Source organism: Sebastes umbrosus, chromosome 8 (genome assembly GCF_015220745.1).
Source record: "Sebastes umbrosus isolate fSebUmb1 chromosome 8, fSebUmb1.pri, whole genome shotgun sequence".
In the NCBI taxonomy this organism is placed as follows: Eukaryota; Metazoa; Chordata; class Actinopteri; order Perciformes; family Sebastidae; genus Sebastes; species Sebastes umbrosus.
In genome coordinates this window covers 15,633,932-15,921,155 of record NC_051276.1, presented here as the reverse complement: position 1 = coordinate 15,921,155, position 287,224 = coordinate 15,633,932, and the positions used below count along the sequence as shown (strand labels likewise).

Sequence of the window (287,224 nt, the reverse complement as noted above, 5' to 3'; positions counted from 1 at the left end):
AGTGCTTCTTATTGCTGACCGCCAAAGCAAATACTCAAATTTCTCAACTTTACATGTAGATGAGGATTGCCTGAACGCTACATTAATCAACAGAACAGCACAATGTTTTACAGATTTAAAGGCCACAAAGATAACTCTGGTTGTGGACGCCAACATTTAGGCCAAAGAAGGCTGCATTTCCCTGCTGTGTTTGGAGGAGACTTTCAGATGGGACTCTTCAGCCCCTTTATGACATATTTGATTAAGAAAAGTGGCCTTTAGGGGTTCACTCTATAGATATTATTAAGCTAAGTTTATTAAGTATTAAGCTAAAAAGTTAATAAGCCTCTGAATGTCTCAAATGTAGATATATAATACACTCTTATTTACACGTTGCAAGAGGAAACATCATTACATACACTAAATATTTGTACTGATTAATCAACCACAGGGGAGGAGATAATCATTTAAATGTATCTTGTTGTCTTTGGTTGGAATGAGCACCTGCATAGTCAAGACAGGGGAACATAATCACTCATCATATCTTAATTAAATTAAATTAACCTTTAGTAGGTGGACAAAATCTCAGATTTTCATTATACACTTTGTACAAAGTACAAAGGATGTTTTCATACTGTTGAAGTCAACTGTAGCTTGAGTTTTTAAAGTACTACAAATGTACAGTGGGCGTAAGATACAGTAACGAATCCATCCTTTGGTAGAGCAAATAGGATAAAATTATAATTTTATGATAGAAACTTAAAGAATGTGTATCCATCACTAAACAGTACCCTTGATTAAAAAACCCTATCACAGGGTTTGGTATGCAGAGACGCACAGACGTGGCCTTGGCAGTATTCCTGGTCATGCCACTGAAGTAAACAAGGTTTCAGACGCTGGGTTGTCTAGGTTTTGTTTTTCTGGCAGGGGATCCTCAGCATCCAGGTCTATTTTGGAAATTATCGATGTTTTAAGTCGCTGAGGGTTAGAGAAGGCAATATTTTAGACACAAACCTTTTACAAAACTTTGTTTAAGCACATCTGGTCAGCTCAGGCACAAAGAGAGAAAAGGACAAAAGAGTTAGACTTATTTCTCGTCCACAAGTATTAGCTATAGCCCCAGCTCTGCACATAACACTCTAATATCTCCTGTTAGACGTTTCAGCCACATTAGTGTTGTGACTGTACACAATGTTGGTCTGTTGGTCCACTACTTTGAACCAGACTAAAATATCTTATCAACTATTGGATGGATTGCCATGACAGTTTGAACAGACATCCATGTACCACAGAGGATGAAGACTATTGACTTTAATGTTTTCATTCAGTACTTTGGTTTGTGACCAAACACCTGCAAAACTATGACATTCACAGATATACAGGACATATTAGGGCTGTCCCGAATACCATTTGTTTGGCTTCGGTGGGAAATATTCAAAGGTATTCGAAGCTTTGCGGCGCGACGAAGCAGGCTGACATGTTCTTCTGTCTGTCAGTCTGTCTCCATCTCCCCTGTTTCAGTCACCGGGACAAACTGCCGCACTACTGCACACACACACACACCTCTACACACCACAAACAGTGATATCCGTCTGAGAATAACTAATAATATTTAATGTTGAATATAAGTAATGAATAATGTTGTGGGATTATTCCTTATTTCATGGGCTACTTGGGGATTTATACATTATGATTACATACTACGAAAAAAAGCATTAGAACTGAATTAGAGGTCGACTACCATAGCAACGGTCAAAGCTTCATAAAGATTCGGCTAAGCCCTAATATATACTTTGTGTTTTGTGCTAATTAACAAATGTTGCATGCTGACACTTGAAACTAAGATGGTAAACTTTATGCCTGCTAATCATCAGTACGTCAGCATTGTAATTGTGAGCAGATTAGCATTGCTGATGTTAGCATTTAACTCAAAGAACTGCTGTGCCTGTAAGTACAGCCTCACAGAGCCGCTAGCATGGCTTCAACCATTTAGTCTTGTTTAAAAGTGCAGTGTGTAGGATTTGGTGGTATCTAGCGGTGAGGTTGCAGATTGCAACCAACTGAAACATCTCCCATGTGCCAAGCGTGTAGGAGAACTACGGTGGCCGACGTGAAAAGGTGAAAACGCGAATGGCCCTATCTAGAGCCAGTGTTTGGTTTGTCCATTCTGGGCTACTGTAGAAACATAGCAGCCGGCTTTGTGAAGAGGACCCGCTCCATATGTAGATATAAACGGCTCATTTTAAGCTAACGAAAACACAATTCTTATTTTCAGGTGACTATACACTAATAAGAACATACTTATTAATAATATATTCCATTTCTGCCAATAGATCCCCCTAAATGTTCCACACTGTTCCTTTAACCTATCATGGTAGAGAAGCACCTGAAGAACGATACACATGCTTCATTCATTTATGTCTGAATAATGACTCTGGTACTCACCTGAAGAAGTGAGCCTTTGTTGCTATAGATCTCTTGAATCGCTCCAAGTGGGATCCACACTATGGAGACCAGTGAGACGCCCCAGCCCACACCTTCAGCCCATCCTGGGTATGAGTACTTCCCATAGTGAGCAGGAGTGTACTGGACGATGCTGGACATCAGTATACACTATGAAGGGAAAAGGATAGTCTTAAAACCATTTTAAATAACCATCATTATTCATATTACTGTACAGACACTCCTCTTTAAACCTCACCAGCACCAATAGAGGACAGAGCAGCAGCCAACAGACACGAAAGTAAATGAATGGAGTTTTTCCTTGCATCCTCTTGATCATGGTGCAGATACCTGGGACACCTGATGGAAAAAGACAAGAGCTGATTGAACACTTAAGATAACCACTAATTTAGATGTTTAGAATTCTGTTTAATAATTAACCAGCCACAGCAAATCCTGGTAGCTTAGAAGCCTAAAACCATAAACAGGACATCTAGGTTTGAATCAGTGGGCTACCTCCGGGTCTGAAAAGTGAAGCCAAATGCTGAAGTGCCTTAAACTTGCATTCTTTCTAACAGCCAGCAGGGGGCGACTCCTCTGGTTGCAAAAAGAAGTCTGATTATATAGAAGTCTATGAGAAAATGACCCTACTTCTCACTTGATTTATTACCTCAGTAAACATTATAAACATGAGTTTATGGTCTCAATCGCTAGTTTCAAGTCTTCTTCAATACAGCATGATGTTCATTTAGTAAATTATGGTCCCATTTAGAATCAAATAGACCATAAAGCAGGGGATGCTTTAGGGCGTGGCTACCTTGTGATTGACAGGTCGCTACCACGGCGTTGTCCAGTCTGGGAGTTGTCAGTGTTTTTGTCTTACAAATTTAACCCTTTCACAGTGTGTTCTCAGTTCATGAAAGTTAATTGTAATATTTTGGTCACCTAAAATGTCTTATTCAGTGTTTGGTTGTACTTAGCTCCGCCCTCTCGCGTCACTTCTGGTTGCAAAAAAACAAGATGGCGACGGCAAAAATGCTGAATTTAAGATTTCAAAACCGTAGTCCACAAACCAATGGGTGACGTCACGGTGACTACGTCCACTTCTTATTTACAGTCTATGGTTTGAACTTATGAATGTTATATGGATCTTACCAAAGATCCAGCAGACAGCGACAACTTCAAAGAAAGCCAGGAACATGAGGGAGACCACAGCGGTGTAGTGGTCCATCAGCTGAAACACATAGATACCTCCCTGTGCAGGAAGGAGAAGAGAGAGAGGCCAAAATGGTAAAACCGTCACTAGTGATACAACTGTTGCCCCATGTAGGCTACCAGGTTTATCTTAGAAGAAAAAGAGTTTTGCTGTTACATACTGTACCTTGGTTACATGAGGAATCCCCAGGATAAAGCCAATGATGCACACGACCAGGGTCAACAGCTCTTCTCTCTTTAGAAAAGCCAGAACTTGGGGGCCAAACTCGTCTTTTATGAATGTAATAGCCACTTCAACATTGGCGAACTGTGGCACACAGAGAACACATGCTGCGTTTTAAAATGTATGTTTAGCAAATGTTAGCATGCTAACATGCTGAACTAAGATGGTGAACATTATACCTGCTTGTTTAGCAGGTATAATGTTCACCATCTTAGTTCAGCGTGTTAGCATAGACTGTATATAAAGATGGACGACATGACAGCTCCTCAAAAGTGAAGCCAAAACATCTTGATCGCCCCCTGGTGGCTGGCTGCAGTAAAGGTCATAAAGCCTGCCTCCTCCATGTTAGTGGATGGGACATGGGCCAAAATAAAGTCAAAGTACACGTCAAATTAATTTTCCCAAAGACAGTTTCTGTCATTTTATGTAGTTCTTATCAAGCTGATGTATGTTAAAGTGTTAATTTTTCTGATACGTTTGGTTTTAATGAGTCATTTGATGCTATAAAAAGGGGGTGAGACGTCATGATTGACAGCTGTGAGTCTCTCTCGCTAACAAGCTGCGGCCATGCTCAGCTCGCAATTAGTTCAGGCGGGTGTGTGATCAGGACTTCAATTCTACAGATCCACCGCCCAATGACAACTGCGCAGACTCTGGCTCCAAATGACGTCAAAATCTCAAGATGGAACTCCCTTATCTGGGATATTTTGGCTTCACGTCTGTACAGTGGGAGGAAGTGGAGACGCGTCGTCCATCTTTATATACAGTCTAAACATCAGCACTTAAGCACTGTCATTGTGAGCATGTTAGCATGTTAGGTAGCATTCAGCTCAAAGCACCGCTGTACATACATACAGGCTCACAGAGGCGTTGGCATGGCTGTAGACTCTTGTTATTTGATCTGGTTGGATGGCCTGTTCATCTTTTAGCAAAGGGCAAAATGAATGAGATATCGATCACCTGAACTCACTCACGATTGTACTATAATTTAACTATACTTGTACCAATATATAGCCTGACCATTTTAAATACACATAAACTTCTGGGAAAGGAGTAAAATAGTTAATTGTACCAGTAAAAATACAGGGGAAAAATAATCACATAATAATCACAATCATTCTAATGGATATTTGTACATTTATGCTAGTTAGAGTCTGACAGTCAGTTAGGTCTATTTTGACCACACATGCCTCCTAAATTGTAAGTGAGTAATCATGTCCATGGCCAAAAGCTGGACACAGTTAGGTAAACAGTAACAGTGAAATGTTGGAAAAGCCTGGATGTGCACAGTTGTGAAAAGCGGGAAAAAATCTTGTGTAATTTTTGGGACTACATTAGTTGAGTAAGGATAACATCCATTTTGGTTCTATATCCCCATGAGCATGCCGTCCTCCTGACAAACTAAAGTCAGGTCACTGTGTTTATATGAGTGTTAGAGATGTTTACCTGGCTGTCCAGGCCCAGACACAGCAGCATAAAGAAGAACAGAGGGGCCCACAGCTGATAGGCAGGCATGGTGGAGAGGACTTCAGGGTACACAACAAACACCAAACCAGGACCTGAAACATGATACAGTAAAAGTAGTTTTAGTACTATAAGATGCAAATGTACACAAATATACACAAATTCAGCTGGTAGCTGCCAAGAATTACACTTCAGTTTGTGTACAGACTAAACAGATATTATATGTTTATGAGATGTGCTAATAAACGGTCTTTGTTACCTTTGGACAGAGCCAGGCTAGCTACCCCCAGTTTACAATCTCTTCAACTTGTGTTAACCACAGACCCTATTCCAGGCATCCAACTAAAAACCTATTTAAAGAACCCACTGACTTCTAAATGAGGTAACCAGAAGTGCAAAATTGCTAACTCATTTTCGGGTTTTAGGACTCATTCCTGCAGCAGTCTATTGCAGCAGTGGTTTTTATCTTAAACCAGGTATTGTTTTGTAGAAACAAACAAAAAAAAATGTCGCCAGAAGTCACTATGTGGAGTTTAACTAAAGATTGTATAAAACAATGTATTTCGCAAAGGGATGATCATGACCTTTTGCTGAGGGAAATGAGAAAACTAAATGTACACCACCATAATATGACATAAATCACCTGTTGGCCTGATCTCATAGTACATTCATCTGCAGCTCACCGAAGCCAAACGTGTACCAGTTGGGCTGAACCTTTTCTAAACAGCTAAATTGGCAAAATACTAAATAACTAACATAATTACAGTCCCATTTAGTTTCTTCACAACCACTTGTTTTTTCAATTACTGGTTGAATAGGTTACTGGGATATGTTGTAGGACCAGTTAATTTCGTCTTGGCGCCAGACATGAGGTGTTAAAGAGCACCAAGGGATACTATTTCATGGCGAGACCAAACAATACTTTATTGAGCTCTAAGGTTAATAAAGAATGAATGATGGCGTGAGTTACGGCTACTGGAGTTAGATTAATTAGTGTTACCTTGTAAATTATGTATCCAGAGAATTTCATCTTAACAGTCTTTGCTTCAAAATATATATTACAGCACAGCAATAAACCTGATTTTGTTTATTGTTAGTTTGGCATTTAAACATAATGCAATGCTAATGTGTAGTGTGATTGCAGCAATCCCATTAATTCCCCGCCTGCAGTGTCGGGGTTACTGTCCTGAAACTCAAACACTGAAAGGATTTCGAAGTATTTCTTTTCAAAAGAAAATACAGTGATTGGCCAACAGCAAATGTAACCATGATCAGGAAGGTCAGTTGAGGTAGTCGCCATTTGATGGATTGGTCAGAGCTGGCACGGGTATAGCGTTTTATCACCTCACAGGATCCTTATCTGAACCAGGGGTGGAACACAAGTTGTCTCTGTTTTTAATAATGCATTGCCTTAACTGACAAACCTCCTGCTCCGATGTTATTTGAGCATTCGGTTACTGAAGCCAAAACTCCTTCCGTTTTTTTTGTTATTGTTTTTTTCATTCAGGTAACCTAAAACCCTCTTATCTCAACTCACCGCTGATCCAGACGTCTCGCATCTTTGGTTAAGGGATTCACATGTCACTACACACACACACAATAAAGTTGTGCTCATGTTGCAGCTACATATGGCGGTAATTCATAACAGCTGCACAACACATGCAAACTGCACGTGATTATCATAAAGTGGGCATGTCTGTAAAGGGGAGACTCGTGGGTACCCATAGAACCCATTTTCACCACTTTGAAAAAGGCCATGGCAGGTTTTCCTCGCCAAAATGTAGCCAAAGTTTGGAGCGTTATTTAACCTCTGTAATGGCAATTTTCATATCTGCAGTTTAACACTGTACCTTTAGATAATCTCAGGGCCTCACATGTTCAACTTCGTCACCATAGGACAGTGACCTGACATTTTAGTTCTCTGTAACTGCAAACAACAGATTGCTGAAATACTTGTTATGTCTTGTGATGCTCTGTTGTCTGCTGTGTGCTGACGCATTGATATACTTTCTATCCTTCTCTTCTTTTCTTCTTTGCACTTATCTTCGTGTTATGCTTTAAATGTATAAATACTGACTACTCTTTGTATTCGGGGCTCTCTTGCCACAGTCCACAACAGGTGTCTGTGCTCGTGAGTCCATCTGCAGATGCTTTACTTATTAATGTATGCTTTTTTATTAAATTCACTGAAAGACAAGTTGTTACCTTGGTTTGTGTCTTGTTTTAACAGAAACTGCCACCACACCGCTTTCGTGACAAGTTGTATGACATGGTTGGTACCAATGGAAACCTTAAGATTCATATGATGCCAGTATCTTCACTCTAGCTTTAAAACTGCGCCCGCTACAACCTCCGAAATACCGATTGCAATAATACGTTAAAGAAATGAGTGGCGTTATTATCGTGTTAACTTTGACAGCCCTATATATATACAGTATACAGTATATATTTCTCGTATGGGTCAAGCTCCAAAAATACTGGATTCTACAATTCCCATAATGCAACTCAATAGCGTCTTTCAATAGACCTTCCCTGCCTCCTAAATGTCCACTTCTTTCAAACCCCACACATCCAGTTAGTAATGCAGGCTTTACCCTAATGGCACCATCAGACTTAATTTTGTTTAAACTTACAAAGCTTCTCCACAGCCACAGAAGACATTATACATTATACAGGCTGAGTAGTACTCCTCAAGATGAGTAAACTGAACTTCACGTGTAAAATCAGTGGAGTGTCGCTTTAAGAAACTGCACACGTCAAATATTCAAAGCAGATGTGCACATATGGAAATCTGTGTCTTGTTTTGCCATGGAACGAAGAAAATGTCCATCTCTATTTCTGTAACATGACATCCCTTTTGTATATCACATCAAGGCAACAATAAAACAAAGCAATGAGATTGTGGTGCGGCTTGATGCTTACCATCTGTAGCTATGTTGTCCACTGGAAGGTTATGTATAAAAGCCATGTAGCCGATAGCTGAGAAGATCACAAAGCCAGCCAGGACACTAGTGAATGTGTTGGCTAATGATACAATTAAAGCATCCCTGGGAGAGAGGGAGGACGAAATAAACAATGTTACTACAGTTGCAGTGTCCAAGAAACTTAGGGAAACAAAGGTAGATTATGAAGCAGACATTTGATTGTCAAGACAGCTGTTTTAAGCTTTTGTGCTGGATCAACAAGCTCTCAGTTTTTCAGAAATGATTGTAAAAATTTTAATAAAAAGTGTCTCTGGCAGGTACATATTGTAGGGAATTTAAGGTTTTCTGGTATGGTGTGCTGAGGCCCTTCTTGTTCTACAATGAAACTAGTAATTTCCTTTCAAACTTTCTCAGTCTCTCGCTGGTCGACCGGTGTTGAGTCTAGCAGACAGGGTTCATTTCATTTCTCTGTAACCTTTCTAGAGAGGAGCTGAAGCTTATACCCACACAGGAATCACAAGAAATGTAGAAAGAGAAGACCAAATTTGAAGCTTCTCCCATAAACAATGTGTCCTCTTTGTTTGTCTGCTGCTGCAGGCAAAACGGCCGTATGGAAACACAGACAGCTGAGAGCACTGCTGTTCAACTCGCAGCACATTTTCAAGTTTATAGTGGAAGGTCTTGGAGTAATTTGTGGTAAAGGGTAAATATTATTGTATTTTTAGACGAGCGAATCAGTTGTATTTTTGGAAGTATGTGATGATGCCCTAATATGTACACTGAGGGAACCAATGAGAAACCAACACAGTTGTTATTGATAAGATGTTCATAGTCAAACATACAGCTTTTCCAAACAGAGTATTAAATCCTTACCTGAGAATGTTGTTGTTGAACTTGTTGTAACTGGCCATCGAAATCATTGAGCCAAATGCTATTCCAAGGGAGTTAAACACCTGGGCGGCTGCATTAACCCAAACCTATGAAGGAGATAAAGGAGAGCAGAGGATTAACTTCCGTGTAGTTTCATTCAATTGAGTTTTTAAGGCCCTTTTTACTCTGAGTGATGTGGTCTTCCAAGAGCAAAACATTTTTCGAGTGTGTTTGAGTGTTTTAGCAGGTTTTTCTTCTCAACTTCAACGTTTTAATTTTTTTTTATAGTAAATTTAGGCTTTTCTGTCATCCAACGTCCATCAGTAAATACTATGCAGCAGTAAATTTTGTTGCAGTAAGTCAACTTGTGTTCTAGATAAAACAGGCGGGCACACTGAACAACAGAGTGTGTTTACCCCTGCGACCGCTAGCAGCCCTCGTCCCATGTCATGTTGCTTTTTCATACGTCAGCAGACTAATTCGCCTGATCTTTGCGGGTCTTTAGACTGCTATGGAAACGCAAACAACAATGGGCAGAAGGAGCCTTTTAGTTCCTTGAAAAGTAGTCCCGAGGCTAAAACTACCAGGAACTTCTTGGTGGAAAACCGGCTTATGTGTTATTTTTCAATGCGCAGGATCACTGCAGTTAACATTTACAGTACTATACCTACATTTAGCAAGTATCCAGCTTTCTTGTTGTTGCACTACTGAAGGGTCAAGAAAGACTCAGCTATAGCCGGTCCAGACTATTCAGAGAGATTTGAAGCTCCTGCTCAGGATCTAGTTTAGTTTTCTGTCCTGAAATTTTATTCTGGCAGCTGTCCCTAAAATCTTCAAAGCCAAATTCTTCATTTTCTAAGATGTCCTGCGTTCACCCTAAGCTGTTTATTGAGTGCAATGACCTCTGCCCCTCTTGCAGTTCTGGCTTTTGCTGAGTTTGAAGCTTAAGCAAACACAAGACAAGAGCCTACTCTCTGAAAACAGAGGCTTCCATCTAAGATGATGAATGATATTTGCATTAAATCCCCAGCTCTCTGACATATAGAGACAAGTTAAATATAAATTTGATACCGTATGAGATAATAATTAATTTGATTTAAACAACTAAAAGTTGGTTTCAACTATCTGATGCCAATGTGTAACCAAAGTCTCACAGGTTAGCCTACTTTTTCACCCATTCATTAACAGAGTCTCACCTTCACTTCAAACAGTTTGCCCCAGACAGGTGTCACAAAGTAGAGGATACCATTCTTGGCTCCAGGAAGCTGCACATTATTGATGAGCAGGGCAAACAGGATGAAGTACGGAAATACAGCAGTGAAATACACAACCTGTGTGACACAAAGAAGCAGAAATTGACTAATGTGTGGGTTTGTTGTGTAAATGAGGTTACAACAGTTGAGCTACTGTGGCCTGTTTTCAGTGATTCCTGTGAGGATGATTTGTGTTTTCCATTCAAGGAAATAGCTCGAGGTTTTTTTTATCAAGTCAGATAAAACTTTCCAGTTGATGAATTACTGCACAGTATAGCACATAAAATTGTAAAAGGATTGCAATTGCTGGTAGACACCCAATTTCAAAGCTTGTCTCTGGCCGAGCAAACATGCTTGTTTTGAATCTGAAGCTTGAGTGTTATACATGAAACTATATTTATCTGCTTCATGAGTAAGCAACAAAAGTATCAACCCAGTCTCACGGGAAGGCGTATAAATAGCACGACATTACAACGACATTCCTCGTGTCATGAGGATACATTTTAGGCTTTTCGCGTATCATTAGGTTAGTTAGGTTGAGGCAACAAAAGCATTCACTTAGGTTTAGGAAAAAACGTCATGGTAAGTACATAAAATAAGTAAAATATGTACCATAACAACATAAGTGCAGAAAACACATCACAAACTTCACTAAAAATACGTGACAAACGTCATTAATGTAATGTCAGAGGACAAAGAATTGCTCACACAAAGAATGGGACCAATTAAGTATAATTGCCACTATGCATAAACACATTTTCTGACCTTGCCAGTGGATTTGATTCCTTTAAATATGCATAAATACACGATGACCCAGGAAAAAATAAGATAGCCAAATAGTTCCCAGCGAATGCCACCAGATTCTTCAATGCCATTGGTTTTCTGCAGAAGTCTGTGACTGGAAAAAAGGAAAAAAAAGTGTGAAAATACAAATAGCAAGTGATTCCCATTACTGTATCCTTAAAGCCCCGGAAAACAAAGCTCAGCTAATCTGCTTCATCAGGACTGTTTGGGTGAGGTTCGGTCAGATTTAATTGAAAAACAACCCTACAATTGTCAACAGATTTCGTTGCTAAATCCTGATTGGTGTACAAAAGTACGTGACATCACGTTCAATGGGAAGAGCACAGACAAAAACACTACATAACCACACAATTTGACTGTTATCAGACCATTAAATAGGCGTTATTGGTCGCTATAAGTACCATAGATGCGAGTCACTAGGGGCCTACTACGCCTACTATGTTAAAAGCAACACGTTCTAACACGTAAAACTGAATGAAACGCCACGTTTTGAGCAGAAACAACAACTTCTTTAGGTTTAGGCAACAAAACCACTTAATTAAGTTTAGGATCAATTTCCCCCGACCTCCTCCCAATTTAGAGTTTCACGTTGTCTATACTAACGCCTGACTGCTGCTTCTGCTACTGTCATAATTATAACGGTCATTAGAGGTCGCTATCATCTCCTTTTATACCTTCTTTCTACCATCTACCATGTGAATAGATGATAAAACCTACTAGTAGGTGTAGTAGGCCCCTATTGACCCACATCTATGGTGCTTATAGCGACTGATAACGCCGGGGGGAGAAAATCTAATATCACGTTATTTTTGACTCTCGATATCAGTATTGCGACAATATTGTAGGGTTGACTATTGGTGCTTTTACAAAATATTTACACAATGAGATTATTGATAAATAATTATCAGTAATGAGGATATAATGACTAAGTGGGTAAAGGCAAATAATAGAACAGCTAGAACAGTCTGGTAAGTCCAGAAAAGGGCATCACTTTACCATAATGCAGAATTTAAAACCAGGAACAGACAACACTTATGCCATATTAGGATATTACAATATCCAAAAATCTAAGACGATATCTAGTCCCATATCACGATATCGACATAATATCGATATATTGCCCAGCCCTACTATTTAATGACTAAAAACTGTATAAGCGGCTGATAACTCTCTCATGTGAAATAACCAAAAATAGGTTTTCAAGACCTTTAAGAAAAACACCACATGATTTTAGTGAGGGCTGTTTCCTCCAACTATATAGGTGGAGTATATTTCTATTATTCTCACTCAAAGAACTGTTGGCTGGCAGACTGCAGGTGGGTGGTGTTGCCGTGGAAACCGCTGGAGCAGTTTTCCACAACATTCCAGGTGTTGTTGCAGGAAGTCCACGGGAGGGTCGCTCCGAACGAGTTGAAGAGGTAGTAAAGTGCCCAGCTCATGAGCACATTGTAGTACGTGGAGAACACGAAGGAGATAACAACTGTGGCCAGACCAACACCTGCAGAGTGACAACAAGGGAGGGAGGACACAAAGTGAGGGACAACTCCACGCAAATTACACCATCTGTGGGGAGGAAGTTGTACACTTTACTTCTTAAAACTGTTATAAAATGTCTCTCATGCTCCATATTCTGCAGTGAAGTGTCAATTATTTGGGTGTAGGATTATGAGTGTAGTCTACATCCTCACGTAAAGATAGACAACAGAGAGGAGCCAGTATCGCGGGTTAATCTGGTCAGTGGTGGCCAAGATGACCTCAGGCAAACTCGGCCACAGATAAAAGGCATTCCTGGAGCCATGGATTAGAAATTCCACTGTGTCATTTTGGCCTGTGAATATAACCGGCTCTTGACCAAGCGGGTAAAGGCGAGATCAAAGTCCTCCAACAGATGTAAATTATTCAGTCTTTTAACACCTGTGGTTCTTAGCTTTGTATCAGATTAAGTTTGGGGTGTGTGTCTGTGTGTACCAAAGGTGTGTTTCTGTTTTTTACACCTGACTCCTCTTCGGGGAGAATTCAGAGCAATGACTCAGCTAAAGAGCTTGGCCTCTAGAGTAGGTAGAGGTACATTATTTTGCTCAAAGACATATCAGTATGGTGTGGACAGGGAGGATTAAACCTAAACCATTTTAAATACAGGAAAGTATCCTCTATAAGACACGCACTACTTTTTGTACTATCTGAAACGACAAAAACAACACTTTTAAATTCTGATATCAATACTTATAGCAATAGTTTGACATTTTGGGAAATATGCTTATTCACTGACTTGCTGAGAGTTAGATGAGAAGATCAAGACTATCTTATGCATGGTAAATGTGTAGCTGGAGTTAGCAGCAGGTTAGATTAGCTTGGCACAAAGACTGGAAACAGGGAAACAATTAGCCTGGCTATGGCCAAAGAATCTGCCTACCAGCAGCTTAAAGCTGCAGTCGGAAACTTTGAGCAAAAATGATAAAAAGTTATTTTTATAAAACTGTCACTACATCCTGACAGTATTGCATGACACAGATAATCTATGGAAAAAAGCATGTTCCTCTGTGTGTGTGACAATTCGCCCTGTTTGCGAGGGTTATGTGCCAGATATTCAATTTCTGACCTAAATGTCCTGGAGTATCAACTGTTTGCCAGGCAGCTTGTCCTGGCCAAGAAATAGTCAGGTACATACCTGTACATACCTCCCCTGTAATGGCGAAAGGTCATGTCATGTTTTTACTGAGCCACGCTACCTGTTTCCCCTGTTTCCAGTCTTTATGCTAAGCAAAGCTAACTGGCTGCTAGCCCCAGCTATATATTTCCCATACTGGGGTAGAAAGGCATCAACCCACTCATCTAACTCTCAGCAAGAAAGTGCATTTCCAAAAAATGTATTCCCGTTCTTGATCTTTTGCATCATAGCCATCTTTGTCCTTTGAGAATGATAGAGAAATGTTTTCTCGCTGACGGCAACACCGTCTGTTTTTCAGTAGAATATAAAAACTTTGCCTGCTGAAAACATTTTGTTCTACTCGTCGTTGTAGACTGGAATGCCATGCTCCGCTGGATCCAGTGTTGCTATCTGGTAAAATGGCTGAAAAACAGCTCTGTGTCATCATAATGACAGAACCAAAGGAAACTCGCTCTGAGCTCCAGGATCAGCTAGAATCACTATGTATGGTCCACGTTAAGCGCTCCTTCCTTTGTCATTGCCTGTTTGCCTCTTTCACTGTACACATCTAGCTTACATGGCTGACTGCTCCACTGGTACACCAGACACACTCCAAGGGGTTAAGTCATTTTAAACTGCCAAAACATATCAGTCTGCCGGAGTCAAAAACAAGGCAGAGCTGACAACGATGGAGGGAATCTATAATAGAGCTATCCTCTTCTGTCTCTTCTTTATTAGTTTATTACCCTGTCACGCCCTCACCTGTCCACTAGGTGCCCTCGCTGGGACAAATGAGACAATCAACAATGTAGTGACAGAAAATTTAACCAATTCAAATCATAGATTTATGTGCTGTGATTAAGCATACTGCAGTGAATTAGACATGAGCATATTTGTTCATTTGGGATAGATATTTGTGGGCACAGATCACAGGTACATCACAGCAAACTGCACTGAGTTGCACAGGGAAATCATTCAAATGAACATACAGAAAAAAACTACCTGCTTTTGGCCCTTGTTTAGCACAGAGCATTAACCAGGAAGAAATGAGTGATAAATCAAGGGAAGGACCCATACGTTTTGACCGGGTAGATAATCTCTGTCTTTAAGGAGATAAGAAAACTATGGAGACAAATTTTAAGTTAGAACAAGACAGACAGCATTTTCAATTCACACTCATTAGTATTGATTGTTGATGGCTGGGCTCTTGTTTGATCTGCTGTCACATTTCACTTCATTCATACATTTGATTACAATTTTGCAAATACCTCCTGGCGTGTATAATTTTCTTCAACGGCACTGTAAGCCTTTAAACAAAACAACCCATTACACGGATCCAGATGATTTGCCTGATGTTTAGAATTTGTTTAAAGAACTGATGTAGACTTGATGCTTCATGTGCCACATTTGACTTGTTTATCATTCAGATAAATCAAATCTAAGGTTATTCAGTTCTCGGTTGATTTAATGATTTCTTTCTTACTGATATACATCTCAATGTTCATTCAATTCCAGAGGATGTATGATTACAATTTCAAGATACAGAGGTGAAAAAAGACAGTGATTACAGCAGTGATTGAAATGTTCACTTGACAAGTTCCCATCCATCAACATGTGAAAACAATCCATTTATCAGACAGAAAAAGGGCAGATTTCATTTCAAAAAGGAAACAGAAAGCACTGATGTTTAGTCTGGATTTGGATCCAGATCTGCACCAAATCTACAGAGACAGATAAGCATGGGGTACCAGACACTTTCATTTAATCAAGAGCAGTAGGTCATGAATAGTATAGGGCGTGAGGTCATGTCCTATATAATAATAAATATATAATATATTATTAATAAATTAAGAAAGTATTTAAAAAACATTCCTGTTTTTAAAAAAAAAAAAAAATCACTTGCTTCTTGACACATTGCCAAACTTTCACCAAATCTCAGTGACCACCAATCAGGACCAACAAATAAGCCCAGAATAACAGAACAGAAATACCACTTTACTTGAAAAATGTGTGTATTATGTGTACTGTAAATAAGATTTATGCTGTACATGACACAGTGACTTCAAACTCTACAAGGCTACTGCACTACTACAGCTGAAGAGAAGGGCTTCGAGTATGGTGATAAGGAGAATTTTAGAGGTTTTCCAGTTTGGTAGGACCCACTAGTTTGGTCTGTTTTTCTTGTGTCTGTCACATGAACAACTATCACCACTCCTGGGGCGATTAAGAAAGGGGTGTCTGCACCTATGTGAACAAGTGCAAGATTACAATGCATTCCTATCTTACAGATGGATCTACTACACTGATATAATGTACTGCTGTTTGTTTGATTTTTCTTTGTATACCTGTGAGTCACCACGTATAGTTCCCTGCTGTTTGTTCTTACAACCACCTGTTGATGGGAGCAGCACTTGGGTTTTTGTAGAACTTGTACAACTACAAAATTGTGCACCAGTAACTAGCGCTAACTTTCACCTCATGTTTATTGCTGTAAATGTATTACATTTAATCAAGCCATCATTACTGCATGTAGGAACACCACTACAGTCTACTGCTTCTTTTCTTATTTCTTGTTTCCCAATCTATTTGGCTGTACAAGTTCTTTACCAAATATTTACATTACTGACTCACGCCCTAACAAACAATTGTTGTTGCATAGCTACAGTAATAACCTATTCTCTTCTTCTTTCTTTTATTTTCACTTTTTGCCGCAAATATTAAATACATAGAAATGTGTCCGCCTCTAATGAAATGTTTTGGATTAGTTGATAGGGCCACATTTATAAATCAGATGAATAGTTCAAAAAACATGGAGCTCTTTGTTTACATACTGTATCGATCAACTGGGATTTCAGGGACTGTTGGTTAATAATTCACTTTTTTGGGACCTAAATTTGGTCAACAATGGATTGTAGTATCATTTGTATGGTAACAACTATATAAAGAGATTAATATTACATGTTCAATCATTACAGTTACCACTCTCAAAATGTAGATAACCAAAAACAATGAACTCTCATTCCCTGACATACTTTTTCATGGTCTACTTTCTCTGTTTTTGCTTGATAAAATCAGAGTTGCAGGAACAATCTGATCTTATCTGAGTAAACACAAAGTTTTCTAAAGTTAATAGGGGACTCTATACAATTGACATCAGCAAAACACTGATCATTTGTGCCTGATGCATGTATACATGCAGCTGCTGGGCATTGACTTTGTATACATACTTCAATAGCAACATTGTCTCTTTGCAAGACTGTCGCCAAAAATGTGAAAAAAGGGAAATGGATCAGATGGTCATCCTCATCACATGAGAGGAGCCTTTGGCCTGGAGAGTCACTCACCTTTCAACAAGGGACAGATTTTGGCGAGAGCATGCACTGGCCCTAAACGTGTGTACTGGCCAATAGAAAACTCCATGAAGAGCAGAGGAATGCCACACAGGAGCACCATGATGAGATAAGGGACCATGAAGGCACCTGAATCACAAGAACAGAAAAGAACAGTGGGTGGCTGATGCTACCAGTACCTCCTGGTTATGTAAAATATTGAGATATACGATAGCTGTTGTGTCATAAGATAAAGCATACTTACTGTATAACGGGTTTTCTAATGACCTTAATACTGGTTAAACAATTATTAGAGCTTAAAAAGCTGTTACTGCTCAACACATTTTTATTTATAGATTGATGTATTTAATAAAAAAAAAAAACATAGACTGTATATAAGAAGTGGGCGTAGTCACCGTGACGTCACCCATTGATTTGTTGACTGACGTTTTTGCAACCACAAATTACACGAGACAGTAGAGCTTGGCACGACTGAACGCTGAATAAGAAATCTTCAGGCGACCAAAAAGGTTATAATTAACTTTCATGAGCAGAAAACACACTGAAAAGGTTAAAGTTCTAATGGTAGAGACCTGTCAATCACAAGGTAGCCACGCCCTAAAGCATCCCCTGCTTTATGGTCTATTTGACTCTAAATGGGACCATAATTTACTAAATGAACATCATGCTGTATTGAAGAAGACTCGAAACGAGCGATTGAGACCATAAACTTATGTTTACAATGTTTACTGAGGTAATAAATCAAGTGAGAAGTAGGGTCATTTTCTCATAGATAGAAGTCACTCCTTGCTGGCTGTTAGAAAGAATGCAAGTTTAAGGTTTAATCAAGTTTAATCAAGTGCTGGAGCTCAACAGCCACATGTTTCACAGTGAATTGTGCTGAGTCATTCTTGTTCACAACACAGATTATGTTACATGAACGAGAGATTTACTTCTATAATGCCTCTGTAGAATGATGACGTTAATAAACATACAGTTACCACATCTCTAACATGCCAGCTGCCAGTGTGTGTTTGGACACGCATGCAGGTGAACAGGGGAGGGACTCTTCATATTACCAGAAGGTGTGAATGTCTCCGCCTGTAATGTGTTAGCTCTATGTCAGACTTGGCAACCTGTGCAGGGTTACCTTGCCTCACATTGTGCTTGGATAGACTCCAGCCACCTACAACCCTGAACAAGATAAGTGGTTTACAGAATGGATGGTTGGTTGGCAAAAAAAATGTAAAGAATGGAAGATAAACACTAATTGACACGTGCTTCAATTTTAATTTCACAATAAAAGCATAATGGGGATTGTCATGCCTCACACTGGTTATGACTGAGACTATTCATTCTATGAAAAGGCATATTCATATTAGTCAGTTAATCCTGCATGTGACTGTTCTTCATGCTAAAGACTTGTGGGTTGTTTAAGGAACTTACTCACCCTAAAAAAGCTAAAACCTTTTGGCAGTCAGAATAGTAGGACATGGACATAAACTTAATGTTTGGCATATTATTGGTACATGGTCATTACTCGTGAATTACTGTATTTAATATACACTTTATTAGGCACAACAGTTTAATCTATTACAATATAATCTCAGCCAAAAACTTTTGTAATGTTCAGTTTTTGGTGTCAGAAAATAAATTCAACTACATGTTTATTACTGAGGTGATAGTTGAGAGTAGTGTTGTATATTATGTTGAGATTATATTTACATACATGAGGGGGCAAAATATGAAAACCACCTCTGAGTTGGAGCATATATAGTAGTATATTGGTAGTTTGGTTTATTTATTGACTAAACTGTTTTATATTTTAATAATGTATTTATTGTGTTGAGCTGAATGTGCTACTTATTTTGTACTGTAATTACCTTGTGCCTGTTTTACCTTTTTTCTTTTCTTAAAGCTTACAATGTACTTATAGGTGCAAATTGCAAATAAAACTCTTGAATCTTGAGTTTTGGTGGCTATACAACAGCAACGGCCCTCAAGTAGCCTTATGCAATATAAAGGGCTGTATATATTTGTATAACATTTGTATCTCTGACGAAGCTTTTCTCCCTTTTTTAATCCACTCTTACAGCCAGTTCACGTGCAGATCAGGATCATTACAGCCCACTAATCCTTGACCTGTGAGCCTCAGACAGCCTTACCTCCACCGCTGCTGTAGCACAGGTATGGAAACCTCCAGACATTGCCCAGTCCCACCGCGTACCCCACCGTGGCCAGGATGAACTCCAGCCGGCCGCTCCATGTGGGTCTCTGCCGCTCCGCACCCACAGTCTGCTCTGAGGGCTTCAGAGCACAATCCCTCTCACCAAGGGGGATCTTTTGATTTCCGGCATCGACCTCCATCGTGGTTTATTATGCTATGGGATTTTTTTTTTTTTTCAATTAATGGTGCTGCTCTATAGGCTACACTGGATCATACATCCAAAAGATAGAAAATCCGGTTATATTTACACCGACCTGACTGCATCAATTCTGTTTCATAAGCCCGGACCAGTAAATTATCCTCAGGTAAAAAAAAAAAAAAGTCTCGATGGTGGTCGATCTCATAAACTGAGACCGACAATAAACTTCCTGGACGTCTGGTTACCTACAATGATCCTCGGTTTTTCACTGAGAGCCTATAATAATAATAATGCGTCCAAGGACAGCCTCCTACAAACGACTGGAGACATGCACATGTGCAGCCCACCGCTTTTGTTCCTCATTCAGAAAATCCGGTTTTGTGTAATGTGACATAAGTGCAGATGTCCTTTCCATCCTTACTGCTCCTCCGGTCTGCTGTCAAGTCAGACAGTTTAAAGCACGCCTCTTTTCAAAATAAAAGCCTTGTTGTTGCAATAAAGCCCTGATGTGAACAGATGTGTCACGACATAAGTACGTTAATTCTGGCCATGAGGTTGCACTTTTCACAGACTGTTTGGTTGGCACTATCAGTCCCTTCAAGCACAGCACTTTGTGTGTGTGGAGTTGGCATGTTCATATGTGACTCTGCCTACATGATTTTATTTTATTTTATTATTATTGTGTCATGCATAAATAATTTGCCCTGGCCCAAAGGGGCTTACAAGACAGCATTATTTAGAAAATAAAGAAAAGACACAGGCAGAAACCAAAGTAGCTGTATAAATTACAAATAATAGACAAATAAACCATCCTGATGTTTTTTTCCAAGCTTTAGAAAACAAAAGTAGCCGATTTATAAGCATTCAAATTAAATAGCCATTCCATTTTGTCATCATCCGAGAACCAAAACATTTTGGGATTTTGAACAGACATTTAATTTATGATAGAAGTTTGTAACTCATCATAGTATGGACAATACAAAAGAAAATGTGATTCATTTTCCACTTCTCCTAACTCGCATACTTTGCACAACAATAGTTTTCAGCTACGACATATTGTATATAGTAAATGCCCCCAAAATGTGCTAATGTCAAGCCTGGATTAAAGTGGCAACTGGGAAAAACGGGCCAGTGGCCCGGGGACCCAGGCCCCCAGGGGTCCCTAGTGAGCTCCATGTCACTGTGTTTTGATTGGTTGTACATAATTTGATGATTTGCTAAATGATTTGCCCCGTGTCAAAATGTAGTTTAGATATGTGCACCATGAGCGAAATACAAACTGTAAATTGTGCTCAATCAAATCAGTACAAAGTAGGGCTTTCAAACAAATAAAATGTTTAATCACACTTAATCGCATGATAGTCCATAGTTAATCCCGATTATTCGCATATTAATCACATATTTTTTATTTGTTCAAAATGCACCTTAAAGGGAGATTTGTCAAGTATTTAATACTCTTATCAACATGGGAGTGAACAAATATGCTGCTTTATGCAAATGTATATATTTATAAAGGGGAGACTCGTGGGTACCCAGCTTTAAAAATGAGTCCGCTACAACCTAAAAATCGCAAGTTGCGTTAATGTGTTAAAGAAATTAGTGTCGTTACAACGAATTTGCATTAACGTGTTATTATCATGTTAGCTTTGACAGCCCTACTACAAAGTAACTGTAGGCTGGGGCCCAGTAGTGGTACAGCATAGGAGTGACTACTGGTTGGTGTCTGGGTATTATGGGGCGTATAATGAGAGAGGGTACAGGGGCCCACAAACATTTTTTGCACAAGAAGTTAAATAGAATTTATGACGTGAAAAACATGAAAAAAAATCTCTTTTTTTCACTATTTGTGTATAGAACAGCCCTGTATATTCCTCACCTTTATATTTCCAGCTTTGTTGTCCTTTTTCATAGCTGTTATTTCTATTTCTATGTAAGTACATTGAGAGAGATGCATAATAATACCAAAGTCAAATTAATCCAAATATAATTGCCAAATAAATCTGATTTTGATCTGATTTTGAAAAGACAAAAAAGGAAAACCTAAACACATCCTGTGTTGTACAGTGTGATTCTTATGAAGTGCAGATATATATATATGTATTTCCTAAATGAATCAATATTCACATTTTGTGTTTTCACACATGTAGAGGACCCCCTGCCCACTGTCACAATCAATCAGAGTGTGCATTATGAAATTACATGTGTTCAGGTGCATCCTAGTACACCAATAATAGTACCAATAATGATTCGCAAAAGTGGTCTGAATTTAATGAAATAGTGGTGATAATACAGTAATCAACAGCTTTCACTGTGAGAAGGGGAAGATGGGAAGGCAAAACTAGAAACCATGAATTTGACTGTAGATATGTTGGTCAGGGTGACATATATGTATTACTGAAAATAAGTGAATGGTAAGGGTGTCAAAAAGTCTTACAGCAGTAAGTATGTGTAGTATGTGGACAGATAGGCAAAATGGGGTGCAGTTGACGAACTCTCAAAAGAGGAAACTGCATGTAATTGAAGAGAAGTGGCTCGACTCTGGTATACAGACGTAGGCAAAGTTGTTGGTAACATTCCGTTAAAGAGAGAAAAACCCACAATGGTCACTGAAATAACTTGAAACTGACAAAAGTAATAATAAATAAAAATTCACTGAAAATTAACTAATGAAAATCAGATATTGTTTTTGAATTATGGTTCAGCAGAATCATTTAAAAAAACAAACTAATGAAACTGGCCTAGACAAAAATGATGGTAACATTAACTTAATATTTTGTTGCACAACCTTTTGAGGCAATCACTGCAATCAAGTGATTTCTGTAACTCTCAATGAGACTTCTGCACCTGTCGACAGGTATGTTGGCCCACTCCTCATGAGCAAACTGCTCCAGCTGTCTCAGGTTTGAAGGGTGCCTTCTCCAGACTGCATGTTTCAGCTCCTTCCACAGATGTTCAATAGGATTTAGATCAGGGCTCATAGAAGGCCACTTCAGAATAGTCCAATGTTTTGTTCTTAGCCATTCTTGGGTGTTTTTAGCTGTGTTTTGGGTCATTATCCTGTTTGAGGACCCATGACCTGCAACTGAGACCAAGCTTTCTGACACTGGGCAGCACATTTCGCTCCAGAATGCCTTGATAGTCTTGAGATTTCATTGCACCCTGCACAGATTCAAGACACCCTGTGCCAGATGCAACAAAGCAGCCCCATAACATAACCTAGTCTCCTCCATGTTTCACATTAGGTACAGTGTTCTTTTCTTTGGATGCTTCATTTTTGCGTCTGTGAACATAGAGCTGATGTGACTTGCCAAAAAGCTCCAGTTTTGTCTCATCTGTCCAAAAGACATTCTCCCAGAAGCTTTGTGGCTTGTCAATATGCATTTTGGAAAATTCCAGTCTCGCTTTTTTATGATTTGGTGTCCTCCTGGGTCGTCTTCCATTAAGTCCACTTTGGCTCAAACAGTGACGGATGGTGCGATCTGACACTGATGTACCTTGACCTTGGAGTTCACCTCTAATCTCTTTGGAAGTTGTTCTGGGCTCTTTGGTTACCATTCGTATTATCCGTCTCTTCAATATGTCATCAATTTTCCCCTTGCGGCCACGTCCAGGGAGGTAGGCTACAGTCCCATGGACCTTAAACTTCTGAATAATATGTGCAGCTGTAGTCACAGGAACATCAAGCTGCTTGGAGATGGTCTTATAGCCTTTACCTTTAACATGAAGGTCTATAATGTTCTTTCTGATCTCCTGAGACAACTCTCTCCTTAGCTTTCTGTGGTCCATGTTCAGTGTGGTACACACCATGATGCCAAACAGCACAGTGACTACTTTTCACCCTTTAAATAGGCAGACTGACTGATTACAAGTTTGAAGATACCTGTGATGCTAATTACAGGACACACCTTAGTTTAATATGTCCCTATGGTCACATTATTTTACATCTTTTCTAGGGGTACCATCATTTTTGTTCTGGCCAGTTTCATTAGTTTGTTTTTTAAAATGATTCTGTTGAACCACAATTCAAAAACAATATCTGATTTTCATTAGTTCATTTTCAGTAAATTTTTATTTATTATTACTTTTGTCAGTTTCAAGTTATTTCAGTGACCATTGTGGTTTTTTTCTCTCTTTAACGGAACGTTACCAATAACTTTGCCTACGTCTGTATGTCAGGTCATGTTTAGAGTCATATAGAGAAGTCTCTTTCACTTATCAGGAACAGATTACATGTTAACGATAGACTACTCTGTTAACTCTTCCCATATTGTCATAACTTTAACTAAAGAAATACGTAATAATGCTTAAACTGCTGTAACAAAATGAAATCCTCACATAAAAAGCAAAATAAGTTTCTCTATCAACACAACACCTCAAACCATAAATTAACACCTAAAATTAACGGCATGGATGTATAAATAGAGCTGGATACAGCGTTGGAGGTGGGCTCCTGTACATTCCTATGAAAGTTGCTCAGAGGCGCATGAAGCCTAAATGGCTCGACTTCCGAGTGGAAAAGTACCCGGGCGATCTTCTGTATCCCCAACGTGGTATGATGTCACTTAGCAACTGCTGCTGTGTCCTGCTGCCCAGTTGGATATACGTAGATCCATTTTCAACATGTTCACCATGACTAAGCAATATTTCTTGTTATCACGTATTTAGTTCAATAAAATCCATCATGATGCGTTCAAACCGGTCTGTCTGGTGCAGGTGCAACCTGTTGTGTAGGATGTTATTTGCAGAACAAGTCATGCAGCATTTACAGTGTTTTACAAAAACTGTGAAGCCCTTGGTGTACCAGTGTTTGTTTACTGCAGCTGCCATCCCAATCTTGGCCACATGGTCTGTACCATGTACCAACCTTGCAAAGTAAGGGGAAAAAAACACCAGGGTAAACATGGCTTGTCATCAGGACCAAACCGAAGGCCATCTGAGTAAGTGCAACCTGCTTTCTTGCATCTTACTCTCTCATCAGGCTGTGCTCAGCACATCCTTCAAGCTAGCTGTAGGAGGAAGTTGATCATCATCAGAGTGAGAGAGAAGGTTTTTAGTTAGGGTTAGTGATGTGTCAGTGTAGGCCTTTTCAGCCTCTGGGGTCTATGTGATGTTGTCATGTGCACAAAGGTTTTTTTTTTACCATGGATTGTTGTTGAGAGAGCAAAAATAGGAATCAATCGTCTGCAATAGGATGTCATTCCTAGGAAACTCATTACCTGTTTCTTTGTGAGTGGTTTAGGAACCTTTTGGATGGCTTCGATGTGCTTGGGAGAGAGAGATTTGCCCTCTGCTGTGATCATGTCCCAGATATAAGATAAGTCAACAGAGTTTGAACAATTGTTTGCAATGAGTTTGCAATTTCTGTAAAGTCGCATTTTGAACATTGTTGGCCAAGTGTTTCAAGAGCACAATTGCGTATATACATACTGCAGGAGGGCTGAACCTCCAGATAAGTAGTAATTATTTCCTCCTTCAGTTCGTTGACTAGGTGATCGACACCGAAACAGAAATAGGCCTTAAGGGCAATGAGAGTCAACTGCCATGATCTTAGGAATGTGCACGTGTTTGTATTTTTCCAACACAATTCCTCCCTTTGAGCATTCAATGCTCACATAAAACAAAGAAAATTACAAACATACATATAGGTCAACGTCAACTCTAAAACATACATATTAATCAAACAACAAGGAAAAATATAGATGTATCAAATTCCTGCTAAATATGAATAAGTAAAACTAACATATAGAAAGATAAAGTCAAACAACCTCATCATTGTAATCTTATTTGGGCGTAATTGATTGCCATACTTGTGTTGGGCCCACAGTGAAGGTGGGATATCAGCCAATTCAGGACAATCAGGTGTGAGCTCACATTGTGTTTTTACACAGACCAGGTCAGGCTAGATTGATGTCGGCCGAGTTGTTCTTTTAACAAGACATGTCGCATGATGAGTCATTCTGTGTACATTACTGGGTTGGCCGTCTTCTCCTGCCGCCCCAGAGCCTCCTTGATGTTGGACTTAGGGTTGCTGCCGTCTTCGTGTCGAGAGTCGAGATCTGGGTCTAATTTGACACAATCAGAGACACATTTATCAATTCTGGTTATTTGTCATGTTTATCTCTGTTTTTGTTAGCCTTACACTTTCTTCCTTCCACATACTATATGCTTTCCAATTAACACTTTCTTCCCTTTCTTTCCCTTTTTCAACTTTTCCTCATGCTCTTTTTTCTCTAAGTTCACTTTTAATTGGTTTATTTGCCCTATGCTGAAACTTCATGTGCTTTGAAATCTCAGAATAGAGCCATGTAGTCTGGTCCATAATGTTCAAATATACATTTTATTATTGGAGTATTTGCCATTGGAGGATCATCGCCCTTTCTCCTTACTCTGTCATTTTTCCATTCTCCCTAATGAAGATCCGCCCTAGTCCCACAATTCAACCTTTTAACAGCGTTACCTACGGCCCCAAAATAATTGTAGCCATAACTGTCAGATATTCTTCTAATTCTAGCGTCTTCTGTCTTAGTTACACGTCTGTAATACACTTCCTTGTGTAGGACTTCCTAGGATTTCCTCTGGTTCATTCTTTTACTCTTACTCAGTTTTAAATCTCAAAAGAAACAGTCCTTAACTCGCCCATAATTCTTTGGATGCCCGTGGTGCTTCCCTCTATCCTTCGCTTGGAGTCACCTCTTCTGAGCCTATTTTTGGAGGGGAGGAATCGGTTCAGGGAGGTTTTGTCTTTCCCTGGCTGCCGGCAGGCTTTACTCAGTCCTTGGATTAGAGCGAAGTCACTCGTGGCATCCCATCCTCGTCGCCAAATTTGTGAGTGGAAATCTGCTACCTTAATAAGCACGCTGGCAAGAGAAGAAGAATAAATGTCTTTGAGAATTTTATTAAGCTCTTACGAATGGATATGGTCTGCTCTCTGAGGGTCAGCGTGGCAGAGGGAAGAAGCAGAAGGCTTATCACTGCTTTCTTGGAATAGCCCAACGTGGTATGATGTCACCTAGCAATGCTTTAGCTGCTGCTTCCTGCTTCCCAGTTGTATATGCTCCTACCCATTTACTCAACATTTTCATTACGACTAGGCAACATTTCTTGTTGTCACATGGGTTTGGTTCAATGGCTGTTGGGTGTGCAGTTATGTAATGACAGTGATGGTGGGACAGAATCAGGTGTGAGCTCACATTGTGCTTTACACAGACTAGGTCAGGCTTGATTGATGTTGGCCAAGTTATTCTTTTAACAAGACATGCCGCATGATAAGTAATTCTGTGTACATTAGCGGTTTTGCTGAACCCTAATCTGGGATTCTCTGTTTGACACCAGTCTTGGAGTTGGGAACAACGATGAGTCCACAGACCCAAGTCCTTTCGCTGATCTGTGAGTGACTTAGCAAGAGATATGTGAGAACAAACAAATTCCCATCCCAAAATACATAGTCAACATGCAATGTTTCCATGTCCTGACTTTCCTTAAACCATCTAGCTTCAAACTATGGAGGAAGGAACCTGCTACAAATAAATTAATAAATGGCTTGATAAATAAATGTCATTAAATGTAGCAAAAATGATATTAAAAATAAATGTAGCCATTATTAATTGATAAAATGTGACATAAATTGATATATCTGTTTTAATTTGTTTATTTATTTATTCATCTTTGTATTAATTCCCATATTTATTTACTCTTCTGTTTAATTTTCCGTTTTATTTATTTATTTATGTATTTATTTTTATTCATTTTAAATGTATTTATTTTTGCATTTATTTTTTATAAATGTATTTATTTATGCATTTATTTTTTATTAATTTATTTATTTATGCGTGACTTTCTCTTTGCATTTCACACCTTATTTATTTCCCTAAACTTATTTATTTATGTATTCTTTTCTTTATACATGTCTACACATTTCTTTTTACATTTCTTTATGTATTTCTGCCTCATTATGCAAATGAGGGGGACGTCACTCAACATGTGTCATGGGGTCAGAGTGCGCACGGATGGACTATATGCTAGCCAGCTAGCTAGGTCGTTGATCCCAACTTTCGTAGTGGCGGTACTACAAACGGCGGTACTACAACGTCTGTGTCCGTCACGTGATGCCATTAGGCCCAAAAATACTTTTTTCCCATAGACTTACATTGGGAAAGAGACGTCTGTAACTCAGCGGATAATTTTTTTTTAGGTGAATCAACTCCCCTGTATGAACACTCCAATAGCCCATATTTAAATCATTAAGTCCTAAAAGTAGTAAATTGACTAATAGCCGAATCCAGTTATTTCCCTTCCTCCGTTCATGTAAATGAGACCCAGATCATGACAACAGCGCAAGCCGTGACTAAGGCATGATGTTGGGACCCTGTGACCGAGTCATGTGACCGAGCGGACACTACTGTGCATGTCATATGGGTCCATTTGATGTGGAAGATCGCCAGAAGATCCTGGTACTTTTCCATTTTCAGTGATTCAGTACGTTTTTTTATTTCATTCATGAGGATTATATCTGACAGATTAAAGCCCACTCAGTCTTTTTTACCCGCTGAAGTTCCTTTAAAGGGCCATTACAAGCCATAACATACAGTTTTCACCTGCCAAAATCTGATTGAAGCTCCTACCTTGTGACTGAAAGTTTTTTTCTGCCTCAAAATGACTTGATCTAAATTTTAATGACAAGACCTTGTTAATGAATATTTTCAGCCATCAAACCAATTTACTTACCTCATAGCAATAATGATACTGTGTGTCCCACCTTGTTTCAGTGTACATAGGCACAGTATCTCCCTACAGGTACATATAGTATTTGAAAGTAGTTGTCATGCGTCATGTATAGACATATTTTTTATACAACATAGGATATTTCAATGAACACAGACTCAGAACAACACAATGATTAAAAACTATATAAAACTATATACAATATACCAGTGTATCTGAATTTACACAGTGGGGTGAAAGAGATATCACTGGCATGCCTTGCAAATAAACTGCCTCTTTCGGTTTGTGCAGGCCCTCTTGGCGCAGCTCCTGTGGTACCACCGTGGGCAAAAGGCACAGAATGAGTTGTCATGAATCTGAATTAGACAAAAGAGGAAACCAAAAATGCTGGTAAAATAGTTATACAATAGTCATAGTAATGGTTGATGTGTTGGAAAAATACAAACATGTGCACATTCCTAAGGTCATGACAGGTGACACTCATTGCCCTTAAGGCCTATTTCTGTTTCGGTGTCGGTCACCTAGTCAACGAACTTGTAGCGCCTATTTGAGGACAAGTAACCCTAAAAAGGACAGAAGTGTCGGTCAGATAGACAATGTGAGATATACGACTGTGAGCCTGCACGCAAGGGTATAAATGTCATGAAAAAGGAGAGCCTCCTGGCTCTCAGCCTTGAACATTTATGTTGATGGTTGTTTGCCCACTTGCAAGTGTTTATTAAACCTTTAAAAGACCCTCTCTTGATTTTCGAGTCCTTCTTCACAGAAATTGCCTCCACAGTTGATAATTACTCAGTTTACAAACTAGGCCATCATGCCTTACAACTAAAATAATTATTGTTTAGTATGTTTATGTACTGCTTTTGATAATCATCCTTTTTAAGCCAAACCTGAGAAAGACATGTAAAACAAAAGCAGTTAACCAGTGAGTGTCACCATCCTGCTCCCCGCAAAGATGACACAGGTCAGTCAAGTCATCTACAAAAACAAGTGGAAAATAATTTCCTTTAATAATTATAAGCTATGCCTTTCTGAGTAAATAATAATAATTGAATGGTTTGGTAAGTAAGTTTTGAAAATATGTACAGCAAAAACACGTTTCCATTCAGTCTAAAATGATATGTGGTTCTACATATGCTCCATTCTGAGACAGAAAAAACCTTCAGTCACAACGTAGGAGTTGCAATTATTTTTTGGCAGTTGAAAACTGTCTTCTAATGGCCCTTTAAAGGAATTTCAGCAGGTATAAAGGACTGAGTGGGCTATAATCTGTCATATATAATCCTCATGAATGAAATCAAACCATTCTGAGACAGAAAACAACTTCCAGTCACAGCATTTTATGGTTTAAAGGTAGGTAAAATAATGAAGAGCCATAATTGCAAAATACACCTTTTCTTTATTTTATATATCATCCATCCGTAAATCCTGTTAATCACAGTCTAGTTTCAAAATAAAACTCATACATGGCAAATTGAGCCATCTGCAGCTTGGCTTCAGTGGCTCTCTTCTTCTTTTGGATTTTGTCATTGATGATGCTTTCTGCATGTTTAGCATTGAGTGCAGCAGTCTCAAGGCTGACTGTCTGCCAGGCAACACAAGTGCGTTTCAGCAGGTCACCAACACTTGGAGTGAGCCTTTGGACGAAAATAGGCTCACTTGTGGCATCCCATCCTCATAGCCAAGTTTGTGGTAGAAATCTGCCACACGCTGGCGAGAGAAGGAGCATTTTATTCCGCTTTTACAAATGGATCTGGTCTCCTCTCTGAGGGTCAGCGTGGCAGAAGGACAAGAGGCAGGGAGCTGCTCTCTGCTTTGTATCATTCAAAACAAATGAGTTATTATTTTGTAGACGTTTGGGCAGCTTCCTCTTCATCACAGTTCAGATTATGGCACGGTCAGCTTGCACCAGATAAGTAACCGCCCTTGCACAAAATTTCCCATCACAATAAGTAACATTATCATAATATTATTATTAACTATTGAAAACATTATGAGACTTTTTGGTGTGTGGACAAAATGTCCTGGGTAGAGGAGCATTGTGATCACAAAGTCAGAATTTCTGAGTTTCTGACCATGGCTCTGCTCACTGTGTCACAGTGTTTCCGAGGACAGTCTTGAATACAATGACATATGGACAATAGGAAATGATTGTGCAGGGAAATGATTACCTCTACTAAGCAATACAAAAGTGTGGGTTTGCATATGGACAGTAGGGACATGTCCCTACCAATATTTGAATATTCAAGATTCAAGAGTTTTATTTGTCAAGTACTCATACATGACATCATATATATATTGGGATATGTTTTGAATTTGCATAAAGTTTTGAACTTCAGCAGAAATCTTGATGAACACATATGAGCTATTAAAGTCCACGGGTTTATAATTTACTTAAAATGCATTCATTTATCATAGAGGTGAATAGGTGCCACATGCTCATTTCAAGAGGTTATTTCCCCAAACAAAAGACACAAAAGAGGAGGGAAGAGTAAATCATGCCTACATGTGTGTTGACTCACCAGAGATAACATTAAATGAGACAGAAGAATAAATATTTGAAAGCAATACAGAATGCCTGAGAGCCTTACTGCATTATATTCCATTATATTTTGATATCTTGAATTGCCACCTGGGGCCTGAATTTTGTGTTCTCCTTTACATAAATAAGACATTTTCACCATAAATTGATGTAGAAAAGGCAGAAATTAGTGCATAAAAATTAACGTTCAGACCCCTGCTTAAAGGACCAATATGTAATATATTTACTGTAATAAATCATAAAATTACCATGATATGTCATCAGAGATTAAGGAAACATGCTAAATTGAAATACTGGCTTCTCCAACAACAATGCCACAGCCAGTATGTTCTCCTTTCCTTTAATTTCCATTCCGGTCTGGAACGTCTGTTTTTGTTTTGACCGGTGTGATCCAGTCCACAGCCCATTTCAACACCCCGTTGACACATAGGAAACAAATTGGCATGCAAACACATCCTTCTGCTGCCATGGAGGCAAGCAAACTGGATCAACAGAGATAACGTTAATGTTAGATTCTACCCGACCTGAAAAGCCTCGGCACATCTCTCTGTGGTCCGTGTGCAGCTGGGTTATCATATCATGTTATGGAGGTGATGAAAATGCATGTGAATTATATTCATATTCATACAGTTAAAGAAATGGAATAAATGTGTTATAGCATGACAAAAAAAAAAATATTTAAAGGGACTGTTTGTAACTTCTTACACATATAAATCACCCGGGTCGGTGTCCCATGCGCGCTCGCATATGCCCCTCGCATATGCACGCTCGCGTGTGGCTACGCTGTTCAGACAAGACTCCAACACAAACTACACGAAAGCACCAAAACAGCGAAGTTATATCTAGTGAAGCCCGTCTTGCAAAACTGTTTGCTGCGGTCGGAGGACGCGGGGGAGACCGTAGCTTTGGTCTCCAGGGCCGGAGTCTCTGCTGTACTCTGCTCCTCTGCTCCTCTACAGTGGACGTTTGTGCAGAAATAACTGCTGCAGCTCCTCCAGACCAACAGAGGTTTTCCGTGTCTTGTGAAGTGACGGGGCTCTGCAACGAGAAACGTTATCGTCTCCGACCGGGTGCCGGTGTCTCCCTCCGGCCGCTTTCGGGAGGCTGAAGCAGGAAAAGCCAACACTGGGATCAGCAGTGATTCATGTAGAGACCTTCGTCTGGTCAGCTAACATTACTGCCAAGCAGGTGAAATATAGAGTGATATTGTGGTTTTAGCTGACGTGTGTCGCCCACTGTTTAGAGCGATGCTCGTTCATGTCTATGTAGAGCGAGCAAGCGCGAGCCCGACGCTGACTTTCGTTGACTTAACATCCACAGGTGTCGCTGTTAACAAGCATTTCTGATTCTTACAAACAGTCCCTTTAAAGCCTGAAAACAGAGCCATGAGGAGGTGCAGAAGTCTAGTTATCTCTCAGAACACTTGAATTACAATATGCTGAAAGGTTATGATGGAATTATTGCCCAATGATGCCAATAACATTCTGCCTTCTGCAGCTTTAAAAAGCATATACTTTCAACCATACAAGAGTTCAATGTGAGTTAGCCTGTATGCCATTGAAAATGAATGTCTAAATAAATGTAGTCTGGTGCAAAGTGGGTGCAGTGGGGTCATTCTGCCAGTAGATGGCGCCACCGTTGTTCTCCTCCAGTTTTGGATCCAGACCTCCAGTTTTTCCTCCTGATGCTTCCAGGTGCTGCAGCTGAGCCCTTCCGCTCTCCGTACAGGAATGTGAAGACTGCATTACGTCAGTTCTCCTGCCAGCGGCGAGAAAGCAGCCTCGTCCAGCGGGAGTCTGGTTACTTTTGTTACTTTTTCTGTGGAGAATTAAAGGGACTTTTTTTTCTCTCCCCTGAGGTATTCAGAGTTGGGAGTCCTCCTGTGTGAACGACGGAGAGGAATGCAACATTGTAGCGGAGCATCGCAGCTCTCTTCTGCTTCTTCACTATGAAAAGTTTGTAAACGGATTTCGACGACACTCAGAGCAGATGGAGGAAGCTCAAGGTGAGGAATATCTCTCAGGTTGTAACTTTACACGGAGGATAAAGCTACAGATATATACATTGTTTCCGTTTAGCTAAATATTGTTTTGGAGTTGACACAATGTTGCAAGTTTAAAGCTTATTTGTGTGCAGTTTTCTGTGTTATGTCGGACACATACCTGTTGTTTACTCCCTTTCCTCCCAGTTGTATACCTACTTTTACTCACACTTTGAAGCATGCATTAAGTGAAGTCATGTTTTTTTTTTACAGGTACAGATGCTGGCTGTTACTGTGCGGGATGTGGAGGAGAAATTCAAGACTCGTTTCACATGAAAGTCCTCCAGGACACCTGGCACAACGCCTGCTTTCAGTAAGTGTTCCAGTTTGTGGGTTAAAAACACGCCTGCAAGTACTCCCTGTACTGTAATGAGCTCAGTTTAGTTAGTAATAGATTGATAAGTGCGTGCTTTGTTTTCATAGAAAGAAGAGGAGGGGGGGGGGGGGGGACAGTTTGTATTGACAATTGTTTTTCTGTTTTCTGTTTGGGTCTACTTGTGGATAATCCCAGAAGCTTCTGTCTTGTAGCCTCAACATGGGCCTCCTAGATCTGTTTTTTTTTTTTTTTTTTTAACAATTCACCATTGTGTTTGTGCCTCTCTGCACAAAATGCACCATGTAGGATGATCATTCCTGCTACTGTCAAACAGCTGACAAGCCTCTGTTTGTGGACGGTGCAGGTTCTTGAATACAGATTTCATTTTCATTTCATTTCAAAATTTATTTCGAACATGTAGAATACAAAAATAAAGAAAAAGAATGATCATACCAACAAGTGGACAGTCAGAAACAAGTAGTATTTACATACAATGAAAAGCATAAGAAAAATAAATTGTCAAACACTTGATGCCTTGATTTACATATTCGAAAAGGAGTGAGAAGAAGTATAAACTTATTTAATCCCACCCTTTCTCCATAAGTCAATTATGAATTATTAACCGGCTTCCTTATTGAGCCATACTTATACTCTAATTAAATTTTCCTAAATTTGTCTAACTATAATAATTATTATTATTTATAATTATTCTAACTATAATTATTACCTTTAATCTGTGTCATACAGAAATATAGTCCTTGCCCTATGTGCCACCAGGCGCAACAAGGACTAAGTAAGTAAGTAATACTAATAATCATCCTTATCAAAATATAAATTTGTTATCAATCCAGAATACCAATTCATTAGTTATAATATAACTTAATCACAATACCAATTCATTACTTACATATTTAACTTAATCATATTGACTATTTGTTATCTTTTCTTATATGCACAAATTATTATTTATAAAATAAAATCTATATCTCGATTGGTCAGTGAAATGGTCCTAACTGTCCTAAAGGACTTTGCCCAGACTCTCTGCTCCTGCTCTGAGGCTTAATGATTGCCACACTGGAGGTGATGTGAGCTCTCTGGCTTTCACAGGTCACTGCCCCGTCGTGAGATATCTCTGTGTGGGGCAGTGAACCTGTGGCTGGTTGCCGACATACTGTACATGCCAACATGTAGGGTTTTCCCCTTTGGTTAAAAGCATCATTCACTTGTTCTCATGTGAGATAAGATGGCTCAGATTCTTAAAAACTGATTGGAAATCAAACTGTTGCTGGGCAAAGCTGTTGTGAGGTTTAAGTTGACCGCAGCTGTATTTTTAAGGAAAAGTCACCGTGCCTATTAATTTGACACTAACATTATCAAACAGATGATTAAGAAGTGGGTTCCTGCATCTGTGAATGTAGCCGATTGGAGCGCAGCGCAGGCCACATGCTGTGTAGAGTATATCCAAAAACCTTTTGGTTTTTATGACTGGAGTCTGGCTCTGGAGGACTGTTTGCACATCCAAAAAAGCTTTAAGAATAGAATAAATTTAATGCTGACTGTGTCGTCTGTTTCTGACAACTGAAATAGCTCTCTTGAAGTTTTGAGCCAGTATCCAGCAGCGCACTGTCCTCACATAACCGGGGATTTCACACTTTTTTGCCATCCTCCTTATCGCGGTATCTTTAAACGTCTTCAGTTACTCTTCTTAAAAACTTGCAGACATTAGATATTGTTGCGTGTGAGGGAAGTCAGAGTGCAGTATTGTCTGTCATCTAAATGTGCTGAAGTTTGTCCCTCTGAGGTTTGGGTTTTTTCATTACAAGGTTTAAGATATAGTATCTCCACACTGCAGTAATTAGACACTCTAATCACTGCTCACAATTATGCTTAAAGACCTGAACTTAAGACAATTGTACATTAAAATAAAATGTCCTTGCCAAAGTGTTACCCCTGTGGTGTCCCTATTGTTTATTGTCGACATGCTGCCACTCGCCCCTCCACCATGTACCTCCACCTTGTGTAACATTCTTACAAGCTGACATCACTCTTGTTCCAGTAAACCTGGCCGTGTTATTGAGGCCTATAGGTAACGGCACGCTCCACTCTGCATTCTTAGACAGCGATTCAGAGATGTGAGTCCGCTGTCTCAGACACTGACTGTAGAATTATATGGAAATATCCACCTTTCTTTGGAAAAGAAAAATAATCTTATACTTCACTGGAAGTGTGTAGAGCTGCAGATATTATCACCATGCTTGGCCACAAAAGGACTATTGTATTTCATACTTTTAATACAGGAGTGGGTGATATGTAATCCTCTTGATCTACCCTCAATTGCAAATACACAACAAGTGTGAACATGCAACCTACATAATACATTTTGAGAAACCTTTTTTTATTTCATTGTTACCTAAACAACGTGTCCCTCTCCACTCCTTGGTAAGAGGTTGTTGTGGAGAACATTTGGAGCACTACAGTCACACACCCAACGATAAGGTCCCATTATAAGTGAAACACTCCCTCTTCAGGTCTTCAAGGCCACAAGGTCCCTCTCTTACTATCTCCACTTCATATTCCCACAAAGGAATACACTCCAGCAGGAATGTGGATTTAAGGAAATGAGTAATGTTTACTTTGTAGTGTTTGTGCAGGCAGGACCGTTGCATTGTTCACTGAAGAACCACCTGAGCGTGCACGCCCCCCATTCACCAGCAGCCCGTCTAGAGGGAAGTCAGGTGTTTTTATAAGCACCCTTACATCACTCTATATTGATGTATTAAAAGGACATAATGGGCAATAATTATAGTTTATCAGCTGGGTTTGTCTAGGAATGCTTTTTGTTCAGAGCAAGGTCAGGGTGGAAGTTTTTGTTCTTCCTGCCACACCTGGACAGATACTGAACGTCATACAGAACATACCAGTTTGAATGCTGCACTTTTCACACGGCTTCTCTTCTTTGTACACGTGTATCTTTTATCTGATTGAACCAAACGGTTGCATTGGTATCACCACCAGGCAGTACTAATACTGATACTGATCCTACCAGTACTGCTGTGTATGCAGTAGCTTCACCAATACTAGATTTTTTTTAGGCGGATACCGATGCACATGGAATAACGACATATCGGCCAATATATACATGCATACATACATACATACATACATACATACATACATACATACATATATATATATCTTATCGCTAGATTCTTGCCAATACACAGCCCCAAGACATATACACCAATACAAATTAATCTGTGATAATATCCAAAACCAATTTCTTGGTTAGGATGTACTGTTTTGTAGAATTTCACAAAGCTTTATAAATACTTTAAATGATATAGGGTCCTATTTAAATAGTTTGTGTAATTCTGCATCCAGAGTCTTTAACATCTTTCCAACACACACAAATCAGAGGAGTGGCCTTCAGAGCAGCTGTGGCCACAGCAGCACAGCTACCATTACTCATGCAGTGTTTACCTCAGCAAACCTTCAGCTCTGCTTCCCCTCATCATGTCACAGTGTGATGAATCAGACTGGAGTCATTATTACACTGATGTTGGGTTCATTCTTAAAGAGAACCTATTGTGTTTTTGTTCTTTTATCCTTTCCTTTAGTGTGTTATATAGTTTTTTGTGCATATAAAAGGTCTGCAAAGTTACAAAGCCCAAAGTCCAGGCCAAAGGGAGTTACTCTCCTCCACAGAAACACTGATCTGAACTGGCTTGCTTGAAGTTCTGCCTTTTCTTCTTTAACGTGGTGATGTCATTAAGTAACACATTTGCATAACGGCTAGTTTGGCACACCCTCATACAAAGCTAGTTAGAGCGGAGTCGAAAGAGTTTGGTTCAGTTGACCAATCACAACAGTGAGCCAGCTGACCGATCAGAGCAGACTGATCTTTTCGGGAGGGGCAGATTGGAGCTCAAACAGAGCTTTTCAGGCAGAGAGTAGCCCCTTTCACACAGCCTGGTCAAGGTGGGAATGTTGGGCCATTATTCTGCCTAAAGCATAATAGGTTCTCTTAAATATTTGTTGCTTTCACCTCAGAAGGAAACAGACCGTTTGTTTGTTAAAAGGGCGTTAACATGGATGCCACTTGATGTAAAAAGATAACTTGTGCTATCTCCTCTTTTCTCTTGTGGTGGCAGTTTCTGTTAAAACAAGACACAAACCAACGTAACAACTTGTCTTTCAGTGAATTTAATAAAAAGGCATACATTAATAACTAAAGCATCTGCAGATGGACTCACGAGCACAGCCACCTGTTGTGGACTGTGGCAAGTGAGCCCCGAATACAAAGAGTAGTCAGTATTTACACATTTAAAGCATAACATGAAGATAAGTGCAAAGAAGAAAAGAAGAGAAGGATAGAAAGTATATCAATGTGTCAGCACACAGCAGACAACAGAGCATCACAAGACATAACAAGTATTTCAGCAATCTGTTGTTTGCAGTTACAGAGATCTAAAATGTCAGGTCACTGTCCGATGGTGACGAAGTTGAACATGTGAGGCCCTGAGATTATCTAAAGGTACAGTGTTAAACTGCAGATATGAAAATTGCCATTACACTCTCCATAATAGACGCAGACATGTGTTCTTCCCTCTATGAGATGGCTCCTTCTTAACTAATACCAGAAAACTTTGAAATATCTGGAATATTTGCCAAAGTCAATAAGCCTGGATCAACTATACCTGCAGCGCAGCGAGCAAAGTGATGCATGAGGCTCAGCTGCTGGCCAGCACTGCACCGAAAGATTAAAAATGCATTTTAAAATTCCCACTTAAAGTAATTTATCTGACCTCATCTTCCATATCTGAAATTGTTTGCATAAGACTGTGATATTCTTAATATCATCATAGACTTGAGCATTCAGAGAGCAGTTTCCAGAAAGGCAAAAGCATCAGCAGAGCTCTCACAGTCATGTTGGGTAAAACCACTGTGAATTAGAAAGAGTTGTTAATCAGGAAGTCAGTTGAAAGATTATTATTGTAGTCACTCCTGAGAGCAACCTGTGTACCGCGTCACAGCTGCTATGCTGCTTTTAATCTGGAGTTCAGGAGAAATTTGTCGTGTGAAAAGTTTTACACTCCCATTCAATTGCAAAACGATGTCCAGACAGTAGTGACAGATGCCATTTATTGTGATTCACTTGTCTGCACTTTGTCACCGAAAGGGTATTTTTCAGCATCCTTGCTCAAATTACATAGAAACTTGAGAAACAGTTGGAGTTATTTGCAAAGTCTGAATGCAGCAACAGGACTGCAAACCTTTCAGCAACCTAATCTTTGACAGAGCAGTACATCCTTGATTGTATTCTGGCAGTCGAACCCGCTGCCACCATTTTTTGCATAACCAGTGCAGCTTGTTCAAAGAGCGCTCGTAGCTTTCAGCCTTTCAGGTGCCATCCAGTCTGCGGGAAACTTCAGCATTCCTCACTCTGAACATTTTGTCCCAAAGTCGCAGCCAAAAGATGTTTCCTTAATTCGCTCAGTATCTTCTCGGGTGGCTGCTTGGATCAATCGGTGCTATTATGCAATATGCAAAGTCTTCATATTTGCCTTTTTTTAAACTGTTATTTTTGTAACATTTCACCTTCATTAGACAGTTGACAGTGACTGAAAATTACGGGAGACAGATTGACACACATCACATGATCAATGTTGCTGATGTTCCAGGATGTGAGTAATATAGTTTGCACCTTTGAACAAAAGGCTAAAAGGATGCTTTATTATTTACATTGACCTAGATAAGAAAATGCGCAATAGGAAGTTTAAGTAACTGCAAGCAAGAACTGCACCATAAACAAGCAGATGATCTGAGGACTTTACCCCGTAGAGATTTCTGTAGCCTGTTTTAACGGTTGACAGTATGATGTTGTCAAAGTGGTAGTGCAGTTTACCCTCAAACAACTGGATCATATTAAGGTGCTGGAAATTTGCAAATAGGTAATATGTAGAGGCTAATAACAAAATGGTCCTTGCATCCACCGTCTGCAAAGTGTCCTTTCTCAAAAGTGGTACAACTCTTTTGTGCTGTCTGTTTTTCTTACATCAAACGCTGCACAAATAACAGCACACATGCAAGACCCAGCACATCTCAGGATGGAGGTATTTACTGTGCCCTTCGCCTTGTTAAACTCAGAGAAAAGTACATGCTGTCATCGTCAGGAACGTGCCCCCAGCTAATGTTCCTGTCCTATCCCAACCTCGGAGTAGAAAGTGTTGTTTTCAGGGGTGTGATTTATGGTTTCTACACATGCTCTCACGAGATTGCCGGCGATCCCAACCGACATTACTTTCTTTAAGATGCTGTAGCGGGCTCAGTCTTAAAGCTAGTAAAGATACTGGTATCATATGAAACTAGACGACTTCGGAATCTACTGGTAGCATGTCATGTTGGCTTGTCGGGAAGGGATCCTGTGACCTCTCACCTTAAGATATCTGAATGAAAATAGATTCTATGGGTACCTAAACATGCAGTTTTTTGCATGCAGTATTACTGTGTTATTTCCGCCTATTCTAAAATGGTGTATTTGAATATTTCTGAATGCTGGGGTCCCTAAACAATATTAGAATTACATAAATTGTTATTACTGTAAAGCTGAGACTCTTGTGGATCCAATGAACCCAACTGTATTCATGTGTGATGATGTTAGTCCCCATAGCAGCCATTTCATTGTAGTGAGACCATTTTTTAAGATTTGACCTCACTATATAAAATGACCTGTGGTGACCTCTAAGATAATCACGGCCTCATGAAACTTTACAGCCACAAACTACAGACCTAGAGCATTCAGAGGATGGGTGGCTTTCCTAGGTAGATTGACAATAAGGGGGTTTCTGAGCAGTTTCTAGAACAGAAGTGCTCGCCATCCAATCGTCAAAAAACGCAATTCTTGCAGAAATCTCCAAATGTCAAAAGTTTTTGATACCAAATGACAGCATGGCTTTTTCTAGGGTGTTCCTCAAGGTCTTGGTGTCTCAGTGTAGTATTTTGGAGGACTTATTGGTCATTTTTATCAATTCTCAAGTGGTAAAAATTGTTAAATTTAGCAACAAATCTGTGTAACAAATGGTATCACCCCAAAAATTGCTGCAACAACTTATGAGACATAACTGAGCATGGAAATGGCCATCATATACTTCTATTATAATGTTCTAAACCCTTATACATTTTCAACATTAATTTTAAGTAATCAGTTATTTTTTTCATTTCTGATTTATGACTAGAACAACTTTCATATTAATTTTCAGGTTCCCATCTTTCAGATGATGTACACCACTTCTATGTGACATCTACTGTTGACCTGCTATCTCTCCTTAAAGACAACTTTTTTCCCTCAGCATTTGTGTGGCTCTCCGCTCTTACCTAATTCTGTCTTATAGTGCTTCAAATCATAAACCATTTAATTAATTTTCTGACAATTAGTAAATTGAGTAAAACAAATAATTTGTTTATTTGGATTGGAAATGTATCATTGAAGTCAAGTAAAACGCTAAACATTCCTTGGTTACAGCTATTGTAGACAAAATACACTATAGATTAATTGACTTTGTTGCAGCACTACTGTCTTGTTTTACATGCAAGTTCACCTGTACGAGACAGGGTCGAGACAGAGAGTACTTGTTATTATACGAACGCAGTGGAATTAGTGTTTCATGAGGATCTTTCAGACATCAGCCACATACCTTTGAAATTATCAACAGGTCTTTGAAATAATACTCCAGGCTTTTGAGTCATATCCCCTTGAAGGTGATTGCCTTACAGTCGGGGGGGGGAAAGCCCTCCGCTGAAAGCCCTCATCTCGTCATTCTTCTCTGTTCTTCTACTTTTGTTCTGTGTAAAACGTGACCAGGGCTGTTTTTGTCCTCTCAGGTGTTCTGTGTGCTGTGACCACCTGACTAACTGGTACTATGAGAAGGAGGGCAAGCTGTACTGTCGCAAACACTACTGGGAGCAGTTTGGAGAGATCTGTCATGGCTGCTCTCTGCTCATGACCGGACCTGCCATGGTGAGTCTGCTGCACTTATTGTTGAACACTTTTCACCCTCTGTCAAGAGATTTTTAGGCAATGTCAGTCGGTCCAAAACATGACTAATACAAGAATTAACATAACATTTTAAGATACTAATTCTGTCTGAACCAAAACCTAATCAATTTCAACTCTACTGATTTTACATGTCAAAGTACTATTTGTACAATTACTACTTTTTTTGGCTACATATTTATAACAGAAAGTCTAAGTTACAAACTGAAGGAGGCATAGGAAAGACGTGGGCATTTACCTGGCAGCGGGGATATAACAAAAATGTGCTATTAAGCGTATGAAGGGTAGTGTATTAGGGCTGCAACTAACAATTATTTTCATTGTTGATTATTTTCTTGATTAACCTATTAGATTGTTGTCAATCAGTGTTTCCTAAAGCCCAAGATGATGTCCTCAAATGACTTGTTTTGTCATAGAGGAGTAAAGAAACCAGAAAATATTCACATTTAAGAATCTGGAATAAGAGAATTTTGACTTTTTTTTTCTTACAAAGAGACTCAAAGCGATTTAATTGGTTATCAAAAAAGTTGGCCATTAATTTAATAGCTAACTAATCGATGAATTGTCGCAGCTCTGTGTGGGATATGTAGAATCTATTGTATCTGAAACAGTCTTTAACCATCCTAAAAGTTAGGATATCTTCAGTATCTTCGATTATGACCATTCATCTCTTGCAAGTCTCGCTACTTTATGGAAATGCTATGCTAAATTGCTAAAGTACCCTTTTAATGCTGACGTGGTATGCTAACTCCCTCTGACATCACCCTCACAGCAAACTTGAAATTGTGTTTTTTGCCCCATCAGTGTTAAAGATCTAAAAATATCAGAGGTGTCCGTGCAATTTCCTATTGTTTTCTGGTGTATAATGGGCATTACAACTTCCCAGACTGTTTTATGATTGCGTGAGACGTCAGTCGAGTAAAGCCCAACACTGGGTCAAAACCATTAGTCTGTAGCTACATGTGATTGCCAGGCGTTCAAAGTCTGCTTTACCATGATCGTATAACAACAATTGCCAACAATTTCCTCCTCTACTTAAATAATACCAGGATACCAACAGAGCGTGTCAATGCTCTCTGTGTTCCACTTTCTCCCCACTGCTTCACATTAATACCAACATGCATTAAAAGGCGGGAGGGTTATTACATTTACAGATGAGTGATTCTTTACATTGGCGGCCGCCGCTGAATGCAGCAGATTGGGCTCCAGACCACACTTGTTCCTTCTCTGTACAGAAGTTCCCCACAGTTCACTTCCCCCGAGTGCACAGAGGATCTGGTGGGACGACGCTAGAACATGAGCTGGTTTTGGAGTCCATCATGTTCAGTCCTCTGTGGTGAGGTGGCTCTGTAGATATTACCCAGAGTCCACCACTCCTATCATTATCTGTACTGATGGGTTTTCACAGAGCAACTATCTGTTGTCAGCAGAAGTGTGGACTCGAGTCACAAACTTCATGACTTCAAAATCAAAATCAAAAAAGACTTGCAACTTGACTTGGACATGTAAGACCAGTGATTGGTGACTGGACAAACTGAATTTCTATTTTTTTGTTGTTTATTGCTGAATCCCTAAAACGTGGTGTTTTTTGTTGAACTCTAGTCTTAGTTTTGGTGAATATCATTGGGACTTTTTTATTATCTTACACTTAATCCCCCACATCCACTTTGTTTGAACTAATCCGACAACAGCCAATCAAGTTGCAGGAGAAAACCATGAAGAACTAATGTTACGTTACTGAGCGCCAGTTGGCGGCAGTTACTCTGTTGTTAAAATGGCATTACATTTTTGGTGAAGCATGACTTATTTTGGGACTTGATTGCAAAGACCTGAGACTTACTTTGTGTCTTGCAAAACAATGACTTAGTCCCACCTCTGAGAGACAGAGACTGGAAATGACGGGAGAGGGGGGTATGACATGCAACGAAGGTCCCAAGGCTGGAATTGAACCCGGGATGTTGCGGTAATGTGGCAAGCGCTGTAACCACTCTGCTACAAAGCTGCTCCAAGACTATGTAACTTTTAAAAGAAGAAATAACATGTTCTCTCCTCTACGAATTAAAAGCTTGATTAATAAGCATTAGATTTCTTGATTTTCTAAAGAAAGTGGGAATGGTAAAATGGGATTCAGTCAGATGTAGAGGCCAATGCACCTGGAACCATATCTTATAATGCCCTAAGTCAAAATAGATTTAAAGTAACCAAGAAATAACAGTAAAAGTCAAATCTGGCACCAGAGAAACTGGCGTATGTTGAGTTTGATCCAAATGTCAGCCGGCTTTGTTTTAGTATCTACAAGTTGAAACATGAAATTCAGGTGGCAGCAGCTCTCGCTGGTCACAACCGGGTCACTTGTCTAACATGGAGCCAGACTGAAGTTTTTCTTTTTGCCACCAAGCAACACACACAATGGACTCCTCTATTTAGTATTGGCATCCTGCTTCATCGGCCAGTGAAGCCAAGTGTTTTTGGCAGAGTCGATTTGGCACCGCAGCCTCTCGGCCAGAAAGAGGATCATTGTGGTCCATCAGCAGAGGAGGGTCATGCAGAGCTGCTGCTGCTTGTTAGGCATTCAAGTCCACAACACTATTGTTTTTGTCCTGGTTTTAATTATTTGTTAGTTTACTTATTGATTGAAAACGGTAGTTATATTTTAAGGCACTGTTTTTGACCAGCATTTCATGTAATTTGTCTGCTTTTGCGGTTTCTACCTCTCCAAAATGAGACCTACTTAATTGTTCTTCACTTTGATCCGGTTTTGTTAAGCTCAGTCTGTTAAAGGCAGGTTGTGACTGCGGTCGCTGGCGGTGGTTCTGCTCTTGGCTGGAAGGCAGGGAGTTACAGACAGACTCCTGAGATGTCAATATGATTTGGCTGACATCACTCTAATCTCTCTGTAGCAGCAGGAATCCTTTCCCACACCGACTCACTGAATGACTCAGAGCTGTGGGAAAAAACATTCATCCCTCAATGTGCTTAAATTCCAGACAACTAAATACTGATTCTCTGGATGTGGCCTAAATCCATACTACATATTAATTCTAAGGTGGTTTTGAGTATGTTATGTATTCACACCAGAACAGTCAATATGACCACCCTTGATTTTTACCAGCCCAAGGCGACTCTAGTATTGTTTTAAACTTGTGTGTCATCATGGCAAAATGTGGTCCTGCAACACCTACTGTATCAGGAACTACCACGGAAGTGGTTTCGAATTCTCTGCCAGTTGTTTATATTTCTGTCTGACGGTCTGTGGACAGATTTCGCAAGATGCAGTTATGAAACTTTACAGGTGTGTAGTTTAGATCAAAATGATAGTTGAGTTTGAAGATGGGTGTGGTCCCAGCAAGGGTGCTGGATGTAGGTCTGAGCTGCTTGTCTCTGACGTTCTCGCTTTAAAAACTCATGTAACTAGCTCACAATCATGTGCTTTCTCTTTCATTAACACCGCCTGATTTCCCTTTCTGAAATGTATATACATGTTTTACTTCTCTTTCGCTCTCATGCGAGATGAGGTAATGTGCCCGCCCTTCCGCAACCAGGTACTCTAATTATGCACATACCTCAGGATGCGGGGGTAAGAAGTGGGGAAGGGGACATTGGCCCCCCCATTTTACGCCCCTGGTGTGATCTGGCTAGTGTGAACCCATCCGAAGATAGTCTCTAGTGTGCCGTTGATGGACATTATATAAAGAAATGGAGGAGCTGCTCACAGCTGGAAAAAAAATTAAAACAAATTATGACTGGTTTTGAAACAGCATCAGGAATTATTATAATTATAAAGCCGCAGTTTGATTGACAGCCAATTGTGTACGTATTGTATTATTTCCTGTTAGGAGGAAATGGTTAAAGGTCCCATATTATCCTCATTTTCAGGTTCATACTTGTATTTTGTGTTTCTACTACAATATGTTTACATGCTTTAATGTTAAAAAAAAACTTTATTTTTCTCTTACTGTCTGCCTGAATATATCTGTATTTACCCTCTGTCCAAAACGCTCTGTTTTAGTGCATTTTTAACAGAATTGCGTTCCTTGGCAACAGCTTGGGTCCAGTTTACATCCTGTCAGCTGCTGTCATTCACATACACTGCAGCTGGAAATAAACTGGGACCCATTTAGAATGTTTACGTTTACAACTGTGAAATGGTCTAAATATTGTAGATTTGTAGAGTGTTTCGATATTTTCATAGTATTTATACAACACTTAAATCTGCTTTATCATTAAAAAAAGACATGAAAATCTCACTTTTTACAATATGGGACCTTTGGGTTGATGTCATGTGCTAACTGCAAATACTGTGTATCATAAAGATTATAATACTATACTATTATATTGTCAGTATGTCGTATGGAATTGGGACACATCCTGTGTTTTATAATATTTCCTATTCAATGCTATTTCAATCTCTATTGAAGAAAACCTTCCCGTAATTATGCATTTTTACCAGTTTCTGTTAAACTAAAGTTTTCACTTTCTCACCACATGACTCAGGTGCACATGTAGATTTTCCACTGAACCACATTTAAAATGTAGGCTTAACACTTTAATCTCATAATTAACCCTGAAATCAACATTTTCTGTGTTGAGGTATGTGCATAATTAGAGTACCTGGTTGCGAAAGGGCGGACACATTACCTCATCTCGCATGAGAGCGAGAGAGAAGTAAAACATGTATATACATTTCAGAAAGGGAAATCGGGCGGAGTTAATGAAAGAGAAAGCACATGATTGTGAGCTGGTTTCATGAGTTTTTAAAGCGCAGACGTCAGAGACGAGCAGCTCAGACCTGCAGAAGTAGGTGACATCATAGCTGATTCCAGACAGTGTGAGTGTGAAGCAGCTGTGTCACCGGCTCACAGCGGGAGGAGGGCACAAAGCAGCGCAACACACTCATCTCTGACGTGCAACGCACAGCAGTCTCACCGTTGGCATATTGCGTCTTACTGCTTAGAGTCGCATTGACGTCTGGAAGATCAACACATTTTGTTTGTGGTTCCAGGTGGCCGGAGAACACAAGTATCACCCAGAGTGCTTCGTGTGTCTGAGCTGCAAGGTGGTGATTGAGGACAGGGATACCTACGCCTTAGTGGAGCGATCCAAACTCTACTGGTAAGACACCTACACAATTTAAAGCTTTTTGCAATATGGACTTAGCTTTGGAAGGAGTTGGGAACACATGCAGCTGCCAGTCTCAATATGCAATGCTAATTATATAGTGTGGAAGTAAAGGTAGGAAGTAATAGCGTTACTGAATGTGAACATAACATCCTTTTATTAGAGTTCTAGTTTGTTCTTGTTACAGGAACCATATTATTACATGGAGGCACCTCCTCACTGTTCTTTGTCTTATATGAAATGTTTATTTTTTCAGTTAACATGTGAGTTTATTATTCAGAGATGGACAAAGTGTCCTCAAGTTAACATTCAGCCAGATCTAATTATCAGTCAGTCATTATTCCATGACTCCTCCAATCTTACGTATTTGAAAAGTAACTGAACAACAAGCACACGTCCACACATGCAGTGATTCACCTCCCCTCCCCTCTTCTGTTGTGTGCAGTGGGAAGTGCTACAAGCAGGTGGTTCTTACACCCATGTTGGAGAAGCGCTCACACGATTCAGTCCTGGACTCGCTACCCCACACCGTGACGCTCATCTCAATGCCCTCTGCTGCCAACGGCAAGAGGGGCTTCTCCGTCACAGTGCTGAGGGACGACAACGGCTCAGCGAGTGTTCAAGTCAAAGAGTAAGTGGAACCTGGTGGAGGCTCACCTCTGTACCTGTCTGGCTGTTATGTGGGGGGAGCATGAGTAATTTAAAACTGATTATAGGGCAGGACACTGGTGTGTGTGTGTGTGTGTGTAACTGTAAGTAAAGGTAGTTATTGATATGATGTAAGAGCGTGACCCAGTTCTCTTTAAATACATACGGCACATTCCCTGTTTAGTGCTAATACTCACATATAGGTGTTGGCACTGTTTTTTTTTTCCAGAGTCAGAGGGATGCTTATTAGTCCAGAGGTCCGAAATGCCATCCATGTTGGGGACAGGATCCTGGAGATTAACGGCCTTCCTGTCGGGACACTGATGCAGGAGGAGGTGGGTTTATACCTCACACACATCTCTGATGCTCTGATGGTGTGATATGTGATCTCAAATTCCTCAAATGAAGCTAATTAGTGTCGCTATTTAGGGCAAGTTCATTCCTTGAGTGCAATTTGCAAAGCTATGTTCTTATTCTACAAACACATGCAAATGTGATTTTTGGCATTCCTCACATTCCTCCATCATTTAAACATTCTTCACTTGGGAGAGGATGGTATGTGGAATGACTGCACTTAGTATCCCATCTCATAGGTTGCGTTTTTAGTTAGTTTTGACAGGTAATCTGATTCAAGGTCTTGTGAAACTCTTCTGCTCTCTGTCTTTTGTAGAAGAAGTACAATCAGTTGCCAGTTGATTAGGTACACCTAAGTCTAAAACTGCATTCACATGATACAAAATTTGCTCTTCACTCACTGCGAGGTTGGGCACAGAGCCATGAAGAGGCAAAGAGCAGCACAGGTATAACATGCCATCAAGAGCAACATAAGGAAAGCCGTTTACCGTTGCAGCTGTTCTCATTGGTTGCGCTGTGAAAGGTCAGCAGTAACCGAGGTAAAAGTTGAAATAATTTGAACTTTGAGGGCAGGGCTCGGTGGCAATTCCAGGCGGTGCGCCTCGCCAAGGGTAGCGTTTTCTGTCTAGTGGAGCGACTCCAATCTCCCCGTAGGAAAACAATAGCACAGCCAGCGCAGTGTGATTTTACTGCTGATCATATGTGTTTTTTATAATTAAATATCCATAGTTAAGTTAAAATTTAGTTTTAAGTATGGCGAGAAATCATGGGAGTCTTGGGAAGAGCGTGATATATTAGGAACTAATCATTTTAAACTCCTTCAACCCTAACTCTGGTTTGTTTGTTCAGGTGGATGATCTTATTTACCGCACCAGTCACACGCTGCAGCTCCTTATAGAGTATGACCCAGTCAGGCAGCGTTTAGACCGGCTCAGGCTGGGATCACCAAGAACCCATCTGGGAGTCCCCGCCACCTCCCGCATGCGTCTGTCCTCACCGTCTGACACGGTCTTGGAGAGATCCGATGTGGTTGATGACGGCACACTGAAAAGGAGGTCTTTGAGGTGAGTTAGAGCCACACCGCTTACATATTGTGTGTCTGTAATGGACAAGAGATGAGTATGTCATTTTTAATCAACCATCTTCTCTCTATTCCAGGCGCAGTAACAGCATATGTAAGTCCCCCGGGCCAAATTCTCCTAAAGAGATGCCTTTTATCGGCCGCTCTGAATCCTTGAGATCCTCCAATAGCTGCTCTCATCGCATCTTCCGCCCATGTGACCTTATCCACGGAGAGGTCTTAGGAAGAGGCTTCTTCGGACAGGCCATCAAGGTCAGCATCAGTTCTCCACCGTGTATATTTAACTGCTACCATTCAGGACTTTTTTTTGTTCCTCATGATATGGGCTTCATGTAATACAAGTGTTGCTTTTGTCCCACTAACAGGTGACTCATAAAGCCACAGGAGAAGTGATGGTGATGAAGGAGCTGATCCGTTGTGATGAGGAGACCCAGAAGACTTTCCTAAAGGAGGTTAGTCATCTGCAGCAGAGTCCTCTGGCTCTGCATAGAGCTGTGATTGATTATACTGAGAGCACAATCACCTCTTTGTACCTTGTTATTTTCAGTCATCAGTCTGATTTTTATTGTATTTAATGTTTTTTTTTAATGGATTACATTTTTGGAAACCGATTATCAGCTTTCAATCGTAATGGTAGACTTCTTTTTAACTCTGTTTCCTTCTAACTCTCCAGGTCAAAGTAATGCGATGCCTCGAACATCCCCACGTTTTGAAGTTCATCGGTGTTCTATACAAGGAGAGGAGGCTCAATTTGATAACCGAGTATATCCAAGGAGGCACGCTGAAAGATTTCATCAGAGACACGGTGAGTTGAACTGGTTGATTCACTTCACGTCTTTTTCTCAGTAAAGCACAAAACACCCCTCAGTGGCCACAGAGGGGGCTGACCTGAAGTAAACTCTGCACTGATAGGGGGCTCTGTGCTCCTTAGTGGGCCGGCTAGCATGTCAACTGGTATGAGAGAAGTTGGAGAAAGTGTTTCCAGGTGAAATGTAAAGAGCTTCCCCTCCTCCAAAAGCCGTTTTTGAGAGGCAGTTCGACCCAATGAGGAGAGGGAGAGTGTTTTCTTTTGGTTTCTAATTATAAGTAGTGTGGGGGAGGGCCAGTTTTAAGGGTTAATCTAGTTCACTGTTCCTGTTAAATGCTGTTTTCCTGTCTCTACCTTGGTGCAAAATCATTTTGTATTACCCCTGTTACACATTATGGCCTCTGAGGGAGCATCTATTCATTTCTCTCTCTTGTTTTTTTTGTCTTTACTTGGGACTAACAGGATCCGTTTCCATGGGAGCAAAGGGTGAGCTTTGCAAAGAGCATCGCTTCTGGCATGGTGAGTTGGCCTCTTGCGAAGACATTATTATTAGTGAGATCTGGCTGCTATTTTCAGCTGCCCAAATGTGTGTAAATGTGCTCTACGGCACAGGGGAAGGATTAAAGATGGCCTCAGTCATGCTGAAAAGTTTCTACTATATAAAAGTGAGTTTTCTTGCACACGTGTGAATTTTACCCTCCTTGACTCTCCTCTTTGTTTCAGACCTACCTTCACTCCATGAGCATCATACACAGAGACCTCAATTCTCACAACTGCCTGGTTAAACTGGTAGGTGACTGACAAGGCATCTTACCAGCCATCACACCTCGTAAAATCTGAACAATAAGATTTAAAGGGTGGGAACAATTTGTACTTCTCATGAACCGAGAAAAAGTTGGCGTGCGTTCAGTTGTGAGTGAAAGTAGTTCCCAGCTCTGAGACGGTTGTCTCTGTATGAACAAGAATAGTTGTAAAACTTTTTTTTAACGTTTCATGTGAACTCAAGATAATGTTACATTATTTTAGCACGTTCTACTCGAGCCTCAAAGAGCATTTACTATATTTAGGATTCCTTGATATTGGAGAGCGTTTATTCTTCTTCCTGAGAAACTGCAGATAAGTTCAATGCAAGCAGCATTTTCTGTTTTACAAACAAAGAGTACAAAAGCACATAAATAATTGGCAGAGGATTAAAAACAAACAAAAACACCCACAATAAGATAAATAAGTAGAATAAGATAATAAAATTAAATTAAATTGGGTGGAGTTACAAGTTGCTTACAAATTCAACATGAAATATCATTGATGAGTTGTGTCCTAAATTCTACTTATTTTTACCCCGATATTTAACTCTTACTCTTTACTGTAAATCAAGTTAAAAATTGAACCATTAAGCGTTGTCTTTCAACAGGACAACACTGTGGTCGTTGCTGACTTTGGACTGTCCCGACTCATCCTTGAGGACAAAGTGAAGCCTCAACCTGAAAAAACAACCACTAAGAAGAGAGTCTTGAGACGCATCGACCGAAAGAAGCGGTACACTGTCGTGGGAAACCCGTACTGGATGGCTCCAGAGATGCTAAATGGTGAGCCGCTGACAAAAGAATGATTGATTTAGAGAGGATCATTCATTCTTTAAGTCAACAAGTGCATTTAATATATCCTTTTACTTGATGTTATTTCAGGTAAACGCTACGACGAGAAGGTGGACATTTTCTCCTTTGGGATTGTACTCTGTGAGGTGAGAACATGCTGATTTTACCAGATTATCTGCTTTGATTTTCTGATAACATACCTTGTGATTGTTATAGTTAATAATACTATATACTATTATTAGATCATGACAAAACACCCTTGTGAAAATGTTGGATTGCCAAACATCTTTCAAGTCTCTACAGATCTGAAATGCAATTGTATTCTTAAGAAATTCTAGGACGTTATGCAAGTAGACACCATTGTAGTTAGTGGGCTGAAACACGTTATGGCCTGTGCTTTTCTTTGTTATTTCTGAGGTGTGTGTCTGGGCAGACTGACGCTTACCATCTCCTCTGTCTCATGATCCAGATCATTGGGAAAGTCTCTGCAGACCCCGAGTGCCTTCCCAGGACTCTGGACTTTGGCCTGAACGTTTGCAAGTTTGTGGAGAAGTTCCTCCCTGACGACTGTCCACCAGCTTTCTTTCCACTGGCTGTGGCATGCTGTGACCTCACGCCAGACAACCGGTGAGCCCCTGCTGGTGTTGTAATAGTTTACACTTCATTTATTATGAAAAGCAGTAGTGGAGCACTGCTTCTTAATAACCTGAGCAAGGCCAAATCGAGAGATATGCAGCAGCTGTGCAGCAAAAATTGGGAATTATTTAACTGGGATACAATGTGAATAATAGTATATTATCCAGACAGTTATTTGATATCAAGAGTCTGTAGAAGCAGTGGGGAAGAAAAACAACTGCTAATAACAGATGCCATCTCGACCTGCCTGTACTGGGGCACGCCTCTGCTGCCAGATTGCTTCCTCATGTTTTCTCTCAACCTTGTCAGTTGAGTTTTAACCTCAAACCCCTCTGTGTGCCCTCCTCCTCCTCCTTTTCCTCCCTCAGCCCACCTTTCCAGAAGCTGGAGGACTGCTTTGAAGCTCTGTTCCTCAACCAGGAGCTGGGGATCCCCCTGCCAGCCGAACTGGATGAACTGCATCGGCAAGCAAGTCGACTCTACTGGCCTAAAGACGGCGCCCCGTCCCAGAGCACAGATCAGCCATCAACCCCAACAACAGCGGCCTCTCCGGACTCTTCCAGCGTGGCAGACGTTGGCACCTAGGACCTGTGCCTCTCTTCTTTGACCCCTCTGAGCTGCTGCATTAATCCCGTGGATGAGGAAAAGAGGATAATCGCTTTGAGCCTGAGCCATATTAGAACTGGATAACCTGAGGGAACTCTGAGACTCCCAATTGAACTGCATTGTGGGTGGAAAGACACATTTCAAAAAGACAAGTGTTAGTTACTTTTTGTTTTTCCCTACTAAGCCCCCACTCAACACACACAGGGTTGTACTAATGTTTACTGTGTATAAAGACGCTATGCAACTTTCTTTGGTCCTTTCCCCGACAACAGACAAACATCTTTATAAGGTGGAAGACCTTGATGAGCATGATGTGATGGCAGTTTTGTTTTTCAAGCTGTGAAGTCTTTGTTTTCTTTGTGTGGAATGCACTGATCACTTCAGCAGCAAAGAAAACAAAGATGCTCCACCATCAGGCTGACTCACAGGTCTAAGTAAAAGGAGGGCGGGGCTTCAAGAAAACAGGTGCGACTTAAAGAAGCAGCTGACCCTGAATAGTTTCATCACTCTGAGATTTGGCACAAGATGATAAAGGATTTTTTTCATCTAAGCACCACTGATCTAATATTTGACGAGATGGTTACAAGTATGGTTCTGTACTTTTGTAGTCTAACAATTTTAATTAATTTTTTAGGATGATGAATGAACTCTATTTAGATTTTTGCCACACTGACATTTTGTTTCACTGACATCAAACACCTGATGCCTATTTTACAAAACAGGAAAGTAAGGCTGTTATTAATAATCATGCAACTCTTGACCATAAAAGGTTGCCTTGTACAGAAGAACTGGATTTTTTGTTTTATTAAGTCATGTATATAAATATGTATATATTATGCCTCTGAGGGATGCCATTTTCTAACGGGAACTTTAGATTTGTAGATTTTCAGACATTTCGTCAACGATGGACGTTTTTGCCTTTTTGTTATCATCACGCAAGGTACTGACGACCAGTTGTAACCACTATTATTTATATCACCGTAGTGTTTCATAAATAAACCTTTTTAAAGTTGGCTTTTTATTGTCATTCTTCAGTTTTGCATGTTGGTAAAGTGTTGCGAATAACCAGCTCTTCTGGAGACCTATTATGCTTTTGTGCTTTTCCTCTTTCCTTTAGTGTGTTATATAGTTTTTTATGCATGTAAAAGGTCTAGAAGTTAATCTCCCCCATAGCAACACTGCTCCTGAACTGCCTGAAACGCCTTAATTAAAGTCCTGCCTTTTCTTCTTTAACGTGGTGATGTCACAAAGTTACAATACAAGACATTTGCATAACGTCTAGTTTGGCACACCCTCAAGCAAAGCTAATTAGAGCGGAGCTGGAGCACAGTCTGAAGAGTTTTATTCGGTTGACCAATCACAACAGAGTGGGACAGCTGACCAATCAGAGCAGAGGTTTTTGGGAGGGGGTGCAGGAGCTCAAAAAGCATTTCAGACAGAGGGTGAAAAGAGGTGCTGCAGCACAGCCGGTATGAGAAAAGTAAAGTGTTTTTTTAACTTTAAATCATGTAAACATGTTCTAGTAGAAACCCAAAATACAAGTATGCACCTGTAAATAAACATAATAGGTCCTCTTTAAATAATTTCTAGATCCATTTGCCTTAAAACACACAAAAAGAACTGTTCCTTTTTCTTTTCCTACAAGAAATCAGTTCACAGCTGAACTGACATGGTCATATTTTATAATTCGTCAGGGAATTAATTGATAAATGACAAAATGATAAAAAAGCTCAATTGTTGTCCTCTATAGGTAATGAAAATAAATAATTCAGAAAATGTATTGGTTTCAACTTCACAACAACAGAATGTCTTGCTTTTGTCTGCATCGTAACATACTGTACATTTTTAAATACCCTACTTATATTTTTTGTCAGACAAAAGCAGATATAAGGCTTCCTTTTTGTAATGTTTGCTTTTGCCATTTTTCACAGAGTAAATGATAAATAGGCTTAATGACAAAATATTAAATTGGTTATTTTAATCATTATTACTTGCCACCTTAAAAATGATTCTCATTGATTGGAATTTATATCCGCTTATTTTAGCACCTTTGAATAAAGCTGTGGATCATCAGATAAAAGGTGAATATTGTCATTTAATCAGAAATAAATCAATAATGTGTCACTATCACAGTGTCTGTGCCGATCTCTGAATAACATCCAGAAATCCAAACTCCCTTGTAACATTTTCTTTCTGTAGCGGTTAAAGTTGAGATGATTTTACAAGCTTCTTCAAATCTCTTTGTCCTACTTGTACTTGTTACCTTATTATAATCTTAACCTACTTTCTCGGCTGACTCCAATGGCTGACATACTGTGTGTATATAAGATTTGCCAACAGAGGGAGCTGCTGCAAAAAGTTCCTCCTGTGAACAAACCTTGAATACAACAAGACACAAAACATCCAAGCATTCATCATGTTGTCCTACCTCTATAATTTTAAATGTACAAATGACATCACATCATAGCATCTGAGTTTGATGTTTTATTTCAGTCTCAGCAGTCAAAATCATATTGACATTCATACAAATACAAGTGCTAAATTCAAATGCTGAGCCACAGTATTTAGAACACGTTGCTTGTATGAAGAAAACAATACAACCAGCACACAGATGCTTTAAAACGATGGAGCAGCAGTAACCAAAGATTATCAGTGACGTGGATTCAGCAATAATCACAAAACAAGATCATGTGGAGTGACGGGAGAGAAGTAGCGATGCATCACGTGTAACAAACTAACGATGATTTCTATTTCCAGGCAGGTATTTTCTAAGATGTCTTCTTCAATCAGTAGTTCTACTTTTTTAAGATGCAAAAATAAAAATGGCCCCTGAATACAAACATACAGCAGGTAACCATGTGCATGCACTCATGTTTTTGAACACCAAACTTTGGACTGTTTTTATTCTACTCCATCCCCGTCTCTACCCTGAAGCATCAATTGCATAACTCAAATCTAATCTCCAGTCTTCTTCAGTACTTCAACACAATCCCTGTCCTGCTCTGCAAAGACAGACTGATTTCTCTTCTTTGTTGTGGCAGGCCTGTTTTGTCCTGAGGACTATCTACTGTCTCTCGTGCTTCCTGAGAGCACTCAGTATATTTCCTGTCACTCCTTAACCCGTGGAAGAAAAGGGCAAGTCCTCTTTTATGTCTGCCGACGACCTGACCACACGTCATGCTTTGTAACCGGCACGTCGATTACAAAGAGAAAAACAAAAAAAATCATCCGGGTTAAAGATAAACAAGTACATTCAGAAGTATCATGCTAAGGCAGAGTTGGAAGTCTTCCCGTGTCTTCAGTGGGCCTGTTTTACCTCATCCTGTCTCAGAAGAGGATATTTTTGGACACATCTGGGCCACCAGTGTGTCTCCAATAAAGCAGTCTTTATACATTTCTTATCCGCGTCTCCCTCGGCACAGCCAACAGGTCAATACAAATATCTGTGGAGAAGACTTTCTCCACATGGAAGCATACTAAAAAACAAAAGGTTATAAACCCCCATTCCAAACAAAGAACTGGTTTCATTACACACCATTATAAACACTGACTAGTCCATCAGACTAGATCTTCATACTGTTTTTTAAGGGGGCAGCACATGACCTTATTTTCTTGGCTATCAAATGTATCAAAAAAGACCTCATGTCATATCTTCATTCACAACAGATTCACCATAAATGGTGCCCACAGCTTGTGTTGTTTGTGCCTCAGATGTATAAAAACCAAAGGAAAGGAGACACAAAGGACATTCAGTTCAAGTCTTTGGAGCGATCACTGCTCCCTTACTCCGTTTAAAACAGAGGTTACTCAGGGAGGCAGGAAGGAGAAACAAACATGTGAAGAAGTGTTTTGGTCCACAAAATGTATCACTAGTCCAGCGTTCGAGGACTACACACGCCTACTCATGCTCCGGGGGTACCGGCCTGCTGGCCCATGAGAGGGTCCCCGCCCTCCATGTCCTCCTCCTGGACGGGGGTCGTGTCGTGCTCCGCCGTGATCACGATGGTGTTCTCGTCCACCAGCTCACAGGTGGGGTTGGAGAAAGCCGACAGGGGAAGGGTGATCCTCTGCATCTCACGCTCGTACACTCGCTGCTCATGCTGCTTCTTTAAGTCCCGACCCCTGAACACAAAAGAGATTCATCGTGGTCATCAATACAAGTGGCTTCCAGTTTGCTTTAGAATCTATTTTAAGCTCTTGATGTTTGTTTTTAAAGCCATTAACGGCCTCGCCCCACCTTATTTGTCCGAGATTTTAACTCTCCGCGAGCATAACAGGGCTTTGGCTTCGGGTCAACTTTTTTAGAAGTCCAACGGTCGAGGTATAAGCTGTGGGGTGATCGTGCTTTTACTGTCGCTGTTCCTAAACTATGGAACAAGTGACCCCCTGATATACGCACTGTCACTGACGTAGTACTTTTTAAATCTAAACTCAAGACTTTTTTATTTAGATTGGCTTTTAATACCTTGTAGCCTGGTGACATTTTTCCTATGCTTTTTTATCCCTTTCTATGATTTTATGATATGTTATGTTTTTATTCCTGTTATTTCTTGATGTTAATGTAAAGCACTTGGGGTACCTTTTGGTTATTGTAAAGGGCTATACAAATACATTTTGATTGATTGATTTATTGATAGTGATGTGATTCAATGTTAATAAAATAATGTTAACTTTAATTATCCCTCTCAGCTAAAGATCAAAGCGATCATACAAATTAACAATCAGTGTCAAGTCTTATTTTGCTGTTGTCATAATAAAAATCGCTATCAGAGTGATACTGATGCTATGTACCACCCAAGCTAAATATTCATGATAAGGAGCTTCAGATAACATACTGTATGTAGATAACAGAGTCTATTGTAACTCGTGCCAGGTCTGCAGCAAAGGAAAGGGGCAGATGGTGAAAGGGAACAGACAGCTGACAAGCTGGCGAGGACTTTATCTCTTCAGTGATGAGGCTGCTTTCTACTGATCTGGAGCCAAGACACCAGAATACACTGTTGGATTCAAAACACTTCCTACCTGCATGCTTCAGTGCAGCATATTGTGCAACACCACTGATTGTGCAACACCACTGATTTCTTTACACTAGTGTGTAGTTCATTTTAGCTTAAAGCGTATTTCCCAGAAACGTTCTTGCTTTCTTGCCCAGAATTGGGTGAGGAGATTAATACCTCATGTCTGTGCATTATGTAGCGAGAGCCAGCAGCTAGTTAGCTTAACTCAGCACAAAGACTGGAAACAGAGGGAAACAGCTAGCTTGGCTCTGTCCAAAATTTTTAAAAAAATCTGCCCGTTTGTTTAATCTGTACAAAAACCAAAGTGTCGTCAAAGATTATAGAAGCAAAGAGACGAAACTCCGGTGTTTTTTGACAACAGTCGCTGCCGCCATTTTGGACTGAAAACGCTTATTATATTTATAATAATATTATAATTATAACAATTTATATTTTATTGTTCGACACAGGGCATTTCGGCAAAATATGACAAAAGAATAGAAATAATTTAGTTTTGCACGGCACTATTTCTGCCGTCCGGTAAGCACACTGCTGTGCACTGATATACGTCTACATATACAGTCATACTATGCGTTCCTTGGTGTCGTCAACTTATTGTTTTACGGGGGGTTACTGTATGTGTCAGACTATTTCTTGGTCGGAACCAGAAACGTCCTGGAGCTGGTTGCCCTGCAAACTACCCAGGCTAGCTGTTTCCCCCCTAGCGGTTTCCAGTCTTGCTGTTAAGCTAAGCTAACTGTCTGCTAGCACCAGCTACATGTAGTGTGCTACAGGGATGACGTATTATTATAGGCTCATTTAGCCACTTGTTAGCAAGCGCCTTTTCTAAGACACGTAAAAGCTTCAAAATTCACTAGTAGGATATTTACTGACGTATTTTATATGGTAGAACAAAACGTTAAAGTCTCTTAAGCTTGTGTTAAAGCTGCAGTGCGTAGAAATCCGGAAAACGCAAAATCCTGCATCCCCTCGAGCTGCTCTCTCCGCTCTCCCCTCTCTGTCCGAAGCCCCTCCCCCCACACGAGAACGGGCATATGCACGCGCTTCATACGTGCTCGCTACATCTGAGGAGGCTACCGCAGCGAGCTACACATTACCTTCTAACGACATCAACAGTTTGGACTGTCTTTTTGAAAGTCTGTCTTTCTTTTTTTGGGTTGTTTTGAGGTGTAGGCAGTTGCTGCCAATGCTGGAATAGCAAGCTTTCCAGTAGGTTGTTCCGCCATTGACCGAGGCTTTCACTATCTGCAGAGACCAGACGTGAACGCGCATCTCCTTTTGTGGAACAGCCAATAGGAACGCTCTCTCTGAAATGCCCTGTGATTGGTCAAAGTCTGCCGTCACGGGCAAGATTTTCTAAAGCCTGTAAACAGAGCCATGAGGAGGTGCAGAGGTGTAGTTTTCTCTCAGATCACTTGAATTACAATATGCTGAAAGGTTATTATGGAATTTTTGCCAAATTATGCCAAAATATTGTTGCCTACTGCCACTTTAACCACAGACCTTCTTTCAGGCATCTCACTAAACCCATACAAAAAAAACACTGACTTTGAGACGAGGGAACCGGAAGTGCTAAAATGTGAAATAATTTCAAGGTTTTAGGACTCATTCCTGCACCACTCTATTTAACTGACAGATATAGCAAGAGTGGTATCAAACTTCTCATCGAACTCTCGGCAAGAAAAAGAATAAGCATACTTCCCAAAATGTTGAACAATTCATTTAAATCATTATTGTAGGTTGTTCACAAAGAGATGTTCAAAGACTGATTACTGCACGGCAATCTGATGTGGTGTATTTTTAACATTGGGGGCGTCCATACGGCATTGATTCAAAACACTTGCTCATTACTGCAGAGCGTCAGGATTCACAGGGAGCTATTCAAAGTGCTTGTGTATGGGAAGCCTGCCAGGGATCTGTGTCCTGGTCAGTACACCACCTACTCTGACTGATTGGTCAAGAGCCTGTTCCCAACGGGAGTTTATAGTATGAACGTTTGCATGCATTACACGCTGAGGGCAGGTATAAACCCTCTGACATAACATGCTGCTCCTCCTTATTAATAATCACCTCCTAGAATAGAAAACAAAGACTGCTAATCAGATTTGACAGCCAAACACAGGCCTGTGAGGGCATTTTGTGCTGGGCCAAAGGGAATCGCAACATGGGGGCCATCACTTTGCACATTACATAACTGCAGCGAATGTGCACGTGTCTCCATCCAATCCAACCCGCTCTTCTCTTACCAGAATATAAAATAAGAAAGCTCAAAATAGACGGGAGGGAGGGGGAGGCATTTCATTTCCGGCTGTGTTCCTCCCCACGTTCTGCTGTGGGGTTTTCTGTGTGATAGAGGCATTTAAATCGCTGCATTACATCCAAGTGGAAGAACACAGAGCATCGTTGGGGAATGTGAACAACAGCTGATGCCCTAAACTCAACAGACCATTTAACGTGCACATGTTTTAACTAACCATTCTAGCATGTCTCCTGTGCATCTTAGAGGTGTGAACAGCACTACATGTTCCAGTGGAAACAGGAAGCCACAAGAAAGCTCTGAAGCGCCACTGTTACAGCAGACGTGCACAATGTAATAAAGACACCCTGGAAACTTTTAAAAATTAAATACCTCTTCAAAGAGAAAGAAAAAGTAAATGCTGTACAGTCTTTCGTAAAATCCCTCTAAGACTGAACCAAATGACTGATCATCTTGCTGTGATTTAGATACTGACCTCTTATAGAAGTAGCCAACTGTGATGCCTGCTCCGAGGAGGATTATAATTGCCATCATGAGGATGCCGATGACGTAGCCTGAAAAACAAAAAACATAAAAGGTTAAAAACTGAACGAACAAAGTGAACACAAGTGTATTTAGTTCATGTAGCAAGGCATAACTTCTAACTAAGTTTATTCAAACCATAGACTGTATACAAAGATGGACGCGTCTCCCCTTCCTCCCACTGTACTAAATTGAAGCCAAAATATCCCGGATACGAGAGCTGCCACCTTGAGATTTTGACGTCATTTGGAGCCAGAATCTGCGCAGTAGTCATCGGGCGGTGGCGCCGCGGTACTGAGGTCACCCGCCCGAACCAACCACCAGCCAAGTACGGCCGCAGGTTGTCAACGAAAGAGTCTCACAGTCGTCAATCATGAAGTCTCACCCCCTTTTTGTTAGCATCAAATAACTAATTAAAACCAAACACTTGAACATACATCTGCGTGATGAGAAACTTAAAATGACAGAAACCACTTAAAATGACAGAAACCATCTTTGGGAAAAATGTATTTGATGTGTACTTTGACTTTTTAGTTCGTCCCATCCACTAACATGGAGGGGCGGGCTTTATGACCTATACTGCAGCCAACCACCAGGGGGTGATCGAGATGTTTTGGCTTCACTATTGGGGAGCTGTCATGTCGTCCATCTTTATATACAGTCTATGATTAAAACCAACATCATATATGTTTTCAGAGTAATAACAACATACCGAGCGTGCCAAGGTCCTTTTTCTTTTTGGGTCCTGTGCGTACTCGCTGGCTGATTCCCATCACCGGCTGCACTGCAGCAACTTCTCCCTGAGAAGCTCCCGACTTGGCCGTCTGAAAGCTCTCTGTGGAGGGAATGGTTCCGGTTGGCTTGAGGGGTGCGGCCTCCGCTGGTACAATAGAGGCTTGTTCTAAAGACACAAACAATGCCAGCAATATAAACAACAGTTAAATTAATTTTAATTGGGGATGCTGTGAGTTGTGTTAACTGTTGATGTACTGCCAATGGAAGCCAAATCAAATCAAGTAGTACTTGTAAATTTGAACTGTAACCACCACTAGAACATTTCACCACACAGATGGGGCGAAATGAAGAATGTACTGTAGTTATTTGTAGATTGATTTTGCGATATCATGTACAACGTTTACAACTCTCTCCCTTTAATATCTCAGGGTGTATTACACCATTGTGGGGTATGTTGGAAATCAATGAGCAGGACTGCTTTACGGCTGCTTCATTTGGGGATTTTTATTTCATGATTTTTGCATCAATGTCATGAAGCGCCTTCTTTTGTCAGTTGTGGCGGTAGTGAATCCCCCAACTTCAGCCTCAGGTGAAAAGCCCCAAACCCCTCCCAGCCACATGAAAATACAAAAACTTATTTGGAGGAAATAAATGAACAAAATAAAGTCTGCAGGTGCTCGGCTAATGTTTGTCAAGAGAGAAGGCTTGCACAATAGCAACAAGCTTTTCCTTATAGCAGGTAATCTGGCACCCACTGGCAGACAACCCTATTTCCCCATAACCACTGTCAATATGTAAGAGGTGTGAGTTTGAGGTCTGCACTGATCTTTAGCAAGTTCTGACTACCCCAGGTATCCCGTTTTCCACCTCTTTTAGGCCTTCTGAATTTACTGAATTAGCCTGAAGGGTTGTGTATGTCAGGTTATTTTGTCCATAAACAGTTCAGCAGTTGATTTTCCAGAAATTGTACTTTATCACATTATAAAATATAATAATAATAATAATAATAATAATAATTGTATAGTGTGTGAAGACACTTGTTGTAGTAATGCACATACTGGTGCATCATCTGTACCGTGTGGTTTCCAATTACTGCTGGTCCAACAACATTACCACTAACACAAAACCCTTCTAACCAGCAGGACGAAAGCCCTCAAACTGCTCTCAAGAACTTGGAACGTAAATCAGTGAGAGGCTTTTTTTCAGATGTGCCAGGCACAAACAGGCTCTGCACGCTCGACTCTATCTCACAAGACAGGAAGTCAACATCTGCTCTTTAACTCGTAACCCATTTCCCCCACACAAGTTTTATGAATTGAAGCAGCCAATTAGCTGCTGTATCCAAGCAAAGTTTTTTCCTCTCTGCCAATGAGCTGATGTTTGGGCGTGGTCAACGACTCAACTTTCTGGCATTACTGCAGGGCTTTGTTATTGTGTGACATGGTTTAGCTTCAGAGACAAGAAGGAAACAAAGAGCAAAGTAGACGAAACTCCTCTGACCAACTGACCTACTGCTGACTAACACTCTTAAATGGGAAAAAAACACATGGAAAGTAAACTGGCAGTAATCCATCTTTCACTTTGTGGTAACAAATAAACCAAGAGGAACCTTTTTGAAAAAAAAAACTTTTTGGTTGACCCATAAAAGTTGATAATTTGACTGCATCCTCTCTCATCAAGCTCTTTTTTGTGTGTTGACTAATTACAACATTTGCATAACAAACAAAAAAATCACCTCATTATTTCTCCCAAGCATAACCCACTTTTTAAAATAATGAGAGCTTTACAGGGCAGAGAAAGTGAGTGCCGGCACCATCAAGAGAGCACAGTCTGATGTTGTTGTTTTAGTGTTGTTTGGTCATTCATTTGGAAAATGCATATTTATCTTTGCCAGGTCGCTGTGGTTCTGGTTGGTTTTTTTCTACAAATGTCCAACTTCCTTGTGCAAATGCCAACTCCAAATAATAATGATTATTGTGTAAAGTGTTAACTTACCTTTGCATGTGTCAACTGCACAGAATTGTCTCTGGACCGTCCCATCTGGGCCCGTAATGTAGCACCAAGGCCTCTCAGAGGAGTCTGGGTTTCGGCAGTAATTGTGATCTCCCACACCTACAGGAGGAGGGATGAAAAACAGCACACGTCTGTTATTGATGCCTCCTGGAAAATACTAGCCTGCCTGTTTGTCTGTCTGTCTGTCCTACTGCTTCATAAATCATTAACACTACTTCATCACACCACAATGAACAGGCAGCCATGAGCACAAAGAGAGGAAATGGCAGCTGCTGTATAATAGAAGCCATTTAAACAGATAAATTAATGGCTGTTAATATCAATCCTGTGACTGTGGCATGCTGTTATTATTATTATTATTACACTGCATCAACACGTCAACAAAGATGTTAAGAGCTGTTTGTTATGCTGTAAGGAAACTGTTGCACCTATCAACATCAGTTGCATGACATGTGTGTGACACTTCTCCAACAGCAGTAAACAGGATGCTTCATTTAAAGGGGCATTCACCAACACATTCTGCATTAAAAGACAAGTTGTTTACCTGTCTTTGAGTCAGGATGGAGTGTAACATCATAGTCTCTACTGGTGTTGGTCCAGTTTAGACAGGTCAGACCCGAGGAGGAGCTCTGTTGTTCTCCTCTGTACTCCACACCATTGGATATCATGCAGTCTAAGAATAACAGCAAAACAACACGTGAACGCATCACATTCAAGTGATTGTGCAATCAAACAGAAGAGAGAAAAACATGATACATTTGTATTCTGTATGTGATTTGCAGTAAATCAGGCAACATTATATACTTTCTTTTTAACAACAAAATTGCAAATTAAATTTAAAAAATAAAATTTTGTATACATGATAAATTATTATTATGTATGTGATGTGAAGTAAATTAGGCAACATTATAAACATTAAATTAAAAAAAATAATACTTTTTATACCTTTTTCATTTGCTTTTGCTGCGCTGCAGTGAACCATGGCCACGCTCAGGAACACAACGTGCAGAGAGAAAAACATCTTGCAGAGCTGACGAGCTGAGTTAACCCACAACATCGTGCTGCTGCTGCTGCTGCTGCTGCTGTGCTTTTTAGTCCTCTTTAAAATTAAAAAATTGAAAACATGCACAAACTAGTTCAAATGCACGAAGAGCCTATGCTAGATATGCACCAGGCACACTGCTCTTCTCGCTGGAGTCCCAGCCCTTGTTTTTGTCAAGAGGAGCTCTGCTTTCGTGGGAGGAGGATGAGGAGGAAGGTCCTCAAGGTCCTAAAGCCTAAGGTTCTAAAGCCTAAGGTTACACACACACACACACACACACAGAGAGAGAGAGAGGAAGGAACATGGGCTGCAAAATAGTCTGGCATTTTATCATTGACATGCGGCCTTGTGAGAATAAACATGTCGTCAAAACAGTCAGCAGTGGAAGTCAACTAAGTTCATCCACATTCCTGCTGCAAAAAAACTTTTTTTTTCTTTCTCCATCCTCAAACTTTTTCCTTCTCCCCCTATCCAACAATCATGTCCATGCTTATTACAGGGTCTGTGCCTGTCTATAAATAGCTGCTCTTGCTTTCCATTTTCACTTTCATCATTACTTCTCATTTATATATAAATCAAAGCTTAAAACTTTCCTGTTTGCTGCTGCCTTTTATTAAACCAGATAATGATCTTATATACTGCACTAGAGTTTTTACTCTTGTGTGTTATACTCTATTTTAGCTTCTATCCTAGCTTTATTTTGTAGCCTGTTTTTATTTTCTAATCTTTAATGTTTTTATAACTGTTTTAATTATGTCTTAATGTTCTTTTGCAATTTGTCGCAATGTTCTTGAATGTTTATGTAAAGCACTTTGAATTGCCCTGTTGCTGAAATGTGCTGTACAAATAAAGCTGCCTTGCCTTGCCTTATAATCCCCCTCCATCCAACTGCAGAGTCCGATCTGGCTCTAAAGTGCTTGTTGCATCCGTCCCAAACCCATTCTTCCTGTTTCCCAGGCTTCCTCTCCACCACATGAGGCCTGTTTTTTCCACTGGTCAGAAGAAGAAGAGGGCTCTGCAGAGGCCCGTAAAGGACAGCTGCCAGTACTATTACCCTGTCTGTGTACAGCAGAGAGGCCCGGTGTCATTGTTGGCTGACTGGTTTAGAGGGCAGCTAACGCCTGAGTCAGTCAATGTTCACTAAGCCACTTTTCAAATAGATGCTTGCCCGGTTTTCAGGCAATTACTAGAGCAAACACACGGCATCTGTCTGGCACTCTCCATCACACTCGGCTTATTCTGGGAGCCCCTACCCAGCATGCACTCGGGGGAAACCACAAGTCACTAGACCATTAAAGGGTCTGAGCTAACTGATACCATATGGAAGCCCATTTTCACCGCTAAAAGAAAGAAAACAATTAGTGATAAAATAGTAAGTGATGAGATATTTTAAAAGTTTATATAAAAAGTATATAAAAAGTTTATCATGGCCAATTTTAAATCCTTTTTTTTCTTTTGGTGGCTGAAATGGACTTCCATAACTACCTGAACTGAACTGAGGTGATGAAGTGAAGTTGGTGAAGACTAGGGCTGTGTATTGGCAATAATCTGGCGATATGATACGTATCATGATACAAGGGTTACGGTTAAATATATTGCGATATATTGCGATACTGTTAGTAAGACGATATATTGCGATTTTTTTAATCTAATTTTAGGAAAACTGTCATAGTATAAAGACACATCACCATTATGTATAAAATCTGAGTAAAGATGTTTTTTTATGCAATCAGAACAGTGGGATCTGCATTTGCATTTATCACAGTCCTGTAACATCCAACGTCATAGCACTACCTTGCGATAGACATACACTGAGAGGGCACATCTCTTTGCAAATGAAATAAAGTATTGACTAAGTTAATCTTTGTATGTTAACTATTGATTAAAAATTGATACAGCGTTTTTGAGAATCGATACAGTATCACAAAACATAATATCCCAATATTTGATTTTTTCGATATTTTCTTACACTCCTAGTGAAGACTATCTCATAATTTTAATGTACTAGCTCATAATTTTGAATCACAACCTCAGACATGTCGGCCGATAGTCGAACCTCAGATCGAAGAGGAACAATGCGGATTCCGTCCTGGCCGTGGAACAACGGACCAGCTCTTCACTCTCGCAAGGATCCTGGAGGGGGCCTGGGAGTATGCCCATCCAGTCTACATGTGTTTTGTGGACTTGGAGAAGGCATATGACCGGGTCCCCCGGGAGATACTGTGGGGGGTGCTGCAGGAGTATGGGGTGAGGGGGGCACTTCTCAGGGCCATCCAATCCCTGTACGCCCAAAGCGAGAGCTGTGTTCGGATCCTCGGCAGTAAGTCGGACTCGTTTCCGGTGGGGGTTGGCCTCCGCCAGGGCTGCGCTTTGTCACCAATCCTGTTCGTGATATTCATGGACAGGATATCGAGGCGTAGTCGGGTGGAGGAGGGTTTGCAGATCGGTGTGCTGAGGATCTCATCGCTGCTTTTTGCAGATGATGTGGTCCTGTTGGCATCATCGGTCTGCGACCTCCAGCACTCACTGGATCGGTTCGCAGCCGAGTGTGACGCAGTCGGGATGAGAATCAGCACCTCTAAATCTGAGGCCATGGTTCTCAGCAGGAAACCGGTGGATTGCCTACTCCGGGTAGGGAATGAGTCCTTACCCCAAGTGAAGGAGTTTAAGTATCTCGGGGTCTTGTTCGCGAGTGAGGGGACGATGGAACGTGAGATTGGTCGGAGAATCGGAGCAGCAGGGGCGGTATTGCATTCGCTTTACCGCACCGTTGTGACGAAAAGAGAGCTGAGCCAGAAGGCAAAGCTCTCGATCTACCGTTCAATCTTCGTTCCTATTCTCACCTATGGTCATGAGGGTTGGGTCATGACCGAAAGAACGAGGTCGCGGGTGCAAGCGGCCGAAATGGGTTTCCTCAGGAGGGTGGCTGGCGTCTCCCTTAGAGATAGGGTAAGAAGCTCAGTCATCCGTGAGGGACTCGGAGTAGAGTCCTTGCTCCTTTGCGTCGAAAGGAGCCAGTTGAGGTGGTTCGGGCATCTAGCACGGATGCCTCCTGGGCGCCTTCCTTGGGAGGTGTTCCAGGCACGACCAGCTGGGAGGAGACCACAGGGAAGACCCAGGACTAGGTGGAGAGATTATATCTCTACTCTGGCCTGGGAACGCCTCGGAATCCCCCAGTCAGAGCTGGTTAATGTGGCCCGGGAAAGGGAAGTTTGGGGTCCCCTGCTGGAGCTGTTGCCCCCGCGACCCGATCCCGGATAAGCGGTTGAAGATGGATGGATGGATGGATGGATGGATGGAACCTCAGACATCTGACTCTGTAAGTCAAGATTTTTTATTTTTGTTTGACCCTTTTGACTTCATAATTTTACAAGGACATCAAAACTTAGACTAACCATGAGCGTTGACCAGAGTTGAGCAATATTTCCACAACTTGATTTGAGACTTTTTGTCAGAAATCTGTGACATAGCTGAGGATTATTTATCATATATTAAAAATACTGAAATTCTTGTTAGCACAACTAAACATACCACAATAGACTAAAAGCCCAAATCTGTATTTTTCTGCATCATTACAGGCTTCACCTTGTATAAGGTTGGTTATTTACAGTGTCAACAACTTCAAGTTAGCAATGTGTGTAGGGAGAGCGGTACAGTCACCTTTGTTTGCACTCAGCTTTACAGGGGATTTCAAGCTTTGAAAAATGAAACTAAGTAGCACTCATTGGTGGAAAAGTACTCAGATATTCTACTTAAGTAAAAGTAATAAAACCACAGTGTAAAAAAATGTGTTACAAGTAAAATTCCTGCATTATAAATGTTACTTAAGTAAAAGTACAAAAGAATTAGCATTAAAATATACTTAAAAGTAAAACTACTCATTATGCAGAATTGCCCATTTTAGACCAATGCACTGTTTATTATATCATTGGATTATAGCTCTTAATGCATTCATGTGTTTGTAAAGGTGGGGCAAATTGAATAACTTTATATACTGCTGGGTAGCTTGGTACCTTTATTCCTGGTATCAATGAAGACGTCTCATCTTCTTTTAACTTTTAATGATAGATCATACTGTAACTTATGTGTTGATTATATTTCATATTTTAATCTGCAAAGTAACTAAAGTAATTAAATAAATGTAATGAAGTCAAGAGTATAGTATAACGCTGAGATGTAGTGGAGTAGAGGTAGAAAGTAGCATAAAATGGAAATACTCAAGTAAAGTATAAGTACTTCAAAATTGAACTCAAGTACAATACTTGAGTAAACTTAGTTACTTTCCACCACTGATAGCACTGATAGTATGAAAGACAAACATTTTATTACAACCTCAATATTCATCATAAACGGTTCCTTTAAAACATTTAAATGCACAAAACCTTTCTTTTGAAAAGCATTTAATTCATGGAGGTTTTTACTGTCATCCACTGGATCCACTGGTGTCTACTTGTGACGCAACAGTGGAAAAACACTCCTTTATGTTCAAAATAGTGCACTGTGTTGCATGTACACACACACCCAATAAAAGTGGTTGTACTTGGCCTTATTCCATGTTGCCATAGTAAGTTAATTTAATTAGCAGGACGAAGGCTTACTGAGAGCCGAGACACTCTCAGTAACAATAGCAAAGGCTTTTTATTAGGCAGATGGTCATTTTCCACTTTTATACTCACTTTGCCTTCCCAACCTCACTTTTAAACTCACCTCTCAAACTTTATTTTTAGAGTAGAAGGAAGAAGACACAAAATTGCACACATAGTTCAAGCAGACCCGGATAAGATTTATGCCTTTTCATTAAAAGTATGCCTTTGTTTTCAGGCATGTTGACAAGCTCTCAAGCCACGTGACTTTCTTGCCTTTGTCTTGAAGTAGAGCAAAGTTCAAGTCCCCGTTTGTATTTTAAAGGTACTGTGCTGTGAAGCTTTGTCTTAAATGACTTATGAATCTATGAAACTGAAATATATAGGTTAGTTTTTGTCTGGTAGCAGCCATACAGCCAGTAGCTGACATCTTTCATCAATAAATGCATAGGCCTGTTGTAGGTGTCATTAACACATTTGGTATTTTTCAACCTTGACCCTATTTTCCCATGTTTTGTCTCTAACTGACTAATACTGACAACAATTTCTGAAATTAGTCCAGTATTGAGGGAAAGCGATGCAGATGGCAGCCGCTCACGGGCTGCAATGTAATCCTATAGGGCGACCTGGTACCATCAATTTACATTCACTAAAAGTGTTTGTGTTTGCCACCCTCAGGCTCTGATTATAGGGTGTAATTTTATATATATATATATATATATATATATATATATATTTATATATATTTTAACCCTCATCCTACCAACCTATTTAAGGAATAAACTTCTGTAAGAAACAACCATAATAGCAAAACTTATTTATTCTCAAAAAATTACATTATTAAATAAATGTCATCTGAAGATAAGAACTGAATATTATTATCTGAGGATAGTAACAGTTAATTTGCATATTGTGTAAAATTACATGAGTAAGTCTGTGTCCTCAAAATGACTGACAGAGTACCCCTATTGAGAGTGAGTGATCATTTAAATTAGGACCCATGGCAAACATTGTATCCATCTATTTTATATTATCTACTTAAATTATATAGGCCACAATTGGATGTTTTTGACTGAGGACCCCCAATACTTGGTCTTTTTAAAAAGCACTAATTAAAACAAAAACAGAAAACAATGATATGAATTCATTAGGAATAAATTGATTGACATGAAAACTTGGATTGATAGAATAAAGCACCTGTGAGATATGACAAAAAGGTTAAAGATCAGTTTTAAAAATAATTATTTTTGTTTTTATTTGATAGTGATAGTCATAGTCAGGAAGCAAAGGCCCACAGGACGGATTTGAGCCCTCCCCGCTGCAGTAAATACTCAGGTTGCATCCGAAATTCCACACTAACATGCTATTTAGTACTCTAAAACAGTGTGAGAGATTTTAGTATGTAGTATTTAGCATGTTAGTATGAAACCAATAGTATGCAAATTGCATACTATTTCCTGTGAAATATTACAGTATGCAACGCTGGACACTATGGCGGCATAAATATCCCACAATGCTATAAAATGAGAAAGTTTGTGACCCAGCAGCCATGTTGAGATCAGTTGAGGAAATACCAAGCACCAGCCGGAGCTAACTCTTTCATTTTACAGCTAAACAGTACACTACAAGATGTTTCTGAAAACATTTGAAGCAAGAAATAGGCATTACAGAAACATAATATTGATTCATATTTGATCAGCGCTGCCTAGTTTGACCGTTTGATCGGAGTTCGTGAGTGATTGACAGCTGCCTCCGTTGAATGCACAGCCAATAGGAACGCTCTCTCTCTAAAATGACCTGTGATTGGTCAAAGTCTCCCGTCACAGGCTAGATTTTTAAACCCTGAAAACAGAGCCATGAGGAGGTGCAGAAGTCTAGTTTTCTCTCAGAACACTTGAATTACAATATGCTGAAAGGTTATTATGGATTTGTTGCCCAATGACACCAAAAAAAAAACTGCCTACTGCAGATTTGATATATATTTATTATATTATTACGAGAAGAGTCCATATGGTAAGTGGAAAGTTTCTGAAAGCTCAGAGTTCGCGACTTGTGACGTGTTTGTTGATGTTGTCAGAAATGGCGGAGGCCAGGGAAGTTAATTTTTCGGTGCATAATAAGTTGATGTATAGTACTTTTAATCGTATATTGTTTTCTTCATAATTTTATAATAGCTCTGAGGAAAATGTTGATATTCCCAACGAATCTCCATGCTGTAAACACGAGCTCACGCGTTTCACTTGAAGACACCATCAGCCTTGGCATTGAAGTCTCGTTCTGAAATCTTGCGATGCTATATTTTGCCCGGAAGACAACGATGGAAACCACATCCATGATGGAAACACGTGTGCCAGCCGTGTTGGAGTACAGAGAGCCTAGCCATTAGCTAAAAGATTTTCAATGTCATGGCTGTTTATTTAGATGACTTCGACAATGTGGATGAGGTCTTTAAATTTAAATTATTTGAGCCAGAGTATATAGACAAAGATCTCCTTCAAATTGAAAGACAGCAAGACTTCACCTTGTGTGGGACTTGGACACAATAACAAACAGACCAGATCAAGCGAAAGGTAAAAAAAAAATAATAATGTTATCAGACAAAATTCTTTATAAGAGGATTCAAGGTTTGTCCAAAAAATGTTGATGCCACAGTTTTGCTCAACAACAGCTTTCATTATCTAGCATGACCTTGTTGTATTCTGCCTCATGAACACGAGGAGAACCACCTGTAGCTTCCTCTAAGGCTCATGTTAATCTCATAGAGCTTCACACACCAGGTGTTCATTTTGGCGTGAGGTCATAGGGAAATACATTGCATAGGCTTTATGAATGAATCATTAATACAAGCTTGATGTCATAGCTGTTGCATAATCTAGATGCTGTAATGGCAATTTTCATATCTGCAGTTTAACACTGTACCTTTAGATAATCTCAGGGCCTCACATGTTCAACTTCGTCACCATAGGACAGTGACCTGACATTTTAGTTCTCTGTAACTGCAAACAACAGATTGCTGAAATACTTGTTATGTCTTGTGATGCTCTGTTGTCTGCTGTGTGCTGACGCATTGATATACTTTCTATCCTTCTCTTCCTTTCTTCTTTGCACTTATCTTCGTGTTATGCTTTAAATGTATAAATACTGACTACTCTTTGTATTCGGGGCTCACTTGCCACAGTCCACAACAGGTGTCTGTGCTCGTGAGTCCATCTGCAGATGTTTTAGTTATTAATGTATGCCTTTTTATTAAATTCACTGAAAGACAAGTTGTTACGTTGGTTTGTGTCTTGTTTTAACAGAAACTGCCACCACAATGCTCATAAGCACAATGCTTCATGCCTACAGTACACAGTGGAAACCTTAACTGAAATAGAGGTACCTTAAACGTGAAACAGTGAAAAATAAAGTAAAACTAAAGTTGGGAGAGTCAGAGACAGACGTTGATAAATTGGTTGTTTATTATTCTGAGAATTTAATCACCCTTGACAATATCATATCCCAAGGAAATAAAAGTTGTAAGGAGACAACAATAAAAACTTCTATGTACATTAAATAAGTCGCCTAACATGGCCAGCCATAAGATGTACAAAGTCTTTCATGTCAGTGTTTGTCCAATACTGAGAGCCACCCAGCTCAAACAAAAGCAGCGGGCCATCTGGTGATGTAAGACTTCTCTAGTCTGTGGTCTGTTGTGGAGCAACTGACAGCTCTCTATCAGATCCAGTCAATCATCTTCAGCCCTCATGTGGTTGGAAAATGGACACTTATCCAGGCAGAAGGTTTCTAATGGAGCATCAAAACACACATTATACTCCCCTCCTGGGCACCAAGCAGCCCATTTTTCCAGACGCAATAGCATTACATCACTGGATCAGTCTGAGCGCTGCTGCTGTTGGACAATAACAACTGAGGACAGGAGCACTGCTCTGGGAATAAGAAGGTGCTTTGAAGAGTGGCTGTACCTCTTCATAAAAAGCCTAAAGAAAATGTGATGTTATAAACTTTTATTTAAAAGCACTGTATTAAAAACTGGCCTCTTGAGCTTATGAGGGACATGGCACGTAATGCCCAGTAGGTCTCTTCTCTGACAGCAGCCACTGAGCTCTTACATACTGCCGCATCAGCAGTCGCACTTCTAATTCAATGAGGCTGCACATGTAGATGTCATAAGCATTCTTGAAATATCCACAGGTAATTTCATCCCGGGCCTCGTGGACCAGTGTACAGAAAAAGGCCCCTCGTTCCATCATCGTGGCGGTCCTCCAGCCACAGCAGCTGTTACAGCAGAGGGAAAGTGGACACCGCTCCAACTGAGCAGACTACAAACTTCCTGTAGAATCATGTGCAGCGACGAAGGATCACAAAGGTGTCGTACATCATCAGATGTTTTCACCAGCCGGAGGAGAAAGGCAGCCCTGGTGAGCAGGCCACACAGGGTGCTGTGGAAACGGGGGTCCACGAGGAGAGCCAGCCAGGCCGGCGTCAGTGTCTCTGCTAGAGAGACAATAAACATTGTAGCACAGAAATTTTAGAATATACCACAGCTTATCACATATTTATAGTCAGACTAATGTAGTACCTGGCTGGAGCTCTTTGCAGACTGCAAGGCTGTCTAGCACCTGTGCAGCACTCTCCTCTGCCCATGCACTCAGCCTCTGTGCCACAGCAGAGCATTCAGAGCGTCTGTCAGCCATCTGCAGCAGGTAAGGCAGCACATGTGCCGACATCACAGAGGGCTCTGCAAACACATTGGCCTCATCCTGCTCATACAGACTGGAACACCTGAATAAGAGAGCAGTTAAGCATCACTCGATCGCGGCTGCTCTGTTTGTACAAGTGTATTGATTCAGTGAGGTAACATACCCCGCCTCTGAGGCCTCTCTCAGCACAGATCTGAGATCATGTGGAGGCAGGTGACACAGCAGCACCTCCAGTGTGCCAGGAGTATCCCAGCATTTCTCCAGTAGCTGGTCCAGTAGGAGCGGCAGAGCCTGGTTGACCTGCATCAGGTAGACGCTCCTCCGGCTTTCTCCTCGTCTCGCATGGTGCAGCATGGAGGTAAAACACGCCGCTTTCATCCTCACCTGCTGGCTCTGGTCCTGCAGCAGGTAAAGGCCCGTGTTGATCAACCTAAATCAGGAAGATTCAACATTTTTAATTTCTGTTCATCACAGTGCATCAGTGGATTGATCTGACTTCCTTCACACCTGTTCATGATGGCAGGCGGAGTGCCGCGGCTCATTAGAGGAACTCCAGCCACACACAGAGCTCCAGCACACGCCATCCTGAGCACTTCAGGCACGTCAGGGGATCGGTGGCACTCCAAGACGCTACACCAGCGCTGGATCACGGATATCTTGGGACTGATTTACACAAAGATGAGAAGAAAGTCAGAGCTGCAGGTAGAAGTGCTCCGGTGCAGTATGTGACTCTATACTGAAGCAAAGAAAAACATGTATAAACCTGCAGTGTGAACACTGGGAGAGCAGCAGACTAGCAGCATACAGAGCCTGTGACAGAAACTCTGGCCCCCCTCGCTGGTCCTCCAGGTCCCCCAGCAACAAATCCAGACACTCAGGCAGAACTGGCTCCTCCAGTGGGGCCGACTGGGGAAGATGTTGGGGTAAAGTAGAATTGCCTCCGGCCATCACTGCCACCAGAGCTGCTAGGAAGGTCCTGCGGTACTCCACACTGTGGCTCAACAATGCCTCCTTCAGGTTTGACTGGAGATAGAGAGCATTTGTGTAGTCCTTTAATCTACTTGTTCCGTGATCAATGCGCTTTACAATACTTTGACTGTTTCAGTGCTTTCCTCAACAAAACACTTTACATTTACCCTCGTTATAGTAAAACTAAAATCAGATACATGATGATGGGGTTGTCTATTCCAACTAAATTATGTAATAAATGTAAACAAGTGCTGTAAAATAAATGACTAGTCCACATGAACAGTAGTCCCCATGTTTACCCACTGTCGGTAGATATGCAGGATCACATCTTATCAAGCTTATCTTAACGAGAGTTAATAAAACACTACACAGGATATACATGGGAAGGCACAACTGGGTGGTCTAGATAATATACCATGCTGGAGAGTTTATCTAAATGACCTACATGAACAGGACATAATAAAAGCTTATAGACACACCCTGTCTTATGTCAGAGGGAAAAAAAGATCTCCAGCCAGATTTCAGAAGGCATTGTATTTAAGTTTCCCCAATTTCCTCACATTGTGCTGTAAGAAAAGTCGTTACACTGAAAGCTGTTGAACGGGTTTCTGGGAAGGTTGTTTTCTTCTCGCTGTAGTCTACGGAGCAGATCATGTCTCACCTGCAACACACTCTGGATCACCTCTTTCAAGCCAGTCTGCTGCGAACCCCGCCCATCCACCACCCACGTGACCAATGAGAGCCTCAGATCAGGGCTCGCTGCAGAGAAGGTGTCCCAGATTGGACAAGCCCACTTTAGATCTGCACATAGAAAGCGGATGGCTTGTTGATGGAAGGATGACGACCCGATCTGCGGAGGCACAGGATAAAGCATTAGAAAAAAAATATCTGCTGGGGCATCGTGGTTAACCTGACCCACCAGATGGTGGGATCTGGGAAGCCGTCATTGGAAACTGTTTGGAAAAGGGCAGACACTTTAAAAAAATACTTGGCAGGTGATTGGATGAACCATCTGTCAATCAAACTCTTGCCGAAGCCAGTCGGGAGAAGAGCAGAAATCTTTTCCCTCGAGAAAAGCCTTCAATGCCGTTCTTTGCTCTTCTTTCAATTAAGAAATGTTCTGATATATAACTGATGCTATTGCAGCATCCCTGCTAACCTCCTAAGGAGCCGCCATTGTTGTTTAGAACCAACAGTCGCCCCTCTGTGTCGCCTCACACACACCTAAACCACGCTCGTAGCTACCGGTAGCTCCTCACAGGACGCTGATTGGTCCGTGCTCTGGCTTGCCGGACACAAATGCATTACTTGAAGCCTGACAAGATTAGTGTTTTAGTGTGATATGTTATTCTGCGATTCTTACGTGATCTCGTGGCATCGCATGTCTTCAGCTGCCAGGCTAGGTAACATCCTGGTAGCATTGTGATTTAAAGCCCCTGCCAACATATTGGAGTCCTACATGAATGGACTATTTTCTGCCAAAGTTGAAACAGTTTTTTATGGAGCCCCCAAAGGGTCACGATGAGATTAGTTTTTCCTGAATTACTTCTGCACTACTTTGACCTTACCTTTTTAGTCATGTATATTTAATGTTCTAGAGAAATACTTACCATTTTTAGGGACTTTAAGATCCCGAGTATATCTGTAAAACAGTAAATATGCTTGACTAAAAATAAGCAACAATTAAAGTTTAAGTTCAGAAAAAATCTTTTAGACTTTATCTATCCTGAGTTTAATGCTCTAAAACTCAGCTATTCTGATTCATCAGGACATGTGGATGTGGTTTGATCACATTTGATCGACGACATAAAGTAACAACCATAAAATGTCATCACATCTTGATACAAATGTTGTGCACAGAAGTATGTGATGTCACGTTTTTGCCACTGAGCCCCACCTACTTAAAAGCAGTGAGAAGAGCACAGACAAAACCGCACAAACAGAAATGTCTCATGTGAAATAACCAGCCACAGTGGCAGGTGGACAAAAAAGTTTCCAATGCTGATGTCAACTCTCTCGTCATGTTGCCTGTCTATCATTAAAAACGTCTATCTTTTATACATGGGTGTGTCATCGTGGGTGTGACGCACCTGAAGCTCCCGTTGAGGTGTTTGGAGGTTGTGCACGAGTGTGTCACTGAGCTTTGACGAGTAGGTCTCACAGCAGAGTCCTCTCAGTGAGTCTGCCACACTGAGGTAGGCCGCTCTCACTAGGGGGCAGCGTTGAGCTTCAGTCACCAGCCACATGGAGGCGTCCACCCTGCTCAGCACCTCACACAGGTCAGCTGAAGGGGCACTGGGACTAGAAACACAGCAGGATTTCAAAGACGGTGTCTGATGACTGAATGCACCGGGCATTTTGAAAGCCTGAACGTGTCTGATGAATGAATAAACACCTGACTGTGCAGAGAGCTCTCTCCAGAGTAGCTCTGATCTGCAGCAGCTGTCCGTGCAGCCGGTTGTGACAGCAGCGCTCCTGTGGACCGGGCAGCTGAGCCGTCAGTTTGATGAGGATGTTCATGTACTCTGAGGGGGGAGTCATGGCAACCAAAGCCTTCGAGGCCATCACTCTCACGCTGTAAATAGGACTGGCAGACAGCTGGAGCAAAGGAGGCAGGAAGTCTGACAAAGTTCTGGCAGAGGAAAGTCAGAGAAGACGCTCACTGAGTCAAATGATATTCATTGTGGAGATTCATAAATGTGCAAGATTTAGTCCTTCCCCACTGCTTTGTATAAACACAGTATACAATGCTAACCTGTTAAAGGAATGGTTCAACATTTTGGGAAACACTTATTTCCCAGAGTTAAATGAAGTTTCTGCAGCAGGTAACATTGGTTGGAATAAAGTCCAACATCCTTTAGGCCTGGATGAAAACCACTGATATAAAGAATTAGAATAGTTAACCAGACCAGACAGTGAACAGTACTCACTCTGTTGAGTCTTGGACGCCAGGCTGGAGTTGTGCTAACAGAGTGAGGACGGGGAAGAGCGAGGGTTGGAGATGAAGTTTAGCCTCATGAGCAGGACCCTGGAGGTCTTGAGCCGCCCCTCTTAGCTCGCCCAGGAGGAAGGGCTGGAGCGCAGGGTAGTGGAAGAAAAAGGCAAGGGGGGACAGGCCGTGCAGGGTAGGGCCACCCTCCTCGCTGCTGGGCCGCTGGCCAAGCATTCGCGAGCATAGAGAACCTGAAAAACAGGTATCCGAGGTATTAATTAAAGCTGAACCAAATTGTGGTTTAATGAACTATTTTGATTATTGATTAATCGTTTCAATCATCAAAAAGCACCTATCATTTCAGTATTTGCTAGATTTTTTTTGTCTTCTATGATATTAAACTGATTATCTTAATTAATAATGATGATTATTTGGGTTTTGGACTGTCGGTTATGCAAAACATGCAATTTGAATACGTTAATTTTTGGGAAATTGCGATGGGCAGTTTGTATTATTTTCTGACTAGAAGCAAATGTGTCTAACTGTAAAGTTGCAGAGCAGCATTCCTCATGGCCCAGCAGGGAGAACTGATCAGCGTGAGGGACAAGATGGCTACAGCAGGAGCAAACTGAAGGACGGCTACTCCCAGACCAGAACCACGAACCAGGGCCTGCAGAGTGTGAACCGCACACACCTGTAAGGGAAAGGACAGTTCTGTGACCACATCTGTCTTTGTGCTTTTAAAAACCAGCATCCTCATTTTTGTTGCCGTGTCTACAAACCTGTGGCAGGTCCAGTGTCTGGTCCCAGTTCTCGGGTAGAGGGGATTTGGCCGTCTCCAGTAAGATTTGCATGCTGTGGGCTAACAGCGGTCGTGATTTACCGACCTCCTCCGCTGACACAACGCACAGGATGAGCATCGGCAACCCTGCAGCCCTTCGGGTCACCGAGGTGGACCGAGGGGACCGCACAACCTGCAATCCCTATAAAGAGACGGGAGAGGAAATATATCTGCAAGCCAGCCGTCCAGCATCTTCATTTATTAATGAAACGCATGTATCACCACTCACTTGTTTCAGCATGTGGGCCGGGATGTCCCTAATCTCTGGATCACTGCTGCTCAACAGAGAGGCACAGAACTTGGTGAAGCCTCCGCAGCACCCCTCTACTGCCCCCTGGTGAGGAGAAACATGTCTTTCAGAAAGGAAAATGAGGTGATTCAGTCTTGATGCCACTAAATAGATTTAGAAAACTCACCCAGTGACGACATTTGAGAAAAATATTCTTGTACACGTTTGATGCTCTCGTTAGATCCTCTTTTGTTAGGAGGCACTCGCTGGGTTTGGATTTAGTGAGAATTTTCTCCACCAGAGAACCCAAAAAGATTCCTATTTCCTGATATAAAAAAGCAAGTAATTTTGAGAAAAAAAATAAACATGGAGCAAATATGCTTACTAAAAATGTCAGGGTTTTGCCATCTTCCTGAATGTTGAAGTATTATGCATCTGTTTTACCTTGATGGAGACCCAGCAGCAGGTGAGGACGAGGCTGTGCTCCTCAGATAACAGGACACACTCCTCTCCATCCTCTTGGCCTCCTCCAGACTCTTGGGCTATCAAAGAGCTGATGGCGTTTCCCATATCATAAAAAGATGGAGGGGCATCTAAGAAAGAAGAGAAACGATTTACTGTTTGGTAAATCTGTAATGGAATGTACTTCATCCCCAAATCAGTTTTGTTTCTGTAGATTACCCTTCTCACTGGCACAAGTGGCATCCTGGTCTCCATACAGAGCAGTCAGCAGCAGCAGAGACACACTCTCCAGCAGGACCAGCACCTCAACGGTCAGACTGTGGTCAAGTGTGTCATAGACACTGCTGGGTGCCTCGAGCAAGCACCTCTGGAGGGCACTTAGAAGACCTGGAGCATAATTCAAGACAGGATTTACAACGTTTCTAGGGCTAAACCTCATTTATGTTAGATATCAGTGTTGTAAGTCTCACCATGTATAGGCTTGGTTCTGGCAGCAAGCATCATGTCAGCCTTGGCTGTCAGATAGTGCTCCTCCAGCTCCCTCACCAGGAATCTGACCATGCAGGAGGCCTTGGGGTTACTTCCACCGCCGACAGTGATGTTACTGTTCAGCCTGCAGTCCTCATGCTGGTCCTGTGATCTACAAGTAGAACAACTGCTTATCCTTCCCATCTACAGCAGACATACTTCTGAACTCTGAACAAGGGTATATACTGTAGGAGGCAAGGCTCACTTCTGAAGGAGGACCTTCATCATCAGCGCTCCCATCTGAGCCTCCTGCACCCGAGGACTGCACAGGAGCTGTTTGGTTCGCGTGAGCAGCACCGCTGCGATGTCATCTGGAAAACTGGCCGGGAAAAACCTCAATAATAACCCAGCTGAGAGCTCCCGAATCTGTGACAGAAAAAACAACCTTTTATCCCTTCTCTAAAAATATTCTTCAACTTCAATCTTCAATTTGAACTATAAAAAAGAAATATGAGGTAAGTTGAGTCAGCTCGACCTCATTGGTAGAATCTTCTAAACAGCTGATGAGGACCAGCTGTTTGGTCCTGCAGACGAAATCCCACTGTCCTCTTTGTCTGGCACAGTTTATAAGAGACCCCATATGTGCTGCAGAAATGAATGAGAATGAATCAATGCACCATATAGTAGTAGAGAGAAAAAATGTTTCCAACCATTTTCCAATCCCTGGTTTCCTAAACTAACCTGGAGGCTGTCCCTTCTTTTTGTCTGGGCTCCAGGTGTCTGTGCAGGTCTCCAGCACTGCAGACAGCAACAGCAACGCAGTCTTCTTCCTCTGAAAACTGTGTCCTGGTGCCAGATAGCTGTATGGAAGTTGACCTAACCATTCAACAAAACCTACATGATATACAAAAAAGGTTTTGATGAACAGAAAATAAACAAAAGACTGGAAAGATTTACTGAAAAAAGACAGGACTTTAAATTTCAAACACTGCAACAAAGGCAGATAATATTAAGCTGGATGCTCCTGATTTGACTTGTAATTCAGTGAGCACACTGTCAGTTGAAACATTCAATATAGACATATGAAGTTTAAAAGAAACCACAACATACAGTATGATAAATGTCTATCAGTCTGTAGAACAGTCTATTATATAAAACAGCAGCTGTCCGATCTCTCACCTACTCCCTGCTCCAGTATGTCCTGTGTCGTCTCTGAGTGGGTGGCATCTCCTTTCTTTTTGCCCTTCTGTCCCCTGACATGTGCCAAGCAGCCGTCTCTGATACGAACCAGAAACCTCTTCACCCCGGCCTGAAAATGTTGGCGAAAAGGCGAGGACTCACAGTTCAGGTTCTGAGGAATAAACACCCTCATTATTGACATCTCCTCCGTGGTCGGAGTGTCTTTGGTCTTTGGGCTGCAGCAGAGGACGCTGAGAGCGGCGAGGCGGACTTTGTCCTCTGCAGACCCTAGAGCCAGCTGGAGGGTTTCAAGGGTTGAGCTACCCTGCAAAGCCCAGGGAGAGCCTCCCGTCGTGGATCGGTAGGAGCTCACGATGCAGGCCCAGGCGTGGAGGTGGCCGGGGGCGAACGGGTCCAGAGAGGCTAGCAGAGGATCCACAGCGGAGGGGAAGACGTGAAAGGTGCTGGGTAATAAGAGTGTGGAGCTGTGGTTTTGTAGAAGAGCCACATCAGACGTCAGCGCCTCGTGAAGGACGGGCCGCCAGCGCTTCGCCCACTGATTGGCCAGATCCAGCTCAGTGTGTGAGGTATCACGTAGCTCTCGCCTCTGCTGCTGGATCAGACTCTTGTAAAGCTCCGCTCCACACGGCGACAGGTGATTGACCGACAGGCACTTCAGGAGATGATTGGGTATTTCAGCATATTGATCCAGCACCTGATGGATTAAATAAGTCAACATGAGCACTACTGACTACATTATTAACACTGTAATAACCTTTAATTCTCACCATGTCAGTACCCAGGTATGGCAGCAGGGCACACAGGCGATGATATTTGGCTTTGGCTTCCCAGGGTAGTTTGATTATTCGCTGCAGTAGAGTAAAATAAAGAGTCTTCTTTGTGTCACCAAACTGCTCACAGTCCATCTCGTAGAGGTCCAGCAGGAGACAGAAGGCACTGCGCACAAACTCCGACACACCTTCCACCTGCCAAAGCACAGTAAGACAGACGTCACTGAACAATCCTGGCAGTAATATGTCCACTATGTGACATGGCTGTTACTGTACATGGTACTGAATATAATATTTTGCATTATTTGGCTGGCGGTCTGTTGAGTTTACAAAGTCAAATAAAGCCCCTTTACCTAAAGGAACAGTTTGTAACATTTCGGGGAAACTTTGAGCTTAATATTCCTAACTATGTTTTCATTAATGTATAATCATCTAAAACTAAGATTCGTATTTTTGTTAGCTTTGAATGAGCCCTTCATATCTACATAGGAGGCGGGTCCTCTTCACGGACTCCGCCATGTTGCTCCATCATGTTTCTACAGTAGCCCAGAACGGACAAACCAAACACTGACTCTAGAGAGACTTTCATTTGTTTACATTACCTGAAGGCCACTGTGAGACGCAGAGTGCAAAATCGTGGTACCGCCAGCCGCCGTCTGACTTCTGTTGCTCTTAAAGTAGTGTTATTATAGTAAGGATGGCCTCTGAGTGAGGCGAACAGCTTTTCGCAGTCGGTGGCTCACGTTACCAGCGTCTTGTAAATGGAGGAGTGAGCGGAGGGGTACTCAGTTGGTTGCAATCTGCAACCACACCACCAGATGCCGCCAAATCCTACACACTGCACCTTTAATTTTTTTTTTTTTATCAAAATATTAGAACAATGTTAATTTGACTCACTGGGCTCTCTGCATTGGTCCAGATAACGTGAATGAGCTCTCGCTGCAGGCTGCCATCGTCAGGCAGAAGGCGAACGCCCGTCATCTTCCAGATATCAGCCAGACATTCTTTAACTTTCTTCAGCCACAGTGTTAACGCTGCAACAACATACGTCATATTTGAACAGGTGATATTGCACATTTAAGCACACAAATAATTAAACCTGGACATTACTTACCTTCAAAGGCAAAGTTGTGGCAATCCAGCTTCTCCTCACACAGAGCGTAGACCAGAGGAAACAAACCTTTCAGCAATAAACACTGATGGAAAAGAGGGAAATGATGGATTTGGTATTGAAAACAAGCACATTAAATGTTTTTGATCTGAATTTTAACTAGGTTTACTTCTGTGGCATCCACGTGTGAGCTGAGCAGGATGTGAGGTCGGCAGCAGGTCAGGAGGCCCCTGCTCACAGCCAGCCTGTCCACTCCATCCTTCCCTGTAGGGTTGCACTTTACCTGGAGAGTACCAACTGTCAGCAACCAGGGCTCTGAGAAATAACCGGAATAACTGTCAGGAATCTCTCGACATTTATACTCAGTTGTAGAATTTGTAGTGTATATAGCTTTTATGGATGCAGTTCAACAGAGAAAGACACAAAGACCACGTCTATTTACATTTTATCCACATACTTGGGTCAAATTCCAAAATGTGCTTTGCTCACGCTATTTGTCCAGCAGTGTCGGTGTTTACCTACCTGAGTGAGAGACCTGTAGCAGACTCCAGGCAGCAGCTTCTCCAGCTCTGCTCTCTGATGCTGTGTTGGTCAGCATGGCCACAGCAGTGCCCGCCAACAGACGGGTGTCCTTGTTGCAGCACTGCAAGACAGGACACACCAACTGAGATAGCGAAACAAAGGTAACAACTGAACAGCTAAATATCTTTTGAATAAGTGACTCAAAACTGATGAATTAATAAGAAACCTGTCCAAGTATGATGTCCATAAGAGCCTGTAAGATCCTCTCCACTGTTGGGTCCTTGTGCTCCTCCTCGGCCCACACTAGAGGAGACACTTCACTGGACAACAGCTGGAATATTTGCAAACACACCTGCAGGAATCACAGCTCTCAGGTCAGTAACACACAGATCACACACTGAGTATGGATGGAATGGACTGATTCGCACCACTCTTCATGTACCTTGACGGCAATGTAACACAGCGGCCCGTCTCTGAGGGATTCTTGTTGCAATACAACCGGGAATAACTCGGACACTTTATTCAGCAAAGACAGGAATGACTCTCGCCACACCTCACGACCAGCCGTGCTGTCTTCCAGGAACATACAGACTAAAAAAGGTTTAAAAAGAAAAAACAAAGTTGATAAAAACTTACATATGAAATTAGTGACATAGTAATAACACATCGTCTTTAGCCGGCACCAACCTCTCTGCAGATCCTCAAAAGACAATACCTGAAAAGAAGATGAGGCAAAGATTATCTGCAGTGAGAGGAAAACATGCACATTCTCAAAATTGTTTGTGGTGCTGGGAGTAGATCCCCTCCAATATGTACTTTTTCAAAAAAATGACTTGCTCCCGCACACACTTTATTATCTGCAGTGCCTTTATGCAAATATATGACAAACATCAGTGAAGTGAGAGCTCTGTACCTGGTCAGTATGGACTATGGAGTGCAAACAGTGATGGGTTTCTCTAAAAACCAACTGGTGGTCCACCTTAGCCAGATGTTGCAACATCTGTCAAGCAAATATTAAAGTTTCAATTAGACTCCATTTCGTTTTGTTTTAAGCATTGTTATGTTGAACAGACATACTGCAAGGCTGACCTGGTCCACTTTACGGCAGGCTGTGGAGATGTTGGCCATCTGCAGCTGCAGAGAGATGAGGAGTCTGACAAGAAGCAGGAGATGTTTCTCCTCTAAGCCATGAAGCTGAGCCTCTGATATCTGTCTCAGCAGCTGGACAGCCTCCTCTAAACAGCGCTCTTTACATCTTTTCACACTGCTCCTGTTCATGCAAAGCATAATCATTCAGTCATTATCACACCTTATTAAAACACGTGATCAAACATGCTGAGATCATAAGCACCAACCTGGAGGATTCACACAGTTTATCAAAGAAGAGCCTGAATGTTTGGCTGACATTTTCAGAGGCTTGATCCTCAGTGATCTTAAAGTCTTGCAGACTTGTCATCAGGTCTTCAAACGACAACATGTTTCATCAACTCCACTGTACAGACAGACAGCAAGCTGCACGCTGGGCTGGCACACTGGTCACGTGACATAACTCTTATTCTACTATTCTTAGACCTCAGTGGTCATTGCAGCATTACAGCGACATACTGACACCCAGAGGCAGGTTGTCAGATTTTCTTTTCAAATTAAAATGTATTTTATTGGCAATGTATCAAAACCACCCAAAAAGAAATCACATCAGGAAAGACAACATGTTCAAGATGCAAAATATAAGTACATATCCTGCAGCTTCTATGGCGATGACACTATTTTATCCAAGTATATGTTGCATTTTAGTTTGGTCAGAGACGGAATCAAAATCTTGGAGATTACATTTCATTTTTTTAAAGAATTTTTCCCTAATTTCTTCATATGTGCTACATTGTAGCAGGAAATGTTACTGTGTCTCCACCTGTCTCTGTGGACAGAGCTGAAACAGCCTGTCTCTGTCTCCGCCTGTCTCTGTGGACAGAGCTGAAACAGCCTGTCTTCTCTAGGCAGCCAGGTCTGCCTTTGTCGGGCCAGTCTGTGATCACTGAGTCTGTACATAGTCAAGTCTTTCTCTGTTCCTGGTCAGTCACGGTGGTCAGGTAGTCTCCCACTGTGTCCTGTCTGTTTAGAGCCAAATAGCACAGCAATAGAGTTTTTGTGGTAGATGTCCAATAGTTGATGTAATTTTCTTTAGCTATAATTTGGTTGGTCCAGATAGTGTGAGAACTGTCCTCAGGTCTTGTGCTGTTAGAGGAGGTGAGCCTCAGGACCAGCTGGCTGAGGGGACTCCTCTCTGTGTTCTCCTCTTGGCAATGGAGAGCTTTGTGATGGTAGGAGTCGGGGTCCCTTGTTATTACATGTTACATGTATCTACCACTCCAGACCAGGCGGGGGCGCTGCTGTTTATTTAACTACACATTTGTTTCCCCCGAAGAAGAACTCTTCCAGCTCTGTGATTGGAGGAGCTGCGTTGCCATGACATCACTACAGTTTACAACGATGTCGGCTGTTTACAATCAGAGAGTGAACCAAATGGCTCACGCGGATGATCGATTATTTACCTATTTATCCTTTTCACACAAGGTCACATGTGTTTTGCTCTTCATCTCCTTGGCTCACACTCAAAACATTGTCGGTAAGAGCTTAATATATGAAACACTATACGTACAATTCATCCACTTTAAAACAGCCAACGCTAAAGAGCTATAGCCAACAGCTAGCTAGAAGACAACTGTGCTAATTGATCAAATGCTGCACTTTACTGTCTTTTGATTGTTTTTATTATCCATTTAATTTTGTTCTTTTAACTTATACTTTTATATGCTTTTATTCGTTTGTATCTTATGCACTTTGTGCTCTTTTATCTTGCTTTTATATATGTAAAGCACTTTGAATTGCCTTTGTGTATGAAATGTGCTATATAAATAAACTTGCCTTGCCTAATGTTGTACAGTTTTCCAGCCGTCACATCTCACTACAACTGGACCAACAGTCACTGCTTTTCTGCTGGGAAACACGTGGAACATCTCTCTGAATCTGAGTACAGTATATCCATCTAATATAACAGGTAACATCTACAAAGACTCCCTGATGCTCTGCCTTTAACAGCATCCTCCTACCTGTTCCATGTGACTATACATTGTTGTTGTCCAGTCTGTTGTCATTTTGCAGATCTGGTGGTTGGTTTATGGTTTGTCAAACTTACATATGAAATTAGTGACATAGTAATAACACATCGTTTTTAGCCTGCACCAACCTTACTGCAGATCCTCAAAAGACAATACCTGAAAAGAAGATGAGGCAAAGATTATCTGCTGTGCCTTTATGCAAATATATGACAAACATAAGTGAAGCTGAGCCTCTGATATTTCACACCATTGCAAATCTACAAAGATTCCCTGATGCTCTGCCTTTAACGGCATCCTCCTACCTGTTCCATGTGACTTTATTGTGGTTATCCAGTCCGTTGTCATTTTGCAGATCTGGTGGTTGGTTATGGTTTGTTTTTCTTTTAACAGGAAGCATTGGCTCTCCATCATGTGTCGCTAAGGCAACACAGTGGCGGCTCACAACGGAGCAGGTGGGAAAGGTAAGAATCTAATCTTACAGTGAGCATTTCCATTATATTTACAGAAAATGCTTGAGTAAGGTGCAGTTAGAAAGGGTTTAATGTAATAAAAACCTCCAAAAATGAATACAATAGAGATGATATTATAGTGTGAACATGTATTTTTCTTTATGCCTCATGTTTCTTTCATTTGGTGCCCCAGACTGCAGTTCGGGTTCAGCTGAGACTGAATAAAAGTCTGCGTTTGTGTGGTGAGAATGAGACAGACACAGACTGCTGTCCAAAGCCACTGTGTGTCCTGGAGACTCTTCAGTTGTCCGCCTGTGCGGGCGGCACACCTCAGGCATCACTGCTGATCCAGGCTAAGATACACGCCCTGTTGGTTCCTGCTAATGCTGTATCTGGTAATTCAAATGAAACGTATCTAATCATAATGGACTAAGGATGTAAGCACTTTGAGAGTGCCACATTTCTAATAAATATAAATCTCCTATCCATTTCAGATAATAAAACAGTCATTCCAAACCAAGTGTACCAACCACTGGGCTCTTGTCCCTGTGACCTCACATTCAGAGCATGTGATGTACGCTGCTGCTGTGACAAGGTATCTCTCACATTATTACATTCTTTTAAGGTTTTAGACAAATGTATTTCCTTCTGTATTAATCAACAGTGACTTATTTGTCTTCCACTCTTAACAGGACTGTTCCATTGAAGATTTGAAGCTGTTTGTGTCCCACTGTCTCCAAGGGCCCTTTGGTGGACAGGTCTCGCCTGCTCCAGATTATGAGTGCTCTGTGCAGTCCTCTGAAAACTCCCCAGATTGGTTTCCATTTTTATGTGTCAATTCTCCTCCTGAAAACAACCCTTACCTCGGGCTCTTTTACCAGGGAAACACTATGTGAGAAATTATTGCACATATGGTTTGTTTTTTGATTATGTGATTATACATTTTTGTGTCATGTTTTCATCATCGATCTTTTGCCCTTTGACTTGTTTAGCACATCTAAACCTGGCCCATCCTTCCAAAGTGCTGTTTTGTCTGCTCCAGTGCCGGTTAATATTTATGTTCAAGGAAGTCCCATTTTCTCATTAAATGACCAGTACTTCACTATTCCCCAGGTTTGTTGTTTTTTTAATAAATATCGTTTAGATTACATTTTGGATTGTATGTGTTGCCAAAGCTGTAACAACTAATGCCGTTTATATATCTGTTCCACAGAAGGTGCTCGGGCAGTGTGTAAACAGCGCTCCTGTGGCATTTTTGAGAAATTTCGAAGTAAAGTGTGTAAATCGGCTACGCTCCTGTCCAACTGGACCTCCCTTACAGATGCTATCAACAGATTTGAAGGTTAAAGTGAAGAATGGGCAAGGGGGTATGTTTTACCTGCTAAACATATGTTTTGATGATGATGATATGTTCTGTAGCTCTTTGAATCCATGTGTCTTTATTTTATTTATCTATGTTTCTATGTATTCCAGGTGATGTTATAGTGGAAGTAACTGATAAAGTGGCCAATGACTCAAGTCAGTTTATTTCAAGCACAGATGCCTCTTCAGGTATGGACATTACAACGTATCATTACAACAACAACAACAACAACAACAACAACTTGAACTGACAATTAATATTAATAATATTTCTCTGAAGATGAGGGGCTGGTATGTGAGAACGTGACCTTAGCGCTGGATTACAGATTCTATTGGGAAGGAAATGGCATCACAAATATCACGCTGACTCGCACTGTTGGGACCATCACTTTAAATAGTAGTGGTAAGTGCCCATAATGCTTGTCCATGGTTGGACTGATCACCAGGCATAGTTGATAGATGTGTTTGATGTAGTTTGTGCTCATGTTCTGTCTCCCGAACAGTGGCGTTAACTACAAGGTATTCTGCCGTGTTTCTAAATGGAGAAGTCCTAGGTGAGCCCAACTCAGGGAACCCAGGTGAGAGCAAGATAAAATACTTTGTCCTGAGAATGGTTGTGGTAGTGAACTGTTTTAAATAGTTCACAGTACCTGTTCTAGTGGGTAATACACAAACACTTTACCTGACAGGTTATCAGGTGGGAAGGCCTGTTATTGCTGGAATGGCGGAAACTTGGGACAATAATACAGCCTCAGTACAGAGGATGTCAATCAATCTTTGGAAACCAGGTAAACCCATTAAGTCATGTTGTTGATTACTGTCTGACTGCGTAACTGTGAATTATGTATATTTCAATCAAAATCAGTTGACTAAAAGGCAACACCATTTTCTGATCTGGCTAACAGTGAGTAATGGACTCTGTTCCACTGCTGAGACGAAACCAGTTCTGTTTGGGGAGAATTCAACATCGGGATGTCTGCTCCCTGTCAGCCTACAGAATCTGACTCAGTGTGATCTCCTGAGGTCCGTACCTCAACATGAGTACATATTTGATCTATATCGATAGGTATTTGTGCTGAAGGAAAATATAATGCTTTTTCTCCTTTTAGAGAGAATGTGACTTCTCTCCAGGCTGCTTTGATTACAGCCACATATGTGGCAAAGAGTGGAAACCCAGATCCTCTAACTATGACCGACTGGGTGAACATAAGCTGTAAGTAGATGGTGCAAAGAAACAATTAATGCAACGTTTTCTTTTTGTACAGTTCATGTATGTTTGTTTATTCACTAATATTTAGTATTTTTTGCTATACTTTTATATTACTAATACCTCTTCTTTTCGTTCTAACCATATGTTACACACAATATATAAATTCCAGTTGTGACACTGAACCCAAGCACAGCTATGGAAGACAACACAAGTTCATGCAATGGGGTTCCATCCCACCAGCATATCCATGTTTGGAGTCTTATCACTGGCACAGTAGATGGCATACCTCAAAGGGATATCTGTGCTGTGCAAGTCAGGTGTGTATCAGTGGTATTCTCGTTGCAATGCACAGTTTAAATTGTATTGTCTCAATTCAGGAGGAGCTGTTAATCATCATAGGTCACCATGTGTCCTGTATCCCATTCGTATTATAAGCCATTGTGAATCATGGATGTTATGTTGGTCATTTGTAGCTACAGCCTCTCCCCCTGGGCTCTGGATTGTGGAGGAGGTGATGTCTCTCCATGTGTGGACCCAGTGGAGAGTCAGTTGTTCCCCATCACCTCCTCAGTCACCTTTACTGACATTCCCATCAACACAGGTCCAACAAAAACCAGGCAAGACTGACCTTTATAAAGAGATTTGTTAAAGTACTTTATGTATGAGCTGCCTGACTGATTCTTAACTGGAGTGTGATGTTTTGTATTTTATTTTTTTTACCCCAGGTTTCAGATCAACTTCACAGAATATGACTGTAATAGGAATGATGTGTGTTGGCCTGAGCTCGCCTTCCCCTTCACCAAGTATTACACAGGTGAGAATTCATCTAGTCCTTGGTAATCTAGTCCTAAGGTATCCTGTGGTGGATCTGTCAGTAAATTGGAACTACAGCTGTGAACATTTCTGCGAGAAACACTGCTTATGTATGAAAATATGTATTGACAGTACCATTAGCCTCAGACTTATTTTACCTTTTATCCTCCCCAGGTGAGCCATATTCTCAGTCACTGGCTAAGGGCCTTATCTTGGTTTTCTTCTTCATCACTGCCTCCATTCTTGGGAATCCATGGAGACAAATCCGACAGGCATGGGGCTAGTGCCGCTCTCAAAAGACGCTAAACAAGATGATTTATTTATGTCACTGAAATGTAATTACACCTTTTTACATTAGATATTGTTTATAATTATATAGTTTTTACATTTTTATAATGTTTGTGGGAATGTATAGAGTTGTATTGGTGCATCATTTTGTAATAAAACTATTTTTTCTATGACTTTTTTTTAAGGCTTAATCCCTCAACATACTTTTAATCACAACACACTTTGTGATAGGTTAGAAAAGTGGGTATGACTCTTGTGCAATCTTCCAATCTGATTTCAGTCCCAGCTATGTTTGTTTCTTATCAAGTGACTCAGGCTTCTTGGTCATTGTTTTTTCGGGTTTTACCACCAGGGGACATCGTCCACAAGCACAATAATGTTTCAATGTTATGCAGAAAACATTACCAAACATAACAGCTGCTGCTCTTTACTATTCTAGACCCATTTACTGCCTCTGACCTCACTGTATGGATGACCCAATATTTCATCCAACCGATTCATGCTATTGGTTCTAGGTATTGTTCAAATAGACTTAGGTGTGTCTCATTTATCTTGTCTCCTTGTTCCCCCTCATTTGCATCTTTTTCACATGTTTTAGTGTGTCCTACTTAAAGAAAACCCTGTTTTCACAACCTGCGTCTTCAGTTTTTTTCTCCCATGGGGCCCCGTAACAGGTTAATCCAGCCACGATAATGTAAGGTTTTATTCCTGCAGAGTAATAGAATAATATTTACAGAATAATATGACATTGTACGTGTGGTTTTTAAAACCTACAAAATGGCAAAATACATTTCTGATCTTCTGCTATGTTATGAACCATCCAGACCTCTCAGGTCATCTGGATCAGGTCTGCTAAGTGTCCCAAGAGTCAGAACTAAACATGCAGAAGCCGCGTTCAGTTTTTATGCACTAACATTTTTTGGAACAAGCTCACAGAAAACTGCAGGACCAACTCCAACTCTGAGTTATTTTAAATCAAAGCTTAAAACTTTCCTGTTTGCTGCTGCCTTTTATTAAACCAGATAATGATCTTATAACTTTTACTCTTGTGTGTTATATTCTATTTTAGCTTCTATCCTAGCTTTTATGTTTAGCTTGTTTTTATTTTCTAATCTATAATGTTATTATAACTTTATAGTTATTTAATTATGTCTTAATGTTCTTTTGCACTTTGTCGCAATGTTCTTGAATGTTTATGTAAAGCACATTGAATTGCCCTGTTGCTGAAATGTGCTATACAAATAAAGCTGCCTTGCCTTGCCTTGCCTTCCAAGTGCAAAGCCAGGGAAAATAAACATTTAGATAAATATATTAAAGGAGGTGCATAAAGCCACAGTCTTATTAGCTTTTTTGTTTTCGGAGGAGAGAATCAATTTAATGTATTGTTTGGTCTCATGTTCAAATAAAAAAAATTAAGGTTTAGATTTACTAAATTTGGATTTATGTATATGAAATTTAGCTAAGAGAATAATGAGATTAATAATATAATATTCTTTGATTTTACTGTTACCTTTATGGAAACCAAACAAAACATTCTCTAGACATAGAATAAAATCAGGGTCAATATTATCAATAATGAATCTACTCAAGTCCTTCCACAGCCTTTTTGCTATGGTCACAGTGCTATAATAAATGAGGAAGAGTTTCTGGGAGTACATCACAGAATGAACAGTTTACATTGATGTCCTGTTTAAACAAGATAATGACTTGCTGGATAATATCTGTGAAGGATTTTAAAGGACACTTCTCTTATTTTGTTTGTCAAAAGATACTTATAGGGTAGAGTTATGGAAGTCTTTATTGGACTTTATTAGTTGTAACCTACAGAAGACATTCCACAAATGTGTACCATGATCTGCAAATATTTCAATATCCACAAAACATGTATTTTTGTATTTGTGTTGTGTAAAGTCACATCCACAAAAATAAAGGGAGATTTGCAAATACGCCTACTCTGTAAATACGTATTTTAGGGTTTACATGTAAAGTGCTATATATACACATTTGTGCATCTATTTCGCATTTGCAGATCGCTTCCTGTGCATTTGTAGAGTTCTTCCACTTGAGGTCTTTTATATTCGCCTTCAGACACTGCTGAGGGCCCACAGACACCAGGTCAGTGAGTGTGTAGTGCGCAGACTCCTGCGGCCGCTGCTGATTGGTCTAAAGCTACATTGACTGCTGGTGGAAGTTGTTGGTATTCAACAGTTAGTTAAATGACGTGGAGCACCATGGACACGACCAACGGATGTCTGCTAACAACTTCATAAACTATGAGAAGAACAGTGACTGCGTCTTTGGATACCTCTTGATACCGGGTTCCTTCACAATTTAGAGATTGAACTTTGACTTTGAAACTAGTTCTTCATCCAGGAATCATCACCTTGCTCTCCGGTGGCTAGCCCGCGAGCTAACAGGAACAGCTCCTCTGCTGTAGCTGGTAGCTATCTGAAGATCTGAAGTCAGCCTGTTTCAAGTCAGATATTACACCACCACTGCTGCTAAAACATGACAAGCACCAAGGACTTGACTAACCAACGTTGAGGTGCTTTAATCAACAGAAACAGCAGTATTTAGCTTCCTTACACTAGCTCCAGCTACCTGTGAAGATGAGCTCTCTGCTGCGAGGTGAAGAGATGTGTCTGGCCCAGCTGTTCCTGCAGTCTGGGTCTGCATACGACTGCATCAGTGAACTGGGAGAACTGGGACTGGTGGAGTTCAGAGACGTAAGTCCTTGAAAAGACCTGTTTTAATTTCCCTGTTGTACTACACAAAGCTGCAAATTTCTCTGTAAAAGTCTGATTTTTTTTCTTCAATATTATATTGATTGTTTTTTTTTGTTCATTTTGAAACAACAGAACAAACATTCACACACGTCCCCAATAATAACAGTCTCGGTACAAAGAAACTTAACAAACCTAATATTAATATAAAATAAGCCAGTATAGATACAGAAAAAAAATATTACATATAAAAAATAGATAAATAAGTTAAAAGAATATACACAAGAAAAAAAAAAATTAAAAACAATACAATAAAATCTATTTATATATATATATATATATATATATATATATATATACTGTATATACATATACATATACTGTATATACATATACATATACGCACACGCAGTACATACACATACAAAAACACATATAATCAGTTAAAAAAATCTGTATACAATTCAGTCATCATCCTGCTCCAGCAAGGATACAAATTACAAACTACCTTGGAGTGAAGGTGGTAGCACCAATCCTTATCTGAACACAGGGATCTACAGTCAGGCCGTTCATAAAATGTATGAAAGGTTTCCATATAAAATTCCTCAACTTTACCTCCTACTATGAAAGTCAGTTTTTCTAATGCCAGAAAAGTCTGATTTTTAGATTAATCAGAAGACACGTCTTATTTTTTATACATTCCTTTAATGACAGATGTTAAGGACCTGGACACTATTTTATTTTTTCTGCATTTTACTGCAGTCAGAGGTATTAATTTAAATCCAGTGACAGATGAGACTTCAGTCTCTCTCTCTCTCTCTGTGTTTGAACACTATGAAGTGTAAGTGGCAGAAAATCATCTGATGTCAGAGGAGAGATGAGAAGTTTTGTTGTGAAACAACATTTTTTTGACTGAGCCACGTTGGTTTTTGAAAAAGCTGACTTTTAAGAATGAAACGTATCAATTTGAAAGTTACTGCTTGAGTTTGCAAACATCTAAAGCACTCTGCTATAATAACAGCTGCTGCTCTTTACTATTCTAGACCCATTTACTGCCTCTGACCTCACTGTATGGCTGATCCAATATTTAATCCAACCATGATTCATGCTATTGGTTTTAGGTATTGTTCCAAAAGACTTAGGTGTATCTCATTTGTCTTGTCTTCTTGTTCCCCCTCATTTGCATCTTTTTCACATGTCTTAGTGTGTCCTACTTAAAGAAAACCCTGTTTTCACAACCTGCGTCTTCAGTGTTTTTCTCCCATGGGGCCCCGTAACAGGTTAATCCAGCCACGATAATGTAAGGGTTAATTCTCGCAGAGTAATAGAATAATATTTACAGAATAATGTGACATTGTGCGTGTGGTTTTTAAAACCTTTCTTTATTGGGTTTTGCAGGATTACACAACATTTGTATCAAATACAAATACTATTGCCTTTTATAAAGTGCCATCAAGGAACAAAGACATGTCTTTTTAAACATTGAGTGGTTGATGACAACTAACACCCCTGAGAAGATTATTCACTGAGTTCAAATATTCCAGATACTTGTAGAAAGTGTTTTTTTTATAGGGTTATGGTAAACAGTTACTGGACCATGACGACTTTTTTGTAATACAGCCTATCAATCATGGAAAATTTTGACCAACCAACAATATCTAAACGGCTATAACTTTACCTGCTTGTTTGTCGGAGCGTCTATATAGCATCTGTCACTGAATTATATTTTATATGAAAGCAGATGTGGCCATTTCTTCTTGTAACTTACAGAAGGAAGTCGTAGCTATCCTATAGATCATATCTGTTTTTAAATGCTGCTGTAAAGGGGCCCGTACAGGTACTTACTGTATGGTTTATGATGGTTTGTCCTGTAGATATGTTTCACACGGTATCAATGATGAGTGGGGATGATTGTTAATCATTCAAGTCTTGACTCAATATGTCTCTTGCACCTGTTTCAGCTCAATCCCAGTGTTAACTCCTTCCAGCGGAAACATGTCAATGAGATCAAAAAATGTGAAGAGATGGAGAGGATCCTTGGTAAGGATATACTGATCTTTAATATACAGTGCACCAATAATATGCATTGAGTTGAAGTTGATGTCAAGCTTTAGGCTGGGAATGCAGTTATTTTGACAGGATTAAAACAAAGCTGTGATGGAACTGTAGAAGCAATTAAGCAGGAGTACAAGAAGCCACAGAATTTATGCTTATTGGACTTTGGGTCTAGTACTCCACCGTGAATCCTAGTGTTGAAGCAGAACCTCCTTTACCAAAACATAAGCCACAGAAGAGCTTCTCACTGAATTGAATTGAAGGCCATGACCCTGCAGTCATGAGAAATGTCAGCTGGTTGTAGATGTAGTAGGATGAAATGCTGTCGTTAATTAACTAAACCATTTATTATTATTAGATTAAGAGAAAAGAGTAACGCACTGTGACTTTGCTTCAAATCTAGTGGTCATAAGGAAGCTTTGAAACATTCGAAAACTGTCTTTTTGTGTCTGAGAAAGTTTGCTCGTTATTTTTGACAGGATACCTTCTGAGGGAAGTCAAGAAAGCCGACATTTCACTGCCAGAAGGAGACGTGAACCCAGTGGCTCCTTTACCCAAGCACGTCATGGCTATAATGGTTAGTTACTTACTTATGTATCATCATTTATAATTGTTAATTTAATATGTTAATGACAGTAATCCTGGAGAGCTTTTAAATCAGTGATGACTAGGGCTGACCCGAATGCTTCGAAGCTTTGACTGTTGTCATGGTAATCGACCTCCAAATCAGTATTCGAATGCTTCGTTGTTGTTGTTGTTGTTTTTTTATAGAAGTATGTAGTAATAATGTATAAATACCAAAATAGCCCATGAAATAAGGAATAATCCCACAACTTAATTCATATTCAACATTAATTATTATTAGTTATTCTCAGACGGATATCAATGTTTGTTATGTGAGGTGCATGTGTGTACAGTAGTGCTGCAGCAGCACTATCATGGGCCTCGAAACAGGAGAGCTGGAGACAGACAGACAGAAGAACCTGTCAGCCGAGGCGTGGCGCAAAGCTTTGAATATCTTTTGAATATTTCTCAACGAAGCGTCGAAGCCCAAAAAATGGTATTCTGGACAGCCCTAGTGTTGAGTTAATGCCACTCCAATTAAATGAATGTAGTGGAGTACCTTCTATATGTAGAACACTGAATCTTACTGCTCTAGTCTGTGTAAAATTGGAGGATTATTCAAACCATATACATTATTATGATTATTATTGCTGTAATGCCCATTATCACTGGGTGTCTGTGTATGTGTGTTCACAGGAGCAGCTGCAGAGGCTAGAAGTCGAGTTAGGTGAAGTCACCAGGAATAAAGAGAAGCTGCAGAGGAATCTGCTGGAGCTGACCGAGTACACACACATGCTGCGCGTCACCCGCAGCTTTGTACAGAGAACAGCCGAGGTTAGTGTGTCATCCTGTAATGTAGCTGGATTCGTAACACACACCTTTTTGTCTTGTTTATACTCACTATATGACATTTAGAAGCTGGTCTTTGATTTGATTTTGTTTTTCGTCTCTACCCTCCTCGCATCTTGTCTTTACTTTTAGCGAGAGCCCCTACAAGTTCAGTATGAGGAATTTCCCTTCTTAGAAAAAGACACAATGATGGACTACAGCAGCATGCAGAGACTCGGAGCCAAACTGGGGTGAGGGATGAAATTCTGCCGTCCATATCAGTATTATGTTTATGTTAGTGTTTGGAGTTGACAGTAGGCACCAGGTCTGTCACGGTTTACCAGTTTTCGGAATTGTCATGGCATTTTAAAAATGAAATCGCAATATCGTGTGATTTTCTAGTCACAATAATATAATGAGGAAAAAGTAAATGGGTTGCACAGCTGTTGCTACACATTTAAAGAAACTTTAAAATGAGGCAAGTTGTACTTTTATTTTCCTCCATAAATTGTTTTCTGTGTCCTCTCTGTCTCCCATTAGGCTTTTCACATACAGACGTACTTTATACACAATACAGACACACACAAACAGGAAGGCTTTGTACACAGTACACACATCAGCAGGAAGGAAGTTCTCAAGTTGCGATAACTGAAATACAGCTTTGGTTCTTTGTCAACAACATGTTGCTCATACAAAACCTTATTTTTCGATTTTATACTCCTAAAACATTGTGAATGTGCATGGACAGCGAGGGCTCAAAGGAAAGACTAACTACACAGTTGTACATTTTTTCAATCAATCTGCCGCTACTCTGCAACACAGAAAGTATCACAACTACAGCAGACGGCTTGTATTATGTTCAAGTGAGCACAATGTGTCATCAATAATGTAAGATTGTTTAGATAATAGCAAAGCTACGGACACTGTGACATCAGCCAGATTGCTCGCATGCACACGTGCCATTGAAGATGTTGATACATGCGAACGCACACCGTCTCCGTCATTCCTATATCCCAAATTAATTTACCCAGATAACCATTGGAGCTTTGGAGTTTAAATCTTAGTGTGAAGATGTTAGTGTGAGTAAGTTCATAATGAAATGGTTTCTTTTGTGATGCAATGAATTTAATTTGGAAATGTAATTTTAAAAGCAACATAAACAAAGCTTAAGATGAATTTTGAATTATATAATTGTATTGAGGGTTATTGTGATTTCATCATGATATCATTATTGTGATATTTTAAGTTGAAAGTTAGATTAAAGGTCCATGTGCCTTCGTAGGCACATATGGGAGGCTGTTTGTGAAAGTTCTCCTCGTTCTCTTGCAGTTTCATTTCTGGGCTTATTAAGAGAACGAAGATCGAGGCCTTTGAGCGGATGCTTTGGAGAGTATGTAAAGGATACACCATCCTCAGCTATGCTGAGGTCGACGAGTATTTGGAAGATCCTGACACGGTACGTTTCTCTAAGCTAACTTTGTTCAAAATTTCTGCTAAAGTTTTTTTTACTTTTGTTATGTCTTCTGTGTATTAATGTGAGATTAAAATAGCAGCAAGGAAGGCAGAAGAAACATTTGTATTAAGTACATAATATGTTTGTATCTCACTTCCTAAATTGGGATCTTGTCGAGATGCAAGGTTCTTAATTTGGTACAAGATAACAAACTTGGTTAACACACTTGATTGGATCTTAACTTCTGTGTCCGCATATGATGATATGATTCTTGTGGGACTAATGGATATTCTCTATTTCCATAATGTTTGTAGGTAAGATCAAAATTGGTCCGAAACGTTGGTCTTCTAATAAAATTTGTTGCCTTAAATCTGTGTGCTCCAGTATACTTTGGACCTAATCTCTGAAGTCTTTCCTGTTACAAGACTGCCTTAGTCTGCGAGCACCGAACAGGCCTATAATTCCTTGTGAGACAGTTGAAGCACCTGAAACCTCCTTCATTCAGTATTTTGCTACATTAGCTACACACTATTGGCGTTGTAGGGGAGCTGAAGAGAGGCAAGGCACTTGAGCATGCGCATAAATGTCACATCCTTTGGATTTTCCCGGCAAAACTCCCCTGAGTCCATTATAGAAATCAGTCCTTATACTGTTTTAGGCAACTGAGAAAGTCGGGGAAGGTCTCAGTTTTTACGTTAAGTTACAGTCCGTTCACAGATTGGCAACACAAAGCGATTAATACAGGAAGATTGTTACATATAGTACCCCTTTAAATACTGTAATGGGACAAAATTGAAAATGATGTTGTGAAGTCTGTTCTAGTCCTTCTTGCTGTTCTTATAAACAACCAGAGCTGTGATCTTGTCTGTTCCCATAGAGTGACAACACTAATCCATTTATCCATTTCCTCTGCTTGACCAGAAGGCAGGCATGCAGGTCTGCGACTGATCACTAGTGGAATGTCAGGACATACTTTCACTGATGGAAAATCAGGAAAATTTACAAGCAATTTAACATGTGCTCAGGGTTGGAAATTAGCACAAGCCACCAGCCAAATGCTGGTGAAATATGCAAGTGGCTGCTAGATTTTCTTTTTTTTTTTTTTTTAAATACGGTAGAGAAAGCAGTGCTTTTCAGCTGCTGTTTCTAACGTCAACAATGAACTTTTAATCAATGAAGTACTTTTCAGTTTTGTTTTGGTAATGAACAGCTTGATTTTGCAAACAAATATAAATTAATATTTAAAAACATAAAAAAAAATGAAATATACAGTTTTTGAACATAAAATATAACCACTTGAAAACCTTCTCTGCGTCCAAATTGACACTTCCTTTTTTATAATCGATGGAGCGTCTGGATCTTATCATTGATATACAACACTTCCTCTTATTCATTGATATACAACACTTCCTCTTATTCTCTACCTGCAGGGTGAGCCAACCAAAAGTGTGGTGTTCCTGATCTCTTACTGGGGAGACCAAATTGGTCAGAAAGTGAAGAAGATCTGTGACTGGTAATTATTCCACAATACTTTGTCTCATGGTTGCTCTATTAATGGCAGAAAAGGGCTGATATCTATTCTAAAATAATACTTTTTCTTTCTCCACAGCTACCACTGTCACTTGTATCCCTATCCCAGCAGCAACGAAGAGAGGAATGATGTTGTGGAAGGACTAAGAACTCGCATTCAGGACCTGCACACAGTATGTCTTTTGCTAGTAACTAATTATGGAGATGTTTAATTAGTGACAGGAAAAAGTAGTTACTCTGTTTGTCTTTCACAAACGGTTAACTTGTAAATGTGTCTGCTGTCATCTCTGTTAATATATAAGCTAGATACTTTCAAATATGAGCTCTCCAGGTGTTTTTTTTCCCCTGGTGCCGGGTTTTAAGATAAAAGAATACAACATTTTACGAAACAAGCTTGCAGAAAATCTTGTTTTCAGTGAATCACATTACACCCAGTAAGGATTTCTCATTCAAACCGTTATTTTATGGCCAAAGAACTAAATGAAATGGCTGATTTCTTTTCTAAAAGATTAACCCAATTTTCTCTTTTTGTGAACCGGTCCTGGCACTTATTGGGTCAGTTGAGTGAATCATTTGGTAGCTTCAACCCACTGTGACTGAAAAAATAAAATTACACTCACCGCCTGTAGCACATGATGAACATGAGACCTCCTCAGCTGAACGTTAAACTGTTTCTTCCTCTCTTTTGTGCATGCTTTTCTTTCTTGACTGTTTCTCTTGTCTGCTCTTTGTCTCTCTTATTCACACACTAAAACACTCACAAATGCCTCTTGTGAAAAAATGTAAATGTTTATTTCTCTCTGTTAATGTTCAATACATTATCATAGAAATAAAAGTCAAGGTTTGTAAACTTCCCCCCTTTTTTGGAAGGTCTAATGTGATGTGCCACACTAAGTGTTCTGTTTATCTCTTACGGTGTGCAGGTACTTTATAGGACAGAGGACTACCTGAAACAGGTCTTGATGAAGGCCTCAGAGTCCGTCTACACCTGGGTCATCCAGGTCAAGAAGATGAAGGCCATCTACTATATTCTCAACCTGTGTAGTTTTGATGTCACTAACAAGTGTCTGATCGCTGAGGTGTGGTGTCCTGTCGATGACATTCCCACGCTGCGGAGGGCCCTAGAAGAAGGATCGGTAAGGAAAATCTTCACTGCAGACATTCTTCTTCTGTTTATTGAACCGGGGCAGTTGCTTCATGAACTGGAGTATTGTCATCGTAAAAGCAAGTACTGAATGAGGCATGGCTTTTATTCATCCCTCTTTAGTTTAACTACAAGGGAGGGTATAGAAGGGCCACTGTTCATTGTGCGTGCAGGCTGCAGAGGACAGAGTGTGTATTTGGGATGAAGAAACACAAAGACGCATTAATGAGAATAACTGTTCCTACAGAGGTTTATTTATCATGTTGCAACAACTGGCTCTCTAATGATTATGTTATGCCAAATCTGTTGAAGAGACATTATATATTTTTCTTGTTTATTTATTTATTTTTTGATGTGCACGTGCTGCCAACTTTTTTCAGTGCTGATCAAATGTTTTAAGACGTTAGGGTGAAATTAGTTTATGGCAACATGCTGACTTTTTGATTTGATATTTCAGAGAAAAAGTGGAGCGACAGTTCCTTCCTTTGTCAATCGTATCCCCACCAACGACACCCCCCCCACCCTGATAAGGACCAACAAATTTACCTCTGGCTTCCAGAACATTGTGGACGCCTATGGAGTGGGCTGTTACAGAGAGGTTAACCCTGGTGAGTGGGAGCCTTTCGCTTTCCAACTTGAAGGTGTTGCACAACAGTCTTTGAAGAGAAACAGAAAAATTAAGATCCTTTTATTGTAATTGTGTAGCACTCCTCCCGTGATGCATGAATAACATCACAGGAGATAGTATTACACAACACATGTATTACATAATAATAAAAATGATAACCGAAATCTAATCCAGAGCTGATGTAATGGGAACATGATGCCACCATTATAACGGCTTCTTTCTTGTCTTTACATATCATTTAACTTTCCTGGTTTTACTTCACATTTTATTATTCTGTTTCAACCTATGCTAACTTCTTTTGTTTTTGTTGTTTTTGTGTCTTGTCTTGCTATTGCTAAATTTTAATATCCTGTTGTCTTTATGTCGTTTAATATTTTATTTTTAGAAGTGCTAAGGTATATACAATATTTTTTACGTTTTCTAGTCTTGATTTTTTTATTTTTTTTATTTATCATTTTGCAGCTCCTTTCACAATCATCACTTTCCCGTTCCTGTTTGCTGTGATGTTTGGGGATCTGGGTCATGGAGCGATCATGGCTCTGTTTGCTCTCTGGATGGTTCTGTACGAGAACAACCGCAAACTTAAAAACACCAGGAATGAGGTGAGCGAGTACTGCAAAGAAATGTTCAACCTAATACTCATTTGTGTGTCATACAGCGTGTCTGAGGTATAACTGAGCGATTCGATGCGTCTGTGCAGATCTGGAACACCTTCTTTGAGGGGCGATATATCATCCTGATGATGGGCCTGTTCTCCATCTACACTGGCCTCATATACAACGACTGCTTCTCAAAGTCCCTTAACATCTTTGGTTCTGGATGGAGCGTGAAGGCCATGTTCGATGCCCAGGTGTGGAAGTGAGTACGTCATGACGAAGGAACTATACGTGTTTTAAGATATAAAGATAAGATGACGTTTGTGGATTTGTTCCGCTATGACCTACATTTAACACACACTGGGGGGTTTTTATTTGTGTCCTAACAGGGAAGATGATATCCATGGGAATCATTTTCTCACTCTGGATCCAAATGTTACGGGAGTTTTCCGCAGACCGTACCCTCTGGGAATTGACCCGGTAAGTAAAGAATATTGAAGGACTAGTCATCAACATGATTTATAATATAATATCTCATATACATATATGTTATCATTGCTTCTCATTATTGTGATGGTTTTAAAGAGCCTTCGTTATACTCACAGTCACAGTAAACATGTTACCAGGACATGTGCACTTGAAGTTATAATATTACAATATTGTTTGTAAATGGACTAATGGAGCCTCTGGTGTCTGACAGGGCGTGCGCAATTTACTGCCAAGCTGCGGCCTGCAACATGGAGATCAAATTTCAGTAGATGCGCACGTTTGTTTACTAGAAAGTTTATGCGTTTTTGTTGGAAGGGAATAACCTGTATTTATGTACGGTTGTGTTTGTAAATGAAAAACAATAAGTACAGTATTTCTTTTAAACTTCTTAAATAAGAGTTGAGACTTTCATACCATGATGTCCTAATATTATTATACTAGTATAGTAACACAAGGGCTATGAAACGACCATTGATGTGGAGCAGTCATGTCTGGTGCTGACACCTTAAATTTGATCAGTGCATCAGTATTTAAAACAGTCAGTTGTTTGCTTGATTAGCGGTAATGTTACTCGCACAGAGACGCACATTGTGTGACAAAAGTGAATTAGGTTGAATTCCTGGAAGATGGAACTTATTGAATCACTTGTGTAGAAATATTAGATCCCCTCCAGGAACAATAATGCCGTCCTTGGATGGCCGAAGCGATGAACAAAACGCAGCTAGCTTTTCTTTATTGGATTTAAATAGCATTGCTGGACTTCATTTTTTACCAATCAAACATACCCATTGTATAATATATGCCATCTTTCCGTTGCACAGATTTGGAACTTGGCAACGAACCGCCTTACATTTCTGAACTCCTATAAGATGAAGATGTCCGTGATATTGGGCATCATACACATGAGCTTCGGGGTCATCCTCAGCACTTATAATCACTTGTAAGTACCAGTTTATTTGACCTTGTAATGCCCTTAATGTTAGATGTTATAGTTTTTAACCTTTTCCACTCACCCCTATTTTTCATAGACCAGTTTTTGTCCTTTTTAGGGGGTTGCAGGGGGTCTTTAGGGGGAGATAGCAGGTCAACAGTAGATGTCACATAGACGTGGTGTACATCATCTGAAAGCTGGGAACCTGAAGATTAATTTGAGATGCAGCTCAGCACTGTGTGTCAAGTTGTTCTAGTCATAAATCAGAAATAAACATTAATTCATTCATTAAAATAAATTGTTTTCTGTATAAGGGCTTAGAACATTATGATAGAGGTTAATGCCCATTCCCATGCTCACTTGTGTTTCATAAATTGCTGCAGCAATGTAACCTTTTTTTAAAAAAGACTCCATGGTTTAAAATAAAGTCGGCATGTCTGTAAAAGGGAGACTCGTGGGTACCCATAGAATCCATTTTCATTTACATATCTTGAGGTCAGAGGTCAAGGGACCCATTTGAAAATGGCCATGCCATTTTTTTCTCGCCAAAATTAAGCGCAACTTCTTAGCATGACATGATTGGTATCAGTGGATTCCTTAGGTTTTCTAGTTTCATATAATACCTGTACCTTTACTCTAAAGCTCTAAAACTGAACCTGCTACAGCCTCTGAAAAAAGTAAAGTCGGCCAAAGGCGCTGGCACCTTCAAGGAGTGGAAGAGGTTAATACTATAGCCTGCCTTATTTTTGTCAACAAAAACAGGCACTTCAGGAAGAAGCACAACCTGTACTTGGTATTTCTCCCTGAGCTCCTGTTCCTGCTGTGTCTGTTTGGCTACCTGGTGTTCATGATAGTCTACAAGTGGCTGTTCTTCAACGCTAACAACTCCAGACAGGCTCCAAGCATCCTCATCCACTTCATAAACATGTTCCTCATGCAGGGTGATGCTGTGCAGCCCCTCTACCCAGGACAGGTGAGAAGCTAATGTAAAGTGTAACTCATGTCCTTGTTCTTACTAAACAGTCTAAAGTTGTTTTAAAATGCACTTCAAAGTTCACTGAGACAGATTATAACAATGTAATGTGATGTTGTTTTGCTTCTTCCAGACTGGCCTGCAGGTATTTCTGGTGGTCATGGCTGTTCTCTCAGTGCCTGTGTTACTCCTGGGGAAACCCGTCTACCTTTATTGGCTTAGTAAAGGAAGCCAGCGCCTAGGAATGTACAGGGTGAGGGGTTACATTCATATCCGTCTGTGAATGTTTGCTTACTGTGTGAAATACGTTTCCATATATTTGTTCTCTGATTGTAAAATACACAAACGTGAGTAGTTTTTCTGTGTGTCCTCAGGGATATGAGCGTGTACGGCGTAACAGTGAAGAGGAGCTCTGCCTGATGAGGGATCACGACATGGAGGAGGGCAGCAGTCACAGCGATCTCTCCACTAGCGGAGAGCACCAGACAAAGGAGGTCAGCGTAGCAAAACAACTGGATAGTTCCCAATTAATCGGAACCTTCCTTATAAGCAACCATTGTTATTTGTTTCTGGTTTCCGACAGTCATTCTGAGTTTTTTTTTTTGTTGTTGTGACAGTTTGACTTTGGAGATGAGTTCCTGCATCAGGCCATTCACACTATAGAGTATTGCCTGGGATGCATCTCCAACACAGCCTCCTACCTAAGGCTTTGGGCTCTGAGCCTGGCACATGCCCGTGAGTATGATGGTTTGCAGTACAGCACACAGGTCAAACCTGTACAAGCACACACTGAACACAAAGTGAGTGTACACATTACGGGCGTAGTAGTGTAGTAGTTCCCTAAATGGATGGTGCTCTCTTCTCTGCTTCCACAGAGCTATCGGAGGTGCTGTGGGCCATGGTGATGCGAGTAGGACTACGAATGGACACCAGGCTCGGGGTTTTATTCCTGGTGCCTGTGTTTGGCCTCTTTGCCGTTCTCACTGTGTCCATCCTCCTGGTAATGGAGGGTCTGTCTGCATTCCTTCATGCCCTCCGGCTGCACTGGTAAGATAACAATCACCACTAAAGTACTTGTATCGTCGATGGCGCCAAAGTGCTATGAATTATCTCAGTGTTTTATATTCATAGCAGCTGCTTGTTTCTTCCTCAGGGTGGAGTTTCAGAATAAATTCTACAGTGGGACTGGAGTCAAGTATTGCCCCTTTGCCTTCTCTCTCCTGCCCTCCAGCTTTGAGAACGAGGGGTTACTGTGAAGGGACTATCTGGTAATACTGTTAGGTGGTAAACGGAGCTAAAAGAAGTCATGAGGGTATTTTGATTTTTCTTGTCATCTTTTAAAAATGTGTTATGTTAAGAGATTTTATGGTCGGCCTCACAAACTTTGGACTGAAACGCGCTGCCCTCCCAACAGTTTCAAGAACTGAGAAATGTTTTCTTATTGCAAATGTATGTAACACGTGGTATTTTGTACCAGGATCAGTTTGCTTCACTGCAGGTTGAAATGTGAGGCTCAAATTTAAAATGTACCTCATACCTAAAACCATCAATTTTCTAATGAGGCATTCATTATTGGTGACAGTTGTTGTTTGTTGTCAGTTGTATGGAAAACCACATTTGCCAAATTTGGAATAAATTAGTAAAGGAGAGATATGATTTTAGTATGAGATAACTTAAAATAAATAAGTAAATGGATGACCTGAACACTTGTTAGGATAAATGTATTGCTGGTTTTGGTGTTTTCATGGGATTTACTCATCAAATAAAAAAAACAAAAATTAACATCCACCTTTACCTTTTTAAGAAAAAAATATTATCCTATTTATTAATTTACATGTCCCTACATTTCTACTTCTCTGTATCTAGTTATTTTTGTCATTAATTTTTGCACAATTGTGTATATTAATGCAGTTATTTTTAGTTTTTTCATTTTTTGGCAGATCTGGTTTCCATACACTGGATAGTGAGCCACCTTTCACTTCCATAGTTCTTGCTCAACTCTCTGTTGCACTGACTGCCTTACAGAAGTACAAACAAATGACAGCTTCCTGCATCATTCTTTCGTTTCCCTTGTGTTCTTACTTTGTGGTACCAAAACACTGCGAAGGATCTGTGACTTGCCAGTATTGAAAAGTGCTCGGGCAGGTGTGTGATGAGATGTATATACTTTTACAAAATTATTTTTTAATTTATTACATTTTAATATGTATCAGAATTAAAGATGAATGTTAATGGGGATATGATTTTTACTTTTATGCATTCACAATGTTGCCTATGCATCTGCCACTTACAATTTAACATTCCACGCATCTGTTGACTGAGCTCTGTTGACTCTGGTCCTATATCCATATTCAACACAGTGGCCGGGCTGTATTAAATCTTATTAGAAGTACACTGAATTATGTACTAATGTCAGGCATTATTAGTTTTTGCTATTTCTGTGAAGCTGTTAGTATCGTATGGATTGATATTGGGATTTTTGTTAAGGGAAGGAGACTTAATTATTCATCGTTGCAATATTGAAATCGAGATTGAGATTAGTCACTGGCAACACAATTTGCTACAGTAAGATACTGCCACACATTGAAAAGTCATGACCTTGTGTCAAGTTTTAACAGTGGAACAATATGGTATTAAATCTTAATACAAGCGGCTCTTTTATTGAGGCAAGTGATGTTTGATTAGCAATTATTTGTGTAGTTAACATTAAATTGTTATATGGGTTGGTTGAAGGTATTTAAATTGATTCTAACGCAGCCCTAATCCTGCCATTCATTTCAGTTCATTTCAGTTCATTTCATCAGTTCTAATTCTTTTGAGAAAATCATCTTCATGTCAATAATAAATTGTATTTGTTTTTTTCTGTCAAAACCCATAACTGCATTCTTTATTGTATCTGGGTTTAGAACAACCCCATTTGTCCCTCTTCATGTAGCATCATTTTATGTTTAAGACCTTTCAACTTAGAATGTGAAATAACATCATGCATTGTACATAAATACAATCTGTAGTTCTGGGAAGGTGGTCTTTTTGCTTCTTTAAACATTCCTTTATTATGATGTGATTTGGATTAAATGCACACACAGACATTTTGGATTGGACTATGTATATACTTCAGATCATGCCTAATAACCTTGGTAAATACGGAGAAGTTACTACATTCATAGCAAAAGTTATAGGGGGATACTCATTCTTTCAGACTGCATTTTAAACTTGTCACAAAATGCATCCCATCACTATAATGCATTTTCTCTGATGCCCTACTATCATGGGTTTTATTTTGTATAAATACTTCAGATCATGCCTCATAACCTTGGTGAATATGGAGAAGTTACTACTTTCCCAGCAAAGGTTATAAGTGGAAACACATTCTATATCACAAAATATTTTTTATATAGCCTACATTTAGCTATATGAGGAAAAAGATTGAGTTCCTTGGTTTATCGGTAAACCTCAGTGCAATGAACAATATGGAGTTCGATAACACATACAGAAGAATAAAAGCATTTAATGATAGATAGATAGATAGATAGATGGATAGTAACTTTATTGATCCTGAGGGAAATTCAAGTTTCCAGCATCACAGTTCCATAGTGCAAAACATGTTAGTAAAAAGGCAGTAAAACAGTTAGTAGTGCAAAGTACAAAAAAAATATACCAGATATAAAAATACAAGATGAAGAAAACTGTTAAAAGTGAATATAGTTCGGGGTAACAACTGTGATACACGACTATTAATAAAGTGAATATAGTGCAGAAGAGACTGTTAAAAATGAATATAGTGCAGGGTAACTCCAGTAGCTTAGTCTATGAAAGTGCACTGTGTGCATTATTATCTGTCCTGCAGACTGACTTGTTACTTTGCAAAACCTCACACCCCAAGTGTAGAGCTATATTGTACATCCATGGTGTAGTGATGCAGGCAAGCTTCCTTTCAGTCATTACTCTGGGAACAAATTTCCACTGACTTGTGTCTCCGAACTAGCAGTAATCAAGCAGCATAGCGCGAGACGTTTGGTGGTTGCCATTAGTGATGGGAATTCCGGCTCTTTTTAGTGAGCCAGATCATTTGGCTCACTTCCCCAAGAAGAGCCGGCTCTTTCGGCTCCCAAACGACTCTTCGTTTTACCACTTCAGCCTTTTATAATTCAGCCAAATTTAGCGCCGTTTTGACCTAAGATTAGTATGTGTGTATATATATCACTTAAATTATTCAATATATTCATACTAAACCTTATAATATCTAGAATACCATGATTTTACATGCGGCTTCGTTTCCGACTGTCACTCATCTTGTCTGCTATTTGCGCACCGCACTCATCTCTCTCTTTCTCTCCTCCTCTCCCTCCTGCTCTGCACCTGTAGACCGTCAGCGCGCGGCGCCCCCCCCCCCCCCATATGTTATTCAAAGATAACATAAAATATAGAAAAATGCTTTTAGAATGATGAAGAAATGTTTATTATTTTATATACAGTTTACAATTTGTACAATAAAAACAGGCATTAATAAATTTGTCTACAAATTAATTCATTAAACTATGAATAAATGGACTAGATTACAAAGTAATCCCCCCCCACCCCCCTCTGCTTGATGCTATGATCCTCGTCTGTCATCACCTGATTGGTTGCATGGACGTCATTAACACAACATTCAGTCACAGTCAGTGCATGGAGTGCCCTTGGCGCGGAGAAGATCGTCCTATCATTCTGCCTTGAATTAATCAAAGAAAAGCTCTTATCGTTCACTTGAAAGAGCCGGCTCTTTGAACCGGCTCGTTCGTGACCGACGCATCACTAGTTGCCATGGAAACGTCAAACTAACTAAACTAACCACAGGTTGTTAAAGCTACGAGCTAACTAAAATTGACAACGTCTCAAAATGGCAGGTAGCTAAACCAGAATGTATTTAATGAAGTTTTTCCAATTCTTCAAACGTTAACTAAAAAGAAGAACTATGGTTCACCACGACGTCCGAGTGGAGTGGATCCGAGAGTGCGTCTGTGCCGGCTTCATGTTACCGGACGGTCACAACTGTTTCGACCGGCTGCTCGGCTGGAGAGATGGAGAACAAGAACAGAAGATTATCCGCTATCTGAACTTTGTCTCTGATGAAGACTCTCCGTCGTGTCTTCTGTTCTTCAAAACCATCAGAGAGGAAGAAGTTGAAGTTGAAATTGAAGTCGGTAAGTAAGTTGGTAAAGGTGTAAGTTATCCCCGTTTAGTGCCTCTCATGGAGCTGTTAGCTTACATCCGGGTCACCTAGGTCACTTTGCCGTCAGTGCCAACCAAAGACTGGATGTCTCTCAACTCTCTCCACTTAAACCAGGGGTCAGCGACCTTTACTATCAAAAGAGACATTTTAGGCCAAATAATAATAAAAAATCTTTCTGGAGCTGCAAAACATTTGAGCATTGTGATGAAGGTAACACAGTTTATAGTCTAAGTATATAGTATATAAGTATAATGCAGTGAGGGCCAAAGTACAAATGTACTAATATTAGGGCCACATTGAGGGAAAAAGCATCTGAGATTTACAGAATAAAGTCGTAACTTTACGAGAAAAAAATTCTTAATATTATGAGTATAAAGTCATAACTTTAAGAGAAAAAAAGTTGTAATATTACGAAAATAAAGTCATAACTTACGAGAAAAAAAGAAATAACATTTAATATTTTGACTTTATTCTCCTAATATTACGACTTTTTATCTCGTAATATTATGACTTTATTCTCGTAATATTATGACTTTATTCTCGTAATATTATGACTTTGTTCTCGTAATATTATGACTTTATTTTCGAAATCTCAGATTTTTTTTCCTTAATGTGGCCCTAATATTCCGTCGTACCATAGACCTACAACAATGATAGATAAAAATGTAAACAAAAAACAGTTATTCATTTCCACACATTTTAAAAAAAAAAATCCACAAGGAGCCACAGGAGAGGAGCTAAAGAGACGAATGAGGCTCCGGAGCCGCAGGTTGCAGACCCCTGACTTAAACCCTGATAAAACAGACATTGTTTTAATAGGACCAGACAATTTTACTACAGTGGTTCATCAGTTTATTGGCCCACTTCAATTCAACATCAGTCCTACAGCTAAAAATCTTGGTGTCATCTTTGACCGGAATATGACTTTTGACCAACATGTCACTAAACTTGTCCAGACCTGCTTTCTCCAACTAAGAAACATTGCAAAAATCAGATGCATCTTGTCCTCCACAGATCTTGAACTTTTAATTCACACTTTCATATTCTCCCGTCTAGACTATTGTAATTCCCTCTACACCTGCCTCAGTCAATCTGCTTTAAATTGCCTTCAGGTGGTTTAAAATGCAGCAGCCAGGTTATTAACCAGAACTAGCCGTTGGTCTCACATCAACCCTGTTCTGGCATCCCTCCATCGGCTCACTGTAAAATTCAAAATCAACTTTAAGATCTTGCTAATTACATTTAAGGCACTGCATGACCTCGCCTCCAGTTACATTGCTGATCTCCTTGTTCCATATTCGTCCTGTCGACCACTTCAATCCTCTAATCTCGGCCTTTTATCCATCCCCCGCTTAAACTGCAAAACAAAAGGTGATCGGGCCTTTTCTGTCTTAGCCTCAACTCTCTGGAATCACCTCCCCCACAATCTATCAGAGCTGCTGAATCTCTGGACTGTTTTAAGTGGCTTCTAAAACCCCATCTCTATAGGCAAGCCTTTCTATAGGCCTCATCCACATGTGTGTTTGTCTGTTTTTGTTTGATCTGTTTCTTATTGTTTCTGTGTCAAATTGTAATTTTTCCTCTTTTTTTTTTATTGTTTGATGTTTCTTCTTGTGTGTGAAGCACTTTGTAATGGTGTGTTTTAAAAGGTGCTATATAAATAAAGCTTTACTTACTTACTAACTCTAAAAGATAATTATCTAACTTGACCGGTGTTATGTCAAAGTCTGTTACCCCGTCGAATACAGTGTGCCCTAGTAACCATAATACACAAGAGGCACAAACTGGGGCTAGCGACGATGTAGCCCAGCCAACATTTGTATGTGGGGCCCGTGTGGGTAGTAAATGGGCTGAAAAATGGGCCCTATATGGGATTGTCCATTGGTTCCATAATGACCCCATGCCAATTGCCTTTGTGGGTTTCGTGCAAGAGTACACTGGGTGTTATATGGGCCCGAACTGGGCAACATAAACCAAATCCCATCTCGGCCCCAGGTTTAAGTTCTATGTGGGAACTACATGGTCTAAAATATGGGTTGTAAGTGGCTTTGTCCACAGTTCCTATGTTGGCCCCATGCACTAATTTCCCAGTAGTGACCCAACTAGGACCCACACAGGTAGCCCACATGTCCATGTGTCCATGTGGGACCAACTTAGTTGACCCAAGCGGGCCCCATTTGTGTTACCCATTCTGAGCCCATGCACTAATTTCCCATTAGTGACCCACCTAGACTTACTTAGTTGATCCATGTGCGCCCCAGATAAGATGCCCATTTTGGGCCCATACCCACTTGGTACCCAGGTACCCCAAGCATAACCTATGTGGGGCCCATATAACCATGTTGGCTGGTAGAAGGTGAGCAAAGGCAAGTTTAGTGCTGTATTTTTATTTTGTTAGCATTATGGACATCTAACTACAATGTTCATAACCACAGAAAGGAGGAAAGATGGAGAGTCTTCAGATCCTGACAAGAAGTCCTTGACTCAAAGTGGAGCAGAGATAACCTCAGAGTCAGAGGAGACACATGAAGAAAGTCCCAGCTATGTGAGATCAAACTTTAATTCCAACCTTCTTGTGGAAATTGCTTTCAAATGGTGGCTATGTTTGAAATCATTTATTTGTGTCTTTTTGATGGAGAGGAAGAAAATGTGTAGCTCTAACTAACCTATTTCTGGTTTTGTGTTTTCAGAGGATTGAGGTTGAAGTGGTCTATCACATTGAGCTTCATGTGTCAATAAACGAATACCCAGAGAGATTTTTGAAATCCAGAGTGTTCTACTTCCTCAGGAACACAAAGGGTGAGCAGACGAATCAGTATCATTACAATAAAGCATGTTCATTCATCAATTGCACATACAAATTAAATATTGTTATTTGTGTTTTAAATAGAGACCATTGTTGAACCACTGGACATGAATGAGGCCTGCAAGCTGATGCCCAGGCTATTAGACATTGGCATGCACAGTGGACATCCCCTTCATGTGCTGCAGAGCAAACTTGCCAATGTAAGTAAAATGAAAACAACAAACAACCAGCAGCAACCACTAATACACTGGCTGCCCATTGGTTTTAGGATTGATTTCAAGATTTTATTTATTACTTTTAAAGCCCTTCATGGCCTGGCCCCAGAACCTATATCTGAGCTGTTGTCCCTTTACCAACCAGTGAGCAGCCTGAGATCCTCAGGCAGGAACCCGCTGACTGTTCACACCTCACACTTAAAAACTAAAGGGGACCGAGTGTTTGCTGTTAGAGCTCCTCGGCTGTGGAAGGACCTGCCTGAGGAGCTCCGGTTTGCGACATCAGTATCTTGTTTTAAACCACGCTGAAAGACTTATCTATATCGAAAGGCTTTCCTATGATATTTTAAAATATTTTCTTAACTATTGATTTGCACTGTACGTTGTTCTTGATGTTAAGAATAGGGTGCAGTGTAGTCATTCATTGTTTTAAGTTTATCCCTCTTTCTCATTGATTAATTGTGATTATTGTTGTGTTTTGTGTGTTTGTTGTAAAGCACTTTGTAACGTGTGTTTTGATAAGTGCTATATAAATAAACTTTATTATTAATAAAGTTTATAACAGTCAGACAAAAACTTAATGTAGCAACAACAGAAAAACTGTCACCATCAATCATGTATATCAAAAACTGCAGATTTTCTGAATAAAGGATACTCAATGCATATTTTCACTGTGTTTCTTGTCAGGTGTACATACCCTTGATTACTGCCCACCAGATGAAGATAACTGGTGCAGGTTATGAAAGCGGGGCAGCTTCTCCTCAGGAGGAGACCAGTGGAGAGGGAGAAAAGGAGAGTCCAGCGATGTCAAGTGGGCAGTTGACGATTCGTGACGAGTTGCTCAACAGAACGTACAAGTATTTGGGCATGGTCAACACAACTCTCCAACACCTTAAGATTCAAGGTTTGATTTACCAGACAAGGGCTTATTATTTTAAGTTTAAGGAATTTATGAATAATTGACTATTAAAAAACAAGTAAATGTTTTATTGAATTTTATTGAACATGAAAAGACTTTGTTTACTGTAAGCTTGTGAAGAATGTCCTCTTGCAACAGGAAATAGAACAGCTTTTGCAGGAGAACATAAAGTGCACATGAACATCAGTTCAGAGTTGGTAATTAGAGAAAAAAAACAAGCCTTAAAATGTACTGCTCTGCTCATTTCATAACAAAGAGTACAATCTAAAGATCAGTCTCTTTGTCGCAGATGAGACTATGCTGCACATCCCTGAGCTAGACCTGGAGCAGGAGGTGGATGTACTGCTGTCTAATCCAGAGATGGTAGAGAAGTTGGAGCAGTGTGTGATGAACTGGCAGACTCAGATTACCATTGTTATTGAGGTGCAGCGAAACAAAAAGCCACAGGTTTGTGACTCTCCCTATATTTTCAACCCAAGGATTTGGGGTCAAGCACAGCATTGATATGTATAGTTGCTGCTGAAATATTACCTGGAAATGAAATCCTTGTCAGCTCAAAATTAAATTATTAAGTAGAAGAAAGCATATAACATAAATGGTGATATCCATAGACAAACATTCAGTTTTCATTCTCCTTCAGGCACCTGGCCCTTTGGCAGAGATCACTTTTTGGCAGGAGCGTGCTTCCATCCTGAATGCTCTGAGTGAGCAACTCAAACAGCCTGTTGTAAAGAAGATCTTGGAGGTGATGACCAAAGCAGATCCAGCCATCGTACAGACCCTGGAAGAAGCATTTGCTGAACTCACTAAATACCGCTCGGAGTCGGACAGTAATTTACGCTTCCTCAGGACCCTGGAAAGACACTTCGTTGTGAGCTGCACTTTTTATTTTTATTTTTTATTTTTTGGGGGGCGGGGAGGACTAAATTTACATTGTTTTCATTCTTTTTCAAAGTAATAGCCAATGAAGGAAAAGAAAAGTGATAATACTAATAATAATCATAATCTTAGTCAAACCACATAGAAAACGACATAGAAACAGACAACACAAACGACAAAAAACGTTCAAGAGTTACAAAAACACACTTGCCAAGAGTATTTGTTGAGACTACAGAATTGTTTTACTATCCTCGCCTTCACTTCTATCAAAGTTACCATTGTCTTTTGTAGAATCTGGGTACTGGAGCAAATCTTGGTGTGATCCTGGAGACCATCCCTCCTCTGATGAGCAGCCTACAAATTGTGTGGATGATCTCTTGCCACTATAACACAAATGAGCTTATGGTCCCTCTAATGGAGCGTATTGCCTGGCAGCTGTGTGAACGTGTGACTCAAGTAATTGATGTCCACATGCTTTTCAGGTATGTGTGGATACATTTAAATTTTACATTTTAGGTTGAGTAACTATATTTTATAATGTAAATATTGGTCAATAGTAGTCAGTCAGAAGCCTTTATTCAAATAGGTTGTTTTGTGTTTGCAATATAACTTAACAATGTGCCGTGCCTTTGACAGAGATAAGAGGGAAGTGGCCAAATCCAAGGTGCGTGATGCTAAGAAGGTCCTGGACCAGTGGAAGTCATCCTACTTTGAGATGCGTGCTGAACTTGAAGAATCGGGCAAGTATCAACGCTGGGAGTTTGACCGTAAGAGACTGTTTGAGAGGTCTGATTACATGGCTTCTGTCTGCCAGGACCACTACAACGTTTTGCAGGTCTGTGTACATACACTTCATAAATACCGACCATTCACTCAATAACTAAACACGAGAATGTGTTAAGAGCAACTCAGGTTTTTGAAAGGGTTCTTCCTGATTTGCAGATTTTGGAGGAGTTCCATAACATCTTTGGTCCGGAGCTAAAAGGTGTGACCGGTGACCCAAAGCGCATTGATGAAGTGCTGTGCAGAGTGAATGGTCTGGTTTTGCCCATTGAAGATGTCAGTTTTAACCCTTTCAACATCAGTAAGATAAGCAGCTGGAAAAGGATCATGCGAGTCTTCGACCTTACGGTTCAGGTGAGTTCAGGGCATCTGGAATGCACAAGTTGTTAAAATATATGTTCTGGACTTAAATTGTTCTTAATTTAAAAGTGTGGTAGGATCAATGTGCTTGTCAGTTTGCACCAAATACAGTTGCATCGTTTTCTCAGTTATCAAGCTGATTCACTTCTCACGTGTGTCTGCTCAGGCTATTGAGGGAGAGGCCATCAACTTCATTGATCAGTCTTTTAAGACACTGCGCTCTTCAGCTGCTGCCTTCGACATGCTCCTGAAATTCAGACACATCCGCTCCAGAGAGGCCATGAACAACCATTTGATGAGGAAGTTTAATGACATCCTGGCTCAGTACTGCAAAGAGGTACCATACTGTGTGAAATCAAGAAAAAGTGACGACTTTATGTGATAATATCAGATCAACACAAAGCTTCAGTTGAGGAACAGTGAGTTCAAGCATTTGTTTTGCAAAGTGACTTATATTGTAAGCAAGGGTGCAAACTTAATTGACTTGCGGTGCGATACTTGCGATGTACTGCATTGCAACTAACTGTATTTAGTAATTACCTATGACATTTATTCTATTTAACTTTGATACATAAAGGTTCAGTTTATTAATCCAAATAAAACCTGGAACTTACACTATACAACTGAAGAGTTGCGGCTGGTAACTAAACAATATTTCATGTTGTGCTGCTGCGCCAGTTTATCATTATAATTTTGAATATAGTGATCATGGTCTGCCACAAACACTTTTATAGAATGCCTCAAAAGTATTTTTTTTGTCGTAGTTGGACAGCATAAAGGAAATCTTTGAGGCGGAGAAGAACAAACCACCATTAGATAAGAATGAGCCTCCTGTGGCAGGAGCCATCAGATGGGTCCGATCTCTTTTCCATCGCATCAAATACAGCATCCTTCCCATCCTGAAAGTGCCGGAGATGCTAAAGAGTGAACAGGGAAAAGTGGTGAGTTATTTCACTGTTGCACAGCTGTATAAGTCAGTGTAAATATTAATGTGTTTTGACACCAAAATGTTATTGAAAGCCTTTTTTGTGACTTTTGCTGCATTCTGCTCAGGCCAAGAGTAGGTACGTGGAAATGGCAATGCAGTTCAAGGACTATCAGATTAAGAAGTATGAGAACTGGCTGGCTGAGACAGAATGCAACTTGCCATTGCTAATGAAAAAATCCCTGTTGGTCATTAGTACCAGTGGAAACCAAGTAGAAATGGTATGTATCTCTCGTTATTTAATTACTTCTGCCACTGTATCTGTTACTCAATGTTGTGCAAAATACAGATACGGTAACTATCTCTCAAATTCCTTGCATTTGTTTTGATTTTTTTTCATTTCAAGGATGTCCCACCAACTGACATCAACCTACCGAGGGGTGTGCGATACCTTGTGAACTTTGCTCCAGAGATCATGGAAATCATTTCTGAGACAAACAACCTAATGTCACTGGGCTACACTGTGCCTGATCTGGTTCAAACTGTTGCTCTACAGGACCGCAAAATCATCAGGTAATGATAATCACCAGTGACTGAATACCAGACTACAAAACCACTGATGTAATCTCTGGCCTGACCTTATTTCAACCTTGGTTTTAGGTATGTGAAAGATCTGAACAACCTTGTCGACCGCTACCACTTTGTAATGGACAGCCTGAGTGGGGCACAGTTCATCATGCTGGCTCAACAGATCAAAACGGTCAAAAACAGGATGCATTTTGGATGTAAAAGACTCATCTGGAATTCTTTGGGTATGATGCCTACAGACGCTGAAATGTCTCTTTAGTCCGATTCATGCACACTTGTGGTCTGATGGAATTAGTATCGTAAAATTTAAATCAGATAATATGTGTTTGGCTTTAGGCATCACCGACTTCATCGACCGAGGCGTTCAGGCTGTCTCTAAGTTTGAGTCAGTCGTCAGTCAGGTTCAGAAGAATGAGAGGGACATTGAGTCCAAGTTACAATCCATGGTGACAGCCAACTTACTGAAATGTCCAGTCCCAGATAGATCCAACGACTTACCAAGTAGGATATTATTTATTGGCTATAATCATTATATTATAAGAAGTCAAACGTATTTCCATTGACTTAATTGCATGTTTTTTCAAGGTATCAAGGAGTTCTGTGAACATATTGAGCGAGAACGGGCCAAGACTGTGAATTTGCTGAGTAGGAAGTACGCAGACATTGGACCCCTCATCACTAAGACAGAAAATTTGATCATGGGAACCAGCAGCGGCAAAGCCAAATGTATGGCAGATTATTACGTGTACTGGGAACGCAAGGTGCTGGACTCCCTTATAAAGATGGTACTGAGGTAATTACATGATGTTTATGGTTTTGAAGTTATCTACTTTATGAGCAGTAATTATCACTACAGTACAATCAACCTGTCTCAACCACTGTAACATCCTTCTTGTTGACTTTCACATGTAGGAGCACCCAGGCCTTCAACATGGTACTGAGGGGAAATACCGCTCTCTTCCAAATTGATGCCATCCTGTCGGCCCCAAAGATTGTGTTGCAGCCCCAAAGCAATGAGATCTACTGGCTGTTTATGCAGTGTATCAGAGACTGTATAGAGAGCAGCAAGGTAGGATCATCATGATTCTCTTATGTACCACTGCATTTAAAAATAAATAAATATTAATAATAATGTAACACTGACGATGTGACTTGTTTCTGCCCATATTGTTGTGTTTCAGCAATTTGTGCGCTGGATGCATGGGACTAGCATTGAATGCCCTCCACAACGTGTGGGTGGCGAAGATGAGGTGGTGACAATTAGCTTCCACACTGACGTGTGGCAGCATCCTCAGATAAATGAGAGCGCCATGACAGTGTCCCAGAACATCCAGCGGCTGCTCATCTCCGTGGATCAGTATCTCCTCTACTGGAAACGCTATCGGCCCCTTTGGGAAAAGAACAAAACCATTGTCAATGAAAAGTTTGCTGCAAGAAAACCATCCTGTGTCATGTATGATGATAAGCTGCAGTTCCTTTCTCGTATCAATCAGGAGGTGAGGCTTGAGCCTCTGTTTAAGAATGAGCACGTCATCCGTCTAAACCTGGAGCCTCTGGCTAACACGGTGCAGGAGACGGCTGAGTCCTGGATCAGTTCACTAGGTCACCTGCTCAACAAGCCTGCTAAAGAGGACCTGTTCAACTTGAGAGCTGAACTCAAGGTATTGAATCATGCTACATTGTGTCATGTGTTTTTTATAGTCACTTTTCTTTGTTTTTTATCTGTGATTTATCCTTGTGGTTATTTTATACGGCAGCAACTCTCTGAGGAGCTGAAACAGAAGCCTGCCACTTTTGAAGTCCTGAAGTCTGTCCTTGGCACCATCTCAGACATCAGGGACATGTCTCTAGATGTGGAGATGAGATTCACTGATATCAAAGAAAGATACAGAACACTGGCCATGTACAAAGTGGAGGTACTGTGTGTTTAATGTTAAATTACTGCCCATTGAAAGCACAATTTGATATTGTTTCCCTTGTTGAACGTCTTGTGTTCTATTTTTTATGTGTAGGTCGGAGAGGAGGAACTGGAGCTGGTGGCCAATATTGTCCCGATGTGGGATGACCTGTTTGCAGAATCCAGACAAGTGGATCAAAGTCTGACAGATGTCAAGAAATCATTTACTCAGGTAATACATCAAACCCACACAATCTGCTTAAACCCAAAATGAAAAGTATAGTCTTTTAGAAATTTAAATTTACAGTTCTCTTCCTATTCTCCCTCCCTTACTCTCAAAGACTACACAGGTGAATACTGAGGAGTTCAGGCAGGAGTTGTCTATCTTTGCTGAAAGCTTCAACATGTATGGTCCTGGAGCTGTGGGAGATGATTTGGAGAAAGGTACTTGAACCCTGCCTTCAGTTGTTATATCCAGAGCAATAATATATTGTTTCATTTTGAAATGTAGTGGACGAACCAGTCTCTCTCTTTTGTTCTTTGCAGGACTGACCATTATGGTAACGTATGAGGCAGACCTTGCCAATATGGTGGCAGAACGGCAGAAGTTAGCTAATGCTGAGAAGCTGTTGGACCTGCCAATCACTGTGTACCCAGAGGTCATCAGCATGCAGAAGGACATGAATGGGTTGAGACAGATATATGGTGTCTATAAAGCTCAGAAGGTCAGATGTGGTTGCATATTGGGACACATGACACATAATTCTGGTCAACATGTTTTTTCAACATGTGTTTACATCTTTTAGGATGCAAAGACAGAGTGGTCTCAGACGTTGTGGGTAGATTTAAACATCCAGCTGCTAAAGGACGGTGTTGAGGGTTTCATCAAAAACTTGAGGCAGCTGCCCAAAGATGTGCGGGCCCTACCTGTGGCCCTCTTCCTAGAAGGACGCATGAAGGAGTTCAGAGAGTCTCTGCCTCTTCTGCTGGACCTGAAGAATGAGGCCCTCAGAAAAAGGTCAGTCTGCAGATTGACATCAGAACCTAACTGGAGTTAATCGTGACACCGAAAAAAAAATGAGAGTAGAGTATGAAATATTGAAAATGTACGTTGACCAGGATATAAATATGATGAGTATGACGACATCAAATGAACATGTGTTCTTATATTTCGGGCCACAGACACTGGGAGGGACTGATGGAGAGGACCGGCACCAGCTTTGAGATGAATCCTGAAAGCTTCACTCTGGAAAACATGTTTACTATGGAGTTGCACAAACACGCAAATGTCATAAGTGACATTGTCACCTCTGCTGTAAAAGAGCTCAGTATTGAGAAGGCAAGCTTTCGTCCTTGTGAATTATCTCAAACTGTATCAGTTTATCAGTGAAATCAGAAATACTTACAAAACACGTGATTCCTGTGTGTGCGTTTGTGTGTGTGTGCTTCCAGGGAGTGAAGGAGGTGGTTGAGACCTGGGAGAACATGAAGTTCAGTGTGCTGCCCTATTTTAAAGGCACCCAGGAACGTGGTTTTATTCTGGGTGCAGTGGATGAGATCCTGCAGAATGTAGACAACGATACCATGAACTTACAGAGCATGGGGGGCAGCCGTTTTGTTGGACCTTTCCTTGACACCATACAACAATGGGAGAAAGACCTGTCCCTCATCAGTGAGACCATAGAGGTCAGTGAGAGCGGCCAAATCCCCCATCAGACTTGAGCTGATCCATAAAGTCCCTACTGAAAAGATATTTCTTGCACAGGTATCGTTGCTGGTACAAAGAAAATGGATGTACCTGGAGAGCATATTCATCGGTGGAGACATTGGCTCGCAGTTACCTGAGGAAGCCAAGAAATTTGATATCATTGACAAAAAGTTCAAAGAAGTGAGTGTTGCCATAATATTATCCTGATTAGTACTCTGTTACTGGACATCTCAAAATGATATTGTCTTCTTCATTTTTTGTGTAGATAATGAGTGACACAGTGAAAGGTCCAAACATTAAGCGGTGTTGCCTGATTCCGAACCGGCTAACAGAACTACAGGCCCTGAGTGATGGTCTGGAGAGGTGCCAGAAGAGTCTTAATGACTACCTGGACTCAAAGCGGAATGCGTTTCCTCGCTTCTTCTTCATCTCTGATGATGAACTGCTCAGCATTCTGGGGAGTAGCGACCCTGCCTGCGTCCAGGAGCACATAATCAAGGTATCACGCCACTATAGACAAAGCAGGAGGGATAGGATAGGAATGAATAGGATCATTGTTTGCCATGTGTGTGAAACATTTGTTAGATATTTTTCTTTTCTTTGTTCCACAAGATGTATGACAACATAGCATCTCTGAGGTTTGATGTGGAAAGCAGTGGGGAGACAGTAGCTGCAGCCATGGTGTCTGCTGAGGGTGAGGTGATGGAGCTGAGGAAGCCCGTCCCGGTGGAAGGCAGGGTGGAGGAGTGGATGACGGGAGTACTACTGGAGATGAGGAGGACTAATAGAGTCATCACCAAGGAAGCAATCTTCTACTACTGTAAAGACAGCAGCAGGTGTGTGTAGATATTACATGTGTGTGTGAGCAATTATGCCAGCGTCTGTGTGTGCAAATGAGCCACAGTAAATGTGTCTTTCCCATGTCTCTCAGGGTGGATTGGATGTTGCTGTACCAGGGCATGATGGTGCTGGCTGCCAATCAAGTGTGGTGGACCTGGGAGGTAGAGGATGTCTTTAAAAATGTGAAGAAAGGAGAGAAGCACGCACTCAAGAAGTATGCTGAGAAAATGCACCAGCAGATTGATCAGCTGGTGAAACGCATTACACAACCCATGAACAGAAATGACAGACGAAAGATAAACACTGTGCTTATCATCGATGTCCATGCAAGAGACATCGTAGACAACTTTGTACTAAACAGGTACACCTTTACCAGTTTTTCTATCACACATGACAGTATAACTCGTGTGTTTGAAGGTGAAACTTAAATGAAATACAATTTTAATCCTCTTTCCAGTATAATGGACGCACGAGAGTTTGAGTGGGAAAGCCAGCTCAGATTCTACTGGGTCCGGGAACATGACGAACTGTTTGTGCGTCAGTGCAGCGCTTCGTTCTCTTACGGCTACGAATACATGGGGTTGAACGGTCGATTGGTTATAACCCCGCTGACAGATCGTATCTACCTCACCCTCACGCAGGTCTGGGAAGCTTTGCAAATTTGTATCACCCAACACCCAAGCAGAAACTTGTAAATTGTTCTGTCAGCTTGTTTTGACAACATGATCTGTGTATGTGGGTGCTTTTTTTTATTTGTGATGCAGGCCCTCTCCATGTACCTGGGTGGAGCTCCTGCTGGACCGGCTGGTACAGGAAAGACAGAGTCCACCAAAGATCTGGCCAAGGCTTTAGGCCTGCTCTGTGTGGTCACAAACTGCGGTGAGGGCATGGACTACATGGTAAGAAGCCTGCACTTGAAGAGCTACTACTATCTATATCTTAGCACCATAAACCTGTTCAGTGACCTTTCCAGAGAAAGGACATCCATTTGTTCAGATACAGATTGTCCATTAGATTTGTATAAAATGTGTGTGTGTGTGTGTGTGTGTGTGTGTGTGGGTGGAGGAGGCAGGTGAGTTTCATGGGGCCTATTTAAACAGGCTCTTATTGAGCCAAACTTTACTCTGTTGCACTCTCTGCTGGACAAAGCAGCCACTCTCTGTTTTTTTTTTTTTATTTGTCACTAGCTTTTTTCCTTGAACCCCTTCCCTCTCTGTGTGCAGGCTATGGGTAAAATCTTCTCTGGCCTCGCCCAGTGTGGAGCGTGGGGATGCTTTGACGAGTTCAATCGCATCGATGCATCAGTTTTGTCAGTCATCTCCTCACAAATCCAGACTATCCGCAATGCTCTCATTCTGCACCTTAAAAGGTTTCAGGTAAGTCTGTAGTAAGTAGCATGAAGAACCAGTTATGAATACATGGAAAATAATTCCAGTTTTCATATAAACTTATGGATATTTCACAAATAAGGTTATTTCACTTGAATAATGAGGTTGATAGCTTGTTGTTGTTGACCTTTATTCCCCCTAAACCACCTCCGTCTCACTATGCACATCAGTTTGAAGGGCAAGAAATCAGCCTGGACGACCGCATGGGGATTTTCATCACCATGAACCCAGGTTATGCAGGACGCACAGAGCTGCCAGAGTCAGTCAAAGCCCTCTTCAGGCCTGTGGTGGTCATTGTGCCCGACCTGCAGCAGATTTGTGAGATCATGCTCTTCTCTGAGGGCTTCCTACTGGCCAAGGTGAGAGACGCAGTTACAAAGCACAAATTACTTTGCTACTATTTAGCTGATGCTCTCATCCTGGGCAGTGTATAATGAACACCATGTATATAAAATAATACTATAATGTACAAGATTTATTTTCTCAGGTAATTCGGAAATGCAAGGAAAATTTGAAATTAATTACTTGACATTTTTCTGATATTTTTAAGCGGAGAAAGACAATTTTTCATATCAACATAGAAATATTTAACTCCACTGCAAACTGCTTGCTGCTACACATGTCAGTGTCTTATTTAGGACTTCATCTCTACACTTTTGTTCAATTCAGGTGCTGGCAAAGAAGATGACAGTACTGTATAAGCTGGCACGTGAGCAGCTGTCCAAGCAGTTTCATTATGACTTTGGCCTGCGAGCTCTGAAGTCTGTCTTAGTGATGGCAGGAGAGCTGAAGAGAGACTCACCAGACCTCAGTGAGGTATAGACCAAACAACATTTTTCATGTTTTATTTTCATATAGTGAATAGAAAACTTCTAATTTTTGCTTACATACAATATGGATCTAAGGAGTTATTTATTTGTTATCCCTCAGGTATAGACTGGTGATTGACAGCTGTTGGGATAATGTTGGGAATGTGTTTAGATGAGGTCTATTTAGAGTCTAACCAGCATCTTGCAACAAGAAATGTTGCAGATATTACAGTGAAAATAAGTAAGCAATACGTCTGATATTATAGTACTTTATTACAAGTTTTACTGCTCCTTGTTGTCAGTTTATTTGAAGTAGGGACTGAAGTCTGTCTTAAAAACTAACTAGTAAAATCACCACACTCAGCCCCATGTGCATATCTACCATAATAAACTTTTTTTTTTTTTTTTTTTAAAGATCCATAGATTTCAGAAACATTAAAAGAGAAAACTACTTCGAGGTCACACACATTTAAAATTGTGGTTGGGTGGGTGATTTTAGGTGAAAAACAAATTGGTTAATTTGATCTGACAGATTTTCAATCTTGAAAATATTTTCCTCTTTAATCCTTGTGAACATACTAATTTTGTTCTTGAAAGGCTTTGTAATGCTTTATGGTCTTTTGTCATTTGTCAATGTTATTTCCGTCTTTCCTTTCTGCAGGATGTGGTGCTGATGCGTGCTCTCAGGGACATGAACCTGCCCAAGTTTGTGTTTGAGGACGTGCCCCTGTTCCTCGGGCTGATCTCAGATCTGTTCCCTGGGCTGGACTGCCCTCGTGTTCGCTATCCCAACTTCAATGATGCCGTGGAAGACAGCCTGCAAGAGAACAAATATGTTATGCTGTCTAACCAAGTGATTAACCAGATTCTTTGAGATACAGGCTTTCCTACACAACTTAAAGATTGTTGAGTTACAGTGGCAAAGATTTAGTTACAGCATGTGAGTGTTTACATATTACAGATTCTTTGTGCTGTCTGTGGTTTCAGGTTGATAAAGTGGTGCAGATGTATGAGACAATGATGACCAGGCACACTACTATGGTTGTGGGCCCAACAGGTGGAGGGAAATCGGTTGTGATCAGCACATTATGTCAAGCTCAGACCAAGTCAGTTTACATCACCTTGGTTTACACCACCTTCCTGATGTTTTGTGTGGACAATAGTGACATTTATTTTATCTCATCATCAGAATGGGATTTCAAACCAAGATGTATCCCCTAAACCCTAAAGCCATGAGTGTCATTGAACTTTACGGTGTTCTGGACCCTGACACTCGAGACTGGACTGATGGGATCTTATCAAACATCTTCCGTGACATCAACAAGCCGACGGAGAAAAAAGAGCGGAGGTAAAAAACAGACAAACAGTTGATAAAGATGTGCAATGTGATGTCCTTTGTCCATTCAAACATGAACTCTGACACACAGGTACATCCTGTTCGATGGCGATGTGGACGCTCTGTGGGTCGAGAATATGAACTCAGTGATGGATGACAACAAGATCCTCACTCTAGCCAATGGAGAGCGGATCCGTTTGCAGAATCACTGCGCCCTACTGTTCGAGGTTTGTCAGAATTTCCAAATGGCTGTCAGCAGAATACCTTTCTGTACACTTTTCTGCCAAGCATCTTTCAGAGCAATAATGTAAGGAAACTTCACCATCACAGGTTGGAGATCTGCAGTATGCTTCCCCTGCTACTGTTTCCCGCTGTGGGATGGTTTTTGTTGACCCCAAAAACCTGCGATACACCCCATTCTGGCAGAGATGGATGACCGACAGACCTGACGGGGTATGAGAAAAAAGATATACACTACGTAACAGGTGTACTCATAATTTGCTAATTTCTCAACACTTTTTTTTTTTTTTCTAGGAGCAAAAAGTGCTCAACGAACTGTTTGAGAAATATGTGCACAGCTCTATTGAGATGATATTGGACGGTATTGTTGATGGCAAACAGGGCCAGAAACTGAAGACTGTTGTCCCTCAGACAGATCTAAACATGGTAGGTTAATCTCATCCATCTCAAATGTACTCAAGTATCAGTATCTTGTTGTATTTATGCATGAAGATTAGTATAATCCATTATTCAGACTGCTTGGATGAATTGTGCATGCGTTGGCTGTGTGTTCAGGTGACTCAGCTGTGCTTGACACTGGATGCGCTGCTTGGGAGTGAGAGCAGCAGTGCTGAAGTCCTGGAGTGTTACTTCCTGGAGGCTCTGTACTGCTCGCTGGGGGCCACATTGCTGGAGAGCGGCAGGATCAAGTTTGATGAGTTCATCAAAAGGCTTTCCTGTTTAACCGCAGGGCATGATGAGAAAGCCCTGGCTGGGCCTGGTGAGATACCAGGTAAAGAGCAAACATGAATTATCAAGATTATGGCGTTTTTAATATGCCTTAGTAGGTTCAGTTTGTGGGTAACATTAAATATTGCAGACAATGCTGAAAATTCATGAAAAAGATTTTTCTTTGGTTTTAGGTTGAATGAGTAAATATCACAATGAAAACAAAAATGTTTACTTTTTGACAATTTTATTCAAGTTGAAGTGCCTCTTATTATGTCACTCTTCTATCTCATTATCAATAACATAGTGTCTGCATCCATACAGGATACCTCCCGACTCTCTATGATTTCCATTTTGATGGAACAAAGGAGAAGTGGGTTCCCTGGAGTTCCCTGGTCACCAAATACGTCCACAACCCTGAAATGAAGTTTGCTGATATTCTAGGTAAAGGTCAATTCTGTGAGCTGTGATGCAAGGACAAATCAAGCGTCCTGCATACGAGCCAAGCTCCTTCTGCCACTTTGATTCCCTCATCCTCCGTCTTTGCTTTAGTGCCAACTGTCGACACCACGAGGACCAACTGGATCCTGGAACAGATGGTGAAGATAAAGAGGCCGGTGCTTCTGGTTGGAGAGGCTGGCACATTCAAAACTGCCACCATTCATAACTTCCTGAAGAACCTCAATGCAGATACAAGGGTCAGTTTACCATCTAACCATGCATGTTGTGCACATTTGTTATGTCACTTGAGTTTAAATTCTTTACATGTCTTCCCTTCTGTTTCTAGATTACTCTGATCATCAACTTGTCATCCCGAACAACTTCAATGGACCTGCAGAGGAACCTGGAGGCCAATGTGGAGAAAAGGACCAAAGAGATCTACGGGCCTACTATGGGGAAGAGACTGCTGGTCTTTATGGATGACATGAATATGCCAAAGGTTTTTGCTCCAACCACGACTCTTATCTCTTTCACTGTGACAACGCTTGTATGTTTGACATTATTGTTGCTCGTCCAGGTGGATAGCTACGGCACACAACAGCCCATCGCACTTCTGAAGCTGTTATTGGACCGAGGAGGCATATATGACAGAGGGAAGGATCTGAACTACAAAATCCTCAAGGACCTTGGTTTTATTGCAGCCATGGGAAAGGCAGGAGGTGGGAGGAACGAGGTGGATCCCCGCTTCATCTCGCTCTTCAGTGTCTTCAGCATCCCCTTCCCTGCACTGGAGTCCCTTCACCATATCTATGCTTCCATTATCAAAGGCCACACCAGAGTGGGTATCTCTTTCCCACATAAATCAATGCATATTAGAATCTCAATCATCCACTCAGATTTAATATACTTGGTCAAATATTTTAGGGATTTGAAGACACCATCCAGCAGGTCTGTGATAAAGTCACCCTCTGCACGCTGGAACTGTACAACAACATCATCAAAGATCTGCCACCCACTCCGTCCAAGTTCCACTACATCTTCAACCAGAGGGACCTGTCAAGAGTCTTCAATGGACTGACCCTCACCAAACCCGACAGGTCGGATCTACTGTAGCACATTCACTCTATTATTACATTAACAGAGTTAGAAGTTGCAGTTAGAAGCAAGGTTATAATAGTTTTGAATTTTCAATTAGTTTTTATTTTACTTTTGTTTTGACTTTTCGATTTCAGTTTAGTTTCAGTTTTTCAGAAAGGTTTAGTTTTAGTTTTTATATTTAATTTTACAGTAGTTTTAGTTAGTGTTTTTGTTAGGGCCAGCTATAATGTCTCAGAGGTATGTAGTTATATACATAAAAAAAATACATGGTTGGAGAACTGTGTAGGAATGGCCAAAATGTTTAATGTTTAATCTTCGTGCTTTATTGAAGCAATTGTGGCATAGCCTATCTCCTAAATGTCCGTTCAAGTTCTGTGGATAAATGTCACGAGAATTGATGGAAATTCATGCTGTCTCCTTTTTTTTGGTAGTCATATATTATAGCTAAAAAAAACTAAAAGTGAAATGAATTTACATTCATTTTTATTTTATTTGTATTAGTTTCTTACCCAGGTATAATATTATCAGTTTAGTTTGACTTTTTCTGAAAGGATATAGTTTTTATTTAGTTTCAGTTTACTAAAATATGTTTTACTGATTATTTTCATTTTAATTTCACTTTTAGTTTACTATAATAACCCTGGTTAGAAGTCTATGTTTTTAAATGTATTAGCTTTGCCTGTTTTCTCTCTAACAGGTTTTTGACTGTCACCCAATTTGTGCGTGTCTGGAGAAATGAGTGCCTGAGAATCTTCCATGACAGACTCATTGATGAAACTGACAAAGCCTTGGTAATAATTATTAACAACAGTTGTAGATATTAACTGTAGACTCTCCTTTGTATTGACGGCAGAGACAAATACCATATGTGTAATTGTTCCTCCAACTGTAATTACAAATGTAGGCTCATCTACCGTATAATGAATAGTTTTGTAGTGTTGTATTTCAGCTGTCAAATGTACCCAGTGTTTTGTTTTTGTTTTTTGCCACCAGGTCCAAGGCCACATAAAGAACCTAATTGAGGAGCATTTCAAGCCAGACGTGGAGGCAGTCATAAGGGACCCAATTCTTTTTGGAGACTACATGACAGCCCTCAGAGAGACTGAATTAAGGGTCTATGAGGACATACAGGACTACGATGCGTCAAAAGCCCTGTTTCAGGTATTTTCAAGTTATTAATTGTACGATATAATATACTTTTAGGGAAATTTATCCTGGACTCAAATAATGCACGACTGATATGACACATGACATGTCTTCTTATCATATAGCTGCCTTCAATTGCGATGGGTGGTCTCAGTCTAATATTAATTTTGGAATATAATAGTATAATAATATGACAATGTGTTATAATTATTTACTGCCATTTTCTGTCTTTAATCATACTGAAAGACCACTGGGTTTTTGCGTTCCGCAGGAAATTCTCGAGGAATACAATGAGAGCCAGTCGATGATGAATCTAGTCCTGTTCGATGATGCTCTGGAACATCTGACCCGCGTGCACCGCATCATCCGCATCCCTCGCGGCCATGCACTGCTCGTCGGCGTGGGGGGCTCTGGCAAGCAGTCCCTCACCAAGCTCGCTGCATTCACTGCTGGCTGTGAGGTTGTAAAACACAAGAATCATGTGGTGAAGGGCGAACGATTCTCAATGACGAACAGATGTCAAACATTTATTTCACAGATGTAAAAGATAAAAGTCATACTTGTTACAATTACACTTAAGGCGGAGCAAATAGACTTTTTATTAACATGTTCACTACTAGACACCACATGTGTCATGTCAAGCAATGGGGGAATATGTGCACAAGATACAAGACATCTAAAATATGTCCATTTACTTCTGTAAGTAATGTAATGTGGCATCTTAGTTTTGAATAGTTGACTCATACCTTCAGTGAAGCATTGGAACAAGAAGATTTTGAATAAAGTTATAGGTGACTCTGTCTTCCAATGTGGAAACAGATGTCTTCTAACTTTAAAGCTGCTAAAGGAAAAATTTAAAATTAGGGTTTGAAAGGTTAAGCAGCATTCAACTACTGTATACCTGTAATCTTTTTAAAAGTGTCTCTTAACTCTGATTTCTATGTTGTAAAACATCACATATAGAGAAATATTTGCAAAGAAATCTCCAGCATCTACTAATGGGACCTGTTTTTCCCCAGGTGTTCGAGATAACACTCAGCAGAGGATACAGTGAGTCAAACTTCCGTGATGACCTGAAAGCGCTGTACTTGAAGCTCGGCATTGAAAATAAGAAGACAGTGTTCCTCTTTACTGATGCCCATGTTGCCGAGGAAGGCTTCTTGGAGCTCATTAACAACATGCTCACCTCAGGTTGGATATCACTCTAACCTCCTGGCTCACTCTACATTTATGTTTCTTAAAAGCTGCAGCTGTAGTACTGATTGTGCTCTGTCTTTATAGGCATAGTTCCTGCATTGTTCCCTGATGATGAGAAGGAGTCCATTATTAACCAGCTTCGTGATGAAGCTCTTACGATGGGAGAAGGTCCTTCTAAAGAGAGTGTGTGGCGGTACTTTGTCAACAAGAGCGCCAACAATCTACACATTGTATTAGGCATGTCTCCAGTGGGAGACACCCTGAGGACACGCTGCAGGAACTTCCCAGGTGAAATGCGGTGTCAGGCTTCACTTGGTTTTATAATAATTTCTGATTTTATTTCACTAACTGTGTGTACTTTTTACCTCAGGACTGATGAACAACACTGTGATAGACTGGTTCCTGCCATGGCCTCCACAGGCGTTACTTGCAGTGGCTCAGTCTTTCCTTGGTGTGTAATGACACTTATTTATATCTTTTTTTAAATGCATTTGTTATGGAAAAGTTCATTTGAATTTACTTTATGTAAATGAACTGTAACGAGACATACAGATAGAATATTATCCCTATATTTTGAGAATTTCTTTATGTTATTTATTCTTTTCTACAGGTGAAAGTCCAATGATTCCCGAGGCACACTCGGCAGCAGTGGTAGCTCATGTATGCATGGTCCATAGCTCTGTGGATGACTACAGCAAGCTGTTCCAGCAGAAACTCAGACGTTGTAACCATGTTACTCCAAAGAACTACTTGGACTTCATTAGCACCTACTCTAGCCTCTTGAAGGAAAAGGACCAAGATATTCTGGGTGAGAAGATGGAAGATTTTATAAATGATGTGCCTCTGTGTGTAGGGTTAGACTGGTGCCACATGGCTACTGTGCATTAATATATTTGTGATTATTTGAGAGACTTTGTTTTGCTAACTTGTTCTCCTCCGTTCCAGCTCAGTGCAAGCGTCTAGAGGGAGGTTTGGATAAACTGAAGGAGGCCAGCAAGCAGCTGGCTGAGCTGAATATCAAGCTGGCAGAGCAGAAGGTGATCCTCGCGGAAAAGTCCATAGCTTGTGAGGCCCTGCTGAATGAGATCGCCACGAACACGACTGTAGGTCAGTGAATACCTGCATCTCTTCACTCAGGATTATGATAAACACAGTGTGCTGTAGGCTTCGGAAACTAAACACAGCCGTTACAAACCACTCATCAATAACGTTTCCTTTTCTAGCGGAGGAGAAAAAGACCCTGGCTGAAGACAAAGCCAAAGAGATTGAAGAGCAGAACAAAGTGATAGCTGTTGAGAAGCAAGACGCTGAAAGCTCGCTGGCTGAGGCTTTGCCGGCATTAGAGGCAGCCCGCCGCGCCCTGCAAGACCTGGAGAAATCTGATGTCACAGAGATCCGGTAAACTCTCCTCCTTAGACAGAGCATCGTTTTCATTCTGTTGAAAGCGATGATATAGCCAAGTTCAGACACCCATACTAAACCTCTGTAAAGAAAATGATAACTCAAAACGTACTGTATGTAGAGTTGATTGATATTCTAGTGTTTAATCGATCACCGATAAATCATGCAAAACTTGACACTGAAGATACCTGACCAAAAAAGCTAACTTGTCTCATCTATTAATCAATACGCTCCCTCTGGCTGCCTTTTCTGCTGGTCCATTTTGCAGATCCTTTGCCAAGCCACCCAAACAGGTGCAGGTGGTTTGTGAGTGCATCTTGGTGATGCGCGGCTACAAGGAGATCAGCTGGCAGTCAGCCAAGGGGATGATGTCCGAGGCTAACTTCCTGCGAACGCTGATGGAGATGGACTGTGATTCCATAAATAACACCCAGGTCAGGACTGTCAAAGGTAAGTGGGCTTCATGATCTATGAATAATAATACCCATATACTGTATATGAGAGTGGCATTTGTGTTTGCCAAGTACGTTTCAGTTGTTTTCTTTATAATTCCCCCTGGCTAGGCTTCCTAAAGAGCCTCCAGACGACCTTTGAGGAGATGCAAGCCATCAGTAGGGCCGGCTCAGGAATGCTCAAGTTTGTCGAGGCTATCATGGGTTACTGTGAGGTCTCGAGGGAGATAAAACCCAAGAGAGAGAAGGTAATGTAAGGGTTGTACATGCTAACATCATGCTCTATAAGAAGGAACACACCTTAAACAGCCATATTTCTAACATTTGTTTAGGTGGCACGTCTGGAGAAGAACTTCTTTCAGAGTAAGCGGGAGCTGGAGCGCATTCAGAGTGAGCTTAACGATCTCCAGACAGAGTTGCAGGCTCTTGGAGCGAAGTACCAAGCTGCTATCGAGGAGAAACAGCTGCTACAGGAGGAGGCTGAGCTCATGGAGAGGAGGCTAATAGCTGCTGACAAACTCATCTCTGGCCTGAGCTCTGAGAATGAACGGTGAGGCTGCAGAAGATACAACACAACACAACCTAATCAACCCTGCTAAGAGTTGCTTCTTTTTAATCTATTTTTCTTCATCCCTTTGTCTTTCCACCTATCGCTCTTTATTTTCAACTATCACCACTCAGGTGGACACAAGATTTGGAGGAGTTGAAGCAGCGGCACGTGCGTCTCCTGGGTGACTGTCTGATCTCTGCTGCTTTCCTGAGCTATGTAGGGGCCTTCAGCTGGGACTTCAGGAATGAAATGGTGTACCAAGTATGGGTTAAGGATGTGCAGGAGAGAGGCATCCCCTTGAGCCAGCCTTTCAAAGTGGAAGGCCTTCTGACTGATGAGGTAGAAATCAGCAGGTGAGAAGGAGTGTGTTCGAAACTTGAGAAGACAATGTACAATATGAGTTCTTGCATTCGAATGATAGGAATTAAGTGTTTTAGTAGCAGGGTAGGTGTTTGTTGCACATATGTGGATTTTGTCTGTATTTTGACTGTACACTGACTAACTCTGTGTCGAATACACCCTGTGTGACAGATGGGGCTCAGAGGGCTTGCCTCCAGATGAGCTGTCAGTGCAGAATGGGATCCTCACAAGCAGAGGGAGCCGTTTTCCCATGTGTATTGACCCACAGCAGCAAGCCCTCAACTGGATTAAGAAGAAGGAAGAAAACAATAACCTCAAGGTACAAAAAGTTCAATTAAATTCTTGTTCAAGTTATGTGTCATTACTGATAACAAGTCCCAAAATGACTTGCTTTAGTTAGCTTCCCACTGCTGACAGCCCCAGAGTCAGCACTTTAGAACATAGGTGCCGATTTCTGTTTCTGTTATTAACCATCAACATATAGGCCCACAGCTAGTAAATATAAAAATTGGATTTGTTTTTCGCTCACAATTGACGTTACTACTTCTTTATAAGGAAAGTGTTACTTGTTTTGCAACGTGGGCTATGTTGCTATGATGCTCAGCCTTCTCTGTGGGTGCTCGGGCCCGGAAGCACCCACGGAATCGGCGCCTATGCTTTTGGAAAGAGTCACAACGCGCTGTCCTGACAGTGTCATCATCATTTTTTTCCCCAGATCTCATCTTTCAATGATCCAGACTTCCTGAAGCAGCTCGAGATGGCCATCAAATATGGCTTCCCATTCCTTTTTCAAGATGTGGATGAGTACATCGACCCTGTGATTGACAATGTCCTGGAGAAGAACGTAAAAGGAGCAGAGGGCCGACAGGTCGTCACGCTGGGTGACATGGAGGTGGACTATGATCCCAACTTTAAACTGTACCTCAACACCAAACTGTCTAACCCCAAATACTCCCCATCCGTGTTTGGCAATGCCATGGTCATTAACTATACTGGTAAGATTGTTCAGCATGGCAACCATAGTTTTTGTCTGTAACATTTGAACAGCATGTTCTAAATGCTTCGTCTGTCTGTGTCATTTATTGTATCTATGTCATGTGCAGTGACTCTTAAGGGTCTGGAGGACCAGCTGCTGAGTGTTATCATGGGCTTTGAGAAGAAGGAGCTGGAGGAGCAGCGCGAGCGATTGATCCAAGAGACGAGCAACAATAAGAAGCTGCTGAAGAACCTCGGGGACTCCCTGCTCACAGAGCTGGCCACAGCTACAGGCAACATGTTGGATAACACAGAGCTGATTCACACTTTGGAGGAAACAAAGTCGAAAGCCAGTGAGGTTAGTTTGGCTACAGCAAGCGCCTGGGAAGTCATAGAAGGATAGTGTTTTCACTGAAGTTGTTAATGCTAGTTTTTTCCTTGTTTGATGTTGTGATCATCAGGTGTTTGAGAAACTAAAGTTGGCTGAGAAGACATCTGTGGACATTGATAAACTCCGAGACGGCTACCGACCTGCTGCCAAGCGCGGTGCTATCCTGTTCTTCGTACTGACAGAGATGGCTCTGGTGAACAGCATGTACCAGTACTCTCTAGCCTCCTACCTGGAAGTGTTTGACTATTCACTACGCAAATCTCTGCCTGACTCCGTCCTGCTCCGAAGACTGAAGAACATCTTGAACACGCTGACATACAGTGTTTACAACTATGGCTGCACAGGTAAAATAATAATGATTGATTGAGGGAATGGATGGAAAAGGATCAATTTTTTATGATATATATTTATGATTACTTTGTGGATATTATAACCTGAACTGACTTCATATCCTTAGGTCTGTTTGAGAGACACAAGCTGCTCTTTTCCTTTAACGTGACCATCAAGATTGAGCAGGCAGAAGGGAGGTCACCTCAGGAGGAGTTGGAGTTTTTTATCAAGGGTGAGATATCCAGAGAAGTTGAACTCATCTAAAATGTTTAAGTTGAACCTCAGACAGATGTGTATGCACACAATGTTCAAAGCAAATGTGAAAAGTTTTTCCATTCTCATATGTAAAGGTAATCTATCCCTGGAAAAGAGCACGCGCAAAAAGCCTTGTGATTGGCTTGCAGACCAGGGCTGGGAGGACATAGTGAAACTAGCAGAGCTCTTTCCTGAGCAGTTTGGCTCACTGCCTGATGACTTGGAGAAAAATTCCACTGACTGGAAGTCTGTAAGTGACCACAGTGACAGGAATAACCATAAGCATTTTACTTAATCGGTTGATAGTTTAACCTTCATAAATGTTCTCCTCAGTGGTATGACTTAGACGCACCAGAACAGGCTCCATTCCCCATGAAATATGAGGAGAACCTGTCGGCCTTTCAGAAGCTGCTGTTGCTGCGCTGCTTCCGTGTTGATAGAGTCTACAGAGCTGTGACCGACTACATCACTATCACCATGGGCGAGAGGTGAGGGATATATAGTGTATACTGTATATGTATATAATATCACTGTGTATACAGTATATACAGTGTATGTACACACCACTGTAGTTCCACTGTTTAATTTGACTAAACACAATTATTTGACAATGTTTGCAGAACATATATTTATTTAAGCAGAGAGAAGTCAAGCCCTGAGTTTCTACGTGTTTTCTTATGTTTCTGCTCAGATATGTGCAGCCCCCTGTGATCAGCTTCGATGCAATTTATGAACAGAGCACACCTTCCTCCCCCATTGTCTTCATCCTGAGCCCCGGCTCTGACCCAGCCGCTGACCTCATGAAACTAGCAGAGAGGTCCGGCTTTGGAGGCAACAAGTTCAAGTTTCTTGCTATGGGCCAAGGCCAAGAGAAGGTACTGAAGACTTCTTTTCCATATCACAGCTGCGAAGCTTAAAGTATGGTCAAGTGGAACGAGTATAGGGATCAGGAAGTAGTGGTGGATGAAGTACCTGAAAGTCACACTTGAGTAAAAGTATAGATATCTAACCAGAAAATGACTTTAGTAGAAGTTAAAGTCACCTATTAGAATATTACTTGAGTAAAAGTCTTACAGTATCTGATATTTACTGTACTTAAGTATTGAAAGTAAAAGTACAAGTAAATGCTGCTATAAAAAAGCAAGCAAGTCCGAATTTTGAGATTTATGAAGTTTATTCCTTTTAACATGAACACCACCTTAAAAATCACGGCTACATTACACTTAAAGAAAAACAAGGTCTTCACAACTTAAAGGATTTAAAGAACAAAATCCAGTTTTTCCTTCACTCGTAGTCGCAAATAGCATGATCTGACATGCAGCCTGCCTGGACTTGAGCGCAAATTGAAACTTAACTATGGCTTTGAGAGCACTTTGTTTACACTTGCCCATCACGTGAATGATGTAACGTGCAAGCTAGGACCACTGATTCACCAAACCTGCTTGCTTGCAATGAGTAATGAGTGACGAAGATGCTTAGGGAAAACGTATCGGAGTAAAAGTACACATTTTATTTAGGAAATGTAGTGGAGTAAAAGTGAAAGTTGACAGAAATATAAAAACTGAAGTACAGATACTCCCTAAAAATAATGAAGTACTGTAACAAGGTATTATTACTTTGTTACAGTACACCACTGGTAGTCACACTAAGTAACGATCAAAAGTAAGGACGTGGTCGTGTCTAGAAGGTAACCAAACTCTCGCAAGATGGTTAAGATTAGGCATTGACCTCAAATGGTTAAGTCAGTGGTTCCCAAATCTTTTCTAAAGGGCCCCGCCTTTTGTAGATACAAAATATTTTCAAGCCCCCCCCCACAGGTCAGTGCAGAACCATGCATCATTAATATTTAGCCTTGCCGTGCTCCTCCTTTTATAACTCTGGGCCCCCCTAAGGGGTCCCGCCCCCCAGTTTGGGAACCACTGGGTTAAGATTAGAATAGGTCGTCGGGCAAGAGTTTTTGCACGTTTTCACGCCTTGGGGGTTACCTTCTAAACATGACCTAAAGACGTTGAGGGTAACTGTCTTCTGTACCTGTGATAAAGGTGGCGCTGCAGTTGCTGGAGATGGCGGTGTCTCGTGGGCAGTGGCTGATGCTTCAGAACTGCCACCTGCTGGTAAAGTGGCTGAAGGACCTGGAGAAGTCCTTAGAGAGGATCACCAAGCCCAACCCCAACTTCCGCTTGTGGGTCACCACCAACCCCATTAAGGATTTCCCCATCGGCATACTGCAAAAGTCTCTAAAGGTGAAACACATTTTCTCTTTTACTTCAGCAGTGTTTTTTTAGATTTTTTTTTGTAGATGGCAGGGTTTCTAAGATCCAGTAGCGGGCACAAGGATTTCCTTAAATAGGTGTTGTGTTTAAATGTTTTTAATCTATACGTTGGGAATACGACAATGTTACAAATGGCTTGTTCAGACTGGTGTTTTGATGGTAAACATTTTGCAGAGAAACTACAATAATAATAGAGACAGGATTTTAAAGATGTCAGTGTGTTTACATGTACTTTAATATGGTGTGCAGGTAGTGACGGAGCCTCCCAACGGTCTCAAGCTGAACATGAGAGCCACGTACTCTAAAATCTCCCATGAGGCCTTGACTGCATGCCCTCACCCTGCCTTCCGCAGCCTGGTGTATGTGCTGGCCTTCTTCCATGCTGTGGTGCAAGAGAGACGCAAGTACGGCAAGATCGGCTGGAACGTCAACTACGACTTCAACGAGTCTGACTTCTTCGTAAGTGGCACAGGAGTCCTTTTCACTTTGTTTGAAATAACTGATTTAGTTTGATTATTAGTCTAGTATCTTTTATATTTCAAACAATAAACAATATATCTGTTTTCACAGGTGTGTATGGAGATCCTGGACACATACCTGACTAAAGCTCACGATCAAGGAGACAGCAACATTCCCTGGGAAAGTCTTAAATACCTTATTGGGGAGGTCAGGCTAACTTCATTGTGTTTCAATATATTGTATATCTATTATCTTGCTGGCTACGTTTATCAAGTCTGTATAATGTTCTATAGGTGATGTATGGTGGGCGAGCCATAGATAGCTTTGACCGCAGGATCCTGACTGTCTACATGGATGAATACCTCGGAGACTTCCTCTTCTACACCTTTCGGCGCTTCCATTTCTTCAGCAACAAGGATGTAGATTACAAGATCCCTCCAAATGGGCCTAAGAAAATATATGTTGGTCAGTCGCTATTTTCATTACTTTTCATTCTCTTATCTCTTCTCATCGCTCACAGCTTTACCCTGCTATCTCTTACAGATGAGATTGAGAGCCTGCCACTGGCGAACACACCAGAAGTAATGGGTCTCCATTCCAATGCAGAGATAGGATACTACACACAGGCAGTCAAACACATGTGGACTCACCTAATAGACCTGCAGCCTCAGACAGGTAGGATTTATTCAGGTGTAATTGATTTTAAAGGAAGAAATTGTAAAGTTGTCCATACTGTTGAAGGGTGTTTTCCTTACTCTCTTATCCACCTTGCTGCCAAGTGCTTCCTCTCTTGTGGCCTCTAAACACTCTCTAATACCTCAGGTGAATCTGGTGGAAGCATCAGTAGGGACGAGTACATCAGCCAGGTGGCCCAGGACATTCAGAACAAGCTGCCCAAGTTATTCGACATGGACGTGATCTGTAAAAAGTTTGGCGCGGTCATTTCCCCAACCTCAGTGGTGCTGCTTCAAGAGCTGGAGCGCTTCAACAAGCTAGTGGTCCGCATGCAGCGCTCTCTGGCTGAGCTGCAGAGGGTGAGAAGGAGGGACAGAGGATAACAACATATCAGGGAATCAAACAGACAGGTCTTGTTGTTCTGATTCTCTTGTGTCCCCCAGGCCTTGGCTGGTGAGGTGGGTATGAGCAGTGAGTTGGATGAGGTCGCTCAGGCCCTTTTTAATGGTCACATCCCTGCCATTTGGAAGAAGTTGGCACCTGACACTCTGAAGTCCCTCGGCAACTGGATGAGCCATTTCAAGAGGCGTTATGAACAGTATAACTACTGGGTGAGGACGGACACACACTATCAAATCTCTTATATGATAACCTTTTGAATTTTGGCATTACAGAATAATTAACTAACAAATGTATCTTTATATCTGATGTTTATGTGTATGTTGTGTCCACCAGGTGGATGAGGGAGAGCCAAAGGTCATGTGGCTATCAGGACTCCATATCCCAGAGTCCTATCTGACCGCCCTGGTCCAAGCCGCATGCAGGAAAAATGGTTGGCCTCTGGATCTTTCCACGCTGTACACACAGGTGACCCAGTACCGCAGTGAGGATGAAGTCAGTGACAGACCTGGACAGGGTAATGAGACAACACTCACCCTTTGCAGCGTGATTAGTGGTGAGTTATAAAGACTGATGGTGTTTTTTTCCCTGCAGGCTGCTTTGTGTCTGGCCTGTATCTGGAGGGAGCAGACTGGGACACGGAGAAGAGCTGCCTGGTGAAGAGTAAACCGAAAGTTCTGGTTGTTGAACTGCCCATTCTCAAAGTCATCCCCATAGAGGCACGTCGCCTCAGGTTACAGGTGTGGACCACAGGCACTACAGGCCTCCATACATACAGCACTTTACTTCACTATTCTGAGTTTTTTTTCCTAACTGTCGTGTGCATTTTTATGTGTTTTTTTTGTACCGCAGAATACGATACGGACGCCAGTGTACACCACGTCTCTGCGGAGGAATGCAATGGGTGTGGGGTTGTTGTTTGAGGCAGACCTGTCCACCACATTGCACATCTCCCACTGGGTGCTCCCGGGAGTCTGTTTATGCCTCAACGCTGACTAAAGGCAGCCCACTGAGCTGGTTAACTTTCACACAGTTTTAGATTACAGTTGATTAATAACAACGGGGTCTGCTTTTTTTTTTTCTAAGAGAAAAAAAACTGTCTGATTTATGGGCAGATTACAGGAAACCAAATAAGTTATGATGAAAGATACATGTTTTGTTCATATTTTGAAAAATAAATTGATAGAGACACAAAAGAAAACTCATTTTCTACTCATTATCTACTTGATATATTTCCTCACTAGATGGCAGCACACAACAGCACTGAGCTCTTCACTCTGGGCAGCAGCTCCAGGGATTTCTCTTTGGTGTTACAGTGGGCTAAATTGCCAACAGGCTATAGTGGGTCATCTTTCAGGCCTAGAAGTCTACTACTTTTTATTAATGAATAAACATTTGCAATTCAGTTCAATCTAACTTTTCTCTTTCTAACTTAATATTTCAGAATTGTGTCCATTCCTGAAAAGGACAGTAGCTGCTGAATATTTCTGCTGAGGTTGTAAAGGGAACATAATCTGCTGCATACAGCGGAAAACTTACCATTGACCAGAGGCTGCTAAAGTTTTCCACTTTACCCAAGTAGCTTTTCAGCTGTTCTCTGCAGTATAGGAAGCAGTGTATGCTTTACTGTAACATTTAACCAACAGATCCAGTGCAGCTCTGAGTAATCGAGGCTGCTGAGGTCAGCATGCCAAAGCAGGTGAAGTTTACCCTAAAAATCAAACAAACCCCCGTTGGATCTGGCAGCTGGTGTTGCAGTGAGGTAACAGAAACACAGAAATAAAAACACTTTTGGGCATGCATCATACATCATGTAGTTGTGCGAGTGCAGCTGTAATCAACAACCAGCAACATGAAAATATGTTACATTTACATTCAAGTATCTTTCCTTAAAAGTCCTTAGCCTCATATGAGATCACTGTCATGCTCCTCATTACTGTATTGTGTAGCCTTTAAGACCACTGCCCCACCCCCCCTCTGAATGGCAGAGGGCAAAGGTTAGACAGGCCCCTTCTCAGCTTTAACTGGTGCGACTATCATAAAGAGTGACGATCAGGACATGTTTATGAGCAAACACAGGAGGGGAGGAATTGTGTCTCCCTGTTGAAAAGAGGGAAAGAATGGTGTGTTGTTTAATGAACCTACACTTTATATGAGTGAGCAGCAGTAAATGCACACCTCCATAGACAATAGGTAGTGCTGCTCTTTTTGTTTGCACAGTAAAGAGGAAGGAAATTATGGAAGCAGGAGAGGAATAAGGAAAAGAAATCCTCAATGGAACCGACCCCCGTCTCCCTCCTCAGAGGTCAAAATTATTTTCAGCTGCTCGTGACTGGAGGGATTTACATTAACCCTCACTGCTCCAGTTCCTGTTGGCACCATTGCCTGCCTGCGCTTAGTGGCCTCGTAAAATGCCATGGGTGCCGTGAAACAAAAAACTCTGACACATCATTTTCCAACCTTCCCCCAGCCCCCCAATCCCAAACAGTTTCCGTTAGTTGTGATTGAGAGCAGGTGGGTTTACTAAGTCCCATTCAAGTGCATGCAATGTGTGCCGCTTTCTGCCTGTGGTATGGGGGGTGATTAGTGCCAGTCTGAAAGCCTGCATGTGAGTGTCAAAGTGTTAACACTATCTCTCATTAGCTGAGAACTTCACCAAAACTAACATACTAGCCAGTTGCATAAGTGCTGCATATTTTGCAGCTGGAGGGACTTGCAGCTCAGCCCATGATGATGGGGCCTGAGAGGTGTAGTCACCCCCAACCACAGATACACGTCTTGGGGCCCCAGTTTTTGGTTGCAGTGCCAGGTGTTTAGTTTGGAGCAGGACCGCAGCCCTGTGGTTGCTGGCTGCTTGTACTGTAAACCTACATGTCCCACATGTATGAGCTGATGGAGGTTACAGTAACCTCAACTATTCTCCTGCCACTGTCTGCAGCCTGGGTACTGATGGCTTTGACAGAGAGGCTACAGACAACTAGGCAACCATAGATAGATCAGCCCGTTCTCAATCCCTGGGCGTCAAATACTGACTCTTTGTCATGGCGTTCAATAACCTACCAAAAGGCTCCCTTTAGCGCCGGTATGTGACGCACTCGGCTGTCAATGTAAACCCATCCGTGGCAACAGTAAGAGTGCACAGGGAAAGTGCTGTGGTGACGTAGGTTAAAGAGCGAAAGGGAAACACATTGGGTGGGTATGAGGGGAGGTGGATGGGTCCAACAACACAGGGCTTTCATCCAGGAGGCCGCTGTTCGTGTCCAATGTGTTAAGTTTCACTTTCACTTTAAGGCCCTGACACACCAAGCCGATGGGCCGTTGGTGAGCGTCCATCGGCAAAGACAAAGGCGACGTGAGGTGAAGCAACTGGTGGCCTTCGTCGCCACTAATTCTTCGATGTCTGCTTGGTGTGTCCCCAGTTTACAATCAGCTGATCGTTTGTATCTGGTGTTCATAACTTCATGTCACATCTTCACTGTACAAAGTAGTAATTTTAAACTATGTTGTTTTTTCCTCAACCTAACTCATAGTTTTGCCTAATTCTAAACGTTTTTTTTTTTTTTTAATTCACAACATTAAGCATGTGCTTACTAGAAGCGAAAAATTACGCCGAGGGGTCGTTAAAGCAGTAGTGGGTAGAAATAGAGCAAATATGAGTTAAAAAAGTTATTTTTATAAAACGGTCAGTATATCCTGACAGTATGAGACAATGCATGAGACAGGTAATCTGAAAAAAATCACATGTCTGTGTCCTCCGGTGCTCCTAATGGCATCTGCAAGATTTCACAGACCGGAGGAAAACAACCAATCAGAGCCGAGCTGGAGCCTTGCCGTCTCTGAGCAGCTGTCAATCACTTGCGAACTCCGATCAAACGGTTAAACTAGGCAGCGCTGATCAAATATGAATCAATATTCTGTTACTGTAATGCCTTTTTCTCACCTCAAATGTTTTCAGAACCATCTTGTAGTGCACGGTTTAGCTGTAAAATGAGAAAGTTTGTGACGCCACCACCATGTTGAAATCAGTTGAGGAAACACCAAGCACCACTCACATGGCCGGAGCACAGCCAATAGGAACGCTCTCTCTCTGAAATGACCTGTGATTGGTCAAAGTCTCCTGTCACGGGCTAGATTATTTAAAGCCTGAAAACAGAGCCATGAGGAGGTGCAGAAGTCTAGTTATCTCCCAGAACACTTGAATTACAATATGCCGAAAAGTTATTATGGAATTGTTTTCCCAATGATGCCAAAAACGTTCTGCCTACTGCAGGTTTAAGCAGGTGTGACTGAAAAGTGAGGCTGAGGGCATTGCATCAGTATGTGACGAGGTGGGATGAGAACTTGTTGGATAGATAGAGATAGAGGGATAGATGTTGAAGCATATACTGTGATATGGATAGATTTTGAAGCATACACTGTGATATGGATAGATGTTGAAGCATACACTGTGATGAACCTTTAACTTTATGGGCTTTTAAATATAACTTTTCAACTCTAAAAGAGCCAGAACTTAGTCATGAATTTATGTTTTAGTTGTGTTCACCAAAAAAAACAATTACTCATCACTGACACACAACTCCAGTGACTTCAGATGAGCCTTGGAGAAGCAGCAGCCCATAACTCATTTAGGACAAAATAGCCTACAATGCGTAATGTGCCGTCGCCTTGAGCATGCATTGTCCTCTAGTGTAAGAGGTTGAAACGGGGCAGGGTAGAAAAGGACTGCGTGCTCTTAAAAGACCTGAGGAGACTATAAAAGTGGTTTCATGCCCGCTGCAGTCACGGCTCGGCTCGATATGCGCACAGACAGACAGACAGACAGACAGACAGAGGTAGAGCAGATAGAGAGAGAGAGAGAGAGAGAGAGAGAGAGAGGAGGACACACTTTAACAACACCCACACACTCACTACTCAAGCTTTATTTTCACATGTCGGCTCTCTGTCATAGGTAGATACGCAGGAGTGCATTTTCTTTAGTTCACTTCGCATTTCAAGTCTGTTTTACGCACAAACGTCATCGTTTTTTAGCAGCTGTCTACTCTGCAGAAGTGCATGTTTGCTACTTTAGTGATGCGCGTCTCGTGCAGCCGACCCGGTGCTGTTTGACACATTCCCCCCTCACACCGAGCTGGAGGCACTAACCCGGTGTGTTTTCTTACCGAGGGGGAAGTTGGGACTCAGTTAAACTTTTCTTTTTCTGGCTGTACTTTTTTTTTGGATGCCACGGAAATGTGCCGGCGCCAACCGGAGAGCGTGTCCGCCGCGCTTTGTAGTCACAGTTTGCTGTGGACGGTGCTGCTGCTCTGGATGAGCACGTTAGTGGACGCGACCTGGAAGACAGGACTGTACAAAACCTACTCAGCCTCTCAGACAGCAGCCTCTCACACCTCAGTCTACCAGAAAAGGTAAGGAAAAACAAACCACTGTATTACAATACATGGACATACTGTTCTGTTTATTTGTTTGTTTATTTGTTTTTGCACAATTTAACACTATACAACATAACAAAAAAAATAAATGAATAATATAAAGTGCAGGAAGAATGCAAAAAACCCACTGGACTTATCTGAAGCCTCCACCCAGAGACAAGATTAACAGAAATAATAAAGACATAATATGACTACATAATAGTGATAAGTAGGATAAGATAATAACAATAACAATACAGTAAATATATCAAAAAAGATAAGTGTGTGTTGCGTGGAAGTGTATGGTTAGTGTTTGTGAGGAGGATATTGATTTAAATATCTATAAAGACTTCTTCAAACAACATTGTGAGAGGGAAAAAATAAAAAACATAAAAACAGATACATGGACAACATGGAGGAAAAGCAATTACAAAACAGCAATTAAATGACCCTTTAAGCGACTTTTGAAACACTTGACAGATAAACAGTTTATTGATAGATGGGAAAAGCAACTCCATAATTTGGTTCCCCTAAATCTTATCGAAAATTGACCTCTACTAGTGAGGAATTTAGGAGGATGAAGATCTAGAGACTGACGGGTTGAGTAAGAATGGACCTGAGAATTTACAGTTATTATTGTAACTTTACTGTGTGTTAATCATCAATTGTGTCTTGTTACATTCACAAAATAACCCCTTTTTTTGCCTCTACAGTCTATTTTTGTATCCTCTTGTCAATGCACGACTCTCCAGAGAGAGCTACTCCCATCTCCATCCATCTACCGGGTCCTATTGTCTTCCTGACAGTCGGTTTCCTTTTTCCTGTGCTGGCAGCAAACATTATAGCTCTGCTGACTCCTGCCTTCATTGTTGTTGTCCCCCATTCAACCACCCTTTCTCTCTCTCTGTGTGTGAGAGCACCTCTACTGTCTTCTGAGGCGTGTTGGTGTCCTCTGTCTCCCTGCAGCACCACTGTCTCCATCATCTGTCAGGCTGCTCTTCAAAGCAGCACTTTTACATCTGTCCATGTAAAAACCTATGTGGATCCCAGTGGTGAGGATGTAGCTTGAATAAGTGTTAGACAGTCAGTGCTGTTTTTTATGCACGTAATAATGCTTAAGAAATGGATCATTGAATGAAAAGGGACAGATGATCGATCCTCTGTGCAGCAGAGTTGTTGGCGAGGGAGTTTCTGAAGCAGACCAAACACGCATTAACCAGCTCTCCTCCAGTACTTAATGATGAGAAGACGTTTCCCATCTTACAAATATTTATGCTGTCAGGTTGAGAGCGTGTGTGTGTGGGCCGAACGTGGCCGGAGGCTGAAACCTCTACTTCCCCAATGAGGCCTGTTTTTCTGGGTGTGTCCAGGTGGCTTTCAGCGCTCCCAGCTTCGCTCCACTGGCTCACCTCTCTGCTCAGCCCTCCCACCCCCGCCTGTCACTCACAGCCAGAGGTTTTGTGGACATGTTTACTAAACACAAGCAGCTGGGACTCCACCGCATCTGGGCTTGTTCTGGGATAGGGAAAGATGAGTTTACAGTGGGTTTGCTGCTGTTTGTAAGTGGCAAGTGGAGGAATGTGGAGCTGTTTGTTGGTGTGAGTCAGCCACCGACCGTCTTCAGAGGCGGAGAGGTCAGCGGGTTTGGGGTGACATGAGAGAGGAGCTCAGTCGTCCTGCTGTGTCTGGCTTGATCTGTGAAAGCAGCAGTTTATGGTGTGTCAACAAAGGCAAACAGTGGCAGGGGGGATTTCAGAGGGCAGAAGGCTCTCATTAGCAACTTGACATTGAATGACAGGAACTTAACTTGTCGCTGGGGTTCAGGCACTTCAAAGGGAATAAATATTAATTTTAGCAGACTGGGATTCTGTCACAGGACAACCTTCTCTAAGTCTGTACCAGCCCTGTCTTCACACAGTGATTACCCAATTCAAAGGGGATTAACAACTCTTGAGTAATTTCACATTCGCTCTGTGGAGGAGCTGATAAAGTGTTCGTTCACCCTTGTCGTCCCAAACGACTATATGAGCTCAGTACACTGAGGGGTTACGGAGGTAGCTGCTGCTTTATTTCTTGTCTGGCCCACTTCTTTATCCTCCCTCGGAGGACTTGTCATGGTCTGACAGGCAGTCTGAACCCCGTGGCCACCCTCATTCCTCACCCATCTTAACCATATCCACCTTCTCTTTAAGCATGGGAATGAAGATGACAGAGATTCCAGTAGGCTGAGCCCCGGGTGGCTTAAAGCAGAATGGCTTTGGATTTCAAATAGCTTCAAATAATGAATGGGCTCAAGGAATATTAGGAAGCAGTCACCAATTGGTGGCAGATACACGAATCAGGATGATCCTCAGGGAGTGAGACCATATACCAGTTCATTGATTCACTTTCTAAGCAAAAATTACTTCAATTTGATGGTTCCATCTCCTCCAATGTGATGATTTGCTGCTTTTTTATATCATTGTAAAGCAAACAACTTTGGTTTTTGGACAAGATTACATACTGTACACTGCACCTCTCCAGTGTCTTAGCTGAGCTCTACATGATGATACATCCATGACTTCTAATCAGGCTGTATGGATCCATTAGGTGTGATATGAGTGAATTCTTCAGTTGAGAGGAATTCCCTTTGTACTTTCAGCCTGAAACGCTTAAAGATGCACGCACCTGTTGCACACAGAGACACACTCAAAGCTCACAGGTGTCCAGGCCTGAAAGCTCTAAACGGACAAAGACAAATGAGAGTTTTCCTTGTTCCTCATGGAGGCCGCTGTGAAGAGTCTCTTACCCCTGACCTCTGGCCTCGCTGTGGTGCTTTGATGATCTTCACCGTCTTCTGCACATGGAAAACACACGGCAGCTTTGAACCTGCAATATGATAGCCCACCTGCCCTAATATTCTCTAGTAATTTATACAATAATTCTTCAAAGTATTGTGGTCCTTTCTGTTTTTCCTTGAAGCTGCAGATTATGAATGATGTATCCCGCTCTCTTCATTAATTTCACTGTGACTGTACTTTCTATTTCTCTCTTTGTCATTTGTTGTTGCACCACATTTGTCATGGGCCTCCTCTATATATCCCGTGAGACCAACGGTGCCTCATAATTGTCTTTCCTTCCATTTCCCTGTCCCCATCGGAAGCACCCTAGTGTGACCCTTATGATAAAATAACCTTTGTCTCCTCTGTCTGGCTGTTTGCCACATCTGTCTTTTGTCCTTTGTTCCCCTCGAGTATTTTTTCCCACAGACAGAAATCTAGAGAAATTCCTTCGGATTTCTATCCACGCTGCATTTCAAACATATCTTTGACTGTTCCTCCTCCCACAGTATGTGAATGGATGTGTAGATGGAAAAGGAGTTGCTAGTCGTTTTTCACCGGCGTCTTGCCCTCATCTACAATCTTGTCAGTTCACATGGCTTTAACTCCCAGCTTCTTCCTCCCCATGCAATCTGCTGCAGGAAGTGCTCTAACTCAGTAGTGTGATCATGAAAGATGCAGACTGCATAGCGTACAAGGCCAAATGAGGGCTACTAGAATACAGCGTACTGGTTTGAGCTTTTTTTGTGACAAGTTCATGAGCTCTGTCAACATTTGCATTCATTTAGGCACTCAGCATTCAGCACCTTTTTGTGTCCTTCCAAAGTTTTACTGTCTTGGCGTCTGTAGCGTTGAGGAACAGATGGGACGAAGCTGTGATTTTTCCGTCCCTTAAAGATTGTGGATTTCTTTCATAACTGCTGGCCGTGGCTGTGTGGGACTGTGAGAGATGGTTGATGATTTATTTAGCTTGGACCCGGCATTCAGAGTGTGCCATGTGTGCTCGGAGACCTGATACTCACTGAGGGCCCGCTTGGTGCTTTTGCCAGTGAAACAGCGTGGTGCTTCATAACACGAGGACACCTCCAGTAAGAGGAAGGTGTTGACTATAAAACATTTTAGAGCGAAAGACACCAAGTGTCCCTTTATGAATAAAGCCAGACAAATATCAATGGACTATTGTATAGTAGTGCTCTGCAATAAAATGTGTAAAGTTATTGGCAGTAGGCCTTGTAAGTAAGACAGATTATAAATCTTTAGTCTTGTACATCAAAGAGGAGATAATGATGTCAACTGTACCCAGTAAATATTATGGCTGTGTATTCGCAAGAATCTGGCGATATGATACGTATCATCATACTGAGGTAACGATTCAATGTATTGCGATACTGTAAGCAAGGCAATATATATTGCGATTTAAAAAAAATATATATTTTAGGAAAACTAAAGAACACACCAGAAACAACCATTTTAATATAGGCAAAAACAACAAATGTATACTGCCTCATGGGTACTCATAGAACCCTTTTTCATTCACATATCTTGAGGTCAGAGGTCAAGGGACCCCTGTGAAAATCGCCATGCCAGTTTTTCCCCGCCAAAATTTGGCGTATGTTTGGAGCATTAGTTATCCTCCTTTGCGACAAGCTAGTATGACCTGGTTGGTACCAATGGTTTTCTTAGGTTACTCAGGTTTTTTAGTTTTATACGATGCCAGTAACTTCACTCTAGCTTTAAAACTGAACCCGATACAACCTCCGACAGACTGAATTTGAACAATCAATACAGTGTTTTGGAGAATTGAAACAGTATCACACAACATAATATCGAGACACTCATGTTTATCGATATTTTCTTACAGCCCTAGTTAATAACATCATCTTTAGGCATCTCCATCCTCTCTGCAGTGGAGAAAGTGTTGTTCTTGTACTTATTATGAAATCAGTTGTATAGGTAATGCAGGTATTGGTTGTCAAGCCATTTGGGAAATTGTAAACTCTGTTATGCCAACTACTTTTGTTATTTCATTCACTGAAGCAGCAGCAGCGGTTGGCATTTCCTCCTTGGTAATTGCATAAGTGCAATGCAAAGAGAGAGGGGGAGCCCATAAAACTACCCCCACTTCCCTCCTCGTACCCCCTGGTGACAATCTTAGCTGTTCCCAGGTGAAACCTCCTCTCAGCCTGGGAAACTCAGATGTTTATCTGTCGGGTCTGGAGGATAAGTGGCGGGGAGGAGTTGGGCTTTAATACCCCCTCCCGTTACTCCCAGCTCTACCTGACCACAGCTCCTTCAACGTCTGACATTTTCCGACGATGATTAGAGCAATTTTTTCTGGACAAGGGAAAGCAATCACAGGGTAATCATATAGATCCACGTTCATTTTTGTAGCCTTAAGGCTGATGGATATACTAAGATACATGAAGGGTGGGCCTGTATTTAAATAACATGTGTGGCAGATGAACTCCCTACTCGCTTTACTTAAGGAGTTTAGGATTAACTCAAACAGTGTCTTACTTTTGCACATATTTTACTTTTAAAGAGGACCTATTATGCTCATTTTCAGGTGCATACTTGTATTTTGGGTTTCTACTCAAACATGTTTACATGGTTTAATGTTGAAATTAAACGCTTTACTTTTCTCATACCGGCTGTGCACCTCTTTTCACCCTCTGTCTGAACCAAACTCTTTGGACTCTGCTCCAGCTCCGCTCTAACTAGCTTTGTGTGGGGGCCTGCCAAACTAGCTGCTGGGCAGGTATTATGCAAATGTGTTACCTGGTGATATCACCACGTTACGAAAGAAAGGGTGGGACTTGGGCTTTGTAACTTTGCAGACCTTTTACATGCACAAAAAAACTATATAACACACTAAAGGAAAGGGAGAAAAGTATAACAGGGCCTCTTTAATAATCCTTTAAATATGTTGCCACATTTGTAACTTACTCTGGCAAACCTTTTTCAGAATGTCATTATTCCATAGGCTACATGATTATTACATTAATGGAAAAAAAACAATATTAATCATTAATCCAGACAAAACTATAGTAGAGACATAGTCACATCAAAAAGAAATACCTGCAGCAGTATTCAGACGTTTCCCAGAGGTGCCCCTGCTCGCTGGCTCAGGTCTGTGTGTGCGGCCGCCGCCACATGTGGGGATTGTTAATGGGAGCTAGTTCAGGGCTGCTTCGCATCCTCCGCCTTCGGCAGTTTCCTTTAGTGTAAACTGTCTCTCACACACACAAACATATGGTCTCGCATATTGACAAACAGACTTCGGTGGGAATACCCTCCCACTCTTGCAAACACATTGGCAGCAGAACACACAGAGTGCAGGTTTGTGCTGCGAGCCACACAGTCTCCTTTGTGGTTTCCACATAGAGCCCCCTTTCTATACATCTATTGATTGTGTAAACACACTCTATAGTGGTTGTTGTCCTTGTTTCTCCTCCAGCTGTAGCCATGTGAAGGTAATCTGGGTGTTTGTACACTTTGTTGTTAATAAAATAATAGTAACATATGGCAGCTCAAACAGCCTCAGTGTGTTTTCCATACATTAAAGCAAGAGAGAAGAAGAGCGATCACCCTTCAGGGTTTTGTTGATATGATAAGTAGGGGGATGAGGTGAAACTGGCCTCTCAAGCTAAACTTTTCTCATAAACATTTCTCATTGCCCGCGCATTATCAGGAACAGATATCTTCTCCTGTTAGATGAGCTCTCAGTGAGGATGAAACCAAACCGATTAGCTCTCAAATGAAGAATAAACGTTAATTCTAATAACATCATTTTGCTTTTGGTGCTGTGTGAAAACATTTTGCTTCTGGAGGCCTAATAAATAACTTTGAGTTGAATGTAAGCGAGTGCACTTGACTCTGCCTGGTGTGGGAAAGTGATCATATCCTCACTATCAGATCTTAACCTCTGACCTTTACGTAAGCTTTCTTTTCCCTAGCAGGTCAGACTCTCAACAGCGTCAGTGAATCCTGATACAATGTCTTCCGAAGCCTCTCTGGAAAGGGAGTGGACTCATGACCCAGAATTAACCCGTGTTTAATAACTCTAATCTCCGTATGGGACCTCGTCCTCCTCTTTATTCCCTCCTGAGGGACTATACCTCCTCTGAGGGCCGAATACAAACCGATGTGTATTGATAGAAGAGAGACCGCAGTGTAAATACAGCCCACAATGCACTCCTGCATGTCTTGTGACTGATTAAAACCATGTAAACACCATAAAAAGGTTTCAAAACAAAACAAAAGGGTGGGGGAAGGGAGGGAAGGATCTGAACCGGTGGGAAAACAACAGCGTATTGAATGTGACCGCATGGCTAATTTCCTTTTGCGAGCGTGCTATAGTGTGAGTGCACTTGTTTGAAGGTGTTTTTGACGATATACACCGTTCTTCATTGAATTATTTACTTTGAAAATGTGATTTTATTCTGTATCTTAAAATATCAACGGTTGTTTTATTCTGTACTTTGCATTTCTAGCTTTCACTCACTCTGTTTCTTTTTCTCCCTGCAGGAACTGGTGTCCTCATACGGTCACTAAGACGGTGACTTGCCAGGTGCAGAATGGGACCCTCCTGCAGCGGGTCTACCAGACGTGCCGCTGGCCGCAGGGATGTACGGGAGGCAGGTGAGAAGGCGACTTTACTGCTACTGCTGGGCCACTGACACTGTGAGCTCTTTAAAAAGAAGAACCCACCTTCAAAGACTTAAAACAGTAGAATTAATACCAGAAAAACTGTTATCTTTATCAACATGAATGTCTTAAAAAAAAACATTCTTTGACTCACGGAGGTTTTCTTTAGCTTCACCATTTGTCACAGCAGTTCATATCATGTTCAAGTCATGTTGTTGAGACCATTCTTCAAACTGATAGGCAGACATTTATTTTATTTTTTTAATCTAGCCTTTATTCAACCAGGTTTCTTCATTTTAAGAGACAAGCAAGACAGAAAACCTTTCTCATTGATTTGAAATGTCTAGTCGGAGATATTGGGAATTTCTGACAGCTACAATATTTCCCACTTAGAAAAAAAACAAACTCAGAAAGGAGATACGTACGTAACACAGCAAAAGTAGCTAGTTTATTCTATTTGAATGAAGTGATGGGGTAACTAAGCCTGAACACTACCGTGTTGGAGTAACAGCAGATTTTCTCATTTAGGAGGAAATCTATTTTAAGATATACCAGTTTCTCATCAATAGATCAAAATGAAAAGCAGCTGCACCACATGTTGTGTTCTGAGTAAGGAACAACTGAACATTTTCATACAAGTTCACACCTGTTCCTGGGGGTAGACAAAAGGCATTCTGGGAAAGAAGGAAATAAAAAACGAAATGAGCAGGGTTCACTACACTAAACACTAATGAGCAAATTCACAAAAGGTTTTCACGGCCTTTGCAGCTGTTACACCTTGCACAATTACGACAAAAAGAAAGTGTGTAATTCTCAAAGCACCCACAGAGGGTGAAATGCACCCCTAACTGTGCCGCCAAGCAAATAGCGTCCCGGTGCTCTTGTGCTATTTGCATGTATTTAAATTAGGTAATATACATGTATGTGGCGTAAAATTGGCCCCTTTCTATGCAAATGAGCCTCATTGCAAAGTCCAATTGACAAAGATCAGCGCTAATAGCCACATGCAGATACAGTGAAATTGTTAGCGTCTTCAGAGAGTTGATGATATCGTAGATAATATCATCAGCCAGATAAGTGATGAGCAATTCATGGTGCTATCAGCGGACGCAATCCATTCTCTGTGAATTCACCTGTAAGAAATCATATTACACCTGTTAAAAATGAAGAATACAAAGTCATCAAAAATAACTCACTGAATAGCACAGACTAACACATGCATTTTGCTTCATAAAGCTCCTAGACCACATGCCAAATACAAGTGTGTTATCACATTCACAGTGCATATGCAGACAGCTATCGTTACCTCTATGTGTGTGTGATGGATTTAGATGTTGCGTGTTTTTCAGCTACAGGACCGTGGTCAGACCTTCCTATAAAGTGGTGTATCGCACTGTGACCTCTCTGGAGTGGAAATGCTGTCCAGGATTCAGCGGCGCCGCCTGTGAAGAAGGTAAGTCGAGACAGAAGGACTCACGGACACACGCACACATTAGTTACACAGCAGCTGATAGAAATGAACAACAGTTGGGGCTCTCAGCGGGGGCTGTTATCATAAATCTAGGACTGAAAAAAAGTTTAGTACGTCTCTGTTTCCTCTTTTTATCATCCTTTATCTCCTCAAGCTCACTCGCTTATCACCATCTGCATCCCTCTGTTAGCATAGCTGTCTTATAGCCTGTGTATGTGCCTTCCAATACACGTGTACGAGCAATACTTTAAAACAGGAGTGATTTCCATTAGGCTTACATAAGGCAGCTTCTGTCTTCTAAATGAAGTTACGAAATAAGATCCTTCAGCCTCTTCAGGGTGAGTCAGACACTTCCACTTTATTAATCAGTTTTAATGTGTTCATTCTAAGAGTCATTGTACTACCTAAGGGTCCATTCTTTTTGTGTGGTTTTTCAGTTTTACGGTCCAGCTGGAACAAAGTCTTCATGCTCTTAAAGTGCCATGCTAGCACTGCTGTTTTCATTTTTCAACTACAGTAGCTGCCCACCACACACACACACACACACACACACACACACACACACACTCGGTGTATAATGAGTTCCCCTGGCACTGGCCCCCGTGTCTCTGCAGTCTGGGGAGAAGGGTGGAGTGTCTGTTTATGCCGGGACCCAGGACTTGACTGGGTGTAACATAATTCGTCAGGCTTTGCGACACAAAGGACAATAAATGTTTACAGTGGTTAAAGTGGTCACTTTTCTGTGGCACTGAAAGCCGAGGCTGTTTTTCTCTTTTATGCCACCACTCCCAGGTGAAGTAAGAGCAGCTCTCCCAGCGGCCTGAATGCTGCTGCAGTGGGACTTCAACAACTTTAAAACCCCCTGAATGTCGTGCTTGTTTTAGACCTTCCCCACTCTCAAAGTCAAAGAACACGTTGACAGTCAGACAACCCAGACTTTACTTAACAAAAGCAGAGGAACACACAGTCAAACAGGGAGGAAATTATCCAATTAAGTTGTTGCTGGAGGAGATTCCCCTCCGGTTGTCATGGCAGTAGGGAGCTGTTGAGCCAGCAGGGATGCTGGGATTAACCACTTATCTGAGCGTCGTTCCGGGTGGCTCAGATCACAGGCGGCGCTGAGTGGAAGTGACAGGTCCCATTCACGGGGCCTTTACTCTCCGGCACCATGGATGCTATCCAGGGCCACCAGCGCTTTGTTCTGCTCCTGCCGCGTGAGCAGAACCCCTTGCCAGCGCAGAACCTGATACCCCGCTGCTGTCTGCCTCATTCGCCGCTTTAAGGAGAAATAAAAGCTCGCCACACGGGCAAAGCTGGAGGCCGGATTGTGCTTAAATCTGTCGCCATAGTGTTGCCAAGTGAAGTTTAAAGCTGCACACGTAGTTCAGTGGGTGCGAGTTTCAAATCCAGGCTCTTAATACCTGTTTGCGGCTCCATCTGCAAATCTCTACACATTTCTTTGTGGATTTCCAGACGGCTTTGAGCACTTTTTTGACCTTGAGTTAGGCTGAATTAAAAAGGCTCGGTACTAAAAGCACCTCTGTTATATAAAAGAAAAAAATCCTATTTGAAACCTACTGTCTGGGTCGGACATATAGCTTTTGATCTCATAAATCACATAAATAACTAACACCGGATACATATATCTTTAAAGAGTTTTTTTTGGAGTTCCAGTGGTGGTTATATACCATAGCTCCCATCATCCTTTTTCCTCAGCTTGTCTGTTTTTCAGACTGTGGAAAATGTATATGATCCGCTCATTTACTCCCGCTGCTGCCCTGCTTTTACTTCAACCCTTCTCTCACTAGGCCACCTCAAAAGCCCCTGGCCACGTCTGACTCCCAAGGCCGGTCTGCATTACGGCAGATCTCAACAATGTCCATACCAGCAGGACTCTGGGACGGCTTTAAGGGGCAAGAGAGGAGAGGAAGTGTGTTATGAGCTGAGAGCACGGTCTTGATGTGGTTATATTTTAAATGGAGATGAGAGAGTTGTTTTCTCTCGTGTCCCTCTGTTCTCACCCCTCCGCCTGCCAGCCGATTGGTCAACATATGTAAATCAACAGGTCCGGTCTGAAGTAAAGATAACGTGTCTCTGTTTAAGTTTTAGATTATGCGTTTCCAAAGCAGCAGAGACAAATGAGAGAACGTTATGGGAAGAGTTCACGCCATGCTGTCATCCAGTCATACACAGGCTTTTGGCCTATCGCGCTCAAACCGAGGGCTCCAAAAGCAAAACATTACATCACACCCAGGCTGATAAACAAACTTACTCCATCAGAGTCCAAGAGGAGTAAGATAACACTGCATCAGAGAGGCACCTTTCACATTTGCTCTCTTTTTCTTATTTCCTCACCTCCAACATCAGGACTTGGCTGGGATTCCAGGCCAGTTGTGTAATTACTGGGTCCTAATTGTTTTCTATGAGGGTTGGGAGATATTGTCTTACTTGTGGACCTGGAACACAATGCTCTTTATCTCTGATTGAGCCTGAGTTTAAAAAAAAAAAGGCTAAGTATTTGCAGATGGAGGCACTTTTCATAGCCTGCCAGAAACAGGGATTTAATGTATGCCTGGTTGGCTTTGGCATTCCTAGTAAGTAAATGCTTGTTTTCAGACGGGATATCCCAACTTGTGCTACATCAAACACAAATATCGAAATTATACCTCATTTAGAAGCAATTTTGTGATACAACAATATCAAATGTAACCCGTAAAAGCAACATTATAACATTAGAGCTGGCTCTCAAAGACTCCCAAACAGGTTGCATCAGCGTCAACGCACAGTGCAGCAATGAAGGATGATTGCACGCTCAGCAGCAGTCGTGGAAATCAAATTTGGCTCTCTTTATGTTTATTTTGATGGAGTTTTAAAAGTGTGAAGATGACACTAAGAGACAGCCTTAGATATATTTGACTTGATTTGATTTATGACAGGACGGCACTTAAAAGAAATGTGGCTGCAGCTTATCGCAGGAGGGGGCCGGCATGCAGCAAAACATATGGGGGGAACGTAGGCTTGAATTAGCACGGCTGTCAAAGCTCTGCTGCGGGGGTCCCCATCAAGCCGTATCTCGCAGCCAAGCGGAGGCTGCGGTTTTTGGGTCGCAATTACGGTATGGCTAGGAGGCAGAGGCGCGCTGTCTGTAATAAGCCGCAGAAATGTAATCTGTGTTTTCACAGCTCAGCGCGGCTTATCACAGGCCTGCACGCTAAACCCACCGCGCTTTAAACATCAGTCGGCTGCAGCTTGCCATTAGCGACGGAAGAGTGGGAGTGCGTGGACGCCGGTGTATGTGTCTGTCTGGCTGCCAGAGTCGATGTGTGGGTGGGGAGAGCGAGGTGTTGAGGATTTGTACAGTGAGGGATGCAGCTGTTCGGCGTGATTAGCTGCTTTAATGGCAGCAGGCTTTAGTAGCTGTGAGTGGAGCGACCCAGGCCTGAGGTCAGAGGGGAGGGAGCTGAACAAGAGCAGGTGACCTCCACTCCCACTCCTCTTTAGACCACACAGAGCAGCACTATCCAAGTCGTCACCTTTTTCATTCAGCCCTCCTCTTTTCTGTCAGTCACATTCCTGCTGGATCCCCCTGTGTTTGCATTAGCAGGTGTTAAACATGTTATTCTCTCTTGCTCCAAATCATTCACAAAAAAACAGATTTGATGTCAGGTTTAGCCACATCCACAGTATTTATGCCCTCATGAGATGAGATCCACAAAGACGCATAAATCACACACATACAAGGAGGCAGGCTGCAGACGCTGGCGTGCAGAAAAGGCCACAGCAGCTGATATTCGTGGTTATGTAAATGGCCAGCGCAGCACAAGTGCTGAGCCCAAATTGGAAGCAGCTGAAGTTTAAGCAAACTGGGCTGAGGGCCCCAGATGAGATTAGACATGGGAGCGTCCAACCCTTTCAGCCCGCGCTGCTCCGCTCAGGGGAATTTTCATTATAGTCATTAATTAACAAACAACAGCACTGACGATACCGAGCAGCCAACCTAAAATTTACTAAAGCAAACAGTGGAGGGAAGTTTTTCCTCTTCTCCTGTCTGCCTCTCTCTCCATACTGTTTTATTCTTATGTAAGTGTGGGCTGGTATGTACATCACGTTCATGAAAAATCACAAAATTATACTTTTTAGAAGGGTTCAGATATTTAAATTGGAACATATACTAACAATTATTATAATATTATTATGACATTATTTTGAAATGTTCCATGCAAACCACATACAAAGCAGAGTTATAATTATGACTCCCTTTATGGTTTATGGTTAACTGTAATATTGTAAGGCAAAAGACATGCACAGTTATCGTAGAATACAATTTTCCAGATTCATTCATTTTATTAATTATAATAATAATGCATTTTATTTATTTTAGATCCTGTCTATATATGAAGAATAGTTCATTTTGTTACCTGCATCCTCTGGTGTTTCTTAATCTAACCTACAGATTCATTGAACTTCAAGAAATGCAGATGCACGGTTCTTTAGCTGAAACTTTTTTAAAGTTTCATACATACTTAGCCTTGATTCTGAGTTAAGTTTTATGTATCTGGCTCCTGGACTGGAAATGCCTCTTCTGCTTACTGATTTATTTATTATTTCCCAAGACTTCCCCCGGGAGTGCATTGAAAACTGTTTTTCCTGCAGTCTGATGAAAGACATAAAGTGGGCCGAGTCAGCAGTGCAAAAAAACTTTTAGGGGATGAAAATAGACACACACACACACACACACACACACATACACACACACACACGACATGGCAGCTGGAGTATTCTTCTGTCCCCAATAAAGCCGAGGTATTTCCCCTCGCCCAGTAGTTTAAGTGGACTGGTGTGCTGACGGAGTGACCCACAAACAGACAGGCTCTTTACAGCCTGACGGATCACGCAATCAGGAGACACTCTCTTCCTGGCATAGATAAGGCCAACTGAGGTGGCAACAAAGCTTTTATCATGCAGAAAGATAAAGGAAAGTAAAACCTTTTTTAAATCCTCCTCACTACTGGAGGTGTGGGCTCTGCCTCCTCTCTCTCATCTCTGATCCACTCAGCGACGGATGCCATTAAAGCTGCATTAACCCCGTCTGCTCCCTGCCTTTCAACATATATCACCATCTCTCATCTTGCAGGTATAGAGTGGCATGATGTAGGTACTGTATAACACAGCGCTACTGTCTTTAGGTAGGCTCTGAGGAGGTAATGAAGCATATTTTGACGTCAGTGCTGAGACAATGGCAGCATTGATGGAGTGGGTGCGCTCGGGGGTCCTGTTGGTTTCGTACAGCTGTGATGAGTTCAACCGACCCAATTGCTGCCTGCAGTCCACTGAGCCCTACTTTTACTTTGTCTTTCACACAGGGCTACAACTACAGATTATTATTATTTTTAAACTGATGACTATTTTCTTGATTAACCGATTGATTGATTGAATTTATTTGATGGTTAAAAAGACAGAATAACTCTACGCAATAAAGCCTAAAGGCTGATTTCCACTGGATTATTGTGATGTCACAAGATCACGGGGAATCACGGGATCATATATCACACGAAAATCCATCTTGTCAGGCTTCAAGTAATGCGTTTGTGTCTGGCAAATATCCAAAACTCAAAGATATCTAATTTAGTTTCATGTAAAACAAAGAAAAACAGCACTTGAGAAGCTGGAGCCAATAAATGCAACCAATTAATAGATCATGAATTGTTGACGATTGATTTTCTCTCAATTGACTTAACATTTGAACTCTACTAATACACAAATTCACTCTTTCATTTTCTTGCTATCAGTCCCTGTAAAATCCAGTTATGTCTCCTCCTTACCGCTGCCTCACCCCGACCCCGCGGTTTTATCCACATTCTGGACCGCAAAAGCATAAAAATACAATAAAAACAGTTATTTTTAGGTTAAATATTATTCTCTCACACTGTACCAGTCTGTGGGTTTTGTACACTCCCAGTAGTCCTGATGATCTAGTTGCTCATTTGTCACTGTTATGAGTTCATAAACATACACAGCGCCACATAAGAGAGACTCGAGTGTTGTGGCTCAGTGGGTGGGGGTTTTATGAAGCCGACCTTGAAACCTCCTCCACTCCCATGTATACTAAACCACAAACAGACCACCACATCACAGAGATGTTGCTGTGGTGTGTCGTGGTGACATCATTTATGGCCTCTCGTATCACAGACCTCCCAAACACCCCGACCCCCCCTCCGGTTCGGTCTCAGTTTCCCCGCCACTAAACGCTGCACTCTTGGATAACGGGTAGAATTTAAAAGTCATTGCCCTGTATTCTGAGCTGGTCTTTGCATATATTTCCATTTGCTCATGTGGTTGTGATACGGTGCTCAGCGGGGATGAGGGGAGCGCTGCTGATGGTTGTGATTAGTTCTGGACTGAAGACGAGATCGGAGAGGAGGTTTGGATGAACTGCACCAGCAGTCGGCCTAATTAGAGACATTCCTGGTTGGCTTTCATAGCTCAAACCTGACAGAGGAGCAGGCATTCCCCTCGAGGAGCCAATCGTTTTGACCAGAGAGAAATTACCTCACTGGATTGGCTAGAAGAGGAGAGAGTAGAGGATGATGGAACTCTAGGCCTCTAGCGATCTGATATAGAAAGCTGAAGCTAGTCACGGCTGGCAAAGTGGGACTTTACAGTGAGCTGTTTTGGTTTTGCAGTCACAGACAAGAGAGCTGTGAGAAATCTACCAGTAGAAGTGTGTTTGTGTGTTGTCAGCTCGGTCTTCAGGCAGGATAGTGTTGCCAAATAATCCTACAAATACTCCAGAGTTTTCATAATTCAGGGCAAACTATCGTACCTTCATATTCTAACTGAGTTTACAACATAGTTTATATAAATCTATGCCAACTAGAGCTACAACAATTGTTGTCAACTAATAAATTAATCGCCAACTATTTTGATAATCAATTAATTGATTTGAGTAATTTTTTAAGAAAAAAAGAAAGTCAAAATTCTCTGATTCCAGCTTCTTAAATGTATTTTCTGGTTTCTTTACTCCTCTGTGACAGTAAACTGAATATCTTCGATTTATGGATAAAACAAGATATTTGAGTACGTCATATTAAGGTTTGGGAAACACTGATCAACATTTTTCACCATTTTCTGACACTTTATAGACCAAACAACTAATCGATTAATCGAGATAATAATCAACAGATTAATCGACAATGAAAATAATCATTAGTTGCAGCCCTAATGCCAACTGTGTGTGCCGTGGTTCATGCTACATCTAAGTAGACTGCAATAGGCTCCGTCTACAGGCCAGTATTTATAAGTGGGTAGAGCAGGTCGCCCTCCAATCAGAAGGTCGGCGGTTCGCCACAGGTAAACCGTCCCAATCCTAACCTGGAATGCGAAATACAATCACAAAGAGTTTTGTAGAAGGTTGTGAGCAGCCACAACAGAAATGTGATCAGATACTGTGATGTATTGCAGATCCAAAGTCAGTTTTTCATAATAGATTATTGACATAATCAATGTACAATGGTTCCAAACCAGCTGCGTATTATTTCACTATTATGTAACAAAATGAAATTAAGATGTGTCGACCATCTGCATGTCTGCAATGATTATACATCATACAAAGGGCAAAATGATCATAAAAATACAATAATCATCACACACCTGTTAACCCTAAGGCAGAATATAGTGTAACACTATTGTGTTAGTTCATGCATTCATTATTATCCACGCATGCACTTCCATCCTGAGCTCCCTCCTGTAAATATAACATGTGGTTAATGCAGTTTAATGTCTCATGTGGTATTTATTATTTCATGTTTTTAATGTATTTTGTAAAGCACTTTGAATTGCCCTTGCGTGTAAAAAAGGTTGCTTTGCCGCATATGTTACACTTCTAGCTGTCTTCAGCGCCGCAGTGTTTCACAGAAAGTGCTGTTTACCCTGCACTAATAGAGCATGTAAGACATGCATCATTTAGGAAAGTGCTCGTATCTCCTTTGCTGCATCGTCTGAGGTCGAGTCTCAGGGGCTTCTCTTCATATCCAATCACATACAGTATGGGCCTGCACACAGTGCTGCACAGACGGCACTTCCTTTTACCGTCTTCTCGTTCACATCTTGTTGAGATCATCTCGGGGGCACCGAGCGATGTTCACATTGTTCAGGAAGTGTGGTATGCTTCAGTGGTCCAGGACCAGTCCAGGAAGAGGTTGTGGCAGTGCGCTGGTGTGGCTGCTGGTGAGGCGGTGTCAAGGGCTCAGAGCCAGAGAGGCCCAGCGGGGTGAGCTCATTAACAACAGGACGTACCCCTGAACCTCTAAACCCAGGCCTGCATTCCGTCCGCTCTGCTGCCCCCTGGGACTCATCCAGGGGGGCTTTAACAGCCCCGTTGTTTTGGTTGGACCCTCGCCACGGCCAGAGCTGAGCTGTGCATGACGACTCCCCCCCCCCGTCTCTCCCCCCGCCTCAATCAGTACCATAAATACAGTCCAGAGAGGGTGTCTGTGTGTTCCTGCTTCCTCAGGTGTTTATGGCTCTCTCACTCATTCATACTGCGCTCACAGCCGGAGTCTGGCAGCAAACAAACACTTGCACACACGCAGACATGTTTAAAAACACCTGCTCCCACAATTAGCACAGACACACATATATCAACAGACAGACACGTGACTCAGACTCTATTAAAGTATAAATTACACCACAGATGACTCGGGTCACACAAACATGGACAAAAAAAAGCAGTGAGCTGAATTTACTGACTCACTGTAATCAATAAGCTTGATACGGGACACCGACACATGCTCACTGTCTCTCTCTGTCTCTGCAGGCATACACACTGTGTATGAGTAGCATGTGTGCCTTATGACAGACTGACGACAGGGCAGTAAATCACTGCCACTGTGTCAGAGTTGGAGCTCTGTCCGCTGCTGTCGTTGACTCTGGGTTGAGGAACAGAGGATGATGTCATGGCCATTTTATTTCTGTTGGTTGCCCTCCATGTTGTCTTCCTATAGGACTCAAATACACTTGACAGGAGCCACATGTGGCCCCATGAGACAATGTCTGGTCAGGTTTGTGGAACAGAGCTCACAGCCCGATAAGACAATCATCAAACCAATTATACAGCTTTTTAAAGTTCTATTGCTATACTGTACTGTAATAGCACTAACACTGTCTGTGTTGAAGGAGAACTAAACCCATTTTCACAATTCATACATGTTATTGCTAAGGTCTAAGACTAGGGATGTGCATTCTAAGCAAAAATACTATTTGATAATCACTGGGAATTAGTCCATTATTTAGAAAATTGCCACATAACCCCCCCTCCGAGAGACAGACACAGTGGGGGAAAACGACGTGTAGGGTCGGCACATTTTCCCATCTAACGCTTTGGATTAAGAGTATATTTCAACCATATTGTTGGAACAGTGGAAGAGGCCGGTGGAAAGACAAATTGAGACGGTTTTGGTGAGTTTTATTTTGTTTCTGTTGGCTTTGAATGACGATATGTTCCGCTGCTCGAACAGCTGATCTACCTGAAACTACGAGGTAGTCGGTAGGTAGCGCACACACACACACACCTGTGCTGACAGAAAAGAGCCAAACTGAACGTGCCACACATGTTTTACCAGTAGTGACATTACTACCAGCACCTGAGACGGTTAAAACAAGGTAAAATATGTATTTTTTAGGACCGGACGATTTTAGTATTTTTATAATTTAACGACTATTTGAAAAATCAAAAATTGTGACCCATCCCTATCTAAGACAGTCCAAAAATATTAGTAAACATGAACAACTCTCTCCCAAATCCAAAAAGGCGTAGACAATGAATGGTGAAAGATGTTACAGATGACCCAGAGAGCACCCAGGGGAACGTTCTGAGTATATGGGAACATTTTCTGTTTCACAACTGAGAACATTACAATAGAATAAAGCTCATTTGGGTATAAAAAAGAAAACAAACATTCAGTTGGTCCACAAAGCCAGTCTCCCATTCATTGTCCATGGAGCAGCTCCAGATTTTATACCCTATGACATCACAAGTTTGAGACTTACTTCTCTGGTTTCTGGCTTTGAGAGAGAGAGGCTCATGTTCACAAATATTGTTTGAACTTTCCTCGGCCATGGAAATAACATATTGGAGTTCTTAATTTAGGTGGCGTTCCCCTTTAATGTGGATTTATGTGTTATAATGGGTTGCTGTTGGTGCCTCCGGCATAGGAATTGATTTACGATTTGGCAACACCAGACGGATCGTACATCAGATCACATTTTCCTTTGTTGTCTTCCGTAATTGTGTTCACATCCTTTCAGACCTTTGCTAGGTGTGTGTTACTCAAAAGATGAAGATTACTGAGCCTTCATCATCTTGCTTCATGTCGTCTTCTCTTCTTTCAGCAATCTCAATTACTCATTTAAACGTTCTCTATTCGATATCGAGAGCATTGATATAGCAGCAAACACCTATTTACTATGTAAATATACTGGAAAAAGAAAGTTCGGAAACTTGTGTTTGGCGGATTACCATTGGCAGAGCATTTTGGCAAATTTTTCTTGGGCGCTACCCACATAATCAGCTGTGCTGCTCATCCCACAAATGCATGATCCTTACAAGTTGGACATCATTGTGAAAGTAAATAAACAGGCTTTCCAACAATGTAAAATACAATGCCAATTAGCGTTGTAACAACAGAGAAATAATCCACCAAACACAAGTTTCCGAACTTTCTTTTTCCAGTCTATATAGAGGAATAACATCCATTTTTACCTGAGCAAAGAATGAAGTCGCTCTCCCTCTGTGTGTGTTGTATTCCGAGTTTTCCGTGCTTTGTTGACATAGCTGCCCTGCTCTCATACGGCGGTTACAGCTGATTTTGCTGTTTTTCATCGTCTTATGTGGAAGTAAATCGATCATTTTTGGCTTTTGGTCTATTGATTGGACAAAACAAACTATTTGAGGACATCAACCTCGGCTTTAGAAAATTGTAAGGAAAGTGTCTGATATTTTATTGACTAAACAATTAATCAAGAAAATAACGACAGACTGACCAATGGAAATGATTGTTAGTTGCAGCCCTCTAGGGAGACAGCATGTTAGCTACGGCATAGCTACATAAGCTACGTGCATTGGCTCTCCTGCTACTCTGTAACCCCTCAACAGTGAACAATAAATCAGGCTTTAAAGTCTCATTGGGTAGTTTGGATAAAAATGTCCACATGCTTCTTGTTTTACACATTACAGAACTAAAGAAAATGAGGAGGGAAAGTAAAAGGTTTAGTTTCATTGTGGACATTCTTTGGATGCTCCTCACAGTGGTTACATACTTGTAGTTTTTATATTTTTGTGTATATTGCCTGAATACTTGACTCAGTATCTGAAATGAGGTAAATGCTGATACTGATATGTCAGAAACCAGTTCAGAGGATCTGGTACTGAACCACTGCCTGCACACAAATTGGCCTCATCTGAGCCTTTTCAAAGCGGTTACCCTCTCTGGACATCCCCCATCATTACATCCTATTTACAAAAGACCAAAAGGATTATTCTCAGTTAATGCGTTTTATATGAACCCTTCACTTTGCCTGTGTAAACCTAGCTACCCGAGTAAACAGAGCCCTATTGAAGCAGAGTTACTAAATTTGCGGCCAGATGGGTTCTCGACCACGAGACAACGTGGAGAATTACAGTTTGTCCTGAGAGTCCGAGCTCGGCTCTCTCTCTTCCCTTTGGCCTCGCTCAGAGCGGGGGGTGGGGGGGGATAATCTATTCCCTCTCTACTAGATGCAGAAAGAGATGAGTGTGTAAAACGAGAGGGTGGCACGGCTCCAATGGGACACGTTTCTCCAAGTGCTGCCAGGTAGAAAAGGCAAAGAGAGTGAGAAATGGGATGACACTGTTGTGTTAAACCAGACGAAGGAAAAATATTATCAGGGACATGGAGAGAAGTGGAAATGGAGGGGTTTTCTTAACTGGAAAGGCCTGTTCGTGTTACTGTTAAAAGGACAAAGAACAGGCTGAAGTAATAACCATGATGAGCATCATTCGTACTTTCTCTACGAGCCATAACCACAATTGTTCCTTTTGAGGTCATTTATCCTTTCGTAATGTAATTGAACTTTAGAAGTAAAATTAGATTTGAGGCTCCCTTGTCTTTGTGTGCTCTGTCTCACAGTCCACGCATCGCTACCCCCTGGGTGTGGGTGGGTAGCCGTAGGGACGCCAAACGGGTGAAAGGGCAGAGAATCGAGGGGTGCAGGGGTTTGTGCTTTCCTGCAGAATAATAGCAAGTATTGTTCCTGAAGTGGCAGCACTGTATCAAGTCTATCACAGGAAATTTCTTGACATGCTCATTCGGTGTCAGTCTTAAATTTCGGAGACACTTCTGAGCTGTATGTTGTGAGTCGGTCATGCTAAGGGAGTACAATGTGTCCCTTTTAGCGCCTGAGTATCATTGAATCAAAAGAATGATTAAAGCCGAAGAGAGTGCCTCAACATCTAGGAAGATGATTGGCCGAGATAGCTAGGGAGAATTTACGTTGTTGTGGTCTGACTGTCCTTTGTTCGCCTCTTTTCTCTTCGTCTACACTATTAGACTGAAAACTGTAGCCAGCATGGATACCTGCCAGAAATAAAGAGACTCCAGAGCTCATTAAGAGTGACAGTTAAGCCTCAGCCACGGACTAATAAAACTTTCTCTGTGGATGTCTAATTGTGATGGAGGCCTTGCACACTCCCTGATCAGCACAGGGACAGGGGAAGACACGTGGGGAGATGAATTACAAACACTGCTCAGGATCATTCATCCATCAGAGCAGCTCTTTTCCGCCAAGCTGGAATTCCTTTCCCCTAGCTGCACCTGACAGTGCAGAAACCTTAGCCCGAGCTAGCGCCAGTTCACTTCTTGTTCCAAAAGTGCAGCTGAGTTTTTCAGGAGGTTCTCAGTCACGACCGAGGCAAGCTCCTGTCAGCAGCGAGCGGCCGCCCTCCTCTCTGGAAGGGCCCGGAGGATCGATCTGAGAGGCTGCTGGTGGAGCGTGGATGGCTACAGTCAGCAGTTTGATGATCTGAATGTTGTTTGAATGAAAGTTGGGGTAGAATTGTTGATGAAAAGTGTAGATGATGAAAGGGAATGGCATAATGTGGTACGGTTGACTGTGCAGAGGGAAAAGGGATATGCTTATTGGTCAAGGATAGTGTGGCCATTATAGAAGACCAGGTTCATGCCATAGGCTAAGTACTTTTTCGGCCATATTCCAAGATGAAAAAAATCCAGAGACGTTGCTTGACTTGACGTTCTTGACACCTCCAGAAAATCACTGAACCTGTTTGGGAAGCTGTGGAGCCCAAAGTTTATATTTGTCTGCGTCTCTCTTTTGCAGAATGTTTCAGTATCCCACGTACAAGTTTAGGACTTGTATATGAGAGGAAGGGGAAGGGCTGCCGTACGTAATGTAGCTTGTTTGAAACTCATTTTTCTGCATTTACAAGTCACACAGTTGCCATTTTGAACCCTGAAGTTCAAAAACTACCTCGAGCAAGAAAAGCTACTGTTTTTGCACATTGTCATCTCACTGATTCCTCACTGAAAAACAAAAGTACAGGGACGACTGGATCCAAAGAAATCAAGATTCCCATCTCAATATCTTAACATCTGTTTAATTGTACAGTTTATTTTCTGAGGGTGTAAGAAAATATCGATACACTTGAGTATCGAGATATTATGTTTTGTGAGACTGTATTGATTCTCAAAATCACTATTGATTTTTCATGAATAGTTTACATGCAAAGATTTTTTGGCAAACAGTGATTCAGTTAGTGTTGTGTTTTGATGTTGGATGTTACAGGGACTGTGATAGATGCAAATGCAGTTCCCACTGTTCTGATTGCATAAAAGTGACCTTTTTTTACCTAGATGTTATGCATATGGTGGTGTGTTCTTTACTATGACGATTACTATTAGATTTTAAAAATTGCAATATGTTGCCTTGCATACAGTATCGCAATTAGGGGTGTGAGATAATATCGATACACATGAGTATGGCGATATTATGTGGTGTGATACTGTATCGATTCTCCAAAACACTGTATCCTTTCTAATTAACCTCTTAAAAATCCGACGGCCCGCTGGCGAGTACGGCCGCTATTCAATCTTTCGAAAGGTTGTAGCGGGCTCAGTTTTAAAGCTAGAGTGAAGTTACTGGCATCATATGAAACTAGAAAACCTAAGGAATTCATTGGTACCCATGTCATTCTAGCTCGTCGTGAAGGCGGCTAAATAATGCTCCAAAATAATGCTAAATTTTGGTGAAGACAAATGTTTTTTCCAAAGGGGTCCCTTGACCTCTGACCTCAAGATATGTGAATGAAAATGGGTTCTATGGGTACCCACGAGTCTCCCCTTTACAGACATGCCCACTTTATGATAATCACATGTAGTTTTAGGTTAAAAATGTTTTGCATGCATTACAAATGTGTTACTTTTGCCTATTATAAAATTTTAAAAAATGTAATTAAATTTTAAAAATCGCAATATATCACGTAAATTGAATCTTTACGCCTGCATCATGATACATATCATATTGCCAGATTCTTGCCAATACACAGCCCTAATATTTGGACATTATGTCTACCAGAGTCTGTTCTAGGTGGGTCTCTAAAGTCATCATTGTGGTTTTTGTTCGAAGATTGGTATGTGAATGGAATTTAATTTGTGGTGCTCACAGTGTTGCAAAATTGTTCTAATGGATGGTGATGTCAAACATGTGTTGTTGTTTAGTTTAGAGGACTTGTTGGACCCTTTAGAAGTCTGTGTAGATACTATTCACCTATCTCGCCAATGCTCCAGATTTGACCTTGATTGTGCGATATGGCCACCGTGTGAATAATGTCAGCGGTTGCTCAAAGCTCTGGGAGACACAGGAGTGTGGTCTGCATGAGTCAGATACAAAGATCATCACTGAACTTTGTTACTATGAAATCAGCCCCGAGGCTAAACGGCTCTATCTCATGATCTCATGTATGAATTATGATAACTGTTTGCACTCTTTGAGTCGTCACCCTCTCACAGAAACAGGGAGGAGGACTTAAGTGCTAAAACCGTATAAAACTACTTTAATTTTCCACTTTTGGTTTGAGTTTGATCATCTCACCGCCGAGTGACGTCATGTGTAATTCTGAAGCTTTAAACTGAAATACTTTCTTTTATAGTGGTCTGGTGTATAGTTTTATATAGCTGGGTGTATAATGAGTTTTAAAGGTTGGTTTGCCCTAAATTGTCACTTGTGATATTAACAGCTTTCATAAGTAGTTTAACACTCTGCAGATAAAAACAGAAACACACTGAGTCAGCAGTTAGCTTTCATGTCTTAATCTCTCAATAGTGACTTTTATGAATCAATTAAAACACATTAAATAGCAGAGGGTGGAGGGTGAGTAAGAGGATTAAGAGCTCATGAGAGGTGCCGGTGATGGTTTTTGGCTGACCGCTGCTTCTTGAAATCCTTAATAAGCAGCCGTTCTGTACTTTAACTTGCGTGTGTTTGACTACTGTGAGAGGAGGAGAGGAAGTAGCACAAACACTCGCTCCATATCTTCGACAGCTTGATATACGGTACATTTTTGGGCTTGGAGTCAGAGAGTGGGACACATCCATCCATTTTTACTGCAGCACTGAATGCCTGGAGAGATCAGGTCATTGTCAGCCAAGACCTCCAGGTCCGCTCCAGAGCACAACTCACGCCGCCAGATATCAGCGATGAAGAGGGGAGGACAGAGAGGATACACACATACATGCACATGCTAGACAGACACTGCAAATGCACACACACACACAGGAGACATATTTAGTCGAGAAAGGCCAGATGTGTTATCTCACTCTGTATGTGTCAGTACGTTCCGCTCCCTCTGCCGGAGGAGTGTTAATCTCTGGAACTCGGCGCGTCGCCACGGCCGCTGTGACGGAGACCAGTCTGATCGTTTACACCACACTGACCACGGGGGGTCTCGCCTGTACGTGATTTAGACCCGAGAAGCCACAAATGTCCCCGTACGTCATAAGTCTCTGACAGTGAGACTTCTCCTCTTTCTGAAACTCAATAATGAAACCTTATCGTCACCTCACCGACTGTCTAAATCACGTTTATACTGCTGTAATGATGATATAGTTGCTGAAATAACAAAATCATGTTCATATGATGATTAATACTGTGCTGATGATTACTGTATGTGATTACAATGCCAAACCATATAATAACACATGAATCATAATCAACTTAATCATTTTATTCAGTCTGCATGTAGTTCATTGATCCTGTCGACACCTAAACATCCTTTCAGCTGTATTCAAAACTTTTAAAAATGTGTCACAACATGTGAGCTGGTATATGACGCTGTCATTTTGGATTTGTGACCTGAATCCTAAAACAGCTATAAGCCACATCTCAGATCTACTATTTGCATCCTACATATCTGTATAACTTTTTCTTACACTTGTAAAGACCTCTAGTAGGTAATATGTGTAATTTTGTTACATGCGTCCATGTATTTTTCTCGTAGTGCTGAAACGGTTAGTCGACTAATCGTTTAATTGATCGACCAGAATTAATAAATAGAAGTTGATGATTAATCTGTTACATCATTTATCAAGCAAAACTTCTAAACCTGCTCTTACAGGTTGCAGCTTCTCAAATGTGAGGATTTGATGCTTTTCTTTGTTTTATAGAATCATACATTGGATATCCTTGAGTTTTCAATGCACCCTTTAGTGCCTGTATGAGACGTGCCAGGCTTTCCATTAACTACAATGTAAACCCATTCGCAGCAACAGTCGACTCTCAGAGAGAGTGCGCCGGGAGTATGATGACGTAGTTTAAAGAGCGAAAAGACACACATATCTGAGGCTTTCATCCAGGAGACCGCTGTTCATGTCCCGTGTGTTAAGTTTCACTTTCACTTTACAATCAGCTGATCGTTCGTGTTCCTTGTTCACGTTGTTCAGTTTCATTTTCGCTTTACAAATGTATAGTTTTAAGCCCAACCATGTTGTTTTTTCCTAAACCTAACTAAGTGGTTTTGATGCCTAATCCAGTGGGCATACTCCAGATTTGAAAAGTGAAGCCAATGCTGAAGTGCCTTTAACATGCATTCTTTCTAATATCCAGCAGGGGGCGACTCCTCTGGTTGCAAAAAGAAGTCTGATGGTATAGAAGTCTATGAGAAAATGAGCCTACTTCTCACTTGATTTATTACCTCAGTAAACATTGTAAACATGAGTTTATGGTCTCAATCGCTAGTTTCAAGTCTTCTTCAATACAGCATGATGTTCATTTAGTAAATTATGGTCCCATTTAGAGTCAAATAGACCATAAAGCAGGGGATGCTTTAGGGCATAGCTACTTTGTGATTGACAGGTCGCTACCACGACGTTGATGGTCGGAGTTGTCCACGTTTACTTCTTAAAACTTTAACCCTTTAACATTTTTCACTATTTTCTGGCATATCAGATCAAAATGAACATGAACATGAACACTGATCATAGATCAATCTTAAATTTAAAGCAAAAATGCCAAAGATTCACTTGTTCCAGTTTCTCAGATGTGAATATTTGTGTTTTTCTTAGACTTCTATAGTGGTAGAGTGAATAACGAGCAATGTGAAAATGTCAGTTGGGCTCTGGAAAATTCTGATGGATATCTTTTACTATTTTCATTTCATACACCAAACAACTAATTGATTAATCAGTCATGAAAAAAGATTGTTCTTTGCAGCCCTATAGCAGTATAGATGGAGGTTATTAAGTGTCTACTGTGGAGTTTGTCTTGAAGTTTGTTCTTCTCCTCGATCAGCAGTTTCTCACAGTGTGAGTGCTGCGAGGGAGTGCAGCGAAGGATGTTGTTGAAAAACTCTGTGAATGTCAGCAGGGAGGAGTTTGAAGGGGAGCTTGTGTTCCTTTGTAATGCGGCGCTGAGATAAGAGCAGCATCCACCACGTCAGCCCCTGCTGGAGCCCCGCGGGGTCGACCGACCCCTATTCACCTGAAACTGTGATCACACAGTCTGTTTTATTAGCTGACAGGAGGGACATGATGGATGGCTCGCCGTCATTCTCTTCTCATTTGGCCCCATTGTTTCTCTCTACTGTAAAGGCTGCGATGGTTCTGCTACGTTTTGATCTGTGTTTCCTCTGATCCTGTTATCTGCTCCCACTCCCCTGCCTCTCCTCTGTATGTGTGTGCTTTCATCCTCGATGTGTGCTTGTCTTCACACAGTCAGCTCTGTCTGTGGGCATGTTGTGTTGAAGTGCTTCGCAGAGATAAGACCCTCACTCTGCTGTGTGAAAACACTGTGAATAGAAGCATCCCATCTTCCTCCCTCTATCTCCTTTTTTCTCCTCCTCTCTTATCTTCATTTTTCCCAGCAGTTTTCTCATTGCTCTCTCTCTCTCACTGATCTGTAGCAGAGGCAGTAAATTGCAGTGCACTTACGAACTGTGGGAGAGTTCCTGTGTCAAAGTTTTTAGCCTGGGAGCGACGGAGAATGGATGTCAGATTAACGCCGGAGCACTCCATCACCTAGCAGCATCTCTGCCTCGGCAAATAAAGAGAGAGAGAGTTGGACATAAAATAACACTGGAGGAGGAAGAGTGCATCACTGAGAGCTTTCCTAGACTGAATCATTCAGAGGCCCCCGCTGGTGTGAGTTAGCCAAAACATGAGCCAAAAACTAAAATCCCTGCTCAACAACTCGTACACTTACAGTTAATAAACCTGTCTTTGAAGCATAAAATACCCTTTTAATAAGTAAAACACTGCAGATTTTATTGTTTGTGCTCATTTCGTTCCCCAAGACTAATTTTTACATTATCTGTAGTTGCTGTATATATTTCATGGTAGAATTTGGGATCGAGAGTCCTTTTGATTATGGTTAAAGCTTATTGATGGTGGTTTGGGAAAAAAACAGACTGTATAATGATATGTTTTATTTATACACAGTGTATACAGTATACTGTATGGTTCATATTGAATGTTTAAACCAATGAAATAGCAGTAGTGCTTATAATTTTTTTTTTTAAATGTTTGCGAATATCATTTTTCACGTCTTAGATAAATGAAAACACAATTCACACATAAACAAAAAACTCCAGCAACACTTGACGTGTATAAACGTATAAGCTGCGTCCGAAATCGAATACTATGCACTACATACTAATGTGTACTATTGTTCAACATACTTTTGTGTTAACACTAGTATGTATCTTTTCTGACGCACTGAACTGTAATTTACGTCATCACTTCCTGAGAGCCTCCTTACCGGTTGAAGACATGTAACTATAGTAACCCGTGCCAACCTCATGTGACCAAACGATGCTTTGTGAGAATCAAAGTCTGAATTAATTTAAAAAATAAACAGTATATTAACACCTAGCAAACTGAAATCTTATACTTACACTTAAAATGAAGTGTTATTGACGTTACAGAGTCAACATCTGTTATGAACGTTGTCAACACTACCGCATCGCATTGTGGGATTTTTATACCGGCGTAAGGTCCAGTGTTGCATACTGTAATATTTCACTGGAAATAGTGTGCAATTTGCGTAATATTGTTTCATATTAAGGATCGGACATACTAAAATATCTCGCATACTGTTTTAGCGTACTAAATAGCATGTTAGTATGGAATTTCGGACACAACCCAAGCTTAAAAATTAGTATGTTTTCATAGTATGTTATACATGAGAGACACTTTTTAGGAAACAACCTCCTCTATTCCAGCTTGGATAGATGCAATTTTCATGTTTATGGACCAGATATATAGAAGTATATATTTACTTTTTTGATTCTTTCATGCTCTTGCTATTAAACAATTTCTTTACAGTGTGTTGTACAAGGACCCTGTTAAAGGAAACATGACAGTTTCCCTTCTTTATGCACCTTATGGAAGTAGGTGAAGTTGTGCCAGAAACTCCTACTCAACATAATTCACACAGGTGTGACAACAAACGGCCCTCCTTTTCTTTCGTCTCCTTCTTTTCTTTTGTTTTCTTTTCTTTCCATGCCCAAACACTCCAGGACCCTGATCTGGAGACCGTGTTGTAGAAAAACACCCGCTATCCTCCCGTGTCTGTATTTTTGTCCTCTGCGCTGCCCCTCTTTAGCTTATCATCCCTTTGTAGAGCACACAGAGCATGCATACTTATCTCCAATGGTGCAAAACACAAACAAACCCCCCGCATGCTTGAGGGCTTCCATCTGTCAGAGGAAGCAGACATGAGACAGATCCACATGTTGGAGTAACACTGGCCAGACCAGAGGTATCATCGCTGGGTTCTGTAGACAGAGCACAGATAGAACATGTAGATGCAAAAAGACACCTGTGCAGTGATCAAAATGAGGTGCATAACAAGCTTTCATGATTAATAATCTCCCGTCTGTGCTGATAAGATGAAGAGCGGAGATATCCTACTACAGCTCAAGTGGCGTGCACACACAATCAACTTTGTTTTCTGTTTGCTAGACCAATCATGTCATGATTATTCTTATCTGCAGGCTGCCGAAATCCTCTGAAGGTCATTTTGTTTATTTCCGAAGGAGTTCCCAAAACATGCTGTACGTAAGTCTTTGTCATCAGGATTGAGATGACGCAGACAGCTCCGGCTGCGCACAGATTAGCCTTTGAAATTCCTACATCCAGTAATTAGTGTCACCCACTGCACGCACTGCGTCTGCTCTGGGTGTGGGTTTGCTCCCTGAATGCTGCACACGCACAGACACTCTAATTTCCTGTTAATATCTGAGTGTATTTGAGGATAAACTCTGTTTATTTTCCGTGTGCCCAGAGGGTTTCGCCGTGTTAGCCTTGTTAATCCTGCTGACAGAAGACCAGAGCTCTTTGCCATCTCTGTGTATTTGTCTTGCTGTGGGCTGTTTTGGTAATTCAAATACTTTAGACAATGTAATGTCACGATAAAGACTTCTCCACTTCCTCTGTGTTGTCTCAAATGGATTAAAGAAAACCTCTTTTTTCTGCCGGGGTGTAAAGGTCAGACGCTGTTGAGGTGTTCTGAGGTCACCACACATCAGTCATCGTGTTTGTTTTGTCTGTCTTCTGTTTTGCTAGATTTAAGTCTAGCCGGTGTAAAGCCTGCGGTGCAGTGCGAGTGATCAGGAGAATGAGCTCCAGATTGTTGCTTAGTCCTTCACATACATCTTCGTTTATGTCTTCATCGTGAAAGGCTCCTTATACTGAGTGAACTGTACCCATGACGCGTGATTAAAATCTCCCTCGTTGTGATTTGTGTTTGTGTAACCTCAGCGAGCCGAGGTCCGGCATACCTGGATTATTGCCGGAGTTAAAGCCTTACCTCCCGCGGGCCCTGCCATCAATCAGCACAGTGCCGGTTAGCGCTGTGCTGGATTAGCGCAGGTTTGACCCCCACCAGGTGTGCGCGACCTGTGTCGCCGTCTCACGTCTCGGCCGCGGTGTCGTGTTCTCCGGTGCCTCCCCATGCGCGTCTACCTGAGTAGAGGCTCACTGTTCCACACGCCATCACCCTGAACCCAAAAGGCCCAATCAGCTTTGATCCCACCCTGCGGCCCCTGGAAGTAAGTGGGGTCTAATCCCCAAAAAGCCTTAGAAAGACACAGAGGAATGCCTGGCACACAGCACACCATTCACTCAGGGATTAGACTGAGAGGAGCTCAGCTTCACACAGTCATTTACTCCACTCACTCTCTGTGAGGGTATACGTGTGGGTTTGTGGTGTGTGTGTGCATGCTTATGTACATGTATGCAAATTCTGCACATATGCATACAAAATAATCTAAAAACCTCATGAAGACTGCCAGAAAGCCAGGTCATATTAGGTTGAATGCTAATTAGCAGCATAATAAAAAGAGGTTTGGCAATAAACTCTTTGATACTTTAGGCTTATGCGAGTTTTCAAAGCAGCGAGAGCTCCAAAGAGGCCAACATATCTGTGCCAAGGCTGAGGCACTGGTCCAAAAAAAGATTAAAAAAATGAATAAAATATTTTGTCAAATGAAAGCCGCCTCCAAATTGGGGCTTTGCGATACAAAAAAGTCACTGATTTTTTACTATTTTTCCAATATCATTATACAGACGTTAACATTTTACAAAGACACTTTTTTCACGATATCACGATTATCTCACGATAAGGAAAATGTATGCATAATCACACAGTTAATGATGAATCCACTGTTTCATTACATCAGACAAAACACTGAAACAAAACCTTCAATTGCTCATTTGTTAGTTTATAACTCTGAATCATTCATTTGGTCTACAGAATTCTGTAAAATGATGAGTCCACTGAATGCCGATAAATTATAATGTTATTGAATTATAACCCAAAGCCCCACTGCCAATGCGCACAATACAAGCCAAGTGCTTATTAGGCGAAACAAAGACATTACGGAAATTTCTGGCTAGTTCGCGTCATGTCTGAAGTTAATCCCCGTTTCCTCAGTAATGAAATAACTTGTTCATTTGTCAGTCTGGAGCCTGAAGCCGCTTTCTAAACATCTGTAACCCAGAAATCAACAGCAGCGGATCACCATCCGGTTTGATCACACCAACACTCCTCCGAACAGATTTTTTTTCACCCTCGAAGGAGAAAGCTGAGAGCTGAAACCTGCTGCCTTTAATTATAGCTTCATTTTCTGCAGCAGCAGGATTATGTTTGTCCGCGAGAAGTGCAGAGGCCCCGTCTGTCAGCGCGCCGAGAGGAGGGATGCAGTAGTATCAGGTGGATGACTGTGTTATTCAAACTCGTGTCACAGATGCACGATGTCGCGGTCAGCGTCGGTCCCGTGGGGTGTGTGTGTTTTAACAGGTGCACGGTTGAAATATATAATGATGTAAAGAGTGATGCTCGGATTTGGCGTTAAGTTGATGGTGAAGACAGTGAGGCAGCAGACTCATCGATCTTCCGCTGAACCTGGAGCGTGGAGGGAGTGATGTTGATCCTGGCTCTGTGCCACTGCTCTGAGAGCTTACCCATATGTGACCGTATGTAATAGAGCGATGGAGCACCAGTAGGTGGATTTCTGTATCATCTAATGTAAGAGACGTGTGTCTGATTTATGATTTCTTCTACCTGGGAGTATTCTCGGTAGCTGCTTCAGTGAAGTTTTTATTTGAGGAGAGAATATGAGCCATCTGAATCAGGGGCTTTGAGACCCTGCTATTGAGTCAGGCCTGTGTCTGCAGTAATAGACCGTATGTGACTCAGCCAGGGCCCACAACAAAGGACTTCTTTAAACATGCAGCATGTCGGACACACACACAGCCGGCTGTGCTTTTATCAGCCAGACTTCCATGTCTATTTTCCGGTCATGCATGATACAACGTATCTCCTGTCAGGGAACCTATTATGAACCCTGAATACTCAAAGTGCAGATATGGTACAGTGTCTCTGTAGTGATACATGGCAAGAACCTATGAACCATAAAGGGCCCAGTATGCTTAAAACAAACTACTTATATATACATTCACTATTTTTCTCACATAAACATATTGTATGTATCCTTATGGTTTACCAAACATGTTCATTGTATTGTCTTCCTCATAAAGTATTTGAAAGGCAGATTTAAAGAATATTTTGGAACCAGCATTCTCAACCACGTCGCCTACAAAATTACTTCCCATCCAACTAAACTGCATAACCAAAATACGTTTTGAGGGAAACGTATTTTCTCCCGGATTACAGATTACATTTTTAAACAGTTTCAAACACGTGATTAACGTTGTATATTGAAATAAAACAAAACGCAACAAAACAACTGGGATAAAAAAAAGTCTGGTGTTTGTTGGATCCGTCCACCGCACCTCCCACCTACCAGTAGTGGACTTTATCGCTTGCTATACCCGTTATTATTCAAAAACGTTATTGTTCAACATAAATTTCACTCGCGGTCGCTCGGTTTACTACGTCACCTGCTCTGTGCGTCGCTCGTTATACTACGTCACTCGCTGCAGCCGTTCGTAGACTTGCAAAGGTATCGAAAATGTGGTTCAAGACAGTTAATTAATGTAGCTTTCTCGGGTCTTAAGGAGCTGCAGCATTTATTCAGGGACAAACTAAAACCTAAACTGTACATTTACTACTACTAGACAACTTTACTGCTAATTCTTCTCTGCTTCGATTGCCAGCACCTGTCTGCTCTCAGCACATCCACCGCCTCTCTCTCTCTCTCTCTCTCTCGTCCACACACTCGCACTACGCACGGAGGTATTTCTTGAATGACGCACGCTACTCTTAATGTATAACCTCATGTGAATTATCTAATCAGAAAGGCTGGATGAAAACGACTACTCCAACATAACTCCAGAGCTGTCAAATGCACTGCTGCACCCGTAGGAGAGACTCTCCGCTATAAGAGCCGTTATCGGCACGTCTCTGTCATCATCTTGCTTTGATACGGTCTCATATGAGCTGAAACAGAAGAACTTTCCCAACATCTCTTTCATGTTTGTTTCGTTGAAACCGGAATCCACTTTCTATTTGCTGCCATATTTGTAACATTGGCTTTAAATAATCTAACCATTATGCAAAATTGTCACGGTCAGCTCAAATCATCGCAATCAGGCGATTATGTAATAATTGCGACAGGCCTTATGGGAACACTTGTTGCATTATGGGTTTCATAAAGTGAAGCACAACATAGTGTTTGGGGGAGGGTCCCCTGTTTGATGATCTGACAAGCACTGAATAACTTGTTTGAATCATACTGAGGCCTTCATGGTGTTTCTAGCGTTAAAGGGTTGTATGGTTCAACTGAGAGAACTTTATTTCACCATCGAGTTTCTGAAACTGTTTCAAATCCCATTATAGTCCATCATTTCACACAATACAATTCCTTCATTTTAACACCTGTTAAAATGACAATAAATGGGTTATTCTTGAAACTCAGAGGGTTTTTTACTCAACAGTTTATGTTTCTACAGACTGTTTATATTGGCGGTCGAGCATATTTACAATGATGAGGGGAATATCTGATGAGAAGATGTTGCAAATAAAACTTCTTCCCATCGACTCCCATATAAAAGTAGTGTTGAAACAGTGGTCTGTAGCTATTTCAGCATGTTACATCTAACATTTTTCACCCTGACAGACCTCCGAGCGGGGCTGAATACCTCTGCAGTAAAATGATCCAAACTTATGAAGGCAAAATGGAGATTAGGGTGTTATATGAGCTGTCCCAAAGGAAGCTGACAAATCAAATGATTTGTTATGGTGGAGGGAATGGACAATGCTCTCTGAGAGAAGCTGAATCATGAGGAAAATTGAAACAATAGTGAAGAAAGATTTGGCCTACTTCTTACCACACATGTCCACTGCTCTCTCTGTTGGTTTTTATCCCTGCAGTGCAGAGTGAGGCACGTTTATGGTTTGCTGTTGAAGCAGAATATCATCCTAAAGGGAGTTGGAATGGGTACAGTCAGGCAATCATGTCTTGGCTCTGCATGGACGAGTGCAGTCACTATCACACAGTCATTGTGTTCGACTGGAGCTTTTTTTGTGTTTTGTGGGTTGTCATGGATCCTGCTGCACGGTTGTCAGAGGGGACTAGATTGTTTTTATTGTTTACATGGGTGGTTAAGGAAAAATATAGGTTATTGAGACCTTGCTCTCGTGTGTACTCACACACAAATCATACCACAGGGGGGAAATTACACTTGGCTGGTGTGGCAACAGGCCTCTAAAGTCGTAATAAGTGAGCGTTCAGACCAACCTTGGACAAATAAACTGCGTGTGTGACTGGACGTGTCCTTCAAACACTCAGGGTGAAGGATTTACTCACCCAGCACTGAGTGTGTGTGTATAGCAGAGGACATGGGGCAGGATGTTTAGCTGAAAGTTTGTGGATTGGCTTGTGCTCTGCTTGGCTGCAGATGTGGGCAGAGAGCTGGAGTGCTTGTCAACCTCTGTATGGTAATGAACAGGGTCAGAGTAAAGGGTCTGCTGGCCAGGAATTCTGCAGTGTGTTTTTGCAGAGAGCAGCAGTGTGTAAACTTCTCCACTGCTGTTCGTCGAGTCGACACATTTTTATTGCTTAGTCTTTGCAAGCTGTTGTTTGGATATTTTGATCCTCCAGTGAAGCCCTACTTGGAAACAAGTTACAGTCAATTTGTTTTGCAATGATTAAAGGAACAGTGTGTAGGATTTTGGGGGATCTATTAGCCGAAATAAATATAATATTCATAACTATGTTTTCATTAGTGTATAATCACCTGAAACTAAGAATCGTTGTGTATTCATTAACTTAGAATGAGCCCTTCATATCTACATACTGGGGAGCTGGTCCTCTTCACCGGGAGGGGGTCCGTCTTGTCTGTGAACTCTCCGTATAAAACACTCCCTACACGCCGCAGTAATTTAACTAACCCACTCCTCTCAGCCAAAAGGCTGCTGCAAGTGGCCGACAAACAAAAGCTCTAAAAACAACCAGCACCAGAATTAGATCTCCACACAGGCATGTAATGTAACACATTAACTGCAAAACCGTGGTACCGCCAGCCGCCGTCTGACTGCTGTTGCTCCTAAAGTAGTGTTTTTATGGTAAGGATGGCCTCTGAGTGAGGCGAATGGCGTTACCACGTTTTTTTCACTCGGCGGCTCACGTTACCGCAGACTAGTAAGCGGAGGAGTGAGCGTAGGGGTGTTCAGTTGGTTGCAATCTGCAACCACACCACCGGGTGTTGCCAAATCCTACACACCGTACCTTTAAGAGTTTACTATTTGAAATTCAGCTTTTAAACTACATTTACTAAATCCAGTAACGCTGCATTACTTTTAGACTTTTGAGAAGTTTTGCTGTCTTAACAGGAGTTGGAGAGGCGGTGCATTCAGTGGAGCATTTTGTCCGGGATGTGTTAATTTGGTGCAGTAGCTTTCTCAACACTGGTCTGGTTTATGTAGATTTGGCCATCCGTCCTATTGGTAATAAGATTGTACTCACTAAGTTAATAGCTAAACAAGAGAAGAAGAATGAGAAGTCATGTGATTAGACAGCCAGTCTTATTTGGAAGAGGAAAGTTATGAAATTATTACCCAGCTGTGGCGTACCGTACTCCTCGCAGGTTGTTCCTGTTGAGTCTTGTTTAGGGATTATTACTGAAACTTTGGGTGCAGTCTTTTTGTTTTTACCTTCAAATAAAGTGGGTTAGATAATCTTGTATAACTATTGGCATATATAACGTGTCTGCTTGTGTTTCTTGCCCCGTCAGTATGTTGCCGTGCTCTCAGATCTTTGCAATTACTTTGGTGAGTACATGTCATAACCAGTACAAACGATGACCAAACACTGTAAGACCCGAGTTGTAATAAAGCGGAATTATCCTGCGTCACTTACTGTCACTGGGGTTTACTTATTTTAGTCACAAAGGCTTATAAAATGCACGCTGATCAACAGCTGCAGCGTGCAAGTCAACAGCAATAACTTGCAGTTAATGTGTTACAGTACATGCGTGTGTCGAGATCTAATTCTGGTGCTGGTTGTTTTTAGAGCTTTTGTTTGTCGGCCACTTGCGACAGCCTTTTGGCTGAGAGGAATGAGTTAGTTAAATTACTGCGGCGTGTAGGGAGTGTTTTATACGGAGAGGTCACAGACAAGACGGACCCCTCCCTGCCACACTAAAGCAACAGCAGAAGAGTGCGTGGTTTCATTCAGTCCGCAGCTCGTCAGTCCTGTTTTCACTGGTTTCCTTGGTGACCACAGGAGAGACAGAGACGGGGGGGAAAGGGTTGCACATCACTGGATAAGATGCCAACCGAGGTCACTGAAAGAGAGAGTGACGCCAAGGAAAAGTTTACGAAGCATCTTTTATATAGGTCAACCAGGGTCACGAGGGAGAAGCCCGGCTCCATCGGGGCTTCTGTGTTATTGTGTCCCGCTTAATAAAAGTGAAGGGTGTGTGCTGGATCGTGAGCCTCTGCTGCACGCTTTTATTGGACATCTGCTGTTTTCAAGTGGAGGAAATGTTTAAAGAGTGGCGGGTGAGTTTGTCGTGCGGCCCGTCCCGACTACATACTATCTCAAATCGGCATGCTGCAATTTGACAGCTGTGCCCACCACTGACTTTAGCCACAGCATTGACTTTTTTGTTATTTGATACCACTGAGACAACAGTAAATTAGATTTATTCCATTTTTAGATTCACTTAAAATTCTTGGGTTTTTTATTCTCTTGAGTTTGCATAAACACCAGATTCTCTCCCTGTTTTGTGGCTCTCTTTGAACACAAACTGCCTCTTCTGTTGTTGTGAACACGACCACACTCACTACACCCCAAAACAAGTGGTTAACAAACAGTGGAGGCTGATCCGCTCTGCTCAGTAATTAGAGGCAAAGGTGGTGAGTGATTGTGAAACAAAGCTCAATTTTCCTGTAATTAGTGTCTTTGAGTGCCTCGCAGGTATTCTCGACAGTCTGGACCAAACCAAAGATAGTTGTGGGTCTCTCATGATGAAGCCTTCTGGAAAATACAATAAGCAGGAAGTCTGATGGGAGGGAGGGAAGGTGAGGTCTACCCTACAGCTGTCTGTGCCCAGTGAGGCCAGTCTCCTGTCCCAGAATGCCAATGGGAGCACATGTCTTTAGGCTGGACAAACACCTCCGTCAGCAGACCGCAGTCACCCCACCAGTCAGACCATTCAGCCCAGCGCTGCGCTGTAATTACACACCACTGCCTGCTGTGGGAGGGGTGTGGGGAGGGGTGACCAGACTGAGATGCAGACGCCGTCACTGCCGTCAGCATCACTACAGGCATGTGCTGGAAAAACAAGAGAGAGTGAGAGAGACAGGGAGAGTGAGTGAGAGGGAAGGTGAGGTAAAGACAGCCCTGTCTGGGACAGAGAGGCGGGAGGAGACCCTCCTCCTTCCTGTGAAAGATTAGAGGCTGTGTGTGCGAGCACATCTGGATGGGCTGGAAGAGCTGAAAGGACTGATGTTAGAATCGGAAGGAGATTAGTGAAACAACGCTGCTGCCTGGTCACACTGAATCGGCGTCTGCAGCATGTATGTCTGTTGAGTGTGTGTACCATGCCTGAAAATTGTAGAAATACACATGCATGCTTTTAAAAACGTCAAGTAACAGCTGTAGTAGACTTCTGATCACACACCTTACTGTCAGTTTTGGACCTTCTCAAGTGGAGGTGCAGTTACTTATTCATATATATATTATATACAAGTAGAAGCCAGAGTAGTGCAGATTTGCACAGCCATATAAATTGTTGCAACTTGACGTTACGAATTTGCTCTTCTTCTGCACGGCAGACTCTTATTGTACAGTTTTATTCTTAAGTATGTTTTTCTGCACATGTCAATCAGAAAACACAGCAAATGCAATGCGGTGTAAAGGTATGGCCACACGTGCAAAACTAACATTTGCCTCCTGTTTACTCACCTTTTAATGCGAGCGGAGGGGCGAAAAAAACATTTGCTTCCGGTTGTGACGCAAATTTGCATCTTTGCATTCGAAGTGCAGTTCAACTTTGGCGAACTTTCAGGCAAATATCGCCTCAGGAGACGATGGTCATCGCTTGTGTGACTGTGCCTTAACTTATTCTCTGTGCATATAACAGTAGAGCTTTGAATAGTGTGTCTTGAATCTTAAACATCTACTACTAAGTCAGTTATTTGGACAACTTTGCGGTGTGTATGTTATTTATGACAGAGCAACAAAATAAAATGAGAAAGCTGACATTATTCATACTCAATAAAAAATATGTAATTCCTCTCGACTTCAATAAAAAGTGAAATTACTGACTTTAACACAACTCCAAAAAGTACAAGTACATAAATCATGTCCTCAGGTGCAGTAACCAGACTTAATATAATTACTTATTTTCCCCTTGGTAGTGACTGACGGAGGTCTAGCTCTGTGGAGGGTGTTGTTAGGGTAGTGTGGCCCAACGCTGCCTTGGCTTAAGTGTCTGTGCTGATTGATGAGGTGAGGTGTGTGTGTGTGTGTGTGTGCACGAGGCGAGAACCTCTCTGACCCTGCACGCTCTCACCTCAGGGTCCTGGAGGCTATAGCTGCTGCAGGTCTTCGCAACACCTCACCTAGACTTGTAAACCAGAGCAGATGTAGACCAGCACTTGTTTTCAGCTTAAACACAGTGTGAGGATTCAGTCTCGCTCAGCTCACCTTTTACTCTGGGATCAATTATCTGACCAATTGTTATGGCAAAGCAGCGCTTCCCTCTCACCTGTAATTACAGTTGAACCTGTCCAGTGTGTGGGCTGAGAGGTGTGGAGGCAGAGGGGCAATTCCAAAGGAAGGAAATGATGAAGTGTGTCCCACCCTTTGAGTCAACCACCTAATAAAAGCAAGCTGGGACCCTGGGAAAGCACAGTCAACACTGGGGTTCAGATGCAGGTTTGCACTGTGCAGTGCACAGAGGCCAGTCAGCTGTACGGGAGGTGGAAGCTGCTGATGGTTCTGCTTACGCTTTAATAACAGCTGGGATTGATTTGAGTCAACCATCAGCGTAAAGGTCGCCCCTGGTCCAGTAACCTGTGTAGAAGAAGACCCATCTCAAGATAAGGGTTGAACCAATGGGCTACCTCCAGTTTTGAAAAGTTAAGCCAATGCTGAAGTGCCTTAAACTTGCATTCTTTCTAATAGCCAGCAGGGGGCGACTCCTCTGGTTGCAAACAGAGGTCTGATTGTATAGAAGTCTATGAGAAAAATGAGCCTACTTCTCACTTGATTTATTACCTCAGTAAACATTGTAAACATGAGTTTATGGTCTCAATCGCTAGTTTCAAGTCTTCTTCAATACAGCATGATGTTCATTTAGTAAATTATGGTCCCATTTAGAGTCAAATAGATCATAAAGCAGGGGATGCTTTAGGGCGGGGCTACCTTGTGATCGACAGGTCGCTACCATGGCGTTGTCTGGTCTGGGTGTTGTCCTTGTTTTCGTCTTCCAACTTTAACCCTTTCACAGTGTATTTTCAGTTCATGAAAGTTAACATTTTGTTCGCCTAAAAATGTCTTGTGTTCGGTTGAAGCTCGAACTCTCTCGTGTCACTTCTGGTTGCGAAAAACCAAGCTGGCAACCGCCAAAATGCCAAACTCAAGGCTTTAAAAACAAAACAGTATTCCACAAACCAATGGGTGACATCACGGTAACTACGTCCACTTCTTATATACAGTCTATGGATCGAACATGCCTTATATAAGTTAAGTTTAACTTGAAGTTTAACACTTAAAAGAACCTTCCTTTTTGATAATAACATATTTATTGTCTTACTTATTGAACTGACTAAACTAAAGACTATAGTTGTGAACCAGCTGTGAGACAAAGGCTCACATCTCTCCCACAACTTTCATTTGCTTCACTCGTGGTATTTTGTTTCTAAAGTAGTTGAATTATGTTCTATACTGTACACAATGTAGCAGATCTGCATGAAGAATAAGTTGCATTATCCAACAATGTGGGGCGGCAGTGTGTGCGTGTGTGCGTGCGTGCATGCGTGCGTGCGTGCGTGTGTGTGTGTGTGTGTGTGTGTGTTTATCTAAAGGCAGCAGCATTCTTCAGTATGTCCGAGGTGCTGCGGAGACAGAGACAAACGCCTCGCCTGGTTGGCTGTCAGCATCTGGTCACTAATGATGCTGCGGCGCTGAGCTCAGCTAATTGACCAGACAGAGATGGATCAGGACCTTGCACTCTGCTGCGTCTGCTTGCTCTGTGTGCGTGTGTGCGTGTTTTGATGTTTGTGTTCACAGCTGCTGCCAGCCCCCTGTACTGTATCTCCCCACAGGAACTTCAAACTTTGAGATAATACAGTTAGACTAAAGAAAATAGTACACACACACCTTTTTATACTATATATCTGTCCACCCTGTGCTGCTGCAGACCGTATGAGAGCACAACCAAAGTCTCACTCGAACATTTATGAAGCTCCTGAAGGCCTGTCTGTGTGCAAGCTGCTGAATCTTTGTGCAGAAGAACAAATAAACCTCAGTAGGTGATGAGCCTCGAGGAGCAGGCAGTCGGTGCAGCTGTGTGAGATGTGTGTTTAAGGGCTCTGGTTGGCAGGACTAACTGGGCTCTTAGCATGAGAGCTCTGGTTTATTTTCACTGGGAGAATATCACTGAAGGAATGACCTTGGCCCATTAATAATACAGCCAGTGTGTGTTTGTCACACGTGCACTTTCTCACACACACACAGACACAACCCTACACAAGAGCACATGCACACACACCTCAGTCTTTAGAGCGAGAGGTGCAGCTGCAGTCCTGGTCCCGGTGCCCTTGGCTCTCACTCTGGTGGCACCAGTAAAGCTCCAAGTGCGTTTTAAAGGGCCAATAATAATAGATTTGGAATAAAGCTCCCATAATGATAATATAATGACATAATAGTAAGAGCAGGTTGTTAATGCTTCTGTGGAATCCAAATCGAAAAGGTTGCTGCTTCCCCCTTCGGCCCTGTTCACACTTGGCTAATAAATGTGTCTCTGGTGTTGAATCACAAACACAGTTTATTACCAAGGCGAGCTACTGTTCACTCTCTTTCTGTCTGCATTGTCATGTAGGGCTGGGCGCTATGGCCAAAATCTTCAATCACGATACATATAATTTCATATCTCAATAACGATGTATATCACGATATAGCAGTTCTCTGGTAATTCAATAAATTAATCGTCTATATGAAATAACCACATGGTAAAGCCTATTTTTATATTCTTGACAAATGAAAAGTATTGAGTATTTTCTCATTTAATTAGGAACTTTTGTGCAAAATAAATTCATTAATTAATTAATAAAAAAAATTCCAGCTATACACTGACTATGTTTACATGCATGCACACAAATACAGAGTAATCAGATTAAGACAATAGTTTGATGTAACTACACTGGGGTATTCCCATAAGCAGAATTATTGGGTATAGGCATTCAGGAGTTGAACAAAAAAGCTGAATGAATGAATGAATGAATGAATCCTGTTGGAAAACACTACTCGCAATTTATTTTAACCAACATTTGAGTCCACCTTTACACATATATCCTATTAGACAGAACCCTGTCCCGTCCTGAGCTGTATTGTATTCTGGGGTAATGGAGCTTAAAGGTTGGAGAAGCTGGTGACTGGAAGGTTGCCAGTTGGAGTCCAGGTTGTTAATCACATTGAGTGGTAACATAAAATGTGATGTAAAAACTAAGCTGCAATCTTCAAATGATATTCCCTCAAAATATTTCACATCAGATTCTCTGAGAAATTAGAGTTGTGCTTGTTATTATCAATTTAGACGACGTAATTGTGTATCAAGTTATGTCGACATATGATTTCATCACGATTCCATTGAAAGATGATAATTTCACATATTGAAGCTATTGTCATGTCTCACAAATCTAATGTGAGCAAGAAAATGAAATGTAACCACAAGTGATAACTCAATACACATTTGAAACACGTTTAACACCTCATGTGAACTGCAGTTTGTCTCAGCTGGATCTGGATGCTGTTTGGATACAAGATACAAAACACAGTTTTACAATGAATATTTAATTTAAACAAACTTTAGCGAGTGGTCAGTTTACTCACCTACAGTGTGTTTCATTTATTCCAGCAGCGAGGGAAGTGAAACACGGGAGAGAAACTCCCGTCAGGGTTTCATCTGAGGCCCAGGGGGGCGACATGTGTGGCTTGGCAGACCTGTTGCTCAGATTTCAGCAAACAATTTCATCGGCCTGTCTAACCTTAGCCCCCAGCTACATGCTTAGAAAGACTGTGTGCTGTGAGAGCTCCCCTCCACTTTTGGATGGCTTCAGAGCCCCAGAATAAGTCTGAAATAAGTGTTCTGCGAAATCAGATTTGCTTTTTAGAAGCTTTTCATCACTGCCAGAGTCCCAAATACCTTTATAAACAATATGCAGTGCATATAATCAATAGGGCTTGGACAATACACCTATCTCCCGATTTGAAACTATCACGATACTTGGGTGCGATTGATATTCGATATTATGTTTTATTGCAATTTTAAAAATAAAATAAAAATGTTTGATTTTCAGCATGTATGTAGTCAGAGATGTCCTGAAGTCAAATATATCAGTCATTGTCATTGTCCATTTATTCATTATTTTCTTTCCAGCAACCCAAAAATCAAAGAATACAAACATTCCCCTCAAAAATGAGAGGTATTTTCTTTTTAATTTATAAGGGACATGTAATGTGTTATACTTCTGGTGAATAGAATCCAATCAATCTTATTTCCATATATGTATTTTGTATATACAGTTACCTTTGTTGACACTTTATTTTGAAAACCGGACGTAGTCATGTACTCGAGCATAAACAATCATAAACGCCTGAATAAACACTCTCATTATGAAATAGGAAAAGATAACCTCCATGTGACCTTCGCTCCTATCTTCCTCCTCTTCCTCTGCGGATATTGCGCCAGCAGGGGCAAAGATTATTCATAGAGTATTTATAAACAAATTATTGAACTGTGTGTGTGTGTGTGTGAGAGGGAGAGAGACAGAAAAGCAGAAAGAGAGACAGAGCTGATGTCAGGACGGCCTCTGGCCCGCTGAACTCTCTGCGGGGGTATTTCTGTAGTGAAGAGCTGTGACTCAGTCGCTGATTAGGGCCCAGTGCAACATGGGGGCAAAAGGTCAAATACATTCACACATTGCGTCCCCCGCACCCCACTGGGGCAATTAGCCCACTGAGAACAAAGAGTGAATACAATGAGCCGCGTCCATCAGGGGGCATTCATTATCTGTGATGATGTTATTGTTGGCTGAGAGAGCGATGCATCACAGTCGAAGCGTCCGATTCATCCTCTTTCTCCTTGAACGCAGCCTGCATGCACACCAGGAAGAAAAGAGCGGTCTTGCAGGATTTTAAATTTGTTGTTGCAAGACAGAGAGAGAGAGAGAGTGTGTAAGAGGTGTGTGTGGGAGATAGTTGTCCTTGCGCCAAAGCCAGGTTAATGCTTCAAACAATAGCAGGAGAGTGTGGGTGAGGGGATCTCGGTGCTTGAACGTTCTGGAGAAGAGGTGCCGTTAGGGGCGAGCGCTAGATTTCCTATCCAGAGCCCCCTTTGTAATTGAATGCAGCCGAGCTCCAGAGAAAACGTCCCCAGCTTGTACATGTACACACACACACACCTCTCTTTGTCTCTGCAGTCGTCCCCTTGTGGACTGAAGTGCGCCGCAGACGAGTGCAGAGCAGATCAAAGTGTGTGTTCTCCACGTCCGTTGTAATCAAAATGTGGGAGAGTTTTATACAATCTAGAGCTCATGCCATAACATTTCAGTCTCTGGTCTTACATGGTTTAAATCCATCTACACTTGTAATCCTCTGAGAAATAGCCAGAGCCCAAACCAGTGAACTCATGAGCACAGAGGTTGAGGGGGAATTATTAAAGCGGTCTCAATTTACCTTAAACCATGTGTTCTGTGTACTTTTCATGCTCCTCCTTTGCCCTCTCTCTCCCCCCCTCTTTGGGTAATCACTAAACCCGTTATGCTTTCCTGTCTTAAGTTCCCAAACGTTTATTTTTCTTCATGACAATAAGCTCTCCATTTTCCTTCCCTGGGTCAGCAGTGGATCGAGATGGATCATGACATGTGATGTTACAATAAGTGAGGCTGTTGAGGAGTAACATCGCTCTCCTGCTCCAGCTCGGTGCTGCAGGTGCTGCTTCATGGCTTCTTTTAGTTTGGCACTTGGCGTTGACCGCGGCCGCCGGCCACTGAATGGCAAAGACGTCGTGCTTCCTGGTGGCTAATGAGGTGCTGAACCCAGCCTCTTGTTTGTATCAGGAGCACCTGGGCCGACCAGAGCCAGACCAGGCCAGACAAAAGAGTCAGTCTAGCATTTCCACAAAGGTCTGCCCATTCAAAACATCCAGAACCAGGGAAACAAACTCCCACACTTCATAAAATGAAGGCAAGACAGAATGCGAGCCGAGACTGCCCATTCTCTCTGCACAAGGAAACTATTGTTTGTCTTTACACTCCCTCTCTCAAAGGCTTTGCGATTTTATACCCCATAAAGAAACAAGGCAAAAGGAAAGCAGCTTGGCAGAGACGCAGCATGCACACTGTTTGTGTCTTGGAAATGTAACAGAGACAAAAGCAGCAACTCTGGTGATTTCCATTTCTGTCTTCTCTACAAACTGTAAACTTATTGTCAGCTCTTTCTGGCTTTCCAATAGTAGGAAGTTCACCTGGAGGACAGAAACAGCACAGAGTTGATTTCTGGTATCTTATAAAGTGAAACATCTTCACACAACCCACAGCACAGGGTAACTTCCATATCGTTGGAGTGAGGACATATGAACACCTGCGGCCTATTAATGATTATTTGGAAGTTGGATCAGTTGTCTCTTTTTCCTTCGACTTGACCATAGACTTTATATAAGAAGTGGACGTAGTCACCGTGACATCACCCATTGGTTTGTGGACTACGGTTTTGAAGCCTCGAGTTCAGTATTTTGTCTGTTGCCATCTTTTTGTTTTTGCAACCAGAAGTGACACGGGAGGGTGGAGCTGAGTACAACCGAACGCTGAATAAATCATTTTTAGGCGACCAAAAGGTTATAATTAACCTTCATGAACTGAAAACACTCTATGAAAGGGTAAAAGTTCAAAGAAGAAAACACGGACAACACCCAGAACAACCTGTCAATCACAAGGTAGCCATGCCCTAAAGCATCCCCTGCTTTATGGTCTATTTGACTCTAAATGGGACCATAATTTACTAAATGAACATCATGCTGTGGTGAAGAAGACTTGAAACTAGTGATTGAGACCATAAACTCATGTTTACAATGTTTACTGAGGTAATATATCAAGTGAGAAGTAGGCTCATTTTCTCATAGACTTCTATACAATCAGACCTATTTTTGCAACCAGAGGAGTCGCCTCTTGCTGGCTGTTAGAAATAATGCAGGTTTAAGGCACTTCAGTTTGGCTTCACTTTTCAAAACCGTAGGTCACCGCCTGGTCCAGGCCCTTGACTGCCCTCCACAATCATCGCAACTGTCATTGGGACCTGTGGCCCAAAAAACATCAACCAACCTTTTAATTATTTTCCCTACAATATCTGCACATGGCATCTACAGTGTGCTTAAGGTTAGGCAACTAAAACTCTTGGTTAAGGAAAGGAAGAGATCGTGGCTATGGTACAAGAAAATAAACAAGCATTGATTGCAGGTTTGATACGGGACGCGAACTTCGGTGTCTTTCATAAAAGTCAGATGGACTACACACCCGTTTACTATGGCAACCTCCACACTCTTGTTTCCAGAAGGGAAACACTGCTTAATGCATTATTGGCACTTGATAAAAATCTTGCAATATCCTCCAATATCACCATAATTCTTAGGATATTGTATTGGTATCATGTTTCGCTCATGTTTGTCTGTCTGTCAGCTCGGAAAAATTGTGAAAAATGCCCATTATAATTTCCCAGAACCCTGGGTGACGTCTTCAGATATCTTGTTTTGTCTGACCAATAGTACAAAACCCAAATTTTCAGTGATATAAAATCGAGAAAAGAAACAAATTCCCACATCTGAGTATCTGAAACCAGAGAAACTTTGGTGTTTTTGCTTAATGAATGATTCAATTAATCGACTAATCCTCTCGGCTCTATTGTCAGCAAAAACATTTGAACTGATTTCCATTTGATGTGGTGGACTGTCAGGTATTGGGCCATCAAACAATTAAATAGATCTTGGTGAGAATTAAACTGTGATTCCCACCTTTTGATTGCTGCTTTGCGTGTTATGGTAAACAAACTTATATTCTACCTTAACAGACAACATTTTTTACAATTCGTAATTGCTATAGCCGTCCCTATGAATGGAAGTAGAAACTTCCAAATCTAAATATTAAGTTTTCAAGGTCAATAAATCACTATAACTTCAAATCCAAGCCACAGAGGTGACATTTGTCTTTTTGTCTTCTGTTACAGATGCAGGGAACCAGCTTGTAGCTCAAGAGGCAGTCAGGAAACCATCCACGCTACGCCGCCCGCCTGCACGCACAGGGGAGTCGATCTCTAGTATGAACATGTTACTACTTTGACTTTGCGACGGTACATGTTTAAGCGTGTGATTCCTGATAATAAAGTGTACGTTTTTTGTTTTTTTAGATTGTCTCAACTGCAGTCGCATCACAGCTTTGACCGACAGGCTGAGCTCACTGGAGGCGAAGGTTTGGACTCATTCAGCCACAGTGTCTGAATCACTGAAGAATATGATGCGTATATTGGTTAATTGCCCACACTTGTTTTATGTCTTTCTGTACCAGGTCCAATTATTCAATGCCCCGACCTCCATAGCACATCGCCACCTTCAGGGTAAAGGAGGAACTGCACCAGAGGCCTCATTACTGATGGGGGCTGTGCCCGCTCAGGGAGCTCCTGGTGAGCAGGGACCTGCAGGTAGGTTTATCATGATGTCATGCATGAATACGTTTTAAGTTAGAAAATACTGCATACTTCTATTAAGTGGAGTCCAGGGTTTTGTGTTATATATAATTGAGTCAGAAATCACTCCTTGCAGCTTTTCTCCATGAGCAGCAGCTCTTATTCTGCCCTCTACCTGCTCAACCTCGGCTCGTATCCTATTTCCTGCGCTGCGCACACACTCATTTCCTTTAGCAGAAGTTAGAGCCTCTGTGCTGCTCGCTTTCAGCGCTCTGTGGCTGCTGTGTGGAAAGCGAACACTTAAGAGCATGAAAGTCTCTCTCTCTCCTCTCCTGGAGTCGAGCCCAGCACTGTGAGAGTTCAATAACCCTGCTGCACTGTCGGAGGACGTTTAAAACATTATATTAACATGTGTTTAGCCAAACATTGTTCCCAGTCATAGCCACTATGTGAAGGAGCTTTATATGTTTATAGAATCTTTCAAATTACTCTGATGGTAGAAGTTTTCACTTGTAGAAAAATGAGATAAACTGTGAAAATGAGTGCTGTGTGCAAAATCATTCACTCATTCACTACTCTCTATAGCAGTGATTCCCAAACACTGGGTCTGGACCCACAGGTGGGTCGTGGGAGATTTTATTAGGGTCGCCAAATAAATTTGCAGAATTTCTTCCATAGTCTTTTAACCTTTATATCTGCAGTACACCTTTGTGCCGCATGAGGGAGCCTGAATGTTCGTATTGTTCTGATAATTGTAGCCTACTTATAACATTGAATCTAATATGAAAGACTAGCATTCATTCTGTTTGTTTTACTGATGAGAGGGAAAAAAACGAGAGTCTGGTAACTCCACCTAGATGCATTTATTTAGTCTCATTTATAAAGTATTTAACATGTGTATATGTTTTCAATAACTCATGCATAAAATGAAGTTGGGATTTATCAAAGGTATATCTCTTCGAAATGACTGGTTTACCTATTCAAGATAATATAAGGTGGTACGGAAATATCAGTAGAAATGGTCAGAAATGTTAATTTACGCACAAATTCGCTCTTCTAGCAATTTATAGATTAGGACTATTTTGAATTGGGTCGCGATGGTTTGTCATTTTTAAAAGGTGGGTCCCCAGAAAAAAAGTTTGGGAAACACTGCTCTATAGAATAAACGCTCAGTAGTTTCAGACTTTGTCAAAACCTAAAGCCAGATTTCTTTCATTTTCAAACTTGTAGTCTTCGGACGCTGACTCAAGTGACATCACTTGAGGTCATCTTATCAGACTTAACACAGCTCCTTCTGGAGACACAAAGGGTTTTGTACATCTTTTTTTCACTAACGCCATAGAATTCAACCAGCCATCATTTTCAGAAATCCATGATGATGCATGATCCTTCATGGCTGAGTTAAACTGAATTAATTACTCCTTTAAAAACTACAAAAAATGTTTCTTTTCCTGAAAATATTTAGTTTTTTGGAGCTGAAATTTAAATCAGCCGTTATGATAACATAAACACAGTAAGTCTTTTTGCTCTATTACTTAGAGTTTCACCTCAACCATCAGTGGATCTCACAGCGCTGCACCTCTTAATTAAGCCACCTCTCTGTTTTCATTACAGGTCCACAGGGTGAAAAGGGGAGAGATGGGCTTCCTGGCAGAGAAGGTAAATTGTAACCACAGTTGCCTTTCAGTCCACGTAAAACCATTTAAGATGTAAACCAGTTAGGGCTTCGTGATTACTCATGACTGTTTCCTCCTCTTAGGGAAGGCAGGGTCTCGAGGGCTGCCAGGTCCCAGTGGGCCTCGGGGGGAGGCCGGGACGAGGGGCCCATCTGGATCCCCTGGATCCAAGGGATCCTCGGGACCTGCAGGTAAGAGAGGACTGAAAGTAGAAACAGCTCGCTGCTAGCAGACAGTTGTGAGCTGAGAGAGACAAATGAACCTTGTCTTAGTAGATGTTGACACAGTTTGTCAATAAGCATGTCACTGAGAGAGACAGAGGGCATCGCAGGGCAGTTGTATACTCGCCTGTCCACTTAACCTATTGTCTGTAGAACAAGACATTTTAATGGCTCACTGTTGACCAGAGACCCGTGGAAAAATCACAGAGATCTCCAACAAAGGGCTGACCCGTGATGTCCTGCTGCAGAGCATTTGTCTTTCTCTTAAACCACTCGGTCAACCAACAGACCCTCCGGCGTTCCAGCGGCCCGCTGGTAACTTACTGGAATTTGGGCATTTTGTTGGTTGGCTTTTAAAATCATATGTTTCTAAAAGTGCTGTTTTAGTGGGCATCATTTGTTTTCAGACAACTCCCAAACATGTGCTGCTGCTCACCAACCAGAATCATAAATCTGCTCCACGGATTCAAAGCTCACTGGTGGTTATGTACAAATAATAAATGACCTGTTGGGGGGAAAAAGTAAATCCACAGGCAGCTGTGACTTGAATGATGACCATGTAAATGGCGGTATAAGTTCGTCACGACATCTGCTCTCGCTATAGGCTGTTATTTCTCTGCTCTGGATCATGAAGGGAGTGCCTCTACTCTCAGTCTAACACACATGACCCCTGCTCTGTGCCTGCTGCTGGGTAAAGACGAGATTTAGAGCAAAAGTTAAACTACAAACCCACTTTCCGAGAAGCGCCATGTGACTTCAATCTGAAAATGAACATGAGCTATATATACACAAATCCCAGGTCCTTATGATTTCCATATGTCTGTGGTGTTATTGTTTTTTCTATCTCCATTACTTCATAAGTACCCAAAACCAGAGCTACGGCTTAAGTTGCATCCGAAGCTCTGCTTTCCTTATTGTGCTGATTTTTGTCATTTTAAAGAGAAAGATAAACACAGGGCTGGAGTGTTTCCAATGTCATGGAAAATGTAGACAAATATGTTTTTGAGCCAAAGGTTATTGGAGAGATGGGAGAGGAGTGAACTTGTGTTGTCAGGAGAAATGATCTTGTACATTATGATGAATCCTGAGAAGAGTTGTTTGACAAACTTTGACTCATATTTTGACGCAGCATCCCTCAGATAGCTCCAGGGAACCATTACTCTGCAGAGAAATTTAAATTGTTTCCCCCAATATGTCACAAAGACTCTAAAGGGCCACTTTGATTGGCCATTTGTACTGCAGATTGTAGCTTAGAGTCTCCCCGGTGCAGCCAAAACACAGCCGGTCACGCTGCAGTGTTTACCAAGGCTTAGTGAAAACGTGTCAAATCAGAGCTGTAATAACATTACCTTGCAAAGCGGCAATTAGTGGACTGTCATTGTCAGTTGCATCAGCACATAAACAGGGAGGTGATGAGTCTGGGTCTGTCGGAGGGCAGGAGGTGGTGTTTAGGGGGCAGCATTACCTCAGGAGAGTCCAAACAATGAGGTCACATGGAGTTGTGGTGGGGCTTTTTTCCACATTTAAAAAAAAGGCTGGGGGAGGAGGGACACTTTCACTAACCAGACCATATGGTCCAGCTACAGGCTGTTACTCACACACACACACACACGTCCAAAAGCTAGCGGTGTGTATGCAGGGAGCGTTTAATTCACCATGAACCAGCGCCAGCAACACTTTGCAGAGGTTAATGGTGTTTATTTGAGTTTTCCCATGTCCCTGAGTCAGTTCCCAGTACTGGACCATTAAAGGCAATCGTCCTGTTAATTACAAAGAAACAAAGTCGGCCAGTTCTGCTGCTGATTTTAATCCACATGTGCACATACATACTGTATAGTGACAGGCCCCTCCTTCCAGACACTATTATGTTGCATCATTCAGCACTTTATCTAATCTGTTTCCTCTCTGGTCTTTGTCATAGTTTATCCTCCTATCATCACATCAGCCACAGTCATTTATCATTACCAGTCTGCCGTTGTGCTGCGCCTCTCCAGGGGAATTTTTATGATTATATTTAGCTCTGACATGCCTCTGATGTACAGTATATCTGTCACCATGGTGACGTCTCTGTCATTCCTCCTCTCAGGCCCCCGTGGTCCACCAGGACTCCCAGCAGAGAGAGGTCTACCAGGCCCGCCTGGCCCTCCAGGGCCTCCAGCTCCAGCCAGCGCCCACATCCCAGAACCAGACCACAGTAAGACCCTGGACAACTGACAGACTTCATACAGTCACCATGACACCAGATAGTTAAAGGACCAGTGTGTAACATTTAGGGGGATCTATTGCCAGAAATGGAATATAATGTGAATAAGTATGTTTATATATATAATATAATATATAATATATAATCACCTGAAAATATTAATCGTTGTGTTTTCGTTAGCTTATAATGAGCCCTTCATATCTACATAGGGAGAGGGTCCTCTTCACAGAGTCTGCCATGTTGCTCTGCCATGATTCAACAGTAGCTCAGAACGGACAAACCAAGTACTGTTAACTTTTCACTCCCATTGCCACCACTCTCTCTCTCTTGCTTCACCACTCACTTCCCCCGTACACACACACTCTACACACTGGCTCTACTCCAAATGACCTACACGACTCTTACAACAACCGGCTCCAGAGAGGGCTATTCGCATTTTCGCATCGGCCACCTTAGTTCTTCTACACACTTAGCACACGGGAGAGGCTTCAGTTCATCTGCAACCTCACCACTAGATACCGCCAGATGTTACACACTGCTCCTTTACAAATACTCTTTGTATTTGTTATAAATACGAGTCTTAAAAGAGTACTCCACCGACTTAGCATTGCCTTCAATGGACAGTTTAAAAAAAAAAAGTTAAAAATCAATGCAGCAGTATTTTTTTTTTATTCTACACATACTTCCTTGTCAAAACCTGGCGCCTATATTACCCACAATGCAACTCCACCACCAACAGTTCATTCAGAGATTCGAGTGTGTTACACTAGTAGCATCTAATGTGGCCTTGAGCCAACCACAGACGTCTGGTCAGCTCACTTCTTCCTAACTCCACACCATCAGATGTTTTTTCATTTTCAAACTTGTAGTCTTCAGACTCAACTGACTCAAGTGACATCACTAAAGGCTTTATACAACTTCTTTCATATATATAGTAGTACTCCCCAAGACCTGTAAACAGACTTTGATGTGTAAAATCAGCGCACTTTCCCTTTAATTGCTGTATATTTCATTTTAATGTAACAAAATCAGTTTGCCATGAACCCAGCATGAGCACATGTACACAAATTAAATCAAAGCCTTTGTTCTCAGGCTGGGTGATGAAGCTTTTACAGACTTTTAGCTGCAAACTGCTGATAGTCTTTAGCAGCCTCATAGACATGTTTTCTCCTGCTGCATAAGAGCTCTCATACATTTTGGGACTACTGATAAACAAAAGAAACAAAGAGAATGAGAACCAGACAGGATGGTGGTAATCCTTTAACCGCTACTCGCTGCTTACTGTATACCAGCCAAGTAGAACAGAATCAAAGAGTATTAAATGGAGGCAGAGACGGTCTGAGATTGACTCAGACTTCACATGCTGGGATGAGAACCTGTCCATCACTGATGTCACTCAACAACTTCCAGATGTAGACCGCTCAGACAGCTGAGGGGGAGTGTGAGAGACAGATGGGGGCCCGCGCCAGCTCTTTCAAGGTCAACGTATCGGTGGGATTTTATATGTGGATTCAGTGGTAAAACAAAGTATGCAGCCAGCGCGCAGATTTGTAAGCTCTGGGTTCCTGTGTGGAGAAAGCTGTGGGTACGTTGAGGTTGGCATGATGATTATCAAGACTGCGAGCCATTTCTTTCACATCAAAGTAACAGTAGGGGACGGTCTGAGCTTCCTTTGGAAAACACTGGTTTATTTGGCTTTGCATCAGGAGGTTGGAATTCCCTTCTGCGGAACAGGAGTCGGTTCAGAGCGTTAAGTAGTGAGGAGGAGCATTGTTGTTGAAACATCTGATTTCAGTGTTTGTAAGTGCTCCCACGCGGTTTTACGTCACAGATGCTTTATAGGAAATGATCGTGCGTAGAAATCGTCACAGAGGGAGCGCTGCCCAGTTTTGGATGTCACCTCCGGCCGTGATCTGTTAGCACTGTGCAACGCTCTGGCAGCTGGAGGATGTTTCTGGCTGTCAGCCCTCATCCTTCTCCTCCTCCTCCTCCTCCTCCTCTCCGTGTCTCCTGTCTCATGCTGTGATTGGATCTGTGTTTCCTGTCCATATAAAATGACCCAATGACCGCTCACTTCCTCTATCGCTCACACGTTCACCGACCCCTTCCTCTTGTAGCTTCATTTAGTTGTAGACGTCCAGTCCGTGTTGTTACACAGTTGATATGGAAATTTTGTGTGTTATGCAGTATTACATTTTTTTTTAATGAATGTGAAACACAGATCAGTGCTTTTGAACACATTTTAGTATAGTTTACAACCTGTTGAAGTCATTAGGTGAAGTTTGAGTATTTGTTGGAAAATACTGCCCTCTGGAGGTTACTCTGATGTAATAAAGAGGTCCTTCACTGCCCTGAGTCAAGCTTCTCAGACATCATCGACACTTTATGGACACAGCATTCACACAAGCACCTTTTCAAGTGCTTATGACAGCAGGACTCGTTGTAAAACATCACACACTGAAAGGCTTGGATCAATATTCTTCACAAGTTGATATTTAGTGTTGGTGCCTTCAAATGAAACTCGTGAGCTTGTGTTTACGACATGGGAGGTCGTGCACACAATATGCTTGGCGTTCAAGTGGTTAAGTCGCGAGAACAACGCTGCTAAGCAACGGCAATATTAATGTTACTGTCAATGTCTAGAAGCCACAGAGGCTAACAATTTAGCAAGCAGGTAACATAATGCAGTAAATGCAAAGGTATAATGACAGAGGAAAAGGATTAGGCAGTTTGGAATATCAACATTTTCCTCAGACATATTATACAATTACAGTGTATGACTAAAATTACAATATATTCACTTATTATGTACTGGAAAATTAACTTCCATGGCCTCCGCCATTTCTGACAGCCTCAACAAACACGTGACAACTTGTGAACTTTCAGAAACTTTCCACTTACGAGGTTGTGAATACCACAAGATGGGGGCGTTCATTTGGACTCTTCTCGTGAACACGGTAAACACGACCCCATTTGAAGGCACCATAAATCACAAGTGCAAATGTGGGAACAACACAGTTTGCTATGGGCTTCTTCAGGTTCACCTCTCAGGTTTCTCTCAGGGTACATACAAATCATGCCTTGTTCATTAAAACCATGGATCTAAACCTAAAGATCACCATCTATTAATGTAACCACACAAGAAAAACATTTGATTGGTGGAGCTTGTTGGAGGTACAGTGTCACATGAATTAGTGCATACAAACACAATACAAACTTGCATTTACAAAGAGAGTAACATTACATTTTCATGGCATGGCAGTGCACTTTGGATTTGTTGACAATCTTTGAAAACAATTATTGAAACCCAGGTTTGAGTCCCAATGATTCCATCAAAGGCAAAATAAAAAGATCATTGATAAAACACAACTTACACAACCTGTTCCAGCTTCTCCTGTCTGATAGGCGTCACAGAACTCCAAAACGCCAAAACAACCGAACAACAAGAACAGTTTCTTCCCTCAAACTGTCACTCTGATAAACACTTAAATCAGTCATACACTGTCAATACACTGTCACTGCCGTTATAGATTATAATTCTTACAGTCTTTATTGCACAAACTTTTTAAAATATGTACATATCATCTGTCACTGTCAATATAAATCCTACATGCTGTACATACAGTATATAGACATGTATACCTGTACATACTGTACATAATCATCCAGTCCGTGTATATCCATTTAGTGTTTATTTCTTTGCACTATTTATGTTGTTTACAACTTCCGGAACACTGGACTTTTATATAGATTTTTTTATTTCTTATTTTACTGTTGGTCATTGGTGCTTTTTATATATATTTATATAATATTCATATATATATATAACTTTTTTCACTACTTGTGTACATAACAGTCCTGTCTATTCCTTGCTTTTATTTGTCCAGCTTTGTTGTCCTTGTCCCTAGCTGTTATTTCTATTTCTGTGTAAGTATGTTTAGAGAGATGCATAAAACCCAATTCCTTTTATGTGTGTACTTGGCAAATAAAACTGATTCTGATTCTGAAAATAATACATGCATACAGTGATAACAATTAAAGTATCTCTCATTAAACACACCCATTCTGTTTCAACTCTAGGTGGTAAAAAGGACCCTTTCTTCAGCAACACTTTCCATGACTCACGAGGGTTGCCTGTTCCAGGACCTCAGGGTCCGCCCGGGCCTGTCGGTGAGTGTTTATCACTATCCTTATTGTGTTTATCCCTGCACTGCACTGAGTACGTTTGTGTGTGGTGTTTGTGAAACTCTGGCCCTACACTGAGAGATGTAGGGCTGCAACTCATTTTCATTGTTGATTAATCTGTTGATTATTTTCTTGATTAATTGATTAGTGGTTCGATCTATAAAATGTCAGAAAAAGGTGAAAAATGTCGATCACTGTTTCCCAAAATCCCAAGATGATAATGTCTTGTTTTGTCCACAACTCAAAGATATTTAGTTTATTGTCATAGAGGAGTAAAGGAACCAGAAAATATTCACATTTAAGAAGCTGGAATCAGAGAATTTGGACTTTTTTTCTTTTCTTAAAAAATTACTCAAACCGATTAATTGATTGTCAAAATAGTTGGTAATATTTATGTTAATAGTTGACAACTAATTGATTAATTCGGTAAATGGTTGCAGCTCTAGAAAGATGCAAATATCTCAAAAGCTTTTACATACAAAAATACAGTCTCATTTGGCCTCTATCAGAAGCATATAGGTTCAGTTTTGTGATTTTATTTGCAACAGTGCTGATTCTTAACCAGGTGACCAAACACAAAACATCCCTCAAAGCTGAATCCACACACTGAAAGTTATTCTTAAGCTTAATAAAAGTCATAAACATCGACAGGTGCTGTACATATGTGAGGTTGAGCTCAGTGTTCTTCTTCAGGCAGCACTCGATTAAAAAACCTAATATGAGTCTTTTTTATATGTTACGCAGGTCCACCAGGTCCCAAAGGCCCAGTAGGACCTCCTGGCCCATCAGGACAGAATGTAAGCTCACACACAGCACAGTGGTGCACTTACTAAACACTGTCCGATTTGTTGCAATACAAATTCATCATTGCCATTTTGAATTTCCTCCCTGACTCGATACAGGGTAAATCTGGAGCCCCCGGAGCGTCGGGCCCTGTGGGGCCGAAGGGAGAACGTGGGGAGAGAGTGAGTACACTCACAGCTACATGATGTGCAGTAGGTTTTCCACATTAACTCGACATCCTTAAACAACATGCCTTTGGTTTTTTCAGGGTCCTTTAGGTTACCCAGGAGAGAGGGGCTTCAGAGGCGATTCGGTAAGCCACCTCCATCCTGCCGCCGTGATGATTATGGCAGTATGGGGGAAACATCAACATATGTCATAGCTGGTTATATTACTGTAAACTACACTAACCAGCAGTGCTGCAAGTCACACTGACCAACGACAACACAGTCTCAGAGAGAATGAGCTCTTTCTGCTGCACTGCTTTCATTAATGTTTTGAAGTCATTTTTTTTCTGTTGTTAATATTTCTTCGCAGGGAACACCGGGTCCAAAGGGAGAGCCAGGAGAGAAGGGCTTACCGGTAAGAAAGTAGTTGGTAGTAGTTCACAGTGGTAATAGTGACACAGGGCCTCGACAGGAGGGTTTTACATTTAGTTAGAAGATTTAACAAAAAGTTTTAAGATTCCTTTGTTGAGCATAAAATAATTTCTCTGTGTCTGTCTAACCCTTATTTTTCTTTCACTTCTTTCTCATTTTACAAGAGCAATCTAAATGTAAGATATTTTTTATTTATGTTATCACGTGTTCACTCTGCAATGCAATGAATCTATTCTGTAACCTAAATCAAGTCTAACCATGACCCAGGTCTCAGGTTATGGTTATGATCTTTCTACAATCACCATGTTTATGACTGTGATTGGCCACAAAGTGGTGTTCATCTCTTTTTCTCTCCAGTCCATACTTTCCTCCCTGTCAATAGTCATAAAGTGTCTGTTTTACATTGTTGATTCTTTTTGAGTAGATGTGATTTTTAGGTGTCGACCTGTCTGATTTTGTGTGTGAACTCTTTTGCCGTTAATGTGTTTTTGTTTTTGTTGGTCCTTGGGGTGATGCTCTGGACTGCTGTCCCCTGTCACGACACTGTCCTCTTGACCCTAAAGCTGTCTGACTCCCTCTGCAAGCTACTGTCCCCATGGCTACCTTTCACAGTCACCTTTTCAGCATCTGACTTTGGCATATACATATAAATATACAAAATACAAGAAACAATTTTAATAACGACACCATGCAGCAGCTCTGACTGACTGAAATAATGTAGAATATAGTAAAATCCCTCTAGAAGCAAATTATTTGAAATCAATTGTAATTGTTTGATTTGATTTCAAAATGTTTCAACGAACCACAGAGCAAATGTGTGAAATGTATATGCCAAATCACTCCATATGTGTCAGTGGTGGGTCCTGTTGGGTTTAGAGGTGTTGTGCTCTGATGTGAGTGGAGTGGATACAGCTATCCTCTTTCATCCCACAATGCAACCTTGCATGATTTCACCTTCACATAAACTTTCTTTCCTGGATGTGAAAATCAACTGCAAAATGCATCTAATGAGTGAAATAACACAGTGCCATTAAAAGAGAAATAAGGCAAAGTAGCTCTGAATTCTCTAGAGTTTTATTTGGGGATTAATTCTCTGTTAGTCTACAGCCATGTTAGTCTCTCTGTGAGGCTGTACTGTAATGTGCAGCCTGTTCTCATTCCCAGGGTGTCAACTACCGACGCTTTGTCACAGCCATCGGCGTTCGATACCGCCGCACAAGGCACCCTTTAGTGCCAGTATATGCAACGGGTGTTCCATTAACTATAATGTCAACCCATACGCAGCAACAATATACGCTCAGGGAAAGTGCTATGGTGACGTAGTTTAAAGAGCAAAAGAGACAAACAAGGTGGGCAGGAGAGGAGGTGGATGGGTCCAACAACACGGGCTTTTATCCAGGAGACCACTGTTTGTGTCCTGTGCGTTACGTTTCACTTTCACTTTACAATCAGCTGTTCGTCCATGTCCCGTGTTCACGTCAAGTCACATTTGCGCTATAAAAAGGTCGTAGTTTTAAGCCCAACCATGTTGTTTTTTCCTAAACCTAACCAAGTGGTTGCCTAAACCTAAGTAAAGTAAAGTGTTTTTGTGTAAAGTAGCAGTGGGTAGAAATGGAGCAAATATAATTTAAAACATTATTTTTATAAAATGGTCACTATATCCTGACAGTAGTGCATGAGACAGGTAATCTGAAATAAATCATGTGCCTCTGTGTCCTCCGGTGCTCCTAATGGCATCTGCAAGATTTCACAGACCGGAGTAAAACAAGCAATCAGAGCTGATCTGGAGTCTGTTGCCCAGCTTCCATCTCTGAGCAGCTGACAATCACTGGCGAACTCCGATCAAACGGTCAAACTAGGCAGCGCTGATCAAATATGAATCAATATTCTGTTACTGTAATGCCTATTTCTCACCTCAAAATTTTTCAGAAACATCTTGTAGTGTACTGTTTAGCTGTGAAATGGGAAAGTTTGTGACCCGGCAGTCATGTTGAGAGCAGTTGAGGAAATACCAAGCACCGCCCACCAGCCGGAGTACAGCCAATAGGAATGCTCAATAGGAACGCTCTCTCTCTGAAATGACCTGACATAGATTTTTTAAAACCTGAAAACAGAGCCATGAGGAGGGGCAGAAATCTAGTTTTCTCTCAGAACACTTGAATTACAATATGTTGAAAGGTTATTTTATGGAATTTTTCCCCAATGATGCCAAAAAATTGTTGCCTACCGAAGCTTTAATTCACAACATTAAGCATGTGTTTACTGCGACCGAAAAGTGACGCTGCGGTATGTGACGACTTGGGATGAGAACAACATTTCAGACTGAACCAATGTGGTAGACGGACCAACAAACTGAGCCACACCGCCAGCGTGGTGTAAAAATAAAGTGTAATCAGTAATAGTATGACTCAGAAACTTTGCCTTTTTTCTTCAAACATAAAGTATGTCCTCGGTTTGTTTTACTAATCAGAGCATTTCACTCACGAAAAGCTTCAGCTCTTCTCTGCATGCTGGTGGTGATGTTTTCAGCTGCCTCTGTATGCTTTACTTCTCTTGTTCAACTCCTTGTGATACTTTTGAAGGTACGACTCATGAAGCCGTTCACAAAAGACAAATTAATTAGATTTCAGTGTAAATCTATACTGGCTTCATTCTGTCAGGTAACTCTTGCGGCCACAGCCTTAAGAATGAAAGCTGGTGGAGCTGAAAATAATCGCCTGGCTTAGGAATGCAGATGGCATGATCAAAATCTAAATCCTGGTATAATGTAATCCAGCGGTGTTATGTCACCAACGTGAGGCTGGTCTGTAACGTGCATGCTGATGTTGCCCAGCCCAGCATGGCAGTGACTGACTTCATATAGCAGCATGGCCAGAGAATGAGGGAGATACAGAGAAATACAGGGAGCAGATATGTCTGAGATTGCTGGGCAGATGTTTGGACTGTTTTAACCTTCTAACTGCTGAATTGTATTGAGAAAAAAAAAATGACCTGCATCTTGGCGAGCAGTTCTTTGGCTTGCGCTCCTTACCTTGACGGCTGTATCTATCTTCACAGGGGGACGGGATACATCAGATCAGAGAGGCGCTGAAGATCTTAGCCGAGAGGGTTTTAATCCTTGAGACTATGATCGGTATTCATGGTGAGTAGGAGGCCTGAGGCAGGGTCAGCTTTAGGCAGGGGTCAAAGGTGGGGGGGCGGGCAAAAGCTCCCACCGTACCCCACTGCTGGGACAGGGAGTGGGAACAGTCGCGAGCAGCCCCCAGGACTCAGGCTGGTGTTTCCACGCCCTCACACAGTCCCCCCTGTCACTGCTCTCTGATAGGACATTAGCTTGCAGATGTTCCACGACTTGCAGGCAGACCTTGAGCTTCTGGCTCGCAGGGTGACGCTGCTGGAGGCTATCATCTGGCCAGGTAACGCTGAGACATCCTCACCCACAGCTCTGCCGGCCCTAACTCACCTTTTTGACAAAATCTAGAGAGTCTTGATCAAGTGTTAGAGACCACTTGTTACTGAATGTTGATCTAGTCACTGAAAAGCAGATGTCTTCTTATGTATGAAATGTTTTGGTTGTAGCGCAGATGTTACTTTAAAGGCCCTGAAAACCTATTCACACAATCACACAAGTTATTTTACATTTCACTTTATTTGTCTGTGCTCTTCTCACTGGTTAGTGTCACAGACTCCCAAGCACCAATCAGGATTTAGCAACATTTCAATCAAAATCAGATGACGGTTTACTTGTTTGGTTGCTGATGTCGCCAGCGCTGTCAATTAAATGTGATCGAAACACACCCAAAAAGTCCTGCTGAGTTTTTGAGTGTTAAACTCTTAACAAACTCAAATCATTAAATAAATAATACCAACTTTGATTGTTGAATGTTATTAAGAAATACTAAGATTTGAAACACAAGTTTTCAGGGGCTTTAACCTTTTGTATAATAATCGTGCTTTGTAGGTTAATGTGTACCAATGGATGTAAAGTATGTTAGTCTAGCCAGTAGTGCTGCAATGATTAGTCAATAATACAATTTGTCAAATGACAAATAATATAAGCTGCTATTTTGATTATTGATTAATTGTTTAAGTCATTTATCGAGCAAAATGCCCCAAAAAATAGCTGGTTTTGACTTCTCAAATGTGAGGATTTGCTTCTTTGTTTACTTCAGTTGAATATCTTTGGATTTTGAACATAGAGTGTTTATAAAGATGGACGACACGTCTCCACTTCCTTCCACTGTATTAAAGTGAAGCCAAAATATCTCGGATACGGGAATATGGATTCTGTGCGCTATTGAGGTCACCCGCCCGAACCAATCGCGAGCTGAGCTAGCGAGAGAGACTTACAGCTGTCAATCATGACGTCTCAGTCCCTTTTTATATTATCAAATAACTCATTAAAACCAAACTTATCAGAAAAATAAACATTTGAACATACATCAGCATGATAAGAACTACCTAGAATGACAGAAACCATCTTTGGGAAAAATGTATTTGACGTGTACTTTGACTTTTTAATTTGTCCCATGTCTCATCCGCTAACATGGAGAAGGCGGGATTTATGACCTATACTGCAGCCAGCCACCAGGGGGCGATCAAGATGTTTTGGCTTCACTTTTGGGGAGCTGTCATGTCGTCCATCTTCATATACAGTCAGTTGGCTGTTTGTCAACATTTTATAGACGAGACAGGAAAAAAATAGACAAATATATTGATAATGAAAGCAATCGTTGCAGCCCTACTAGCCAGATTCACCTCTTTTACAGCAGAAGGATTTTATAAATCACATTCTGACTAGTTAGTTGATTAATAATTTTGATATAAAAACTGGGCAACTGGTGTCCAATCGAAATAAGAGCCCGCTCGTGACACCTCGTGACACCAGATTAACAGCTACATCAGAGTAGACTTGGATTAGGACTACAGAGTGCACGTGTCCACACACGCTGATGGACAGGGAGGCCCCGTTCCAACTGCTGTCTTTCTTCAACAGAGCCTGATCTAGGGTCTGGGGACGGACCGTTTGGCACAGCCTCCCCTAGTTTCTACAGAGATAAGCGAGCAGGTGCGCTTCCATATCGACTTGCTTCTCCTCTGTCCTCCAACACCAAGGTTCGAGGGAAGTAGCTCCCCAACCCCCCACCCCCCCCACCCCCGCTCACCCTGAGGATCACAGGCTGGGTTGACTCCCCCTCCTATAGGTCTCATCGGCACTCAACAGATTTAGACCTTATCTGATACGCTAAGACGTCAGATTTAGGATGGGGGACACCTCAGGGAAACTCCACTGATACTCCACAATGCCCTCCTCCATCGGGAACCTGAGAACTAGTTTGACCCCCACCCATCACCATAACACTTATCTTTACATAACACACCCAGCAGCTTTCTGTGTCTTATTTCTTTGGCTACAGACGTCAAGATGTTTAATGTTTGAAAAAAAGGAAAATCTGAATCTTCTGTGGTGCTCCTCAGTTCTGGATGATAAGGGTCATTTAGAGTAAACAATTCAAGGAGGAATCAGATGTGAGAACATAGACTGGATTTGTGTTTGTGTTGCTTTCACAATGTAACTGCGACCTGAAGAAATTCCACTATTTAAGTATATTGAGCATGTACAGTTTGCAGGACACAAGTACACAAACAAACCTCCTCTTCTAGTATTCATTTTGTTATACTTCTATCATATTGTTTAACTCAATGTTATGTAGTGCACTAAAAAGATGAAGTCATCTCTACTCTAAGATATGTGTTGCTAACAGTGATTTGTAGTTTTCTGCTGTGAGTGTTTTCCCCCCTTAAAGTACACACTGATAAAGTGATTTAATATACAATAGTATATTTACATTTAATCTGTGGAAAGAAAGCACACACATTTGGGTTTGGTGGCATATCCATGGAAAGTCCTGCATTATGTTGTATTCTGGGAACAAAACATGTTGAAATGAAAACAACTCTGCAAACTGGCTGTCCATTTCAAGACACACACACAGAGGAAATAGCAAAACTGTTAATGGAACTTGAACATATTTTTTACCACTGTTGACAGCTTAAACTGTCCTGATGAAAAGACTTGATAATTGCTCTTTCATCTTATATCAAACTTATTGTGAAACTATTTAAAATGATCAATTGTATCTTATTTTGTATGCTGTTGTGTAACCATTTCATATTTCATTCAACATGTTTTCTCTTGCAAATGTGTTATTGTGTTAAGATAATCCTGTCTAGATGATTGGTGTAATAAAATAATGTTCATTGTTTTGTTTTTTAAACATGTCACCTCTCTTTATTTGTGTATTCATTAAACACGATGGCAGCATAAATAAATTACATCCACTCTCTCCAAAGTACATTTTATGTGCAGAGATACAGAAATTGTCTGCATCTACGCTTGATTAGATTCACAGTTGTGGAAAAAGAACAACTCGGTCTTTCCTCCGCCCCAAGAATTCTGATTATTAGTTATAAAGTCGCCCACAGGGAACAACTAATACTGAAGCTCAGCAAAACCCAAGCAAACACTGTTTCCGCCCACAGGAGTGTGAGGTCGTCTATGTGCTCTGCGTCCTCAAAGGGCTCTTCCCTTTTGATACCACCACAGCCTGTTCTCCGACGCTGTCATCAATGAGCAGAGAAATGGCTCCATCTAGCTGTTTTGAGGCTGCTAACGCCACTACAGCTTTCTCTGTGGGGAAGCCCATCTTCTCCAGCTGCTGGAGTCTGAGGGGAAATATTGATCTTTCAGTGAATAATTACTTGAAATCATAGAAATAAAATAGTATTTGGTAATAATGTGAGGAGTTTTACTAACCGCAGAGAGGAAACTGATGATTTGGGCACCTCCACTTTTGCATCAGGGTTGTCAGGAGCATCCTGTAAGGAGGCCAGTATTCCCGCCCTCAGCATCTGTTCCTCCAACACCTCGGCCTCAGACAGTGCAGCAGACTCATTCCTTATCCAGACAGGAGCTGGATCCACCCATGGGTGGTAGTTCAACACAGATGGATCCCTCATGGGGGGAGAAGCTGCCTGATCGACAGGCGTCATCTGAGAAAGTGATCTGTGACAACAGATGAAGTTAAAATAGTGAAATCTGACACTGCATTGTGAATATTCAGTGACACTTTTTAATGTAAACAAGATGAATCCCACCTCTGTGAGGTAGTGTAGGTGGGCAATCTCAACCTGGCTGAAGTGCGAACATACACCCAGTCAGGAATTAAGTCCAAGATACTGGTCTCCTCCAGCTCCTGTAGCATCCCAATGAAGGGCTGCTGGTCTGAGAGGTTCATTAAGTATTATTCAAAAAAGACTTGACAGAGAACCATTGTGTTGTTTATATGGAAATATGTTTCATCATAGATTAGATGGGGGAGGGCACACTTTGTCTCGAACCCTCAGCAACAAATCACACACCTATATGATGGGTCATCTAGATTGTTACATTTTAGGCCTGAAACCAAACATTCACAAAAGTAGAGCTGCAACGATGAGTCGACCAATCGATTAGTCGATCGACAGAAAATAATCTGTAATATTTTTCATGCAAAAATGGAAGAAAATGTTGTTTTCAGCCTCTCAAATTTGGAGATTTCCTGCTTTTCTGTGTTTTATATCATAATAATTGGGTTTTGGACTGACAAAACAAGACATTTAGAGACATCACCTAGGACTTTGAGAAACTGGGATGGCCATTTTTCACTATTTTCTGACATTTTATAGACCAAACAAACGATTAATCTAGAAAATAATATGCAGATTAATCGATAATGAAAATAATCGTTAGTTGCAGCCCTACACAAAAGGGTGTCCTGGAATAAAAGATAATCATTAATTATTAGTCATGGTTGCATACAGTAAAAAAAAATGTATTTAAATGTGTTACCAAAAAGGTGTAAGTTGTCTCAAGCCTTCAAGTTCAACAAAACTAAAAGTAAAGGGAGACAGATGTCAATAAAGTGCAGTCTGTGCACACCCACACAGTCCTCAGTAGAGGTCTAAACAAGCTCCTAAAAACCAGAATATATACTATGTTTGTTAAGCATCAAATGACTGTATGAGCAGGAAAGGATACAGTTGTGTCCGAGGCATATTGTGCAGAAGTGGAGCAGGGCTGGTGTCCCTGGCAGCAGCAGCAGACCCATCAGCAGAAGAAGCCAGGGGAGAAACCAGACTGGTAAACACCTCAGCAGCCTCCTCTGTGCCACCTGACGACACTGCGCTGCAAACAGAGCCAGCTGGATGGCAGAGTAACCACAGATCCGACTGGCCCCAGCCCCACCGATAAATAGAACCAGGGTGTAAAGAAGAGGTAGTACGATCATTGTCAGGATGGAGAGGGAGAGGAAGGCGACTGTTCCCCAGCGACGCTCCTCACACGGTCCGACCAGCAGCAGGAGAGCAACACTGACCAGCAGAGAGGACAGATCGTCATGACTGAGAGCATACAGGAACACATCTGAGGAAGAGAAGAGGAAGGTAGGAGAGAAAGTTGAGTCATATGCTTTAATTTGTTTTATTCTGGTCCTGTAAATTTACATGTGAATGATTACAGTGATAAAGAAAGTAGTTCTTATTAATTTAATTTTAATTATCGCGAAGTTCCACTTTCACAAGTGTAAATTTACCCAAAAAAGCCTAACTTCTTTGTATTTATGAAGATCCAAGAGCTTTATTTGCCATTTGCACCTATAAGTACATTGTAATTCTGAGCAGTTTACACCGAGTCAGCTTTAAGAAAAGAAAAAAGGTGGAAAAGGCACAAGGTAATTACAGTACAAAATAAGTAACACATTCAACTCGATAAATAAATTATTAAAATATAAAACACCCTCAGTGTAGTCGATAAATAAATTATTAAAATATAAAACGCCCTCAGTGTAGTCAATAAATAAATTAAACTACCCTCTGCATTGGAACGATACCCCCAGAATACAAATATACAGTATAATTGCTCCATGACCATGTTAAAATAAATTGTAGCTCTCGTAAAAATATTTAAAAAAAAGAAATAATTAACATATTTCAGACAATTACACAGTGGAAGGCAGCATATTGCACAGCATCACAGTCCATTCAGTTCAGGTGTACTGTGTGTGAAAGAAATGGATCTATATCTGTCAACAATTTCTTCCTCACAAAACAAAAAATATGCTTTAATTTGAGAGCTGAAATATGAGATATATAAACACACAGTTACCTCTGAGCCTGGGGAAGTCTCCACCTGGACCCAGGCTGAGGCTGGCCTGGATGCCTGCAGCATACAGCAGCAGCATCAGTGTTGTCAACAAAGATGTTCCCAGACAGAAACCAGGCCGGTCTGATCCAAACCAAAAGCATACTGACATTACACGATGCAGCATTGTGTAGGTCTGGCTGTAGTTTCTCCTCTCACTTGTCCTTGTGTGGCATCATTCTGGTAAACAAGCATCTGTTTGTGCTCAAAAATGTAATTACTGGATGCAAAATCCTCCACTATTCAACTTGTCAGATCATCTCTGCCACCGACAACGAAATGCGAGTGTTAAGTGCTATTCTACAATAACTATGTGCCCAATACGGGAGCAATAAATGTCTTTAATTAAGAAAATAAACATGAAAACTAAGCGGATGCCCACTTCCACACTACGTCACTTCTTCTTCTTCTTCTTCTGTGTGTTTGCTGGTAGTGACTTGGCACACTAGAGTGGGGCGCATTACCGCCACCTACTGGACACACTGCACACTGTAGTTTACAATAAACAAAACTAGTACTACGAGTAGTAGTGCTGAAACCATTCATAGGTTAATGGACATGTCACAGGAAATAAAATGCCAACTATATAACACAATATAGGTGTACAAGCTACTGCTGAATGTTCACAGTGACCCTGATGAAGACCTATGTTGGTCGCAACGCCTTGGTCATTTTAAACAATTATTGCCATGTAAAATAAAGGCATTTTAATTTTGTTCAAACACTACAGTGTGCCTTGGAATATTTTTAAGGGAGACTTGCGTCATGGTCTAAATATCGTATATTTGTGACATCACAAATGGACAGAAAGAACGGCTTGTTTCAAACACACAATTCTGAATATGCGCTGTGTGTATTTCTCCGTATATTGAGCGTTTTGATAGTTTAACAGTATTTATAAAGCACTTAAACCTGCTTTATAAGATAAAAGACATGAAAATTTCACTTTTTACAATATGGGACCTTTAAGTCAATTATCAAAAAATCTCATAAATTCTCATAATATTACAACTTTTTTTCTCGTAAACTTATGACTTTATTCTCATAATATTACGACTTTTTTCTCATAAACTTAAGACATTATTCTCATAATATTACAACTTTTTCTCTCGTAAACTTATGACTTTATTCTCATAATATTACAATTTTTTTCTCGTAAACTTATGACTTTATTCTCATAATATTACGACTTTTTTCTCGTAAACTTAAGACATTACTCTCATAATATTACAACTTTTTTTTCTCCTAAACTTAAGACATTATTCTCATAATATTACAACTTTTTCTCTCGTAAACTTATGACTTTATTCTCATAATATTACAATTTTTTTCTCGTAAACTTATGACTTTATTCTCATAATATTACGACTTTTTTCTCGTAAACTTAAGACATTACTCTCATAATATTACAACTTTTTTTTCTCCTAAACTTATGACTTTATTCTCATAATATTACAATTTTTTTCTCGTAAACTTATGACTTTATTCTCATAATATTACGACTTTTTGCTCGTAAACTTAAGACATTACTCTCATAATATTACAATTTTTTTTCTCGTAAACTTATGATTTTATTCTCGAAATCTCAGTTTTATTTTTTCCTCAATGTGGCACTAATACTCCGTCGTACCACAGACCTACAAAAAATGATACATAAAAATGAAAATGTAAACAAAAAAACAGTTATTAATTTCCATTTTTATAAATCCACAGGGAGCCACTGGAGACGGCATGTGGCTCTGGAGCCGCAGGTTTTTTTTTTTTTTTTTTAAGTTTTTTTTATATATTTTATTAAACAAATTCAAATTTACAAACAACATGGCTCATAGATCATTGCATTCAAGTAAAAAGGACAAGGTGCATACAGAATAAGAGCAAATAAAATATGTAAAATTATACATGAAAATAATAATAAATTAAATTAAGGGCTAGGGCTGTACATGTAATTCGTATTCTTCTATTATACTAAGAAGTTTCAATGCATTTTTTTTTTTCATGAATTTAAGGGCTTTTATGTAAGAAAGGAACTCGGAATGAAACACATTAAACCTAGGTTTCACTTTCATATACTTGGATTTGTGCAAATAAAATTTTCCAAGAATGAGAATGTTATTCACCAGAAAGTCATCTTTGTTGTTGTCCATGACAAGTCCATAAACAATGTCCTATTGAGAGAAGTTTCCCAGATGAGAAACTTTTGGGAAAAGCCAGTCATGTATATCAAGCCATAAAGCTCCACAATACATACAATGATCAAATAAATGATCAGTAGTTTCAGTATCATCACAAAATACACAGTTATTGGTTTCAATTCCAAATCTTTGTCGCAACAAATCACTGTATGGGAGCCGCAGGCTGCTGACCCCTGGGACTCTGTCGCTGTTCACGCGAGAGCTCTATCGCTATATCTCGCGATACTTGGTGTTTCCCGTGAAGAGCAGCTCGTCTCAGCAGCATCGTTGTCCTCGTCTTCTAACAGGCACACTACGAAAATGGCGTCGGCTCCGGGTGAGTGCAGAAATGTGATGTTTTACATGCATTTTGATGAATTGTGTGTTATTTAATTTAGTAGATTAAACGGTGGGATTATTTTTAAAAGAGATTATGCCGACATACACCGTCTGTTCGTCTTATATCATATAGAATACCGTTAATCGTTAGCTAGCTTTAGCCACAAGGCCTCACGCGGGACTTCACACCGGAGAGATCTGAGGTTAATGACGGACACCAGAGAACCAGCTTCACCAAACACGTCTTTAATGCCTGTTATTCCTCCGTGCCTCCAGTTAGTTGTGAATAATCGTCTTGTTTAATTAAAGGCTTAACCTACATCGGCGTAGTTAGGCTGAATGGCGACCTAAAGACGGCTCAGTGTAGCATTAGCATTAGCGTCGCTGCTCGCGCGCAAATACCTGTTGTGTGAAGGCCCAGCCGTTAACCGAGCCAAGCCGAGCCAAGAGGCAGCTTCACCTGTAGAGCACGTTTCAGCAACAGGGCAACTCAAAGTGCTTTACAGAAACATTCAAGAGCATTAAGACAAAGTGCAAAAGAACATTAAGACATAATTAAAACAGTTATAAAAACATTAAAGATTAGAAAATAAAAGCTAGGATAGAAGCTAAAATAGAGTATAACACAAGCTCTAGTGCAGTATAAGATCATTATCTGGTTTAATAAAGGCAGCAGCAAACAGGAAAGTTTTAAGCTTTGATTTAAAAGATCAGAGTTGGAGTTGGTCCTGCAGGTTTCTGGGAGCTTGTTCCAGATATTTGGTGTTTGCATGTTTAGTTGTGACTCTGACCTGATCCAGATGACCTGAGAGGTCTGGATGGTTCATAACATAGCAGAAGATCAGAAATGTGTTTTGGCCCTAAACCATGTAGTGGTTTGTAAACCAGCAGGAGTATTTTGACCATCAAAATACCATCATGTATTAACTTTAACTTCTCTTCTTTAGCAGATTACAGCTCCTACAGTCAGACCACTGCTCAGCAGGGGTAAGACTCTTCAATTATTGTATTAAAGTGATGAAATGCAATGTTTTTATTTATATAACGTGTGCATGAGTAACGAGGAGGAGTTTATGGCCACTCCTTTGTGTTGCTATGAGAGGTATTTGGGGGTGGTTGCTAAGGACAATGCAAACTATCCACATTTCATTTAGTGTCACATATGTTCAAATTATTTAATATGTGATAACGTTACATTGAAGTATTTACTGTTAAATTTCCACCAACTCAATTCAGATAAAGTCCACTATTATGATACAGATTTTCATTCATTCTCACTGTGCAATATCATTTTCCACTTGTGCAATTTTGTTAATAGCCTGTTTATTGTCAATACTGTATATACTGCTCCTATTTTTATACTTCTATTTAAATGGTTCTTATTTTGTTACACTTTGTTTAGCTCTTTTTTTACAGTGTTAGCTGATGCATCTTGTTTTTTGCACTATCCCCTTTGCTGCTGTAACACTGCAAATTCCCCCACTAATAAAGGAATATCTTATCTCTTATCTTATACAAAGAGGTCATATGTCTAAGTTCAACGGGGATCATAACGTTATATCTTATAAAATAAATATATCAAAATTAAAAATTATAACTGCTAAAACTTTCATTTGTGTTTTTACAGGTATGCCTCTTATGCTGCCCAGCCCGCACAAAGCTATGGGCAGTCTGCACAAGTGAGTGGGGTAAGTTCGCGATTTGTTTGTTGTGGATTTCTTTGTGCTGGGCTACTGATTTATTGTGATTGTTGCATTAAACAATTACTCAAGACTCAGTCTTAATGTTTATTCTACCTAGCATCATAAGCATGCTTTTTTTTTCCTTTTTCAGCAGAGCTATGGTCAACAGAATTATGGATCATATGCCCAACCTGCTGCTGCTGACGGCAGTTACACCCAGACAACACCTGCCGCTGGAGGCTACACTCAGCAGCAGCAGCAACAGTATGGGTCCTCATATGCCCAGCCAGCAGCAGGTCAGTTATTAGAATAGCAGCATCGACTCATTTTGATGTGGTTCTGTGTGGAACTACATGCAATGGGCAGGGTTGAACAGAATGAAATTAAGCCACAAACAAATTGGGGATGAAGTGGTATTTGTTTTGATCATGCTTCCTTTCTTGCACTTCTCCCACTCTAAATTTGAACAAAATATTCTTAATTCTATCAAACACAGAAATGGCACACTTTGTAGAACATGACTTTTGAAATATGTTACAGATGTCTTTCACTATAGCTGCTCAAATCAGATTTCAAACAGTTATGAACTTGCAAGTAACATGTGAGTTAAAGGTAGTGTATTTAGGTAATAATGCCTGCACATGCAAACCTGACCTGTTCAACGGTAAATACATGTGGGCATTGAATTCTAAAGATTGGAATTGACTATTGGGTTTGCCTGTCGCCTGGAGAGTATTTGTCTCAAAGACTACCCCTGAAGTCTAGTTGATCATAATGTTAATTCAGAAATCCTCTTAAATTTTAGCTTTGATTGTCACACAATAAAACACAAATATATATTTTTTGCTTTTTGTTTTCCCACAGCTGGCTATCCCGCTGCCCAGTCTACCACTCATACCTACTCCCAGTCAACCCAGGGTTATGGAGCCAGTGGTTATGACAGTACTCCTGCTGCTGCTGCTCCAGCTGCCTCCCAGTCTTACGGCTCTCAGCCAGGGTATACCGCCCCGTCTGCCTACCCTGGTTATGGTCAGCAGGCTGCTCCCACTGCACCGCAGAGGTATGTACCCCTCAGCTGGACACCAAATAAGTGAGTTCCTCAAGAACATGCCCATCATTTCACTCAATACTCTGTCTTTGTTTCTCTCAGTTACAATGCTAGCAGCCAGCCAGCCGGTTACAGTCAAAGTGGATACTCCCAGCCAGCAGCCTATGGCCAGCAACAGTCTGGCTACCAGGCCCAGCAGGCCAGCTACGGCACGCAGCAGGGGTACCAGCAGCAGACCCCAACACAGCAACAGGCTCCTCCTGCTTACCCCCCTCAGGCTTCTGGTTCCTATGGGCAGCCTCCAGCCAGCCAGTACAGCCAGCAAGGTGGACCTCCTAGTTACAATCAGTCCAACCATTACAGTAAGCTTGCTCACGCTTGCCAGACTGCTGTTTTCTAATCTTCATTGAAACAGGTCAATTTAATGGCACTGTATACATACTTCAATGCATTTTTGCTCCTGTTTTCTAGATAATTACAGACAGGATGGCCAGAGTGGAGGTTCTGGTTACTCTGGTTCTGAGTCTTCAAGGTACCAGGGGTCAGGTGACAGCAGGGGCCCTGGCAGGGACGGCTTTGATCGAGGTGGAATGATGCATCGTGGGCGTGGAGGCATGGGCCGTGGCATGGGGTAAGTGTCTTTCCTTAGCATTTAACCTCACATGTATTTTGACTCTACAGGTCCTGTGGCCACTTGGGGCAGGGCTGAGACGAGGCCCATCAGAAACAGTTGAAGTAATCCAAAGTAATATACCAACAATTTTTGCAACTTTATTCTCTTATGACAAAAGAAAGTCATGATTTATCAGCAATGAGGCCCGTGTTGGAAGGTGTAGTCCACGCCAACATTGGCAGCAATTGTAGCTGTTCTCATCCAGTTTCTCCCAGCCCTGCCTCTAATTTTGCCAAAGGTAAGAAAACAGTTTGTCCATCTTTTAAATCTAAGTTGATTTTGATCAGAGACCTGTGCAGAAACATTTAGGTTTAACAGCTTATGTACTAGAACATCTTTTGATTATGAGCCAATATCCAAGTTTTAGGATAACTGAGTAGTTGCATATTTCACAATTGGTCAGGGAATCGTATTGCAAGAATATCCTATCTACACACTATCAAAATTATAATGGGTTTCTTGAAGGAAGGTTAAAAAACTGTCAGCAGCAGCCCTTTAAACCAGTTTCCCACTATGATGCATCATTCCCTTTAGAGTGATACGCTTACAAATGCTACAAGAGGACTGCAATTAGCAGTTGCATAAATTACGCACACCCCCCCTCCTAATTATTGTGATGCTGGAGTCCTTAACTAATAATTTATTGTGTCCTGCAAGACCTAACAACATAACATTTAGGAATTTATAATTAGACAGGCCTCATCCTGTTGCACATTTGATACACATCTTCAAGTGCTAGATTTGGGTCAACATATTTTCTCCCCTCTTTACTTATGGATACATTTGCTGGTGTTATCAGTTTATGGTTGGGTACTGTTTTGCAAGTATTTGTCCTCATTTGACTGGCCTGATGAAGTAAGAAAAATTGCACCATATAAAAAGCAGAGTCAAATATGCTAATGGTACCGCAAGACATCAGTAATATATTGCATCAACTACAACTAGAGACAAAGAAAATGAGGACATACTTTCTCTCAAGTTTGAGTACATTTTCTGCTTGTAGATTGTAGCAACATTGGTCCTAAAGATAAGAATTTATCACTTGATGCCATCTAAAGAACTCGAAGAAGTTCTTGAATCTCTTAAATGGGTTTTTGTGGTCATTGTCTCAGTATCCATCCAAGCTAAAATGTATCAGTGAAAACTGTATACTTGCATTAAGGTAAAAAAACAAACATTGAGAGCAAATTTGATACAAATCACGCTTCATTTTCTAATAATTATTTGCCAGACATGTACTGGCAGCATTTTGTGGTGTTACACCTCCTTGACAAATTTGAAGGAAAAAAATGGGAAAACACAGTGCTCATTAAGGCTGTGTATACACACTATATTTGTTCACTGTAACACTATTTTAGGAGGGCTTTAGAGATGGCCCTAGTGCAGATACATTCAGTCAATGGGTTTTGGTGTTGTGTGGTCCAGTCTAATCTCAGCCTCGCTCCAAGAACTGTCGTTCAGGTTTATTATACTTTTTTGTCTTGTGTATGTAGGTGTGTCCCTCATGATAGTGAAATTAGAACTCAATTGAGCTGGTCCATGACACATTAACTCTGGTATTCTCATTGAAATCAAATTTGCTCTTGATGCAGATTGGACATTTGAACAGTTTTGCACATCGTCTTTTATTCTCTGTAGTCAAAAAATGGTTTGACTCAACCCCAGATCAGATTAACTGACATTCAGCTCCCCTGAAAAGGAATTAAAAGGGTGTTAAGGTAAACAGAGGTTGTGCTGTCCATTGTTTTGATTTAGATTGGTTATCACTGTTGTAAAACTAAAAACTTAACACTGTTGATTCAGCATATTCGGTTTCCCAAATATTACAGAGACACTCAGCATTATAAATCTTTGACATGACAGGTTTTCATTTTTAGGATTTGGTTTTGGGAAAGAGCCTTTTTCAGTTATGGGTCAGAAACGGTATGTTCCTTTTTTTAAAGAACTTTGTATGTACTTTTCTGGTGCACCAGTCTAAACCTTTTAAAAACAATATAGTTCTGCATGACTTCTTTCTTCTGGTTTTGGTGCAGCTAACACACACACACACACACACGAACAGTTTTGAACAGTATTTCTAATCAAGCAACTCTGCAGCTTCAACAAAGTAGAGGTAAATAAGAATGCATTTACAAATTAAATAAATAGCAATACAACCCTAAATACATTTTATAAATTCAGAGTTTAACATGTTTTTATAATTAAATTTTCATTTTAGCGTAGTTTTAGCTTTGCACAGGTATGTTTGTGTGTTCTGGGGGGAATGGGCACATTATGTCATTTTGAAATGTTTGAAATTGTTTTTGTGGTTTGGAATACAAATGTTTGATCACATTCTTTTGAGCACTTTTTAACATGCTTTGTCACATTTATACCGTACAGGTAACAGTGAGAGCCATTTAAAACCATCTTTTCTCTAAAAAGTATCTGTACTCAGTACAGAGTCGCCAGCTTAAGCAGCAGGAGGGAGCTAAAACAAAGATTCGGGGGTCTGCGTTTTTTCAAGAACTGAGGATGGTGGTTTTTATAAGCATGATGGGTATAATAATTCACATGAAAGTCTTTGTTTTTGAATTAACGTAACCTGGTAAAAACTGTAAAAAATATATTTTTTTGGTATTACTTTGACTTGAACAATTGTATAATTGTATTTTTATTTGTTTATTACCTGGTGAATGTGATCACCTCTTCATCTTGTGAAATTTCAGATGCATTGTGCCTAATTTTTACACTTATACATATCTGAGTCAGTTGTAACCTTTTGTTAGAACTAATGTTAATGGGGTGTTGGCTTGTTTCTGGGTTCAACTATGTATGCCATCAATGCATCTGAAATATATTTTTCTACCTCTGTACAAATGTTTGGGTTTTGTCACATTTTCAAAGGCAGTGAAAATATGTTAATCATTTTTTTTGCACAAATGTATCCACTACTGAAAACTGTCACTGAAGTTGTACTCAGCTAGCTAAGGAATGACACATAGTTAATACTCTTATCCCCTCCATTCGATTGTGTAATTCTAATTTTGGGGAGTTTTTAGTTGCTGTTGGGCTAGTTAGAATGTTTTGATTACTCCCTCAATCAAGCCACTTTGCTCGAGCCATGGAAGTGGCTGTAAAAGGGAAGTCGCCTTCATATCTCCATTTATTCCCCCATAGCAGCGCTGGAGAGAGAGGTGGCTTCAGTAAGCCTGGTGGTAAGTTAACGAGTATTACACTGGTTAGTCCTTTCAAAGCCTTAAACTTTTTGAGCAAATATGTTTTGAGTATTGATGTGTCTTACTTTGTGGTATGCAAAATTTATTTACATGAATACATATGACAATATTGGGGAATTTTTTTTCAATGCCTGAGACCATTTTTCTCTGGGGTACTTGGTATAATTCAGTCACTGCTTATGGTTTTGACAACGAGTTTTGTGACAGGTTAATGACAAATTTCCACTCAAATGTGTGTTACTGCTTTTTAACGAATCTCATGAGCCGAATACCTGGGTTTTTTTGAGGGTTTCTTACTGGTCTTAGAGGCTTTTCAAACGACACACAATTATTTGCCAATGACACACAATTATTTGCCAAAGGGTCTGAGGTGTTCTATTTTCAATTCAATATATCACTTGTGGGAATTGTGGTGTACCATAAGGTGCCATTTTCAACTTCCCAATATGGCTGGCAGCGTCTATAAGGGAGTGTCTGGGTTATCTATTGTAGTACTCCTCAGGTGTTGTACACTGAACTTCAGTTGCACAAACTGACTTTTCTCAATCTGTTTCTCTCCCTCTCGACTGATGGACTACAGGACCTAACAGTGACGAGCGTGAAATGGGTGAGTAGAGATGCACTAGACCTCTTATTACTCCCTCATATAATGCATATATTGGGAAAGATTATTTTTACTGGATATTAATGTTTTGTTTTTATGTTTGTTGTAGGACGTCCTGAAGAGCAGGATGACTCTGAGAACAGCACGATCTACATCACAGGATTGACTGAGAAGGCTAACCTGGAGGAGATGGCGGAGTTCTTTAAACACGTTGGCCCGATCAGGGTAAGAACAGCTCTTCACTTTAGATGTTGGAGTAAACAAAACTAATGTGGAAACTAAATTAAATTACTTTTCTTTGTGTGTCAAGATTAACCGCAGACTTGGCCAGCCTGCTATCAACATATACACAGACAAGGACTCAGGAAAGCCCAAGGGAGATGCCACCCTGTCCTATGAGGAGCCAATCTGTGCCAAAGCAGCTGTGGAGCATTTTGATGGTACGTTTTATTGTTGACATCAGACCTGAACAGAATCGCAAAATAAATACATAAATCTAAAAGCACCCGATAATATTCTTTCAACTAATTGTAACTTGTGAATGTTTTCTTTTTATCTTAAATTGTAGCAAAGGAGTTCCAAGGCCGAAGGCTTAAGGTTTCTATGGCCCGCCGTAAGCCCATGATGGGTGGAATGAGGGGTGGCATGCCCATGCGAGATGGCATGATGGGTCGTGGAGGTAAATGTCAGAAGTATTTTGTTAGGCCATGTTCACACTATTCTTCTCTGCCAGGTGCTAATGTGATCTGACATGAAACCACTTGATCCAGATGATAAACTTGCAGAGCAGTTGAACCCTTTAGCATATAAAAGCTGTCCTGCAGTGAAAAATTGGCAGTCAGCTGCAAAAATATAAAAAATAATGGGAATACGGTCATGTGATTAAAAAATACTGTCATTTTCTTATCAGGTATGATGGGCCGTGGAGGAGACCGTGGCGGGTTCGTCCCCCGTGGTGGTCCTCGTGGTATGGGCAGAGGTGGACCCACAGGAGGCAACATGCAGCAGAGAGCTGGGGACTGGGAGTGTCCTAACCCGTATGTATTACTTTAAAGTATAGTGTCCTCTTGGGTGCCTTTTTTGTATCCAAGATTAGTTTGTAATTTATTAAATGGTCTGTGTCCCCAGGGGCTGTGGCAACCAGAACTTTGCCTGGAGGATGGAGTGTAACCAGTGCAAAGCTCCCAAACCAGAAGGGTTAGGCGGTGGCCCTCCGTTCCCTCCTGGCGGTGACAGAGGCCGAGGTGGGATGGGAATGCGTGGAGGCAGAGGTATGGACCGCGGTGGGCCGGCGGGAGCTGGAGGCCCAGGTGGCCCTGGAGGTTTCCGTGGAGGTTGGGGAGGCGACCGCGGTGGATTCAGAGGACGAGGTGGAATGGATAGGGGAGGTTTCCGTGGGGCCGGGCGTGGAGGACCACCCATGGACCGAATGGGTGGCAGAGGTGGAAGAGGAATGGGCCCACCTGGTGGCAAGATGGATATGAGGTAGGATTAAGATTCCTCCTAACCTAATGTTTTATTGTTCTTGTCGATGAGTAATCCAGGACTGTTGACTATATTTAAAGCCATTGAAAAAGCAAATGAATACAAACCTGTGACCAGAACATTGGTGTGAAAACTAGACAGCAAATATGGCACTTGCTAATTTTCTGTTCTTTGGCTCTGTTTTAGGGACCATCGCCAGGAGCGCAGAGAGCGACCCTACTGAAGAACTTCTTGACTCTTCCTCTTGTGGAATTTGATTTTTAAGACAAGGATTTTTAATTTATGATTCCATATTTCCGTGGTTATAGAGCTGCTTTCAAACATCCCGTGCAGTTTCATTCAACTGTTTCCATTTCTTTTCTTTTTTTAGTTTACCCATGTTTATGCCGCATCTTGTATTGTGCATGTTCTTTTTTTGTTGTTGTTGCTTTTTTTAAATATGCTGAATATTTTTGACATTGTGTTGTAAAATGCATTTTTTCTTTTCATTTGTTAACATAATCGCTTCCCCTTTCCCACGACTTGCAATTGTATGATGACAAATTTGGGAAATAAAATTTTACTGATTTGATGTTTCTGAGTTGTGGGCTTTACTCAACTTTACAAAATAAAGTCCTAGTAGACCATCTATAATAGAGATTTATTAATGCAGTCTATGAAATTACAGATACTGTAGATGATATAGAGGAGTTGCCGTTTCATAAATCACATATTGATGTTTTTAGACTCTGCAGAGATTATGAAAGCAGCCGCGATGATTTGGTCAAGACTCGTTCTACCACAGATAATGATTTAGCTCTGCTGAAACCACATTCCTCTTTGATCTGTGACTTTCAGAACGATCAAACATCCTGTGTGTTCCAATACCCATACTGCCACACTATTTAGTATGCCAGAACAAGATTTAATATGTCCCCAATGCATAGTATGTCAAATGCAGCATGCCAAAAATATCAGGATGTCCTACTACATCTGGTCACATTTTGCAATATGCAAGCCAACATGCTTTTCTAGCTATTCTGACCAACAATCCTCTTTGCAAGAGGCTCAAAATTCAATGTGAAATTCTATGACGAAGTATGTCCCAATGCGTAATGCATGCAACAGTACGTACTTTGTAAGGGCAGCTGCAGTATGTAGTAACAGTAAAAAGAAAAATGATGTGATTTGGAGCGTAGCCCTCGTCTCTCCCTGGAGGCCTAAGTGTAGGACACATTTCGGTGCCTCAATAAAAGGCACCCACAAGGTTATAGACTTGCCCTGGTTGAGTAACCTGAGAAATTATTTCTGTATTATATCTTGAAGTGCACTTCAGTGTATTAATATATTTTTAGTGCATCATTCTTTGGGCGTTTCTAGACCCAAAATAATGGTCTTTGTTTTGATTTTTGTATTGTGTATATCTGGTCTGTCTGTAGATGGAGATCATCTGCAGGCCTAAATGGCTGCTGATGTTTCTTTGGTTGCCAGTAGGTGGCGCAGCTTGAACTGAAACTTTGGTGCTGCAGTTGTGACTCAGATGATAGTGGCTGGGCCTGATTTCGCATCAATGACACCGTCTCCTTGTACACACAAAGGACTGAAGGGAGTGACTTGACAGAACAGCATCAGCACACAGTACCTCTGGCCCTTTCTTATGAATGATTTCATTAAATTTTACTCCAGTTTTAACAAATTAGCGTATTTTCTACCGGAGAAAAATACCTTGAAGGTTTTTCTCTTTTTTTTTTACTCCGTTTCCCATTTTAACTGCAGTCAGGTTTGGGTCTTGTTATTGTATTTTTAAACTGAGCAGTATTCCCTAAAAGGAAATCAAGTCAAATTAAGCGCTGTTATTAATCACAGATGTAAATCTTTGGCACATTTTATTTTGAACATCTGGCAAACATGTGGCTGTTACAACCATCCTACAGCTCTTTGATATGTTTTTTTTCATTCACCTCTCAGATTACCACTAATAATCCTGCCTGTAGGATTGTGTCTAAATCTGGTAAAACAGTATGTTTGCAGTATTTTCTATTTAGCACTTAAAGTTACAGAACAACTTTTAATCATTGTTATATATAGCCGAGGTCATTCTCTTACAAAACACTCTAACAGCGCACAGCTTTGTTCATTAGAAGTGATCTCACTTCACATGTTTTTATTGGTGAGATCCAGTATTCAAGGCTCATTTCTGTGTGTTTCTTTTTAATGTCCGGCCCTCTAATATGGGGGAACCTACAGCTGACGTCTTAAAATGCTTCTCATTCACTGTGGCCAATTGTTGGTGTCGATTAATAGAGTGCTGAATTCTCTCCCTCTCTCTCTTTACTGACAGAAAAGCTGATTCATCCAGGCCCAGAAAATGATCTCATCAACCCCCACCTTCTCCCTCTCTCTCTCTCTCTCCCCCTCTTTTTCTCTCTCTATCTCTCTTCCGCCCCCTCCCTTCCTTTCTTTCCCTCTCTCTCTTTCTTAAACAGACACATCCCTCTTTTTTAAATGAAAACAAGCCCTCCTTCTTGGCAGTGGGCTTCGCTTAAATTCAAACAATCACACATTAGGGGAGTACATGAGCTGCTCCAATAGATTGTCGAAGGGGAAATGAGCTGCTGGAAAAGACTTTTAAAGGCCTAGTCAGAAGTTTTTTTGAACTTGAAATTCCAAGTATATTTACATAAGAGTTGACTTTATAGATGAAAAAAATGTATGTGTCCCCAAACAACTTTCAAAATAAGGGCGCATATACAATAGATAATTGACATAACATTATAAATAAGTTTTCAACAGCATCAGAAAACAACTTAAGTTGAGTTTGTATTGAAAGACCCCCTCAGGATCCATAGCAGCTTCTAATCATGTGCTTTTAGTTTGGGCTGTAAAGTGTTTGTTGTTTGTACTTAGATTACAGAGAATGCCGTTAAAGCCCAGAGCAAGTTTCCCTGATGTTTTTCAAAGTTTTAACATCCCATTAAAACCTGAAAAACTGGTCACTTGCTCCAAAGTTTCACCCAAGTTTCAAACCTTAGCTGTAAAACCACAAGTCCTCGGCAATATCAAGAATGGGATGTCTGGTTTCGCATTCTCATCCTGGCCTTAGATATTTTTTAGATGATATAGACGAAGGAGACAAATCTTAACATGTTTCCTGAGTTAGCGAAACACTAAAAGTAGCACTAACAGCATCCCAGTTATCTTGCAGTATGTGACAGACACACAGAAGATCACGTGCTCTTGATTTGGCTACTTTGTCTTGTGCTCTTATGTGTTTGACTAGACTGGAGAATCCTGTCTGTCCATCCGTCTACTGTATATCCCTGTTTATAATCCCTCAATCTCCTACTGTTTACCAGCTTTGTCCTCTCCAGGTGTGACATCTTTGACTTGTGCTGCACCACCTTCCTTTTTGTTATCACACATTCATTACAAAACCTACAAGAGGTTTAGACAAGGTTGATAAAGCTTAACTAACATCACATGCTTCAGTCATTGGTGAGATTATACCGTTGGACGGGAAATTCTTGTTAGCAGAGTTGGTGTCTCATGACGCTGAGATGTTTATCACTTCAGGCTATTTGGTGAAACGACCGCACAGAGACTTCATTATTGAGAGACGACTGTATGAAGCCTGATTATGTGTTAACCAGAATGAAAACTCAAACTACTTCTCATTTTCTTACAGAGTAAAACAGCCACAACACCATCATGAACTGAAATGAATGAAACATGACCACAGTTCAATAAATACCCCCTCACAGTATAATACTGTACTCTACAAATACAGTGCTTCTTACTCTTCTACATGTATCTGACAGCTGTAATTAATAGTTAGGCTACTTTACAGATTCAGACATATGATCAACAAATAAAATATGATGCGTTGTTATAGAGTAGGGGAGATCGGGGGCAATAGTAACATCTCAAATTGCACCACTCAGAAACGAGACAGAACCATGAAACTCATTATGCTCGTGGTCTGTGATGATATCTGTCTCTGCCTGCTAAAGGAATGTCTCATAATTGTAACAGTTTTTCTGCCAAGACTTTTTTTCTGAGGTGTGAAAGTAATTAATTGTTCAATGGACTATCTAGGACGCCTCCCTTTGCATTCTCATTGTTACCACTGTTATCAGTATTATAATTGTTATTATTATTATAATTATTATTACATTAATTATGTTCTTTGCTCATTTATTTATTTCCTTTCCCATGCTCTCTGTTAGTTAACTACCTTTACTATTTATTTATTTCTTATTTTATCTCCTCTCTCCATATATCCACCCTTTAGACTCCACCCCAAAACGCGCACACACACACACACACACACACACATACACACACACACACACACACACACACACACACACACACACACACACAGACACACCTGGTTCTCACATCTCATGACAAAATTGTGTTAACTGGCCTGTATTCACTGTTCTTGTCATCCTCTTGTTGTTTTGTTAATGTATTGTCTTATGTCTTGCAACAAAATATATAAAAAAAACAACAACCTTGTGCTGTCAAAGTTAACGCAATAATAACTAATTAGTTTTAACGCCAATAATTTCTTTAATGCAATCGATCTTCCGGAGGTTGTAGCGGGTTCAGTTATAAAATAAGTGAAGATACAGGAATCATATGAAACTAGAAAAAATAATCCATTGGTACCAACCAGGTCATACTAGCTTGTTGCAAAGGAGGTTAAATAACGCACCAAACTTGCGCTTAATTTTGGTGATGAAAAATGTAATTTTCATTTTGACCTCTGACCTCCAGATATGTGAATGAAAATGGGTTCTATGGGTACCCACGAGTCTCCCCTTAACAGACATGCCCACTTTATGATAATCACATGCAGTTTTGGGGCAAGTCATAGTCAAGTCAGCACACTGACACACTGACAGCTGTTGTTGCCTGTTGGGCTGCAGTTTGCCATGTTATGATTTGAGCATATTTTTTTATGCTAAATAAAACCTGTGAGGGTTTCTGGACAATATTCATCATTGTTTTGTGTTGTTAATTGATTTCCAATAATAAACATACCTTAGCGTAAAGCAAGCATATTTGTCTACTCCCATGTCGATAAGAGTATTAAATACTTTTTGAACAGATAAAAAATGTGCGATTAATTTGCATTTAATCAAGGACAATTATGCGATTAATCACAATTAAATATTGTAATCGATTGACAGTCCTAGTGAAATGACATTATCTTTAATCAAATTACTGTATTTATATTTATTAGGACTGTATGACAAGCAGTATTTCTCAACACAGCTGACCTTCCAAGTGTCTGCTCCCAGACTGAACATCGTGCATCCAATGTGAATCACATTATGCATTATGAATTATGCATGTATGCATTATTTGCATTTTGTTAATTGATTTCCAATAATAAATTTACATACCTTAGCATAAAGCAAGCATATTTGTCTACTCCCATGTCGATACGAGTATTAAATACTTGACAAATCTCCCTTAAGGTACATTTTGAACAGACAAAAAAAGGTGCAATTACAGTAATCACCATTAATCATGGACAATCATGCGATTTATCGCGATTAAATATTTGAATCGATTGACAGCCCTAGTTTTAACTATATTTATATTCTGGGTAGTTTATTGTGGTCTTTGGTATTTATATGTAGGCAGGGAATGAAATTAGCACCTGCCACCTGCCAAATACAGGGTAAGTGTTGGCTGTGGCAGGTAAAACTTTCAGGTTACCTGCTACCAAGGCAGATAGGTTTTCCTTATATTGAGAAATATTAGTTTTAGAAAGCAAATGCTAAATTAAAAATAGTCAGGGATTAAGGTTACATGATCCATATTTCTACTGTCTGTTACCACTGACTCAGTGTTTACTAGGGGCGGATGAAAATATTGAGTATTGCAATATTGTGTTTTGTGATACTGTATTAATTCTCAAAAACTCTGTATTGAATTCTAATTAATAGTTTACATGCAAAGATTAACTCAGGAAATACTTTACTTTATTTGCAAAGATATGCAAATGCAGATCCTACTATAAACGCACTACTATTATGATTGCATAAAAAAAGTTAACTTTTTTATGCTCAGATTTTATGCATATGGCAGTGTTATTTATACTATGACAGTTTTCCTAAAAATAGATTTTTTAAAAATCGCAATATATCGCCTAACTTAAAGTATCACAATATATCGCAATACATTGCATTGTAACCCCTGTATCGTGATACGTATCTTATCACAAGATTCTTGCCAATACACAGCCCTAGAGTTTACGATTCTAAAGCGTTCTACATAGGAAACATGACTGTCATAGTATGAATAACACTGCTATCTGCATAACATCTGAGCATAAAAAAGTTAACATTTTTTATGCAATCAGAATAGTAGTGTGTTTATAGTAGGATCTGCATTTGCATATCTTTGCAAATAGAGTAAAGTATTTCCTGAGTTAATCTTTGCATGTAAACTATTAATTATTATTCAATACAGAGTTTTTTGATTGCACGTGGGGCAAATCAGATGTAACATTTGACTCAACACACAAGTTACCTACATAACAAAAATGTATCCAAATAGTTGAAGAGGTTTTTTTGAGTAATGACCCCTGGTGACCCAGCAGTACATAAAGTACTTTAATTCTGTCACAGTCAGAGTGTGTGTGTGTGTATGTGTGTGTGTGTGTGTGTGTGTGTGTGTGTGCAGACTTGGTGAACATGGGGTTAAGTTTCCCTCCTCTCCTGTGCCGATGAGCGTTGATCCCTCATAATGGGATGTGCCACCGAGTCGCTCTGCTGCTCTAAGCTGCAGCAGGTCAACATATTCACAGAAAGAGAGAGAGAGAGAGAGAGAGAGAGAGAGAGAGAGAGAGAGAGAGAGAGAGAGAGAGAGAGAGAGAGAGGGAGAGAGAGAGAGAGAGAGGCGGGTCTATCTGCAGAGAGACAGATGAGAGCTGTGGACTCTCAGCGGTCGTGATTTCATCGATGAGGAGCTGACTACTGACCAGCCTCAGACTCGCGCAGAGACACACAGACAGACAGACATGGTGACACGTGGATATTTGTGTTTGAGAGGATCCACCCGCGGCCACCGGCTGGATTAACCCGCTCTGTGCGTCGCATGCGTCGGCATCCCGGCTCTCCTTCTCTCTCACTCCGGCGATGCGCTCTTTAAAGGAAACCGAGACATCCGGAAAAACGCATCCATGCGCCAACACGACTAGTCCGCATCCCGACATGCCTCTGACAACACAAAGCCTGTCTTCAAGGAGCTCCCAGCAGCAGCAGAAGAAGAAACCAGCGCACATGCACATCGGCATGGGTGCGTCAACGCGGTTATCTCGCTCTGTGGCGTTCTGGAACGCGGTTGCTTAGCAATGAGACAATCTGGGATCATTAAGTAAGACTTGTATTATTGATATATAACTCGACGACATGGCTGATCAGAGCAACATCCAGTCCTCCGCCTCCAAGAGCATCCGGCCTTTTAAATCCAGCGAGGAGTACCTGTACGCCATGAAGGAGGATCTGGCGGAGTGGTTGAACACCCTGTATGATCTGGATGTGATCGCAGACTCCTTCATGGACGGGTTAGGTTCCGGCTGTGCTCTCTGTCGCCATGCCAACAACGTGAACCGCGCCGCGCAGGACTTCCAGCTGGAGCACCCGGAGGCTGCGAGCTCCATGAAGGTGCCGTCCAAAGATGTCGTCTTCCAGTCTCGCAATGTGGTGCCCGGCTCCTTCCTGGCGCGGGATAACGTGTCCAACTTCATCAGCTGGTGCCGGCAGGAGCTGTGGATTAAAGACGTGCTCATGTTCGAGACCAACGACCTGGTGGAGAGGTGCAACGAGAAGAACTTCGTGCTGTGTCTGCTGGAGGTGGCGCGACGCGGCTCCAAGTTTGGCATGTTGGCGCCCATGTTGATCCAGCTGGAGGAGGAGATCGAGGAGGAGATCCGGGACCAGGAGAGCTCGAGGATCGATGATGCTGGGGAGTCGGTGGTGGTGGAGCAGCAGCCGCAGCAGCAGAAGAGTCCAGCACCCAGCAGGCTGTGCTTCAGCCGGCAGAAGGAGAGCAGCAGCAGCCAGCAGCAGAGTAGTGTGGAGGATGATGAAGAGGAGCCAGAGCCAGAGCCCTTCGTCTGGCCGCAGAAGAGGGTGTTATGTGACATGCGAAATCTGGATGAATTGGTGAGTTGAATAAAAACCTCTGTATGTTAGTACCCTGATTTAATTACCCTCCATAACATGTGTCACAACTGCATTATGATGATTCATGCAAGTCATCATAGACAGTGTAATAATCTCACAGCCCAATCCTCACACACTTGAGTCATCACTACTCATAACTCATAAATACCCTGATTTAAAGGGGCTGTTTGTAACTTTCAGAATTGCTTGTTGATAGCGACACCTGTGGCCGTTAAGTCAACGAAATTCAACGTCCGGCTCGAGCTTGTGCTCGCTCTACATAGACATGAACGAGCATCGATCAAAACAGTGAGGCGACACACGTCAGCTAAAACCACAATATAACTCTATATTTCACCTGCTTGGCAGTAAGGTTAGCTGACCAGACGAAGGTCTCTCCATGAATCAATGCTGATCCTAGTGTTGGCTTTTCCTGCTTCAGCTGAAGCAGTAGGAGAAACGTTGTCGATGATAACGTAACTCGTTGCGGAGCCCCGTCACTTCACAAGACACGGAAAACTGTCCACTGTACATTCACTAGATATTCTCAGAGCTAAACTATCTCTTCTGCAGTGTGTAGTGTGCGCGCATGCACGTGTAGAGGTGGAGCGAGACAGCGAGAACGCGCCCGGTGTGTGAGTGAAGGCAAGCAGGGAGAGGAGCAGAGACTCCAGCCACACGCGAGCGCGCATATGCGAGCGCGCATATGCGAGCGCGCATATGCGAGCGCGCATATGCGAGCGCGCATATGCGAGCGCGCATGGGATCCCGACCCGGTAGATTTATACGTGTAAGAAGTTACAAACAGTCCCTTTAATTACCCTCCATAAAATGTGTCACTTCTGCATTTATGATTCATGCAAGTCATCACAGACAGTGTAATCATCTCACAGCTCAATTCTCACACACTTGAATCATCACTACTCAGAACTCATAAGTGTGAAATACAGTTGAAATCCAGGGTTTTCCCCCTCTGGCCTGGCTCAGAAGTGAATATCATCAGTGTGTTTGCTAAACAGTATGAAGCAGCTGATATTATCTCCTACAGTAAAACACAGAAAAGTGTCAAAAGTGAAGCACCCTCTCGGAAAATATCATGTCAGTGCTATGAAGAAGCCAGGCGCCTTGTGGTGTGGGTGTGTGCATCCTAACTTTGTTTTGAACTGTGCAGTTAAATACCTGCTCACCTGTAGGGTCAGTGTGTGTTTGACACCTGAATTCTTGCTTTCTCTGGAAGGTCAGGGGTCAACTCGGTGACATTTCACCTGCATTCTTGCAGAGAAACGTCAGCCCCGCCTCTACAGTGTTGACGATAACCTCCAGCCTCTTTCATTTAGCTTGTGCATCAAGAAAAATCAATGCAATATCCTGCAGGAGAGGAAGATTCTTTATCATCCTCTACCAACGCTACTAAAAATGTCAGTATTTCCTGTCCTGTGTGGTTGAACTGGCTGACCTTTGCCAGGGCCTCCTTGACACGAGCACATTACAGAGGCAAAGGTCTTGTTGGGGCAAAGCTAATGAGCAGACAGACAGACCAGCGGGAACACGTGCATGGGGTGGGAGTGCGAGTGGGGGAGAGAAGTTGATATTTTCGTGTTGATGAAGAGAACAATGTCCGTCTTTGGCACCAAAGACAGCATAGAGAGGGGAGGAGGGGAGACAGTCACACTCATGCTGGTCAGGCAGCAGAGCAGCAGAGCGGCACCAGTGTGACCTCCACAGACAGAAATAGGAGAGCATGTGGAGGAGGATGTGCGCTGTTCACATCCAGACTGTCTGAGTCGGCACACTCTCGCTCGTATGACTAGAGCGTTACTGAGGATTAAACGAGCCGGCTGCATGTTGGGGACAAAACGATCACAGGAAAGCTACACAGAGTATGTCTGTCTTTTCCTTTACTGTCATCCGCACTGACACATCCCTCAGCAGTCAGACGGTGACCGACAGACACATTTGGGAAGTGGCATCCCCAGTCATCTCTTCTTCCACCCTCCCTGTAAACATTAGAAAACTGCTCGCATGCAAGCTAAACAGAACAACAGCCCACATCAGCAACATGAGGCTCTTCAAACGAGAAACCACAGTGGTGCCAAGATGAGAGGCTTCAGTAATAAAATAGCTCAGTACTATCTTGTCTAATGGCTTCGTCATTTCGTATTTTGAGGCCCAGAACTGTGTGGAAGTATTTAGTATTTTATCAGGAAACAATCAAAATTAAATTCACATTTTTCTTTAAATATTTTGATCAATATCTGCTCAATCAGCTACCCGCTTAGCTCTCGCTGCGAGGCATTAGGCCTCTCTGTCCTCCTTAACATCAGTCACAAGTTTATCCTGCAGAATACATTTCTTTGTATTTCTGTCTTAACAAGAGATTAGTGTCTCTTTATTACTGGATCGCTAGTAGACATGAGTATCTGACAGGGAGGGAGGGGAAGAGAGTTAAAGTGCTTAGTTTCACTGCTCCACAGCTGTGACATCGGACTGTGTGTCCACTGCTTTCAGCCAAGTCACGACTCTCCTGCATCATCCAAGATGGATTGGATGTCACAGGATGGTTTGGCTCTTTTGCTTTCATCTTTATATACTAATTTTCCTCTGTAAATGAGCTACTATTCATACCTTCATTTTGAATCGGATTTAAAAAGCATACATGATGCATGAACGGCCTCCCTATTCCTATCCTATTGATGAAATGTCATCAATTAATTACCAGGCCATTAACACCCACAGAGACGTCATGCACAGCAGCCTCGGATGCTTGTGCAAACTGAAACGCTACGAATGTTCAGCTTCCATTTAGTTCTCATGTTATCTTTACAAAAACCTGATTGTGAGCCAGCAGATGGTGGGGGAAAACATCTACAGTACCATCACTGTTTGTACGGATGATGTCGTTACATGTGTGCGCCACCATGGTGCCCTAATCCAGTGGTTTCCAACTATTTCCTTAAAAGACCCCTTTTCTATCATTGAGTAGATTGATGACCCCTGACTAAGGGACATATTTTATGGCTATTTCACATTATATTCAATGTAGAACCACTGTTTAACTGTGATAACTGCAGGAAGTTTGGATTTTGAGCAGATTATTTCCTGTGAATATTGCATCAGAAATGAGTTTTCCTGTTGTTCCTAGGAACTTTTAACACAATTCTCTGTATTATGTGTTTTTGGGGGAATTTTTAACAATCATAGATACTTAATAGGCTTCTTTTTGGACAAATTTAATTCAGTGTTCTCCCTGACGCGTGTCCTTATCCTGTTTAAATGGTAGATAACAATCTAAGATTTAAAAATAACAATTTCATTTAGTTCTCTTCAAAGAAATGAATGAAATGCTGAGATATAGGCCAACTGTATATTTTAAAAAAAAAGTTTTCAATCAAGAAGTCCTTGCGACTCCCCATGAAGCTTTGGTGACCCCCAGATTGGGAACCAGTGCCCTAATAATCCAATTAAATCTCAAGCAGAAAACGTGAACTGTACAGTGTTTGCATGACCACCACGTACTTTAAGAGACATGTATACAGGACCATGTTATGCATTATTCAGTTATAAAAAAGAATCACATTTCTAGACCAACTTTAAACTCTAGTGTACTATCTTTAAAAAGTTTGCTGTTCTTATGCAGCTCACAGCGTCTCAATGAGGTTTGTTGGCAGCTGTATATTCTTCTCTACGTTGTGCAGTAGTTGGATGATCAAACTAATCTTCTTGTTGAGCTCAACAAGACAATACAAGTGTAGTGATAATAGGATTACAGGTCATTATTCTAATGAGTGTATAGTTACAGTCTGTATACAGATAGACAGCAGGATTATTTTAAGTAGTCCCTTTAAGGACATCTGGCTATTCAATAATCACACTAAAAATACATATTGTTGGTTATGATTTGTTCTCATTGCAGTCTGCTGATGAAACATTAAAGTGACTCAGTAAACTTGTGACTCTTAATGCAAACAGTTGACATGTCACATGGACTACCTACTGGATACAATAGGTATTTAAACTTTAGGAAGCTGTAGTCTATCCTGGTTACAACACGCCTTTATGTAAACACTCGCCTCCACTGATCTGGTAATTACTCATATCTCTGCGGGACGGTTTTCCACTCTAAAGTTGGGGAAGTGACCGGCGTCTCATTTCCTTCGTCATAAATTGAGTCAGTGATAAATGTTCCTGTTTCCCACTCCTGGAGATGTTTTTTCTTTTTTTCTCAGTAGTGGTGCAGACAGCAGCTGGATCACATTGCCACATAAATCTATTATTATATAATATATATACATATTATCCTTTGCATTAGGGGATTTTCTTTCATATCACCACTAGATAGGGATTATGACTTCGATTGGATCTGTATTTTCCTATACGCTGCGAGCAGCCTAATGTAAAGAAACACGGTCACCTACCTTAAAAGAAATGACCTTTTTGTATATTTTCTAGGTCTCGCAATTAGGCCTTGAGCTATGCAAAGTGACATACATGTGATCATTTGAATTAGAGCCCTTAATGCACACTCTAATTGTCCATATGTTTGCTGCATGCATAGGCATCTATACAGTACAATATTTGAGCTTCTAAACAACAGTCCATTGGAGCTTCCTTCATTGGCATCTTTCCTTCTTCTTGCTCAGTCATATAAACTGGTTCATGTATTTTTGTCACCCCAGGCTTCAACATTCAGCCCTTGTTTAGTTCATATATGATGTGCGAGCCCTCGTTCCCATCCCCCACCCCCGTCTCCGCTTTAGAGATGATGAAGCAAAGAGCAAAACAGTATGTCTTGTCGGTGGCATGTGAATAGACTGTTGACAGCGAGGCAATCAAAGGCTGACGTCTCAATCAAAGACGTTGGATGGAGACACCGGCACAGCAGAGAGGGGAATGGGTAATAAAGAGAGGTATTATGGCCGTATGGACAGTCTGCTCCATTAACCTTATGGTCCAATTCATGCATTCAGGGAATAGAAAAAAGGGGGGAGTAGACAACAGATAGTGTGCCTAGAGTGACTTCATTGTACACTCTGTTAAACCTGACTGGAGTGGATGTTACTCTGGTGAGGGAGAGCTACAGTAGAGAGGGGAGCGAGAGTGAAAGAGAAAAGTAGGTCATCATGCTCTGCATTGGGTCACACTCGTACGCTTTGCTGAGAGAGCGTGGCATCCTTCGCTGTTTCTCCCTCCTGTGTCGCATGCACTCGTGTTTTTAGGGGTTTAATATTTGAAGTTTTTTTTTTTTAACCCTCTAGATTTTATTTAGTAAGAGCACACACCAGATTTCACTCCTCCTCCTCCTGCTCTTCCTCCTCCTCCTCACTATTTTCCATGCAGCATGGTGCATGCTGAAACTGCTGATTCTGCACTCTGCCTGCACGTACAGCGGGATGCCGTTATTGCATTGCGTTTGATGCGCTCCCCTGATTGTTTACATGATTATCATTTAATTGGGTGTTTATCTTAATAGAGTTTTTTGTCTGTGTGAGCAGTCTGGCTATTGTTTGCAGCCTCCTCCTCATGCTGGTTTCAGGTGGAGACTGTCAGGATGAGAAGTGCCGAGTGTTTTCTCGAGCCTCATCAAACCGAACCGACAAATGACTTTAGATGCTGGCCTGATATTTAACTTCCTGCGCCGGCTGGGTGATTACACCGCTGTCTGACTGGAGCCTTGCAGCACTTGATGTCCATTAGATTGATATATTATCCCAGCACCCCAATGGGCAGTTTGTCATGTGGCCAGAAGACAGGGCATTGATTTCCAGTTTCCTTGAAACGGATGAGGCCTGCCCTGGAGCCTGCGTGATTACATTTTTCACCCTGATCAAACACACAACACAGATTACAGAATATATAAAGGCATGTTGTTATTTTTGCCACAGATAAACAGATGAAGGAATAGTTTGACATCTGTTCTTATTCGCTTTCTTGTGTCTGCATGGTAAATAGGCTGTAGATTTGCTGGCAGGCAGATCAAGGCTAACTGTCCCCTCTGTTTCCAGTCTTTGTGCTAAGCTAAGCCAACTGGCTGCTGACTATCCTTATATCTAATGGACAGATGCAAAAATGGTATCGATCTTTCTCAGCCAGGAAGAAAGCAAGCATATTTCCAAAAATGTTGAACTATCGCTGTGATGCATTTTTTGTTTGTTATATAATTCAGTTTACCAGCATTTACTGACACACCTGATCCTGAGGCGTTTATGTTTTTCTCTCTCGTCTCTGCTGGTTTAGCCTGTTGAACCAGCGTGCTAACACTCTATAAATGCATGTATGTTCATGATCTCCAGTCTGTCCCTGCAGGCTACAACATAATCAGCATTAATCAGTCATTTGTAACCTCCCTTTACCCCTCGGGTTGTTTAAAGAGATCATATGTGCGAAGGAGGTTGTTTCGTTGTTTATGAGATGTTGTCCTCGGAGGAGTCGTTTATGCAGGCTGTCAGAACAGTGGGTTAATAGGAGGATAGAGTCTGATATGTAGCTGCGTTCACAGGCTTTAGGAATGCTTACTGTGGGTGGTGAAGCAATAACCCCTCAAGCTCCAAAAACCTCTCCCTCCTACCAAGCAGACGCCCGCAGTGTGTTCTCTTCTCTCTGTGCTTATCTGATGGGGAGGTTGCTTTATCTTGGGAAGTTTCCAGTCATGACAGGAGATCCTCGGGGGTAACAAGATAAGCTAAGAGATGTCATTTTTTTTTTTTTTTTACTTGAAAGAGCTGTACATGCTGTGCCACCTTTTAATCCTCCCCAATTTCCTTTACCTGTTGAAAAGACCGTGTATAAACCCTCCAATCTGCAGTTGCCTCTCAGGAAGTCAAATCCCGGAAACACCCGCGTGTAAATTCCTGCAGAGGGAGTTTGTTGTAAAGTTCTTTTTATTGTTGTAGTTTTGCAATAATTATCCTTCGCTGAGTAATCATAAAAGGAGCCAGCTACAGCAGGCCGGAGCACACCTATGTTTGATGACTGGAGTAAACTGTGTGGTAGCACGTTGTTTGTTGACTCAGGAGGAGAACAGACTAATATTCAAATGGATGTTTGGCCTCTCAGAGTACATTTAAAAAAAAAAAATGTGGATCCCAGTCTGAAAACATGAACCACAAAACCAGAACTATACTTTGTGTTTTCACATAATAACAACCTTTAAAATTCAAACCATGCAACAGCAAATTGTACTTATTAGAGTAGAACAACATTGGCATCCTTGACCATTCCTTTGCTATGATACCATCATGTTAAGCTACCGTAGTGTAGCATGTTAGTCCACATTTCATATCAGTAAATGGGGAATAAAACCTAAACATCTTTATCTCCCCCTCCCATTTCCTCTCCTCATCCCCCGGGGTTGGCTCAGCCCTCAGTTTCGTCCATGAATGGCCCTTCAGATGTTTGCAGGTCAGGAAGGAAAGGAATGAAGAGGTTGTTGACTCACACTGAGCAGATATGATGCGATCTGAGCCGTGGAATCATTAAAGGAATATGTACTGTAACGTTATATGTCCTTTACATTAAGCCCAGCTGCTCAATCCGAAGGGAACGTCGCAGCAGTCTCTTGATAATGGAAGTGTTTCTCTCTCTGTCTCTGCTCAAAACATCTCTGCATTCCTATCTTAAGATAGATACAGCAGATTCTCAGAATAGGGGCGTGCTGTGGATTGTTCAGGCCTTTTCTCTTCCTTTTCTCAAACATCTGCAGCTCTTGCAGAAAGCATCCCTTATCATGTGACTATCATGCATCCATAATTCATCTTTCAGTTTTTTCGCAGCGCTCCAGCTCCACTTCCGCATGTTTTCCTGCGTGACCTTGTCCCCCTCCTCCCCTTCTGTCTCATTCTGCTGTGTTTTGGTTTCAGTGTGTCTGAGTGAACCATTGTTGACACGGTGAAGACATGGGAAGTGCACACATTTCATGTGAGAGGCTCCACAGAGTAAATATTTCAGATGCCAGGGCTGCTATTGATTAGGTTATTATTAAAACCATTCACGGCTCAGTGTTTGGTATGAGACACACAGTGTGTGTGTGTGTGAGTCCTTCACCTTCCCTCTGGAGGAAAAAGCATGACCTCAGCTGAACAGCTCCGGGGAGGTTTTGAGAGCGAGAGAAAGGCTTTACAGAGTACAGTTAAAAAGGGAAGAGTAACGCTATGTGTGTGTGTGTCTGTTGCCATGGCAATCTTTCCATTAAGTCACTGGCCGGGGTTTTTCCAAATCAGGGCTCGTCCACCTACTGACAGAATGAAAGACGGAGTGACAGAGCGGAGGGGAAAAAAAGAGAGGGAGCGAGCAGATGTAAGCAAAACAAAGGAAGCAAAGGCAAATGTAGGGCCGGTCAACGAGTGCACGGGCTAAGAGTAATGATAGACAACAAAGCAGACGAGAGAGACAAGATAGAAGCAGGTGAGAGGCAGGTGAGGGGTAGCGCTGATGCCTCCCTCTTTAATCAGCATGGGGAGAGAATGAGGGGTGCTGTTGCAAGAAAATAACAAGGTGCCTTCTTAATCTTCTGAATGCAGGGTGTTATAGGCCACACACACACTGCATGTGAGCCATATCCCTGTACACAGCATGAAAGCTACCGTAAACAGCCAAAGGGTGGGAGCTCACAACCTGACATTTTTCCTCTAACACGTCACTTAAATATCAATAAAGTACTCTCCTGCCCTCAGTAATGGCTGCCCCTGTATGCACAATTATGGAGCAGTTACTCCTCTTCTCTTCCTCCTTTCTGTCCACTTTGCTGCTCTCTACTTTCTCTCCTCCCTCCTGGTTGTGCATACGCCTTTGTCTGAGAGAGACGCCAAGAAAAACATCAAAGTTTGTCCAATCCTGCGCGAGCCCAGGCCCTGTGCAGCACAGGCGGATCTCGCTCCACCCTGCAGTTGTGTCTGAGCCTAATAAGCACCCCCGACCACAGCAAGGGCATCGGGTCTGATTCTCTACGATTCAAAACGCAGCTGGCAGCGCAGGCCTGCTGACATCATCATCACCACCACTAGTCTGGTTTCTAGGCTCTTTTTCTACCCTCAGTTTTATGATGTCACACACCCAGAAACGTTGTCATGTGACAGGCGGCAGGAGGCAGAGAGGGAGAGTATTCATTAGCATGTCCACATATGTATTTTTGTGCTTTTGTGACAGTTTGCGGTGAACTAAGTTACCAAAATGTTCTGCAGGGATGGGGTGAGGCCTTTTAATGTGGTGAGGGAGCGGGGCGGGGCACCCTGACACCCAGTGGGTGCTCGGAGAGAGAAGTTGGCAGGAAGATGACGCACAAACAATCCACACTCAACACCCTCATACACTCAGTCAGCCAAGACTGCTCATTTCTCACACCGTGAAACAGAGTTGCTGTGTTGTTGACACAAAACGCTCAGAACCAGCGGGTGCAGAAATATGTGACTAAACGTGATCTCATGTGGGGGTCAGGAAGGGATCACCGTCACGTTCCTCTCGGATGCGTGTGTGTCATGTTTGACTGTGGTGGATGTTGAAACTTCTTTTGTTTTGTTCTCCTCAGGTGCGTGAGATCCTGGGCCGGTGTTCCTGTCCAGCTCAGTTTCCTATGATAAAGGTGTCGGAGGGGAAGTACAAAGTTGGAGACTCCAGTGCATTGATCTTTATACGGGTAGGTGCTCACCACCAACAGGAACACAATTATCTGTCACTGTGAGCCACAATGAGACATGTCTTTGTGTTCACTTTCTATGTTTATAGATTAAGGTCGACAGGAAAATAATCGCACATTATGTTTTCAGTGAAAACATTGCATTCAAGATGTTTGATCACCTGTATGGATGCTTTGAATATCAAGCACAATTCTGCAATATTATTAATACAACTGGCAAACTTTGATTAAACTACTTAACATTGCTCAAAGGTATAAATAATACCAAATGAAAGAATAAAAGTTCCTGCACACTATCTGTCAGGTCACCTGCACTTAAAGAATAGTTTTAGTTCATTACAATTTGGGTCTAATTTTAGTAGTTTTGACCATCATTCATATCAGTAATTATAATGTTGTACTCGCCATAACCACTCTGGGAACGATGCAACATCACAACAACGAAGAAAGACGAGTATTGTACAGGTTTTAAACAAACCCCCTAAGTTATTTTGAAGACAGAAACAAAAATAATTGGTATAAATGATCCAAGCTGTCTATGATAAACATCCATCACAGTTAACAGATTGACCTAGTTTAATTTTGACAAAAACAAAAATCCCCACAGCTATCTTGCTCTAAATTTATTCTACAGGTACACCCTTTGTGGTCAAAATGTTGTCATGTTCATGTCGATTAAAAAACTAATTGGGAATAGATGACAATGTGCTAAAAATCTTTTTCTCCAAATATTGTTACTCAGCACAGGCCAAAAACTGTTGTCTGGTGTTCTCACTTTTGATTTTACCTCCAGATGAAGTGGTTTATTCGACCAAACAGTCTGATTTATCTGACCATATTGCCAGATCGCTGATAGACATGACAGCCAAAACGACGAAAACGTAGGCCAAAGTTGTAATAAACCTGAATTATCCTTAAAGTCATTTTTACACCACTATACATGTTCAGCTGAATATATAGTAGCTACTTTGGCACAGGAGACTGGGAGGCCTGCAGTAATGCATGGAACCATACGGTGTTGGCATATGGCATCATATGTTGTTTCAAGGAGAGCAAGGTTACGTACACTGTGGCAGCAACAGATAAACCACTCAGCTGCTTGGCTGCATCAAACCGTATGTAACAGTAACAGCCCCTTTTATATACAGTGTATGTAACAGCATTGTGATTCCTCTCTCTCTCATACGAGTGTTTACTAACTGGCCCACTCCCAGGACTGTACTTTTTTCCACTGAGACACAATTAGAGCTTTAGGTCACTTCCTGAGTTGGCTCTTATCTTGGCTGTAGCCTGTTTCTGCTGGACTGTTTGTCTCAGTTTCAGTGTAAGAGCCGCCACTGAACCCACATCAGGCCTCACAGGACCGGGCAGGAAGGCTGCTGGGTACCAGGGATCGATTTGGTCTCACTTACCTAAAATGAACCCCAGCCAGATTAATGTGACTTAATGACTCGCTGGATGGTTTTCCGAGTTGTATGCAACATTATAGCTCTGTAATGTCAATATTTCTTCACTTTTAGCGGCACCACTTTTTCCAGACAGGGAAATGTGATATACACTATGTGAAGCAATGTTTGGCACACCCCTAATAGCATTTTCTACTTTATTTAAAGGTGCCATGTGTTCTGAATTCAGTAGGACTAACTGTAAGGGACTGTGTAAAATTTTTGAATAGTTGAATCTTGTATTTCACATTTTAGAAATGCAAGACCATCCCCAGCGTAATTAATATTTTCTTTGGACTTTCTATAACACGGACAAATCGTTTCACCACAAATAACTAAAAGAGGCAAAGCATAAATAATTTAAGATGGTGTTATCTGTAAAACGTATAATTTAACATATATTAATGGAATAATAATTCTCACAATAGCCACTAATGCACACAATAGCAGTGGATTTAGCAATTTCCAAATTTATGGCAAACATAACAAAATTATTTCTCTATTTTTCAAAGAATGTATAATAGGTATTCAGCTTTCTCTTATGATGCAGACCAAAGTGGTCGTCTGTGATAAATAAAGTCCTGAAACAGAGACATGATTGTTCTACTCTGCATTTTCATTTCATGTCATAAACGCACAATTACGAGCGCTAAGGCGCACTAAAGCCGTCATTAGCGGCTAATCCTGCGAGGGAAGGCTGAAGTATAAATTTGGGATGAGGAAAAAAAATAACAGACCTCCCTCCCTTCAGCAAAATTAAAAATACATAACCTCTCCTCCCTACTAATAATTTTCCTACGGTCCCTGAAATGGATTGTGAAGTGTTTGATCTCATGTTTTCCTGTTGGAACAGACATTTTAATGGGATAGACGTATTTAAACATGCCTGTCTGCAGTGTTTGTGTGTGTGTGTCTAGGAGCGTTTGACTTGTCAGATTAGCTCTCTTCACACTGTCTCCGCCCTCTCCTGACTCCTCACTGGGAATGACGGCGATCACACATATGCCCGAGCAGCTACGAGTGCGGCCAGCACACTTCCCTTATTCTTCTGAGGGGAGGAAGCAGGCAGCCGCTTTGACAGCCAACAAACCCCTATTCAGCCACCAAAGCTCTGACAAGGGTCTCGGGCTGAACGAGGGGATGAAGAGGAGAAAGCTAATGGGCGAAAGGGCCATATGAACAGAGAGGGGAGTTAATAAGGCGTCTTTGTCCCTGGGGAGGTCGCTCCCTAGAGGGAGGAGGAGATGCCTTCAGTCGTGGGGCACAACAGCTGAAATGAACCATGAGCTTGATTTTTTTGAGCTCACCAGCAAGATTTAAGAAGAAATTGGCTCAACACGCCCCCGCAATGATGACAAGACGTCTCTCTGTTCACTGTTGCCATAGAAACAGGGATTGGGTCTCTCTGCACTGTAGACTGTGATACCCCTTCAGTGGTTGGGAAATTAGGCAGCTAAGCCACAGATCTAAAGTGGAACATGGTCCCAAATCGTCTACTTAGCCTCAACACACTCCTCGGCAGTGCTGCAGCGTTACGTATAAAATATGAAAGGAATAATGAGCTTGTTGGATATGGAAACAAGTGCAATAAAACAAAGATTTAAAGCATTTTAAGACCCTTGATAATTCTCTTTATAGTCATGCAATTGTCCCACTATAGTTACACAAAGATGTTTGTTTATTTGGATTCTCAGTACCATCGTGACAGCTACTCCTCCTCCACAGGGAGCAATAACAAATTCATTGAATAGATGTATGACGCCATGTCTGTATATGTCACAACAACACCTCGCACACATTATAGATTACTGTACACTATGCAAAGACTAAAATAAGTGATCAGAGAGAGAAGTGACAGCAGTTCTTTTCTGTAAACTGCTTGCACAAAGCAAAAATTTGTCTGCTGCTTTGTTGAAAAAGGTTTATTCCTCCTGTTAATTGTACATCAGTGATGATAAAATTATTTAAGCTGCAATGATTATTCGATTAGTTGTTATCTATTAAATTAGTTGCCAACTATTTTGATAATCGATTAATTGGTTTGAGTCACTTTTTAAGAAACAAAAGTAAAAATTGTAGCTTCTGAATATTTTCTGGTTCCTCTATGACAGTAAACTGAATATCTTTGAGTTGTGGACAAATCAAGACATCTGAGGACGTCATCTTGGGATTTGGGAAACACTGATCGACATTTTTTTCCATTTTCTGACATTTTATAGACCAAACAACTAATCGATTAATTGACAAAATAATCGTTAATTGCAGCCTTAAAAAATATGATTTGAAACTCGTGCAGCGTTGCTTTTCACTGCTGGCACATGGTGATGGTCACACAGCATCACACAAACAGTAAACCTGTTACTGACATAAGGCCAGAGCAGAGGAGAGTAAGCAGTTTAGCAGATCAGCTGTTTTGACGGATTTGATGTAATAGGGGAGAAAGGCCAACGAAAGGACTTGGCGCGGATTGTGTTGGAGAGAAGGTGCGGGTCAGACTGTTGTGGCCTCTCTCAGGGACCTGGAGATGAGGCGCTGTGCCGTGTGTGATTTGATGGAAATAAACTCTGTGCCAGCCCACGCAGATCTGCCATTATTGGTTTACCTTGGCTGCCATCTGAGACACGGGTACAACCTTTAAAACATGTGTCTGGCAGACCCTGTTACACAACCGTAGGCAGGGGGACGCATCCACGGGGCTCTCACATCAGGCAAACTGTGTTGCCTCAGTGAAAGGCAGCTTCTGCCTGGAGGCAGCGAGGCTCTTCAGTCTGATCTTGTGGATGTGTGTGCTTCAAAGAGCAGAGGAGAGTAGGAAGTGACATATCCACCAACCCCCCCTCTGTCATGGCTATCCAGTCACCCCCCCACCCCCTCTCCTCCTCGCTGCTTCTCTCCACGGCAACTGGAGTCTCAGCTGAGGAGCAGAGAGGACAGCAGGGGTGAGTTGTTGTTACCATGCTAATTCACCCCGCTCCCCTCTGAAAACACGGGGAAGCCAGCTGAGAGGCATGAGAGAGGCCAAAAAAAAGGAGTTTCTTTCACAGCACTTTGGCTCTTTCTTATGCTACCGTACTAGTTGGCATGGCGATGAACGGCCCTCATAATGGCAGCAGCTGGGGGTGATGTGGGAGAAAGAGGAGGTGAGGGGGAGGGAGAAGCAGGGGCACAGGCAGGGGTGCATCTACATGTTACGTAACACCGAAGACCGGCTGGCCTTCAGCAAACTGCCCCACTTGTGGAATTTGCATATCTATCAACTTGTGCAGCGTGTGTGGTAGTGCTGTATATCAAAAGGTTTTTATTTGTGCATGAATGTGTGTATGTTGCTCTCCGTTTATCTATTGAAGCCTTGTTTTCTCTTTTCCTCCCCTCAGGTCCTTCGTACCCATGTGATGGTGCGTGTTGGAGGGGGCTGGGACACATTAGAGCACTATTTGGACAAGCATGACCCGTGTCGCTGCGCTGCTTTCGGTGAGGTCACTTCCTGTTGCCCAGCAGCCCCTTACAAAACAGCTTAATTGTTGTGTCTCCGTGTTGCATAATTCATAATGCATTTAAGATCATAAACAATAAAAAGTGATTCACATCGGATGCACTATGTTCAGACTGGGAGCAGACACTGGGAAGGTCAGCAATGTTGAGAAATACTGCTTGTCATACAGTCCTAATAACTATAAATACGGTAATTTGATTATAGATAATTTCATTTCACTAGGAATGTCAATCGATTAAAATATTTAATTGTGACTAATTGTATAATTGTCCATGATTAATCGCGATTAATCACACATTTTTTATCTGTTCAAAAAGTATTAATACTCTTATCAACATGGGAGTAGACAAATATGCTTGCCTTATGCAAACATATGTATATATTTATTATTGGAAATCAATTAACAACACAAAACAATGACAAATATTGTCCAGAAACCCTCACAGGTACTGCATTTAGCATACAAAATAGGCTCAAATCATAACATGGCAAACTGCAGCCCAACAGGCAACAACAGCTGTCATTGTGTCAGTGTGCTGACTTGACTAGGAGTCGCCCCAAACAGCATGTGATTATCATAAAGTGGGCATGTCTGTAAAGGGGAGACTCGTGGGTACCCATAGAACCCATTTTTATTCACATATCTTGAGGTCAGAGGTCAAGGGACCCTTTTGAAAATGGCTATGCCAGTTTTTCCTCACCAAAATTTAGAGTAAGTTTGAAGCGTTATTTAGCCTCCTTCACATTGAGCTGGTATGACTTGGTCGACACCAATGGATTCCTTAGGATCTAGTTTTATGATATCTTAAAGAAATTAGTGTTAAACTCAACTAAAATTAGTGGCGTTAAAACAAATTTGCGTTAACGCCTTATTATTGCGTTAACTTTGCTTTTGTCGACTGATTTGACATTGTTACATTGCTCAGCAACAATCACTCACCCTGCTTCATACTGAACCCTGACCAAAATTACTTCCAGCCAGGAAATTTAGGTCTGCAAAATGATGCAAGTTTGTAATGGAAAATGTGAAGTCACCCTGACTCCGTAATTCCTCTCCTGCTACCTTATCCCACAACACATCTGTGCAGCAACACAAAGACCTATTTTTGCTTATATAAATCCTAACCATTCAACGTTAACACTCACTTTGATTAGCAGCACAGAGCACAGTGATACATGCCTGTGCTGGGTGAGACCACCCCTCCTTATCTGCTGCTGAAGTGATGATGTCAAGGGCCGAGCCTCTGACTCTGGACAGCTGACACTTGCTGAAACACACAAATCATAATTGGTGCTACATTTCTAACCACAAGCGGCCATGTTGAAAATCATAGAGTATTATCTGATTACAGACATATGCCTGTTGTGTTCTATAAATGTTCTCCCTAAATGGTGGGATCATCTCTCTAGTCGGCTCGTATCACAAGTAAGGTCCTATCTATCTCTGGCTCAGGGAAGCATGTTATCTGCTGCTGCTATCTAAGAGCTTGATGACATTGATGTGGTTAGCTATGATATATTTCTGGACCTCTAAATCACTTGTATCCTTGTTGATTGTACAGGCTTTAACACTTGTTATCCATGTGTCTCCATAGCCCACCGCTACCACCAGGCTAAAGCCAGCGGCCAAGGTCAGGGCGGCCATAGCAAGTCCTCGAGCGCCCACTCCTCCCGCTCCACCAGCCCAGGCCCACACTGGCGAAACGATGGCATCGCACCTTACAAACCACCTGACAGGCGCTCCTTGGAGCCCCCCTCCGCTCCGTGTGCCTCCTCTTCCTCCTCAACGCGGTCCGGCCGCTCTCAGAACCCCTCCGCCCCCACCGAGCTGGACTCCGGTGCAGCACGCAATCTGCTCCCGCGGCCGCCACGAGACCGCTCAGAACCCCGCCACTTTAATCCTCTCAGGTGAGAGTGCGTTCGTCGAGTGTGCGGATCAGTGTGTTTACCTTGATAAGAAATTAATCCCTCACAAGTAGCCTGGCAGGTCACACTCAGTGTTTGCCGGTTGCTCTTTTGCGCACACAGATGACCCGGCAGACAGAAAGGCACACACACACACACACTCACACAGAAAGAACTGGGAATATACACAACAAAAACACATGCCAGAAAGCCACAGATTAGACCAGAGCAGATTTATCTAATCTCAGGTGACATTGCCCAGATAAACCCGTCTCACGCAGCCACCCTACAGCACTCACTAGAGACTACAAGATGGACACCAAAACATACTCAGCTCTCTTTTCCCCCACTCTCCTCTCTTCTACTTTCATCCAGTTAATGAGACTATCGACTGCCTAAAGATGTCTGTGATTCTGTGCGAGCTGTTGCCTAAGCCTTTCTTCTCTTGCCATGGCAAACAGATGGTCTGAATTAGTATGAAGCCAGTGACAAATGAAACCACACATCAGTTTTTCTCTTTGTGATATACTTCTGAAGCAGCGTCCATGCTGGTGGCATCAGAGCCAGAGTTGTGGCATGTTAAGGCCACTATAAGTGTCTCTTTCTGTGGGATATAAAGACAATAACATCTGCTTATGTTCTTCATGAAGCTAGTGAAAGGTTATGTTGGTCACATACCTTCCCTATATGTCAGAGAGTGAAGGCGCCATTGTTTAACACAATTTGGAGCTGAATGGTGGTTTACTTTGGCCTCTATCCAAATGTGTGGCTCATTTCTGTATTGAGCGACGGCTCAGACCAGACGTCAGGGCAACAGCTCATACGAATTAACCCTGTGTGGGTGGGGCATCCTGTTTCAAGTGCGCCAGACTAGATGAAGACTAATCTGACAACTATCCCCAGACAACTGTTCACAGCTAACTAGGGAAGTAGGTCAACAGGTGGGCTCCATGCAGGAGAGGTAGCACGCCTGAATATATTCAAATCTAATTGTAGAATGTAGATAACTGTAGAAGTCCGGTGTAAAAAACACTAATTAAAGGTACAACCTAAATGAAAACAGACAGGTCTTTTAATGCATAGACTCTAGACAACAATTTAATACACTGTTTCTGACTCTGAAAGTTTCAGCTACAACAGAAATATTTGTAAATCTTGGGGTAAAAGCAGTGGGCAACATCCGTAAAATGAAGCCAATGCTGAAGTGCCTTAAACCTGCATTCTTTCTAATAGCCAGCAGGGGGCAACTCCTCTGGTTGCAAAAAGAAGTCTGATTGTATAGAAGTCTATGAGAAAATTACTCTGATTTATTACCTCAGTAAACATGACTTTATGGTTTCAAGTCTTCTTCAATACAGCATGATGTTCATTTGAGAAATTATGGTCCCATTTAGAGTCAAATAGATCATAAAGCAGAGTATGCTTTAGGGCGTGGCTACCTTGTGATTGACAGGTCGCTACCATGGCGTCGTCCGGTCTGGGAGTTGTCGTTTTCGTCTTAGAATTTTAACCCTTTCACAGTGTGTTTTCAGTTCATGAAAGATAAATATAACCTTTTTGGTCGCCTGAAAATGTTTTATTCAGCGTTCAGTTGTGCTTAGCTCCAACCTCTCGTGTCAATTCTGGTTGCAAACATGGCGACGGCAAAAATGCCAAACTCGAGGCTTCAAAAAGGCAGTCCACAAATCAATGGGTGACGTCACGGCGACTACGTCCACTTCTTATATACAGTCTATGGGCTAATATAATATACTCTATACAGGCAAATATGCTCTATCATGATAAGTTGAGAAACAGACCAAATGCTATTTTCACACCTAGATAAAGGATTATATGTGTGAGTACATCCTAAATATTCATAGTCAAACAAATAAGACACCCTCTACTGGGTATTCAAATGTCTAATTTATAATACATACTTTATTGATCTATGCTCATCAAATCTATCTAGATTTGTTCTTCCTGTAAGTGAAGCAGGAGCTGATTATACAGTTGAACCTGATGGTGCGTGACAGTGGAGTGTCTGGTTGAGAAGGGGCAATGATATGTGTTGGGTTAGAAAATCTCCATAATGTTTGTAGTATTAATATGAATATAAATTTCTCTTTGTGTCTCTCTACATTGTAGGAATAAGGACACAAAGTTGCCAGTGACAAGACGTCTATCTGGAGACAGTGACTCCTCTACAACCTCCTCTAAGGGAGGAGGAGGAGGAGGAGGAGGAGGAGGGGGACGTCTTTCTCTGGGTGGTGCCTCACGGCGCTCTGGTGATGAGGTAGTCCTGATGGTCAATCGCAAGGAGGGGAAGCATGTGATTGAGAGGCCCGGAGCTGGAGATAAGACCCCATCCCTGCGTACCTCACTGCCCCGCGCACGCAGCCAGTCTCGGGAACGTGCCGCTCTCGCTCCAATACTGAAACCGAACCCGCCACAAGGATCCGCCGATGGATCGCGAACATCCCGTACAGAGAGAGGCCGCTCCCTCGGAAACGAGGGCCCGAGGAGGCTCCATGCTCCGCGTTCCCAGAGCCAGACTAAGTTAACTAGCCGTACTCGGTCCGGTGACGCCAGCCCGGGACCCGCTTCCTGCTACAGAGACCCTCAGCCCCCACCCCCAGACAGACGAGACGACCTTCGTGCAAAACAACTGCCCCCAGCCTCTCCCAGAATAGGTGGTGGGTTCACCAAGAGGTCGTCCTCATGCTCTAACTCACCTGTTAAAGGGGTCCAGAACAACAACAGCAGCCCCAGCAAAAAGACTATAACTACCCCCAGACCTCCTGCCCCTCGTTCACCCTCCCTAGGAAAAAGCAGACTTCTGCCGCCAGTCGGAGGTCGACGTTCGCCTCACTCAACTCCCCGCAACTCTCACCATCACGCTGCCCGCTCCCCTCGGACGTCACAGGGCCCTCGCTCTGCTGGGCGAGGCCACCATAGGAACTGGTCTGGCCTGGAGCGCCAGCAGCCCGAGGCGGAAGGACCGGGCCTCGGCTTCCAGATGCTGCCAACGCTAGACCCTGAGAAGGAGCAGGACCTATATCGCAGCTTTGAGGCTGAGTTTCTGGCCAATACCCAGAATGCTAGAGGAGTGTCTTGTAGAGTGCCAGGAGGAGCGACGCTGCAAGGAGCTGGGACACATCCAGTGCCAGCTGATCCTAACGTCACTGACTCTGCCTACTCCTCCTCTAACTCCTCCAACTCCTCCCTGAATGTGGGAGCAAAGATAGGAGCTCTGCCTGACCTCAGGGAATCCAAGAGAACTAATCCCCGTCACTTCCCACTGGAGGACCCCTTAAATTTACTTTATGGACACAATTCTGGAGGACCACACAACTTTGGTCAAGGAGAGCCTGAGCACTGGGGGGAGCGTGGAGGGGGTCTCAAGAAGCTCCCAGCCATCTGTAGCTCCATCGAGGAGAGGGTACCTCCATCTTCTCTGCCTGGTCTTGTAGACACAGATAGTCTGATGAATCAGGTCCCCTCACAGCCTGCGTTCCCCTGTAGGAATTTGAATGGAGACCATGGAGGTTGTCCTCCCACAGGGGGGCTGACAGGTCAGCAGGATCAGCTCGGCTGGGGCACAGGGCCTGAAGGAGATGTTCCTCTGGAGAATCACCAGCCTAACTTACCTTACGACCTAGAAAACGGTGACGGCAGCGATGACCTCCCGCCCCCGGAGGCTTGTCCGTCACCCGTACCCCTTCCCCCCTCTGAGGACTGCTCCTTCCAGGATTCTTCGAGTGAAACCTCCTCCATGTGCTTCAGCCTGAGCGAATCACGCTCAGAAACGCCCCCACCGTCTTCGCCCCTGGCCAACGGGGACACTAACGGAGAAGGGCCGCAGACTAAGAAAGGGCAAAAGAAGACAGACAGCGTTGCCCCTGTCTCTAAGCACAAACTGAGAGGCAAGATGAGGCCTCGCACTGACAACAGGCCAGAAAACAGCCCCTCACGTATCCCCACACCGGTCAGCTACAGAGATCTACAGGCTCACGATACGTTTTCCCCGAACCACACCCCACCGATGTCCCCTCAGAGCTCGCGCTCTACCGGTCGTCCAGCCACATGCAAGGGCCTGCACCAGGCCTTCGCCGATATGATCCATCCTCAACCACGTTGCCCAGCCATGGGCAACAAAGATTGCTCCTACCCTGGACAGTCAGGGAGCCTGGACACTGAAGCTTGGATGTAGCACAGATGACACCGGGGGGTTGTTGTCATGAACTTTGACTACTGTGTAAAAAGACTTGAGATTGGGCTATAGACTGTTTTCATTGCATGTCTAACACTCCTTCTTTTTCACTTAGTTTCTCCCCTGCAGGGGGCTCACGTTGCTTTTATGTTGCACTCAAGCCAAATTATTTATTACCAAAGGAATGGTCTTTAATATTACTTTTACTGTAATTTTAATGTGTGCATGGGGATGCTTTTGCCAATCATAAGGTGTTTTTTTTTGTGTGAAATTCTCATGGTTGATACAGAGAGATCGAGAGAGAGCATATGTGCTGCCATGTGCCCCGCTGAGGGGCATGGTGAAGTGCCAGGGATTTAAAGCTGCAACTCTATAAACAGTGTAAACACTAAACCTTTAGTCAGATGGATTGGCTCCCTCTTGTGGTTTGCCACAGCATCTCTGCTTGCCTTGTTAGTCAAAGTACTGGTATGATGACTGTGATATGTTCAGTCTCTCCACATTAGTGGTCTTCATATATACTCACATTTACAATATACTAATAGGTAACATAGACAAAGGTTCCCACATCATTCCTCTGACTTTATGGACACTACATGCACTACCAATCTCTGTACAGTTGTATGTTGTTATTAATGTCACCTCTTCACAACAACTGATGTAGTCGAGATAGTTTTAAAATGCTTAATGTGTTACAGGTTTTAAATATTATGTTAAATGCAGTAAAACATTTTAACTTTATTTGTACTTTTAAGTGGATTAATTGTAAAAAAAAAAATAAAAATACAAGGAGGTTGTGTCATTGCCACTGAAACAGAAATGTTGGGAGCTCCTCCTCTGACCAAACTGTACTCTGGAATACAACACTACACATAAATACAAAAGTCATAGGTTAGGAGAATGAATGTGTAAATACATGTTGATGTGCTCACTAACAGACGTGGGTATTTTGTATATAAAAGGCATTGAATAATATACAGATTAATGTACATATTCACTGTAATCAGTTCTGTGCTGCCTTAGCTATGCAATGTTGGTGTTGGTGAAATGCCTTGACGATTCCCTTTGCCTTAAAAATGTATTAGCAGGTTAGTTTTTGAATGTTTTTGCTCACTAAGATCTATTCGGTAACACTACATTGCCATCATTAACTGTTTATGATAATAGAAATTGGAGAGTTTAAGTGTGGAATTAAGTAAGGAATATTGCCAATTTTAATCTTACATTATAATTGATGTAGGTGTACAATTCATGATAAAGATGTATAATTTATTGCCTCTGAATCCTATTAGTTGTTTTGAAATACAAGAAGCCAGATAACCTACTTAGCAACGAAACAACACGATCTGTGGTGACATCTAGTGGCTAAAGAAAGACATGTTTTATTCACAGTAAAAAGAGATTCTGTTTTCTTTTTTTGGTATGACATGTTCTGATGCGAATTAGAGCCAATAACAATGGAATAATGAGGGGATGTTTGATGGATGAAGAATGACTTTGACTTGAGTGTCTGAATGTGTGCAACAGTGCATGAATAATAGATGCTGTAACTGGATATTAGCGCTCTCTTGTATGAGAGGCCACACCCCAGCGACAGTACTTCTGTTTTTTGGTATTACACAGGTGTGGACTTTGTAAAATATATTTGAAAGTGGGAAAAGTTTGACTTGTTGTCAATTAAGAGAAGTTTGTTTTTGATGTGTTTACAATGGTTTTGATAAATCTCTCCCAGAGCAGAGATTGTGGCGACAATGTCAGTAAAAGAAGAAGCAACATTTGTGGATAACATCTTTTTGCAGAGCACTGACACAGTAAATGGAAAAAAAAGAGAGGAGTGTGCATATATTTGTGTACATACGGTATGAGAATATGTACAGAGTTGGAGTGAAGAGGGGAGTGATGTAGGTCTAATTTATTTATTTATGAAATCAAGTCTCACTGGGCTCAAGTGACATCTGTGTCCCAAGTGCTGTTAAATGAGTGTTTAGGGCCCACTGATGGACAAACATCAGGCATTTAAAGTTTATTTTCTCAACAAGTAAAGAGACATAATCCATTAGCAATATTGCCAGTTTAAAAACTGGTGTGAAACAGACAAACTAAACATATTCGGTCTCTTTTATATTCAGAGATATTAATTAAGTAATTTGATTTAATGCAACCTCTTCATTGCTACAAAATAATGTATGACGTGTCAGTATTGTTAGAGCTACATACGTAGCTGGTTATCATTTTCACCTGTATAAACAGAGTTTTACATTCAATCTAATTGTTTTAAATTGAAATTAGTTTCGGCTTATTTGAAGACATTTGCATTTTGATCAACTGGTGTTTAAAATCAACCAGTTATGTGAACTGTGACTTCATGCAAACATTTCGTTATCAATCACAGAAAGAGTGATTGTCCTCATAATCTTGCACAACTTTGCAAATTTCATGAATCTCTCTCTCTCCTTCTCTCTTTCCCTAATCAGCGAAATCTGAATGTTCATGATTTGACAATTTCTCGTCTGCTAATGTTATTTTCACTAAAACTTGTGTTAAATGTACAGATTGCTTGACATTGTGGAACTTGTATGTATGAAATAGCAATACTGCAACATTTCACAGTTTTTTTGAAGTTGAAAATGCTGTCAAGTTGTTCTTGTAATAAATATTTTCCTCTGAAGTTTGTGAATTATCTCTGATCAATTTTTCATTTAGGTTTTGGCCACACACAGCGGTGTGCAGAACCGACAGGGTTTGGATTTGGATGAAGTTGTGAAGTGCCTGTTTGAGAAATCCAAAATGTGAACATGGATAATGACAATAGTATTCTTCATGCACAATGTGATTTACTAACTTTTTGTACATTAATTTTTGTTGTATAAGATGCAAGACACTGTGTGTAATCCCCCCATTTGTCCAGTTGACTAATATCTGATGATCTCTTTGTGCAGATTTTGCTCCCAGAAGTGAAAAAATGCAACAAAACTGAATGCCCTATACGATGCCGTGTCTTGGAGTATGTGCAGAATGGGAATACTGAATACTGTTTTCCTTAAAAATCATCATCTCCCCATTTGTTGGGAAGATAATGCAATTTTTAGTGATTTGACCTATACTTAGACAGTTTATTTGGTAAAATAACCAAATTAAAATGAATGTTGTCTAATGCAACAATCATACCTTTTTGAAAGTGTGATTTTTGTTTAAAACCTTTTTCGAGAGGTGTTGATTCAACGTTGTGGTCATTTTAGAGGCAGCTTGTGGTGCTGTTGCGTTCTACTGTTTATAATATTTAGTCTGATTTAAATGGATGGACAAAATAAAAGAAACACATCCAGTTTTAACACAGTGTAAATTGATATATAAGGCTTGGACAAAATATTAGAAACACCTCTCATTATAACATAATTCATTTGCAGGGTTTAGACTGTATGATGTACTAAATAAACTGGCAACTGAGTATATTACCACAGAACCTAATTATGTTGTTCTCTCAGTAACTCTTTTATAATCATGTATTCAAATTATTTCACAGGTTACATTTAATATTTTATCAACTAATCTTGATGTTGTCGACTTTGGAAATTGTCCACAATTTCTGGAAAGTGCTGAAAAGAGCATATATTGCGGATATAAATTATTTAGTCTGATTTAAATGGATGGACAAAATAAAAGAAACACCTCCAGTTTTAACACAGTGTAAATTGATATATAAGGCTTGGACAAAATATTAGAAACACCTCTCATTATAACATAATTCATTTGCAGGGTTTAGACTGTATGATGTACTAAATAAACTGGCAACTGAGTATATTACCACAGAACCTAATTATGTTGTTCTCTCAGTAACTCTTTTATAATCATGTATTCAAATTATTTCGCAAGTTACATTTAATATTTGATCAACTAATCTTGATGTTGTCAACTTTAGAAATTGTCCACAATTTCTGGAAAGTGCTGAAAAGAGCATATTGTCAATATAATTTATAAGGCTTGGACAAAAATATTACAAACACCTCTCATTATAACATGATTCATTTGCAGGGTTTAGACTGCATGATGCACCAAATGAACTGGAGTATATTACCACTGTATCCACAGAACCTAATTATATTTTTCTCTCAGTAACTCTTTCATAATAATGTATTCAAATTATTTCACAAGTTACATTTAATATTTTATCAACTAATCTTGATGTTGTCAACTTTGCAAATTGTCCACAATTTCTGGAAAGTGCTGAAAAGAGCATATAATGTGGATATAAATTATTTAGTCTGATTTAAATGGATGTACAAAATAAAAGAAACGCCAGTATATTACCACTGAACAGAACAGAACCTAATTATGTTGTTCTCTCAGTAACTCTTTTATAAGTATGTATTCAAATTATTCTATTATATATATATATATATATAATTATAAATATAATTATATATATATATAATTATAAGTTACATTTAATATTTTATCAACTAATTTTGATGTTGTCAACTTTTTGAAATTGTCCACAATTTCTGGAAATGCTGAAAAGAGCATATTGTAGATATAGTTGTTTGCTTTGAACATAGATATATATATATAATTATATATATATATATATATATATATATATATAATCACAAGTTACATTTAATATTTTATCAACTAATCTTGATGTTGTCAACTTTTTGAAATTGTCCACAATTTCTTGAAAGTGCTGAAAAGAGCATATTGTGGATGTAGTTGTTTGCTTTGAGCAGATATATATATATATATAATTATAAATATATATATATAATTACAAGTTACATTTAATATTTTATCAACTAATCTTGATGTTGTCAACTTTTTGAAATTGACCACAATTTCTAGTTGTTTGCTTTTAGCAGATATATATATATATATATATATATATATATATATATATATAATTATAAGTGCTGAAAAGAGCATAATAGTAGTTTGCTTTGAGCATGCATATATATATATATATATATATATATATATATATATATATATATATATAATTATAAGTGCTGAAAAGAGCATAATAGTTGTTTGCTTTGAACAGCTATATATATATATATATATAAATATAATTATAAGTGCTGAAAAGAGCATAATAGTAGTTTGCTTTGAGCAGCCTCCTCTGGATGAGAGCTGACGCGTCTCGTGTGTTGTCAGACGTTATAGTGTGTGAAGGCGGAAGTGAGTTCGGTGGGAGGAGACGGAGGCCATCACAGCAGCTCTACTACCTACCAGCACCACAGCCTGTCACGGTAAGGTGTTTCTGGGGAGATTTACTCTCCAAACTCAGTGTGTGGCGAGTCTAATTTTAACTCCAGAAGGTAGGCTAATTGGTTGGGTAAGGATTAAACCAGGCCGGTAGATTAAGAGCTTACCTAGCCTTCCTCTAAGCCGGTAGTCAGAAGGTCATCATGTCTCAGTAGAGAGTAACAGCAGCGAGCTGACACTGACAGCAACACTGCACCAACACAGCTAGCAGCTAGCTCCACTCTCATTCATCTAACTACTGCACAAACATGCAGGAATGGGCCAATCAGTTATGCGTGAGTAAATGCTCGAATAGCATCGTTAATGTGCATTAACTTAACTAACTTAACCCGTCACGTGTTTATAGTTTTAACTGTAATTAAACACTCTGGAGGTTGCTATGCTACCGTTAGCTTCACGGTTAGCCTGATGCTAACCAGCTAGCCTCTACTGTTTGGTTAAGTTAGAAGTATTAACTTAAAGTCAGTCAGTGTGAAGTACTTTTATTGTTAGTCTGTGAACTATTTAAGTGTTTACTGTGAGTTCAGTGTCAGTATGGTGTGGTTAGCAGCGTGAATTATCGTCAGGTGTATCGTCTTGTTAGCTTCAACGTTAGCTTCGTCGTCAGTTTGTGGCTAACAGCTCGTCTGGTGTTGACAGCTAACTAGCTACATGAAGATCAGTGAATAATAATGATAAACTGATATGTTAGATTAATGAAACACTCTGTTTCCTAGATGCAGTTCATTGTTATTAATGGTTAATAAGTGATAGGCCTCTGTCATTCATTTAGACTTGGTGTCAAATAACTTGTCAACATCACTCCCTGCTAAACTAAACTCAATCTATGTTCTTGTGTATATATTTCTTATACTTTGTGTTTCCTTGTAACCAGCATTCAAGAATTTCATTGTACAGGAAAACAGTTTATAAGACAAAAAATGTCATGATCAATGTTTTTGAGTAAATCCTGGTTTTATTTCCCCTCTAGCTGAATAATGTTTCACTTTTTTATCTTTTCTGCTAACATCGTTGTTCCTGCAAGTTTCACTATATTAGTTCAACCTTATTAGGATAACACAATCAGTCAAATTAATGAAAGGCTAATGATGTTATTACCTATGATAATGATATATTTTTTTACTGAGATGCCATCTGTTTCTGCCAGGGACTAGCTACATCAATATTAGTATTGTGGTGATAGAGTATTATTATAATAATAATGCACACAGTGCACTTTCATAGACTAAGCTACTGGAGTTACCCTGCACTATATTCATTTTTAACAGTCTCTTCTGCACTATATTCACTTTTTTTAATGTTGACAGCTAACTATTTACACGAAGATCAGTGAAGAATAATGATAAACTGATATGTTAGATTAATGAAATGCTCTGTTTTCTAGATGCAGTTCATTGTTATTAATTGCAAGTTAATTAGTGATAGGCCTCTGTCATTCATTTAGACTTGGTGTCAAATAACTGTCAACATCACTCCTCCCTGCTAACATCATTGTTCCTGCAAGTTTCACTATATTAGTTCAACCTTATTAGGATAACACAATCAGTCAAATAAATGAAAGGCTAAAGATGTTGTTACCTATGATAATGATATCTTTTTTTTACTGAGATGCCATCTGTTTCTGCCAGGGACTAGCTACATCAATATTAGTATTGTGGTGATAGAGTATTTATTATAATAATAATGCACACAGTGCACTTTCATAGACTAAGCTACTGGAGTTACCCTGCACTATACTCATTTTTAACAGTCTCTTCTGCACTATATTCACTTTTTAATAGTTGTGTATCACAGCTGTTACCCTGCACTATATTCAGTTTTAACAGTTTTCTTCATCTCCTTGTATTTTTATATCTGGTATTTTTTTTGTACTTTGCACTACTAACTTTTTACTGCCTTTTTACTAACATGTTTTTACGCTATGGAGCTGTGATGCTGGAAACTTGAATTTCCCTCGGGATCAATAAAGTTACTATCTATCTATCTATCTATCTATCTATCTATCTATCTATCTATCTATCTATCTATCTATCTATCTATCTATCTATCATAATCATGATATAACATAACAATACATGATGGCCCTTATCAGTGTGTTGTCCTTAACATTAACAACAGAAAATGCTCACTGTATATTCAGGGCAAAACTAAACTTAATCTATTTTCTTGTATATATTTCTTATACTTTGTGTTTCCTTGTAACCAGCATTCAGAGTGGAAGGCAAAGGAAGAATTTCATTGTACAGGGAAACTGTGCATATGACAATAAACGCTTTGTCTTGACTTGAAAAAGACAACAGAAAGAGTCCATAAGACAAAAAATTTCATGGTCAATTTTTTTTAGTAAATCCTGGTTTTATTTCCCCTCTAGCAGAATAATGTTTCACTTTTTAATCTTTTCTTTTGGGTTAAACTGAGCAAGCATTCCCTTTAACTTAAGCACTATTGCTCAAGTTTGACAGCAGGAAATATTGTTGCGTAAATGGGAGACGATCCTTTGCAGAGAGGCACTGCACCAAGAGTGGAAATCACCAACAGGAAGCACATAGTACATTCTGCAGAAGTGAAGAGATATGGTTGGTCACATACATGCTGTCCAACAAGATTCATGTTTAAAGAGGAGACATTAGTGTATTTTTTCTTAGCAAAATCCGTTGTTTTCTTCTCTCTGACAGATCTCTGCCATTTGTGCAGGAGAAGACAGGAATTCCTTTCTTTTCCCTGTGCTTGCACTTCTAGTGTTTCCTGTTGCTCTTGTGTTGCTCCAAGTTTCCATTCAGGAAAAGATTTCACAGTCATCTTTCTCACCCTCTCTTGTCTTTTGCAGGAGAATCGACAATTTGGATCCAAGATGACGGACTCCAAGTACTTCACTACTACCAAGAAAGGTCAGACAACTGATTTGTTAATTCATAAGATAAATGATTTAACATGTAAAACTCTGTGACAAGTTACAGGTTTCTTAATATAATCATTTCTCAATCATTGCATTATTTCGTGGTGTTTTTTATTGTTGTGGTTTGTGCCTTTTGTGGCATAGTCAGCTGGGTGGTGCTGAATTGTTATCTCTGCAAAGGGAGACCTTGTCTTTTGTAATTAAAATAGTTTAATTAACTTGAGATATCAGTGCTTTCAGGGCAACATGATGTGTGACATCTTCATTATCATACGAGCTATGAAGCCAAAGATGCTTACTCAATTCAAGATTTTAAGATTTTCTCCAGACATATATGCATATTCTGTTGAAGTTTGAGGTGCTGAATATATATAACCAAAAATGTAACTAAAGATGTTATCATCACCCTGCTTTGTAATGACGTTGTTGCCAAGAACTGAACAGCTCTGGTTATTGTAAATCAGATTAGACATGTTGAGCATTAGCTGTCAGTGATTTATCGGTCCTGCTGTGCCTCCTGTTGTATTTGTGTGGCTCTTCTCACATGACCCAGTACTGTGCATGTTCCCACACATGGGGCTTTGGAATTGTAAACAGATGCTTAGGAGTGATGGTGTATAGACTTCTTATATTTGTTAGGATTGCTTGAGGCATGAGAGCATATTTTTTTTCAGTATGTGCTTTTTCTGTGCATCTGCCCGATGTCGCTGTGTGTGCAGTCTGTTGCTAACATCTTAAAGGAGATTTGGAGTGATTAGTGGTTTACAATGTCTGGGAAACTCAAAGTAGGTACACTCAAATTTAAGCCCAAAATTGACAGTGTATGTTTAGTAGTGACACTATGTACTGAAATGTAAACTAATTAAGGTTGAGAATCTTTCAGTTTTGAATAAAGCAACAACCCCCCCCCCTGAAAAATCAAATCAAGTAAAAATGACATATGAATGTCTCTCTTATATATTTTTCTATTTCGTTTCTATCGTGTTATAGGCTAGGCCTATATTTATTTCTTTTTCTCTATAATTTCACTTAAAACTGTTATGTTCATTTTGCACTCAAGTTTTTTAAATTACAATATACTCATTACTTTCATTTGTCAAGTATTTAATTCACACAGCAGTACACAAAATAGACTTCACCGTGTGGCTATTTCATATGGACTATTTATTTATTGAATTACCAGAAAATGTGCTATATCGTGATATATATATATACTCTATCGTTATCGAGATATGAGATGACCTACATTATGATAGAAGATTTTGGCCATATTGCCCAGTCCTAATTGGCATCTCCACTATCAGAGAGATCAGCATGTGACCAGTTCATGATATTAATAAGAATATTTTTTTGCCTTAGATATATGTACTATGATACAAAAGTATGCAGAATTTCATGTAATCAAGTACGTAAACACGTAAATTAAGAACCTCAATACCAAGTTTTGTTGTGTAAGTTGATAAAAGATCATATTGAATAATCGGTTTAGCCCTACTCATCAACAGTCAGGTAACATGACTTTTGCACATTTGCCATGTTATTGGAGCTGTAATTCTGCTGCTGTCCAGCTACTAATAATGCCAAATGAGCACGTCCTGCTGCAGCTTTGTAATAAAAACTTTCTATCATTTGAGCACCAGAAGACTTATAAGGTGCAGCAGTTATTGAAAGTGTCTCCTTCGTCACCAAAGTCAGTGATGTGCTAACTCATCGTTAAATAAAAACATCAAGATATGGGCAATATTTTATCTTAGATATTGCAAGGGAAGAATGGTAGAAGAAGCAGCAGCCACAGTGAGCTGGTTACACAATAAATGCGGAAGAAGGTGATGGGGGCTTAAAAAAATCACTCATGCAGTCTATATCAGGATGGTTGCTTGCAGCATGTGCACATAAACCCCTGACAACCAATACCACCCACTAGTATCAGAAACTGCTGGGAAAGAGGTCAATGTTAGCTGCAGAGTACTCCTTCCCACCCCCCTACATCACACATGGATTACATGATGTGTGATTGCCCTTTTTCTGTTGTGTGTACAGGGGAGATCTTTGAGCTCAAGGCAGAGCTAAACAGTGATAAGAAAGAGAAGAAGAAGGAGGCTGTGAAGAAGGTTATTGCATCCATGACAGTTGGCAAGGATGTCAGGTGAGTCAGGTGTCCGAAACATCCACACTTGAATAATGCACTGTAACAAATCACCCTCCATCTTGAGTCGGTAGTAATATATAACACCTTGTCCCTCCTTCAGCGCTCTGTTCCCAGATGTTGTGAACTGCATGCAGACGGACAACCTGGAACTGAAAAAGCTGGTCTACCTTTACCTGATGAACTATGCCAAGAGTCAGCCAGACATGGCGATCATGGCTGTTAACACCTTTGTAAAGGTAAAGCTCAATCTGTCATTAATGTGTACAAACTATATCAAATGACCAATTCATAAATTATCATTCAAGTGCTGTAATCAGTGCAATTAGAGCTTGCTTGCCTGGTACATAAAAAGATTTGTGCAGTCCTTGAGTTCTTGCACAGCTTGACATGCCAAAAATAATTTTAGTAATACAAGTATTAACAAGTGAAATCTTAATTTTATTTGGAAATTGTTAACATAAATATTATGTTTTGATTAAAATTCCATCATTTGGACGAACTCTTGGTACCAGGAAGTTTCAGACTGTGCTCATGTTATATACAGAGGGAAAGAAATGCTTGTATAGCACTGTACGATTGGGAGAATAAATATTCTCTTGCTAATTTGAACCTACTCATGCATGCTGTTTTTGACTACACTTCTCTGTGCAGCTGTGTAAAGTGACTTGTCATTATCTCTCTGAATTCAGTGAGATAATTGCCAAACCTCAAGGTATCAGTTTAAATTGAACACAGCCAACCGTATCCGTTGAAGATTGATTTTTCTTTCTTCCCTTTTATCATACTACAATAGCAGTGACATCTCAATATATGTTTTAATTCGTCACAGAATGCTAATGCAAACGAATGTTAGATGCATATAAATGTCTGTCAGATGATGTAGTATGATATAGAAATAAATGAAGAGTTGTGACCATACATGTGACCTCTCTGAACCATCCATCTAGGACTGTGAAGACCCTAACCCTCTAATCCGGGCCCTTGCTGTTCGTACAATGGGTTGCATCCGTGTGGACAAGATCACTGAGTACCTCTGTGAGCCACTGAGGAAATGTCTGAAGGACGAAGACCCGTATGTGAGGAAGACGGCCGCTGTGTGTGTAGCCAAGCTCCATGATATCAACGCCCAGTTGGTGGAGGACCAAGGCTTCCTGGACACCCTGAAAGATCTCATCTCCGACTCCAACCCCATGGTACGACTCCTTCAGGCAGCCTGCTTGCTGGCTATTGAGCCAGCCAGATTAGATTTATCACTCAGTGTGGTGACACAGCTGGCTACAAGCCCCAGCTCTGCCTGTCACTGATAAGCCATTTGCTGGCACACAAATGTTCATCATTTTGCCAGAATTGTGTTAGACCTCTTGTTTATATCTTAATGCGACTGGGGACTTCTATCTTTCTGTCAGCATTTATCTGTACTCTTGTCTCATCTTTAGGTTGTAGCAAACGCAGTGGCAGCGCTGTCTGAGATAGCAGAGTCTCACCCCAACAGTAATCTACTGGACCTGAACCCTCAGACCATCAACAAGTTGTTGACTGCTTTAAATGAGTGTACAGAGTGGGGACAGATATTCATTCTTGACTGCCTGGCCAATTACACACCTCGTGATGACCGCGAGTCCCAAAGGTAACAGAATGCACTGCCTTCATTAACACTGCATGGCATTTAGCAAACGCACCCAGTAAACACAGTCATTTCCTGCTCTCTCCCTCTCCCATCAACATCTGCTAGCATCTGTGAGCGTGTGACCCCACGGCTCTCCCACGCCAACTCTGCAGTGGTGTTGTCAGCTGTTAAAGTTTTAATGAAGTTCATGGAGATGCTGCCCAAAGACTTGGACTACTATGGCACCCTGCTGAAGAAGCTCGCCCCTCCACTGGTCACTCTCCTCTCTGCTGAGCCAGAGTTGCAATATGTGGCTCTCAGAAACATCAACCTCATCGTACAGAGACGGTAAATGTGGCGCGATGACCTGGGGATGTCTCTTTAGTATTCTTTATACTTAATGAATATCAGGCCCTTAATAAAAGCTGCATTTATTGTAGCCTTGTACATTCCAGTTGGATTCCTTTTTACCTTGTTGTATGTTGTGTTACAGTTGCCACAAATAAAACTATTTTTTTTCTTTTTAGTCCGGAGATCCTGAAACACGAGATGAAGGTTTTCTTTGTAAAGTACAATGACCCAATCTATGTCAAACTGGAGAAGCTGGACATCATGATTCGCCTAGCATCTCAAGCTAACATCGCCCAGGTAAAACACCCACAGCTGTAAAACTTCACTGTGCTGGAAAAGTTGTGAAACCATTATCTTAGAGTGTTTTTAAGAAAGCAAAAAATATTGTTCACAAGATCATCAAAGGGCACTTTCATAAGCAACATTTAGTCCATTTTAATCAACCCCTGGTGCGGTTCGTTTGGACGGTTGTGAATGCAGTAATCGTACTCCGAAATGGCTGCTTGTGTGGGCATTTGTTGAGATGGACACAGGTAAATGACAGGTTTACATGAGTGGGAGAGGACTGACCTGGACTTATGGGCCGTAGGGAACATACAGAAGAATATGCTAAATAAAGTTTACCAAAATAGTGACGTTTCTAAGGTCATTCGAGATAAACTGGAAGAGAAGGGATTCGTGCACACAGTAGATCAATGCTGAGTCAAAGTGAAAACACTTAGACATCAATAATTCAATGTCAGCAATTTCCTGCATAGAAGTGGCAGCTCTCAAGACGTAAAAGATAAATTTGCTCCTTCATACATGCCCCTCAGCAAATACATTTTTTTAATTTGGTCTGCTTTAATTTGTACACTGTGAAACCGAAACAGACTAAATAGAAAACAAACCAAAAGTATCAATTTCACTCTGATTCGGACTAGCCAAACGGATTTGAAAGCGCCCTGAGTGACACTAATGCTTGTCTGTCTCGCTGCAGGTCCTGGCTGAGCTGAAGGAGTACGCCACTGAGGTGGATGTGGACTTTGTCCGTAAAGCGGTCAGAGCCATTGGCCGCTGTGCCATCAAAGTAGAGGTGGGTGGAGATGATGTCACGCTGTCGCCAGATGTTCTGTTCTTGTCAACTATGTTGTTCAACAGTAAAGCATTAGTTTATACGATTGTTCATGTTTGCTGGTCCTTGGACTCAATCAGATCATAACACTGTAAATCATAAAGGCCACCAGTCAGGCACAGTGGTTGTATTTTTATAATGAATACAAGGTAACTCTATCGTCATGACAGTGCTGTGTTTTCATAAAACAAATTACACTACAGTTTATTACGGTTTCCATTTTGGAACAGTATACAGTACATCATTTTAAGCCTCAAGTTAAATGTATAAAGCAACTCTGTTGTTTCTAGTAATTTACATTACAAAATATTTCATATAAAATTATATAATATTTCAAAGCCTATAAGCTTTTCGTTTTAGAGGGAAAATTCCACGATTTTTTTACCCCCCTGATGACCGACAGTTGAAAACTAGTTGCAAACTAGGTGTTCCTGGTGATTTTCAAATACAATATAAGCCTGATTTATTATTAAACTGCTGATATAAGTCCTTCTCGATCATTGGAAAGTAGAGTTGTTAAAGACAGGAAGGAACAAAGAGGAACAGCTGCACAGCTTGACACTGCTGGAAAGTGTATTACCTACTCAGCAGATTTGTTGAGTAATATATGTCACAGTATGGAACTAGTTTTCTACTTAATCGTTCTGCATATATAATTTATGCATTTGTCTCTACTGTTGTTTTAATCTGCAGACCTATCATCATGACAGATTTATTTTCATCTCTCCATTCATTAGCAATCAGCGGAGCGCTGTGTCAGCACGCTGCTCGACCTCATCCAAACCAAGGTCAACTATGTGGTGCAAGAGGCCATTGTGGTCATCAAGGACATCTTTCGCAAGTACCCCAACAAGTAGGTTCCTCTTAGGCCTCAGTGTGGCCGTTTGCACAATCTTTGTTAACGCTTCATTGTCCAAATTCAGTCTTAACAGTTGAGCAATGCAGATTGTTGAGTTTGCACTTTACTTCATGCATGATACATACATCAGGAGTGGGAACTTGTGGATGCTGATATTGCTGTGAGGCTGATGTTTTATCTTCAAACAGATATATAAGGAACAAATCATCATACACATCACCTTACACCTCTATCAGTGCTTGACAAGGCACTCAGTAGGGGTGGGGGGAAAAATCGATACAGCATAGTATCGCAATATTTTGTATGGCAATATTGTATCGATACACAAACGACAAGTATCGATCTCTTATTTTAAACATCCTACGCTATTCTGTCTTTCAGAGGTTGTAGCAGGCTCAGTCTTAAAGCTAGAGTGACGATTCTGGTATCATAGGAAACTAGAAAACCTAAGGAATCAAGCGGGAAGAACGCTAAATAACGCTCCAAAGTTATGCTAAATTTTGGCAAGGACAAACTGGCATAGCATTTTCAAAGGGGTCCCTTGACCTCTGACCTCAAGATATGTGAATGAAAACTCTGAGATGAACAGAATGAAAACTGTATCTTATTAGATAAAACAGATGTTGACAAACGTAAAGTAAATCGCAATATATCTTATCGCAATACTCACAAAATGTATAAAATCGGAACAAGATCGTATCATGATTTAAGTATCTTGATAATATCGTAACGTGGGGCCTCTGGTGATTCCCAACACTTAGCACTTAGCACTCAAGTGAGCCATTTTTAAGTATTATATTGTATGACCTATTACATGCTTTGCATTGTTGTCTGCTGGTGACATTTAAGAGCTACTGTATTTAGTCACACTTATTATTATACACGAGCAGACGCCCTGACTGTTCCACTTCACTGATCCTCTTATTATTTTCTCTTGGTATTAAAATGTCAGGAGCTCATTACACAGACAAAAACTGTTTTCAGCTTGGCCTTCATCCCGAAAGGCATGCAAAAAAAGCTTTTAGAGAAGAAAATTGTCCTCAGTAACACAGAGAGTGGACAGCCCTTAAAATCCTGCAGCCGGTCAAAGGTCAGGCAGATTCGTCTGGAGCGTGACTCCTGCTGTGGATCCAGCAGAGTGGATTCATGTGCGAGACAGAAACCTCTCCCACACAGTCAGCAGTAGACCATCACCGTGGAGTCGTGAGTCTCTGAGGCTTTGAAAACTTTCCAGCTGGGCATGTCTCAAGCCTTGTAGCTATATGAGTCACTACCTACTCAAACTTCTGCCTTTTCTATTAATTAGACATCAACTGAATCTTTCTGCCTCGACATATCTTATAATAAACGCATTATGTAAATGAAATGCCTCAACAACATGAATTTGTCAACCACTGCAGAAAACATCAGTGAAAGATCCAAAGATCAATCCAGAGCTAAAAGGACAGTGAATATTGGATTTACATTTGTCAGAGTGCCAGAACACACAACTCCAAAGTAATGCTGCTAATGTTGCTCTGAGTGTGCTGCAGGTGAAAGTAGGCAGTTGTGTGCTAACATGTTTTATAAGCCGGGGACATGTGGTGGCTGTTTATCCGACAGCGTGTTTTACCGTTTTATTTTCTGTCCCCCTTTTTCATAAATAGATCAATGAAGTTGTATGTAAATTATAGTAATTTGCTCCACGTGATTGTTTAATTTCTTTGTTTCTCCTAATACAGTTGCAATATTTGAGTGCATATCATGTTGTTTTTTGTGACTGTTTCCAGGTATGAGAGCGTGATCGCCACCCTGTGTGAAAACCTGGACTCCCTGGATGAGCCGGAGGCACGTGCCGCCATGATCTGGATTGTGGGAGAGTACGCTGAGCGCATTGACAACGCTGATGAGCTGCTGGAGAGCTTTTTGGAGGGTTTCCATGATGAAAGCACTCAGGTGTGTTTAGGGGAGTGTGGGGAGGTTGTTAGAAAAGTTGGAAATCCATTTTTAATGGTAGTGGCACCAATAATTTGCAGCGAGTGCTGGCAGTAAGTAGCACACATTGGTTTCTGTAGTTGGAAATAATTAAAGTCATTGGAAAGCTGCTGCAGAGCAGTGGGAACGGAGGTGACAAGCCCTACACAAATGCAGTACTACTACAGAGAACCGGTCTTATTTAAATGACAAAACCTGTGGTACTGTGAGAGAAATTAAAGAATCTTTAGATGAATAATATATGTAGTTTTACTCAGATGAACCGTGCTTAATAAAATGTAATGGTAATAATGGTAACACTTTTTATATCTGGCTCAGACACACATTGTTTAGAGAAGCCAGCCTTTACTTTGGAGAGTGTTCAGCCACAGTTCGTTGTGGGATTACAACAGGCTCTACTTGGTTAGACACTTCCCCTAAGTAATAGATCGGTTCCCATATTATTGCCTTGGAGGGGCTTTCCTGATTATACTAAGTGATTTTGTGGGTAAAAACAAAAGCATTATACATAAAATGTTCCATTTTGTGCTGTTTGGTAACTGCAGATTAAACTAGTAGTTTGAATATTTACTGTTTAGCAGGGCGTGGTATCCATCGGAACCCTAAAGCCCTGAGAAGTAAAAAGATGTTTAGACTTTGTTTATTTATTATGAGTTTACTGTGGTTCAGTGCAGCTCATTGTTAAAAGATCATTGTTAAGAGGCACCTTGTCTCTGTTTTACACTGCCTACGTTTAAAAGTAGTATGCGAGCAGTTGTAACGTACTGTATGTGCTCACTGTGTCCTCTAGGTGCAGTTGCAGCTGCTGACGGCAATCGTCAAGTTGTTCCTGAAAAAGCCCACCGAGACCCAGGAGCTGGTGCAGCAGGTGTTGAGCCTCGCCACACAGGTGAGAAACAAAACACACACACACGCACGCACACGCAACCTGTATGTTCCTTCCATCATCTCTGTCTACATATATTTGACAATCCTCACTTACTCTCTACTACTCTGAATTTACCATGCATGTCTTCCCCTAGTTTATTATATGTTTGAAAAGGAGTAGGCAGAAGTAAACACTGCCCTACCCCTTTCTATGATTTAAATAATGAATAACTTAAACCTGCAGTAGGCAGAATGTTTTTGACATCTTTGGCCAAAAATTCCATTTTAACCTTTCAGCATATTGTAATTCAAGTGTTCTGAGAGAAAACTAGGCTTCTGCTCCTCCTCATGGCTCTGTTTTCAGGCTTTAAAAGATCTAGCCCGTGACAGGAGACTTTGGTCAATCACAGTTCATTTCAGAGAGAGAGCGTTCTTATTGGCTTTTCATTCAACGTCAAACACATGCGAATTTACGATCAAACGGTCAAACTAGGCATCGCTGATCAAATATTAATCCATATTTTGTTACTGTAATGCCTATTTCTCGCCTCAAATGTTTTCAGAAACATCTTGTAGTGTACTGATTAGCTGTAAAATGAGAAAGCTGCCAGGTCACAACCTCTCTCATTTTACAGCCTAGTTTGATCGGAGTTTGCGAGTGATTGACAGCTGCTCAGAGACGGCAGCTAGACGGCAGGCTCCAGCTCGGCTCTGATTGGTTGTTTTCCTCCGGTCTGGGAAATCTTCTAGATGCCATTAGGAGCAAGAGAACAGCATAACTTTTTTTATTAATCATATTTGCTCCATTTCTACCCACGGCTGCTTTAATGTTTATCACATATACACATGAATAATCGTCTTAATATATAAAACAAAAACAAAACAAAAAAAATCATCAGACATGGCTTTTTACTTTGCTCCTGTTTATATCTTTTCCGAGAAGTTCTTTTTTAGTTAGTCATTCCAGGGACACTGGAGTATTGTAATATGGATCTGAGCCGTGTACTTCCCTTAGTAATGACTGCAGTGGTTTGAGCTGACTCTGCTGCCACACTAATTGTGTTTTAATGGTTTCAGGTAACGAGTTGCTTTTAAAAAATGAAAACAAACCTTAGAAAGCAATAAACTGGTAGTACCTGTGCAACAACATTGGATGAAAAAGATGTGCGAACATTTAGTTCCTGCACTTGGCAGGCAGACAGAAGCAATGGGGAGAAAAATGTACCTCATATCTTAACAGAACCTTATGACAAAATATATTTCTTATTCATTGAGCTCAAATAATTTCTCTGCATTTTTAAAATCTTACTGCATGCATAAATGTAGGTTGATTTAGTTGAAACCCTGAGAACTCAGTCTCTCATATCGGGGCCAAGACAAAAAAAGAGTCTAGCATTAAGAATTTATTAAACACGCACCATGAATAATAACCCTTCATCCTCATTTCTTCGTCTATGTCTGCAGGACTCCGATAACCCAGACCTCAGGGATCGCGGCTACATCTACTGGCGTCTGCTCTCGACTGACCCTGTGGCTGCCAAGGAGGTGGTTCTGGCTGAGAAGCCCCTGATCTCTGAGGAGACGGACCTGATTGAGCCCACACTGCTGGAGGAGCTCATCTGCCACATTGGTACTCTGGCCTCTGTCTACCACAAGCCTCCCAGTGCCTTTGTTGAGGGAAGCCGTGGCGTTCAGCACAAGAGACTCCCCGGCAGTGCTGGATCGTGAGTCATGCGCTTTTCTTTTTTTTTGAGTTAACACTGCAGGCAAAGGGGGTTGTTTATTTAAGTGGATCTAGCTTCTTGACTCTGCTATTATGTTTTTCTTCAAATCTGCTGAGTAACACACCTTCCAGCAGTGCAGCTGTTCTTCTTTGTTCCTTCCTGCCTTTACATACAACTCATCGCATATATCTATTTTGCAAATTAGTAATCAAATAAATGACATAAAATGCATTAGGGATGTCACGAAAACTGATACTTTAGTACCATGTCGATGCTAAAATCCTGAAAACGTGACTACTCATTTTTCTTCAGTACCGCAGGTTCTGTATTGGGTGAAGGTAAATTCTAATGTTCTCATGATGTGTTCAAATATAATTTTGTAAAATGTATTTGTTTGCAACAAACTTGAATAAATCCAGAGGTGGTTTCACAGCAATATGAAATAGATTTTAGAGAGGGAATTATCCCCTGTTTAACTTCTTAACAAAAAAAGAGTATGCAAATGGTAATTAAAGAAGTGGATGTTGAAGAACATGGGATTTATTGTTTTACTTGTTTTTTACCATGGTATCGAACTGGTATCGAGAATCGTAGAATTTCCCCGGTATTGGTATTGACTACTAAATTTCTGGTATCATGACATCCCTAAAATGCATAAACTCAATTAATGTTACTTTTTAATTTCTTCTTGTGTTATTTCTGCTAGTGGGGAGAGTGTTGAAAGCCCAGATGCAGGTTCTGCTGCTGGAGTTTCTGAGGCGCCCCCTGCCGTTATCCCGTCCCAGGGAGACCTCCTTGGAGATCTGCTTAACCTGGACCTGACACCTCCTACCACCACCGGACCACCGCCACCCGCCAACTCCGGCTTGCAGATGGGTGCTATGGACCTTCTTGGCGGAGGACTGGACAGCCTGGTAGGTCTTCTACACAACACTGTCTGAGTGAAGCTGTCAGGTTCTGAAAGGCTGGTAAAACACATCTGTAATAGGCTTAATGTCAATGGGACCTAGTGACGGTTATATATCTTTGTATTTTTTTCTACCTTTTGGTGCTTTTTCTTTTTTTCCTTTGACCCCTGTGTGTTTTCCTTTCTTTGTTCAATGCTGCACCTGCAGATGGGGGATGAATCTGAGCCGGTAACTACACAGAGGGAGAGGGCACACCATTTATAAGCCATGTCAGCTCATTTTAGAAGATTGATTTAATCGCTGCTGCTTTACTGTAGATCTCATGCATCAATGTGACATTTTCATTCATCATTTGTCATCTTTTATTACTGTGATATCTACAATAAGCATGCTGTTAAATCCTAGAGTCCATCTCTTTTCTTATCTCTGGGCTCTGCGATGTGTTTCAATCAGCCGCCCATTCCCCTGCGGACGGACACTCCTCAGTCACCTCAGCTCCCACATCAGTCCCCATCGCCCCCAGATTACAGCCCCACTGAGGTTGGTCCAGGGGACCACGCTGGACCAGTAAAGGCCAGCAACAGCCTAGAACGCCCCTCTTATCCCCTGTTGTACAACTGTGTCCTCTGAGTAGTCCTCCCCAGCAGTGATCTGTGCCTGTTTGCACTTTGTGTTACATTGTTTATGTTTCCCACTCCATTTAGGTGATCATTTTAGTGAATCTCGCCTTTTGTTTCTTGTCAAAATATTGTCTTCTATGCACAGTAGTTCACTATATTTCTTGCACCACAAGTCTTGTTCACCGTACCCCCAACCTTTTCATCACCACAATAAACACCTTTAGTGAGTAGCATTTGAACAAAACCTATTGGATTTCAATAGCCACCCAGCCTGTCTTGTGTGGGCAGTAAAAGGTCAGTAACATAAAAGGAGAATGTCTCCTGTACTGGCTGGTGTCTCCTTCTTGCTGTCACTTGTAAATAGTGTAAACCCAGTAACTGTCATTAATCACAGAAAGACATTTCTTAGACCCTCACACCCCTCCATCCATCCTCCAGAATATTATTTAATGTTGCACCAATCGATAACCTGATTTTTTTGTGCTTCTTCCCCTCCTACCCAGCTTGGTGGAGACCTCGGAGGAAGTCCTGCTGTAAGTCATTTTGTCTGAGTTTTTGTTGGGCTTTGATTGCTTGGTACAGGGTGATATAGAATGTGTTAAGGTAACGTGTTGCTTTGCGATCCACAGATGGGGGCTGCTTTCGGTGCTCCTCCAGCTACGATGCCCGCCTCTTTCAATGCCCCCGTTAGCGGCGGTCTGGATGACCTGTTTGATCTGGGAGGAGGAGTTAGTATGACTATGGGAGCCTACATCCCCCCTAAAACAGTGAGTCTTGAGAAGCTGGGATGAGACAAAGAATGATGCAACACCAGTGGTTGGTCACTAATAAAATAACTGATCCTGTGTCTGTTCAGATTTGGCTTCCAGCCATGAAGGCCAAGGGTCTGGAGATATCAGGCGCCTTCGTCCGCCGTGCTGGGGTCATCCAAATGGAGATGACCCTCACTAATAAAGCTATGAGCGTCATGAGTGACTTTGCCATCCAGTTTAACAGAAACAGGTAAGACCACCTACTAAGCAATGTGTTGACATTTCTGTATATTTACACATTTTGTGACACTTTATGTCCCCTGTGTGTTTCTCTGTAGCTTTGGTCTCGCTCCGGCTGGTCCCCTCCAGATTCTCACTCCTCTTAGCCCGAACCAGAGCATTGAAGCGGCCCTTCCCCTCAGCACTGTGGGACCTGTCATGAAGATGGAGCCGCTCAACAACCTGCAGGTAACGCCTTCACAATATTCACTTCCCCCAAATTTTACGTGGCTGTGCTTGTTTTTGTTTTAGTTGTAACGTTGCATTCCTGCTTCTGCTTCCATTTTGCATCAATGAGGACTGAAGTTTTGAGCGCCACGCTTGTGACAGTGATGCGACTTGTCAACAAGACGGTTGTCACTTGTCAAGTACAGAATAGAAACACAATGTTATGTATGCCAACACTGGCCTTATCAGGACACTGAGGCCTGAAGTTGGCTGTCCTAACATGGCTTCCTACTTGGCCCAGAGCCTCAGACATCATGACAGCACTCTGTCAGAGATGCATTGAAATGCAATCAGAGTTAGCAGACATGTCAGTTTTTGATAGGAATCGACCGATATGGTTTTTCCAGGGCCGATACAGATTATTAGTAATCAAGGAGACTGATAACCGATATTTGGACCTACGGTGCATTTGCAGTAAAAATGAAAATCTTAGTGTCAAAATTTAGAATAACACAATTTCCGACACAAAACTTGAATTAAATGCTGCAAAAGAGAACTTTTCAACATTATATTTAAAACATTTAACATTATCTTTCAAATAAAAGAGCCATTGCTCTTGCCATGCTGACACCTTCTTTGCATGTGTTGCAGTCTGTCTTCTTCCCTGGTGTTGGTTGAGTGTAATACTCCCATACTGCTGCTCTTTTAGACCTTTTCTTTAGTGATCACAAAGCCGGTTGTTACAATTCATTCAGAATTTACATCCAGTAACTACTATTACTAAGGGCAGGACTTGACCAGTGGAAATACTGGGTGTTTTTTCAACTTATATATTATTGTATCGTATTGGATTGTAATGTTTATTACAACTTCAGTAATATCTGCTTCAGATATTACTGCTTCAGATATTACTGCTTCAGATATTACTGGAGCAACTCCAGTCTGCGAATGTGTTCATCTTTTCCCGTCTGTGTGGCAAAGCAGCCTTCAGTGTTGGAAGGCATGGCGTGTAACCAGTCAGATAGTGCTGTGGGCGGAATATTGATGCAACTGCATCAAAGCCAATTTTTCAATTAATTAATTATATCGGCTATTGGGTAGAAAAATAAGGATTCCAATAATCGTAAAAATGCTGAATATCATAATTGGTTGACCCCTACTTTTTGATAATTAAATAAAAACATTAGTTTGCTTAATCTGTCAAATTCTAAATTAAAGTTGGCAAAATCTCAACTTCTTAGTCATTTATCTTTATATAACCTAAGTTTACTGGACTAAAATATGAAATTGCTTCACGGTTGAAATATTCATGGGCCTGCTGTATCTCTTTGGGACATAACGTTGCGTCTTGGAAAACATGACCATGTGTCTTGAGCGATTAGTCATGTGTCCTCACTGTTATTCAGCTGTACTGATGAATTCCTCTGTTGTGAATAAAACAGAATTAAAAACATGAAACAACCTTCCGGAAGGGTTGTGATAAGTTGTAAATAAAAAGAGCGGCAGCGGCGGGCGTGTGTTTGATCAGGGCGGTTCTTTTAACTGGCAGAGCTGAGGACGGGTGCTGTGTGCAGCTGGAGAGAGAAGATAAGAGTGTCAAGGGGGATGATAGAGGTGGGGGTCATTAGTGGTCACACAACACATGGCTCCTTTGTTTCTCCTGGCCTCAGTAGACCTGCTAACCTTTCTACTCTGCTGCCTCTGGGCTCGGCTTTGATGGGTTCTGTTGGCTGTTTAACATTTTCTCAGAAATGCTATGTTTGAGAGGTTCTACGTTATTTTTGCCTCGATGGAAGATAACTGTCCCAGAATATTATTTTGAGTGCTCTTTTAACTGCTGATGTGTGGTAGCAGTCAATGAAACCCTTTCATCACAAATCAGCACATTTTAGAGAAGCGCTTTAGTAACTCTGGACGCAAGTTTCATGCCACTCTAGAGCCGTCTGCAATGACACAGCAGTTCCATTCAGAGACATCAAAGTGGAGACTTTTTCAGGTGTGGTTACAGAAATGGAAATATACAGCGTGCTTATTCAGTAGTTAAGAAATGGTACAATGGTTCCCAAATTGGTGTAGGCTGAATAAATTCTTTGGTACAACAGTAAAGAACTGAGAAATTTGTGAAAGGACTGTCGAGTAAACGTACTATGTGATCGATCAATAAATCAGTCGCTGTCACCTGCTGAGCTAAATCAGACGGATCATCTCGTCTCGCGAGTTTAGTTCTAGATGACATAAAGCAGGGCCTCTACTATTTGTTCCTGAAGCTTAATGTTAAATAAAAATATAATGCATATATTTAAAAAAAAAAAAAAAGGCAGCCACAACTAAAGATTATTTTCATATCGATTAATCTATTATTTTCTAGATTGCATTTAATGTCAGAAGATAGTTAAAACATGTCCATCACAATTTTCCAGAGCCCTAGTTGATGAATTCAAATAGCTTGTTTTGGCCAACCAATAGTCCAAAATGCAAAAATATTCCATTTACTATCGTAGAAGACTACGAAAACAAGCACATATTAAAAAATTAGATGCAAGAACCAAATCATTTTTAGCCTTTTTCCTTCTTAAAAAGACTATTGGGCAGCACAAAAATATCTTTATGTCAAAAAAAAAGCCTCTCGTAGATTAACTCAGCACATAAGACCTGAAATAATGTGTCAAAAATCAAATGCAGTAGCCTTTATAGTTTGGCATCTGCCTTCCTCAGACTTTATAATGGAGCTTTTTTAGTTTACTAACATACAGACCTAAGCTTTTTAAATGGTTTGTGTATGACTGGATGTTTACTGGCAGTCCTGCATTGCACCCAGAAATAAGACGTCCTGATGAATTATTCACCAGTCACTCTTCTGCTCTCCTCTGGCCGAACTCACTGTCCTCCTCTCAGCACTTCACTGTTGAGCAGCCTGATCGATATCACCGGCTGTAGCTTGTTACTTCAGGTGCCTCCATTATATCACAGTCATTCTCGTGTTTCAGTGTCTTGTACTTTTGCCACCATGGTCCAAAGACTGTAAAACATCCTGTCTCAGGAGCTTAGGCTAAAAAAAAAAATCATTCTCTTTTTAAATATAGACCTGTAGATGTTAGGTGCTATTTTAGTTTTTTTTTCTCACTTGTCAGTCATGTTTGTGTCCCATCTTTTTATTTTTGGTATTTTATTTTTAACCACTGTCTGTCTGCTATTCTTATCTCCTCATATTTTCATCTTTATTTATATCCCCTTGTAAAGCACTTCCTGAAGGCTCTCTGTAGAAGTCGTTATTTTTATATATTTATCTTGTAAGTATTGTTTGCTGATATTCTTTGGCAAATAAAAGCCTATAGAGACACAGCATGATGGGAGGCCAGCAAAGAAGAACATTGATGATATAGTCTTGCCTGTGTGTGTTTGTGAGAGATCGAGCTGTAGCCCTCTTGTTCAGTAAACAGCACACATACACCAGCGATGCCCATCCTTGAAGGGCACTTGAAAAGTAATTACCCATGTACTGCTTCTTGTTTCTCCTCCTGTCGTCCTCCTTTACCTCCTCCCTGGATGTAATCACTCTCGCAGGTGGCTGTTAAGAACAACATTGATGTATTCTACTTCAGCTGCCAGTACCCCATCAGCATGCTGTTTGTGGAGGACGGGAAGATGGGTGAGTGTGCGATCCGCTAAACCTCTTCACTCAAAGGCCTCAAACCCCTGCTGACGTCAACCAATACCCACGTCAGCCGCTCAGCGAGCACGCATCATTGTGTGACGTAGATGTGTGTGACTGTACTCGTTCACCTCTCGGGGCTGCACAGTTGCTCACTAGATTGTACACCAGGGCCATTTTTTGGCCTTTTTTCCTTTTTGTGAGTTTGATTTATTCGGTGAAAACGTGTTGGCATTTCTCCCTGTGGGGCCTTCTGTTAGGGCGAGCAGGAGGACTGCTGCCAGAGGCTGCGAGCTAAGCCGAAGACACAGCAGGAAACTGCGTGTCTAGTGTGAAATCAAACTAGTACTCAGACACTACTTTGACATTTCTCTGTGTACATTTACCGTTACCTCAAAATGCTATTGTAATACTCCTAATGTGTACATTTCATTATGTGCTCCGTCTTTGGACTCATCCTGTGATTGTGTCTCTTCATCCACAGAGCGACAGGTGTTCCTCGCCACATGGAAAGACATTCCTAATGACAACGAGTCCCAGTTTCAGATCAAAGACTGCCATCTCAACTCAGGTGAGAAAGATGAAAAGGGAACAGAGAGCGCACTAACCCGAGGACAACACACTGTGATCCTGCTGCTTCTTTACATGTGGAAACAGCCCAACAGAGCAGTGGCGATCTCAAATTCAGATCCGCGCTAATGAAGCAAATTGCATTTGATGAGAACTCATCAGCTGCAGTCCCCCTATTTACGTGTGATAATTTAGTTTTACACAAGCGTGAGAGCAGCTGAACTGGAGAAGAATTCCTAATGACAGCTTAATGGAGATTTCACCCCACAGATTAAATTTTTTCTTCATGAACAAAGAGAGAGGCTTTCACATCCTACTGGGGAGCAGCAGCAAGTCGGAGGCTGAGGAGAAAAGTTAATTCCGAATTAGTGACTATCTCTGCTGCACCGATAGCCTGGGGTGATATTTTAGGGGATGATAAAGGAAAAAGTAATCCTGCATCGTCTGGTACATTTAATGGTTGTTTGATGACTGAAACTGAATACTAAAAATGAGCTATAGCTTGTTCAGATTCAGTACGTTCAGTTAAACCGTTAAATATTTTACTGCATTGTGTTGATTTTTGATTTTCTGTTCCCATAACAGATGCAGCCTCCAACAAACTGCAAGGTAGCAACATCTTTACCATAGCCAAGCGTACAGTGGAGGGTCAGGACATGCTGTATCAGTCCATGAAACTCACCAACGGCATCTGGGTGCTGGCTGAGCTGAGGGTGCAGGCAGGAAACCCAAACTACACGGTGAGTTCTGTGCTAGCTGAATTTGAGTCATCTCACTGTTGTGCTGGTGCTGCTGTGTTAACTATTTATTACCTTTAGTATTTTATAAAAGGACGCCATTTTAAACCCCCCCTACTACAGCGTGTTGTACCGACTACTGTCGTAAATGTCAGGATTAAGGGGAGTTAAGTTTGCCCATCAATTTAAGAGAGATTTGATATGGCAACTGTATGTTGTATGTTCTTGTATTTATATACAATCTGTTAACATGTTATTGTTGACAGCATTATTATACCTTCCGCCTCATAATCAGGAATAACTTTATTTTACATGTCCTGGAGTTAAATGTCCACATTGATCAGAGCTTATGTCATAAAGGTTTTACTGAGAGGGAGATGGTTATGAAAATTATTATTATATCAAACAATGTCTGAGAAGTTCATCTGTAGAATGGTTAAACTGTGACTGAGTGCAAATTGTAATTTAGTTTTTATCCATTGTTTACCCTCTTTACCTTTTAATTAAACATTTATGAATTCCCACTTTCCTAATACAAACCAAAATTAATTAGCCCTACTTGTTTATTTTTTTCTTTTTCTTTTGACAAGCAAGTTTTGTAAGTTGTTGATTTTTTTTTTTATGTGTTTATTGGTTTCAGTTTTACAGATAATTTCAATGCAAACGACATGTTGTGTTTTACAAACAAAAGAGCACAAAAGGACAAAAAAATTATTAGATAATTGTCAAAGGATTAAAAAGAAACAAAAACACAAAAAAAGAAACTGAATAAAATAAAAAAAGGTGGTGGGTTCAAGTTGCTTATGAATTCAACATGAAGTTTCATTAATGAGGTGTTTCCAAAAATAATGACAGTGACTGTAGGTCTTCAAATTACATATGAGGAGTTTTAAAGCTTAGATTCTGCGTAGTCCAGGAAGGAACGCCGCATTTTCTCAAATTTGTCGGCAGAGCCACGAAGCATAAACCTGAGTTTCTGCAGTTTTAGGTGTTGTATTACATCTCTAAACCATAAAATGTAACTGGGAGGTTGTGTTTTTTTTTCCCAGTTTAGGAGAGGAAAGGTCACAATCAGTACCAGTAATTAGCTCCTCTAAGACGACTATCCTCTCCTGGGACAGCAAATATTGCAATCAAAAGATCAGGTTCTATCACCTGCCCAAAAACCTCTGATAGAGTTTGGAAAATAGATTCCCAATAGTTAGACAATTTAGGACAGAGCCACAACTTGTGTGCCAGAGTAGCAGGGAGCTGCCTGCAACGGTCACAAATACTCTACATTAGGATATATTTTGGCAAGTTTTACTTTGGAATAATGAAGACGATGTAGTTCTTTGTAAATTGATGATTTTTAAGAAAGCGTTGGTACACGGCAGCAAGTAGATCTTTACACCATTTCAGTTTTACTGCTGTAGGCAATATTATAACATAAGACATGAAAAACTGTTCTATTTAATTCAATTGAGTCCTTTTCACAAGAGGTTCCTATCTCTGCTTAATCAGGCACTTCGTAGATTTTTATACAGGTCCAAAAAAAAAAGTCCCATTTTCCAAACTACCCTTTAATCCGCTGTGCGCCGACTGATATAATCTCTACCTCTGCATTTACACAAACTTTCACACCTGGAGGCGTAGCTACTTTTGGAGGCTGTAATCATACTCACCATAATAACTGCAAACACACATTTTGATACGCTTGGTATTGGAGATCTGTCCCTTAATAAATCAAAGAGTTTACTGAACCAAACATCCGCCCGGGACTTCATAATGTTGTCCCAGAATGACCTCACTAATCTACACTCACACACACAGTGTAGGAACGTTTCCACTTCCATTCTGCACTTCAGCACAAATTACAACCTGACTTGTTGAATTAAGTCAATATGATGGAGTTAACAAAATACTGTCATCACTGCACGTCATGGATCGAGACAGATGACACGGCAGAGACATGACAGAGAGTGATGTGTGCAGTAATGAGTGGTGAGGGAGCTGAGGGGGGGTTGGTTGTTGTGCAGTGATTGGAGTGTGGCGTTAGTATTGGTGACTCAACAGTGTGTGTGTTTGTTTTTGTTCTCCGTTGTGTTGTTGCCTGTCTCTGCTTTGTCAGCGTGCGACGGTGTCCGCTCTTGATGGATTGTGTTTGGCTTAGAAATTCTGAATGACTAGTCAAAAACGATGACCTTGGTGTGACTCCCCTCCCCGCTCATCACTCTGTCTGCTTTCAGGTCGTGTTTTCATAGGTGGCATTAAATCTTTGTTTTCTCCAGTCTTGACTTTGTCAGCCATCCAGATCTTGCGTATTAAATCTTCAGATTTTTCTATCGTTTCACACCTTCTTAGTTTAGTACATCATCATGTAGCCTGACCTCGTACAAGAGATTTTGAAATATATGACTTCGGGTGTCCTTCCTAGAGAAATAGTATGAGATTAATAGACTGAAGTGAAAGCTTATTTTTATTTAATGATTATCTGTGGTCCATTTATTTTTTTTCTGCTGGAGACTGTGTGCATTTCTCATTTTCTCTCTTGATTTATTGCTTTTTTTATTTCTCCTGTGCATCCATTTGCGTAACCGCATTAATTCAGGAGGTTTTATTCTCGTTCACCTTCAACTGTGTCTGTCCTGTACTCCTCCTGTCTTTTTGATTTCATGTTAATTTTTTAAGTTCAAATAGTTCCTCAGCGGGGCTGGAAAGGCTCCCCTACTTTTTGAAGATGGACCATAAATTGTTTAGTAAAGAGAAGACTAGACTTTCAAGTTAACCGTACTGCATGTACACTACAGTGTGTATTCTGATGCTCGTCTCTCTCTCTCTGGCTGCTGCATGGTCCCTGCGCTCTCTTGGCACGGCACATTAAAGCCAAGCTGCTGAAGCCTTTTGTCGGCAGCTATTTTTAGACCTGAAGAAGTAAAGCCCTGCCACTGCGTTTTTTTTTTTTTCTGGGTTTTATTGTGCTTCTGAAGACGAGACATAAAACAATTAAAAATTCATTATCACGAGTGGAGACGTACAGTAGCGTGTTTGATTTTTGCTGCAGCTTACCCATGTTGCTCTAAGGATTTTCTGACATCTCAAAAACATGAGATTGGCTCTCCCGTGGTGCCTCACTAGTCCAAGTCCAATATCCATTATCTTTTAGCTCTGTTTTGGTCTCAACCAACTCCTGAGGGATATATTTGTCTGTATAGCTGCTAAATGCTCCACTATGTTCACCAGCTAGTCGCTGACTGTGTCTGTCCGCCGTTTGGTGCTGAGCAGGTAGTGTACAGCGGGTTTTTACAGCTTTTTAACTGAAAACAGCTGCCTGCTACGACTGATGGAAATGAGAGTGAATTGAAACAGTAATGCCAAATTCACACCAGGCAGCGACGAAATGTGGCTTGCCACAATAATTAGATTTTTCTGCGTCCTGGAGCCGTGTTCATTTGTTTCAGGCGGGAATACATTTTTTGTAACATAGGTCAACATGTCACGGGAGTCACAGAATCTGTTTACTGATTGGCTGCGGGTCCTCTTTGTCTGCACTTCACTGCTAAAAGTTAAACTTTTCCCAACTTTTAGTTTGGCCGCACTTTGCCGCAGACTCAAACTGCCGCAACTCGCTGAGCTCGGAACTGGCCGCAGCTTTTCATAGACATGGCAGCTCGCTGCAGGTCACACTTAGCCCCTGCTCTGGTGTGAATTTGGCATTAAATTGACTGCCAAACAATGAGCCTTAATTTGCTGTAGACCATTTCACATTTGTAAACATAAACATTCCTAATGTGTCCCAGTCAATTTCCTGTTGCAGTGTATGTGAACGTCATCAGCTGACAGGAAGTAAACATGGACCCAAACTGTCGCCTATCAATGCAGTTCCGTTGAAACGGTCCTTAAAGCTCAGTAAAGCCGAGGGGAGCTTCAGATTCGGGGGAGAACTATCTGTAGGTTCATCACCACAAGAAAGCGACCCCTTTCACATTTTCATTTGATACCTCGTTACAACAATATCGATTGTAGTAGCGTTAACTCTCCAAATGTGAAATTGTCAGTAGCTCTCAAATTCCCCTCCCGGACTTCCAGCGGAGCTCATGTATTCTTTATAGTTTTTATAGTGGAGAATTGGGACACCGCTTATCTCTTTGACATGAAGGATGGTGTCCTCATCTGCCATCTCCTGTCCCCATGGCAACTATGTGACCAGTGATGTTGGCTGATTTTCCCCTTCCCCCTCTTGAGCCGATAATTCTCAGGCTTTTGGTAAAAGTGAGCTTCAACGCAGAAATGGACACCAGAGTGTCGCACAGTGTTGCTGTTTGTTTGGGTTAAATCCAGGAACATCCTGTATTTACTGTGCGATTATATCACACAGTATGGTATTTGATATGAGTTTGAAATAAGTGTAATTAATTAAATTGAATTGATTTAGATGAATTAATTATATAAATTTGTCTTCCTTCAGAGATTCTGCAGTATCATTAAACCATCTATCCCATTAATATCTGAGAATTAGACCTTTTGTGCGTAGTGTTATAAATCGATAAGGACTGCTGTGTGCTGTTATTGGCTTATGAATGATTTTTGCAACAATATGATGAAGTGTCTTTATTTGTCAGGTATTAGATTAACTGGATTAATGGAAACTGTCACACTTAAAAAAAAGTTACTTAATTGATTTAACTGAAAATGTATTATATCACAATATACAGTGTATCAATACAAAATTACAGACCCCATGGCGTAGGATTTTATACATGTTGCCCACCGCTATTTAACACATACAGGTGACTTACTAAAGGATAAATCTAATGATGTAGGACAAGGTCTAAACTAGGGCTGTCAGTGTCAATTGATGGGCTTAATTCTGACTTGATCAACAACTGTTGCCCAGTAAACAAGGTCATGGTTAAGTATATAACATGTTAGTATTAGGATACATATCAGACCATGATCATACATTGAAAGGTCATTTTTCTTTGCTTTGCCATTTTGCGTTGCCGCATCAGAGAACTGCAGCGGCTCCAGGTCCTCTTTTATGCAGGTTTTGTAAAAACTCCTGCAGTGTTTTCAGGCCGTTTTTTTTTTTGTTGCATTACATGATCAGCATTGTGAATTTATGTGTCCGTCTTTCATTGGAGAATTTTGGTTGAAAATAATACTGCTATTTTTGTATCAAAGCATTAGATTGAGAGACATAATTCAATCTATATCAGACGCACACATTCAGGTGATTACACCCTCCTTCATCACTACTGTGGCTCCTTGTCTGTTATTTCCTCGCCTGCGTACCGTTAATATAGTACTAATAATATTTTAGCAGCAAAGCCGTAAGCTGAACACATGAGTGTCGCAGTTTCTAGCTCTCTTAATAGCCGGTTCTGCACAGTGGCTAGAGCATCCGCATTTCCTCACATCTTACCCCATGCTGACAGGAGAGCGGCTGCCTAAATGTTGCCAGCAGCTGCATGCATTAGTAAAGAGCCCAGAGTGTGCAGAGGCAATGCTTAAGGAGCTGTGCAGCATTACGGCTTGATTCCACTGCAGCTCTGTGGTAGCCACCACAACACACGCAATCATCTCCGGTAGATCTTAGTATCCGTTGAGTTGAGGAGGGGCCTGGTGTGAAATCCTCATCAGTCACTTACCAAATGTCTGCTTTAATGACTGATCACTGTTATTAGAATAATGGTGCTGGTCTCAAAGGGAAAACATTGCAGTGTTCTCACAATACTTGAGTTTCAAACTTAGACACTGGATGTTGAAAAATATTTATTAGATCCGATTTTCAGAACTACAGGAAGAAACGACTGACGTGTGAGGGCTTAAAAACAGCTTTTTTTCCCTCAACACCAGTAAAAGGAACTCTGAACACCATCAGAAAAACAGGGGGCATCTTGGCGTTGTTATCGCAACGTCTCAGATTTGTGTCCAGCTGGACACCTTCGCTGCACGTCATTCCTCATCTCTCCCTCCCTGTCAGCTGTCCACCTTCTGCTGGATATACCGTACCTAAAAATACTGTTATCACTCAAACAGAAATGCAGATTTTTAAAACTCAATTCTATTCTCGGATTTAGTTTTTTTTCTCTTTCTGAGTCGCAGAGATTCTGCACCGTCTATTTTTAGCAAACTTGCACTGTGACCCCCTCAAACTATTTTCCACTGGAGCAAATGTGATTCTAAGAAATGACGATGATGAAAGCTGAAGGAGCAACACTGTGAGTAAGAGGTGTGTGCGTGTTTCTGTCAGGGCAAGATGCTGGTTGTTTTCTTGACTTTGTCCCACGTCACACAGACGTATGGGTTATTAAGGGCTCCATTTGTCATCGGAGAAAGCACAGCTGCTTTTGATTGTGCAGCAATTAATTAGTGAAACATTTTGAAATATTCAGACTGGCTGTCTTTTGTATTTATTAATAAGTGCAGCGTCATGACAGTGTCTGTCCTGATACAATTATTCCAAAGCTCCAGCTGTCTCATGTTTCTGGATCTGAGGAAATAACATCTGCAGTGTGATTGCTGATGGAAAAAAAACTCACTTTGTGAGACTGTATCAAATCCTAAAACCTGCTCCCAGCTGAGACGAACATCAAAGAGTGGAGAGGCTGCCTCTATTTTCTCTAGTGTGTTTATGTGTGTGTTTATGTGTCTGTGTCTGTCTGTGTGTCTATGATTTTTTTTTTTTTTTTTTTTCTCATCTGAAAAATAATGAATTTTGTCTCCTGGAAAAGGAGATTTCTTCTTATTGGTCTCATTTATAGCCATAAGCTCATGAAGAAATATTAACAATGCTCATGCCGGATGAAGGTGAAACATTCCGTTATTACATTTTGGGAGATCCAAAGTACCTGTCCTTTATGGCTGCACGATTTTGAAAAAATGTCTTATTGTGATTATCTTTGACTGATATTGCGATATTAGAGGGAATGATCATTTTTACATCATTATTCTCATTTTCAATGAAAAACATATTAAAATGATTATGGTGTGATTTTTCTTTTTTTTTTTTTTTTGGGGGGATCTGTACCAAACAAAGATGTTTTCTTTAATCTGCAGCATCACAATATTTAATTTAAAATAATATTTTGACACACCTATTTCCTTAAACAGATAGTGCGCCTCCTGCGATATGAAAATCGCAGTGGGCCAAATTGCGATTTCGATAAAAATTAAATTAATTGTGCAGTCCTACTGTCCTTTCCTTTGTTTGAAGTTGTGTCATTTATAAACAGACTTGGATCTAAAATGAGGTTCCTACATCAGTTTAACCTGCTGTTACTCCATCGTACAGACTTGATTCTGCTTCACATCTCTTCATTTTGTAATATAACTTTTCATTAAAACAACTAATGTCTCCACATGAACATATGAATGTATGAACAATGTAAAAGTCAATATATTATCTTCTTAAGTGTATCTTGTTAGAGGCTTGTGACTCGTTGCCGATGGTAACTTGTGTACTGTATGTCCTTCAGCGAACACGTATGAAACCTGTCTTTATAAACCTTTTGCATTTTGACAGCGAGATCACCTTCAACTCTTCTCTCCCTCAGATCTCTCTGAAGTGCAGAGCTCCAGAGGTTTCCCAGTGTGTTTTCCAGAACTACGAGACGGTGCTGAAGAACTGAAAACCCTCCCGACATCGACCAGGCCGCTGCCCTCACAGACTCCTGCTCTCCCCTCACCTGACCCACGGACCATATTACAACCTCACGCCATGCAGGAGCCACTTCCTGCTGCTGCGTTGGCACTCTGTATGTCAAACCAGCTGTTAAATTAGGACTGTTAATGATTTTCGTCCCATCGCTGGTTGTTTTTCTTTTCTCAAGAATGCAGAAAATCCTGGTTCACTGTCTTGGCTTTCCATATCCTGTCCCCTCTTTGTATGATTCTTATACAAAAGTTTCAGTTTCAAGATCTCATGATACATTTTCACATTGTTGATCCTCCACTGCGATGACCTGTATTCTTTCGGGGACAGACGGCTGTATTCCCGTGACTGTTTTCTCTGCATGAGGCTCTTAAAATCATTACCCAGCCCCACTTCTCTGCAAATTGGAGTCTATTTTTAGCGTCTGCAATCAGCAGGTGAATCATCACTGTCTGCATATTTATTTAGGGTACCGTCAAGAAAGAAAGGCTTTAGCTCTCCTTCCCCCTGCCCCTGTGTGAAGCGGCCGTAGAAGAGACACATAGATACTTACAAACTACACTATTGTTGTCTTTGTCATTTTGTTTAGTTTTCTTTTAGTGTCTGTGGTTAGCGGTGGGATCGGATCCTCTGCTGTCCCTGAATGTGTGCTGTGTGCATGGAAGCTGTTTTGTTGGTGTGCATTTCTTTAATTTTTCCATCAATATCAGGACATTTTATGGACTAGCAGCAGTCGTCCTAGCAGCTGCCCGCTCTCTTACTTAGTCATTCCATGGTTTGATTTGTGTTTGTAGTCTTGTTAGTGTTCATGTGGCAGACTGGGAGAGAGCCTCAGGTGTTGGGGGTTTTGTATTCACTGCTTCCCCCCTCTGTGTCTGTGACAGCCACTCGGGCTCTCTCTGCCTCCTCGCTCTCTCTGTATCCTCATCGCAGCCTCTCCACCGCCGTGGCCACCTGAGATGAAGGCTCAGGTGAGATAACTCTAAACCTATGACGCCGTGGTTTGTAACACTTCTGAGCGTACATGGAGGTAGCACACTGTCTACATCTCAGTGTCCCCGTTCTACCCGCAGACAGGACCAGATTAATTGGATTCCTTTTTCCGAGTCATTACACTGAAGCCCCTTTTTATCGGCTCTACAGGATGTATGCGCCCACGCTAACACCTTGTAGAGATTACAACAGAGGTGGCTGTGTGTTCTGAGCGTGTCTTTGTGTGTGGTGACGGCTGATTCATATGAAATGCTGTTAAAAAAAAAAATGTTTAATCATGTTTTTGATTGACATGATTTTGTTCATTGTGTGTACATCAAAAAAGAACTATTAAAAGTCTTGATAATTCACATAATCAGTCTTCAGTGTTTGACATTATGACTAAGAGTAAGAGTGAAATGCAGTGTAAGGACATTTGTTGTGGCAGAGTCTGCCAGAGCCAAAGTCCCGGCGGACCCACAGGATGCAAAACGTTATCTCAGGTTTATTTGCTTGGTAAAGTCCACATTCCCAAAGTCCCTAGAAGCCAGCGTGCGTTGTTTCACACACACACACACCATACTTTATAATCATCGTTGACCTTTGAGGCGTTCACGTCTCCTCTCATGGGCTGCTCAGCTGCTGCTCCGGTGTGTTACAGACTTGGCAGCCCTCACAGCTTTGCATACAAAGTCTGTTGTTCAACCTTGAGTCGTGAGTGAAGTCCTGAGGTTTATCCACAGCCCGGTGCACCTTTAAGGCGGAGCGCCTCCTGACAGGGGTTTTTAAAGTCCGAGCTGCTCCGGAAAGCTTAACCGGGATTTCGACTGCATCCCTTAGTCGTGAACACAAACACCTCTCGTCTCAGATCTGTTCCTCTGTTAATGATAAAGGTCAACGCTGTTCAAAGATGCACACCGACTGACCAGAGAGGAGTCAGCAGTGCAAAGCTGTGACAAGAGTCTCTTCTACTAATGAATGATCTATAATATTGATCCTATGTGATGAATGCTTTCCAATAGGGGGCGCCACTGCACTGCCTTTCGGTAAAGGCTCAGTCCGTATAAAGGAACGATTAATGACTTCCAATGGGTTTATAAGTTGAACTAATGGCTGTATTAATAGTTAATGCTTTACAGATTGGTTCTGAGCCACTTATAAGAACAACCTTTGGGCTGCCAGGTTGTGAAACATTTCTTCAGCTGGTGTTTATCCTCCGGCAGCAGCAGGACACTTGCTTTGTGTTTTAGATTTAATTCATCGGGGAGGGGAGGACAGCTGGATCACTTACCTGAAAAAGCTGCGGACAACCTGGTCCAAAATCTGTTCATTATCAACTTATTAAACATTTACTGCTGCAGACTTGATGCGTTGTTGCAAAAAACTCTTTATTAAGAGTTATACAAATGTTGGTAATTAAGATTACAGAAGTATTACCAAACACAAAGAATAAACTCCAGGTCTGGATTAACCCTCTGTTGGGTCGTGGGGCAAATAAAAAGAGCGGTGGGCCTCTTTTAGCAACCGGCCCCGTTCTGGTCCCCCCAATCTACTATCATTTACTGTAGCCTCCGAAACCAAACAGTGTCCCTACAGTTGACCTGTCCTCATGTCTGCTTAGTGATAACATGAGTAAACACAAATTTATGTAAAGAATACATATAGGCTACCATGTACACTTAAAGTGTAACTTTGGTATTTTTCAACCTGGACCCTATTTTCCCATGTTTTTGTGGGGACAACAGCTTCAGAAGTTGGTCCAGTATTGAGGGAGAGGAGAGCGCTGTAGACGGCAGCTGCTTGCGGGGCTGCAATATGGTGCTATTGGGGCAAGCTGGCACCATCATTTATGTCCACTAAAAGTGTTTGTTTTTGCCATGACAAGCTCTGATTGTTATTAAAAGTGTCTGACATTATGGAAAGAGTCTCTCTCGGTCGTGGATAGAAGGTAAGATGAAAAGTGCGAATCTCTCGTGAGATAATTAAGGTTAGGCATTGACCTGCAATAGTTCAAGGGACTGTTTGTAAGGATCAGAAATTGGTTGTAACAGCGACACCTTTGGCCATTAAGTTAACGAAAGTCAGCATCCTGTTGCTCGCGCTCGCCCGTGTGCACGCGCTACATGAATGGGAGCGAGCACCCGTCAAAACAGTGAGGCGACGCACATCAGCTGAAACCACAATATCACTCTATATTTCACCTGCTTGGCAGTAATGTTAGCTGACCAGACGAAGGTCTCTCCATGAATCATTGCTGATCCTAAATTGGCTAGAACGAGCGCGGTGCGAGCGAAGGCAAGCAGGCAGGCAGAGTACAGCAGCAACTCTGGCCCTGGAGACCAAAGCTACTGTCCCCCCCCCGCGTCCTCCGACCGTGGCCAACACTGTATGCAAGACGGGCTTCACTAGATATAACTTTGCGGTTTTGGTGCTTCCGTGTATTTTGTGTTGGAGTCTGAGTCTGAACAGTGTAGCCACACGCATTGGACACCGAACCGGATTGATTTATATGTGTAAGAAGTTACAAACAGTCCCTCTTAAGGTTAGGCTTTGACCGCGAATGGTCAAGGTCAGGGTAGGTTGCCGGGCAGCGAGTCTCGCGAGAGCTTTTTTGCAAGTTTTCGCAATTTGCGGGTTACCTTCTTAAAACAGTTTAGTTCTCTTAATACATCCATGTATGTTTCCTTCTAGACACGACCGTCTCGCTCACGGAGGTCGTGTTCTGAAATCTCGTGAGATGACGTGTTGCCAACGGTGGAATAGTGGATAATACATCCGTGGTGGAAACGTGTAGAGTTTGTTGTGTTGGAGTACAGAAAGCGTAGCTTAGTGTTATCTAAA

At 41.2% G+C, this 287,224-nt stretch overlaps 12 protein-coding genes and 1 long non-coding RNA gene across 31 annotated transcripts in view; 8 read left to right on the top strand and 5 right to left on the bottom strand.

Annotated features, from left to right (window-relative positions):
* The window catches only part of si:ch211-225b11.1 (uncharacterized protein LOC561694 homolog), a 22,896-nt gene extending 2,484 nt beyond the window's left edge, over positions 1-20,412 (bottom strand). Inside the window, exons 1-13 of one of the 2 annotated variants that reach the window (XM_037778270.1) lie at positions 19,316-20,412; positions 17,166-17,300; positions 12,462-12,672; positions 11,136-11,268; positions 10,314-10,448; positions 9,121-9,224; positions 8,246-8,370; positions 5,306-5,418; positions 3,803-3,943; positions 3,577-3,676; positions 2,681-2,781; positions 2,425-2,592; positions 1-957 (exon numbers count right to left, since the gene is read on the bottom strand). The exon at positions 1-957 is cut by the window's left edge and continues 2,484 nt beyond it. In XM_037778270.1, the coding sequence (XP_037634198.1) occupies positions 844-957; positions 2,425-2,592; positions 2,681-2,781; positions 3,577-3,676; positions 3,803-3,943; positions 5,306-5,418; positions 8,246-8,370; positions 9,121-9,224; positions 10,314-10,448; positions 11,136-11,268; positions 12,462-12,672; positions 17,166-17,300; positions 19,316-19,517 (1,782 nt within the window). In that variant the 5' untranslated portion in view covers positions 19,518-20,412 and the 3' untranslated portion in view covers positions 1-843. Of the gene's footprint in view, positions 958-2,424; positions 2,593-2,680; positions 2,782-3,576; positions 3,677-3,802; positions 3,944-5,305; positions 5,419-8,245; positions 8,371-9,120; positions 9,225-10,313; positions 10,449-11,135; positions 11,269-12,461; positions 12,673-14,823; positions 14,944-17,165; positions 17,303-19,315 lie in introns of those variants that run through there. The other variant, XM_037778271.1, reaches the window with a different exon arrangement.
* Positions 20,413-32,481: 12,069 nt separating this feature from the next.
* On the top strand, positions 32,482-53,049 carry limk2 (LIM domain kinase 2). The gene is made up of 16 exons (XM_037777025.1): positions 32,482-32,784; positions 33,034-33,133; positions 41,018-41,153; positions 46,192-46,301; positions 46,753-46,938; positions 47,185-47,290; positions 48,159-48,373; positions 48,468-48,642; positions 48,756-48,842; positions 49,064-49,195; positions 49,661-49,717; positions 49,922-49,987; positions 50,610-50,784; positions 50,884-50,939; positions 51,263-51,420; positions 51,798-53,049. The coding sequence occupies exons 1-16, from the start codon at positions 32,769-32,771 to the stop codon at positions 52,012-52,014; spliced, it is 1,992 nt and encodes a 663-aa protein (XP_037632953.1). The 5' UTR covers positions 32,482-32,768; the 3' UTR covers positions 52,015-53,049.
* Positions 53,050-54,506: 1,457 nt separating this feature from the next.
* pik3ip1 (phosphoinositide-3-kinase interacting protein 1) lies at positions 54,507-63,822 on the bottom strand. 2 transcript variants are annotated; one of them, XM_037777026.1, is made up of 6 exons: positions 63,526-63,818; positions 63,125-63,253; positions 62,563-62,679; positions 60,545-60,733; positions 59,786-59,864; positions 54,507-56,157 (listed from the first exon to the last, which is right to left on the bottom strand). In XM_037777026.1, exons 1-6 carry the CDS (start codon positions 63,635-63,637, stop codon positions 55,938-55,940), a joined length of 846 nt encoding a protein of 281 aa, XP_037632954.1. In that variant the 5' UTR covers positions 63,638-63,818; the 3' UTR covers positions 54,507-55,937. The 2 variants fall into 2 exon arrangements, with proteins under 2 accessions (XP_037632954.1, XP_037632955.1); XM_037777027.1 differs by having other exon boundaries at positions 55,938-56,157; positions 60,545-60,727; positions 63,526-63,822.
* Positions 63,823-71,645: 7,823 nt separating this feature from the next.
* On the bottom strand, positions 71,646-83,964 carry si:ch211-225b11.4 (thyroid adenoma-associated protein homolog). Of its 2 annotated transcripts, none has more exons than XM_037777023.1 (31): positions 83,765-83,964; positions 83,499-83,679; positions 83,323-83,409; positions 83,097-83,124; positions 82,852-83,000; positions 82,636-82,761; positions 82,410-82,530; positions 82,057-82,202; positions 81,891-81,972; positions 81,674-81,810; positions 80,774-80,971; positions 79,986-80,700; positions 79,548-79,700; positions 79,342-79,451; positions 79,072-79,232; positions 78,809-78,993; positions 78,558-78,725; positions 78,321-78,469; positions 78,064-78,201; positions 77,877-77,981; positions 77,589-77,789; positions 77,350-77,500; positions 76,805-77,057; positions 76,270-76,506; positions 75,965-76,175; positions 74,536-74,724; positions 73,669-73,928; positions 73,413-73,568; positions 73,069-73,335; positions 72,785-72,987; positions 71,646-72,699 (listed from the first exon to the last, which is right to left on the bottom strand). In XM_037777023.1, exons 1-31 carry the CDS (start codon positions 83,884-83,886, stop codon positions 72,452-72,454), a joined length of 5,637 nt encoding a protein of 1,878 aa, XP_037632951.1. In that variant the 5' UTR covers positions 83,887-83,964; the 3' UTR covers positions 71,646-72,451. The 2 variants fall into 2 exon arrangements, with proteins under 2 accessions (XP_037632951.1, XP_037632952.1); XM_037777024.1 differs by having other exon boundaries at positions 78,809-78,978; positions 83,765-83,963.
* A 915-nt stretch (positions 83,965-84,879) lies between these two features.
* On the top strand, positions 84,880-89,820 carry tctn2 (tectonic family member 2). The gene is made up of 18 exons (XM_037776708.1): positions 84,880-85,032; positions 85,351-85,464; positions 85,916-85,986; positions 86,168-86,369; positions 86,469-86,569; positions 86,667-86,866; positions 86,967-87,087; positions 87,188-87,341; positions 87,448-87,525; positions 87,617-87,739; positions 87,840-87,914; positions 88,026-88,124; positions 88,242-88,359; positions 88,446-88,549; positions 88,716-88,863; positions 89,020-89,163; positions 89,272-89,360; positions 89,534-89,820. Exons 1-18 carry the CDS (start codon positions 84,897-84,899, stop codon positions 89,641-89,643), a joined length of 2,187 nt encoding a protein of 728 aa, XP_037632636.1. The 5' UTR covers positions 84,880-84,896; the 3' UTR covers positions 89,644-89,820.
* Positions 89,821-91,833: 2,013 nt separating this feature from the next.
* atp6v0a2b (ATPase H+ transporting V0 subunit a2b) lies at positions 91,834-106,577 on the top strand. The gene is made up of 20 exons (XM_037777835.1): positions 91,834-92,373; positions 94,332-94,410; positions 94,905-95,002; positions 95,686-95,823; positions 95,971-96,068; positions 97,147-97,273; positions 98,701-98,783; positions 98,880-98,973; positions 99,724-99,936; positions 100,402-100,552; positions 101,035-101,174; positions 101,273-101,430; positions 101,558-101,648; positions 102,479-102,597; positions 103,351-103,561; positions 103,695-103,814; positions 103,936-104,055; positions 104,179-104,296; positions 104,437-104,608; positions 104,715-106,577. Exons 1-20 carry the CDS (start codon positions 92,257-92,259, stop codon positions 104,815-104,817), a joined length of 2,550 nt encoding a protein of 849 aa, XP_037633763.1. The 5' UTR covers positions 91,834-92,256; the 3' UTR covers positions 104,818-106,577.
* A 1,938-nt stretch (positions 106,578-108,515) lies between these two features.
* Positions 108,516-138,981, top strand: dnah10 (dynein axonemal heavy chain 10). The gene is made up of 78 exons (XM_037777834.1): positions 108,516-108,744; positions 111,209-111,318; positions 111,464-111,572; positions 111,664-111,779; positions 112,482-112,698; positions 113,003-113,160; positions 113,354-113,584; positions 113,884-114,074; positions 114,229-114,427; positions 114,535-114,729; positions 114,902-115,072; positions 115,500-115,676; positions 115,789-115,941; positions 116,067-116,233; positions 116,321-116,472; positions 116,585-116,749; positions 116,834-117,041; positions 117,161-117,317; positions 117,430-117,909; positions 118,006-118,164; positions 118,261-118,377; positions 118,487-118,589; positions 118,692-118,870; positions 118,952-119,163; positions 119,328-119,484; positions 119,598-119,831; positions 119,911-120,033; positions 120,119-120,352; positions 120,466-120,689; positions 120,785-121,054; positions 121,151-121,334; positions 121,458-121,592; positions 121,917-122,069; positions 122,252-122,440; positions 122,751-122,897; positions 123,552-123,743; positions 123,878-123,996; positions 124,080-124,238; positions 124,318-124,453; positions 124,557-124,679; positions 124,761-124,892; positions 125,022-125,238; positions 125,499-125,618; positions 125,727-125,872; positions 125,962-126,114; positions 126,193-126,453; positions 126,540-126,712; positions 127,411-127,504; positions 127,707-127,874; positions 128,131-128,319; positions 128,879-129,050; positions 129,141-129,344; positions 129,427-129,507; positions 129,667-129,864; positions 130,002-130,163; positions 130,280-130,454; positions 130,726-130,907; positions 131,021-131,157; positions 131,242-131,459; positions 131,591-131,812; positions 131,991-132,138; positions 132,535-132,814; positions 132,923-133,152; positions 133,256-133,529; positions 133,643-133,747; positions 133,866-134,020; positions 134,104-134,258; positions 134,462-134,645; positions 135,813-136,013; positions 136,293-136,502; positions 136,614-136,709; positions 136,796-136,967; positions 137,046-137,177; positions 137,325-137,536; positions 137,621-137,788; positions 137,913-138,093; positions 138,171-138,316; positions 138,429-138,981. Exons 1-78 carry the CDS (start codon positions 108,516-108,518, stop codon positions 138,573-138,575), a joined length of 13,734 nt encoding a protein of 4,577 aa, XP_037633762.1. The 3' UTR covers positions 138,576-138,981.
* Positions 138,982-142,342: 3,361 nt separating this feature from the next.
* Positions 142,343-206,276, top strand: emid1 (EMI domain containing 1). 4 transcript variants are annotated; one of them, XR_005207877.1, is made up of 17 exons: positions 142,344-142,981; positions 150,331-150,444; positions 151,800-151,903; positions 189,876-189,965; positions 190,056-190,117; positions 190,214-190,346; positions 191,946-191,990; positions 192,091-192,198; positions 194,315-194,422; positions 198,512-198,601; positions 199,361-199,413; positions 199,519-199,581; positions 199,668-199,712; positions 199,937-199,981; positions 200,163-200,174; positions 203,056-203,414; positions 204,995-205,044. XR_005207877.1 is itself a non-coding variant. In XM_037777808.1 (17 exons), the coding sequence occupies exons 1-17, from the start codon at positions 142,806-142,808 to the stop codon at positions 205,126-205,128; spliced, it is 1,467 nt and encodes a 488-aa protein (XP_037633736.1). In that variant the 5' UTR covers positions 142,346-142,805; the 3' UTR covers positions 205,129-206,276. The 4 variants fall into 4 exon arrangements, 3 of the variants coding, with proteins under 3 accessions (XP_037633737.1, XP_037633736.1, XP_037633738.1); XM_037777808.1 differs by having other exon boundaries at positions 142,346-142,981; positions 203,056-203,140; positions 204,995-206,276; XM_037777809.1 differs by lacking the exon at positions 200,163-200,174 and having other exon boundaries at positions 142,343-142,981; positions 203,324-203,414; positions 204,995-206,276.
* LOC119492924 lies at positions 186,057-196,336 on the bottom strand. The gene is made up of 3 exons (XR_005207878.1): positions 194,749-196,336; positions 188,918-188,921; positions 186,057-186,068 (listed from the first exon to the last, which is right to left on the bottom strand). It is a non-coding gene; the product is annotated as an uncharacterized LOC119492924 (long non-coding RNA).
* Positions 206,263-209,669, bottom strand: rhbdd3 (rhomboid domain containing 3). Its single transcript, XM_037777812.1, has 5 exons — positions 209,204-209,669; positions 208,079-208,462; positions 207,157-207,283; positions 206,816-207,064; positions 206,263-206,724 (listed from the first exon to the last, which is right to left on the bottom strand). The coding sequence occupies exons 1-5, from the start codon at positions 209,364-209,366 to the stop codon at positions 206,556-206,558; spliced, it is 1,092 nt and encodes a 363-aa protein (XP_037633740.1). The 5' UTR covers positions 209,367-209,669; the 3' UTR covers positions 206,263-206,555.
* A 2,015-nt stretch (positions 209,670-211,684) lies between these two features.
* Positions 211,685-221,030, top strand: ewsr1b (EWS RNA-binding protein 1b). 6 transcript variants are annotated; one of them, XM_037777515.1, is made up of 15 exons: positions 211,685-211,747; positions 212,697-212,736; positions 213,377-213,437; positions 213,586-213,727; positions 214,296-214,491; positions 214,582-214,841; positions 214,951-215,110; positions 218,312-218,349; positions 218,951-218,977; positions 219,084-219,199; positions 219,285-219,414; positions 219,543-219,653; positions 219,885-220,011; positions 220,103-220,459; positions 220,646-221,030. In XM_037777515.1, the coding sequence occupies exons 1-15, from the start codon at positions 211,732-211,734 to the stop codon at positions 220,680-220,682; spliced, it is 1,818 nt and encodes a 605-aa protein (XP_037633443.1). In that variant the 5' UTR covers positions 211,685-211,731; the 3' UTR covers positions 220,683-221,030. The 6 variants fall into 6 exon arrangements, with proteins under 6 accessions (XP_037633443.1, XP_037633445.1, XP_037633441.1 ...); XM_037777517.1 differs by having other exon boundaries at positions 213,583-213,727; positions 214,582-214,805; XM_037777513.1 differs by having other exon boundaries at positions 211,686-211,747; positions 213,583-213,727; positions 218,315-218,349.
* Positions 221,031-226,918: 5,888 nt separating this feature from the next.
* Positions 226,919-252,454, top strand: gas2l1 (growth arrest-specific 2 like 1). The gene is made up of 5 exons (XM_037778261.1): positions 226,919-228,624; positions 238,145-238,252; positions 243,072-243,168; positions 244,786-245,098; positions 247,223-252,454. Exons 1-5 carry the CDS (start codon positions 227,869-227,871, stop codon positions 249,285-249,287), a joined length of 3,339 nt encoding a protein of 1,112 aa, XP_037634189.1. The 5' UTR covers positions 226,919-227,868; the 3' UTR covers positions 249,288-252,454.
* A 1,967-nt stretch (positions 252,455-254,421) lies between these two features.
* ap1b1 (adaptor related protein complex 1 subunit beta 1) lies at positions 254,422-284,759 on the top strand. 8 transcript variants are annotated; one of them, XM_037777497.1, is made up of 24 exons: positions 254,422-254,533; positions 257,377-257,437; positions 259,486-259,591; positions 259,695-259,830; positions 260,542-260,787; positions 261,031-261,221; positions 261,327-261,548; positions 261,728-261,848; positions 262,531-262,626; positions 263,403-263,518; positions 265,294-265,459; positions 266,289-266,387; positions 267,830-268,089; positions 268,796-269,003; positions 269,205-269,225; positions 269,403-269,537; positions 270,121-270,150; positions 270,247-270,384; positions 270,474-270,619; positions 270,708-270,837; positions 274,381-274,465; positions 274,953-275,039; positions 275,624-275,778; positions 283,314-284,759. In XM_037777497.1, the coding sequence occupies exons 2-24, from the start codon at positions 257,401-257,403 to the stop codon at positions 283,386-283,388; spliced, it is 3,006 nt and encodes a 1,001-aa protein (XP_037633425.1). In that variant the 5' UTR covers positions 254,422-254,533; positions 257,377-257,400; the 3' UTR covers positions 283,389-284,759. The 8 variants fall into 8 exon arrangements, with proteins under 8 accessions (XP_037633425.1, XP_037633427.1, XP_037633429.1 ...); XM_037777499.1 differs by having other exon boundaries at positions 254,423-254,533; positions 269,451-269,537; XM_037777502.1 differs by lacking the exon at positions 254,422-254,533 and adding an exon at positions 254,567-254,602.
* The last annotated feature ends 2,465 nt before the right edge of the window (positions 284,760-287,224 follow it).

Coding starts and splice junctions, on each gene's coding strand:
- limk2 (XM_037777025.1), top strand. Junction 48,374..48,467: donor CTGAAAAGGAGGTCTTTGAG/GTGAGTTAGAGC, acceptor TCTCTATTCCAG/GCGCAGTAACAGCATATGTA. Junction 48,643..48,755: donor TCTTCGGACAGGCCATCAAG/GTCAGCATCAGT, acceptor TCCCACTAACAG/GTGACTCATAAAGCCACAGG.
- pik3ip1 (XM_037777026.1), bottom strand. CDS start 63,637: ATGTTGTGGGTTAACTCAGCTCGTCAGCTCTGCAAGATGTTTTTCTCT. Junction 60,734..62,562: donor TGCAGTTGACACATGCAAAG/GTAAGTTAACAC, acceptor TTGTGTCTTTAG/AACAAGCCTCTATTGTACCA. Junction 56,158..59,785: donor GTTGGCTACTTCTATAAGAG/GTCAGTATCTAA, acceptor TTTTGTGTTCAG/GGGTCGGGACTTAAAGAAGC.
- si:ch211-225b11.4 (XM_037777023.1), bottom strand. CDS start 83,886: ATGTTGTCGTTTGAAGACCTGATGACAAGTCTGCAAGACTTTAAGATC. Junction 78,726..78,808: donor CAGAACCAAGCCTATACATG/GTGAGACTTACA, acceptor ATTATGCTCCAG/GTCTTCTAAGTGCCCTCCAG. Junction 77,058..77,349: donor TGCTGCTCTGCAACTTTACA/GTTAGACACATT, acceptor CCTGTTTTTCAG/GTTCTCTATGCTCGCGAATG.
- tctn2 (XM_037776708.1), top strand. CDS start 84,897: ATGTCGGCTGTTTACAATCAGAGAGTGAACCAAATGGCTCACGCGGAT. Junction 87,088..87,187: donor AGTACTTCACTATTCCCCAG/GTTTGTTGTTTT, acceptor TCTGTTCCACAG/AAGGTGCTCGGGCAGTGTGT. Junction 89,164..89,271: donor ACAGGTCCAACAAAAACCAG/GCAAGACTGACC, acceptor TTTTTACCCCAG/GTTTCAGATCAACTTCACAG.
- atp6v0a2b (XM_037777835.1), top strand. CDS start 92,257: ATGAGCTCTCTGCTGCGAGGTGAAGAGATGTGTCTGGCCCAGCTGTTC. Junction 94,411..94,904: donor AGAGATGGAGAGGATCCTTG/GTAAGGATATAC, acceptor TATTTTTGACAG/GATACCTTCTGAGGGAAGTC. Junction 102,598..103,350: donor CTCAGCACTTATAATCACTT/GTAAGTACCAGT, acceptor CAACAAAAACAG/GCACTTCAGGAAGAAGCACA.
- dnah10 (XM_037777834.1), top strand. CDS start 108,516: ATGGTTCACCACGACGTCCGAGTGGAGTGGATCCGAGAGTGCGTCTGT. Junction 133,153..133,255: donor CAAAGTCGAAAGCCAGTGAG/GTTAGTTTGGCT, acceptor TGTGATCATCAG/GTGTTTGAGAAACTAAAGTT. Junction 133,748..133,865: donor GTTGGAGTTTTTTATCAAGG/GTGAGATATCCA, acceptor TCATATGTAAAG/GTAATCTATCCCTGGAAAAG.
- emid1 (XM_037777808.1), top strand. CDS start 142,806: ATGTGCCGGCGCCAACCGGAGAGCGTGTCCGCCGCGCTTTGTAGTCAC. Junction 199,414..199,518: donor CTGGCCCATCAGGACAGAAT/GTAAGCTCACAC, acceptor GACTCGATACAG/GGTAAATCTGGAGCCCCCGG. Junction 199,713..199,936: donor GGGGCTTCAGAGGCGATTCG/GTAAGCCACCTC, acceptor ATTTCTTCGCAG/GGAACACCGGGTCCAAAGGG.
- rhbdd3 (XM_037777812.1), bottom strand. CDS start 209,366: ATGCTGCATCGTGTAATGTCAGTATGCTTTTGGTTTGGATCAGACCGG. Junction 208,463..209,203: donor AGACTTCCCCAGGCTCAGAG/GTAACTGTGTGT, acceptor TCTCTTCCTCAG/ATGTGTTCCTGTATGCTCTC. Junction 206,725..206,815: donor TCATCAGTTTCCTCTCTGCG/GTTAGTAAAACT, acceptor ATTTCCCCTCAG/ACTCCAGCAGCTGGAGAAGA.
- ewsr1b (XM_037777511.1), top strand. Junction 212,737..213,376: donor CAGACCACTGCTCAGCAGGG/GTAAGACTCTTC, acceptor GTGTTTTTACAG/GTATGCCTCTTATGCTGCCC. Junction 215,111..218,311: donor GGCATGGGCCGTGGCATGGG/GTAAGTGTCTTT, acceptor ATTCCCCCATAG/CAGCGCTGGAGAGAGAGGTG.
- gas2l1 (XM_037778261.1), top strand. CDS start 227,869: ATGGCTGATCAGAGCAACATCCAGTCCTCCGCCTCCAAGAGCATCCGG. Junction 238,253..243,071: donor GTGCATTGATCTTTATACGG/GTAGGTGCTCAC, acceptor TCCTCCCCTCAG/GTCCTTCGTACCCATGTGAT. Junction 243,169..244,785: donor GTGTCGCTGCGCTGCTTTCG/GTGAGGTCACTT, acceptor GTGTCTCCATAG/CCCACCGCTACCACCAGGCT.
- ap1b1 (XM_037777500.1), top strand. CDS start 254,798: ATGCAGGAATGGGCCAATCAGTTATGC. Junction 254,825..257,376: donor AATGGGCCAATCAGTTATGC/GTGAGTAAATGC, acceptor TGTCTTTTGCAG/GAGAATCGACAATTTGGATC. Junction 270,838..274,380: donor AGCCGCTCAACAACCTGCAG/GTAACGCCTTCA, acceptor TCACTCTCGCAG/GTGGCTGTTAAGAACAACAT.